The following is a 286,880-nucleotide window of genomic DNA, read 5'->3' as shown; positions in this document are numbered from 1 at the left end:
TGTGAATTTTTTTTCCATCGAATCAAAGTCAGTTTAGTGAAACTTCTTCACAGTTTGCAAAACTTGAGAAGGCAAGTTTCTCCTGAGAATGTCTGTTTTTACAGAGCAGTTGTCTTCTTCTGAAAATGTCACATTTTCAGACTCCAGTCCGACAGGCAACAACAGCTGTCAGTGTGTCAGTGTGCTGACTTGACTATGACTTGCCCCAAACTGCATGTGATTGTCATAAAGTGGGCATGTCTGTAAAGGGGAGACTCGTGGGTACCCGTAGAACCCATTTTCATTCACATATCTGGAGGTCAGAGGTCAAGGGACCCCTTTGAAAATGGCCACGACAGTTTTTCCTCACCAAAATTAAGCGTAAATTTGGAGCGTTATTTAACCTCTTTCGCAATGTGCTAGTATGACATGGTTGGTACCAATTGATTCATTAGGTTTTCTAGTTTCATGTGACACCAGTATATTCACTCTAGCTTTAAATGAGACAAAAACAACCTAAAAATCACAACAAAATGTCACATTGTTGTGACTCTTTACAGCTTGCCCGCAATTTTTTTCTGTCAAAGTAATCGCCACTTATTCAGAAAGAAGTGAGGGAAGTGTGTTAGTGCTTAAAGAATTGGCAAAGTACTGAAAATATTACGATAACTCCAGTAGAAGGACAGCACAGGCCTTTTTCCCCTCAGGTTGTTTTCTTTGCCTCCAGTTCTTTCTCTGCACCAAAAAAACTAGGCCCTGCTTTTCTTCCACTTACATTCTTCCTTTTGAGTTCTGCAGCATTTCTACATTTTTAACGCTTGATGCGCACACTGCGACAGCTGCGAGCGACCCCCCAGTGACCAGAGGCGTTGAAGCCATGGTCTCCCCTGGCCTGGCCTAAATTTACTTGGGTTCAGAACTTAGGTTGAGCCCTCGGGAGCCAAACAGAAACTGGTGTAAATGAGGTTAGCGCTTCAGTCACTGTGTTTGTGTGGCCAGCAGCGGCAGTTCCACAGTTCCAGCCTCTACACCCATCTGCCACTGACCCTTGTTTTGCCAAAAGACCAATTGCGGTTTGTGGCTGCCAGATTAGTCTGCGGTGACATAATGATTTTGTCCCACATAAGGGTGATTTGACATGCTCTGCTTGCCTGTCTGTCTGTTGCTCGCAGGCTCTGCTCCTCAAATCCGGCACTCTGCCTCTGCCTCATTACTGTCAAACACATCAGGAGATGGTTCCTCCGTTTGGTGCACATTAACGCGCGTGCACGTACGGCGTGCCGCGGCATCCGCAAACATCTTATGTGTGCCATATTGTCTGTTTTCATGCAGCTCTTAGTGGGAGTCTGCTATTTGTTCTCATCTGCATGATTTCTACTTGCTATCCATTATTCATGTTTTCTCCACACACAACTTGCTTCTTCTCGCTTTAAGGCTTTTTCTCATGTTAAGCTTTTATTTTCCTGCAGCTTCCCTTCTGTGTTTGCTCTGAGCGGCGCTTTGATGTCACGCTGCTGGCCCAGCCCAGCTGTCTGGACCAGGTGAGTTGGGATTTATTCTTAATAACAGTTTAAAGTACTTAAATTCAGTCAAACTTAAATACTTTTGGTGGCCCAAACTCTGCATACATATAGGGGTGTGAATCTTTTGCTATCTCATGATTTGATCCGATTTCAATTCTCTGAGTCACGATTCCTGATTCAGAATCGTTTCTCAATTCAGTACATGGGGGTACTCATTTCAGGATCTACTCCAGTCTGCTGTATGCTACTTTTTGGAGCTCCCCGACAAAAGCCTCAGGTCAGAGGCAAATCGGCGTTGGCTTGGCGCTTGCACATAGGTGCTCGAGCGTCATATCTGAACAGCTCATAGACAACTTGCCGAGAGGCTCCCCGATGCCTCGCAGACACATCCAAGATATCTAGCACGATAAACATCTGGACCTGTCGGGGACTCCGGCCACGAGCTACAGCCAATGAGAGCGCGTGACACGGGTTTGAGGGGAAACCTTGGGGAGGAGGGGTTGCCTGTGACATTAGGAACTTACTGAATGTGTTGCATTTGTAACTTGGAGCAAAGTTCTTGTTGCATCTGGAGGAATAAATAGCAAAAAAGAGTGTGGAAACCGGTGGAAACAGGCTATTTTGTAAACACTTGCCAATAACAACATCAGCAATTTGTCCTGCGTACGGAATCACGTCATTAACCGTGTATTTCTTGCGTGTTTTCGTGACAAAATGTAGTTCATAGACCTCAACGGGGATTCCTCCTGGGGAAAGATCTTGTAGTGTGTGATCGCCTGTCGCCGGTCAGTCATGTAGTGTGAAAACGACTTGAAGACTCCTGATTACAAGACAGCAAGTTGCGTAGAGTGAACAGCACAGAGATCTGACGAAGTCGTGTAGTGTGAACTTGGCTTTAGAAGAAGAGGATCTCGATGAACCATTTTTTTTCCCCACCACTACATACATGCACAATGTAAATTCTTTAAGTTGCACATGGGAACTTTTAAATCAGATCAGAAAAGCGTAAAATAATTATTTAATAAAAAAAAAAATGCCCGAAAGCAATGAAAAGAAACCTTGAAATCCCCCTTCAAGTGTCCTGATACTTTACTTTTTGTCTCATTAAAATCAATATAAACCAAACATCACTATGGAGTGATACTTCTACGGCGCTCCTCCTGTAATTGAGGATACCTAATAAGGTACAGTAAGAGGAAACTTTAATGATCCCCATGGGGAAATTGGGCAGTGCAGTGTAACAAGATGTAGCAATGCGGTGTAAGTAAAGGGAAGGAGGCTATACAGCGCTCTGCTTCTTGCTTCTCACAGATACATAAGTATACACACTCTCATGCATAATGATGATGGAGGGATAAAATGTGGAGAATATAGATTTGTGCTGAATATTACAGATTGCTGTTTGGGTGTCCTTGCATTTTGTACGTCTCATTTTCACCTCAGCGTGAACCTGTTTCATATTTCTTATCCTTTTATCGAAGGAGTGATATAGAAAGAGAGATAAGCAGAAGAAGAAGAAGGAGGCAAACAGATCCTTCCAGGTAACAGTAGCAGTAGTGGAGGTGAAGAAGCCCGCTCCCCTCTTATCCCCCCTTTCCCCTTCTATATACACCTCCTCCTGCCGCCCCCTCGGCCTTGTGCATCTCCTCCCGGCTCACTTTCATCTGCACTGCACTATAAACAGAGCTTCTTACCATTTCAAAGCTCATACCTGTTATGTCTCCTCTCTCTCGCCTCCCATCTGCGGCGGCGTTGGGCCAGGCAGCGCTGCTACGGTGGGGACTGCACATGAGCTCACAGGTGGTGGGATTTGGCCGGGGGGGGAAAGAGTGTATGAGGGATGATAAAGAGCCAGGGTGAAAGCACAGGGGACATCCAAAAAGTAAAAGAGTATAAAGGATTATACTCCATACAGCACTAAAAGGTAAACAATGAGGTGGATTTGAGCGAGCGCGCAGCCCGACACGTGTATCCTTGGCTTGTTCTCAACGTACGTGTAAATGTGGGAGGATTCCAGGGAAAGACGCGCGGAAAGTGGCAGCATGTCATTATGTGTGTGTTAATGCATTTGTGTTTGCATTTATTAGGCAGGCATTTGGCATTTGGAAGCCAGCTTGGGGGGCTTTGAAGCATATTGTGTGTGTTTGTGCACACACTGTTATGTGTGTGTGTGTAGGTGGTGGAGTGCATTAAAAGCCTGCCTGGCACTCTCTGCGGAGAGAGTTCCAAGATAAAACTAGACTTAGATCAGCATGTTGAGTTTTTGGCAGAATTAGCTTCCTGAAATATAATTTGCATATTGATTGTGTATCTGATAGAGCTTAATGTAAGAAGTAGCATTGTTTATTCCTGCCAAGGGACTAATATCCAGCTCTCGTGGAACATATGGCTTCATGAATATGAATCCTTTGTTGCAAAAACTTGCTTTGGCTGCGAGTGAATGTGACGGCTTACCAATATTAATCCTTATTCATATTTATGGCCTGTTGTTTTATGTTTTTTCCATTTATTTTTGTATATACATGCTCTGGCTAGATAAGCATTTCTTGTCTTGTGCTAATAAAGCAAATGAAATTGAATTGCAGGGATGCAATTGAATGGATGAGAGTGAGGAAAAAGGATGGAGGGAGTGAGATTAGAGCGAGTGAATGTAGAGGGCGGAGAGAGGGATTAGTGGAGGGCAGAGTGAAAGAGAAAGAGTATTGCTCTGCCAGGTGAGCCGTGAGGTGAGCCAAGGCTTTCAGAGATTATAACAGGCTGGTCACAGGTCAATCAGTGGGACACGTTGTTAGAAACCGTGAGGCTTTTTTCCCGCCTCCACAGCTTGATCACCATAGTGACCCTTTGTCAGTTTGTGCCTCATTACCTGTCCTTGGATCAGCATGTTCTGAAACAAGTTGCTGAGGAGAGAGCGGAGCAGCTGATTGCGGCGATGCTGATGGATGTTGATGGATTGGTGTGGAACAGGATTGGGGAGGTGTGGTTGATGAAATGAGAGGGGCTGGGCTCTAATCTTGTGTAGTACTAGCACAAAAGATGGAGGGTTGGAGGAGTTCTGGTGAGGAAATGTGAGGTTACAAAGGAGCAACTCTGTGTTTAAAAACAGATTTGTCACAAAACCTCTTATCTGTTTTCTGTCTGCATAGAGCAAATCTCACACAGTATGTAATTAACTAATTTAAGCTATTGTATTATAGTGTTAGTGGACAAAAAAGGGATTTAATGGATAATGCTGGGGATATGATATATGTATCCTAAGACAAACAATGTGTTAGTCCGTCTCTCAATACTTCTCTGACTACTCTGTCCTGTCTGTGGCACGAAGCCCAAACAACCATTCATTCCTGCTGAACAAGTGAATCTCTAAAGATCCCCTCCAGACTTGTTTTGAGACATATCGGCTCCAACTACTCTCTTGGAATAATCATTTGGATCTGGTATGGCTTTTCCCTGAAAAAGTTGGCGTAAGATAGACAGATATTTTATTTACCCCAGCGGGGAATTTCACTGTCAGAAGTGCTTAGCAAAAAACATACATAAATAAATAAATAAATAAATAAATAAATAAATAAATAAATAAATAAATAAATAAATATATAAATAAATAAATAAATAAATAAATAAATAAATAAATAAATAAATAAATAAATAAATAAAAATAAAAATAAATAAATAAATACATATATATATATAATAGTCTGCAAAACGCTGTACAATACTTATCAATACAATAACCAATTTACAATAATTGTCAACAATAGTTTGAATAAAAGATAATTTTTACTGTACATATATGTGTAATGTTGTGAGGTGGACATAGAGCAAGGTCTTGTATATAGACATTTTATTTAGATTTTTATTTTTGTATTGTTATTTAATCGTTGGTCATTATTGTTCCTCACTGTTCTTGGAAAAATAAACCTGATTCTGAAGTAGTGCAAAAATCAATGTTGAATTTTATTAGTGCAGTTATGGGTCATTTAATTTATAATTAGTTTTTTTCAATTAAATTAATCTAATTTAATTCAAAGGGGGTGAAAATGTGCATGAGTCCAGGAGCTATTTTCTCTCTACCGAACCACCCATGCCAACTGAAAGGAAGTAGTTCCTAAGTGAAGCTGCTCCAACAAGGTCTGTGGATAATCTTGAGTAACCGGCTCTGATTTCTGGAAAGAGACATCGCGGTTCAGCTTTTTAAACATATTTTTAATTTGCACAAGCCAAGAGAAGGCAGACATCATACGGCCGATATCCCCAACACTCGGCAACTCACACCAAAACAATCCAGATTGATAAATCAGGATCAGAATGATCTTTATTGTCATTAGACTCAGGTACAATGGTATTTCGCGGGCTTCCCTTGTTGTAGTTAAGATTCAAAAACAAATAAATAAATAAAAGCAGTGATAAAAACAGTAATAGCACTGCAGGTCCAGTTCTGAGGTCTCTACACTGGCTCCCTGTCTCTCAGAGAATTGATTTCAAAATACTCCTGCTGGTTTACAAAGCACTGAACATACATACATTACTGATCTTCTGCTATGTTATGAACCATCCAGACCTCTCAGGTCGTCTGGATCAGGTCTGCTTAGTGTCCCCAGAGTCAGAACTAAACATGCAGAAGCAGTGTTCAGTTTTTTATGCACCAAATATCTGGAACAAGCTCCCAGAAAACAGCAAGACTGCTCCAACTCTTAGTTCTTCTAAATCAAAGCTTAAAACTTTCATGTCTGCTGCCTTTTATCAAACCAAATAATTATCTTATACTGCACTATAATTGTTCTCTTGTGTGTTATATTCTATTCTAGCTTCTATCCTAGCTTTTATTTTTAGCTTGTGTTTATTTTCTAATCTTTAAGTCTTTAAATCTTTACTTTTTATGACTGTTTTAATTATGTCTTAATGTTCTTTTGCACTTTGTCGCAATGTTCTTGATTGTTTGTATGAAGCACTTTGAATTGCCCTGTTGTGGAAATGTGCTCTACAAATAAAGCTGCCTTACCTTGCAGGTAAGAGGAAAAATATGTATTTTTGATTTGGGGGGTGAACTGTCCCTTTAACATCTGTCCCTTTAACATCTGTTCTTTCTCCCACACTGAAAAATCCAGAATCTTTGCAAATACTGCTCATTTCAGAAGTTTAACTGGGAAGAAGATGTGTCCTACTTCACTTGAAAAGTCCACAGCTGTCTCACTCATGCAAACTGCATATTGGACCGGCGACCACGATTGGTTTCCAAACTGGTTATAATGTCCCAAAATCCCTGCGTCCTAAACTCAGATTTAAAGTGACTGTATGTACGTTTTTACACGTAAAAACATTTTGTAATAATTTTTTATTGCCAGTGTGTGAACAGGTTGTAACCTAATCTAAAAAATGAGACCTTCCATGACTTTCTGGGTTTCCTTTTTCAGCCTGTAGATTGCTTTTAATCTGAAGAATGCGGGCTGTTTTTGTTCGGGAAAATCCAACGAGTGTGACGTCATGCACACTTGCGAGTGCCTTTATTTTCAGCTCCGCTACAGGGCTGTGCAACCACAGCTAACGTTTGGTTAGAAGGGAGTCCGCTAACGCCAACAAACGACCAGCCCCCACCACAACTCAGACTCCAACACAAACTCCACGGAAGCACAAAAAAAACTAAGTTATATCTAGTGAAGCCCGTCATGCAAAACAGGAATGTGACCGACGTGGGATCAACATCGGCCGGGCCTTTGGGTTCTTCCGGTTCGGGCCTTTGGTTTTGAGTATCAAAATGAACCCTGAGCTGGCAGAAGTCCTACTGGACAGTTAAGTGAACATTACTGCCAAGCACGTGAAACATATAGTGATATTGTGGTTTTAGCTGTCAATCACGTTCAGTCTCGTGTGTGTCGCCTCACCGTTTTGACCTCTTGTATCTACATAGTCGAGGCACAAGCGCGAGCAACAGGACGCTGACTGTTGTTGACTTAACGGCCACAGGTGTCACTGTTAACAAGCAGTTTCTGATTCTTACATAGAGTCCCTTTAAGGTGAGCACAGAAAAACCTTCAGCAGATAGATGAATATGAAAACAACCTTCAAGTGTGAAACTCTTCACGTACCTCGTTCTGCACAGTGAAGCTCAAACATCCAAGTGAAGGAAGCAAAATACATTTTTGAGTGGAGGGGGGATTTAGAGATGGGTTGTGAATATATATTTTTGTTTTTAAAAACGGGGCACCGCAATTTTTAGCAACCATTACTCAAGCAGGAGTAAATACGGTTTTATTTGGGACTATTTTCAGCCTCAGATTTAAATGCTTTGGCACCAGGACGGTGTATGTGGGTTTGACTTAAAATAAACTGCATGTTCATGGTGATGATGGAACGTGTCGCCCAGTGCAACGTTGTGGCTTGTTTTTGGACAACAAATGGAGCTCTATGGCACAGAGGAATAAATGATATCAGGGTTTGGCTGTAAAGATAGTTCTTGTTAGTAGAAACTATCGTTGGGTTTTCAAATTTGTTGACGGTAACAAGAATGTAGAAATGTCGCCACATTTATCCTTTAAGCTCTGGAGGAACTTAATCACTATTGCAAACACAGCTACGGAGGTGGGTGATGATATGCTGCGTGCCAATTAGCAGTGTGAACCCCATACTGTTTATTTTCTATCCTATCCCTGGAGGTTAGTTTGATCCTGTGACCACTGTGCCTGTTTGGACAGTAAGTGCAGTTAATCTGTCTTTGGCGTTTGTTGTCATGGTAGCTGAGATATATTATTTATATCTTTCATATTATTGTAGCTTTTTGGCAATTTGAAGACTGCGGAAAGTTTTTGAAATTGCTAAACTTTAGACCTTTTTAGATAGACAGAAGCTGCTGGGATTCAAGCTGATTTTACATTTTGTTCACTGTATGTTTTTATATCTATAAGCCCAAACTGATGGATGAAATGTCAGTTTTCACAGCGAAGTCTCTTCACTAGATCCATATACGACTCGGCCTTGACTGCTATGAGTGCTGCCTTCGCTCTCTATGTGGCTTCAAATACAAGCAAGGACACCTGCTAAGAAAGCCTTAAACACACCTATTATACATTATTCATACCAATGAACAACAATGTGCTTTCATGTTCTCTTTGTTTAGAGTTATGTTGGAGCAGAAACAACACATTAATGCCAGCCACATACTGAGAGCTATCTCTCTCTCTCTTTAATAGGGTTCCTTTACTTCTTATAGTCTCTGGAGCTTCGCGCACAGTCCCAGACCACCTGTTTGATGGCGTGAAGGTGCAGTCAGCTAAAACCAGACCCTGAGCAGAAGGCAAGCAGAGGCCTGATATGATTGTCCCCTTTCAGAACAGACCACGATCTCTGTGCAGTGATGAAATCTCATGTAAGACATCTCAAACCACACAGTTCCCTCATCATTACTAAGACTAATTAGCTTTTCCAACGGGCTTTCATCTCACTCGGATTGATGCTGTTTCTTTAGATTGACACTGCCGGATTGCAGGTTCGCCTGGAGGTAGAAAGGCTGATTAATATAACTTGGGCCTGGATGTAATTAGTGTGGTCTCTGTTATGACTGCTGAGGGGCTGTCGAGCACAGCACTCAACTCCAAGTCGTTTAACGTGTACAAGAGGTGATTCTCCAGGCTCAAGAAAATTGGGCTTGGATAGCAATGTGTATGTAGCTGGGTATAATTTGTGAAAAGACATATTTCAGCTGCCTATTTCAATGCATATATAGCAATGATATTTGTAACAAGACTTTGGGCTCTGTTTAAATTATCTAAAGTGCATGGCGTAAAGGCATTTAGGTCCAACTCCACTTTTTCCAGTTAAACGATGCATCATCTGGGTAAGGTAAGGGGCAAAGGGGTTGTATTTAGTCTCTTAATTAATCATATCAGATTGTCATCTCCCATTCCCTTTAAAAGGCAGGTGCGCCTGCATCTAGCGCACCTGCCTTTTAAATGGCGGATTCTGCAAATTGGTGAAGCGAGCGGCTTTCTGCTGAGGACACGGATCTGCTCTTACGCAAAGTGAAAGCAAGCAAGTTGACCATCTACGGGAGCATCTCTGCCTCCGCCGTCTCCCTCCTAATCCTCTGTCCTATCAACAACATAATTTGACTGCATATGAGCAAATACATGATAACCTGTTTAACTGAAGAGGAGGAGCGCTGCTGGGCATCCCTGTGTGTGTGAATACCATTGAAAAATACTGCTTCATTGACATTAGACCTGGGGCAGCTGTTGCTCAGAGGTAGAACGGGTTCACCACCAATCGGAAGTTTGGTGGTTCGATCGCCGGCTTCTCCAGTCACATGTTGAAGTGTCCTTGGGCAAGATACTAAACCCCACATTGCTCCTTAAGGCTGTACCATTGGTGTGTGAATGAGTATTTAGATTAGATCCTGATGGGCCGGTTGGTAACTTGTATAGCAGCCTCGGCCATCAGTGTATGAATGTGTGTGTGAATGCTGACATGTAGTGTATCGTGTAGTGGTCGGAAGACAAGAAAGGCAATATATAGATGCCATGCCAAGTCCATTTACCAATTACCATTGATGGGTGTTAGTTGGTCAATACCGCAATGGCTTTCTCCTGCCTCAAGATAGCAATGCACCAACAATGCGCCTGACCACACTTCATTTTAAGACCAAAATGCCCAACAGCGCACAGATGAGTGCAAATACATTTGCTACTTACAAAACCTGGGAAAATGGCAACAGCGTCAATCTGAAACTAGCAATGACCGTGGCGCTGCGCTCGCAATAACAATGGTGTAATGTTTGCTTTTGTTCACCATCATTGTTTAGTGTGTTAGCATGCTGACATTTGCTAATTAGCATAAAACACAGTACAGCTGAGGCTGATGGTAACATCAGTAGTTTTGCAGGTATTTGGTCATAAACCAAAGTGATGGACAAATTAAAATTTTGACGTGATGATGGCGCTATATGAAAAGTTAAAGAATCACCAAATACAATTATTACAAATTATCCTCTGGAGACCATGAATGTCCGTAGCAGATGTCATGGCAACCAATTCAACAGTAAATTAGATATTTCTATCAGGACCAGAGTGACGGACTAACCGACTGACGTGGCTAAAAACCACACAAACACACACAGCGCCGTAGTTCTATCTCAGCCCTCTCCTCAACAGTTAAAATGAATGTAAGCATCATTTTCAAGTAGAATAAAAGAGCCATCAAATACCCCCAAACAGCTTGAGCAGCAAAAGTGGAGCATTTTGAAGAAAAAGCTGTGCTGCTGCTGCTGTAGTGCGAGACTGACTATTATCAGAGAATTAAGTATAGAAGAGAGCGAGGTTAATAGTGGACTTTTGAGTCCACAGTGCAGTCCTTTTCCTGCAAAACACTCAAATTATACTCTGGGAGGTATCAGCACTGACACTGGAGGTGAGCACATAATGACAGAAAATTGTTTTGGGGTGAATTAAAACCATAGATCCTCAGGTGACAGGTCGGCTCTCATTTGTGTCACCGCCGTCGCTTCCCCGAGCTCTTCTGAAGTGAAGTGAATTTATAATTTATTAATATTCTTGTCTTAAATTTAAAAATGTATTACAACGGCTATATGCTTTAATAATAAATACTTTCTGTGGGGAGTTACATTCAAAATGACATCCAGTTACGATGCTGGGGGTATTAAAAGTTAATTTTACAGACCCATAAATTAGGAAAGTAAATCAACAGAAACTAATTGTATATTCTAGTGGGGTTACAGCCTAATAACTATATATATTTCATTGGATTCCTCCCTTCATTTGTGACTTTTATAAACTAAGGGCCTCTTAAGTTTGACAGCCGCTTTTGACTTTAGACACAAAGTCGATTCATGTCCAGAAGTCTCGCGTTAATGAATTTTATTGACTATGCAGCTCACATTTGCTTGGCTCATCATAAATCATACAGTTTGATGGCAGCAAAATAACCTCAGATGCCTCTATAAACCCATAAACCTTAAAGTAACGTTAACACCCAGTATAATAAAAAGCTTCTTCTTGCAGCAGAGCCTCAGACATCTCAGTGAAATGGGCTATTTGGAATAATTAAATGTTTAGGAAATCATAGCTTCTCGGCCCCAATTAAAGTATGAAACTTACACGCTTTAGGAATTGTTTGTGCTCAATCTAATTTGTGGTGTAAAATTCATTTAATTGCGTTTGTAAACCACAACAGCTAATCAGAGCAATATGTTTTCTGCTGCTCGACATTTTTTTACTCATTATGCAAATTCAATAACCGAACAGAAGCTCAGACAAGTTCTGCGTAATTAATTCTACCTCTAAAAGCATCGCTAGAGTGTGAAAGGTCCGAGGGACGGATGAGCAGATGATGGAAAGTGTTGCAGGAGGACGTGCAGGTGAAATAATTAGACAGTAAGAATGGGAGCAGAGATGTGACGGGGAGATAAAGGACAGAAGATAAGATACAGAAATGAGCAAATGAGAGATGCAGAACATTGATGTGGAAGTAAAAGAGTTTCTTGTCATATTTGCTTCATCATTGGTTTGAATCAAGGTTTTGACCTTTTATGTCATGTCTCTCTTTTCGCAGTGAGTCGCTCTGGGTAACAGAGCAATTATACCTAAAATTCAAAAGTTAAAAGCTTTGTGTTCCAACATTATATATCCACCATTTGTGACGTGTTAAAGTGGTGATGCGGATAATGTCTTTATCAGCTGCAGTGGTATTTTTCCACTGCTCCTCTCAGAAACCACTTGTCAGTGTGTCCACTGCACTGATGTCTTTTCTTTCTTCCTCTTTTTCTATTGATGAAGTTAGAATTTCTGTAGGCAGTGCTGTTTTGTTGGTCTGTTTATCCAAGGTGGCTATTACTGTTACATGGTGTGCCTGCTCTGCTGGAAACACAAAATGCATCACTCTTTTATGTGGCAGTGAAAGACCAACCAGACACTCAACAAATAACATGCTTTCAGAAAAAAGGCTAAAGGTTTAACCCCGTTTGTTATAACTGGCAACTATTTTAATTAGCAATTAGTTGTTAAAGTTCAACAATGTCAGCTTGTCAACTGTGAGAATGAGCTGCTTTCCTTGGTTTTATGCATAGACGGTAATAAGAAGTGGACGTAGTCACCGTGACGTCACCCATTGGTCTGTGGACAATGGTTTTGAAGCCTTGATTTTGCAACCAGAAGTGACTCGAGAAGGTGGAACAAAAGTACAATCAAACACTGAATTAGACATTGTTAGGCGACCAAAATGTTGAACTGTAAACACACTCTGAAAGGGATAAAGATCTAAGAGGAAAATGTGGACAACTCCCAGACCAGACAACGGCGTGGTAGCGACCTGTCAATCACAAAGTAGCCCCGCCCTAAAGCATCCCCTGCTTTATGGTCTATTTGACTCTAAATGGGACCATAATTTACTAAATGAACATCATGCTGTATTGAAGAAGACTTGAAACTAGCGATTGAGACCATAAACTCATGTTTACAATGTTTACTGAGGTGATAAATCAAGTGAGAAGTAGGCTCATTTTCTCATAGACTTCTATACAATCAGACTTCTTTTTGCAACCAGAGGAGTCGCCCCCTGCTGGCTGTTAGAGAGAATGCAGGTTTAAGGCACTTCAGCGTTGACTTCACTTCTCTGCTTCTCCCTCTGGTGTTATGTGATATTAAACTGAATATTTTTGGGTTTTTCAAACTAAACAAGCATATCGATAACATGACATTGGATTTTAGGAAATGAACAATGGGCATTTTTTCCACATTTTAATTGGACGTTTTATACACCAACCAATCAATAACGAAAATGCATCATTAGTTGCAGCCCTGTATTGAATGATAAACTCAGAATTCAATGATACATATCAGTTTTTCTTCAATTTGGATAAAATGGAGCTAATGTTTGTCATGTTAAGAAATACGAGCACTTAAAAAATTTAATTCCACCACCTAACCTTTCATTGTTCTACAAGCGGGAAAATGGACCCCTGGCTAAAGTTTCTTACTAATAAATACTCCGGGCCGATATATTAGACAACATTAACTCATTGCAGATACAATATATTGGTATCATTGTCAGCGGAGAAGTTACAAGTTATTGCAGTACAGAGATGCCAAAATGTGTCTAAGGTAATTAAGTATCTCCGTAACAGTGTGTCCATAAGAGAGACCTGTTTATGACTCAGCTGTAAAATGTTCCACGTAAGGGATTCCTTCCAAAATGTCTGTTTGTGAAAATATGACTGATATATTGGATTTTTTTCAACTCCTGACCTCAGAAATCCAGTCTCTCTCTCTGGCTGTATTTCTTACATTCTATATATATTCCACTAAACATCAATCATTGGGTTTAATAATTTGTATTCTGGGTCATACTGGACTGTAGCCTCACATTCAACCCAACGCATTCACGCCTGTCGGCAATTTAGAGATTCAAATTCATCCGACCCTTGTACTTTCCGACCTTGAGACCTTAGAAATAGGGAGGATTTCAAAACCGAAGTGGGAGGTCTGGGGGTCGTCCCCCAGGAAAATTTGAGTTTCAGAGACTTTGTTTCCTGCAAAGAGTGAAAATAACAAAATAATAAATCCACTGCAAAAGCATTTTTATGTGAAACTTTAAATTTTACCTTTAACTCCCAGGAAAGAAAACTGAATAATTCGCCCCTCTGGTGTGAACTTGGCGTGTGAATCTCTGGCATAAACTCATCTGTTTTTATTTATTTTTGCTCCTGCTTGAGTATTTCTTTCTCTTAGTTCTCTCCATTTCTCTTTCCTTCTCTCACTCACTGAAGTTCCTTTCAGACACAACGCGACAACGGCACTACTGTGATCTGAAACCCGGTGTTTCCAACGACTTGCGCCGTATTGCGCCGCATAGACTGATCTCTTCCGCCTGGAAACGGCAGTTGGTGTATCTCTATTGTCGTCCAGGTGGAAACAGTAGGGGTTATACTCAATGTTCAGTTCCAGAAGCAGGCTAAGATAACGAAAAGGAAAAAAACTTGAACATTTGCCATAAATCGTGAGAAAAACGGGAGTCTCCCGGGAAAATCCTGAGGGTTGCCGACCCTTAGACTTTGAGAAGCAGCTGATGCAGCTGAAGATAAATTACGCAAATCTAGACAAAAGATGCAAATTCAACATAAGGGGATATTTATGTCTGCGATATATCTTCATAAACTTAAAAAAAGAGACAGTTGACCTGGTCGGGCTGGAGTAGGAGACAAGACGAGGAGCAGCAGGGTGGCAGCCAGCGCTGCGTGTATTAGCCTTCCGGCGTTGTAGTGATAGATTTACACAATACTCAATCTCTGACCTTTCAGTCTTGCTAAAGCAGCAGGGGACGCCCACATTTCTCTCTCTGTCTCCCTCCATCTCTACCTCAGTCTTCTCAGCCTCTTGGGCCTCCTCTTAGAACCTTGAAGAATTTCCTTCTTTCTTCCCCCGACCGCTCCTCTGCATCTCTTTGTTTGGATTAAAGGAGAGTTTGATCTGATTTAACCACTGAGCTCTACTGGAAGAAGAACAGACGATGAGTAAGAGTTTGCTCGGCCACTTTTTTTTTTGCAAATATAGGCAGCAGTGCAGGCTGAGATCCATTCACACTCACACAGGATAAAAAAAGAAAAATCATGGCTGCCTGTAATCACGGCAGCTTTTCTAGGGAGGTATCAAAAAAACAAAATAGCAGCTTATTTCTCGCCAACTGTGCTTCTGCTGCCTGTTTTTTATTGCTCCCATTTTTTCTGCTCCTGCTTTCCTCTGCCTCGTCTCTTTCACACAGACCACATTCTCATTATTTATCACTCTCCCTACCTCGCTGCTTATCCTCCCTCTCTTCTCCTTTCTCCTCACCTTCTGTGCCACTCTCTCACTTAAAAGCATGGCTGGGTGGAAACTCTCATCCCAGTACCAGTGACCCAATTACTCTAAGTTGTCCCTCCCTGGTAGGATGTAGCTGTGTCCCTCCCCGGAGACTCAGCCTGCAGCACACAGACGATCCATCACTCTCCTCTGCCACCTCCCTCCCGCCACATTTATTACTGTCACACACACACACAGTCCCCCACATGCATCGATGCCCTCAAATGCTCCCCAAAGCAGACACACGCATCAATAAAACACAAATGCATGCATAGGTAGTCATATGCATGAATTTCATTTACATGCATTTATATGTGCACATACACTATTGTTGCGTAATTACCGGTGGGCGTCTGACACATGCTGACAATTATTTCTCTTTGCTCAGACACCTCATCACACCTCCACTCTTTGTTTGTGTAATCCCGTCTGGGCTTTTCACAGTCCTGTCATCAGAATTTGATGAAGGGGGCAGGCGTCATGGCGGCAGCGTGCAACCATTAATTTGCTGGAATCAGCCTCTGCTGCTGCTGCTGCTGGGAGGAAAAAATCCTGTTCAAAATAGGTGTTGGCAGGTAGGGCTGCACGCTAAAGGTTTTCATTAATCTGCTCACAAGCAAGCTGCTAACTACGATCCATTACAGTTAGTGTAAAAACAGATTTCAGCCCTCTACTTTAACAACATTTCTCTGCAGTATATTAAAGGAAAATTTGAGCTGCAGCGAGTAATCGTTTAGTTGTCAACTAAATTCTCTGATTCGAGCTTCATAAAATGTGATTATTACACTGCTTTGTTGAATACTCAATTCTGATTGGTCAGTTGGTCTGTTATTTCTGTATAACAGACCGTTGCTATGGGCGCAGTTCTGATGTCAGAGTGGCTGTGTAATAAACAGGATTATGTACAGCTAGCGGGTCATTGTTGTGAAATAAACCCCTTAAGGGCGATGTTGTAGCGGGCTCACATCATGTGAAACTAGAAAACCTAAAGAATCCATTGGTACCAACCATGTCATACTAGCTTGTTGCGAAGGAGGTTAAATAACGCTCCAAACTTATGCAAAATTTTGGTGAGGAAAAACTGGCATGGCCATTTTCAAAGGGGTCCCTTGACCTCTGACCTCAAGATATGTGAATAAAAATGGGTTCTATGGGTACCCACGAGTCTCCCCTTTACAGACATGCCCACTTTATGATAATCACATGCAGTTTGGGGCAAGTCATAGTCAAGTCAGCACACTGACACACTGACAGCTGTTGTTGCCTGTTGGGCTTGAGTTTGCCATGTTATGATTGGAGCATATTGTTTTATGCTAAATGCAGTACCTGTGAGGGTTTCTGGACAATATTTGTCATTGTTTTGTGTTGTTAATTGATTCATATTAATAAATATATACATACATTTCCATAAAGCAGCATATTTCCCCACTCCCATGTTGATAAGAGTATTAAATCTCCCTTTAAGGTTCATTTTTAACAGATAAAAAATGCGTGATTAATTTGCGATTAATCGCGATTAAATATTTTAATCGATTGACAGCCCTAGTATAAATGAAATTGATCAAATTATCCAATTGACATTATTAATTAGGCCTACCGTTTAAAGCACATTAATTTAACATTAAATCAACATTGAGCATTTAACGAAGTCAAAGTAAGTCACTGATAAGAAAGGCATGTTTTTTTTTTTAGAAGAAATACATCTTTTCTGCTTTGTTTAATTGTATCCTGATAACCTATTGATCTGTTTTCAGTATAAACCATTGTATGGGTTGAATCTGTTTTGCTAAGCAGCTTAGACAGGCCTCAGTACACACTCTCATCAACAGTATTAGAGGACACAGACCTGGGCCCAGCAGAGTATAAACACACAGTGACAGTTTGGGGATGTTAGTCTTTCTCAGCAACCAGCAACTCTGTCAAATCAGCAAAGGAAGGAAGAGTAAATAGGGTGTGTTGGTGAAACATGATTATCTCCGAGCAAGGAACTAGGCCAGTCAATAAACACTAATAGATTAATGGAGACACCCGGGGATGGAGTCCCATCTCTAACTCTGGGCATTAGTTTAATGATCAGAAATGCTGAAACAGGCTTCGCTTGAGTTCAGCCAATACACCGCCTGCTGGACCTCTAATGGGTCCAAAGTAGGTTTCAACTTCTGCCTCTCAGTGTGTGTGTTGTTGTCTCTAATTCTTTCTGTGTGTGTCACTCTTCCCTCCTGGCTGTGTAGCTCCTTATGCTCCTCGTGGCTCCCAGGCTCCGCGGTGATTGACAGATGCTGGGAAGGGAGGCAGAAGGGTTATCAGCCCATCTGACAATCAAAGCCTGCTTAGAGGAGCAGCGCGCCGCCCGGCGCAGGAAATAGGCCCAGGAGTCGGGAGGAAAGAGGTACTGAGGTTTAATAGTTTTTAACCCTTTTTATCCAAGAAGGCTGATAACAAACATCACACGTCTCCCCGCCTGCACACACGGCGAATAACATGCGTTAGATCCAGTGTTGGATGTGTCATGGCCAAGTGGCTCAGAGATGACTGGGGGGGGAACAACCCACGGAGGGCTCAGTATGGGACCTCGACTGATGTTGCGACCCCTGGGAGAGACAAACTCGCTGCTTCATGTACTCCCAGCGTGGCAGCTGTCCAAGCAGGTGGGTTGGCTGAAGCTTGGAGAGTTGCCCCGCTGAGCATAAACAGGGCCAAGCAGGGGGGGCGGTGGCCAAGAAATCTGGTTATCTCCCTGGAAATCACCTCGATAAAATCCTTGCAAAATTGGTGCTTTGATGCTGGAACCTGCTGCAACTCCTTCTCTTTTGTCTTCCATCATTGTCCACCTTACCTGTCACGGCTGCCCACGGCTGAACAATGGGTTTGGCAAATTCCTCCTGTTGTGTGTGGATGCTTTTGCTGGACAAAGTGTGCTCTGTTGCAAACTTAGCCAAGCATCCAGGTACAGGACCAGTGGTTGAAACTGCATGTGACGTGGTTGGGCCCTGAAGACATTCTCATATGTGATAGTGGCTATATAGTGTGCCATATACGTATATCCAGTAGTATAGGCTTGTTAGCTCACACTCTGTCAGGAGGTAAATGTCGCTGGTAGCTGTATAACTTTGACTTATTGAAATGCTACTACTGTAACGAGTGGATGTAATGCATTTTGCAGTGCTAAATTGGTAATGTAATATGAAATAGAAGATCTTGTTGTTGACCTTTTAGTGTGTTTGATTTGAAGCGACTGTGGCGAGTCAATATATGAGGGTATGAGGGACCAGTACAGATATTCTTTCCCTGTTCTGATAATAACTGGTAGCACAAAAATAAATGCAGCCCTCCAATCCATTATTCCTCCATATAACACAATGCAATGTTAACTACACAATTCATACAACACACAATACATAAACTCCCCAAATGTGGAGCTAACGCTAGCTGTTGTGGCTAGCCCCGTTCTGTGACCAACGTATAATGTTAGAAAGTGCATATCAGCTACATAACCATCTTCATCGTATCCCAGCTGCTGGGCGATCTCAAGCCATATGTTGTCTTTTGTTTGGTTGTTGAGGTAGTTGTGTTTGTCGTACATTATTGTGTGTTGAAAACGGAGCGGCTCGTTGTTATTCCAAAACACCAATAGTCTGAAAAACGTAACGTTGGACCGAAAAAAGCCCATTTGTCGGACAGTCCTTTACCCCGAAAACAAATGACCATTGTTTCAAGGCCCTAAAATACAAACTCTCCCTGCAACAAACAGAAGCACATGGCTAATTTTTATGCAGAATAAGTGATCAGTTGGAACAAAGGATTTCATTGGTCAAACATATATTTCCACAGGTGGAAATCCGTCCAAATAATATAAAATAAAATATTATTTCCCCCGCATGAATGTTCCACACATGTGTGCAAGCGTTCATAAGAACCCATAAAATCATTTTTTATAAATTTCCGTGCGAATTTTCAAATGAAAATCCGTGCTTGGTGTGAACGGCTTTAAAAAAAATATGTAATATAATATATATTTTTTTTTTTTATTTTACGTTTTAGTACGTTTTTATGGAAATAATATTGCACTGTTGTCCCTAGTTGGGAGCAGAATTAATGTATTTGTTCTCACATTGTTAGAACAAATACACGGAAAAACTAAGGGTTCATTTGCAGGTATAAATCATGAATAATAATAATCACACAACAGTCATATTTTGTATAAATAGTAATTTATTCCTAAAGAAAAAAACACTATAAATTGTATTTCCGAATTTCGTCTCTCATGTTCATTTGCAGTGATAGTCTCAAAGACAGCTCTTTTCCTCTGAGAAGCAAAGACGAGCATTACACTTGCTGCATAGTGTGTTGGTGTATGATTTATTGCAGTGTCTGCAGCGTCCTCTGTTCGTCTTCACTGGGAACTGTGCGATTAGTTTCCTTGTGTACATCCAGTGGGGGGTGTACAGATGACCTCATGTCTTGGACCCCGTTTGGTGGACTCCCATCGCCTCAGGATAGTCTCTTCTGAGTATTCAAAGAGCTGCTTGCTTCACTGTCTGTGTCACTGGGCTCCTATTGCCTGAAGATGGCTCGCCCTCTCTTTGGTGGGAGACTTGTGTTCACCTGAATTGGATTCGAACAGAAACAATTAAGTTATATGTCAAAAATACATTAAAATACAAGTAAAAATATTGTGAACAGTGAAATATTAAAGATATTACAGATTAAAAAGGCCTTTACTCTTCTCAAAATGTTTCCATTAGATGCAAGAAACTAAAACTAAAAGCCCCGTTAGAATAATATTCTCTGCATTGGTGTTTCAGCCAGAGAAGGATGCTAATGTGCATTTACTATGGGCCCAAAAACACAGAAGTCTTAAGACTCTCTTGGCGCTCAGTATGCAGCCAGTAAACAACTTTCATTGGAAGGAATGGGACAAGATTTGGAACACAGCACACAGATTAGCATCTCCAAATGCTCTCGTCCCGCAAACAAACAAAACAAATTCTGATTGAGCCTGTTGGCCATAAGTTCCACTTCCTCTCAGCCACAGACTTTAGCGCCCAGCTTACCATTCCGTTAGTTAGTCTAAGTGGTAGAAAGCTTTTCAGACAGTTGAGGAGAAGCTACAGAGGGGAGCTTTTCTGTTTGATTAAAAAATTGTTGCGGGAATTTTTTATAAATAAAATGAATTAATCATCACCGCCGTCACTAAAACAGTCACCCTTGAACCGTTACATCAAGGTGTAAAGGAATGTACTAATGGAAAATAATCACACAAATGGGTTCAACATGTTGCCCTTTTTCATGTATTTGTAGACCAAACAGGTTAAACTTTGATGAGTTCATTCAACACCAGGCTGTTTATCCTTGCATCAGCAGCTCTGTCTATCAGTCTGAAGGTGAGAAAATGTTCTTAGCCCAAGAATATAAAAACATTTGAAAGCAGTGGCGTGAAAAAAAACATGATATATCAGTAATCCAGTTGGGATAAAGGACTCTCACTGGGGCCACCAATGCTAAAAATACTGAAGGGTGTTTTTCAAACAAAGTCACCCACCATGAGGTCACAGTCTGACGGTAGATCTGACGTTAATCCTCTGGGCAGCTTTTCAAAAGCCTGAAATATCATATTACATTTCCAAACATTTTGTGTAGTGGGTCCCTCGGGGCGCAAATTATGTCTCCTAAGCACAGAGGACTGTTTTGGGTGCACACTGTGCTGTCTGTAGACTCTAACAACATGGGAGTGATGGCGACTGCTGGGTGGCTGCACCACAAATTCTCTCTCTAAAAGACTCTCTGTGGCAGTCCTCTTTACCTTCCTGTTCTTCCACGCCGTCCTCCGTAAAGCCACAGCCTCATTTGTAAAAGACGAAAGACTTCCTCTCTTAGCACGCTGCGCCCGTCTGTACGAAGGGAAAGAGAGATTATGTGAGCTGGGTTAATTTGATGTTGGGAGGAAGCTGTGCATAATATGGTTCATATACTCAAAGTATTGTGCGGTATATTTACGTGGGTGTGCTCCCTAAAAGTCTTTTTGTGTGTGAGTCACTGTGTGTGTATGTGTGTGTGTGTGTGTGTGTGTGTGTGTGCACGCCGGCACTGATTTCCAGAGTGGAAATGAAAGCTTTGCATGTTCCCATGTGTGTGTCTATCTGTCTAAACGTCAGCGTTTCAATGTGTGTGTGTGTGTGTGTGTGTGTGTGTGTCGTCGTGCTCCTGTATGGGAGCTCAGCAAGACAAAGAACCCATTGAGTCATTGCGTGAGACTCCCATTACGAGCAATAGCTCCTATTTTCAGAGCTCCCTCGCTCTCATTACGAACTCACACTGCAGACAGAATCTGGCTGACATTTAAGCCATTATGCTCTGCTGCCGTGCTAGCCTGTCCTAGCTCTTCTGTGCTAATCGACTGCGTTAACGAGCGGGTTAAAGACCACAGTTAGACGACGTTAATGACAGGCCTGTGAATACAGTGAAGGAAAGGAAGGCGTTTGCATAAATGGAGCGGGGCTAAGGGCCAGCTCAGAATCAGTGAGTGGGTTTTAGCCAGGAAACTAAACTCTCTGAGGAGATAGAGCTGTGCTGGTCGTGGTCTCAGGAGATTTCAAAAGGGGGTATGCTGCACCATCTGAGAGGCACAAAGTCCACGGCGAAGCAATTAACCCTCTGAGACCCAGTATAGACCCTTTTCTGTCTTTTTTAGGGGGTCTAAAGGGGGTCTTTAGGGGGAGATAGCAGGTCAACAGTAGATGTCACATAGAAGTGGTGTACATCATCTGAAAGCTGGGAACCTGGAGATTAATTTGAGATGCAGCAGTACTGTGTGTATAATTGTTCTAGTCATAAATATGAATGAATGAATTATTTAAAATTCATTATGAAAGTGTGTAAGGGTTTAGAACATGTTGATAGAAGTATATGATGTCCATTCTCATGCTTTATTATGTCTCATAAGTTGTTGCTGCAGTTTTTGGGTTTGTGTTGCACAGATTTGGTGCTAAATTTAACCATTTCTTACAACTCGAGAATTGATAAAAATGATCAATAATCCCTTTAAATTACCACATTAAGACACCAAGACCTTGAGGAACACCATAGAAAAAAGCAATGCTGTGATTTGGTATCAAAAACGTTTGACATTTGCAGATTTCTGCAAGAATTGCATTTTTCGGCGATTGGATGTCGAGCACTTCTGTTCTGGAAACTGCTCAGAAACCCCCTTATTGTCAATCTAGCTAGGAAAGCCATCCATCCTCTGAATGCCCCATACAGTAGGTCTTTAGTTTGTGGTTGTAAAGTTTCATGAGGCTGTGATTATCCTAGAGGTCACCAAAGGTCATTTTATACAGTGAGGTCAAGTTTAGAAATACAATGAAATGGCTACTGTTGGGATTAACATCACACATGAATACAGTTGGGTTTGTTGGATCCACCAGCGTCTCAGCTTTACAGTGGTACCCAATTCATGTAATTCCAAGACTGTGTAGGGACCCCAGTATGCAGAAATATCTCAGAGGGTTAACACAGAGGCACTTGACGACCTCAGCACGCGAGGCGGGCGTGCAGAAAGCAGAGTGACATTTGTGTCTGAGACACGCAACTGTGCTGCTCTGCTACTGAACATGATAATTTCTCTTGTCAGGATGTGATTATCAGCTCTGGGCTCGCTCTGGTCTCCCCCCACCCATCCATCCCCCCGCCACCGTCCCCAATTATGTTGCTCTGAGTGAAAAAAGCCACAAGACATGAAGGCATGTAGCCAGAGTCGTGTCCTCTCGCTGTAGGAATGGGACAAAGAGGTTGTGTTGCTATACGTCAATGACGAGCGTCGTGATGTCCTGCGTCCACAAGGTAACATAAAGTCGTCCACTGGAATGAGACGGAGTAACTAGGAGCACAAAAAGTGAGTGGAAGAGATAAAGTGAGAGAGAGAGAGAGAGAGAGGCTGAGAGGGAGGGTGGGGATGGCTGAGCCGACTGTGCCCAGTCACCATGGCAACCCCTTTGACATGCAGCTGCCATACCTGCTGCCAATATTGGAGCTTTGCTCAACCATTTACTTTGTGTCTTTGTATAAAAGACACACGCCGTCGCATGTAAAGACAGAATATGAGGTTTATTGAATACATATACGCAGTGTGAATCTTTTTTTTCCAGCCTGCGGGTATTAATGCACCTTGAGTGCTTGCAGTAATTATGTCTGAGAGCTGCTGGTGTTTGGCGGAAAAAGCTGCTTTAAAGGGAGTTTTTTAGACACCTCTCACTGGTAATTACTTTGAATTATTACCATAGTTTAACGGTGGGCCCTGGTGCGCGTATATGTGTGCTTAGTGTGTCGAGGTTGAGAAAGTATAAGGCTTCGGGGCAGATTTGTGAACTAAATACACCTCTCATCTCACCAGAAATCCCTCCTGTGTGGCGGTGCTCTGTGCTGAGGAGGTGCTATTTGATATCAAAGCAGGGGCTGTCAGTTCTGAGTTGTGCTGAATGACCAGTCGGTAGCGCCTGAGGGTGGGTGACATCTATACAGCCTGACAAACTGTGACAAAACACCTGCGGCTTCACAACCGCAGCACGCACACACATACTGCATGCAAAAAAAAAAAAGATTCTTGCTAACTTTACTGTGATATTGATGTATTATGCATACACTGGACAGCTACCTGCACACAAACGCACATACATGCATGCCGACACACATGCAGACAGACAGACGTGCTCTCACCGGACCCTCAACACCTTGAAAAACACCTGCGGCGCTGTAATTCTCCTCTGGGTTGTGCAGAGCTGTTGTGTTTGTATTTTAGTAGAAGTGTTGTTTTGGCCCCAAGAGATACCGACAAGCCAACACACACACACACACACACACACGCACACACACACACACGGACATCCATAAATATATCCAACACGTGCACACACACATGTCACTCAAGAAGAATACTTTTGAGCTTTCGCAATAAAATAAAAAACTGCAATAAGATTCATAAACACAGCAATGAATTAATAATGCTGCTGTCAAAAGCAACTCTCCTCTCACGCCGCTGTATCCGGCCAGAACAATCCTCACATGACACCTCCTTGTCAATCAGTCTCTTCACAAGGGGGATCGAGACGCAGATAGCATGCAACACAACGGTGCACTTTCTTTCAATCTCTCAATACCCTCTTAGGCAAACCAGGCGACTTCAACTGAAACGTCAATAATTCCTTTCAATGTCATTCTTTCAGTCAATAAGTAAGTTTGTTGCCATAGTGAATAATCGAGTCCCGTGAAGCGACTGACGGCACAACTTGAATTAGAATTGGGTTTTGAGGTGAAATGAAAAAGTTTGGGTTGATTTTTTTTTCTTTTTGGGGCTGTACAAAATGTACAAAACGCTCGATTCTCCTTGGAGGCTAGCCGTCAAACAGGAACAGGAGTGAAATGTAAAGCAGTAACCGGAGAGCAGCTATGTGTTTACTACGATTTGATCCTTCGCCATGTTAACTTATATATGTGCTGCTAATTGGTGCTTCTGAACTCCCTGGTTGACATCTTCTCGTTTAAATCATCTTTGATGGAACATGCAAGTGAGGAAAGTCATGAAAGGATGAAATAGTCGTTTTGTGATTTCTAAGAAATGATTTCAAACGTCAGTGATTTTAGAAGTGAAAACTTGTGTCTGACAGACGACTATTTATCGCTGAATACCAGCTTTCACATACTAATTGAAACGAGACGGTCCAAGGATAGCAAAAGTTGTTACTCCAACACTAAATTATAGTCAGAAAGGTTGCTACAGTAGAGGGTTGAGGTTGAAAATTCAGCAGTCACAATTTATATGTTAAAAAAAATAGTTTGAGGGTCATGTTTTCAGCTTTGAAATACTAACATTTAATGAATAGTATTACACAGCTTTGTTAAATACTGGATTCTGGTTGGTCAAACACAGCGTTCTACAGTCTGTTATTTCTCTATAGCAGACCGTTGCTATGTATAACAGACCGTTGCTATGTATAACAGACCGTTGCTATGGGCGCAGCTCTGATGGAGGACCGTTTTTGTGTCAAATTATTGATTTCTTAAGTGAGTAGCCGTGTAATAAGCGTGATAATGTACAGCTAGCGGGTCATTGTTGGGAAATAAACCCCTTCAGGGCGATGCAAGACCCTCATCATTATCCCTTGTCTCTGTGTTCCTACTGCAAACTTTCTTACCAAAATATTTTTAAATTAAATGACTTGGGGAGCAACTATTTATTTTTATCACCAGCGCCGTTATCTTGCTGCCTTTGCAGGTTATCTCAGGTGATCATCGGAGAGATTCAGAAAGTAATTTGTTCCTGCTGCGGTGAAGTTTTTTAATGAACATTATCGCTGACTGTTGATGATGATGATGATGATGATCTGATGTTGATGACTAGGTCAGTGGTTGTACTGTGGTTTGGGGTAATGTTGGAATATGTGGATGTTGATTTCATATACTAGTAGAGTCACATTGAGGTTTATACCATTTATTACGGTAATGTGCTCTCCCTTTAATTTATATTGCCTTGAGATGTGTATGTCTTCTCCTATTGTCTCACCTGTACCAAATACATTTTAAATACACATTCTTTTACAGATGTAGTCAATCAGAAACAAGTTCAGAGCTTGTAGCACCTCTTATCGTATGGCAACAGTCAACATATTTTGCAGCTAATATTGCACATTGATTTTTTCCTCCCCACATAAATATGGTATTTTCTGAGGATCAGGGAGATGGATGACCTCAGGATATAGATGTTATTTATTTTCCCAAAGAAAACATCTCTCACATCCTTATATTCCTCACAGCACAGTAATAAGTGAGTTTCTGTTTCTACCTCTCTTGTATGACAACGTGAACACAGTCTGGCCTCTCCTCTCAGTTTCCCCCCAAAGGGGATTAAAAAAGTATTTTGCATCGTATGTTGTAATTGGTTAGTAAATTAACTATTGAACTGTATGAACAAAGAACGACACTGAAGGCTTTTTCTTGATGGAAGTGCCTGCTCTTTTCCAAACAGTTCCCAATGACGTCTTCTCAGATGCTTCTGTGGAACAAACACTCTGTCAGTGTTACCGTGTCAAAATTAGTAATGGCAATTTTTTATGGGATTGTATTACACTGTAAGTTGTTAACATTTGCTCATAAAGCACAAAGTACAGCTGAGGCTGCTGGGAAAATGTCGTAAAGGTTGAAAGTATTTCATCCAGTGATGGACTGGACTGAACGCTCTTTGGGTTTTGGCTTGAAAACAACAATAAATGATGAAACAGGAAAACAACAGGGATTTGCAGTAAGTAGGTTTGTAAAGTCTGATACTTCCATCTAGTTTTCTCAGATTCTGACAGATTAGTCCCTAACACACAGGGCCTGCATGTCAGGAGTGCTGGTACCACTCTGCAGCTGGTCTGACAGAAGGTATACTGTGTGAGAAAAATACAGGCTTATGAGCTAATGTTAGCTCCTGTCAACTAACCGCCGACTCAGCACTTTATCGCCTGAATCTGCTCCTCTGCGGCTCTCGCTGGATTTGATTCAGAGCTTCCTTGTGTTATTGTGATAAAAGAAAAAACTATTTGAGAGCAGGATGGATACGTATGACCACAACAACAACAGCAATATTAACCATACATTCCCACAGCGCCCTGTGTCAGCAATAATCAGAGTTTGAAGGAAGCTTTTGTCTAGCAGTAGTTAAGATACACTCAAACTGTCTGTCATTTAATACAGACAATGTATACGATTAATTTGAACAGGAACAAATGTCTTGATTTCTGACTAGAGTTCTATTAGATTAGGTACAGTACATGATTTTGCTCTGATAATACAACCTCGAGGGAGTCTGTCTGAACAGGATGTATTCCCTGAATGAGTCTGAGTAAATTTAGCAGTAATTTTCCATCCTATACAGCGGTGAAATAAGACAACAGGGGAAAAGCTCTCAAATGTTGTTTTCATAAGCGCACTAAAAGCTTCAAGTGCCTCATCAAATCACCTTGATGCGTCTGCTGTGTCCTCAGTTTGTTTTCAACATCAATAGAGGATCCAAAAGGAAAATACTTGGCAACTTGTACCTTGAAAAGCTGACCATTCACTGAGCTGCTGCTGATGCTTCAAATGTTCCACCTGCAAAGCAGAAGGACTGGATTAAAAGCATAAATAACATGCATCAATTACTGCTGTTGGTGAGTTAATTCTCATTATACCCAAAGCCTTGAGAATAAATGTTAACGTCGGCTACACACAGACACACATACGGGCACTGAATGTGAGCTCGGTCCCAAAGCAAGAAATCTGCAGATGCTTGCATCTATATAATATACTTTCTGTGTGTGTGAATCCTGGAAATGCTCGTGGGATCCGCCGGGCCTCGCCGCTGCAGAACGGCAGACTGAGCGTTTGTTATTGTTAATCATTTTTACGTCTTGTTGTGTCTTTGTCTTGTGGCAATTCAGTATCGCTCATTAACTTCATATCGTTATTTTTGTTGCTCGAATGCGAGTATTTTACTTCAGTACAGCTCATTTAATTTGGATATGATAAAGGAACAAAGAGAGGAGCCAGGAATAAAAAAGGAGACGGAGACAATATTTCTGCCTATCTCTGACAGACTCGAGTCTTTCACATCTCCGCCGACTTTGAAAAGTCATGATTGGAATACTGAATATGAATATTCGTATTCCCTTTCCATTATGTGCTTGCGATTTGCGCCTCAAACCCCACAGGCTCTCAGCAGCAGCCTATATTTTTTGCTGTTGAGGCGTTACGGTAACAGAGATAGAGGGTTTTGTTGCAGCTCATTGCATAATGTCAATAGACAATTAGGCATTTACTGGTTTCTACCCGCAAGCTAATTAGAGCTACGTAATTAGCGGTGGGGGAGTCTTAAGTGTTCCCAAATGGAGCACCAGATAGCCACTTACGCAGCGCTGTGCTTCGGCCTCACACTCCAATCACGGCCCCAGAGACACTCCAACGGGGACGAGAGGTGCTTGACAAGGCTCAACATGGCGTTAAGTCAGGATAAGTGGTGTTCAGGAGCGACAACACCGCGTGCTGCTTGGGATTTTTTTAAAGAATGGTCGGTGCTATTTCTGAACGGCCTGAACTCACATTTAGAGAAAAGTCCTCAAAAACTGAAGGACTGAAACCGTAAAGCTTTACGCTTCTTATTTACTTTGGTAAAAGCTGACTACACAAGTTTTGGAGATGCCAACTTTTTCTCAGTTACGCATCCCAGTCATGCTCATCCCCTTGACCTCGCACCATCTTACAACTCATCTTGCTCCTTTGACTGCTTCCCCTTGGGTTCATTTCAAAAAACGCCTCATCTCTTTTGCTCTGATGGACTTCCAGCTGTGATGCAAGAGTTTCCAAGACTGGCATGTCTCTTCGCATCGACTCTCTCTCTCTCTCTCGCCCGCCTTTACGTCTCTCTATCCGTCCACATTCGTCCTTGTGATGTGCTCAAATCAACAATTCAGTCACATCTGTCCTTTGCTCTCTGTTTCCCGACCATCGGTTTATTCGCTTGTTTCTCCTCAGTCGGTGGCACCGAATGGCAAATTCAGGTCAGACAGACATCAAATATATCTTTCCTGGCAACTGTGAATGAAAGGAGCATGTATGTGGAATGACATTTCTATGATAGATCTGTACTGTACTGCTATAACTCAACTCTTGCTGGTCATTGGACATTTTCAGGAGTCAAGACATAAATGCTTTCGCAATACTAAGGCAATCTCTATATAAGTAATATATAAAAGGGCTGTCAATCGGTTAAAATATTAATCGCGATTAATCACATGATTGTCCATGATTAATCATGATTAATCGCAATGTAATCAGTTAATTAGTCAGTTAAAAAAGTAGAATTTTCCTTAAACTACAGCATCCTTGAAGTGAAAATGGAACAAATAAACAAAAACAAAAATAAAATAAAAGTTCTGTGTGCACATAATATACTGTAGCTCAGTGGTCACCAGCGTCTTCCAAGCAAAGATCATCTTTTCATGTCCAGATAACAGCCAATATATACTGTTCCCGAAATAAGCCTCGAAGACACACCTTCAAATGTGAAAGACTGACATGAAAAATGTATTGGATCCAAGGCAACAGGTCAATAAAAGAAGTAGGACATTCGTCACCACTGTCGTGCTGTGAGCCACCGCAATTAGATCAATTTTGTGTCCTCCCAAGAAGAAGGACAACATCAGTCGTTTCAACAAACAAAATACATTTGTCGTGTTTGCTTCACATTAAAAGCCCCCAAGTGATTTGCCTAAAGCTTTAAAATGCCAAAGAAGAGCAGCTGCTGCAGACTGCAGTACTGGAAAGGAAAACACTATTGTATGTCACATAGAGGTGTTATTGATAACATTGATAACATTCAGCCCCCAGATATCACATTCTCTCTCCCCCGTTCAATTGCATTTACTTCACAACAAGTCATTGCCAGCCACTTACCGTCAATCTCAGCCATTTATATGTTTTTTTCCCACACTATCTGACGAGCCAGAGACACCACTTGATACCAACGTCATTTTACTATTGGCTCACAAGCCTCACTAGCCTCAGGGGAAGTGAGAACCAAACGTCAGATATCTTCCACTCAGGTAAACAAAACATTCATTTTGGACCCGACAAGATTTTTAAAATGATTAATTCACAATCATAATACATATTTTTTCAGGAAAAGCCATACTTTTATTCGGCACCTTTTTGAAGGTTCTGTGGATGTGACGATTAAAATAAAGTTTTGTCAAATGTTACATTTCGTTAAAGGTGCGAAATGCAAGATTGTGACCATTTCTGTTGCCTTGGCGACGGCTGAGCTGGTGCTAACAGCGCTAACAGTGAAAACTACGGCAACAGTGCTGACAGAGCTAACGGTATTTACCTGAAGGGGGCACCGATGGATGGGTGCTACGCTTCTGCAAGGGCGCCGTCGGTCGGGCCGGCGTTATCAGCTGTAACCGCCGCACAGAGCAGTGGCCGTGAGCTAGCCAGTGGGGCACGCTCACATTCTCTGCTCAGGTAGACATTACTCCTCTATATCTTTACATAGCTAGTAGTTGTTTGCTGCTATTTTAATGCTCTGAATATCAAATAGAGAACCTTTAAAGAACTATTAAACTGAGAACTTCTAAAGTTTATCTGAACAAACATGGTTGGGACTTGTTGCTCTCTTGAGGAGAAACCAAAGAAAATATTCTTTGCTGTGGGAGTTTCATGCAGATCGAAGAAACAAATGAAACTATAATCAGCATGGTTTCAAATCCGGCTCTGGTGTGTACATGATTGCCGTAAAGAACATTTATTTATGGACTAAAACACCTCACAGTGTGTTATTTCATATAACCTAATTATCCTCTATTTGTACCAGAATGTGCCACGGCCCCGAACAGACTTTCTCCTTCCTCAGGTCTCTTTCTCTTTGAGTCAATCCTTTGTATTCTCTGTCCTCTTCTGATCGATTGTCCTTTGTTTCTCCCTTTCTGTTTAATGCCGTCCACGAGTGTATTGAAAACCCTCAAGCCAACGATCTACTGCCAGTGGCTTGGATTCAGTGTCCCCTCTGAGCCGAACAGGGTTTGCATTTGGACTCCGGCTTCAAGCGTGAATCTGTCTGCTCCTGATAGAAGCCTCAGCCTCACCTGTTATCACCAGACACTTCATAAGTGATTCCCAATTGGGCGCTTTCCTGAACCGGGAAACCAGAAATCAGATTGCGAATGACTGTGACACTGCGGTGTCCCTCCAGCAGTGTGTTTAAACTGCTCTCCTTCCTGCTGAACAACAGCAACCTGCCAATAAACCCATTTAGTGTTTGAAGAGGGGACGTTTTCTACGTCTCCTGCCTGGACCCCAAGTCCTTATTAGTCTCTTACTGAAGTGTCAGTGAACTTCTGTTCTCCCTTGACAGACAATCAAAGATGCTCCATGCTGATACTGCTGCCGGTTTACTTCTGATTAAGCTGGTTTTCCATCCAAGAAGTTCTGCAGAAAGATAGTCCACTGAGTTATAAAGCACTTTCAAATTCCAGTAAAGGCTAATCTTATGAATACTCACTGAAAGCATTTGCAAATACACAATTATAGCGTTATGTATATGTAAATGTAAACCATTTCATTTGAATTGCTTGACTCAGACACAGCGTCTGCATCAGGGAATCAATGTGAACCCATTAAATATAAACATCTGCAGCTATTGTGCTTGTTTTTCTACTTTTCTAAAGAGGATGAAAAAAAAAAACACTTTTGGACATACACAGCAGAAACATTGGCGAAGAGTATACGGCCTGTCAGTGGGTATTTACCATGTCAGTGCTGACATCTGAGGGCCGGTGTTGCTAGGAGACACGCTGTCAACTTACGTGGTGCGCTGCTGACTGGAGCATGTCATACTGTATAAGCTATCAACAAGTCTTTTTTTCCTATTTAGCAAGCCAACATATTAAATTTAAAACTTCCTCAATCTCAATGAAAACAAGACTGAGATCATTCTGTTTGGACGACCTGACCTATCGGATGACTCTGTTGGTGTTCTTGGCCCTTTAGCTTCTCACAATCGACCTTTTGTTCAAGATCTTTGCGTGATTTTTTGACAACTCCTTCGAATTTGATAAACAAATTAGCTCAGTTGTGCTTTTTCAAGTTAACACGAACCAAGGTAAAGATCTGTCTGTCTCCCAGGGATCTCGAGAGAGTTACTCATGCTTTTATTACCTCTCCGTTAGACTAATGTAATTCTTTGTACGTGGGTGTAGAACAGTTTTCTCTTTGCCATTTGCAGTTAGTACAAAATGCAGCTGCTCGTCTTCTCACAGGAAAAAAGAAAACATGATCACATATCAAAAGTTTTTGCCTCCCTCCACTGACTTCCTGTCCATTTCCAGATTCATTTTTAAGATTTTATTGCTAGTTTTTAAGGTTTTAAATGGGCTGACACCACCCTTTCTAGCAGAACTATTGCACCTTCATACTCCAGTTAGAGCACAGACGTCAACCAACCAGATGCTCCTGGATGTCCCCAGTACTAGACACAAAAACAGTGGCCTCCGAGCCCTTGAGGTTGCTGCCCCCAAATCTCTAAAACACCATACCTTTTCATATGAAAACAGCTACAGAGTCATTTAAATCGCTGCTGAAGAACTCACCTCTTCTCACTGGCGTTTTACTAAGCTGATCTTGACACCTTGATTCTATCTTCTTTTGTGCTCGACTTCTTTTATGTGCACATTATGTTTGTAGCGACTTCAGGAAATAAACTAAAAGCCGCTGAGAGGCTGAGGTCGGGCCCAGTTTGCTTTCCCGACGTCACGGTGATCCGAAAATACGTTCAACAAAATCTTATTTAATGAAAATGATCAACTTATTATAACGTGCACAAAATCAGGACAATCAATAGCGATCAAAAGAAAAATAGTGGTTAACAAAAAATACGGCGACCCGCTCACCCTCTCTTCCTCCTGGCACTGAACAGCTGATTATATTAAATATGAGCGCCGCCCATATCCATGTGACCCAAATCTACCAAATCATCGTGATCACATCATATAAATGATACAATAATAATCCTAAACACTAACGAATACCAATACCTGTGCCTGTTCAGCACTTAGGTCAACTGCGGATGTTTTAAATGTGCCATACAAGTAAAGTTTGACTTGATTTAACATGATTAAAGTCCGTCCCCTTAAAACATTCAACATTTGGAAGGACCCATCGTGCTAGGGTAACTAACTTCCCATCAGAAAGTAGGAGTCTAGTTAGCTTTACTTGGTAACATTACAGTAGCTCCCACTTGACTATTACTACTTTGCCTGCCAGTGTCACTGAGTCATAAACATCAAAATTACAAACTCAACTTTACAGGCAAGTCATTAAGCTGAATGTCAGTCTATCAGCTTTAAAAGAGGTCTACAACAGTTACTACTTCTATATTGTGTTTAAAAGTACCATTAAGCAGTTTAAACAGTTTCAAGATCAGATAGCGAATAACTGTAAAAGCTGTCTTTTCAAGTGAGTGCATTAGTCTTAAAACTCATGACAATAAAAGCAGAGAGATTGAATTGGCAAAGAGTAGCAGAGGTCACAAGTAAAAGCTCACTGAAAAGGATGCATAGACATTTAACACAACACCTGTTAGACAGTGTAAAACGTGTATGTCTCCCTGTAATTACCTCAACACGGTCTCAATACATAACGCTGCTATGCTGTGTGCGTCAGACGGCTGGTATTTGTGGTCAGAAACTATTTCTGTCCTAGGCCCAAACAACAAAACAAATTCCGCCGTAAGCAACACAAATCAACGTGTGCTGATCAGTGGAGACAAACCTGTTCTATTGTGTTAGATACCTTTATCCCACTGTCTTTGAGGTGCTGACAATATATGCAATATAATCACACAACTAGAATAGAAGGAAGAAGCGATAGAAAAACATATTACATCCAAGTACTAAAAGCAAGGTTATAGTTATGAATAATTTCCAACATTTTCTGTATCCCAGTAGAAAAAAATGGATCACAGATATTTGTGCTCTTTGATATCAAGATGAACAAACTATTATGAATACGCACAACACTTCAAAACAGTTATAAATAACACTTTATTAAGTCAAAGCTGCAGAGGGAAACTAGATACCCTACCTGCTTAAAAAAGGCTTAAACAAAAGAAAGAAAAGCCTGATAAGGTCTACCCGACCAAAATATTACATTTATAATTAACAGTCTGCGGATATTTTTAAAAGGTTACACTGGAAATACTTTTTATTTAATTCATCTCATTGAGTCTAAAACAGTCACTGTCAGGAATCCTACTATTAATATGCAGCTAACAAATCAAAAAGCCATTAGTACAGTCAGCTGTAGTCTCTTTGGGTTTTAAAATCAGAGCCCCTTATTAAACAGATCGGACATGTGGCTGCGCTACACACTTCTATCTCTGGTGTGAATATCCTGGAAAGCAAGGAGTTTCTATCCATCCGTCCATTTTCTGCCGCTTATCCTTGGCCGGGGTCGCGGTGACAGCAGGCTATAAGCATGTAGTCCAGATGTCCCTCTCCCAGCTATGTTTTTCCTGTGGGATCCTGAGGCGTTCCCAAGCCAGATGAGATACATAATCCCTCCAGCGTGTTCTGGGTTTACCCTGGGGTCTCCTACCAGTTGGACGTGCCGGGAAAACCTCCAAAGGAAGGCGCTCAGGAGGCCCGAACTACCTCAGGTGGCTCCTCAAAACGCAAAGAATCAGCGGCACTACTCCGAGCTCCCTCCGGATGTTCTGAGCTCCTCACCCTCTCTCTGAGGGAGTTTCTACTGATGTATAGATCTGTCACTCTGTGAGATGTAGCACTTTGAAGGTGGGATCCTGTAGGAACGACTTTTATCTGATCATCTGAACTACTCCATAGGGGGGGCAGTCACTATATTTGCAAAATGAAAATTTCCTCTCATTTTGACACGTTGTACTAAACAAGACAAGCATCATACTTGTTACCCGTGCACGAGGATGTAAGAACCCTGTAGGACCTGCAAATGTATCTGCAATTTGCAAGAGCAACAATCAAGCTTGATGCTATTTGTGCATGTGAGCAGCGCTCGGCTATTGTTTTTGTAAAACAGGCCCCAAGTTACCACTGTGGTCTATCTACTTGTTAAAAGTAAGCCATAAGTAAGATAAAGCTGAGTTACTGTAAACGCTATGGTAGCCGGTTAACCCCAGCGCTGGACAGGTAATCTGGCATACTGGTCATTTCACCAAAGACCCTAGAGGTTTACTTTTTGTCATATTTCACAGGTGCTTTATTCTATCATTCTAATTTTTCATTTGTTCATAATGACTTCATATCATTGTTTTCTGTTTCTTTTTAAATTAGTGCTTTTTGAAAGACCAATGTATTGGGGTCATTGGGGGACCCCAGTCAAAAGCACCCAATTGCAGCTTATGGAGTTAATATAGATAAAATAGAATAGATAGAGAAAAATGTTTGCTATGGGTCCGAATTTTAAGTATGACACAATTTTGAAGGAGACAGACACAGATTTCCTCATGTGCTCTGTCTAATTAACTAACTTTCCTGAAATAATAATAATAATCTTTTTTTTTTTTCTTCAGATAACATTAATTACATAACTAATAATGTTTTGAGAATAAATAAGTTAACATTTTGCTATGATGGTTGTTTCTTACGGTAGTTTATTCTTGGGTCCTTGTATGTTAAATAGGTTGGTAGGATAAGGGGATAAAACAGGGACTGCAACCCATTGGTTCATTTTCTATACTGACACTGGGCTGACCCAATCACCTCTTTGAGCCTACTCCCCCCCCCCCCTGTCCTCTCTGTTCCTCATGTCAAGTGTAGTTGAAGCAGTAAGCATGGAGAAGCTTCATGATTAACAGAGACTCACAGGGAGGTAGTGTGTGTGTTTAATTAATGTCCATGGTAATTGTATAATTTATACATAATTGTATACTCAAATAATTTGGAATGATACTTTGACTTCGAGCGGAGCTTTTTCTTTGGCAATTATCCTACTCGTACTTCTACTTGAGTATGGAGATTGTGTGCTCTACGTCAAGAGCGAGTGAGGACACTGGTCCACTTACAGTGGTGCACTTGTCCACAGTCTACTCAGCATTGTAGTGGTTTGGGGGAATAGTACAGTATAGTATGTATATTTAATTAAAGGATGGTGTTGTGGTGGGCCTTTCTGGGACAAAAATGCCAGGGATGATTTTGTCCCAGTCTCGCCCTGGCTAACCTACAAATCTCTCTCTGTGATACAAGCCCCAGGTATGATGTTTGTGGCCAAGAAATCGATGCACCCTAAGGTGCGAACTCTGCTGCCTCATGATGTTCCATGATGCTATTTTCTAGCACAGGTATAATGTCAACAGCCTCCAACGCTGTCAAACGTAATTACCGCTGAACCTTTGATTAGATTTCTACATTCCTTATCCCTCTTAGAGCCGGAGGCTTGAACAAATGTCCAATATCAACTACACACAGTTAAGGAGGCATGTGAGGGGAATCCAAAGAGACAAATGGTGACCCTACTTTACATTCTCTTATGTTTTTTTCCACTCCTTTCACACTATGTCTGTTTATTCCCTCCCATGTCCACTCACTGTCTCTCAGAGAAAGGAGTGGCTGCGGTAGTGTCGTAACAGAGACGTGGGATTGTAGCTGCTGTGCATTTTTGTAGCTGCTCCAGAGCTGTCAGTCGGCCGCCTGGGGAGGTAGGCGCATAAAAACAACGAGACAGGAGTGTGTCACACAGGATTGAGCTGTCACATATATTGAGGAAAGACTTCCGTCAAAAGGTCACACACAGTGGGACTCACATTTACATTGAAATCCAAAAGGGCTCAGAATGCTAAGTATTACATGTTATGCATTTATACGGGAAATAAGTCATTTTTTATCATATTACCATAAGAGAGTTTGACATGGTTTGTGTGGGAGGCTGCACGGCTAAGCCTGCCGTATATTTCTTGTTTTAATGTTGTGCTCTAAAGATACGGTTATCTAAATCCCTGACCATGTATATACCGTATGAATATTGGTGTAAAAATCAAGTTTTAAAAATACCACTCGGTAGTTAAACTTTATTTTTAACCCCATGCGACTGCATAATCAGCAGCACATTTGCCTGTTCTACCCCATTTTTCTCCTCACACTCTAATACCAGAAGTTTCTCTGAGACTTAGTTTTTTACTTTGATAGTGAAAGTTTTTATAGCAGCAGGAGATTTGAAACATCCGAGGTGCATGGGGAAATAAAATCCGGGTGAAAATCAGTTCAAACCAGTCTGATCTTCGTCTATTTCTCGGAGAAAATTGCTTAAAGCCAGAATGGACTTCTCTTACATGGACAGTGTGTCCTTGCCTGTTCCTGCGGTCACTGTGTGTGTACGTGTAGGCGTCACTGTGTGTTTGCTGTGTGTTTGGCTAACATGGATTGTCTGCTGTGACACTGATAAATGGCGTTGCACTTTGAGTAGCCGCTCACAGAGACTCAATCCCTCCTGGCTGTCTTTGCTCATTTCTTCCTCCTGTTATTTATCTGTGAAGAAGAGAGGTGGAGGGCCGGCCTCTGTCTGTCAGAAGACAATCCGTCTGCACGGAGCTCCAGTACTGTCACCTCGCTACAACTTCCACTCCCTCTCTCATTTCCTCACTCTTTTGACACTATGGCTTTCTACGCTCATACAAAACTGTGCCACACCCGATAGTTTTACATACAAAGGGCTTGTAGTTGATGGATGTTGCACTGTTGCTTGGGTGTCCTAGTACGGCAGGAGTTATATAAACAATAATGATCATTCGGAAACGTCAAACCAAAATGATGTAATTTGTTTGAATACAATAAGTTCACTAGGGGTTTGTAATTTCTGCTTCAAACTGTATTTATTTAATATTATGTGAATATTTCTACTTTAAACTGCTATAAACTGTATAAATGGTATGAACAGTATGAACAGTATGAACATGTCCATAATAAAGTACTTCCAAGCTCTTAAACACCAGAAGAAAGTCTGCTCAGCAGGTCATCTCTTTGAGCTCAGCCAGCGGTCCACAGCAGGACTGGATGTTTAGAGGAACCTTTGTGCTGACAAGAGGAATAACATGATTTTTTTCGAACAGATAACACTGGTTCAGTGCAGTGACTGCTGCTGTCGTCATTGTTGTTGTGTTGTCAATCTTTTTGTTGGAAAAAAAATGGAGGCTGCTACAGGTTTTGTACTTTTTAAGTGACATGTTCCATAAAAAAAAAGTGTCAACACACCCTAACGTTATTCGCAAACACACTCCTAAATAAATCGTACAGTTCGCACACACGGAAACAGCGTCTAAGCTTATAGCCTCTGCGTGGATGTTTTCCATGGCAGCGGATGAAGGACATTTGAGGGCGGTGTTGCCAGTAGGAGTTTTGGGAGGGGGATGCCGTGCTCCGGCTGTGACACGGCCGACCTAGCTGGTCACGCATCGCAGCACGTTTCAGAAACGTCCCAGAAGCGTCTCTGATTGTGCTGTGTATTGATAAATCTATGGCGCTGTCCGTGGTGCTGACGTAGCAAACACATTTCTAATTGTGACTTTTTCTCTAAGTATGTGAAATCTTGCAGATGCCGTTAGGAGCACAGTAGTACATGTTTCATGTACTACTGTCAGGATATAGCGACCGTTTTATAAAAATAACTTTTTTTAATCATATTTGCTCCAATCTCGCCTACTTCAGCTTTAAGTGGAAGTACCTAATTAGCCTAATTGTAAGTAAATGTCAGCACTGATTCCTACTACAGTAGATGTTACTTTTCCTTCATTACATTTTCTTCTGTGTCATCAAAAGGTGTGTGTATAATATGGATCAGTGCTGTGTTTCACCCACATTATACAAATGGGGTCTAGCTAGTGTTAGCATTATTTTCATGGTGAATGGACTTGTATTTGTAAAGCCCCTTTCTAGTCTTCAACCCACTCGTCAACATTCACCCATTCACACTTACTTTTATACACTGATGACAGAGGCCGACTTGCTCATCAGGATCTAATATAAATGCTCATTCACACACCGATGGTGCAGCCTTGGAGAGCAATTTGGAGTTCAGTATATTGTGTCCAGTTGTGTGTTTGCAAAAAAACAGACAGTCAAAACTCACAGCAACAGCTACTCTTGTTACATAATGTAAGGGGGTGCTATCACAGCAGAAAAAATAACAAAACTTAAATGTCTTTCTTTCTTTTCTCCTTTTATTTTCGGTAATAGCCTTTTTCACAGCAGACATTTGGCTTGTTGAAGCAGGACGGCTCTGTTCGTGTCCCAGTAAGCTTTGGCAGTGTGAGAATGAGTCAGCATGCGCAATCATGCTATCAATACTTTTATAATTTACACCTGTCCTTTTCTTACTGACATGTCAAAATGTCCTCTGTGAAAAAGAAAAAAGCCTATTGCAATTACGACCATTTGAATACAAAACAACAATGACACATGTAGTGATTTCTCAGCAAAATGTAATTTGAGTTTAATTGCAGCTATTCTGTTTACTTACTGATCTGTTTAATGCAGTGTAATTCTATAGTCCTTGGTAAACCAAATCAAGCTGGTGAGAAAGGAATGCTAATCTGGGAAGATGAATAGGACTGTTGTGTTAACTTCAAAGACATTATTGTGTTACATCTCCACCAGTATTTTAATTAACTGGGTCAAGGACCACATCTCCACTCCATTGTGCCCGTTTGAAAGAGACTGTTACGCATAAACAATCAGTTCTGCCCGCTAGTCCTCGTCGTGTTATCTGATGGCAGTCACCTGGTTCAGAGCACAGAATCCTCTGTTTTTTTTTAATATTTCCAGACAATTTTTTGCGGCCAACCAGCTGGGGGCGGTGAATGAGGAGACAAATGATGTGGCTGCCATCTTTATATGAGGGGGAAATGCTTCAGTCATTATTCAGGATGTCTCTGTCGGCTTTTAGATGCATAACTGGCTCCTTTTAAAAAGCCAGATGTTGTTTTCCGACTGTGGATTTTGTAACCAGAGGGTCAGAGGAAGAGGCTGTGCAGAGAGAGAGAGACCAGATAGATAGGCCGATACAAACTGTGCACAGACAGGCAGCTGCATCTAATCCCCGAAGAGAAAGTGAAAGAGCCGGGAAAAAAGGGAGCACGACAAGCAGGGAAAAACAGAGCGACTGCCCACTTCACTGGCAAACTCTTCTCCTCTGATCTGCCATCCACTGGCTCGTGTTCGGGGCATCCATTCCCAGAATGTGAGTCCAGCTCGCCATCCCTCTTTTTGTTCTGCATTTGCCCCTTTCACACTCAGTCATGCCTGCAGCTAATGGATTCAAGAGTACAAGAGTTCAGCTGTGAGATTTATAATTCAGCCTTTAAAAGCAGTCAGAGGGTATATTTATGGGTTAGTGTTAACACAGGTAAACATGCATTTTCAATCCTCTTTGTGGTCGATCGAAAGTACTTTAGCCAGGTAGAATGTATATCATTTCATTAGGTCACTGCTTTAATATGCATATGATTATATCATATAAGTGACCCAGAATTTGGAAATGGGCTGTTTAAACCATAGACTGTAAGAAGTGGACGTAGTCACCGTGACGTCACCCATTGGTTTGTGGACTTCCGTTTTGAAGCCTAGAGCCTAGAGTCGACATCTTGGTTTTCGGCAACCAGAATTGACCCAAGAGGGTGGAGCTAAGTACAACCAAACGCTGAATAATATGTTTTCAGGCGACCAAAAAGGTTATGATTAACATTTATGAAGTGAAAACACACTGTGAAAGGGTTAAAGTTGTAAGACGAAAACATGGACAACTCTGTGGTAGCGACCTGTCAATCACAAGGTAGCCCCGCCCTAAAGCATCCCCTGCATTATGGTCTATTTGACTCTAAATGGGACCATAATTTACCAAATGAACATCTTGCTATTTGAAGAAGATTTGAAACTAGCGACTGAGACCATAAACTCATGTTTACAATGTTTACTGAGGTAATAAATCAAGTGAGAAGTAGGCTCATTTCCTCATAGACTTCTATACAATCAGACTTATTTTTGCTACCAGAGGAGTCGCCCCCTGCTGGCTAATAGAAAGAATGACAGTTTAAGGCACTTCAGACCCAGAGGTTGCCCTTTGGTAACTAAAATCAAGTCACAAAAGTACTAGGGCTGTCCCGAATGCCATTTTTTAGGCTCCGGGGCTTCGGTAGTAATCAACAGTGAATATTCAAAGCGGCCGAATACCTACCCAACGAATAGTCGAATAGCCAAATATTCGGGTCCAGCCCTAAAAAGTACTTAAACAAATGGATCAGCAGCAACATTTTAATATTCTAAAAGATTTTTCAAAAAATGATGCTTGGTGGCGCGGATGGTGCATGACAGTTCTTAATTATTTTACACACGTTAGCACCATTGTTCTTTGCTTTAGTAAATCCCCAAAGCCTTTCTCTCTACTTTCCATCTGTCCCTGCCAGTGGGTAAAACACGTATTTTTCATTTTTAGAGTTTTGCTTTTTCTATAACAAAATTAAAAGTGTACGCAGTCATTGGTGTGTCATTGCCTGTGGGGTTTGGGAGCCCATTTCCTCATTTCTTAAATATTTGAGTATAAATGAGAAATTAACTCCCCCCCCCTCCACTCCTGCATAACATACTTTCTGCAGATATGACTTTGTCCAACATTATTACTGTGCAATGTGAGGGCCAGCTGGTTATTGATATGAGCTGAGGAGCAGGTACAGTGGCTGGGTTAATGAGGGTCAGAGCCACTGCTGGCTGTCAGAGAGCTGAAAGCAGGGAGGATCCCGTACATATTAGCACAGTTAATTGTGGCTCTAATGCAACATAGCCTTGGGCTGCCCTCTCCTTGTAAAAGACCTGAACCATACCAATGGCCCTGTCTCTTGGACCATCTCATGAGGTCTGGACCGGCATCACTATTAACGCTTTACTCCTGACTGTAGTATTAGGCATTGAAAATACAATTACCAATAATAGAACATTATAGGACGTATGTTAACGTATTGAAATAAAAAAAAAATATTGCAGAGAAAGGTGTTTTGAAGCTGGTAGAAACTGTGGCAAAACATCTATAGCTAACAGCTATAGACGAATCCGATGAACGTTTTGTGTGTTCCGCGATCTGGCGGCGCCGCCTTTACTGTGGTGGCAAGTCGTAATGCAAGGCGTTGGCCACGACCAAAGGTTTATTATTTAAAATATATATATATATATATATATATATATATATATATATATATATATAATTACATAGGGTGCATATTAGGATAGCTGTTTGTCTGTATTTATTTTAGATAAAACAAATATTTAAAACAATATTTGCTTGTCCATAGTTTTTTGTTGTTGTAGGTCTATACGTCAGAGACTTTTCTTATACACGTCAAGTGAGGGAGAGCTTGTGATCTGCGCCCTGCAGCCCCCGACAGCTCCAGCATCTCTCCCGCACTTTAGGCGCCAAAAGATCCTTCTCAAAACTGAAACTAATAAAACATATCTGAGAAGCACCATGGCGCTGGAGAGACTGTCGGGGCTGGCCATCCAGAGTACTGAAAATAAACAAGCTCGTAGTCTGCACTTAAAGTGAGTGGTATGAGATTTTGCTCGTCAAAAGATATGAGTATGTCCTGTATGCTCGCCTGCAAGCCATCACAAAGTGTGAGTCTGCTTGCGAGTTCTTTGGGTGATTAAATGTTCCTGATTGTACCGGCTCCATTGACAGTAATTGGCTGTTGTTTTTGCAAACTAGTGCCTCCGAGTCAGTGTTGGTGCCTCTGGCAAGAAGACTAATGCTGGTACACTCTGTGAATCAGCCTTTAGACGGAGACGAGGACAGCTCCCTGGTTATATTACTGGAGCTGTGGACCTGCGACAAGGCCCTTCCTCTTGAGATTAACCTGATGAGTTATACCAGCTTCAAAGACCCAATCACATTTGATTGCAGACTGTACGGAGCACAATAGGTGGTTGAGTACACCTTTTGAATTTTGGCATCTCAGTGGAGGATTCATCAAACACGAAAGAGCCACAGCTACTAGTGGAGGACTGTCCTGAAACAACCTAGCATGAGTTGTTCTCACTTCCAACTCGTCAAATACCGAGGCTTGATCTGGACAAGGGCTGTCAATCGATTAAAATGTTTAATTGCGATTGCGCACGTTATTTATCTGTTCAAAATGTACCTTAAAGGGAGATTTGTCAAGTATTTAATACTCTTATCAACATGGGAGTGGACGAATATGCTGCTTTATGCAAATGTATGTATATATTTATTATTTGAAAACAATTAACAACACAAAACAATGACAAATATTGTCCAGAAACCCTCACAGGTACTGCATTTAGCATAAAGAATATGCATGTCTGTAAAGGGGAGACTCGTGCGTACCCATAGAACCCATTTTCATTCACATATCTTGAGGTCAGAGGTCAAGGGACCCCTTTTGAAAAATTGTCATGTCAGTTTCTCCTTACAAACATTTAACTTAAGTTTGGAGCAATAGTTATTTTTTGGAGCGACAAGCTAGTATGACATGGTTAGATTTATTACGTTTTTCTAGTTTCTAAACTGAGCCCACTACGACCTTAAAATTTAAAGTTTCGTTAATGCTTTAAAGAAATTAGTGGCGTTAATAATTAATTTGCGTTAACATGTTATTATTGTGTTAACTTTGACAGCCCTATTTTAGACGTGTCAGGGCTGGCGTATCAATACACGCTCGTTACATGCATGGTATCCTTTAAAAATAAACTTCCATTTTCACAGGAAGTTAGGTTTAGGCAACACAACCACTTAGTCGGGGCTAGGAAACAGTCGTGGTTGACGTTAACGTGACTGATTAACGACTCACATGACTAGTAACTCACGGGATTTACGGGATTTATGGGACTAACGATACCAGGGCTGACCCGAATGCTTTGCAGCTTTAACTGTTGCCATGGTAATCAACCACCAAATCAGTATTCGAATGCTAGAATTAGATACCTTTGAATTTTTATATATATATAAGTATGTAATAATAATCCCAAAATAGCCCATGAAATAAGGAATAATCCCACAGTGTTATTCATATCCAGCATTAATTATCATTAGTTATTCTCAGATGGATATTGCTGTATGCAGAGTAGTGCGGCTGCGGCGCTGTCTCGAGCACTGAAACGGAGGAGATGGAGACAGACAGACAGATGTCAGCCTGCTGCTCCACTAAGCTTTGAATACCTTTGAATATTTCTCACCAAAGCTTCGAAGCCCAAAAAATGGTATTTGGGACGGCCCTAAACGATACTAATGACTCACGTGACAAAATAAGTCAACGTTACTTTTAATTTCACGCCGGCCACGAACAGCCAGTCTCCTGGTTGAAAGTCCTGTGTTTGTTTGACCCATCCATCAGCCGTCCTGCCAACCCTTAGCGCACTCATACACTTACAATACTACGTCACTTCGCTCTGACTGTCAAATAACGCCACATATGGGTCTACATTGGAGTTAATTGAAAGCCTGGTGCGTCGCATACAGTCACTAAAAGGTGTCTCCGTGCGTCGGTATCCAATGCCGAGGGGGCACTTACCAAGCTGCGGTATTTGATGAGTTGGGAGTGAGAACAGGTTGCCATGGCAGGCGGTAACCAGAGCACACACTCGAGGCAAGAGAGAAGTAAAACCCATTTGTCCCTGTGCTGCACAAAGTGGAGTGACACATCCACCACTGTTCAAATATCAGCTACCACTGTAAAACAGCAATTACCAGGTGACACATTATCATATATTTGCTGGCACCCAGGCTCGTAAAAAACATGTATTAAGTCTACATTAACCTCTTATCTTTCTCGCTGAGCCCCTCGATACTCTGAGCTTACTACTCTCCAGGTTCGAAAGTATGAGTGTTCACAAAGCCAAGAACCAATGAAGATGTTATTAGATAACAAGCCATAACCGTTTTCCACCCATTATATCTCAAAGGTAACACACACTCATTCTTATCTGCAGGATCACCCTCCATCATATGTCCACAACGTACACAGTTTATCAAATCCCAGCACACGGAGATTAACCTGTTCCTGCATTAGAGTGGCCTGGCTGTCAATAGACTGTATAATCTGCTAATAAACAGTCATTACTTTGCTGCATTATTTTCATTAATTAAAAAAAAGAATGTCTTCATGTCTATAATGGCTTCATTCAAAAAGAAATTATATATATGTTTGCCTCCATACAGTATGTGCCTGTGAAAAGGCATCAAATCATGAAGAAACTAACTATTAAAATAGATATTTAACTGGTATATATATAAAAAAAAAAGTGGACAACAGACACTAATGAATTCCAACAAAACCTCCGTCTCTCTCTTCTGTGCTAGAATGAAACATTCATCCAAATCTTTGTATTCACGCTCACAGGCCTGCTGACAGATGAATACAGCATCAAGAGAGAAAAACAAAAGGTAAAGCACAGCCAAAGATGATGCGTTTCATGCACAGTTCTCTGATTTACATTTTCCTGCTAAACTCTCTTATTCCTTTGCGGTAGCGTGGTTTCAAAAGATAATGGATGAATCTTGTTTCAGCGGTAAAAAAAAAAATGATATGTGTATAAAATTTAGAACTTCTGCTGAAGTTACTTCAACAAGAACTGCAGAACTAAATGCCTTTCAAATATAAAACCACAGACTGTGTGGCCACCGTTGACACAAACTACTTTAATATTCCCGAGTATGATAATAAAATGACTGAATTGACAATTCTTGCCATTAAAGGAGAGCTTTGTCAAGAGCAGCATGAAGAAAAAACTGTTATTAAAACCACAGAGACACAAAACTACATCTGTTGGTAGCCGATCAATGTTGGCTTTTTCATATTTTAACACTAGTAAATAAATAAATAAATCTTGTTATTTTGCAACCAGAAATGACACAAGAGGGTGGAGCTACAACCGAACACTGAATTAGACATTTTTAGCGACCAAAAAGGTTTTAACTAACTTTCATGAAGTGAAAACACAGTGTGAAAGGGTTAAAGTTGTTAGACAAAAACTCAGACAACTCCCAGACCAAACAACTCCGTGGTAGCGACCTGTCAATCACAAGGTAGCCCCGCCCTAAAGCATCCCCTGCTTTATGGTCTATTTGACTCTAAATGGGACCATAATTTACTAAATGAACATCATGCTGTATTGAAGAAGACTTGAAACTAGTGATTGAGACCATAAACTCATGTTTACAATGTTTACTGAGGTAATAAATCAAGTGAGAAGTAGGCTCATTTCCTCATAGACTTCTATACAATCAGACTTCTTTTTGCAACCAGAGGAGTCGCCCCCTGCTGGCTGTTAGAGAGAATGCAGGTTTAAGGCACTTCAGCATTGGCTTCACTTTTCAGACCCGGAGGTTGCCCGCTGATTCCAACCCACTGAATCTTCTCCCGTGTGCTAAGCGTGTAGGAATACTACGGTGGCCGACGCAAAAACACAAATGTTCCTTTCTAGAGCCAGTGTTTGGTTTGTCTGTTCTGGGCTACTGTTGAAATATGGCGGCAGGCTCTGTGAAGAGGACCCGCTCCGTATGTAGATATAAACGGCTCATTCTAACTAACGAAAAAACTATTGCTATTTTCAGGTGGTTATACACTAAAGAAAACATAGTTATGAATATTATATTCAATTTCTGCCAATAGATCCTCCTAAATGTTGCACACTGGTCCTTTAAACTTACAACCATAAAGAAGCTGGTAAATTTTAAGCTTCAGTCTCCATCTTTTGTAGCGGGAACCATTTAAGAATTGGCATGAGGCTGCTGGCGTCTTCATAATTTGCTTCATCTCGTTCCCGTTTGGCACCTCTCTCCAGAGGAATTAAGAGGCCGGTTGGCTCCACGGTGCCTGACACCTGGTTTCACCTGGCTCAAAGAACATCTGCAGCTGAACTAGAGTGGACTGGTGGTGAGGGGGGGGGGGGGGGGGGGGGGGGGGGGGGGGGGGGGGGGGGGGGTCATAAGGGCAGTGCAGAGAGGAATGGATGGTGTCACAGAGGCCACTACGTGAGAGACAGGCCCCATGCCAGTAGTGATGGAGGAGGAATACAATGGGCAACAATGCTAGAAAGCATGATTGGTCCCCGGGCAGTGTCGACAGGCAAAGGGGATGTGGCGCCGGATCAGTAAGAACTGGCACGGAGCTAAAAATGTTCACAGCAGGCACGAAGTCTTTGATGGTGGCAGCAGGAGACAAGGCCACGATGGTGTTGGCAGGCAGGGAGGCCTCAGCAGCTACAGGTAAATTACAGCTGGTGTCTCTCAGGTTGAAAAAAACGGGTCCAAGAAAGACAGAATCTGCAGGACCTTCCAGAGCTGTCGTCTTGTCGCAGCTGGCTCCAACTCCTGAAGAAAAGAAGTAATTTTCTTCTTCTCTCTCCTTTTAATACCTAATAGTCCCTCCGCCCACGCCAGTTTGATAGCAGTCAGTACATTTTTCCCACTTACGTTTGTGACTTATGAGGAGGGATTGTCGTCAGGAGGGTGCTTCACATCCTCGACGCCGTGTCCCTGATCTCTCTCACTCTACCTGATGATGCTCTTGAAGAGATTTTGAGAACACCTGGTGCTGTTTAGTCCGTTTTAGTTGAACTCTGGTGCAGTTCAACCTCTGGTGTGGTTCGTTTGGGCAGTTGTGAACGCAGTAATCGTACTCTGGTGCGGACCAAAACAACTGGTTCGAGCCCACTTGTGAAGGTGGACAGTTTCAAAGCGAACCCTAGTGCGGTTCGAGTACAGTGAGAACATAATCTGACCCAGTTGCAGGAAGTGAACCAAAACGCAGACTGCCTTGAGATGGACACAGTTAAGGGGTGGCAGTAGCTCAGTCCATGGGGTCTTGGCTTGGGAACCGGAAGGTTGTTGGTTCAAGTCCCCTTACGGACCAATTATGGAGTGTGCACTGGTAGCTGGAGAGGAGCCAGTCCGCCTCCTGGGCACTGCCGAGGTGCCCTTGAGAAGGGCACCGACCCCCTAAAATTGCTCCTCTGGCAGCTGTATAATAGCTGCCTACTGCTCTAATATACTAGGATGGGTTAAATGCAGTAGCTAAATTTCACTGTGTGCTGTGTACAATGTGTGACAATAAAATTGGATTTATATTCACATAACATTTTTAAACGACAGGTTAACACGAGTGGTAAACAACTTACCTGGACTTCTGCAGAAGTCCAATGTTTGCTTGACATCTGGGCCAAAGAGAACATACAGAATATGCTAAATAAAGTTCACAAAAATAGAGAAGGGGTTCGTGTGAACAGTAGATCAGTGCCGAGTCAAAGTTCCCGACATAGAAGTGGCAGCTCTCAAAACGAAAAAAGATAAATTCGCTCCTTCGTACTTGCCTCTCAGGAAACTATTGTTTTTATTTGGTCCGCTTTAATCTGTGCCCTGTGAAACCGAACCAGACTAAATAGAAAACAAACCACTCTAATTCAGATTAGCCAAACGGACTTTGGCTTGTGAAAGCGCCCTAAGTCTTAAGAATATGGATGAGCTGCCTTTAGAATGTAATGTCCCCCGATCGAACTCCACCATCCCCTTTGTAATAATGCCTACAAATTAACCACTGTCACTACATGGCCTGCAGCAGATGTCAATAGCAAGCCACTTTTTATCTTATTAGATGTTACCCAATTGGATTGTTAACTCTTTTCAGTCAGTTGCAGTGTTATTAGAGAGGACAGGAAGTCTGCAGGTCCTGAAAAAGTCTTCCTTAAATTTAGTCTGCACATTTGTTCATGCACATCATCTTAATCAATCAAACGTGACAAAACAGCCTTTTCTAAGCATCAGAGCACAAATACTCATCTTTGGGGAAAGAACCCTGAAGATTATTATTATTATTATTTGCATGTTTTTACATATCAAGAGTTTTGCTGGTTTCATATCTTTTCTATTCTTTGTTTGTTTTGGATTTAATATTTTGTTAAGGCTGTTTTCATTTTTCTTTGTCATGTTTATCGTTTTGATCAGACCCCCCTTTTTAGTGTTTTGCCTGAAACCACACTTCTTTTATCGTCGGCCTAATTTGCGATTGGTTTTGTTTGTCACTCTTATGTGAAGGCATTCGCATTGTGCATGTGGATATTTGTTGCTTCTGTTCGGTGCTTCCCTATGGAGTCATAAGTGGGACTTAATAAAGAATAAATCTGTAAAAGAATCAGAAAATAAATGTGGAAATATGAAGGGGAATAAATAAAAGAATATGTTAGTAAATAAAAAAAATGTGGAAATTTAAAGGGAAATAAATAAAAGAATAAATAGGTAAATAAAAAATTTGGAAATATAATGATAAATAAATAAAAATAAATAATATATCTTAAACAATCTGGAAATATAAAGAGAAATAAATAAAGAATAAATGTGCAAATTACAAATGTGGAAATATATTGAGGAATAAATAAAATAATATGTAAGTAAATCACAAAATGTGGAAATATAATGAGAAATAAATAAGGAATAAATAAGTAAATAAAAATGTAGAAATATAATGAGAAGTAAATAAAGAATAAATAAGTAAATAAAACAATGTGGAAATATAATGAGAAATAAACAAAAGAATAACTAAGTAAATTAAAAAATGTAGAAATAGAAATAGAAATAAATACAAGAATAAATAAGTACATTAAAAAATGTGCAAATATTGAGAGAAATAAATATAAGATTAAATACTTTCCATTCCCTACTATATTCAATGCTGATACACTTAGACTGGTGACCTGTCCAGAACGTATCCTGCTTCTTGTTCCCAGTTGATAGCCAACACATAAGTGTGTTACATTAATTCTTCATATTAAGCTGTGATATTTTAATGCCAGTACTTATATTTCCTTTTAACCTTTTTTAGTAGCAGTGCAAATTGTGCCAATCCAAGTTTCTTAAAGCCAAAGCTTCTTTTTTCCCTCCAAGTTTTGATTCCAGTGCCAGTGTCCTGTCGTTTAATGCCAAATTTTCAGCTCCAAAATAGTACCGTCATCGTTTTAGGTTTACAACTTGCATAATTTAAAACACCAGCAAGATAAAAATGTCTTCAATAAAGTTTCTTAAGACTGTTCTTTGTTGCTTGTATGCACTCGTGATCTTGTATGCTTGTATGCACTCGTGATCCATTACCGTTACATAAGGCTGACACCGAGAGAGAGCAGTTAAGTGATTGAACTCTTGTTCAGACACATTGTTATGACAGTACAAGACAATTACACCTGACATCCTCAAAGGTGCACCTTCCACTGATCTGAATTACTGCCACTTTGCATGCGCCATCCCCCTTCGGTAGGCTATATACGTGATCTCTAATTAGTCGAGGCAATTTCCTTGTCTGGATAACATTTACATCCCTGCATCAATATTAAATGACTTGACAATCCATCCAGCTCCTTCTTGAATGCCATTTCCATAAACGTATTATTTAGCAAAAGTAATTTCCTGCCTTGAGAAAGTGTCGAGATACTCATCAAGTCACTGGCTGGAACAGCTTGTGTTTAAGGTGTTTTGAGTCTATGATTCGCCGATAGTCCCCACGGGAGCCCTATAAACCACATACCTCTACATCTATGTGAGGATGAGAGCAGCTCAGAACCGGAGGGGCGTCGCTAAATGGGAAATCAAATGCAGCACGTCTCACTTCTCACATCAAATCACTTTGTTTGTATTCCTTCGCAAAACTCGGGGTAAATAGAGACAAACAGCCGTTCGTCTACAGAGCAAATTAATGCACTGAAGTTCTTTCTCTCAATGTCATCATTTGTCACTTCAAAACGTTTTAAATTATTTGAACCCCCCATGTGATAGCTGAAACGATGCATAGACATTGTCCCCAGTCTACTTTAACCACACATGTAGTCACAGATGCACACACTCACCCTTGACTCCACTCCAAAGTCATTTACAACTGGGATGGCCGCCATCTCTGAAATAGCCTCGCGGTTTGTTTGGAAGACAAACGGCACACATAGCTGCAGCCAGAGGATACTTGTCTGTCAACAGTGAGCGAAACAAAAATCAAATAATCTCTATTAATCATTTACAACTCATTCTCATCAATTATTTTGACGGCCTGTCAAATAGCACTCAACAGACGTGAAGGTGTTGTGTCAACAACGGACTCTTCACATTCCTGGGAGCTTTGACAGGCCGTCCTCCTGGCTGTGAGTATCGCTGTTTGCTAATCCACCCTGAGGGCGCATTTATGTCCCTTTTCTGAAACACATTTTCTCTGGCTACAACCGTTTCTTACATGCTCTCCATCCTGCCAACCCTCCATCGTGCTTTCTTCTAAAGGAATCACAAACGCTTGTTCTATCCACAGGGGGGATTACAGAGGGTTTCGTGCAGAGGAGGAATGTCTAATGCACTAATGTACCTTGCTCTGGCATGGTGTGTGAAAGTGTGTGTGTGACATTTCAGAAATCTCCTCGTTGCTCCAAATAGCCCAGAAGAGCCGTACTGTACATTAACTGACAATTTGTCAGTTAATGTACCTTGTCTTTGCTGAAGGGACGCCTTCAGATGCTTTCCGTGGCCCTCTCGGCTGTTTTACATCCTCTCATCTAACCACTGGGGCTCACCGATGCCCTTGTAGTCCCCATCACAGTGACTGTACGCCACCTTTAGAGCTTCTTTGGTGACAGAATCAGGACAGCTCTGCCGTCAGCAGCATCAAAGCCGCAGCGAGACGGAGATGGATTAATAAGTAAAGAAAAGTGTGACAGAAAAAAAAAAAGAAAAAAGCTCCCAGATCACACAAAGGCAGTAAAGTCACCTGGGGCCTCTGAAGGAGAAGAAGAAGTTTTCAAACCTGTTTGTTTTGTCGCATTCGCTCAAAGAGTTCCTATATGCATGAGCGTCTACCACTCCAGGAAACAGCAGGAGCAGAGGAGGGGGGAGGATGGACTGCCACCGCTGTGGCTGGCATACAGAAGTTTGAAGAGCAAACGAAGGCATGTGCGAACGCTCGCATTCACCCAGCATGCCGCTGTTCATTATTCCACCAATCTGTCAACTCCCACTGCTGAATCATCGCGGCGACACAGAAGGAGGGCGCCCGAGCATCCCGATGCTGTAACAGTCATTTTTTTTTATGTTTGAGGACATGAATGGCTCATTGATTGTAAGAGGGAATTTAAACAACATGCATTGATATGCATGAGACTTCAAGTGAGTGAGGATGAAGCTTTGAGCTTTGGAATGATAGTCTACTCTTGACACTTTGCATTTAAATTTTGCTCTTTTGTCTTCTCCCACACTTGTTCTGTTTCCTAATTCTCTTTCTATAATTTCTTCTATGCATGTCTTCCTCAGAACAGCCTGTTCAGTTTAACGCCGTCTACAGCACCATATCTGTCATAACTGCAATAGAAATTCTTATCTCTGAATTTGAGGCAACATTTTGTGGCTGAGGCCGTACTCCTAGTATCAGGGTGGAATACAGCCGCAAGCTGCAACACCCTATTTCCACTGCAGTCAATCACGCTGAAGTTCAACTCTATTTTAAAAAAAGTACAGCCTGGTGATAAGGGATAAGGTTTTTTTTTTGGTATCGAATGGTGTCCTGCTTGCAGCAAGAGGTTTTTATCAGATGCTTAGAAGTTTATGAGGCATCACGGTTTATCAGCTGCTATCTGCTGTTTAAGTATAATCTTTATGACACCCGAAAAACAGCTGTGAAATTTACAGAGCGATGGTAAGGTCACCCCTCTGATGGGCTGTGGCTAACAGCTCCCGGAGTCGATCGCCTTGACAGTGCCTCGCCGGGCGCGACCAATCGCAGCCTTGACCCGCCCAGCCGCTCGTGTCATAACAACCCAACACCTATCTCACGGTTTATTACCAAAAGACACATAAACGTACAACCGTTGAAGTGCAGGCGTTCTTGTTCTGCTATGGGATGGGATCTTAGCGCTTCATGAAGTCTGTGCCCAAACCATAGAGTATATATAAAGATGGACGACATGACAGCTCCCCAAAAGTGAAGCCAAAACATCTGGATCGCCCCCTGCTGGCTGGCTGCAGTGTAGCTCATAAAGCCCGCCTCCTCCATGTTAGCAGATGGGACATGGGCCAAACTAAAAAGTCAAAGTACAAGTCAAAAATTTTTCCCTAAAGGTGTTTTTTGACATTTTAGGTAGTTCTTATCATGCTGATGTATGTTCAAGGGTTAATTTTTCTGACAAGTTTGATGCTATAAAAAGGAGGTGAGACAGCATGATTGACAGCTGCTCTGAGTGAAGTAGTCGCGGAGCCGGAGGCTCGGGGAATGTACGAGAGAGGAGATGTAACCTCAGCTTTCCATAACCGTCACGAGTTCGAATTTTTCCTCACGCATATTATAAAATTACAAAGAAAAACAATATACAGTATGACTACTATAACAACTATATATGAACTTATTATGCACCAAAAAATGAGCTTCCATGGCCTCCTCTATTTCTGACAACGTCAACAAACACATCACAACTCGTGCACTCGGGGCTTTCTTATTAGTTATAGATATATTATGGTTGTGTCTTTCTAGCCAAACAGCTACCGTGGTGCAAACGTAGCAGCTAGGTGGCTAACACTAGCAAGCTTGCTCAGCTCGTGATTTGCTCAGGCGGGTGTGTGGGTGGGACCTCGATAGCGCAGCTCCAGCCCCCCAATCACTACTGCGCAGACTCTGGCTCCAAATGACGTCAAAATCCCAAGATTGTAGCTCCCATATCCGGGATATTTTGGCTTCACTTTTGGGAGGAATTGGAGACACGATGTCCATCTATAAATACAGTCTATGGCTCAAACACACTAACGCCACTCCCAATTTTAGCTTTGCGTGATCTTGCTTGACCCCGGACTGAGGGAGAGGCGTAATGAAGCTAGCTCTGCTCCCCTCCCTAATCTGGTCTGACAGGTCCCGACTCCAAGAGTATGATTAATGTGAGCTGCAGCTGCAGCCGGACGCATTTAATGTCATCTGCAATATCACCCCGCTCCAACAAATGAGGGGCCCAAATGTCATAAATTCCTGTGGCACGTTGTCTATATATCCATTAGCAAACAATTTATTGCAGAGGTGTAGAATTTTGTTGTTATTTTCTCATGCGGTGCCACCGTATCCATCAGTCAGTCAGCCCCTGAGCCCCGCAGTGCCACAGAAAGTCAAAGAGTGATCGGCTCTTTCCAGCTGCCATGAATCATTCCTCTAGTATTTGCTCGTTAACCAGGTGGTGGTTTGAATTAGGCTTTTCATTGGACCCGTGTGGTTTTCCCATGAGGAAGCATCGGGGAAGCTACCTGATCGAGCATATGGTCTGTGTCAATAGTTTTGAGGGCTGGGAGGTCTGTTAACGTGTACGCCCATGAGTAAAGCAAGTATTTATCACTGTGATTGGTCAGGAGCAGGATGCACAGCTCAGAACAGCTGTACTTGTCCCAGTATTCATCAAAATCATCTGGAATCATTAAAGGAGCTATTCACAAAGTTGCATCCAAGCTGTGAGCAAGCAGATGAATTTAAATTCGAGAGCAAAACTTTCCCATCTCACTCTTAATCTTCAAGTGTCTTGTTTGCTTGCTCTTTTGTGAAATCCCACCCCGTGGTCCCGTCCCGGTAATGCTACACTCACCACCAAATAGCCCACCTTGATGTGTTTTGAAGAGCGTGAAACGCTGCTTTTCAATTCTAGTTCTTGACATTTTTACGGTTGATTCAACAGAGCTCTGAAAGTCAGAGTAAACAAAGGGGTTTCAGGGTTTCAAAATGGATAAAGTAGCACGAATTACAGCCGAATCACTGTTGATGTTTCACAGCGTTGCCCTCAATCCACCTCACGTACACACCACTTGGCCCCCCTCGGCCGACTCAGCCTTAAGATATTTTCTCATTCACCGCACGTTCCGCGGCAGCACGCATCTTAATCTGAAGAGACGGTTCCATTTCAGCTCGCTCCCGATAACCTTCCCATTCATCGCTCCCCGCGTACACCTTCAGTGAAAAGAGGGAAGCGCCCAGAAATAGAAATGAAAGAAGATGATTTCAGTGGCTGTATCGTAGATTTAGTGGGAACAACTTGAGAGAAGTAGAAAAAAGGGGGAGAGAGAGAGAAGAAAGAGAAGGGAGCAAGTCGAGATGAGAAGAAAAGGAAATGAGGAGACGTGCAGAGAGAAAAATAGCTTCCATGTTTGGCTCTGTGGTGTATTAACTTCCTGGGGTTGGGAGTATTAGAGCTGAATCCTATTGCCGTCACTGTCTGGCTGGTTAAAAAACACAAGGAAGCAGTCTTTCAATATTTGAGGTGGAGAGAATGTTGCGTCATGACAAATGGACTGGTTAAATACCCCACTCTCTCTATATCATCTTGTTTAAAAAGCAATCAGTCCGCTTTCCTGTTTTAAGAGACAAACCCCAAGGGAGCATCCGGAATTTAAGAGACAAATGAGGTTCAAATCGGAAATGAAATAGTCGAGAGGAAAGTAATGAGTGGATCTCCTGATGAGCTTTATGCTGCTGATAAATTACCGCTAGACTTAAAGGAGACATATCATGAAAAACTCACTTCTTCAGTGCTTGTGTACATACATCTGGGTGTCTGGAGTGTCTACCAACCCACAAGCTGTGAAGTAAGACAACCCAGTCAGTTGTTTTGTGGGCTGCCTGGATCAGAAAACATGGGATTCAACAAGCCATTCAGATTTGGCTCCCCTTCCTCTGTCACATATAGGCTCATTAGAATAGTTTATGTCATATATACAGTATATATATATCCACGATGGATTTAAAATGTGAGGGTGCAGGTCGTATCCACGTGGACCGTCCGCCGTTTTGTACTTCCTCGTTGCGGCCAGCTGTGGTTTGTTTTGGTTGACGGATACGGAACAGATAAAAGCGGTAACTTCCTTCTACCTCCGCATAGACTCAAATGAAGCAAATATATCGATTATGGCATTAAAAAAGATCGATGTTCTCTGTGTCTCTGGGGCGCAGCTGCAAAATCTGCTGTTCTTCCTTCTTCCGGTGACGTGACAGTGACGTACTTGGTATACGAAGGAACTTGTCGCTCAAAAACTTCTCTTCGCTTGTGTTACGTTTCCCACAGTGAAAATGACATCCCAAAATAAGAGTGCAGAGGATGTTATGGACGAGGATTTCTTGCAGTGTACATTGTACAGTGTTTTGGCTGACTCTGATATTCAACCAGAGAGAGGCCGGAGAGAGGCTGCTCAAGGCTGCTGCTGCTGCTGCTGGGAGGGATATGTGCCGGCGGGGACCCTCCAGAACCTGAGCTGCCGAGAGCAAACACCGGCTGATGGAACCTTTGCTCAAATTGCCCTCCAATGCCACAGAAACAGAATCATTCTACTGTAATGAATGTCAGTGTGGGCAGTTTTTGCTGGATGCTGTCGGCGACGACAACCCAGAGAGAGCGAGCTGGGTATGCGTTACTATGCATGAAAGTTTTGTGTGCTGGAGACCTTCTTGAGGATCCCGAAGGTATACTGAGGAAAAGAGAACCAAAACCAAGGCAATTCCGGGCCGATTTTTGTCATTGTATCTTGCTAATTTAATGGTCTACCTCCAAAGGAGTGAGAGCCGCCAACGAGCTCTACGGACTGCCAGACTGAAGAGAAATACAGCGGGGTGAAAAATGGCGTGTAGAGCCGCCATTAAATAGGCTTTATCAGTCACTATAAGCACCATAAATGTGTGTCATTAGGGGCCTACTACGTTGTAAAAGTGAAAGTGAAACTTAAAAGCAACACGTTCTAACATGTTGTAAAACTGAATGAAACGTGATGTTTTGAACACAAACAAAAAGGCTTCTTTAAGTTTAGGCAACAAAACTACAACTTAACTTCTTTAGGTTTAGGCAACAAAACCCAATTAGTTAAGTTTAAGGAAAAACAAAAGTGTTTTGGGTTAAAATAACTACGAACACAAAGACAACTACACATTGTCGGTTTCACACAGGATGCTTACTCCGGTCTCCTGGGTGCTCCAGTCATAATAACTACAGTACAGTCACTAGAGGCCACTGTTGTGTTCTTTCATACCTTCTTTCGGTGATCTACCATGTGAATAGATGATAAAACCTACTAGTGGGTGTAGTAGGCCCCTACTGACCCACATCTATGGGGCTTATAGCGACTGATAATGCCTATTTGATAGCCTGACAACAGTCTAATCAGCTGGAATGGACGTCCACATAAAAAGGTGGCGAATTTTCCCATTAAAGCATTTAAACATGTTCTAGTAGAAACCCAAAATACAAGTATGAACCTGAAAATGAGCACAATGTGTCTCCTTTATTACAAAGTGCTGTCAGATCCGCTGCAGTGGTGAGAAACCCTGTGGAGACTGAAGGCCTGCAGACTCTTTTCAATTCATCTATTGTCTCCTGGAATTAAAACATAAAGGGAGGCTAATAAAGAGTGGCCTTGATTTAAATATCATCGCACCATGTTTTCATTGCCATGGAAACATTCCCGTCAGATTTTGTTGATATCATGGCTGGCTGATTGTCTCAAGCATACCTAAATTGGCCGCAGAGGCAATTTTTGAGTGTTACTGTTGTCCCCTCCCAATAGGACGCCTCAGCAGGGTTTTTTGGTTAAACGAGGAGACATTGTGTTTGTGCAAGAGTGAAAAAGGGAAGAAAAAAAAATAATAATAACAGCAGCTACTCACCTTTTTCCCTAGCGGTGGGGTGACAGAGCAGGGAGATGTGTGGTTTTTGTCCTCGGGCTGCCAGAAAATGTCAGCAACACACACCGGTGGTCACCAGCGGAGGTGGCAGGAGGGAGGAGGACTGAATGCTGATGAGGAAGCTGGTAGCAGCAAAAGGCAGAGACTTAGTGCACATATACATGCCCCCAGAGGCACATGTTTAAACATTCACAGACGGCTGAACGCACACACATGCCCGGACACAAGCAGGCAGGAGATAAAATACACACATACATGTATGCCCATGCACAAATGCAGGCAGCAGCCTCAGTCTGACCTGTGAGGCTCCAGTAGCTGCGGACAGGCTGTCACTGATCTGTTGTAGAGAGCAGCTGAGCAGACAGAGCTTCTGAGGGAGCTGACCTTTGTTGCCGCACCTCTGACCTTTTTGCGGATCACCTGTACGGCTCAGCTACATCTCCGGGGAGTTTGCTCTCTCAAATCGCTCACAAGTCTTTCTGAGCTCACACAAAGAACAGGCTGTCTTGCTGATGCAGTATGTAGACCGTATGGCTTATGAAGAATACATGAATGTAATAAAGATGCTCCAAGATACAAAAACCACCAGCACCATCTTAGACTCCCGTTACACCTGCAGGGATATCTCAGACTGAATAAATGCTTCATAATATTCACATACTCAACCCCCACTGACACGTCAGTCATTACAAAGTCATGCTATGGGCCCAAACATTGTTGAAACTCACAGAACTTTTACTGTAAATTTCTAGTGGAGTTTCAAGTCTCCAATGATGCTATATATATAGGGGTGTAAAGAAGTACTGATACGAGTCGAAGCTTCGGCTACATCAATACACATCCACAGATTCGGTGTTCCAGACCGATGTCTTGTTTTGTAAGCTAGTGATGTTTGGGACGTGTTTTTTAGTGACGTTTGTGTTTTCCATCTTTATGTTACGCTGTTTCCGAACGTATTTTCTTAGTTTACGTAATTATTTTAAGCCCAACCATGACGTTTTTCTTAAACCTAACTAAGTGTTTTTTTTGCCCCCTGCTGAAACTGCACTTTCATAAAGCATATAATATTCAAAATGTGACACTGACATGCTATCATCTGCTGGACGGGCAAGTCTATTACACGCTTTGGTGTGATATTGGGTTGATGTTGATGACTAGTAACTTTTCAGACCCTCTCAGTGGCTTTATTGCTAAAAAGCGCCTAGCGACAAATTTAGCAACTTATTCAGACCATAAGGGAAAAAGCAAAAAATATATTATATTGTAATTCATTCCCACTGCTGCTCAGAGTAATCACAGTGCACGGCTCTTCTGCCAACAGCATGGGGTCTCTCCCTCTCCTCTTGCGACCTGGGCAGCCAGTCAGCCAACACAACGAGAAGGATCTATCTGCAGTCTCACAGGCGACACGACACGCCCCCTGAGGTAACTTCTTTGATTAACGTATTTTTTTTTTAACTAGCGATTGAGACCATAAACTCATGTTTACAATGTTTACTGAGGTAATAAATCAAGTGAGAAGTAGGCTCATTTTCTCATAGACTTCTATACAATCAGACTTCTTTTTGCAACCAGAGTGACACTAGGAGCTCAGGGTAACAATAAGTCTGCAGCATTTTAGTGAACAATTCATCCTCCGTGGGGACTAACTAAAAAGTTAACTAGTACATATCAATGTTTACTGTTGATAATGTTTTTTATGGGGTATTTCTTATTCAGTATATGAAATAAAAATTGAGGAAAGTCGTGTATTTGGATATTTCACTCAGTGTAAGCTTCAATAAGGAGTTGGAACAAGCCGATACAGAATATGCTGCTCTCACAGCAGAATAATATGTTTTTTTTCCAACTTTTACTCCAGGGGACAATAAAAATAGAGGGTCAGGGGGTTAAAAAGTTTCATGATTTTATGTCCCAGATGTGGCTATTTTGTATTAAGACAGGTGGTAAGTCAAGTACATTAATGTTGTGTAATTAGTGAGAAATTGTTGCAGCTCATTTTGGGCTAAAACTCACATTATCTCTACTTTTACAACCCTCATTAGTGGTAGATAGACAAGAGCCAGTTTTCCGGTGGAAAAAAACCCATAACAATTATAGTTTAGTGTTTTCTTCACCTTTCTTTAAGCCCCATTTTCAGCCTGGCTACCTCTCCAGGGAAATCACAAACAGTCCATAAATTCACACTAACCAAATCTGTTAATTGCAGCGTCTGCTTCAAGTGGCAAAAATCCTCACATTCACACTCTCGCTACTTGAAAATGATTCTAATCACAATCTCAGCTCTGAGTTGTTACTACTGTACTTTGTGAAGATGTAAGAGAGCCTGTAAGAAATCAATAATATTCCCTGATGAGCTTCACCCCTGCTCAAGGTCTCACAACTAGAACTAACTTCTATTTCTGAACTTATAACCCAATACTCGTCTGCACCAAGATTACTCACATCTTCTGACCAATTGATATCCCACGGTCCAGGCTCAAAACAAAGGGGGGCCGTGTTTTTATCGTTTTTGCTCCAACGCTGTATGGAATTGCCTCCCCCTCGCTGTCAGGTCAGCTGAGTCCATACCACATTTTACAAAACTTTTGAAAACCCATTTATATAGGACGGCATTTTAATTCCTCCACACCAGCGATAGCCGTGGCCAGAGGCATTGTGTTTTCGGGTTGCCTGTAAGACCCTTTCTCGAGATATGTCAGGAACGCCTTGAGGGACTTTCTTCGAATTTGGCACAAACGTCCACTTGGACTCGATTGGTGGTCAAACGTCACTGTGATCTGACGTCTGTCCCATTCTCATGAAAGCAAAGTCACAGGAACGCCTCGAGGGGAATTTCTTCAAATTTGGCACAAACATCAAGGACGCAAGGATAAATTGATTAGGTTTTGATGGTCAAAGGTCAAGGTCACTGTGACCTCACGTTTGTCCAATTCTTGTGATATCTCAGGAACACCTTGGGAGAATTTCTTCAAATTTAAGTAATTTCAGTAATTCTAGTTATAAGTTTGTTGGTTGCGATTCCTTTTGGTTTTTATTTGTCTTTTAATACTGTTTTGTTTGTTATATTTCTTTTATTGTTAAGTGTCTGTTTCCTTTTTATAAATTGTATATGTGGTTTCATGCTGTGTATTATTATGCATTTTTAGTTTTATCTGTGAAGCATGTTTATAATAATTGTACTAATAATAACTTTATTGATATAGCAATTTCAAAAACAAGTTTGGAGAGGTTGTGTTGGGTGAGACAAGAATATAGTGAGTTACAGTAGTCTAAACGGGATATAATGAAAGCATGGATGACAGTTTATAGATTCTTAAGAGTTTAAAAAGATTACATTTTTGAGATATTAGGAAGTTGCAGAACGATTGAATGACTTCACCTGTTGGTCAAAGTTAAATCAGAAAAGCTGTTGAAAAGTGCTATATAATTAAAGTTTACTGACTTACTTACTAAAACTATACTTGGAACTGTCGAGGTAAATAGCTCATTATCCGGTGGCTCCATCCTTGCACATCACACAGTACATGTGTTCATTATGTGGCCCACCTCCCTGCTTCCTTCCTGCGTTCTTGTCAGCCTCATTGCCCGAGCTATCGCTGCCTTGTTTAGCTGTCTGTGTCCCTCTCACCTGTCTTTTCTCTCGCCTCCATCCATCTCCTTTTCTGTAATAGATGCTGAGACCTATTGATTTTCATCCTGGCTACTTCTCACCGAGCATCTGGCTGTCTCTTTCACTTATGCTGTGAGCAGCGCAGAAGTTTTTTTTCAGGTCAGTGAAGGAGGATCAATTACGCTGCCTATTGGATTTTAATTTCCAAAATTTTAATTCACGAGGTGACATTGAAGCTCTCCCGCAGCATCCAGCGGAGGGTCTTTGTTGTGGGGTCTCATATTAGCTCCCCTGCTGAGGTACTTCAAGGATTAGCTCCCCACTAAATGATAGGACATTGTGGAAATAACAGACCATTTGTCCCTTAAGCACCTCATAAAAAGTCTCTAATGTTGTTTTCTCCCCATTAATCCAAAAGTAGTTTTAAATCACCACAAATTGACACCCTTGAGCAGAAAGGTCCTAGCTGCTCTTTAGAAGACGCCTCCTTTTCCTCACCGCATGTGGTAATGAGGGGAAATTGGGCAAAATGTATTTTTAATTGAAAACAATAAAGCAGCCATATTTCATGCCTGAAATGCACTCCGAGATTAACCAACGATGCGATCGAGAATGAGGCAAGTCAACAAAGTCACAGATACATAGCAGAACAAAAAGGGAGTGGTGTGCCCAGGCATTAATCAGGCTGTCAAAGGGTGTCCAGATCATAATCATAGTCGACGCGCATCATGCCAGTGTGTAGTATCTAATTACTTGGCGATCTCTCACGTCTTGGACCCTGAGAGGCAAAGAGGATGAGAGCAGCACGAGCGCAGCCACCCCGCTGCACGACGCCTCTGGCTTCTACGTTTGAACACTGTGATTTCTCTGGTGCGCTGCAGCTCAGTGATCATTACTCAGATAGTGTAGCCCGGCTGGGGACTATTGACATGGGTTATTTTTACAGTGCAGTTTGGCTTGAGGGAAAGGATAATGATTATAACACATGTATAATTCTAAAAAGGCTTTTCTTGTTGCCCTCTGCCCTGCACACACAGCGGGTCAGAGGCTGTCCAATTTACCCAAATTACAAAGACACATTTGCACTGCAATAGCCAATTAGTTTAACCGTAGACCTAAATGTAAGTACAACTAGAATATTGGATTTTAATGTATTCTGAAGATAAAGAGTACAACATTTAATTAAATAAAAAAAAATTCAAATGTTACAATCAGTGGGCAACCTCCGGGTCAGACAAGTGGAGCCAATGCTGAAGTATATTAAACTTGCATTCTCTCTAACAGCCAGCAGGGGGCGACTCCTCTGGTTGCAAAAAGAAGTCTGATTGTATAGAATTCTATGAGAAAATGAGCCTACTTCTCACTTGATTTATTACCTCAGTAAACATTGTAAACATGAGTTTATGGTCTCAATCACTAGTTTCAAGTCTTCTTCAATACAGCATGATGTTCATTTAGTAAATTATGGTCCCATTTAGAGCAGGGGATGCTTTAGGGCATGGCTACCTTGTGATTGACAGGTCGCTACCATGGCGTTGTCCGGTCTGGGAGTTGTCCTTGTTTTCATCTTACAACTTTAACTCTTTCACAGTGTGTTTTCAGTTCATGAAAGTTAATTATAACCTTTTTGGTAGACTACAAATGTCTTATTCAGCGTTCGGTTGTACTTAGCTCCACCCTCTCGTGTCACATCTGGTGGTAGTGTCTAGAAGGAAACCTCCAAGTTGAGGAAACTCTTAGGAGATGGTTAAGGTTAGGTATTGATCTCGAAGAGTTAAGGTTAGGAGTTTTTGCAAGTTTTTGCAGATCTCAGATCAAATTTCGCAATTTGCAGGTTACCTTCTAGACACGACGAAGGCTGGTTGCAAAGAACCAAGATGGCGGCGGACAAAATGCCGAACTTGAGGCTTCAAAACAGCAGTCTACAAACCAATGGGTGACGTCACGGTGAGTACGTCCACTTCTTATATACAGTCTTTGGTGACAATTGTCTCTGCGCAAAACACCTTTACTAAGTAAAACACAATTATATAAAACCTACACGTAAGAGAGCAGAGGTCTCAGTATGTAATGCCACGTGCATCTTCTAAGCATGAAGAAGTGGCATTCTTATAGCAAAGCATAGCCATACGTTGGGGGTATAAATGTTTTCTCCTGGTCGTTGTTTTCTCTCGAATCATGGAGGGAATCCCCATAAACTGGATGAGAGTGGGTTGCCAAACAAAGAGAAATTCAATTTCAGGTTATATGAAGCAAGAGCAGTAATATACTCCCTCGTTCCCTCATTCCCCCCTCCCTTCCAGCAACAATATAAAATGTTTGATTACAGCATAGAATGTATCCCCCCGATGCACTGCAATCCAAGGTTGCACAAATTGGGAGCAGTAGATGTCCTCTGGCAAAATAAATACACAAACCCACAAATAATGATCTTCAAATTTATAATTCAAAATATATAAATAAATAGGAGGACCAACTATAAAACTTTTAATTTCTGTGGCATTTAAACCTGGAAATGTATCTGATAGAAGAGTTAAAGCTACCCTGTGGAGTTTTATGTTTATCTACAGTGTTGCACTGTGTTAATCTTTCATCTAACAGATGTGTTTAAATGTGCTCTATATGATATCCAGAGCATTTGCGTTGCGGAAGGTAGCACCCACCCTCTGGTTCCCCCCCAGGTTAACACTGTTGGCTCTGTCAGCATTGTTGCTGTTGTTTACACTGTTAGCGCTGTTAGCACCGTTAACTACGAGCCGCTGGCTCTGCCATCGCGATGTTGAGAGCTGTGGGGAGGCAATAGAAATGCTCTCAATCTCGTATTTAGCACCTTTAATGGATACTCTTTCAAACATTTACAGCCAATGTGTTTGTATTTTTCACTTTTCACTACTTTCTCACCTTTTGCTGGTACATTGCTGCATTTCTTGGCATCGAAACGCCACCAACTGTCTTCAAACCGCCATCAGTAGAGTGTTTATAGCCGTTTCAAACAGCCACACTTTTGGCAGGGTGAAAAGCCGGCCGTCACAGAGAGAGGCGAGAAGCAATAATCATGTAAATATGGACATAACAGCACACATTTTCAGATCGTGTCTCCTGGAAGATATTCATAATGTTGCTCTCATTTGTTCACACAAAAAGTGACATAAATAGGGGCGTAAAGAAAAAAACAATAGAGCTTGAAAGAGAAATAAAAACCTTGGCTTTTCTCTCCCCACCACAAACCTGGTCAATCTCTCTATTCTGAAATCGGAAAGATATAGTTGGAGGGGGTTTCCACCTGTATACTGCCACCGTAAATCTTTAAAAAGGGTCATACTCTTTCATTTAAAAAAAAAAAAAGGCTAAAAAAAAACAGCTGGGCGCTGTTGGGACTAGAAACCGTAACACTCAACCCTAGTAAATACTACGCCTGATGGGTTCACAGTTATTACAGCAGTGGAAAGTTCAATAGCCCCCTATACTTAACTACCAATGTCATCAATAAATCTGGTTGTACATTTGACACCAGTGAACGCGCACAAGACCAAAGTCATAAAACATATCTCTTCTGCTCTGTTTATATTTGGTGAGGACATACAAGGACAGAAGCACACACCCACGCTCACGTCCCCTTCTTGTTATCATGATATACTACAGCTGCTGCTGGGAGAGTGAGTGATCGGTGTGTGTTTGTGTGTATGTGTGCTTTTTTAACGCGGTGTCTCTTGCTCCGGCAGTTGGCCAGAGCAATTTTGCAGGAGTGAACAGTGACCTTTGACTCCATTACAGCTGATTGGATTGGTTCCCCCCCCCCCCACACACAAACGGCTGGCCGACTGCCCGGCTCTACACCCTGCAGTGACGCAGCCAGGGCCACACACACCGACCGCCTTCAGTCCCCTCTACTTACTCCATCCCTCTCCATCTCTGTATCCATCTCCCTCACCTGTCCTATTGTACCTCCTTCCTGCTCCCATTCATCCATCTCTGCCTCTCCTTTTCCTCCCCAGCTACTCATTCTTCCCTTCTTACAAATCATCCTCAATGCCTTTTACATTTCCTCTTTGATACATCTGTCCTCCTCATCCATCCATCTCTATCTTTATCCCGCCTTCTACTCTTCTACCTCTTTTCAAACACACTGGCCAAAGGTATGCAGACACCCATATGTGATTGTTTAACATCTCATTCCAGAACAGCCTTGTGTGAAGGTTTTCCACAATAGTTTGGCACCTGGATGCACAGATCTGCTCCCATTCAGCCACAAGAGTGTTGAACACTGATGTCGGGTGATAAGACCTGGCTCACAGACAGTCCCAATTGATCCCAGAGGTGTCTGATGGGGTTGAGATCAGGGCTTTGTGTTGGCCAGTGAAAGGGAGGCGGTAGAGCAGGTGGCCCTTTAATTAAAGGGCTGGTGGTTTGATCTCTGGCTCCACATGTCGGATGTACTTGAAGCGGTAAACTTTAGATTGCTCCCAATGTAAATATCAAAGTTAGCTTTAAACGAAAGCAAGTAAATGCAATATAAGAGCTTTGTGCCTTTGTAATATTGACATGTCGAAACACAGAAGCCTTCCCCCGACTGTTGCCACAAAGTTGGAAGCACGCTATCGTCTGAACTATTATTGAATGGGAAAGCATTAAAGTGGCAGTGAAACAGAAATTACAGCGTCTTTATCTCCGTAAATTTGACCTTAACCACATGCTTTGGAAATGTAAACAACATTTTTGCTTACTGAAATCCAAACACACACCTCCTAGGCAACCCGAAGTGTGTAATAGACCTGCTTGTCCACCAGAGTATAGTGTGTCAGCGTCACGTTTTGCCCCGCCAAGGCGTGAATATTACACGCCTGTGTGAAGGAGCAGTACCAGCCAGGGGCGACAAAACCATTCACTTAGGTTTAGGAAAACATCATGGTTGGGCTTTAAAAGTATTTAAACTAAGTAAAAAACTTACGGAGACAACGTAACATAAGTACGGAAAACACGTCACAAACGCCACTAACGTAACTTATAAAACATCATCGGTTTCCTGGTTGAAAGTCCTGTGTTTGTTCTATGTCACTAGCTCTGAACGTAGCCTATTTACGCGGATGCATTTGCATTGCAGTCAGTACAGACTATGTGGCGTACAAATGAGACACCAAAAGCAAGAAGGGTGTTCCTATTGCATGCTATTGCCTTTGCTTTCATACGCCTTCTCGTGTGCGGGCTGTCCTGTGGTACTTGTGTTCCCTTGTTAATCGTTCAGTTATCTCTTGGCCAAATTGTCGATTTTTTATATCAAAATCCTTCTCTATTCTCTTCCTGCAAAACGTAATCTTTTTTGATGACTCATCTAGAACTGTGATTTGGGGCAACCAGCTAACCTCGCCCATGATATGAAATTGTTCTTGACCTTTAGCACATAGGTAGTAGCAAGTGGGCAACCTCCGGGTCTGAAAAGTGAAGCCAATGCAGAAGTGCCTTAAACCTGCACTCTCTCTAACAGCCAGCAGGGGGCGACTCCTCTGATTCTCTATGAGAAAATGAGCCTACTTCTCACTTGATTTATTACCTCAGTAAACATTGTAAACATGAGTTTATGGTCTCAGTTGCTAGTTTCAAGTCTAATTCAATACAGCATGATGTTCATTTAGTAAATTATGGTCCCATTTAGAGTCAAATAGACCATAAAGCAGGGGATGCTTTAGGGCGTGGCTACCTTGTGATTGACAGGTCGCTACCACGGCGTTGTGCTGTCTGGGAGTTGTCTGTGTTTTTATCTAACAACTTTAACCTTTTCATAGTGTGTTTTCAGTTCATGAAAGTTAATTTTAACATTTTTGGTCGCCTAAACATGTTTCATTCAGCGTGTCACTTCTGGTTCCAAAAAGCCAAGATGGCGACGGCCAAAATGCCAAACTCAAGGCTTCAAAACGGCAGTCCGCAAACCAATGGGTGACATCATGGTGACTACGTCCACTTCTTATATACAGTCTATAGTAGGAGCAAACAGAGCAGTACAAATGTGTACTTTGGCCAGTCTATTACCCTCTTGCCCTTATTACTTCCTTCTGCTTCATCCATCCCTTCCTTTTCCTTTCTCTGTATCTCTCCCCCCTTCCTGTCCTATTCCCTCTCTCTCTCTCTCTTTGTTTCCATTATCACCTGCTGTCTCTCTCCCTTTCCCTCTGTTCCAGTTCATAGCCCAGAGCTTTGCTTCCTGGTTAAGGTCACCGTCAGCTTACATTAACCGTGGTTCAGTAAATCCATCACCCGAGCTGCGTCCATATATCCCAGCACACAAAACCAAAACAGACATGTTGCTCTCATCAGGTGTGTCCAAAATGCCAACCTTTCAGGTTAGCAGTCACATATAAATCCTCCTGGATGCCGCTCACATTTCCTCTTTTCCTCTCTCTTTGATGCACTTCTCCTCTTCATCCATCCATCTCTATCTAGCGCTAATCTTGTCAAGCAGAAATAGGCCAACTTTAACAGCTTGTCAGGATGAATGAATGAGGTGAGACAAAATGGTAATTTAGTCTGATTGCAGGCTACAAATCCAGACAGTAAAACTGTGCACAGAAGGCTACCACAAGTGATTACGGCAAGGACTAACCACAACACAACTTATCCTCAGACAACGGTTCATATGAAACAAAGTTATTCCTCGTTTTTCGTGCGCTTTCCTACGAATGTCCAGCAACACGTGTCAATTTACGCTCGTTACATGCATACAGTCTTTTCAAAATAAACTTCCGTCTTCACAGGAAACAACTTGGTGGTTAGGTTTAGGCAACAAAACTACTTAGATAGGTTTAGGAAAAGATCGTGGAAGTGACGTTACTTAAGCACAGAAGTTATGTGACTCACACGGGATACTAACATCGGTCTCCTGGGTGAGAGCCTGGTGTTTTTTTGACTCACCTATCCACCCCGACTTCCTCCCTATGCGGCGTTTGGCGCTCTTTATACTTCCTGGTTAACGATTAAAGGACCAGTGTGTAACATTTAGGGGGATCTATTGGCAGAAATTGAATATGATATTAATAAGTATGTTTTCTTTAGTGCATAATCACCTGATAAGGAGAATAGTTGTGTTTTTACGTTACTTTAGAATGAGTCGTTTATATCTACATAGGGAGCGGGTCCTCTCCACGGGGTCCGCCATGTTGCACCGCCATGTTTCTATAGTTGCCCAGAACAAACAAACCAAACTCTGATAACGTTACTCGCAGCCATCGCCGCTGGTCTCTCTCTCTTGCTTCACCACTCACTTCCCACGTACACACACACACTCTACGCACTGATTCTGCTCCAACTGGCTCTAGAGAGGCCCAGTCACATTTTTGCGTCGGCCACCGAAGCTCTCCAATACCTCCTCACCTCACCACTAGATACCATAATTGATTTTGTGGAATATATAGGGATTACAGTGCATTACATTTCATAGGTATAGCTAAGAATGGTGTATGAGAGCAGCCTGCAAAACAACATGATATAGCTGTTATGTACTGTAGTACTGTAAGTGCTGCAATAAGAAAGACACCCTTCAAAGGAAGGAAAGTAAAAAGGTTCTTGGTTTTGTTAGATGCTTCTCAGGAAATGTGGAGTTCACCTGTTTGTCAAAGTACTCTTCTACTTCTAGAAATACCTCACCACCCACTGCCTTCATTTAATTACTGAAGAGCTATTCATCCCTTTAGCTTGTGTAGACACATGTGCATCAATGTAAGGGCTGAGGTCACTTCACTTTCAAAAATGTCTGTATGCAGATTTCCTCCAGAGTAAGCATGAAAAGAAAAAACACCTTTTAGAAATGGTGTTTGTATACAGCCTCTCAACAAATTACAGAGGAATCTCTGTCATTATGGTGTGGAATGCATCTTTTGATTGACCTTGACGCCACTGCATATAAAAACAAATACATAGAAAACACACTCTTGCGTGAAAACTGTCAGATAAATTCATCTCTGCATCAACCAGTTGGTGACTTTCAGTGGCGTGAATGTGACGGTTTAGAGCCTGTATGAGAATGTGATTGAACTTTATTGTAAACTGTGTGTTTATACCAGTGTCCTGTGCTCTGGGGTTTGTTTTGTGTTCAGTGTGTGGAGGGAGTGTACACAACAATAAGGCTGTAGGCTAAAGAACTTAATTTATGTATATATTAGCAAGTAACCAGGCATTGAGGTTGTGAAATTGCTCTGTGCTCCTTTATGTCCGTAAACCACGTTTTTGATGTATTATTCAACGGTAATCCGTGTGGGTGCATGAAAAACGCTTCTGCGTGTGCGTGTCGGGATCTATTATTCACCTGTGAATTCAAACAAAGCTTTTCAAAATATGTCTGCACACGCATGCACACGTGTGTCCCTGCATGAATGTGTTTGTGTGAGCGTTGTGTTATTATTCACTGCCCAAGAGCCAGCCCAGACTTTATCAATCATGGACCGCGGCCACAAGGTCACCGTTAATGAACCAGCAGCTCTGTGCTGCTATTACTGAAATTAAAAACGTGGCGTGATTTACATGGTAATGAAGGTGTTAGCTGGTCTTTGACATGGCTACAAATGGACACAAAACAAATATCAATTAGCCCCTTAAATCCTTTGAAGTGTTTCATATTCTGAAGCAGTTGGGATGGAAGGGAAGGGGTTTTCTTCCACTTTGGCCCGACAAACCTTTTGTTGGGAGTAGATAGCAATAATAATGAAGCACGAATGGACAGATGAATGGATTTGCTGATAGATGTCTAGTGATTTTGTCTTTTTTTGATGATACATGGTGCCCCCATGTCAGAACAAACCGCAGCAAATGTGCCCTCTTGGATGCCCCTATGGTAGATAAAACATGATACATTTCCCTAGGGTGCCCTTCCAGTGGAGAAAACATGATGAAGTGCCCTCTAGGGTGCCCTTTCAGTAGAGAAAACATGATAAAGTGCCCTCTAGGGTGCCCTTCAACTAGAGAAAACATGATAAAGTGCCTTCTAGGGTGCCCTTCAAGTAGAGAAAACATGATAAAGTGCCTTCTAGGGTGCCCTTCCAGTAGCGAAAACATGATAAAGTGCCCTCTACGATGCCCTTCCAGTGGAGAAAACATGATGAAGTGCCCTCTAGGGTGCCCTTCCAGTAGAGAAAACATGATATAGTACCTTTTAGGATGCCCTTCCAGTAGAGAAAACATGATATAGTACCCTCTAGGGTACCCTTCCAGAAGAGAAAACATGATATAGTACCCTCTAGGGTGCCCTTCCAGTAGAGAAAACATGATATAGTACCCTCTAGGGTGCCCTTCCAGTAGAGAAAACATGATAAAGTACCCTCTAGGGTGCCCTTCCAGTAGAGAAAACATGATAAAGTACCCTCTAGGGTGCCCTTCCAGTGGAGAAAACATGATAAAGTACCCTCTAGGGTGCCCTTCCAGTGGAGAAAACATGATATAATACCCTTTAGGATGCCCTTCCAGTGGAGAAAACATGATAAAGTGCCCTCTAGGGTGGCCTTCCAGTAGAGATAACATGATGAAGTGCCCTCCAGGGTGCCCTTCCAGTTTCGCCCTTGCCCCTCAGAGTTTGCCACTGACTCAGTTTTTGTCAGACTCAATGAGCTTCTTTTTTTTTTTTAAGGATCAAAATCAATGCACCAGAAACGTGAGATATCACCTTTTTTTATTCTGTGCATTCTTCTCCTTCTTCTTTATCAAAACCACTACTTCTTTCCAACTCCACGCCCCCGGATTTTGTTCATTTTAAAACTTCAGTCCCAACAGACGCTGGCTTATCAGACTTTACGCAGCTTCCCCTGGAGCCACAAAAGGCTTTATACAATCTTTTTCACTTATTCAGTAGTACTCGCCGTGACCTGCAAACAGACTTTGATTTGTAAAATCGGTGGAGTTCCCTTATAATTAACCAAGTTACCGGAGAATGGGTTGACATGCACTGTATAACCTGGTTACCTTTGCAGGTCAGTAATGCATTTTTTCACAAACCCCCAGTCTTGTTTTAACTTTAACTTAAACTTAAGTTTAACTCAATTATATCCGTCATATACCTACAGGTACACACATGAAATTTGACTGCATTAAATTTGCATTTAACCCATCCTTTGGCGCAGTGGGCTGCTGTGAAGCGGCCGGGGAGCAACTTGGGGTTCAGTGTATCGCTCAAGGACACATGCAGACAGTAGGAACCGGGGATCGAACCGCCAACCTTGTGGTTAAAGGTTGACGTCAACCACAACCGTTTCCTAACCCTACCTAAGTGGTTGTGTTGTCTAAACCTAACTTCCTGTGAAAACTGAAGTTTATTTTGAAGGGATACTATGCATGTAACGAGGGCGTGCGTCGGTCTCTGATGCCGAGTCGCACTGACCAAGCGTCGGGCAGTATTCGACGAGTTGGGAGTAAGAATGTGTTGTCGTTATGTACATACATGGCTAAAAAGATCTGCATTCTTCTGGAGAAATCTATCTGGGGAAATCAGGTTTCTCTAACCCCCCTTCCTCTGTTTACAGAAACCAGGATTCGTGATTCATTCATTGACATGCTGTTCAAGAAATCAGCTTACTGGAGAAAGCCGACCCGGTTACTTGAATGCATGTAAACAAACTCACTGAGAGAGATGTGTGTTTTTCTTTCTTTAACAAGATTCGAATCAGACCATCACAGTAAAAGGACGTGGTCTTCAGAGTGAATATTAAAGCCTTGGAAATGCCTTTGCGATGTGTGGGGGTGTCCGAATGTTTGTAGTTTGCTTAAGTGCCCCCTGTGTGTATGCCCACACTTTTCTATAAGAGCCTTTGTTTGTGTGCTCTCTGTCGAGTGTTATCTCCAGCTTCCTTTGAGTTTGCCCTACAGTCTTTGACAATAGCCTGACTCAGCTTTGATCACTTTCCTCTCCTCGCCCTGCTCTCTGCCATCCTCTCTTCCCTTTATTTCTTTGCTGTCTTTCTCCTCTCTCTGTCCCCCTCTCCATCCTGCCTCCTTTCTCTTCCTCCCTCCCTCCCTCACTTTTTGCTTCATCTCTATCAGCCCCTCCCGAACCTTTTTTTGCTTCCTTGCTTTTCTTTGACTCCCCTTTTTGAACTCATTCTCCCCCGGTGGATGAGAGAGAGCGAGAGAGAGAGAGAGAGAGAGTTGGAGAGAGACATCCGTCTAGAAATCAAAAGTGCAGGGCGCTGCGTCTCCACATGAATTCCTACACACCTTGTAATTGCAGTCAGCGAGCCCTCCGACAACTCACTTAATTGCCTGCCATCCAATTTATGGAGAGATTGTGTAGGGGGGCGGGAGATGTGGGGGGGGCGTTGGGAGTCTGAGCAAAAGAAAAAAAAAGAGATGATAAAAGGAGTAAGGAGGGCAAGGGGAGGTGGAGAAGTCCAAAAAGATATGGTTGCTAAGCGCTGAGAAGATGAGCGGTGGGTTCGTTGTGTTCTGTTGCAGATTGACAGAATCACACTTTATAAAAGTGAGGATTTTTATGGCGTGATGCACAGTTATTAGATTTTCCCAACACTCAGAAAGGAGCACGTCAAAATGGACCTGCAATTAGACCCATTAGTGACTTGAGGTAATGATTCTAGGTGGGAGGATCGCAGAGAAGGTGCCATTGTTCGCACAGACGTTCTGCTACAGAGTAATTGATATAAGTGCTGCATTTAAAGCTCCATTTAGCTATATACAGTATGCTGTTACTTCATATAAAAGTGTGTGTTTTTTGCTGATGCAACACTTAGAGATAATGTACCAGAGTGTATCACATCTGCAGGTAATTCTACCTACAAGAGTTTAAAATAGCAGAGGCCAGAGAGGGGGATGCAGAGAGAAAGACCTTTTACTGGTGTTGTTGTAGCAGCTGCTAGAAAGGAAGAAAAAGATAAAAAAATAAATAAATAAACAGCAACAGTGATCACAAGCCAGTGCTGAACTCATAGATCAATCCACCCAGAGGATGTAGCCCCACAGACACGCAGGGCAAAGGTGGGAGAAACCCGTTATTTTACTGTACGCTCCCACTGAACCCAATGTTATTTCCAGATAGCTGGCGAAGCAAATCAAAACGCATCCTGCATTGTTAACTTTGACAGATTTTGCATTCCTCTGATGTCAACAGTCTGGAGAAGTGATAACTTTGCAATGCTAACAAGCATAAAGACAGCAGAGACAACAGCAACAAAAGCCTGAGTGATCCAGATGCTCCGGTGGGGATTATTAGATCTCTGAAGGAACCTGAAGTTGGTAATTATTCTTTTTCGGAAGCTCCTATTTGCCTCATCACTTACATATTGTGCCGACACACACACACACACACACACACACACACATACTGCAAGTTGAATATTTTCCACACACACAAACAGAACAAATACATACAGTAATTTAAAACCTATTTATATTAGAGAAACACCATTATTCCTATTATTATTATTATTATTATTAAGCCTTTAATATTATAATATGAAGTGTCTCTGTTTTTTCCCGTTTTATTTTGATGTTAATCAGTGTTATGTAATGTAATGTAAATACATAAATAAATAAAAGTGGAAATTAAACAGAACAGTAAACAAATAATGGAATTAATACAAAGGTAAATAAAAACAAAAAAACTAATTTAGACAGAAATATAAATTTTTTCCCATATTGTCAATGAAGTAATGACTGCATTTATTTTTAATATTATTCTTGCTACTTTTAATAGTATATTTATATATTTATTTATTTATTGAGTTATTTATTTATTAATTTTTATTTATTTATTTATCTATCGATTTATCGATTTATCGATTTATTTATTTATTTCATTTACAGTATTTATTTTTCATTATTTTATTTTTTATTTTGGTAGGTTCCATCCTCCATACATTACTGCGTTACTTGAACACAATTATTTTTTTTGTGCCAGGTAGGCTTAGGTTACGGTGACATGAACGCGCGGCAGGTCAGTATGCATCTTCACATCGCGTCAAGTTGAATTTTAGTGAAGGTAATACAGTGATATAACGAGTAACATAACTTATTACTTTTGATACCAAGTAATGAGTAAAGTAATACTATTACTTTTTAAAGGAGTAATAAGTAAAAAAGTAACTTATTACACTTTCTGTGTAACTTGCCCAACACTGCTGTTGAAGCTGTTTACCATCAATGTAACAGTTTAAGGTGAACGAGAACAGTTTAATGAGACAAAATAGAAGCTAAGAGCAGAAGACAGGTGCGTAAGACATATATCATTACCAACCGTAGATTTATTTAGTGTGTGGTGGGGTAAAAAGAAGAAATCCTAATCCTAAAAACCCTAATGATAATCCACTAGCAATTTCCTTAATGTTGTTTTACATTTTAGCCTGTTATATAAACCCGCCTACGCTCTGCTCCCTCCAGTGTATTCCTTGTATGTCGGTACCCTTGAACATCTCACAGAGGGTCCAATTTCAGGAGGATGACAGCTAACCAGACTGAAAAATAATGTTAATCAGTGCAACAAACTGCTCCTTCATTTCATTTCATTAATCAATGGAGACATGTGCGCTGCATGTGATCCAACATAGCTTTGTGTTTTTTTGTCTCGTGGTGAGGAAAGCTAACACGGTGGAAATGCACTTATAAAATATTAAACATCTATTGTACAGCATAACAAAGAGATTTTAATTAGGTTGTTTGGTTATCAGCAGGACTCTCCAGAGCTGCAATGGATGCTTGTTACACCACAGGTTTCTCTTACTTTGAGAGGGTGATGTCAGATTTTTTAAATCAAATTAGTCTGCATCAGACTGTCTGAGTCTGTCTCCGTTGCTTTTACCGCATCTTGTCCTTTTATTTATTTGTACAGTAATGCTAAGCACTGCACAGCTGCATCTCTCGGTTTTGTGGTAATGCACTTAGACCATGGATACGAATTATGGCTGTCAAAACGCCACTAATTTCTTTAACGCATTAACGCGATATATGATATATTTTTAGGTTGTAGTGGGCTCAGTTTTAAAGCTAGATTGAAGACACTGGTATCGTATGAAACTAGAAAAACTAACCATACTAGCTTGTCGGAAAGGAGGTTAAATAACGCTCCAAACTTCCACTAAATTTTGGCAAGGAAATCCTGTCATGGTGATTTTCAAAGGGGTCCCTTGACCTCTGACCTCCACATATGTGAATGTAAATGGGTTCTATGGGTACCCACGAGTCTCCCCTTTACAGACATGCCCACTTTATAATAATCACAGGCAGTTTGGGGCAAGTCATAGTCAAGTCAGCACACTGACACTCTGACAGCTGTTGTTGCCTGTTGGGCTGCAGTTTACCATGTTATGATTTGAGCATATTGTTTTATGCTAAATGCAGTACCTGTGAGGGTTTCTGGACAATATCTGTCATTGTTTTGTGTTGTTAATTGATTTACAATAATAAATATATACATACATTTGCATAAAGCAGCAGATTTGACCACTTCCATGTTGATAAGAGGATTAAATACTTGACAAATCTCCCTTTAAGGTACATTATGATTGACACCCCGAGTAAGAATACTAGCTTTTATTCAAGACTTCACAGTAAACATATGCTATGTAACCACAGCCATGTGTGCAAAAGGCACACATGAGAACAGAAACTAAACTGCATGTATTCACACATGTACATGTACAGTTTAGTCCTATGCTCACATTAGAGGCGTAGAAACAAATACACCCTAAACTGACAACAAACATGCTCACCCACACACTGCAGTGAACCTTCCTTATGATGTAAGTTCATCACCAGAGGGAGAAAAAACAACAACCTCCTAAACCAACCCGAATGTTGTTCCTGAAGATGAAGTGGCCAGTCCCTGCAGTCCACAAAATGAGTCTCCCCTCTGGGCGCTTTGATTAATATTCATGAGAACATCGCCGGTGTGTGTTTACTCCGGCGAGCAGTCGGTGGGAGGGTGCTACGGTATCAGATGGCAGCAGGATGTGGAGGTGGTCACAACGGACGGTTTGTGGAAGTTGTTGTTTGTGTTTCTTCCTCTGGGTAGTGTGAGACGAGGGACCAGAGACAGATGCAGAGGCGGTTGCCGTGGGGACAGGTGACATATGGTTTAGCTAGAGATTCAGAGCCCAGAGGTCAGAGGTCACAGATATAAGATGTAAACATGTGGGTGAGTGTGTGTTCCCGGGAATTGGGCATGTTGTGGCTTATAATACTCCCCATGCTATCATCAATTCCTGTCCGGGGGAATAAAAGCAAGTGAGGAAAGAGGTATCAACATCACGCTGGTGTATATTAGAAGTAACAGATGTTTAAAGCTGCACAAGGCGAGATAATCTTTATGGCATTCTGGTGTTGTTTGACATTTAACAGTCGTGAGGAACAAGGTTCCTTGATGGACTTGAATAGAGGACTTTTAAGTTAAAGGTATCAAATAATTGCTTTGCACGGCAGCTAGATTCTCGCAATGTCACAAGATCATGTGATAATTGCGGGATCAAATGTCACACGAAAATCCATCTCGTCAGGCTTGAAGTAATGCGTTTGTGTCCGGCAAGCCAGATCACGGACCAATCAGCGTCCTGTGAGGAGCTACTGGCAGCTATGGGCGCGGCTTAGGAGGTGTGAGACGACACGGAGAGGCGACTGTTCGTTCTAAACAACAATGGCGGCTCCTGAAGAGGTTAGCGTAGACGCTGCAGTAGCATCAGTTATATCAGAACTGGAGAGTATTTCTTCATTGAAAGAAGAGCAAAGAACGGCACTGAAGACGATGTTTTTACCTTCAGTTAGTTTTGCTGACATTAGTTTGATTGACAGATGGTTCATCCAATCAACTGTCAAGTATTTTTTCAAAGTGCCTGCCCTTTTCCAAACAGTTTCCAATGACGGCTTCTCAGATGGTTCTGAGTAACAAACCATCTGGTGGGTCAGGTTAATCACACAGTGGCAGTGCTATGGTGTGTGTGTTTGTGTCACAACATCCCCACCTGTTGTTTTCTATGTCAGTCCACACACCAGCAGTGTCGAGACGCTGCATCAAGAAACACCATTTTTCCTACTTGCCACTTTATTATACCTCCACGCCGGCGACAGCCGTGGCCGGAGGCATTATGTTTTCGGGTTGTCCGTTCCTTTGTACGTCCGATCCATTCTTGCGAAAACAACATCTCAGGAACGCCTGGAGGGAATTTCTTCAAATTTGGCACAAACGTCCACTTGGACTCGAGGACAAACTAGGTTTTGGTGGTCAAAGTTTAAAGGTCAAGGTCACTCTAACCTCACAAAACATGTTTTTGGCCGTAACTCAAGAATTCCTCTGCTAATTATGACAAATTCACACAAATGTCTAACAGGATAAAATGATGCAGTGATGACATTTTGGACCGACATGGATGTAAACTACAACTTGACTTGGCGGAGGCATACAACTGCAAGGCGGTAATTGTAGTTACTTGCATTCTCTCCCTGGATTTGGCCTTGACAACCTTGTCTACTTCTTGTCCGTATGGCATCATAAGACACAACACTACAGGATGTATAACAGCAGGGACACCAGAACAACAACAGAAGGGAAGCCTCTGAAAGACAACAACTCATGCAATTACACCACTACAACTCACGCATCCAAAGATTCCCACAGTGTTTTGTATTACTCATTAGGATTTGGTTGCAACAGCTATTCATAGTTTGTGAGTAAAGTCCGTTCTAAGTTCTTAACCAGCTAGTTTCAAAATAGTGATTTACTAAATTGGGTTACACTAATAAAACATAAGGAATATCTTAACTACTAAAGGCTTTTTAAAAGACAACATTTAAAGTGTCTTTAAGAAGTGAGTGCTACATTACTACCTCACTGCCCTAAATGTGTGGTTTACAGTTGTGTTTCATAATTTCTAAGAATCACTATCATTAAACTTGAGATGTACCAAACGTTACACTGCAGAGATTTAATTATATGCTGTTTTAAAGATTTATGATTTGACTGTACAAGTACATTTTTTTTTGTGGTTGCCTCCGAAGCACGCTCACCAAGTTTAGTTCACCCAACTTTGCTTTTAACTGCTACAACGTTGGGAGGAAGGGAGCAGGAGAGAGCAAGCGGAGCATGAATGGAGGCAGCTGGAGGGACGGATAGAAAGGAAGGTGGATGGGGAAGAGGGAAAGGTGGGGGAGGGATCAGTGGAGGAGGTAGAGTTTGAACAGTAAAGATTATGGTGGATCAAAGAATACTGTTCTAAGCTACACAAAGAATCACACCAGTGGGACAAAGACGGAGACTTAGAAATACCTTCAAAATCTCTACGCTGGGGAAACAAGTTCCAATGATTTATTCAGCAGAACATATATTAAATCACAGCAGAGGGAGGGCATTGTAGAAAATAAACTTCCTTGCTAAGAGTTAAAGTGTGTGTGTGTGTGTACTCTGGCAGGGGAACAGGTGGGATGTTACTACAGAGGTTTCTATGCAGATGCTACCAGCTGCAGCACGGGGATAGAAGCCGTTATCCCCAGAAACCACTGGAGAGAGAAAAAGCTTTAACGGATGGAGGGTAAAAATAGTAATGGCACTGCAACAGAGACCGATCCAAGCTGCCAATATCAGCTTGTATTGGAGGGAAACCTAAAACCAAACTGACGTGGCTGCCAACACTGCCTTGCGTCCCACGAGTCAACAGCACCTTAGCTCCACAATCAAGTTGGAAAGGTTTTTCGATTAGTTTAGTCAATGCTTTAATTAAGTGTGTTGTTCAGAAATGTGACGCTGTACAGTTTCTTCATCCATCGATCCACCACTTTAGTCCAAACTGAAATATCTCTACCAACGTTGGACTCAGTGTTGTGTGTTTCTGCCCATTCTCTGTCCTAACTTGACCCGCCAGATGGTTTGTTACTCAGAACCATCTGAGAAGCCGTCATTGGAAACTGTTTGAAAAAGGGCAGGCCCTTTCAAAAGATACTTGGCAGGTGATTGGATGAACCATCTGTCAATCAAACTCTCTCGGGAGAAGAGCGAAAACGTCTTTTCCATCGAGAAAAGCCTTCAGTGTCATTCTTTGCTCTTCTTTCAATGAAGAAATACTCTCCAGTTCTCAGATAACTGACGCTATTACAGCATATGCTAACCTCTTCAGAAGCTGCCATTGATGTTTAAAGGCCCTGACACACCAAGGCCACAGTTGGCCGTCGGACAGTTTGGGGCCGTTGGTGAGCTTACGTCGGCCTAGTTTTATGGCTCTAGTCTGCCCGTGTTGGAGGTTTTTTGGCTGATTCAGCATGTTGAATCGGCCTTGGTGCCCGTCAGTGAGAGAAATCACTCTGATTGGCTGTTTAGTTTAGGAGAAGAGAAACGGACGTGAGGAAAGCAAGCCAACGAGTAAAGTCAAGAGGAAAAACACAGAAGGCTTTTCTCATTTTTTATCTTCATCTCATCTGATCATTCCAATAAACGGATATTTTCACAGCGACATGGCCGTCTGGAATGAAGCTGAGTGGTGAGTGAGAGTGGTGTGAAAATGGTTGACAAACACTTCTTTGTTTCATGTAGGTATCATAACAACGGCTTGTATATCTGCCGTCCTCGGTCTTCCGGTTTCCCTTTTTGAATGATGAATACAGACTACCGCCGCCTGCTGGTGAGAGTAATGTCCTCTCATGCAGGCGCAGAACGTATCTGCTATTGGCCGCCGGCTGTAGTCTTGGTGGTATGTTCAAATGCAACTTGTCGACCAAAACAAAGGTGACGTGAGGCGACGCAACAGGTGGCCTTCGTCGCTGCTATTTCTCTGATGTCGGGTCGGTGTGTCCCCAGCTTTATGTCGCCTCTCCATGTCGCCTCACAAACACTTAAGTCACGCCCATAGCTGCCAGTAGCTGCTCACAGAATGCTGACTCACCAAGCGGTAACCTCCAGTGCTGAGAAATGAAGCAGAAAATTGCAGTTCTTTGAATGGCCTCTTGAGGCTGAGAAAAAGGGAAACAGAACACAGATGGACCCGCCCTTTAAAGAAATACAAACAAGCCATAGTGTTTTTTTCCCAATATACCAGAAAGAGAAAGTGGAGCCAGACCTTTCTTTAGCACCGATAGAGCGCTGTGCAGACAGGTCCGGCTGTGCGAGACTGAGGCCAAGCTAAGATTGTGGTCTTGGTTAGATATTGAAAAAGTCTACGCTGACCTGAAGCACAATATATATAATGCATGATGCAGGATGTGAGCCCATGTTTCTGGTGTCAAAACCCACACATTTCTCCTTATCACTTACAAAATATCACACTTTCTGGAGTGGTAAAAAGACCAGTGAACTTCAGGCAGCAATTACATCCGTCCATAGAGAAGTGAACCGCCCACACACACATCCTGTATCGTTCTTACACACACACACACACAAACATTTAGTCTCACAGAAATATATTCACATAAAGTGTAGACCATTCACTGAACAATCTCAATCTGTCTTTGGCCTTTCTCACAGCATCAGGAATGCATGAGTGAAGGGCGGTCATAAATATCTAAGATAGCCCATTCACATTCTCAGTCGATAGACTCTCCAGTCATTCAGGCCGATGGTAATCAAACTAAGAAGTCAGCGCTTTGACAATATCGCCGTGACCTCAGACCCGTCTCTCACAGCCACGGGCATCAAATCATACTTCTTTCGTTAGCTGCACCGCCGCGTACAGCCTTGACAACTTGGCTCTCTCTCCACGAAAAAGAAAAGAAAAATGTATGAGACAGGCTCTTTTATGTTTTACATCACTGACATCAGGCTACAAGAACAAAGAGGGGTTTCCAGTGGGAGTCTTTAATCTTGTTAGTTTTGATTCAACCACTGTAACTTTTATTTATTCAGGCTGGTCCTTCGGAGGTCAAGCATTTCAGTTCCGGCTAAGGTCTGGCTGGAGACTTGTGTTACCTATAGCATGTTAAATCAGAGATAGAGAATTCATTAAAAAGCATTTTCTTATTAACTGTAGCAAGCTAATATTTGTTATAATACGGTATAACCTATTCAAATTTAAAATCATGTGAAATATTGGACTTTATATCTCTACATCCGGTGAGTCAGACTAGCCTTAACCAGGTACTTGAGTTGCCTAAATATAACCATAAAACCATTAATCATGCTTGTTACCAGGAGCAGAAATTGCAGTGAACAGCTGAAACTATTTATCTATTAGTCGATCAACAGAATTTGCAACCATTTTGATAAATTATTAATTATTTAGGTAAGAATTACTACAACTTTTGGGACATTTCCAACTCGATCTCATGGGAACGCATATAAATAGCACAACATTTTAGGCTTTTCACGCGTCATTAATACGCCACAGGGTTAACGTTGTGAAACAGCTTTTCGCGTGTCATTTAACGCATCATTAGCGTGAAAAGGTTGCGGTTATGTTTAAGCAACAAAACTACTGTAATGGCCGTAGTTAGGTTTAAGCACCAAAACCACCGCGTTAGGTTCAGGAAAAACATCATGGTTGGGTTTAAAAGAAGTACATAAACGAAGTAAAATATGTGCGTAAACAACGTGACAAAAGTACGGAAAACACATCACAAACATTACTAACGTAACTCCCAAATAACTCAACAACACTTTGGGACACATCCTGGTTGACAGTCCTGTGTTTGTTGGACCCATCCACCATAAGCAGTCTGTCACTTTTTATTTTACGTCACCAGCTCTGAGTGTATCAGCGTACAGACTACATGGCGTACACATGACACACAAAAAGCAACAAAAGCGTTGTTATTGCACGCAAAATGACTTACAGATTACTGTCTTTCATGCATTATTTGGTGAGACCGGGCTGGAAGAAAAGAAAAAGATAGAAGAAAATTGATAATTTCATGAAACCACACTTGATAATAATGCTGGAGGAGGAGGTGAAAGGAGTTAACTTGGTATTGCAGGAACATGAAGGAGCAGAACAAATGGGTGCGTGAACAGTTTGCAGATGCATTTACTCTAAGCATATCCTCATTATAGACACAATGTGTAAACAGCATGATTAAGGTCTATCGTGAATCCTATAACACATATTTGCTATTGCAAATTGTCTGTATATCAGTGTCATTTTGGTTTACGTGTGTACATACATTAGTCATGTGTATCTATAGGGGGTAGACAGTTTGTCCTGGGGCGTCGTTCTTGTGTGTGCGTGTGTGTGTTGGGCTGATGTGTGCAAATTGGATAATATGTGTGTGTTTGAACGAGGGACCCCAGTTTGTGCTACATTCAATTTTACCAGCTGCTGCCAACCATAACTCATTGTCACGTCGCATGCCTTTGAAAATAGCTTGAGAAAACAGAGGAGGGAAACACGCACCCCTGTTATTTTGTCACTGTCAGTTGTTGGGTGCTGTGACAAGGATAGGTTGGGTGCGTTGAGGAGGAGGGAGGAGGAGGGTGGGTGGTTGGACCTTGAATCCGAGCGAGTGGGAGCCGCGGACCCAGCCGAGCATCGGGGCTGGCAAGGCAGGCGAAAATAAACAGCGGGTCTGAAGAATCAATTCAGCGTGCCTGTCAGAGGACTGTCAAACTCCCCTCCATGATGGACAGTCTGGATGTTCACAGTCTATTTGCCGCCAGGCTGTGGAGCGGTGAGTAAGTGAACCGTGCCGGGCCGAGCACAGACAATATGAAGAGGGAGTGCAGAGCAATATCTGCTGTTGCCGTGCTAGATCAGCATAAACGTCAAGGCCACTGTGGCGTGGCCTGAGGGGTCTTCTGGGGCCAATACAAGTGTGTGTGTGTGTGTTTTGGGTGTCAATATGTGTGCTTGTTTGCAGCGTGATACATATTTATCAATGCGTGTAAACTGTTAATATAAATCAAGCTTGAAATCTTAATTAACTCAATACAGTTACCTAAGGTTTGATTTGTTTTCAGGGTACATAATTCAGTGAACATTCAAGATAGTGACATTAAAGTAAGTAATTAACAGCCGGTTTCTGTTCCCAGAACTATGCAGAACAGCCCCCCCAAAAGAACAAACAGTATCGCCTGTAATTATTCGTACTTATCACCCATGTGGTCGCCATGCTGTGCCACCCACAATAACACGTCTTTTAAAAACTGTGTCTGCAGTTTCACAATGGAAATCATCCAAGAGCTGCTGGTGCCAGACGAAAACATTCCTCAAGTTCTGTATTTATCCCTCCAGCTTGTCATCATTGCTCAGTAGTGAGTGGAATTCAATTTAGACAGAATAGTTACCTGGTGTTTCTTCTTGGTTTTGTTCACTTTGCTTCCAAAATAAAAAAGGCTTTGAAACTGTCAGTGCATGCCAGCATCCTGACATCTACAGCCATTATCAATAATTACTGCAGGATCTGTAAGGTGATAGCACCTGTTTGTATCTATAATCATGCAGATTGCATAATCGATTAACGACAATTATTGTTTTTTGTTAAAAGCATCTGCATGCATGCAGTACATTTTTGATTACAATTTCCTTGCTACCATACTTCCCAACCTTGAGACCTTAAAAAATATCAAAACCAAAAGTCTCCCAGAAGAATTTGAGTTTCAGAGACTTTGTTTCCTGCATTCTGTGACTTTTAAATAATTAAAATAGAAAAATAATATGTACACAGCAACAGCATTTTTATGTTAAGTAGACCTACTTGTATATTTACTTTTAATTCGATTGATTACCAAAAGTTATTCCTAATTTTTTGTGCGTTTTCCTACGAATGTCCAGCAACAAGTGACACATGTGTCAATTTCCGCTCCAGTCTTTTCAAAATAAACTTCCGGCTTCGCAGGAAATTATCTTGGTCATGTTTAGGCAACAAATCGACCTGGTTAGGTTTAGGAGAAGATCGTGGTTTGGGTTAAAATAACTCAGAAACTCAGGCGTAACTTAATAATAAAATAAATCAACGTTGACATCTGGTTCCACACGGGGTGCGAACATCTGTCACCTGGGCCTGGGGGACAGTCTGGTGTTTTTTGATCCGTCCATCCGCCCAAAACTCTTCCACAGGTGGCGTTTGTTGCTCTTTATACCTCCTGGTTCACAATTACGTAGATTAAGCACACATTGATTATGTGGGATTTATACAAATGTATATTACTGATATTACTTTATGAAGGTATAGCTACGAACGGTGTATGAGAACAGCGTGAGTGGTGAGGTTGTTGGTAGGTTGGCTCGGCGACAAGATGGTTTGTTTTCAGAAGGCTTCATATTCAAAAAATTTAACGACAGTGATTGCAACCCATAAACTTGCAGCTGCGTGCAACACGTCACAACTTCTGATGTCTGGGGGCAGAAAGAAAATGAGGTCGATTGTCCTCTCCGTCCCCCGTTGACCCTCCTCCCTGTTTGTATCACAGCGGCCTCTCTGTGCCGGAGCGTTCATGCTCCATTGCTCTGGTCTGAGTGCTCGGCTTGCCTTGGGGTGTCTGGGTCCTGCAGCACGAGGCAGTAAATCCTCCCGAGCCCTGATGGCTATTGATTAGGTATTCACATCCTGCCTCCTGCACAGAAGAAAACAGCTCCGGCCTCCTCTCTCTCTCTCTCTCTCTCTCTCTCTCTCACTCTCTCTTCCTCCCTCATCATCCTCTTCTCCTTATTCTCAGCTGCACTTCTACCAGCAGGCTCTCACACAGATATGACAGCATACAGTATATTATGCAGGATACAGGCACAGCTCCTTACTTTTTTCTCAGCATCCCCCTTCAGCTCAACAAATATCTCGCCAGCGCCTTTGTTTATCTGGCACTCTCCTCCCTTCTCTCTCTCTCTCTGACGCCGCGTCTCTTTCGCTTCCTGTCATTCTCTCTTTGCCTCTCTGCCTCATTTCATCCCTCCTTCTCCAACCCGTCACTCTCGTCCGGTCTCTCCGGGACGTAACAAGCGCTGTGGCTGTAATTACCACCCGCTGAGGGAGCGTGAGAGGCATGCTCTGGTTGCGTGTCATCCCTGATCATGATAATGTATTCAGATGAAATACAAATCCAGTGTTTCCCCCTCAGTGGAAGGCCTAAACTTAGCTGACCAGGCGTTCACCTCAACCGCTCGGTGACACCAGTTGCAAAGTGCTGAGTGAGCAGAACAGGCAAACCTCAGTGGAGCCAGAGAGCAGAGGCCTGGACCGGGAAGCAGGATTTGTCATAATATTATAACGTAATAATTTTACGTGTTATTGTAGAGGGGAAATAGAGCAGTGTGCCGCCTGTGTGAAAATGAGAAACGTGGAGCAGCTGGAGTTATACTTCAGTATAAGTTTCACAAGTACTTCATCTTTTGGCACATCAGCACCAGATTATCATCAGTATCAGGACCTTGAAAAGGTTGTGCAAGAAACTGTGTTTATTCCGAAGAAACAACCACACGGACGTGGGGGAAACTGACTCTTTTGTGGAGGAGGAAATTACTTTTTGTCTCGTAAAGTTTTGACTTTATTCTCGTAATATTACGACTTTTTTTTTTGTAAAGTTATGAATTTATTCTTGTAATATTACAACTTTTTTTCTTGTAAAAAAATGACTTTATTCTCGTAATATTACGACTTTTTTTCACGTAAAGGTATGACTTTAATCTCGTAATATTACGACTTTTTCTCTCGTAAAGTTATGACTTTATTCCCATAATATTACGACTTTTTTTTCTTGAAATAGTATGACTTTAATCTCATTAAATTACAACTTTTTTCTCGTAATATTATGACTTTATTTTCGAAATCTCAGATTTTTTTTCCCCTCAATGTGGCCCTAATACTCCGTCATATATGTTTAACATATTTGTCTAATATGATAGTTTGCTCTTGGTTTGTAAAATGTGCCGCTCTGCTGACAGCCGACATGCCCGTATTTTTTGATTGGTCATATGCTGCAAACCCCGCCCCTTTCATAGCCAGATTGAGAAACCCTCGGTTGACTTACCGAGTTGATAACCACTGTCGTCGGACCGCTTAGCGGGATCTCGTTTGTTCGGGTTAGTTAAGCCAGATAACGAGAAGACACCCTGGGTATGTTGAACTCGCTTCGTAGTACAGGCCTCTGATGTTGTAACACATACAAACTTCAAACACAGACAACAAAGGATGAACTCGACATGATTAGTGCATTTCTCCCTAATGAAAAAGAACGCATTGACTTTGTGCTCATTCCGCCCAGAATCTGGCTCCCCTTAAAGCGGCGTCACAGCGTGGCAGTAAAGGTAATTTAGGGGGGAAAGATTGCAGCTTAGCTATTTATAGCTGTGCTGTGAGTAAACAGTACACGAGCGCAAGTTACAATCAAAACTTGAATACATCATTTTTATTTGCTCACTATATCTCCATGCTGCAGTTAACTGTGCAACCTCCCCCCCCCACGATGTCATATTTCAACACACAGCTTTTGCCTAAAAATATGAGCGTAATATAGTTTCCTGGCAAAACTAGATTTTCTTTTTTTTTTACTGCATTGACTCAATCTCAGCAGGGTTTTGTGTTTGTGTGCAAGTTGGAGGGTGAGGTGTTTATGATTGTGTGTGAGAGGAGGAAAGTTGTGCATTCATGATTTTGTGTGGGTGAGCGTGAGTGTGTGCGTGGAAGTCAGCAGAGGGGAAGATAGAGGGAGGTTGTTTATTTATGATTTTCTGTGTGAAAGTGGGGTTGAGTGTGTGTGGGTGTCAAAGCGTGTGTATTTGCATTTGTGTGTGTGTGTGTGTGTGAGATGTGCTTTCAATATTTTGTTTAGGGATTGTCACTGTGGATGTCGGAGTATGAGCGAGGGGGATTACTGTATGTGTGTGTGGGTGTGTGTGATTGTTAGAAAGAGGAAAAAGATATGCATTCTAGTTTTTCACGTGGGCGTGTGTTTACTTGAGAGACACGTGAAGATGTTTTCAGGTGTGTGTGTGTGTGTGCGTGCTCATGTGTGTGTGACGGAGGATCCATAAAGTGCCAGGCCCTGAGCTGGAGGGCTGCCCAGGAGCCTCTGCTCACCCTCTCTTAGGTGATTTAGGAAGCTATCGATTTCATAGTCCCGCTTTGTTTTTTCCTGCTTTCTCATAAATAGCAGATCAAACTCGCTATCGCCCCTGTTTGTTTTGTTCTCTTTCTCCTGCGGGCTATTTACGCTGACATTTCCACCGCTATCCTTGTTACATGGTGCAGGAAATCATTTCCTTTTTCTGCGCCTCTGCAGACTATAAGAGGCAATACTACGGATGATGGTGGTGATGATGATGGAGGGCCCGAGGACACAATGAAACAGGATGAGGATGAAACACAGCACACAGTGATGATCATAATGAAGTTAATAGAAAGAGGATCAATGGTGCTGACAGTGTTAATGGAGGGGGATTTAATACCTCGTTCTTTTTACTTGTTAAAGGGTCAGTTCACCCAAATGAGAAACTAAGATATTTTGTGGTATCTGGCTGTGCAGATAGATATGGTTTTATTTGCTCCGATTTTGACATCCACTGCCTCCACATCGATATAATGGATGTGAATAGAATTTTGTTGTTATACTCTCTGCTTGGAAAAATTCTGTAGCCGCATGTTCAAGTAAAAAGTGTCACTGTGTCACTCAACAGAAACCTAAGAGCCAGAAATCTTAAAACCTGGACAGATAAAACCAAAACTATCTGCAATGCCACATAGACTGTATATGAGAAGTGGATGTAGTCACCGTGACGTCACCCGTTGGTTTGTGGACTGCCGTTTTGAAGCTTTGTGTTTTATGCAACCAGAAGTGACCCAAGAGGGTGGAGCTAAGTACAACCGAACGCTGAATAAGACATTATAGGATGACCGAAATGTTAATATTAACTTTTATGAACTGAAAACACACTGTGAAAGGGTTAAAGTTGTAAGACGAAAACACGGAAAACTCTCAGACCGGACAACGCCGTGGTAACGACCTGTCAATCACAAGGTAGCCACGCCCTAAAGCATCCCCTGCTTTATGGTCTATCTGACTTTAAATGGGACCATAATTTACTAAATGAACATCATGCTGTATTGAAGAAGACTTGAAACTAGCTATTGAGACCATAAACTCATGTTTACAATGTTTACTGAGGTAATAAATCAAGTGAGAAGTAGGCTCATTTTCTCATAGACTTCTATACAATCAGACTTCTTTGTGCAACCAGAGGAGTCGCCCCCTGCTGGCTGTTAGAGAGAATGCAGGTTTAAGGCACTTCAGCATTGGCTTCACTTTTCAGACCCAGAGGTTGCCCACTGGCATGGCCACATAGATACCACAAAATGTTAAGTGTGAAAATATGTTTTTTGATATTAGGGGGAACTAACCATTTAACAGGTTTATTTCAAAGGTTAATTTTGTTTTCCTCGGCTTATGTTGTCAGCATTTTGATTACAATGAAGTACTCAGATGATGATTATGATGATGATGTAAAGGCTGATTGTGATGTTAACAATAATTGCAGCATGCTGTTAGTTCAAGCATAACAACTATAAATATTCACATGTAGAGTCTGAAGGCAACGAGACAAGATTTTATTGACAATCACCTTTCAGCAGGCTTTGGTTGAATGCAGGCAAACAGTCCGTGTGGAAAGCAAAAAGAGGTGGAACGCATCGGCCGAAATGCAATCTCAGAACCCACCGGCTATCGTCTGACGATGATTTAGCTTTTTATTATCCTAAAATTAGTTTAGAAACTTGGGAAACAACCCGGTTGTACACGCCGTCTCTCAACTCCAACTCCAGTTTTGCATCTTAAGTTGCTAATGGGACTGTAAACAATGAGCAGTGCCAAGAAAAGGAACTCGTAACCCAGATATCCGCTGGCTACACCGGAACCCCAGAAATATCACCCCTCGCCCCAAGAGGCTTATCCGTCGTCACCGATATCCGATTGGTTCAGTTGATTGGTTCAATCAGAGCGCTGAAGTTGCATTAGCTGATTGTTTCATTCATGCTTCACAATCACTCTCTCATTCATCAGCTGGTTGGCTCCCAGCTGACCAGGTTACATCCAATCACCTTCCAGCGCAGCCAATTCTAACCCGACACATCTCACAGTGACTCTGCAGACACGCTTACGCCAGCATGTACTGTACCTCCATCTCCGCCCACCCCTCCCATTTACGATGATGATGATGATAATGATAATGGTGATGATCATTATGAGATCGATGAAGATGATGATGCGCTGTCTGTAATAATGATGACAAGTTGAAGGAGACGGATGAAGAAGGTAATAGGGTTTTTAATAATAACAGGTTCCCTATAAGAGGTATTTCGAGGAGTCAAATGTTTGTCTGGCAGGTTTATTTCTCACCTGCACAGGTTCGGTATTTCGGGGGATTCTACACGAGCGTGACAGCAGCGAAGTGAGAGAGGAGTGGTGTGTTTTTCTTCTCTGCTGTTTCTAATGTATTTTAGTCAGAGCTCAGATTGCTATATCAGACTAGGTAATGTCTGGGACTATTTTAATATCCTGACACTGCTCAAATGTTGGTCTTTTTCCAGCTGCGTGACACAAAACTCAACACGATACAGTTCTTTAACCCGATTAGACTCTTCCATCTGAGTGAATGAAACAGTCATTATCTATTACTGTTTGCCTAAAGACTAATCTCCTGCCAGTTTTTTGGGATGAGTGCTCTTGACACACTAACTTTACAGCAAACTGAACATAATTTAACTTTGTGAATGCACTGATGCTTGGATTGATCACGGTTGGTGATCGCCTCCTCTGTCAGATCCATGTGATTGTGGATGTTCAGACATAAAAAAAGAAACAAGAGTCTGAGGTTGTTTTGGCTTTAGGAGAAACACTAAAATGTACCACTTTTATCTAACTGTTACAGGAGGTTTGTTAAATAGCTGTGCAGTAATTGAGAGTTAGCCAGCATTACTTAGAACTTGGTTATAAATCAACAAACTTGCAATCAATGGCTTCTTGCAATGTAATCAGATTAAACACTTTAAAGTGGCAATAGACAAGTTTTCTACTTTAACTTATCATTATGAAGTAAATGTTGATTGCACAATGTAATCGTTATAGAATAATGACACCATCAGCGTTTTGATTAGTTCCCTATAAGCCTCGCTTTAACTATGCAATTCTGTCTGCCACCGGGTCGGGATCTCCCGGGAAAATGAAGGCTCCATTTGCGGCACAGAAGAAAGAGGATAGCGTTTGAGTTGTGTCTGTACTTATGAAGGTAATAACATAATACCACCGAGGTTCCATAGTCAGCAAGACAACAAACTATTTATTGCCTCTTTAACTTGTCAACGACAGCACATTAAAGCTACACTCTTTCCGTTCTGACCTTTCACAATAAAAGCCCCAAACATTTACACTGCGTCACTGCTTGCCGGAGAGAATTTCGCTAAGAGGCAACTCAGCAAAATGGCTTACAGTAGCTATCCCCAGGAGTAATGTTAACGTTAGCTGTGGTTGGGGTGGCTGTGGCTCAGAGGGTGGAGCGGGTCGTCCTTTAACTACAAGGTCAACTACCATGTTTGATCCCTGGCTCCTCCTGACCGCATGTCGAAGTGTCCTCGAGCAATACGCTGAACCCTGAGTTGCTACCCAGGCACTTTACGATGGGTTTTTAGGATGGGTTAAATGCAGAGGTCAGATTTCATGTATGTGACGATAGAAATAAAGATTATGGAAACTCTACCCGGTAAAAGAGCCCCTTTGACGGAGGAGGCAAAGGTCTCCGTTGTGCAATGTGTTTAGAAACAGATGTCCTGTGTTGTTTTATAGCTCTGAGGAAAACGGAAAGCGATCCGGTTGTCTTTGTGTCAGCGACACCAACAATAATAGCACTTGGAAACGCTAGCTTCTTAACTGAAAATTCATTTATTGGTTGTAAAATCCATAATGTTGCTCACAGAGACATGCCAGTTCAAAAAGCCAAAGGAAGTGTATGATATTGATGACATCACTGCAGCTATTTTCTGATTGGACAAACTGACAGTGTTACAGCACTCCCCGGTCTCCCCTATATCATTTAATAAAAATCAACATATGATATTTCTCCACAAGGAAACATGATATGAGAAAGATTTGTAGGTGTCTATTTAAACTAGTTGTTTGGAGTTTAGATTACATATAGCCTTCATTTCAACAGCATTTCGACGTCTACATTTCAACATATACTGGGTTATAAAGGATCTCTTGTTGACGCACTTAAAAAGTGAAATAATTTGAATGCAGTTGAGTTACTGTGCAGGTTTACAAGTGACATGGTGGTTTGTCTGGGCCTATAACCCGGATTAGTCTGTAAAACCACATTACTTGGGATTTTCTCTCAACATTTTCTTGTATAAATATCTTGTGAAACAACATTACATAATTAATTGGAACATTTGGCCCAAAATATTGCGATACTTGATTTTGTCATCATTACCCACCCACACGTTTCCTCTATGATAATGATAACAAATCGGTTGCTGCTGATGAACGGGAGGATGTTTGTAAGTGGATGATGTAATGGGGGAATATGATGAAAATAACCAACACTAATGTCTAAATCAGAGGGAACAGAAAACAACCAGTGGCAGGCGAAAACTAATAGAAGCCATCTTGTGTCTAAATAATCCTCGCAAGACAGCGGTAGCTCATTTCCATGTCAGAGCAACAGCAGTAAAAGATTGCTCCCTCACGGAGAAACAAACAATATGGAAAGCTGAAAAGCAACCATAGCAACCATTTATCTCAGTATAATATTACTGATGGCATAAGGGTCCAAATTAGTTACAAAGCTTCAATTCATGCTTGCATTTAGCTAATTTCCCACTGAATTATGATCCCAATTTATCCTACAAATGGCGTTCCAATTTGTCTCCCTTTTTAGGGGATTCATTTGGGGTTTTTGAAGCGGGCCCTATTCGTTGCGGATATGCATCTCCAAGAACACAGATGCTGCGTTGTTTGCCTCGCCGAGAGCCTCCAACCCCCCACAGATGTGCTCATTTCCCTCGGCAAAGGGGAAGTGGCATGCCTCTGTGCAGAACTTGGACATATTCCCCACTAATGATATAGAAAAACAGCACTAAGCAATTCTGCTGGGGACAGATCTGGTCTCATTTGGCAAGAATATTTTGTTCATATGTATATATATACTCTATGACTCAAACTGTGTCCGTATGTCACTTTCAAGTTCAAAGTGGTAATTAGGCTGGAGTCACACCCCGATGTTGTGTGATCCATAGAATAAAAGTCTCAAAGGCGTTAATGAATGGGCAAAGTGTGAGCACACATGCTCATAAAGGCATTGAAGTGAGGCAAATTGAAAGAATAACCGTGTCTAATGCACCTCATCTGCCTTTGATTGTGCTTCCTCCGTTTGTCCGTTGTAATTATTTTGTTGGAGCGCCGCAGAGAGCCGCTGACCACAACCTTGCTCCGGGACACGCTGCCAGCAGAATAATAATAAAGCACGGGAAGAAAATTGAGGCCAGCCTCTCCAGTCTCGGGTCTTTTCATTCGACATGAGTCAGACAGCAGAATGTGTATCATTTTCGCGAAAACCTAAATTAAATGTGAGTAGATGAGCCCACGGTACTCTGAGGACTTTGTTTCAGTGCGAACGAACGAAGGAAGGAGAATTTAATATGGCTGCATTTGTGTTGGCTGTCTTGATTGTCTGTATGAGCGAGGCTTAGAAGAAGCTAGGCCAAACTGAACCACTGGAGTGAGCTCTGGGGATAAGATGAAGGATTAAGGGAGAAAAGGGAGGACGAGGGGTCTACACCGCGCCGAGGAGGAGGTGAGCGAGAAATGAAGATGAAGCGAGGCAGAGAGAAAAAGGGAAACTGTCGAGCACGTGTTGAGACAGAGGATGAATGTTTGAGGCTATAGCTTTTAAAAACTCCAATAAAGCCAGCTGGCTCTCGGCCACACTGGAAAATGGAAAAAGGAGGCTTTGAGTGGCGAGTCCAGGGGCCAGTGGAGCGAGGCGGGGCCCGGCGAGGCCGAGCAGTGGGGCAGCCTTCCTTTGTGAGCGAGAACTCATTTACAATGGTTAAGGCAGGGTGAGCTGCTCTTAGCCGGGCCAAAACAGAACTGCAGCTTTCATCCGCAGTCTTCAACGGGACTCCGATCCATCATGTGCTTGTAATGAAACACTGGGTATTCACAATACGCAATTATTCATCATATTGCTACAATATGAATATAGGCACACTCTCTGGTGTGCCTCTCCCTTCCACCAGCTCCATGCGTGGTTCATATACAGCACAAAGCTTTGCCTTAAAGCAGCATGGGGTTGAAGTTGTAGAGGAAATGAGCCTGCTGGGCACTGATATGAGTAAGAAAATGCTCCGCTCACGGTAAACACCAATCCTATGTGCAATAATGACTGAAGAATCCTGCTGTGGCCTCCCTACCCACTCCCCCGCACCTTCAATATTAACAGTCAGGCAGAGGCAGGAAATGCATCTGGTAGTGAGTTTTTGTTGTTCAACCTCTAAGATGAAGCCTCTAAGCCCAACCCAGTCAGCAGGAAAAAATGTTGGCATTGTACATTTCTGCAAACCACGAGATACGCTGAATGTCGACATTGCTGAACCAAAAATTGTAAATTAATAAGATTTCATATATGCTTCATATTGGCCTCGTATCACGCTTGCAGAAACGCACAATGCCACAATGTTAACGTGAAACGATTGGTAGGTTTAGGAAACTGAACTGCTTGGTTGAGGTTAGAAAAAAGATCATGTTTTGTGTTAAAATTATGACAAAACAGCGTAACGTAACAACGTAATGTAACAACATAATGTAACAACATAACATAACAACATAACTTAACAACATAACTTAACAACATAACTTAACAACGTAACGAAACAACATAAGCAACAATATAGCGCAACAACGTAGCGCAACAACGTAGCGCAACAACGTAGCGCAACAACATAAGAAAACAACTTAACATCACAATGTAACAAAACAACGTAACAAAAAAAGTAACAAAACAACGTAGCAAAACAACGTAGCAAAACAACGTAGCAAAACAAACATAACAGTCGTAAATAGCGTAAATAAATCACAACTGCCCTTAGCTGACTTTCTTACATAATGGTATGTAACAAGCGTAAAGTCAACATTTACTGTTGGTTTCACACGGAACACGAACAGCGGTCTCCTGGGTGAAAGTCCCTCCCATCACCCCTCTCACCCACTCGTAGTGGACTTTCTCATTTGTTCTACTCGTTATTATACCACGTAACTTTCAACAACGGTCACTCAATACATCACTTGCTCTGACTTGCGGTTAGGTTTAGACGACAAAACCACTTAGAGTTACAAAAAACATCATGTTTGGCTTAAAATAAGTACGCATGTAACGCAACGTAACGTAACGTAACGTAAGCTGTGGACGTTACAATATGTGACTCAGTGCCATGGCAGAACGTCACATGGGGGAAAACTGCAAGCAAGCTTGGGTCTGTCTTAAATTATAGAAAAAAGCACCTCCAAACACGTCTAAAGCTCATTAAATATGGGTAACCTGTACACAAGCCGAAGTGTAAAAACAACAATTTGTGGTTTCAGCAGAGTTGCATGCTGGAAATACTTTTTGTCAAACAACATCAGGGTGGAACGACTGTGCCCAGCATCCCAAAGTCTTTTCATCACAGCGACATTCCCCGGTTTGGTGCCACCGTGCCTGTACACAGCCCAAAATCAAATCACATCTGGCAACTCGCAATATAGCCTGATATGCTGCACAGAAATACTGGGCAAATCAATAAACTGTTGCTTGTCAAGAAACAGCTGACATTTAAACCAGGATTTATGGTGAATGGAAATGTACCCACAACAAAAAGTTTTGATTTATACCTCAGTGTCGGATCAGGCCGTATCATCAAGCTTCGATGATATTCCCCACAGTAAACACGTCCACTTCTTTCATTTACTTTGTAATACAGAGCGATGGTGCTATTACGGCGTCTAGAACTGGAGTTAAACTCAGATAAATATTGAGACGCCTCTCAATACTGAGCTGAAGAGACTAATGTGCAATCGTACAGCAGTTCTTTCACTCAATATGATCGCTGTGAGCAGAAGGTGTGCAGTGGAAATGACATTGCTTGATATTTTACTAAAAAGCATCAGACTTCTGAGCCTTAACTCACCTTCCTTAATGTTGTCTTCACTCTGAACAACATCTACCGCCATCAGGCACATGTAAGAAAAAACACAAGCAGCCAATCACAGCTCTTGTGGTCTCCCACTTAATCGTGAACCAGGAAATATAAAGAACAATAAATGCCGCATAGGGAGGAGGTCGGGGTGGATGGGTGGGTCAAAAAACACCAGACTTTAGCCAAGGAGACCGGCGTTCGTACCACGAGTGAAACAAGAAGTCAACGTTGATTTATTTGTCAAGTAAATTCTGAAGTTACGCCACTTTCAGAGTTATTTTAACCCAAACCACGATCTTTTCCTAAACCTAAGTAAGTAGTTTCCTGTGAAGGAGTTTATTTTGAAAAGACTGTATGCATGTAATGAGCGGAAATTGACACGTGTTGCTGGACATTCGTAGGAAAACGCACAAAAACTGAGGAATAACTTTTCGTAAGATATAAGAGGATACATTGCCCAACATGATCTCATGGTAAGGCGTATAAATAGCACGACATTACAGGGACATTCAACGTGTCATGAGAATGCATTTTGGCATTTTCACGGTTCATTTGTACGCCTCTTTTGTGTGTCATTTGTACGCCACACAACAAAACTGCAGTATCGGCCGGTTTAAGCAACAAAACCTTTTAGTTAAAACCATTAATCATGGTTGTTATCAGGAGCAGAAATTGCAGTGAACAGCTGAAACAATCTATCAACAGAAGTGGCAACCATTTTCATAAATAATTAATCATTTAAGTAATAATTACAAAAAGTTTTGGGACATTTCTAACCCAATCTCATGGGAATGCATATAAATAGTACAATATTTCCGCGTGTCATGATAACGCATTTAGGCTTTTCGCGTGTCATTTAAACGCCACATCATTAGCATAAAGCGGTTATGGTTAGGTATAGGCAGCAAAATTACGGTAGCGGTTTAGGCACCAAAACATCTTAGCTAGGTTTAGGTAAAACATCATGGTTGGGCTTAAAATAAGTGTGTAAACTAAGTAAAATATGTACAGAAACAACGTTACAGAAGTGCAGAAAACACCTCACTAACTTTTTATTCTACGTCAATAGCTCTGAGCGTAGCACCTTTACGTGGCTGCGTTTACATTGACGTCAATACAGACTACTTGGCGTACAAATGACGCGCCAAAAGCAAGAAAGGCATTCTTATTCCATGCGTAATGACTTGCGATTACCATGTCATTCATACGCCATTTAGTGTGACGTGGTCAGAGTCTCCACATGGCATCTCTGAAGCTGCCATAGCCCAGACGTATGATGACATTTGTGAGGAGGTACGCTGTAAAGGCTGTAACCACTTAACGAGAAACCATCACTCTAGGAACTCTAGGAACTCTAGAAAGCAATGTCTACCTGTTATAACCAGGTCAACCAACGAGATTTTCCTTTTTTGTTCTATTCTTTAGAGTCTTGAAAGGGTAAATTTAACCAGCACTAGCAAAAAAATAAACATTTAATTAATTTTGTGTAGCATAAACATTTTCCTGCTTTCCTATCCTATTAATCATCTCTCTGAGTTTTATCCTGCGATTCCTTGGGGGGTCCCGACCACCTGGCTGTGTAACTCTGCTTTACGCCACAAAAATGTGTCAGGTGTCTTCTCCTAAATTGTTTTGCCATGATGACAATCCACTCCCTCAGGGGGAAAAAGTGTTTATTTTTGGGGCAGCGTTATCCAGGACGAAAGCATCAAAATCAGTGTTTGATTATATTTAGCGAATGTGTATTCTACCTCTCCCACTTTTCTGATACCTGAGAAGTGTTGAAAAAGTTAGCAAGTGACAACAGGAGCGAGTTCTCTGCCAGCACACTTCCAAATATTTCTTTCACGGTCTTCTTGTCTTCTTGGCAACGGGGCCCTCTCACTGTGATCTGCAAATATAGAGCAGGTCAGGCATTACTGCTGCTGAGCACTGCAGACAGAGTGGAAAGAAAAGCGGCTGTATGTATGAACATCCACAGAGAAAGGGCGTGAGTCGGTGGCTTTGGCCGATATTGAGAGCCCCGTGCCCGTTGAGAGATGGGGCTCACCTCGCCGTTACCCATAAATCCCCGAATGCCCTCATTATTAAGTGAATTCATCTTGTCAGGGGCCGGGACGTGGCTCAATTTCCGCCCCAGATTGCCATCCAGCTTTATTGAGTGGTCTCTCTCTCCTCATTCGGAGGGAGGAGACGCCCTTGCCAAAACGAGGCTGGCGCGACGACGGCCGCCATCGACATCTTTACAGCTTCATCCTCCACTGACTTTGCATACCACATGCTCTCACATCGTGCTGAGTCACGGCGATTAGGCACTGGGGGATTTGTTTTGTTGTGTTTGTTCGGCCGTTTGTCATGTGAAGTTATGGTTCCTTTGTTTTTGATCATTTTAATATCACGCTGTTTTTTTTTTTTTGCTTTCCACGCACAAAAATCAAAGTCCTGCCACGCCATCACGCACCTCTCTCTCTGTGTGTTTCTGATTGTCATTATTCTGCTTTGCGTCCTCTTTAACATAGCTATCAGTGGGAGAGGAGCCGTGTCTTCAGTCCTGCTGATTAGCAGACTCAAGCCAGCATGGCCACCGTTGCATCCATGCTTGTCACTCTGGGTGTGTTATCATTAACGGAAGGCAGATAGCGGGGAGGAACCGAACGCAAAGCCACTCGGCCGACGATTTGGCAGCTGTCTCTCTCTCACTCTCTCTCTCTCTGAAACTGCTAGGCGTGTTTGTCTTTGGTGTTGTGGAGTTCACTGTGTGTTTAAGGTTGCTGAATGCTCTTTGTGATAAGCCGGGGGAGGATTTATTCGTGAGTGAGTTTATCCTTGGGTCTGTGTACTCTGCTTCAGGAAAATCAAATGCAGTTTAGTTAATTTCCTGCTCGCTCTGTCTCAGCTGGCCATGGGCTAACTAATGCTGATGCTGTGGCAGGTCTAAAGGAATGGTTTCTGCTATAGTCTGGAGTATATAATGGATGTGAGTTTTAGCAGTTGTTCATACTGGAGGAGCAGATGGTACCTTTAAATGCACCCTGTGAAGTTTTCTTGTAAACAAACACAGTTGTGTGTATTCAGTGTTTCTCATCAGAAAGCGTTGTGTTGATCCGTGTAGCTTAGCTAGGATCACAGTGAATGCATTTCTTTTTCATCATAACACATTCACAAAGCAGATTTTTTTTATATTATGAAACCTGTGCTGTATATATCCATTTTTCCCTGCTGACTATTAGAAAGAATGCAAGTTCAAGGCACTTCCACATTGGCTTCACTTTTCAGACCCGGAGGTTGACCACTGGGCTGCACTGTGGTCGCCTCACAGCAGCAGCAGGGTCACAGGTTCAAACCCGGCTTCCTCCCACAGTCCAAAGACATGCAGGCATGAATGCAACTGTTGACTCTAAATTGCCCGTAAGTGTGAATGTGATTGTGAGTGTGAATGGTTGTCTGTTTAACTGATTTAGACTGTCTGATTGATCGGGGATAATATACGTTACCGTGGTAACCAAAGGATTTACACAAATATACTGCATAGATCACTTATACAGAATGATTATTAGATCATTTCCTCAACAGTTCATGACCAACAGATGGATTTATTAGTAGTTTAGCTTTTGGAATCATGCTTAAAATCACATATCTACTATCAAAAAATCCTGTGTTTGATCTATTTGCTTTCAAACTACAAATGAACCACACCACCAGAGTCTTGGAAGCAAACCGAGTCCTTCCTTTTCAAGTGGTATCAGTCCAATTGTTTGGTCCGCACCAGGGTTTGATCGACAGCTTTCACCCCAGCCCAAACTAACCGTGCTAACAGGACAAACGCACCAGGGTTTGTTTAATTGAACCAAACAGGTTAGATGTGAAAGCTGGTTCCATGTTTAGTTTCTTATTTTAGTTCCTGGAACTAAAACTATGAAGGCAAGGCAAGGCAAGGCAAGGCAGCTTTATTTGTATAGCACATTTCAACAACAGGGCAATTCAAAGTGCTTTACAGAAACATTCAAGAACATTGCGACAAAATGCAAAAGAACATTAAGAAATAATTAAAACAGTTATAAAAACATAAAAACATTAAAACATTAAAACATTAAAGATTAGAAAATAAAAACAAGCTAAAAATAAAAGCTAGGATAGAAGCTAAAATTGCATAAAACTCAAAAGAGTAAAAGTTATAGTGCAGTTTCAGAATAAAAGGCACCCGCAAACAGGGAAGTTTTAAGCTTTGTTTTAAAAGAAGTGAGAGTTGGAGCGGTCCTGCAGGTTTCTGGGAGCTTGTTCCAGATATTTGGTGCATAAAAACTGAATTGAAGATATTTTGTTCACGTGCTAGTGTTTGGTCTATTTTTGTGTGTTTTTGTGTATGGTACAGTTTGTTGAACTGTCTCTGCCACCAAACTGGGGGGTGGAACAATTATTTTTATTTGGATGTTTGCTTCTCTCCATGTTACTGGAGAATGTTTCAAATACTGTAAGAAGTCAAAATCACTCTCCCTAATTCTTCCACGCCTTCTTTACTAAACACAGAGCATTTTGAAGTTCTTGAAAATAATCACATACTCACTACTCTCGGTTTGCTTTGGAGTTTGCTCATACAGTCTACATCCTGCACAGGCATGCAGTAAAAGCTGATACCTGCCACACACACACTGTGCACACAATATAAACGATATCTCTCCATTCACTGCCGCTGCACCTCCCATTTACAGCAAGAGATCTCCCAGATAACCCACTATCTCACAAATTAGAATAGTCACTCAGCCAGCTCCTCTTCAGCACATTCTTTAACGGCTGCACATTTGTGACAGTCGCAACCACCAGGATTCAATTTAAATCTCCACTTGACATGCTGAGTGTGAGATGGTGCTTTAGCACAATCTTTCTTACCGAGGTGACAAGGATTTTCCACCAAGGAAAGTATCTGTGCTGACTACAGTACCTGATTTAGCAACTCGTTCTCTCTCTCAACCATAGACTGTATATAAAGACGGACGACATGACAGCTCCCCAAAAGGGAAGCCAAAACATCTGGATCGCCCCCTGGTGGCTGGCTGCAGTGTAGGTCATAAATCCCGCCTCCTCCATGTTAGCGGTTCAAAAAACTCAAGATGGCTGGTCTCATACACCGTTCGTATCTATACCATGGAAAAGTAATGCACTTTAATTCAAATATATTCCACAAAATTAATTTGTGTGTAATTAGCATAATCATGAAACAGGAAATATAAAGAGCGGCGAACGTGAGGTAGGGAGGAGGTCAGGGTGGATCGACGGGTCAAAAAATGCCACGCTTTCCCCCAGGAGTCCGGCGTTCGTGTCCAGTTTGAAACCAGAAGTCAACGTTGATTTATTTGTCACATAAGTTACGTACTTAAGATATGCCACTTCCGGTGTTATTTTAAGCAAACCCACAATCTTTTCCTCAACCATACTAAGTAGTTTTGTTGCGTAAACCTAACCAAGTCAATCTTTTCCTAAGCCTAACTAAGTCGTTTTCTTGCTTAATCCTAAGTAAGTTGTTTCCTGTGAAGACGTAAGTTTATAAAGAAAATACTATATGCATGTAACAAGCGGAAATTGACATGTATTGATGGACATTCGTAGAAAAACGAATGAAAAAGAAGGAATAACTTTTTCGTAAGATATCATATGAACCGTTGTATGAGAATATGTTAATGACGTACTATAAAGAGCAACAAAGTCCACATAGGGAGGGTAGGATGGGTCAAACAAACACAAGACTTTCACCCAAGAGACCGCTGTTCATGTCCCGTGTGGAACCAAGTCGACGTTGACTTATTTTACCTCAGTTTTACGTAGTACTTAACTTACGTACTTAACTAACTCCAATTACGTACGTAACAAACATACTTATTTTGCATAACAAAGATAGATATTTAAACCCAAACCACATCTTTCCCGAGGCCTACCCAAGCAGTTTTGTTGAGTAAGTAGGGTGGCCATTTCCATAACACCAAAAAGGAAAAAACACATTGCAGTATTCAGTGAAGCCAGGCTAAAATCTGACAAATACACACATACAAAAACACTTAAAGGCTCTAGTGTACTCACCACATGTCTATTTGTGATACGTATGCCCTTTCCTGGCTGCTTCCAAGGGCTGGTTTTGATTGCAAGGAATCTCCGCTACATGTCTGTGCACTCAAATGTGAAGTTGACACAAATTTGCAGCTCTGCCTCGACACGGTCCACATCCAGACGATTTCTCTCATTTCTCCCTGCTGAGGTCATCATTGAGAAGACATGTGCATTGCTACATGGGATGGAGAAGACGTAGACGCTGACCTTCCACAGATTCACAAGTGGGACATCTGCTGAAAGCGGTTTCAGATACCGCTCCTCGCTGTGGCAACCTTCCATTTCTGAAGAGCTGAGAATAGCTTCCACCCTGCCATATTCCTCCTAGAGTCCATCCATATCAATGTCTCTCAGACTGCAGGCCTGGACCGTCTTATTCTTCATAAGACACAGCAGTTGTGAGGCCACGCTTTGACACTTCGCTATGAAAGAAGTCGTACCTTTCACTCACGAAATTTCTTTCATTGAATAGAATTCATAGAAAACCAAAAAACACGCCTCACATTTCGCAGCCGGATCAGAGGTCAGCTGCTTGTTGTTCACAGCAAAAGCAGAAATGTGTCCTTCATCCGTCTCTCAAGTTTCCCTTTCAGTTGAGTGATTACCTTAAACGCAGATGTTAGGCTGCATAATTTGGCCTCAAGTGCTTCTGAGAACACTTTTAGAATGTGACCGAGGAACAGACACTACATCTCAGATACTTCACTGCCATTTCCACAAAATGTTGAAGTATTCCTCCTCACCTGGACTCTGAAAGTAGCTGCTGGCTGAGATGCTATGCAATGTCAATATCCAAGCTGCCTGCTGCATATCTTGATGCATTGTGCAGAATAATTGGGCTAAACAGTTTGCAGCAAGCACGTCCTTTTGAGCCATTTTCAGCTTCTGATAAACACTGTTGTGTTTTTCATAGTTAAGGTAGGATTTTGGGGGATCTATTAGCAGAAATTAAATATAATATTCATCAGTATGTTATCATTAGTGTATAATCACCTGAAACTAAGAATTGTTGTGTTTTCGTTAACTTAGAATGAGGCCTTCATATCTACATAGGGAGCGGGTCCTCTTCACGGACTCCGCCATGTTGGTTGCAATATGCAACCTTACCGCTAGATGAAGCTTCACGGAAAAACACTAAAAGTGACGAGGCACCTGCGCATTGATTTGTTGCTTTTGTGCTTGTCTATGCTAGCATGTCTTTCCTGTCCTTTCTGCTTTTTGTGATGTATCTGATGCCATGCCGTTGGTCCGACATCCCATTATTCCCGACCCCGATAGTCCGAACAATATCCCGAAAGCCTGTTATACCAAACAAAAAGAGACCGTATGCATGTAACGAGTGGAAACTGTACATTTCCTGTGAACACGGAAGTTTATTTTGAAAAGATACTATGCATGTAAAGTGCGGAAAATGACATGCCATCCCTGACACGTCTAAAACTGATACTAGAGATTACTTACATAGAGCGTCATAGTTTGAATCGTGTTGAGAATGTGTTGGATTTGGAAGTGCCCTTTCTGTATGTACAGAGCTTTATCTTGCATGCTTGTTTTACAATGCAGTCAAATGCTGGCATTTTCATACCCAGTGTAGCTACTGATGAGTTTCACAGTTGCACAGCTTTACTTCCTCATTAAGTCTAAATGTGTGTAGGCACCGCCACAGATGGGAGAGCTGGAGTCATTTAACCTCGCTTGTGACAGTAAACACAGGTACAGCCATCAACCATGAAGTGGTACAGGTAGAGCGATTTGGGAGCAGATGCCAGCTTCAATGCCAACGGAGAGCTCTTGAAATCACATATCATAAACCTTGAAATCTCTCAACTTAGCTCGAAAATACTGAAAGTTGTTGGCCCCGAGGTATTGTGGAGCACAGTCATTTACTGTATTTACTCTGCAGAGAAAAGCAGCCATGTGACTCAGCAGCTTTTATGAGAAATAAAGGTGTGAATGACACGACAGAGATGAAATTGGAAATGCTGAGGGGGTGTGGATTGAAAATGAATAAATGCTGGGAACTCGGCACAAGTCGGTAAAATTAATGAACCCTCGTGAGTGAGTGGTGAAATGTCTGACAGGCTACACAGCAAGTGTGTACAGCTTTTCACTTACTGACTGTAATACACAGAGAATTTCTGTTGTTTCCAATTAAGGCTGCAGCTAACGTTATCAACCGATACATTATACTGATTATTTTAGATCATTTAGTCAGCAAATCTTTAAGACATGTCCATCACAAGCTCCCTGAGCCCAACCTGTGTCTTCTAATTGCTTGTTTTCTTCGACCAGCAGTCCAATTATAAAATGGTAGAAAACGGAGAAAAGCATCAAATTCCACCTTCTCAAATGTGAGAATTTGCTGCTTTTCTGTATCTTTTATGAGGGTAAACTAAACGTATTTTGGTTTTAGACTGTTAGGCAGACAAACCAAGCAATTTGAGGAGATCATTTTGACCTCCGGAAGAAAAGAAGATTGGCATTTTTCTATATTTTTCAGGCATTTTATGGACACAAATCGGCACATTAATTGATTATGAAAATAACAGTTAGCTGAAGTGTATTCATCGTGACATTTTCCACTTATTACCACTCTATCTGTCTCTTTTCATCTCAGTAATCCTGCAATATTCATACTATATGTACAGCATATGTTGTAAGTATGCCATGATGACACATTCCTACGTGATTTGAAGGATGATGGGGGTGATGATGATGATGATGATGATGATAGTGGACAAAGATAAAGGCATAGTCACAGAGGTGCTGTATGGTGGGGACTGCAGTGAGAGCTATGTTGAGGCTTTAGTGACACCTGCTGGAGAGAGAGAGAGAGAGAGAGCCTCCTGTTTACGTAATGTTGACCAACAATAAGGTGTCACTTTCTTTCCCCTGTTAATTTAACCACTAGACACATTTCTTTTTTCCCCAGCAGCAGCAGCAGCAGCAGCTCTGGTGAGGTAGTGTACACTACATGACATGAAACAGCAAGGTAAACAGGGATTACAGAGTGCACATAATGAAACAAATGGTTTCACAGAGTGTAATCCATACACACAGACCAGCATGACGCTTGCTTTGACTATAAAGAATGACATATGTAGATGCTGCTGTGGCCTGCTGGATTTACAGTGTGATGCAGGACTGTGAGTAGACGTGATGTAACACTGCCATCTGCTGTTGAAAAAGCAGTAATAAACGTCACTGATTATTTACTTTGGTAGACGGTTGCTTCCACATCCGAAGGCAGTTTGTTGAACATAAATTTGCATTTGGTGCCAATCTTGATATTTTATGAGATTTTACAGCTGTAATAAGAATAAATGGGGACTCAGAGGACACAGGACTGAACAAGGGCCCGGCAACATTACAGGGACTGTAGATATTTATTATGCCAGAAGTTCCAAGTGTTTGTTTTATTACACCAGACCACTATGAGAAGATCTTAAAGGAACAGTGTGTAACATTTTGGGGGATTTATTAGCAGAAATTGAATATAATATTCATGATTTCTTTTGTGTATAATCACCTGAAACTAAGAATTGTTGTGTTTTCATTAACTTAGAATGAGTCCTTCATATCGACAAAGAGAGCGGCTCCTCTTCACGGAGCCCGCCATGTTGCTCCACCATGTTTTTACAGTAGCCCACAACGGACAAACCAAACACTGGCTCTAGAGAGAACATTTCGCATATTTACATTACCTGAAGGCCACCGTAGTTCTCCGACACGCTTGTGAAACTGCAGCAACGTTAGCCGCAGAGTGCAACAGCGTGGTACCAGCAGCCGCCGTCTGACTTCAGTCACTCCTAAAGTAGTGTTATTATGGAAAATGTAAATGTAAATCAACTTTTATTGCCACACATTGTATTGTACACCGCACAGCACACAGTGAAATTTAGTCTCTGCATTTAACCCATCCTAGTATATATATTAGGAGCAGTTGGCAGCTACTACTGTATAGAATGCCCGGGGAGCAGTTTTGGGTCCGGTGCCTTGCTCAAGGACGCCTCAGGAGTGCCCAGGAGGCGAACTGACACCTCTCCAGCTACCAGTCCACAGCCCATACTTGCTGCATGCAGGGACTTGAACAACCCTCCGGTTCCCAAGCCAAGTCCCCACGAGCTGAGCTACTGCCCTCCCACGAAGCCAGTTCTCATACCGTGATTATTATGGTAAGGATGGCCTCTGAGCGAGGTGAACGGCGTTACTGCGGTATATAAGGTCTTTATAGATTCAGGTCCTGCCTTCACATGTTGCATCAACACGGTAACAAAATCGACTTTCTTTCATCTTAAAAAACCTTCTCCAAAGTTACACCATTCATGTTTTACTCATTGCAACAAGGAATGCTCAGACTCAGACTTCAAGAAGACAAAACAACTGTTGGATAAGCTCGAGACCTCCTCAGGTTAAGATCGTCTAGATGGACTCTCCTTTGTGATCAGCAATATTACATTTCAGAAAGAGAACGGTTTGAGAAAAGAAGAGAAGGAGGCTATCTGTGTCCATCTAGAACAACCCTCCCTGAACAGAAGGACAAACTGTGACACCGATTGTTAGCTACTTACAGAGCCATCCTGATATAATCTTCACAAGAAATTCACACCTTAATTTCATTTGACTCCAAATGACTCAGAGCCAAGTAACGACTCTCATGTGACACTAACATGTAGACCAAACCTAGAGGATGAAACGCCTGGGACACCCATTGTGAAGAAAAAGCTTCTAAAACTAAAACATCTTTTTAAATTCATCCATACTCTCTGTTTTATCCTGTATGTATCCCTTTATCACTTAATAGATTGTTGGATAATATTCTTACTGCGCCCTTTTTATTTATTAATGTTTACTTCTTTTTAAACTTGTGTTAACCTTAATTTTAAGCCCTTTAAAAAATATGTCTCTGTACAAAAACTGACAGTGTTACATTGGGTCCCTCACAGTTCTTTGCTAATTAAACATAGAATTTACTCGTATTGGCGCAGTAAAGCTGAAAATTAGACAAGATTTGCTCCCGGTGAGATCATTAAAAACAGTTGGCCTGACATCATTTAAGCAAACTGGCATATGAAACAAATTAAAAAGTTCTGGATAATTATTAAATATTTTCTTTCTATCGTGTTTTATCAGTTCAAATTTAAGGCAATATTTAGAAGATAATCATCTTTGTTATTTATTTATTTACTGTACTTTCAGGCAATGCTTTAACTAGTGTTAACGCTTTAGCAAACAAGTGTGAAACTGTAGGCCCCCCATGGATCACATGCTGCATTTTAATGCATTTATACCATGAAATGTGGAACGAAATTGTTTACATGCACAAAATGTAGGCCTACCTCAGGGTCCAAAATGCCATGCAATAATAATACCACATAATTGGTGTATCAACACCAGAGTCATTGCCTGGGGAAATGCTCTTTTGAGACACTGGGGAATTTACCACGTATAAAAAGCATTTTTGGCACAAAATCCTTCATCAACAGTGTATGTCATTTTATATCGTGATATCGCTATACTGTATATATCCAGATGTAAACCCAAACCTCACACACATTTAGTTACCTTAAATGCTCAAGTGATCAATATCAAACATAAAAACACTCACATAATGTCATGATTTATCTGCCTGTAGTCTAGGGTTTCCTTTTGTTTCCTCTGTTTCCCTGTCCTTTTGTCTCTTGTGTGTTTTCCCCTGGTTTGTCTAGTTTGTCAGTGTGTTGGGAGGTGTGGCCTTCCTCCTCCTCCTCCTCTGGGCGGGCTCTGCTGGAGCAGCTGAGAATAATCACCAATCATCACACACACCTGCTGTATATCTACCCCGGTCTTCCTGCCACTCATCGCCAGATCGTTCCGTCACCCTCAGTGGTAGTAGACAGATTCAGGCTCTCTTAGATTGTACTTTTTTGACTTTGCTCATGCTCTTGTTTTTTGGACTTACTTTGTTTTTTCGTGCTTTGCTCAGGTCTGCCTCACCTATCAGCTGCAGCTGTTTTCCTGGTTCCAACCTGCCTGCCCGCTCATACCCTCTGCTCCTCCTCAACCTGGATCCCTGCCTTTGTGATTACCAGCCTGTTCACTGCCTACGCCATTCCACCGCTTGGAGAATAAAATTAGATTTTTTTACACCTTTAAAAGACTTGTGTGTGTCTGCATTTGAGTCCACGCTATTTGTTAAACCAGAACATAACACATAATCTAAAAAAATATGCAATTAAAACTCATCAGCATCACAATTCTCAGGATGCACAAATAGACCCCTGCCAGAGTCACCACATATCTGTAGTTTAAGTTATAGTGTTCTCTGCCTTATCCTATCTACAGTCCATAACATTTTATATTACCGCCTGACATATGGCTACATCTAATATATGACTAGCACTATAAAATCATGCCCCAGACAGAAAGATCCCTGTGGCATTACTGGAAGCCACAGAGGTGTATGCATACTAATCTTAGCTATACTGGTGCACGCATGATATGGTAAATGTATGCAATATAACATAATGCAGTGTAATCTTTACATCAGACAAATCTCTTCACACATATAAGACAAAAAACATATTCTTAAAGAAGACCTATCATGCTTAATTTCAGGTGTATACTTGTATTTTGGGTTTCTACTACAGTAGAACATGTTTAGATGCTTTAAAGTAAAAAAAAAAAAAAAAAATACTTACTTTTCTCATACCGGCAGCATCTCTTTTCACTGTCTGTCTGAAGCACCCTGTTTGAGCCCCGCCCTCCCAAAAAGCCCAGTCTGCTCTGATTGTTCAACCGAACCAAACTCTTTGGACTCCGCTCCAGCTCTGCTCTAACTAGCTTTGTTTGAGGGCGTGCCAAACTAGCCGCTAGGCAAGTATTATGTATTATGTGTTACTTAGTGACATCACCACGTTACGGAAGAAAAGGAAGGCGAAGCAAGGCGTTTCAGGCAGTTCAGGAGCAGAATTTCTGTGGGGGAGAGTAACTCCCTTTGGCGTGGACTTTGTAACTCTGCAGACCTTTTACATGCACAAAAAAAACTATATAATACATTAAAAGAAAGAGAAAAAACACAAAAGCACAATAGGTCCCCTTTAAATCACAATTTACTTGTAATCATTAAACAGACAACAGGATTTTTTCTAAAACAATATCATCATATCATCATAATACAAAGTTAATATACAGTAACACTGAGTTATTTCGCTGCCCTTAGACGGCTGATTTATACGGCTTCACTCATAAGTGCCTGAATGTCAATACAGGATTTAATCAGCTGCAGGGCAACAGTCTCGCTCAATAATGTACACACCAGAGAATCAATCAACATACCATCAGTTCCTGATACATCATAACAGACGATCTATTTTCCATCAGCTTCACACATATATATACAATCTAAATTATACTACCTGGCAGCTGATATTCACACAACTGAAAAATAAATAGATGCCGCTGCTTTCAAGCTGATTAGCAAAACATTAATGAATCACAAACTGTTGCACTGCTCATTAAACCAGCGATAACCATTAGAGGTGTGATAACAGACAGAGCGAGCTGTCTTACTTTGAAGCAGGTGTTTGTTCTGTGTACAGAAGCAGACACATCAAATTCAGAAGCATTGAGCAGATTTATTTTAAGGCCAAATGTTTCCAACTTTCTCCCTGGGCCTCCATGCTTTCACCTTCCTGTTCAAAATCTGCATTTTCACCGTCTTCCTCAGGGTTTTTGTTCATTTTTGCCTCTTGTTTTTACCATAAATCTGTCAGTTCAGTTCAGATTCCATCCACGTCACTTTCGATTCATTCTGTATTTGCTTCGTTAGCCTGTCATCTGACATTTGCCTTACAAATAGAACAAGTTGCTCATTATTCTGTGTGCATGTAAGCAGCAGTGACACCCTGTGGCGGTGAGAGGTAATGCATGGAGGAGTGGAAAAAGCATTCACCCTCTACACCAGTGGTCTCAAACTCAATTTACCTGGGGGCCGCTGGAGGCAGAGTCTGGGTGAGGCTGGGCCGCATCAGGTATTCCACAAAAAAAGCTTTGTTAAAAAAAAAAAAATCTTCTCAAACGTCATTATTAACAGTTCTTTAACTTGAATGGGTTCTTCTGAACATGAACGGTTCTTCTGAACATGAATGGAACATTGAAGAACATGAACAGTTCTTCTGAACATGGCCTCTATTGCGTCTCCCACTTTTCCTGAAATTGTCTGTGCTCGTCACCAACCTTTCTCTTCACTGCAGGCTTTGAAAAAGACATGATATATATTCATTCCACTTGGTGTCACTCCGCAATAAAGTTGTGCCTGCTGTGTTTGTGTTGCTCTGCAATTACACCACCAAACCGCTAGTTGGCGGCGGCGTCTCTATGAGTTTCCTTCTTCTTCTTGTACTACAAACAGAAACTGAGCGGCGTTGGAGCTAATAACTGTTGGACCACAGAACTTTTACTGACATTACTGCAACGCCGAAAAGAGAACATATATCTGAGTGGATTTGTGTGAACAAACATTGAAAAGATGGAGGCAGAGAGAAGTAGAACTTGGTCCTGGCCGCTCAGCATCGCTGAGAGACTGGACCAATCACAGCTGTTGCGGTCTGCGTCGCCGCGACGTGTAGTTACATTTCTGGAGAGGTGCACGTCAGGCTACGGCGTCGATTCAACGCAGAAGTATAAATCAAGCTTTAATCAAGCTTATGCGATGTTACACTGGCACTTTCATATCAAGGTGGGGGCCACAAAATATCGTCTTGCGGGCCGCAATTGGCCTGCGGGCCGCGAGTTTGAGACCCCTGCTCTACACTGAATGCCAGCTACTTTAGAGTGGACAGTTTAGCCACCCTTGACGTGTTTCAGATTAGGGCTGCAACTAACACTTATCTTCATTGTTGATTAATCTGTCAATTGTGTTCTTGATTAATGATTCGTTGTTGTTAGAAAATGGTGAAAAATGTCGATCAGTGTTTCCTAAAGCCCAAGATGACATCCTCAAATGTCTTGTTTTGGCCACAACTCAAAGATATTCAGTTTACTGTCATAGAGGAGTAAAGAAACCAGAAAATATTCACATTTAAGAAGCTGGAATCAGAGGATTTACTTTTTTTTTTCTTAAAAGAATTACTAAAACCGATTAATCGATTATCAAAATAGTTGGTGATTAATTTAAAACGAATTTGATTAATCGTTGCAGCTCTAATATTTGTCCTTGGGTGTCTAGAAAGGCGCCGCCAAATAAAATAAAATGTATTAATATAACCTGGGTGAAGTCATTAACAGCAGGCTTGACTTTTTGCTACACAATTAAACAACTCATAATAAGGCTTCTGCCATACATTAAGAATATCGTCTGCACCATGAATGTCATTTATAAAATTCATTATAACTTTTAATTAGCAACTTCCTTGTAAACAAGTCCTCGTTATATTCTCATTTTCTTTCATTCTCGCACACAATACTTTTGAAATGTGTTATGTATGTTTATTTTTTACATTTTTCACAGCTCATTTACCAGCATGCTATTCAAGAGGAGCTCAGGTTGCCAGGCATACTTAAAGTGTAACTTCGGTATTTTTTAACCTGGACCCTATTTTTCCATATTTTGTGACTAAGTGAATAATGGGGACAACACTTTTTGAAACTGGTCCAGTATTGAGGCTGTAACCGACAGCACCTAAACGAGCTGCGAGGGCAAGTGAGGAGCGTCAATGTAACTCAACTCAAACTCTGCCCGGCTGCCACTCACGTTTCCACCACGGATGTATTCCACTGATCCATGGTGTCTTCCGGCAAAACGTCACCTCGCCTGATTTCAGAACGAGACTTCTCCTTGAGCGAAGACTCTTTCCGTAATGTCAGACACTTATAAAAGCAATCAGAGCCTGTCATGGCAAAAACAGCTTGCCCCAATAACACCATAATGCCGCCTGTGAGCAGCTGTCGTCTACAGCCCTCTCCCTCAATACTGAACCAGTTTCAGATATTGTTGTCCGAAGACATAAACACATGTTGTGTCATATCCTTAATGAAATCATTTATAGCAACCAGTAAGTTTTCCTCATTTTGATATTATTAAAAATACTACATTCTCTAATGTTAAAGTTCATCTCGATGCCCCACTCATCAATCAATCCTACAATATCAAGAGTTGGATCAGACTTAATATTCCGATCTATTGCCACTCCTCTGGATATTCAACCTTGGACTAATTCCCCAACTCTGGGAGCTGTTTTGAGAGATCCTGCTTTGCTAACCACATCTCTTGAATGCAGAGGATGTTAATATCCCCAAAATGCTCTTCCGACGCAGAGCTCCCCGGCCAGAATTTAAGCAGGGATGTTGCAGCTACATGTCATGAATTTAAATCTTAGACTGCATTTAATATATTTCTACATTAAAATATTTTATACATTTGGTGAAATGTTTTGTCACATCGAATCCAGTTGAACAAGTGCCGCGATGATGCATTCCTTCCCAAGTGTTACAAATGAATATGCTAATGATATTCTAATGATACTCTAATGAGATTTTAATTATTCTGTTCCATTTGGTTTCTGATTCATAGCATGAGTTGAGAGTGCGTGAGGCATGGAGAGTGACATTTGCTCCGATATGCATTTATGCGAGCCTGCTCACAGAACCGCTGCCCACATCGCTGAGCTTTTTCTGAAACTAAATAAAAATTCAGTCTGATTATCAGGCCACATTTGCATATGCAATGCAGCATCAGACAGTTGGTGCTCCATGTCCTCCATACTGGTTCTGTGCCATTCCACTCCAGCTTTTTCCTTCAGATGAATAGACTTCACATGTTCTCCTTTAGAAACTCTTCCTCCGTGTCTCAATCTGAAAAGGTCAGCGAAGACAAAAAGGTCAGCAGCGATCGACCTGCCTCCGCCCACGCTGGGAACAACACTGATGATGATATCGCAGCTGACTGACCAGATTCTGTTAGGTGTTTGGTTGTGGGTGGGGGGGTTCCGGGTTGTGTTTATCTCTGCAGCGGTGCATGTACGGTTGGCGTTCTGCATGCATGTGTGCCATGCGACAATTATAGGCGAGCCTCTGAACCATGAGTCATTCTGCTGGCTTTGAGATTAAGCCTGTTTCATGAGACAACACTGAAAGGCCTTCTGAGTCATATTTCTTCTTTTAACTAACACCTACACCACCACAGACATGTGCTTTATCCTCAGTGCACTGTGGACTCTGCGCCACATGAAGGCGCTACTGCACCAGCTTTACGAGTCGGAAACTATGTGTGTGTACCAAATGTAGGTAGGTAGTGGTTGTTATTGTGATTCAGCTCCTCGCCACCGGAGTGAGACCTCTCAGAGGCACACTGGATATTTTTCAAAGATGGATGGGGGACGCAACAACAAATGAAAAGCCTTTGGGTATTATGAATTTGATTTAGTGGCTTAATTCTCAAGTGCGACTGAAAATGGGGGATAGAAAAACATCCATATGCAGCAGTTCACAGAGAGTGGTACAGTAAATTACATGTTCAAGGGCAACAAATTACCACCTGAAAGACGGCTGTTTTATAGCACCCGTCTACACACACACACACACACTGTCCTTGGCTTCTCTTTCCTTTACTTATGCTTGGAAACATACTTGACCCCAACGAGGATCAATTTATGAGGATTAAGTGGATGTTTATTCGTACTAAATGGAAGCTACTGACATGAAAAAGCAAATGAGAAATGTCTTTGAGTCAGTTTCAACTTAAAGGTGGTCCTTTTGTGTAGGATTTCGGGTGATCTATAAGCAAAAATGGAATATGATATTCATAAGTATGTTTTCATTAGTGTATAAGTCAGTGTATTTATATAGCACAGTTTACAACCTGTGGTTGACAGTGTTTTACAGTTTAAAAAGGAAAAAGGCAGAAATGGACAAATGACACAATGTCAAAAACACATATTGACAATATAATATAATATAACACATTGAACACCAGAGATAATAAGTCTTTTTTTTAGCCTGGATTTCAAGCATTTGATTGTGGGGGCTGATCGAACATGTAGAGGGAGGCAATTCCACAACTTGGGCCCGGCCCACTAAAAAATGCACGTTCACCTTTACGCCTCAAACGACTGTCAGGGATGGAAAGTAGCAGCTTACCCGATGAGGTCATAATCACCTGAAACTAAGAATCGTTGTGTTTTCGTTAGCTTAGAATGAGTCCTTCATATCTACATAGGGAGCAGGTCCTCTTCAAGGAGTCCGCCACGTTGCTCCACCATGTTTCTACAGTAACCCAGAACGGACAAACCAAACACTGGCTCTAGAGAGAGACTTTTGTGTTTTTACGTCACCTGAAGGCCACCGTAGTTCTCCGATACACTTGTGAAAGTTTGGTAATGTGAGCCGCAGAGTGCAAAACTGTGGTACCGCCAGCCGTCGTCTGACTTCAGTTGCTCCTAAAGTAGTGTTATTATGGTACAGACGGCCTCTGAGTGAGGAGAACGGCGTTACCACGTTTTTACCCTCGGCAGCTCACGTTACCGCAATCTTGGAAAGAGAGGAGTGAGCGGAGGGGTGCTCAGTTGGTTGCAATCTGCAACCATGCTGCTAGATGCTGCTAAATCCTACACACTGTACCTTTAATAAATATTTCTGTTGTATAAAGTTGACCAAATTAAACTGAATGTCCTGCAATCTGAACCATGACTGTGTTCTCCACAGGAGGACTGCTGAGCTCCATTATGTCCGTCCTACACTGATGACTTGTCCAGAAGCCCCGTCCACCCAGGTATGCTATTTACTAACATAGATGGATGAGCTTTGCACCAGAATATAAATAATCAACCTCTCAAAAAGCTGACACATGCAGAGCTGTAAATTACATTATGTAAAAAGACAAGAGTGACATTCACTCCTCCTATAAATTATACTTTACTCTGGAAACTACAAATTACTGCTCTTAGATTGTTTTTTTTTATTTCCTCCTGCAATTTGTCAGTGAAAGCATCAAGTTGATATCCAATACTTTTTCTGCTATTTGTTTTCTACATTTTAATGTTGTAATTGTGTAATTACAACAAGTATTTAAAGGTACAATGTGTAAGATTTGGCGACATCTAGTGGTGTGGTTTCAACCAACTTAGAAACCCTCAGGTCACTCCTCCTTTTCCTAGATAGATATAGATAATAGATATGAAAGGCTCATTCTAAGCTAATTAAAACACAACAGTTCTTAGTTTCCGGTACACTAATTAGTCATGAATATTATATTCCATTTCTGCTAATAGATCCCCAGAAATGTTACACGCTGTTCCTTTAACCTTTGAAAGAGTTTTGGTTTTACTTGCCAATCTGGATCAGAGGTTTCAGCCAGCGCCTCAACACAATGCAGACGGAAGATTGTGCCCACTGTACCAGAAGTGACATTTAAAGAACTGCTTTCCTGGAAACTAGATATAGTCATTATGAAAACATTTTCACTTTCGGTCTTTGTTCTACCTCTCACACGTTTTTTTCCACTTGTGTGTCTTAGTCTCAAGTCTTAACCCGGGAGGCTTACCGTGTGAGCAACAGTTTTTTGTTCCCACAAAGTGATAAATAAACACTGTAAGTCTGCTAAGTTCTGCTGTGCAGAAGGGTGTAATGCTCTACAAGGCAGAGCCAGTCCTTTTCAGTGTGCCATCCAGCCTAGATTGAAACCACTCCTTTCTGGCTGACAGATAAATGCAAAATGTTGACAAAATAATTTGTAAAATCTGTCTCTGCTGAGCGTCTGAGCAATGACTCTGCCTATTGTGAATCCCCACCGGGTGTGGAAAACACTGTAGAAAAGTTTGCTCCATCGGTCTAGACATATTCCCAACTGCCCCGAGTTTATCAACAAAGATAAAACCATGGGATATCAAAGCTATTTGGTTTCTTTTATCACTGAAATAAGAAATAATCAGATTATATAGAGGAAAGAGAATGTGCAACCAGTAATCTGAGAGGTTGTAACAGATGAGTGATGGAGCAGACTGGTGCTGCTCTGGAGGGAATGAAAGGCAACGTGATCACTTTCGATATGAGTGAGGACTGAAGGCACTGAAGTGTATAAAATGTAGTCTGAGAGACTCTGGCCCTGCACCAATGCTGCTGTGTCAGTCTGAAGGTCTGAAGGTCAAGCTGAGTGTCACCCACGTGGAGGGAGGGGGGGGTTGAGTCGTACCCTCCACCCCCCTGGTGCCACCAGCTCTGTCTGACTATAAGCCCGACTGCAGTACAGCAACCTGACACTGGTGTGCGCACTGCAGCTTCCACTCCATCCCACTCCCATCAGGAGTCAAGACAACCAGAGAGAGACAGACACAAACAGGAAATCACACCATCGTGCCTTCAAAATAAATGACTCAATGATTAATGTGGGGAATACAGTCACCGTGTTCAAAATCTGAATGCAAATTTAGATATTTATAAGGAAAAATAAAAACAATTTAGGTAAAAAAGAAATAGACAAAAATGATTGACAAAAGAGATACAACTTCAGTGCAGAAGAAAAAGCCACTAATTTCCTTCAATATTTAAACAAATAAAATAATGACTCATCAAAAGCAAAACAAAACAACAAACAAAGAATATCTATATACACAAAACTCACAAGCATAAACAGTGTTAAAAAAAAGAAAAGAAAGAAGAGAAAAAACAAACAAACAAAAAAGTAAAGAGTAAAATAACTTAGACTGGTCACCAAACACAAAGCACAAGTTTATTTCCATTAGGCTGAAGTATTTAAATATAGGCTACCTCACAACACCTAAATCAAGCTCAACAAAAAAATATACAAATTTAGCATGAGGTTCAGACTCAGAGCAAGGCCATTTGTCGTTATTTAATATAATATTAATATAATTATATGCACTATTGCTCTATTATGCATAATATATATATAATGCGTTTTGATTTTATTTCTGTCTGTTTTTTTATGTTGTTTTTTGTCTCTTACTTTGCAGATTGAAATTATTAATACAAATTTTAAATCAATTAACAAATAATGATATACTGTAATATTAAAGATTACGCTACCCAGAAGTAATTACAATTTCAATGAGCTCCACCTTTACCAACTGCAACATTAAAATGATGAACATATTATAATCCAGTAAAAACATATATAATAGTTATAAAATAAAATAATAATAAAAAATAAAAATATTTCATGCACAAATGCAATTGCAATCTGTTTTTCAATAAAACAATTTTTTTTACAAAAAATGATATAATTAGAGTAAAATAAAAAATAATAATGATTCCCCCACTAAACTAGCTGAAACCAGAATTGTATTATTATTATAATTATAATAATTATAATAATAATAATAATAATTATTATTATTATTATTATTATTATTATTATTATTATTATTATTATTATTATTATTTATTGCGAATTACTCAGTTACTCGGTGACCACACAGCCTATTACTCTGAAAGTCTGTGACCGGATGTGTAGTTCCCTCCCTCTCTGGTGTGCGTTGACACCGGCCATCCAGCAGATCCCCACAGAGCAGAGCAGCCTCGTACTGCCGTATTCACAGATCCCAGCCAGCTCTCTCTTCTCTCCCAGTTCCTGTTTCCGCCGCAGCCTTTTCTTACTCAATCTTTCTGGAGCACCAACACAAACCCACCGGGCTGCTGCTGCTGCTGCTGCTGCTGCGTCAGACCTCCAGTCTCCTGCAGCCCCGGTCGGATGCCGCTGCTGGAAGCCGGTGGATCATGTCAAGGTAAGATGATAACAACACTGCTGCTGCTGCTGCATGGCGGAAACAACCGGAGAGGCTCGGCTCATACATTCCTCCCGCTACATCCTCCCGGCCTGTTGACTGCGTCTCAGATCAACAGTGACCACATAGCGGTCACCGGGTAGGTAGGAAATGTCTGGTCCCGTTATATCCACCGTTACTCGGTGCTATTCATGCTCTGCTTCAGTGTTGGTGCGTTACATCCACATAACCCCCCCATCTGCGCTTTGTTGCAAATTGTTGCAAATTCACGTTCCAAGTGAAAGAATGTATCCGCGGTAACGGTTAACGGATACATTGTTGCAACGTTCTATTTCAGAACGCAGCAGCACCTGGACCGTTCACTGTGAGGCTGTTCTATTCAAGGAGAACAGCATCAACAGCGTGTAGCATTACAAGCTAGCTGTCTGTCTGTTAGTCGTGAGTTCTCACCGTTAGATGAAAATGCGTTTGACCTCCACTCTCTCTCGCTCTCGCTCTCTCTCTCTCTCTCTCTCTCACACACACACATAACGGGGAAATATAAAGGCACATGACAATGGGGAGGTGTCTTGACAAAGTGTGTGTGTGTATCCTTCAGTGTTGTTTTGAATGTGGTTATATGTGTGGTGGTGAGCAGCAGACAAAGCAGCAGCTGCTGCTAGTATCACAGAATGAGGCTTTGTAATAATCACCACAGCCAGGCGTGCGTTTGTTTTCAGTATCTGGTGGTGTGGTTAATGTGTAATAATAATAAGGCCTTCTGATGTGTGATTATGATGTAAATCTTCATTCTTCATCACATGAGGAGGAAGAGGAGGACAGGTTGATTTCTGCTTCCCATCACCCTCCACACAGCAGACGGTGTGTTCAGTGTAGCTTAGGGATGTCACGGTACCAGAAGTCTAGTAGTCGATACCAATACCAGTGAATTTACATGATTCTCGATACCAATTCCATACCACGGTAAAAAAACAAAAACAAATCCCATGTAATTCAACACGCACTCCTTCATTAACATATTTGAACATTACAAAAAACAGAGGCATGTAGCCTTTAAGTAATAAATAATGAACACTTGTAAGCGTATACTGCCCCCATTAGATCCGGAAGAATCGCATCTCCAGTACCTCTGCTCCGGTACCAAATGACCATTACAGGCATCGTTCGAAGAAAACGAGTACCGTCACATTATTAGAATTTTGGTGCCGAGTTGGTACCGAAGTATCGGTTCTCGTGACATCCCTAGTGGTGAGCAGACAAAGCAGCTGCTGCTAGTATCAGAGAATGAGGCTTTGTAATAATCACCAGAGCCAGGCGTGCGTTTGTTTTCAGTATCTGGAGGTGTAGTTAATGTGTAATAATAATAAGGCCTTCTGATGTGTGATTATGATGTAAAACATCTTCATTCTTCGTCACATGAGGAGGAAGAGGAGGACAGGTTGATTTCTGCTTCCCATCCCCTCCACACTTTCACAAAGCTGATGGCAGCAGACGGTGTGTTCAGTGTAGCTCAACTGATGGAGTCTGGTGCTGGTAAAAAAGGCTACGGGTTCAATTCCCAGCTGGGGCACCCATTAGAAGATGTATGTCTGTCTTCAAAGCAGGGATGTGTATTGGCAAGAATCTGGCGATACCATAACGTATCATGATCACACTTGACAACCCTCCTGATTTTCCCGCGAGACTCCCATTTTTCATTGCCCTCTCTCGGTTAACTCCCTGGGTCACAATTCTCTTGTATTTCTCCCAATTTATGGCAAATTTTCACACTTTTTATCTTTTTGATTATCTTAGCCTGCTTCTGGAACTGAACAGCATGTACTGTTTCCACCCGGACGACAATAGAGCTACACCAACTGTTGTTTCCCGGCGGAAGAGAGCCGTCTATGCTCGCGACACAGCGTAGTTTGAGCTGCGCTATGTATATGTATTATGATCTTTAAGTATTGCGATTCAATATTATTGCGATTTTTGTTAACTTGTTTAACACTAGATCATTGGAAAAAAGTTGAATAATACACTTCTAGGGACTTTTATTTTGGAAAATATCTAAATGAATGCATTAAAATGTTTGATTTTCAGCATGTATGTAGTCAGAGATGTCCTGAAGTCAATATATCAGTCATTGTCAGGAATTATTTATTAAATTATTTCCCTCACAAATTAGTGGTATTTTCTGTTTAATTTTTAATATAACCCCATTAATCCTTTTTCCATATATGTATTTTGTATATACAGTTCCCTTTGTTAACACCTTATTCTGAAAACCAGACGTAGTCACACGTTTATACTTCCACTAACTTCGCCAAGTCCGTTGCTAGCTCTCCCCGTCAGCTCCGTTCTCTTTCTCTTTTACCGCAATACGATAACCTTTCCTGTCCATGACAGAGTTAGCATGTAGCTTTAGCCGTGATGTCTAGCTCTGCTTTTCCTGGCAATGTGTGAAACCCAAAGTGTTTCCATACTTTACTGGATGTGTAGTGTTTACCACGCTGGATTTAACATGTGAAGGTTCACAGGGTTGTATCCACGCCAACCCTCCGCGGTTTTCTACTTTCTGCGTTTTGTTTTGGTGACGGATATGGAACAGATATGACGTCACGTTACTCAGACTACAACAATAAAAGCAGTAACTTCCTTCTACCTTCGCGTAGACTCAAATGAAGCAAATATATAGATTCTGGCATTAAAAAATGTATTTAATAATCGTAAAGATAAAAGTTGCGATACATAGGTGAACCCCTACTTCATAGTGATGTAAAAGTGCCACCTTGTGATGAATGTACAACTCACATTGCAAACTCTCAGTATATGGATGGCTGTAATATTGTCATAATCTCCATGAAGAAGCTGGAAGCATGCCAAAGGAGCAGTATGCTTTAAGGCTCGTTTAAATCTTATTTAATATGACAGATCCAATGGAAAATAAGTGCAATATCTTATTGCTTTCAAATCGATTTGTGATGACGCATGGCTTTTTTGTCCCCTTAACTGTCATATCACTTACAGGTGATATTACAGGACATATATCAACTCTGAAGCACAGTGTGTGTGTTTCTTTGACAGCATATTGTCCGACGATGAGTTATGAGCTTGTGGTGTTGTATAGTGCCACAATTATCCCAAAGTTTCGATCCATTTTGCATCCAATATCCATTGTGTTCTCATTTGAATTGTAGTTGCTGACAGGGGAGAAACTCGACGCCTATTGGACGACTAATGCATCATTAATGTTATCTAATAAAGTCAGCCTGGGTAACTGGAAGCAGATTGATTGAGTTAGTCGTCCTAACCCATTCATGAATAAGTAAACAGCCATATATATTGCGGTGACAGCAGGGGGACTCTGTCTCGGCTTCCAGATGGATGTGCTGCTTCAGATAGACTCCTATGGAGAAGCCGTTTTAACATTTAATAGCTAGACAGGAGGACATTCATTAAAGATATCTGCAACGCCATTTTGCCTAGTCAAAATCTCTAATTCAAGATATACCTATCCGTTATTCACATTGATGATATCCGCAACTGGAATTCTGACTAGTCAGAATTCCAGTTGCGGATATCTTTTATTCCCCTCAATTGTAGTTATCTACATTGTCCTTTTAAGATATCTAAAATAACATTTTCACTAGTCAGAATGACGTTCTAGATAGCTCTAACTGGAGTTACGGATAGTCAAAATGTAATTACAGATATCTTGAATTAGAGTTTGGACTAGGCAAAATGGCATTGCAGATATCTGTAATTAAGTCAGCAGCTACGGCAAGTGGGAGGCGGAAACTATTCAAACATACTATGGCACTGCACTGCAGCCGTACGGGTTTATAAAGTGTGTCTGGAGATAATAAATCTACAATACGCCGTACATTTCTGCCACAACTCTCTAGCGAACAAAGCTCTCTGTTTTGATTCAAGTTACTGATCCGGGAAGTTTGAATCTGTGAATATCTTTCCAACTTCACCGAACTATCCTAGCTAGCAAAAGCTTCTGCTCACACTGTTAAAATGCTTTATATCAAACGGGAAGCCTCGCATGAGCAACGTCACGCACAACAATTCTGACTTGGCATAATGGCGTTTGAGATATCTGTAACTGTCATCTAGGATAGTCAAAACTGAATTACAGATGTCTCTAACTGTCGTTTTGACCAGTCAGAATGACGTTATAGATATTTTGAATAAGAAAATGTAGTTGTGGATATCTGTAATGTTAATTCCGGATCGTCAATCTCAGCTGTTAAATGTTTAAAACGGCCTGCCACAGACTCCTGTTTTAAACTGTCAATTCTTCTACATAAAGCAAAGTGACTCATGCTTTGGCAACATTCAGCTCTGATCTGGGCTTTGCCGTTTTGTAGGAATGAACAGGCACAGCCATGGGTGGACCCGTTTATATCAGCCAAGTGCAAATAATTACATTAGAGCAGTTCATTCCGGGCTATGTAATTTTGATGAAGCACTTAAATTAAATAGTAGTGATAACACTCAAACTAACCCTTGAAATTTACTTGGCAGGTTTGAATTATTTCTTTTTTTTTTTTTTTTAGCAGAATACCTCCCAGATTGTGTTGTTTCTGCTTGTTGCTGCCACCATGTAACTGGTGTAACACATGATACTGCATCTATAATACAGGAGAATGTGCTTACTGCTTTCTAGAGAGGTAGCTTCCCCTTCCTTCGCCTCCCTCCTTCCCTCCCTCCCTCTCTCCCTCTCTCTTTGCCCTTTGTGCTTCCACCTTCCATGCCTCATGCCACTGTCTGTCTTCATTTTTGACTAATGAGTTCATTAAACATATTAGTGTTGCTCTGCCAAAGAGGTTAGATGCGGTGCGCTGAGCGAAAATGGGCGGCGACTCATTTCATAGTTTTATCTGTATTTAACGCCGTGCACATTTTGTCACATGGCAAGCTCCATTTCTCTGTTTGATTTTAGCGCAGCAAGCCACTACTGCCAAGTGGACTTTTATTTAAAATAGCAGTTGGATTTTGTTTTTCATTTCAATTCCGTCTGCAATACCAGCCTGTCACCTGCACAGCAAGCGCCTCTGTTTGCATGAAAAGCCATTCTAATTTCAAGCATCACAGTGTTTTGGCTCACTGTACAGTGTGTGTATAATGCTTGATATTGGCTTCAGTGTGTGTTGTTCATACATCCCCTTTTTGCACCCTGTTGTCCCAGATATATCCTCTCTTTCTTTTTTTCCTTCTTCTGAAAACATCAGATGGATGAGAAGAGAAGGCTGAATAGAGCTACGGAGGAAACAAACAACACATTTTGAGGACATGTTCCCAGTTTGGTGGGCCCCATGCTTAGAAACACAAAGAACGTTGAAGTTGAAGAGGCTATGCAAGACACGGCAATGCTTGTAGCAGAGCTGCAGTAACAGCAACAATGCTACCAAAATCATCTGAAAGCATTGTTTTGTTGGTATTGTTAATCTCTGTGCAGGGTATTTCTGCTCCCCAGTTCCAGACAATGTACTGTAAATAGAGCAGAAGCCACTGAAAATAAGCTTTTTGCCTTTGTTGTATCTGCTTTGAGGAAGGGAAAGACTGAAATGATTATATATGGATACTAGACTAGGGCTACACCTATCTCCTGATTCAATACTATCACAATACTTGGGTGCCGATTCGATATGTAGTGGGATTTTTAAGTATTGCGATTCAATATTACGATTTATTGCGATTGTTGTTAACTTTTTTAACACCGAACCATTGGGAAAAGTTGAATCATACACTTTTAGGGACTTTTACTTTGGAAAATATCTAAATTATAACCTAAAAAATCAAGGAATAAAGACATTTCCTTCACAAATTAGTGGTATTTTCTCTTAAATTTATAGGGGACATGTAATGTTTTATACTTCTGGTGAATATAATCCAATCAATCTTATTTCCATATATGTATTTTGTATATACAGTTCCCTTTGTTAACACCTTATTTTGAAAACCAGACATAGTCACACGTGTATTGTTCAGCTAACTTCGCCAAGTTGCTCTAGCTCTCCCGTCAGCTCCGTTCTCTTTATATATCCATGGTTTGAATGCATTTAACATAAATGTCAGTATATGGGTGCTCTACAGTCGTAGCGTCGGCTTATTTGACCACAGAGATGAGAGTGATGGCCGTCTTCACCGCACGTTACCGCAATACCATAACGTTTCCTGCAGCTTTAGCCGTGATGTCTAGCTCTTATTTTCCTGTCAATGCGTGAAACCCAAAGTGTTTCCACGTGGACCCTTCGCTGTTTTGTACTTTGTCGTTTCGGCTCATTGCGGTTTGTTTTGGTTGACGGATACGGAACAGATATGACGTCACGTTACTCAGACTACAACAATAAAAGCGGTAAATTCCTTCTACCCTAGTATAGACTCAAATGAAGCAAAAATATATTGATTCTTGCATTAAAAAATCGCGATACATAGGTGAATTGATTTTTTCCCCCACCTCTAATGGATACACACACCCATTTCTGAGGCTTATTATTAAACTCTCAGTCTGCCAAGACATGAACGATAGCTGGTGCATGCATATGGTTCAGTGAACAATGTCCAGTGTTGGTATTTTTCATGTGAGAGTGGTGCTTAACGTCCGTTTTCTGTCTCCTCCATCCTGAAGACCCGCGTAAAGAGATGAGAAAATAGTCATTAACCTCTTAAGATGTTAATGACTTTGTGGGGAATATTAGTGACGTCTGCGTGCATCAGAGCGGGAAACTGTAGAGCTAACCAGCTGCACGCTGTGTGCAGGAATATACCTGTAGACTGTAGTTCCTTATAAGCCTGCAGAATGCAGCTTCTTTAAAGGGCAAAATCTGTAGGAAGACGGCCTTTCTGCCATCACTCTTCTCCTGCTCTCATCCTACCGGAGGGCCATTATTATCTGTATTGTAAGACAGAGTGTCTGTCTAGTGATCGTACGAGCCAATCAGAGGCCGAGTGCGGGGCAGGTTTCCATGGAGAAAAGCGAGCCGGGCCGCGAGGCTGCCGGAGCTCGGCTTGAGCAGCCTAGCCTGATCCAGGCTGATAGCATTCTCCGGCGGCAGGAGAAGAAAAAGGGCCCCAGCAGGCCTGCCCTGCTGCCTGCCCGTCTAAATGTCTCGCTGCTTGTCTACCTGTCTTACTCAGCTGGATGTCTAAAGACAGGCTGGACGAAGGGGAGTCCTGAATGGGAATGCAGTCAGACAGGCACAATAGGAGCTTGGCCCGATAGCAATGTGGCATCAGATTCTATCTGTGTATAGGGACTGGATCTAGATCACGCCTCAGCCACAGCTGTCCTGGCTGGGTCTGGGGGATGTGTTGTTGGGTTTGTGTCGAGGGCTAGACCAGTCAGAGATCCTGACCTGGACTCCCCCCTCAAAGAGTGTGCTGCCCCAGCTCTGTTTGGCCCTGCAGGGAGGCTGCCCAGCCTGCAGTGCACTCACATCAGTGAGGGTGTGTATTTGTGTGTGTGAACGCACTTATGTGTGCTTGCTTTTGCTGTATCTCGGGGAGTTATTGCTGCTGCAGCCTGAGCTGGAAGTGGGTCTTACGACATTTCTTCTCAGCTCATTGGAGCCGTCCAGAAATAGGCATGTAGCCATCCACATGCAGCGCTTAAATTCTCTCCTTCCCCTTTTTCTCTCATTTTCAGTTGAAAGCAACTAACTGCTGCTTGTTGCACAACCTCTTATGTATCTTTGCAGTAATTTGTGTCTATGTATGATGCATATACTGTATATGTATCTATATGTATATATCTATATATTAAGGGTGAGAATCGCGATATCACGATACTCAAGTCACGATACGATCTTATTGCGATTTTAAACATTTTGAGTATTGGGATTTATTACCTTTTTTCAACTGCAAATTATGCAGTTTGTCATCTGTTTTATATGATAAGATACAGTTTTCATTCTGTTCATATCAGAGTTTTCATTCACATATCTTGAGGTCAGAGGTCAAGGGACCTCTTTGAAAATGCCAGTTTTTCCTCGCCAAAATTAAGCGTAACTTAGGAGCGTTATTTAGCGTTCTTCCTGACAAGCTAACATGACATGGTTGGTACCAATCGATTCCTTAGTCTTTTTAGTTTCATATGATATCAGAATCCTCACAGGTACTGCATTTAGCATAACAAATATACTCAAATCATAACAACGCAAACTGCAGCCCAACAGGCAACAACAGCTGTCAGTGTGTCAGTGTGCTGACTTGACTATGACTTGCCCCAAACTGCATGTGATTATCATAAAGTGGGCATGTCTGTAAAGGGGAGACTCGTGGGTACCCATAGAACCCATTTTCAGTCACATATCTGGAGGTCAGAGGTCAAGGGACCCCTTTGAAAATGGTCATGCCAGTTTTTCCTCGCCAAAATTTAGCGCAAATTCAGAGCGTTATTTAACCTCCTTTGCGACAAGCTAGTATGACATGGTTGGTACCAATGGATTCCTTAGGTTTTATAGTTTCATATGATCTACACTCTAGAAACCGCAAGTTGTGTCAATGCGTTAAAGAAATTAGTGGCGTTAAAATGAATTTGCGTTAACTTTGACAGCCCTAATAATAAAAGATCGATACTTGACGTCTGTGTATTGCCACGCAAAATATTGTAATACCATTCTTTTTGGATTTTTTCCCCCCACCTCTACTGTATATAAGTGTCTGTGTATTTATTCAATTTTTTTTACCGTCTCTCCCTGAGAGCTCAGCACCAGAACAAGAAGAATGCAGTGAAGTTTGTGGCGCCTCCTCTGCATGATGAACTATATTCACATGGGTATATGACACACACTGAGAATTTTTAGCTCATCAGAAGTTGCTGAGGGACTCACTGTGGGACACACAAACAGACCCCCCCCACCCCACCCCTCTTCTCCCTGCCAACCACCCACCCACCTACGCATAAAATCCCCTGATGCTCAGTGCCTATGGCCCATCAAACAGCCTTGTCAGCCCCTCTGAGTCCCCGGCTCAGGCCAGGATCAGAGCAGGCATGGAGGGCTGGAGGGATTCAGGGATGCTGCTAAAAATGCTCAGCCGCATGACAAGATACTGCACTGTCTGGGTCTTATGCACCCCGCAGCGTCAAACTTAAAACAGGAGCTACTTCTCTCTAGCATTGGGAGCCTCCTGGAGGTACAAACCCACACTCTCGCGGCATCGACGGACGGAAGGGACAGAGATTTGGAGTGTGGAAGAGGCAGATGGGTACGGAGGGGAAAATTAGGGGAGAAGAGAGAGGTAGTAATTGGGACAGCTGTGCAGCTCGAGGCGTAAGCAGTCAGATCACCCACCTCACTCCCAACCACCCCCCCAACCTCCCCACACCCTCACTCTCCCCCACCCTAAAAAAATAAATAAAAAGAGCGCACCAGAGAGCCAGATGCTGGCCATTAGGATCACAATGACAATAGCCCAAATTCATTCTGCAGCCAGAATGCACAGGCCCACAAAGACACACACATGGGGATAGATGAGAACAAGACCATGAGCTCATCTGACAGAATGGGTGCATTTCCCACACTTGGGTAGAAAGGTTGTGTGACAGGCTTGCTTCTGCATTGGGGGGGTTTGTGGATATTATTCTGTTTTCAACAGGAAGCCCAAATTCCCAGCAGCCACTCCACCTCTACCGACACACATGAGGACTATTGAATGGCCTCCATTTAGCCAGCGGTATCTGATCCAGTTTGGGTGGACTGTGTGTGACCTCCTCATGGGTCCAGAGAGGGTTCAAACCCCAGGCCCCTGGAAAGTGGGACCTGGACCACGATGAAAGGCCTGCATTATCTTCCTCCCAGGCGGGGGGCTATTTATGTCGCTGGTGCAAGGCCTGCTTCCTGGAGGGTTTGTTTGCCCTGTTGGGTGGGGGGGGACTGGTTGTGTTTTTTTGCTGTTCCACTATTGATCCCCAAGGGTTAAATCCATGTCTGTGACCTCCATTGCGAGGACAGAATGTAAGGTCAGTTACACTCGTAGCTGGAAGGGATTCAGTGTTACGCCTTAGCGCTAAGCTTCCCCCGACGCCTGTGCCATGTTTGGAGGAGGTGAGGTGGTTAATGTGCATGCGTCCATCTCGGGACCGTAGCTATCAAAGAGTTCATTGTGAGCGTGTGTGTGTGTGGCATGTGCGGTGTGTGTTACCGATGGTTGGCGGTGTACGGCGGCGGCTGAGAGGATTGTGGGGGATCGTAGAGGATTGGCCTGATTGGATTTCCGTTGCAGGAGTCCTGTCACCTGGCTCAGCGTGGCGCTCTGGTAGACAGCAGGGAAGCAATCAGACAGCAGTCACATTGTGAATGTACGGCGAAATCTGCATTCAGGCACTGCAGATACAAACATCCACTTTACTGAATATGAAGATGAACTTACTGATAAGTCAAGTTAATTTTTTATTCATATAGCCCAATATCACAAATCAGATATCTGCCTCCAGGGGCTTTACAACCTATACAGTATACGACACCCTCTATCCTTAGCCCTCCATTTGGATAAGGAAAAACATCCCCAAAAAAGTTTTTTTCTAATAGATCAACATTGTAAAATTACAGTATGGGCAACCTGTATGGCAAAATTATTAGGGATTAAAATAGTTAATCGCGCCATGCCAGTTTTTCCCCCAAAAATGTAGCGCAAGTTTGGAGCGTCATTTAACCTCCTTTGTGACAAGCTACTATGACATGGTTGGTACCAATGGATTCCTTAGGTTTTATAGTTTCATATGATGCCAGTATCTTTTAAAGAAACCTCTATCTTTAAAGCTGAGCCCGCTACAACCTAAAAATGGCAAGTTGCGTTAATGCGTTAAAGAAATTAGTGGCGTTCTTACAAACTTGAGTTAATGCGTTATCATCGCGTTCATTTTGACAGCCATTATAGATAAATTCAAAACATATATGAAAATCATGGATCTGGGAAGACGTTGAGCAAATTCCAGGTGCCTCCAACAGATAGGACCTGAGCCACACCACCTCCTCCACCTCCTCCTCCTCCTCTCTCCATATGGAGACCTGGAAAGAGGACAGACTACACAAACACAAAAGAGGCAAAGCTCAAGCACACCATTCACAGGAGAAAGGAAACAAACACACAGAGGGAGGTAGAGACAAAGGCAACACGCATACAAGGGAGGGAGAGTCAGTATTCTCGTGGGGTAGGACGAACATGGACTATAAGTACTAGGTTAATAGATTCATTGAGACTGAGACCGACCCGCCGGAAGGATAATGGTAAAAAGAACAAGGCCTGAAGTAATCAAACAATAAACAACTAAATGAAAGCTAATGTGAAAACATGTGTTTTTAGTTTGGATTTAAAAGCCTGAACAGAGTTAGACTGTCTGATGTCTGCAGTCTGCTGACTTCTTTTTAACTCTGGGGACTAGAGCTGCAACGATTAATCGATTAGTTGTCAACTATTAGTTGTTAAAATTCTCTGTTTCCAGCTTCTTAAATGTGAATATTTTCTGGTTTCTTTCCTCCTCTATGACAGTAAACTGAATATCTTTGAGTTGTGGACAAAACAAGACATTTGAGGATGTCGTCTTGGGCTTTAGGAAACACTGATCGACATTTCTCACCATTTTCTAACATTTTATAGACCAAACAAGTCATCGATTATTCAAGAAAACAATCGACAATGAAAATAATGGTTAGTTGCAGCCCTACTGGGGGACATACCGGACAGAGTCCTGTATTCTGGGAGTGGAGAGAGCAGGATGGAGTAAAGGTTTTAGGAGATCAGACAGGTACGTAGGGGCATGCTCATTCACTTTAAATGATCAATGATCCCACCGGCAGGAATCCATTGTTAACCAGCCTGTGATGCTAATTTCTCCAATAAGTAGCCTCAAAAGACCAAAATGCAAAACAGCAACAAGACACTTTGTGTTCTGACGAAAGTAAACTATGCTATTGACTTTAAAAAAAAAAAAGCTCTGATATGCATACAAACTTTTTTATCCCAACATATGGATCTATAACCCACAGCTGAATAAAACAGCTTGTTCCATTGAGCTTGTCAGGCCTTTTCTCTGGGGCCTGTTGAAAAGCACTCTGGGAAATATAGGAAATCACTAACTGGAGTGGAATTAGACGAGGAAGGCTGAAAAGAAAAGTGGGTACAACAATACAAAAAAAGGTAAACAATCACAGAATAACTCCTGGTATGTATTGTTCATCCCATATTGATGACTTTCAACAGTGGAACAGTATCCGAGGGTGGATTATTGTTTTGAGTTCTTTTCTCACAAACTCTCCTTTAGGTGGATTTAATTGAGGCAAAGGATCAGGGAGGTATTTTACAAGGGAGGACTAGAATTTTAACCAGATAACTGTGAATGGTGTGTTCAGGGTCTGAAAAATAGCACTCACAAAATGTGGGTAAATTGTTGGCAGTGGCGGATAAAATCATCAGGACATCCGCCACTTTGGCAGACAAGGAAACGCTAATGATGGGAAAAGAGAATCGGTTCTCGTTGGTTCCTAGTTGTCTGATTCCTTGGCATGTCAAGCCTCCGCGACTATTGATTCCTCTTATTGATGCTTTCCAACAGTTACGCTGCACAATGACACATACGCATGCCGTATCATGTTTCAGATACGAAAGTTCGTATGGAGGTGCCATTGAGTTACAATTAAGAGGCGTTCGAGCTCTGCTCAGTAAAAATGACTTTTGGGCGAAGGTAAATTACAACGTTATCATGATGTGTTCAAATGTAATCTCGTAAAAAATTAAGTTTTGGCGAGAAACTTGTTTGAAGCAGATGTTTTCACAGTAATATAAAATGGATATTAGAGAGAGAATTATGACTTGTGAAGCTACCGTGTAATTCGAACACTGTAATTTACCATGCATGTAATGTTTTTTTATGTAAAATATATCGAACATTGAATGACATCAGATCTAAAATGTAATTTTTTAATTTAGCGCACAGATTTCAAATGTGTCAGATAAAATTTCTGAGTGGCAGACTAAAAAAAATACTTGTCTGGCACAGTGGCAGGAAGCAAAGAAAGTTAATTTCAGACCCATTTTTATTCATCAACATATGTGACTGAATTCAATCCCCTAAACCCAACATTTTAGGCTTTCTGTTGCAGACTCAAATCAGTTTCATCAGTAGCAAATGTTGTTTTGGACACACCTGGTCATTACATGTATTACCTGCAGTACTTTTGTGAACAGTTCTGGTATTTTTGTTCCCTCACATAATGAAGAATAAGTGAAATCTCTTCATGTTCGAACAAACGGAGGGATCACAGAAGTGTTAAGGAGCGGATTACACCGTGATCCTCGCACAATGCTTCGACACTAATTCATACCTCTGCAATTTGCTCACCCAGAGACAGAAGAGAGAAAGAGCACCACTGAGAGCTAGCTCTGCAAAATGTGGACACAACATCACATCAGCTTTATTTTGACGTATATTGCAGCTGCAGTTGCGTTGGAAGGATATATTAACTTAATAGATGTGACTTGAAACAATTTCAGGAGCCTCCCCCCCTTCGGATGATTGTGGGAGCATCTCCCATCGGACCACTCAGTGATGTCCAATCTCTTGTTGCTTAATGATATTTCTGGGTATTAAGGAGTCCTGCGTGCCAGAAAAAGTCTCATTCCCAATGTTTCGGTTATTGATGGAGTTATAAAATGAATTAATAATTCCCATGTTGCAGGCTTTGCATTATAGATATTGCATTCTGTTATACTGCAATATCAATACGTGTTTTCAGCCCTGGTACAGTGCAGACGGTGGGTGTTTGTGGGTTGCAGGGGGCAGTTCATATAAGTAATACCATGTATTGCTCTCAAGATCTCACTGGCTGCCAGGCCATCAAAAAGGGGCTAATTGATTTTCCAGTTCCACATCACTTCTTAAATAAATAATTGCAGAAGAGAAAAGGGCTGTCTTGTGTAAACAGTAGTAACCATAATGTTGAGGATAAATTGAGCTGTACATTTGCTAGGAATGGGACGATACAACCTATCTCCCAATTCAATACTATCACGATACTGGGGTGCCAATTCGATATGTGTTGCGATTCAATATTGCGATTTATTGCAAACATTTTTAACACTAGACCATGGGGAAAAATTCAATCATACACTTCTAGGGACCTTTCCTTTGGAAAATATCTAAATTATTCCATTAAAAATGTTTGATTTATGTAGTCAGAGATGTCCTGAAGTCAAATATATCAGTCATTGTCAGGAATTATTTATTACAATTTTCTCCAGCAAACCAAAAATCAAAGAATAAAGACCTTTCCCTCACAAACTAGTGGTATTTTCTATTCAATTTATAAGGGACGTGTAATGTTTTATACTTCTGGTGGATATAATCCAATCAATCTTATTTCCATATATATATTTTGTATAAACAGTTCCCTTTGTCCCGTTAGCTTACGTTTCCCGTCAGTTCTGTTCTCTTTATGCATCCATGATCAGCTCCATCGGGGCCGTTTGAATGCATTTAACATAAATATATGGGTGCTCTACAGTTGTAGCGGCGGCTGATTTGACCTCGAAAATGAGAGTGACGCACGTTACCGGCTGCTGTTTGTTTTGAGTGACGGATACGAAGCGGATATGACGTCATGTTACTCAGGCCACAACGGTAAAAACGCTAACTTCTTTCTACCGCTGCATAGAAATGAAGCAAATATATCGATGATATATGATATATGAATAGATCGAAATGTATTTCAAAATACATAGGTGAATTGATTTTTCTCCTACCCTAACATTTGCTAGAAAGCTGTGTATAAATTTGACTCATTGTCTCATGCAACCACCTGGCCTCTGCCATCTTTCCTGTAATGTCACACCTTGCAGAAGAAAAGCTTCACAAACAACGTATATGAAACACACGTTTTCCTGTGTTACATCCGCTGTGGAGTGCAGTGTGGTTGTCTGCAATACAACTTAAACCATCTGTCTATAAGATACAATCTCTCCCAGCATAGAGCCGGTGACTGATACAGGGGAGGGTTAAGTGTTCTCCAGTGTCTCTGAAGCATCAGTCAGACATACTGTGTCTATAGTTTAGCTGGTTGCATGTGGGGAGGAGTGTGATTTTAGCAGCATGAGCCTGAGCCTCAAGATTTTGAAGGATCTGTCTCAGGGGCAGGAGGATAGTGTGGTCTTTTATCAGTTTGGGATTTGGGAGGTACACTTGCTGCTTCTCTTTGATGCTTGTTGAGGCTCCGTGGGCCACAGAAAGGAGGAAAAGAACAAAACACTCTCTAATACGACCCCTCCTTTCCTCTTTGTTTTTGTTCCTATCTGGTCCATCCTTTGCTGTTTCCTCATTTATTTTCAGGTTGTGTTGCTGAGGAGATCATCGGGTTAAAAAACATTGCAACTCATCTTGCTCTGCTAGTTTTGCCAGGCAAGACTGTGAACCCTGCAGGACCTCTTGTCCAAACCCAAAACCTGCACTTAGCTCCCAGTAACGCCCGGGCCACACCGGATATTTGACAGTATATTGACATCATACCAGCAACATTACTACAGTTTCAATGTCTGTATCTGTAGAATATGTCACACACATGAATAAAAGTGAATATTAATTTACAGAATCCCTTCATTTGTTAACACAAGGCTTTTATTCTGAAATATTTGCAGGACCGTGTTGTAGAAAATGCAGGGACTTGCACGGCTCCATAAATTAATAGAGTACCGACTTTTAATCATAGATTATTATTATTATTATTATTATTTACTAGGGCTGTCAATTGATTAAAATATTTAATCGTGATTAATCACACATTTTTTTATCTGTTCAAAATGTACCTTGAAGGGAGATTTGTCAAGTATTTGACACTCTTATCAACATGGAAGTGGGTTAACATGCTGCTTTGTGCAAATGTATGTATATATTTATTATTGTAAATCAATTAACAACACAAAACAATGACAGATATTGTTCAGAAACCCTCACAGGTACTGCATTTAGCATAAAACAATATGCTCAAATCATAACATGGCAGACTGCAGCCCAACAGGCAACAACAGCTGTCAGTGTGTCAGTGTGCTGTTTGTGTGGATAGTTTTTTCTCGCCAAAATTTAGCGCAAGTTTGGAGCATTATTTTAGGGTTTTCTAGTTTCATATGATATAGTCATGGTATCTTCACTCCATCCAGTGTGGCCTGGGTGTTAGATTCATAGGCAAGCGTTGCTTCACCACATCAGCACAAGTGTTGGGGCTCAGTAGCATTTTATTGAATCTGAGTCCTTCCAAATCTCTCATCATTTGCAAGTAGTTAAAGCTCATAAGAGATAACGAGGAGAGAACAATAAGAGATTCGTCAGCATCCGAGCTTAACGATTGCAGGTGTTTTTCCGACTGGGAACCGGATCCAAAATGGAACCGGCTATTGGACCCAATCCTCAATCACCACTTTCCTACTATCCACCCTGCTGCGTCTGCAAGCTAATTGACGCCCCTCGGTCCTCCTTCAGCATTTGTGAGAGTGGCAGCGCTGGCATTCACCTATGGCAAAGCCCCTGGCAAACCAGCATGAGACCATTTGCATCTGACATGCCTGTCATGTAGCCCCAGGGGTGTTGCATCACACGGTGTCACCGCCCCCTCCTTCCTCTCGCTCCATGTTGTCGTGGTACCACCCCTCCTCCGCCGCCACTACCCCACTGCTCCTCATTGCCAGTGCCATCCATGCAGATGGGACTTTAAAGCTTGGCAGACCCATTCCTCAGCTTTAGCTGTGGTCTGGGAGAGCAATAACAACATGCCAATCAGATATAAGAGCCCCTAATAGGACTCAATGAGATGACACAGCAGTCCAAGGCTTATTATGCTGCTGGAGTCGTGGGACAGACGGGGCCGATGGAGAAGAGGGAGAGAGGAAGTGACTGACCACATGCCAAGAAATCCTGAAACATTCCTCAAGACTGGATAGACAGCATGTAGGCAGCCTGAACCAATGGGATGTATACCGTCTGTGACCCAGAGCTAGTTGGAGGAGACACTCGCGTGATGCCAGCCACACTACCAGGTTCTCAAATATGCATCCGTGAAATAGCAGTGTGTGACGAGCCGCTCCGGAATCAGAAAACAGCCTCCCCTAGCCCGCTTTTTTTTACTTTTCTTTGATCTCGTGACAACAGCAAAGAATTGAAGTTGGCACATCAACTCAGCGCGGAGCTTTAAACACCCGGCGAGGGCTGTGCCTCCTCACTTTGATTTGTGGAGTAAATGAAGGATTATTATAGATGAATCCGGTGTTATGGTTGTCCTCCAACTCTTGATGTTTAAACAAAGAGCGCAACCACCTGAACTGTTGTGCTGTCACATTAGAGGATGAATGAGGCGAACCGCAACCCTGCATGGTATACTTAATCATCATTACTCCACATTCACAGCATAGAGAACGTGTCATCGAGAGTCATAATGGTAGTCGTTGCAGAAGAATGTTTGAGAGCTAATTACATGTGCTTGTCCCGGTGAGTGGGGAAGTATTTCCAGCATGAAGTGGGTCAAGCCGGGCCACGGTCAAGCTTTGAGGGTCAAGCTTCATCTGTAAGATCACCCTTCTATTTGAAAACTGACCCGTCCACTCGGTCGGAATTACAAAAACGCCTTTCGCACTCTTTTTTCCGCTCGTAGCAGCATCATCGTCCTCTTTGCTCTCCTCTGGCAATTGGCGCCCTAATTGAGGCACTCTTGAGCCATGTTTATCACCGTGGCAACGTTGCCCTGCAGATAATCATTGTCTTGTGGATTAGCATAACAACAGAGGAGAGGCTTTGCTTTAATTCCACTAACACTGGACCAAGCTCCTTTGTGTCGGCTCGCCTGCCGGGCTTGTCTTAACTGGGATTAGAAGCATTGGCTGCGAGCGCCCGACGGGCCCCCGCATCGCCAGCGCCCCGTGCCTTCGTACTTGAGTGAGCGAACCCTCTCCGCGGTGCCCTTGGGTGTCTCTTCCAACCAGAAAATAACGATTTTCACCTCACCATTGTATCATGAAACCCCTACCTGAATGTTAAACTTTAGCAGTCTGTTCCAAAACTTGACTTGAAAGGAGTAGTTCACCATTAACATGTCAGTCAACACAATGCGAGTTCCCCCCTAGGTGCCATCCTGGCCGTCTCTCACAGAACTGAAGTTAACAAGACTTTCAAAGCTTAAGAAAAAACATCTGCCAATTTTTATCCAAGCAGCTTGTACAGCATGTTCTTTACCAAATAGTTTTACTTTCTAAAAGTTAATTTTCTACCTGATTGTTGCGTTTACCAGAAACTTTGTCCTTGAATGTGTGCCGATAAAACACCATGTCCCTTCTGAAAGTAAATTGTAAGTAAGTAAGCAACATTTTATTTAAAACCTAGTTTTACAAAGTGCCTTATAAAAGGATAAATGGTTAAAAGAACGAAAGATGCACTTGTGTGTCTAAGCATCAGTATGCTTCAAACAAACTAATTCATACAAAGTGTCATCGTGCAATGAGTCGTTCAGAAGGAGGTAATGGGGCACACATTCAGACGGTTTCTCCTCAAGGCATTCATGGCATTGCATTCAGTTGTAGACACAAAACATTGACAGGAATAGTAGTGGGAAGAATGATATGAGGCCTTGAGAGAGAAGTGTAAATGCTGGATTCTTTATCAGCTCCGCACACCTGACTAATTGCTGCTTGAAGTGGGCATGTTAATTGGATTGTCAGCTTCGGAAAGTTACAGAAATTCTCGCATGCAGTCTCCTAAATTCAGACTTTGGAAAGGTATAGAGTAGTGCAGGAATGAATCCTAAAACCCAGAAATGAGTTAGCATTTTAGCACTTCTGGTTCCCTCGTCTCGAAGTCAATGGGTTTTAGTTAGATGCCTGAAATAAGGTCTGTGGTTAACACAACCTTAAAGGGGCTCTATGTAAGAATCCGAAATGGCTGATTTGGGATTGTTCTTTTATGTGTAAGGAAACATCGGGCTTGACTTAAACATCGTTTTCCTAACTTTGTAAAACAAAATGTGACCAATAAATAGATAGATATAAATTTACTGAATTGTTCTTTATTATTATTACTAGATAGAACTTTGTGTTTTGTGCTTCCGTGGAGTTTGTGTTGGAGTTTGAGTTGTGGTGGAGGCTGGTCGTTTGTTGGCGTTAGCAGACTCTATTTCTAACCCAAACAAAGTTTATAACTGAGGTGAAGAGAGTAAAGGCACTCGTGAGCGCGCATGACGTCACATTCGTTGGATTTTCCCAGAAAAAATGTCCGGCATTCTTCACATTAAAAGCAGTTTACAGGCTGATAAGTTGCGGAAAGTCTTATTTTTTAGGTTAAGTTACAACCTGTCCACACATTGGCAAAAAAACTTCATACAGCCCCTTTAAGAGATTTTAAGCTTTTGTTCTACGGTATAAAATGCGTCAGTAAATATCCTACTCGTGAATTTTAAAGCTTTTATGTGTCTTAAAAAAGGTGGTCGCTAACAAGCGGCTAAATGAGACTACTAAACGTCATCCCGCCGACGTGTCCTCCTATACAGCCATGTTGTGTATACTCACGCTGATGCGCCCGGGGTGTAGTTCGTTATAGCCTAACGTTAGCTTTTTGCTACTGGTGATTGCATTCACACTTCAAAAATCATAAAAGGGGTGTTCATTTTTGGAGATTATTTTATGGAACAAAACGTGTAAGTATCATAAACGTTTGTTTGTTAAAGAGTTTATTTTCTGCAATAAACCAACATAAAAATCGATCGCCGATGCTAACTTCCTGGTTGGCCTACAGAAATACATCATCCCTGCAGCACTTTATGGACTTTGTTTGAAGCATCTTCATGTTTTATTGGAAATCATAAGCTATTAGACACCACAAAAAAAAAACACTTGAAAAACACATTATTAATTGAAATCACGACCATGTGGCATTTGCACAACATTAAACTGGCACGCAGAACTGCCTGGCTGGTTTTCTGAGAAGCGTGTCACACTTGGTAGCAAGTGGGTTTGGTTGGCGGCGAGTTGCAGGGAGAGGAGGCAGGCGAGTAGCAGGAGCGTGCCATGCTGTCCTATCCCGATCTGTCGGTGCAGTGCAGCAGGGGCTCCGCGGGAGACTGGGTGTAACCACTTGTCTGTTTCAGTTGGCAGAGGGAAGAGAGGAGAGGGGGGGAGCTGGAGGGAGGCAGCGGCGGCGTGGAGGCGAGAGAGAGGGGAGAGAGAGGGATAAGAGAGGGGAGAGAGAAGGGAGAGAGAGGGGAGGCTCTGACCCCGTAAACACACGAGATTAGGAGGAATAATAAAAAGGGGTCTTGGCAGTGCTTCCCTAATATGCGTGGTAATTTAAAGACGCTCCGAAAAGAAATGTCAGTGATGTGTGGGTGGGCACATTTAATATGTGTGTGAGAGAGAGAGAGGAAGAGAAAGATGCTACACATCAGCAATCTCCATGGAGGATTCCTGTGGTAAAAGCACTCACGGCTTCTCAAGCAAACAAGTGGTGAGGCGTGCAAAAGGAATTTCAGGCCCTCTCAGAAAGATGACCACACAAATGCAACGGAGTTCCTTTGAAAGATTAACACAGCCTATATCCTCTACACACACACGTACACACACTCCTTTGTTTCACAGCTGATTTATTTTGTGGGATGGCGGTTTCACACTTTTCCTCGTGGCTGACATTATCTAAGTATGTTTTCCTTCGCCGGGCTTCTTTCCAGGCTAATTTGCTGTGTTTAAGGCCACCAACCCACCAGCCAGCTAGTGTTTAATTCAGTTTAACTTTGCAGCGTCAGTACTTGGCGAGGCCGTGGCAGCGTTACATAGCCAGTAGCTCTGGATAGCATTTCTCTTATTTAATATGAGCGACCGTGATCATTCCGCGACACGTGTTTGAATCCGGGAAAACAATACGATAGAATCCAAATAACTGACAACACTGTCGTCTGCTTGTACTCGCCTCCAGTGTGGTGCTGTTTACAAGTGGGCAAGTGGCTGGGCGGGGGTGTGGAGGGCGAGTGGTGTGAGGCAGGCTGCTGGAGCAGGTGACATCTGTGACCCAGCACAACAGCAGTGGATGCCGGACACATGCTCCTTCCTCAAAGGCTACTGGCACCCTTTCTGCCTCATTGGGCTCATGCCCACACGCATGCCCTCCAACGCACACACATTTTAAAACACTTCATCTGAATGAATCCACTGTACATAAGGTTATCTTGAAACGACTGTGATTTAACATACCTTCAGGATATAAAGGCTATAAAAAAAATGATTTCCCTTCGCATAGTCTTTCCGTCTAGTGACCGGAGAGGTTTTTCCCTTTCATTTTAGACAGTTGACCTCCACTCCACAAGCTGCTAACAGCTACTCTGTGAGCATGTCAGACTGCCAAACATCAGGATCCTCGGCTTACAGAAAATGACCTCCCGATATGTACAGCTAAGAGCTGATACTAGGTCAGTTTATTCTATTTCACACGGAAATCTAATGGGAAGAACCCCGTCTCAGGCATGGCTGCCACTCTGTGCTCTTTATACATACTGTACATGCCTAAATTGGTCCTTTCTCCAGCGTCACAAAATGACAATCAGATGATTGATCTTGCTTGCTGAGTTATTAACCCATTATATTTACCGAGCCATTAGCTGCCTGATAATTGAACTGTTAATTAAAACAAAGGCCTTAATTTCCCCCATTGAGTCCCTCACTGAGCGGAAGACCATTATATACAGTAAAGAGCAGAATATTAACACGCCACCCATTTTCCCTCCGTTTCCATTCCTTTAGGATCGTCCTATATTCTGTATTTTCAAAGAATCCACACACAGGATTTTGTCATTACAAGTGCAGTAGAGACCGCTTGTAGTGATCACGTCTGTCCGGGTCAAATTGATCACTACAAGCGGATGATTATTTTAACCGCATTTTTGTTGTGCTTCATTTCTAATGCAGATTACCATCTAATTGACATTTGTATATTTATTACATCAATACAAAGTAATGAAACGGGCCGCTTCGCTATTTACTGGCACGCTGGCAGTTCTCCTCCCTTTTTCCTCACCGAGGGTGATGACATTGACGTTTATGGCTTGGCTCTGCAGCGCGACATGCATGCAGAACGCCTTTGCCGGTGCTCCTCGATCTCTCACTCGGTAGCGGCGTGGAGGGAGACGGGCGCCGGCGTCTGCATGTGTGCCGCAGAGCCGGTTGAGGATCGGCAAAGTTTCAATGTGGGGGGCATTACATGACAAGGCATTATCAATCCACTTGACGAGGGCGCTTTCCCCCGTGCGCATTTGTTTTTCATTCAGAGATGACTGGCAAAGTATCGAGGGAGTAAAGTAAAAAACAATAAACAAAAATTCAATTAATGCTAATGTAGTTCACAAGTGTTTTTCCATATGTTCCATGTAAGAAAAGACCCAAAAATGAACACTATAAGCGTACTACTTGACCACTATATGCAAATTATTTAAACTGCATTTGTATAGGAATTATTCTGTCCACAGCTTTCTGATCCATATAAGCGGTTTCAACTGTATTACGATCTTGGGAGGGCTTGGGAAAAAAAGCATTTTGACTCTAAAACATACGTCCAGAATTTAAATGTTCGGATTTGAATACATAAGGAACACCACTGGAAAGCTACAGAATGGTATAAAAACCTAAAAAAAATAAATAATGGACCCGCCCTTTAAAGAGACAGGCGCTAAAACGGAGCGTTTCAGACAGAGGGTGAATACAGGCATATTCAGACAGACAGTATGAGAAAAATAAAGTGTTTTTTGTACATGAAAGCATGTAAACATGTTTTAGTAGAAACCCAAAATACAAGTATGAACCTAAAAAATAAGCATATGTCCCCTTTAATTTTCTTTTAAAGGACATTATTTAACAGAGTTTTACATCAGCTCTCTCCCCCCTCCATATAGCCCATCCTGTCTCCTCCCCTCTCCCTGGAGGGAGTGCGTTTCTCCTCCTGGTTTCTCGTTGCGTCCTGATAAAGCAGACTCTCCCTCTGATGTCTCTTATCTCTTCTCATCTCCTGCAGTAAAGACGGCCTCTGTTTGTTTTATGCTTCCTGCCAGTTTTTCCTCTTTCCATTCGTTTTTCTCTCCCCTCCTCGTAGGTGACGCCCAGTGCCTCGTCCCAGTACTGTGTGCAATGGATCAAAATTGTCAGAATGACTTAATGGTGCGCTGACCTGCCTCCTGACCCCCGTTGTTTATCAAATTCTATCATATATTGTAGCTAGATACCCCCCCTGCACCGTGCACACTCTCCCATTCTGTGAGAGGTATAGATTTGTTGCTCCATATCTCTGGCAGTGCAGTACTCTTGCTTGCTTACTGCCGTTGACAGAGTGTGTGTCCAGTGCAGGCTACGCTTGGCTGCATCAGGGTAATGCTGCTGGCCAGCTCAGCTCCAGCAAACAAACAACATATATTATATTGGAGGCAAGGAGAGTGGTTCTATAGCCAAGGGGCCTCGCTGTGTATTTGTTTGTATGCATACTTGTGTGTGTTTTTTGTACGATTGTGTTAGCGCGCGCATTGACCTACAACGTAGGCAACACCGCAAGAGGCAATAGACGCAGACTGTGTCAGACCTGCTCTAACCAGGCTCAAGGCAGCGGTGTAATAACAGCAATGTCCAACTTGCCAGGAGTAGAAAACAGTCAAACACAGCACTGCGTACACATTTGTGTGCACCTACTGAAGCTTTGCATTGTGTGTTTATGTGTACTCCAAGGTAGTGGTGGTGCAGGAAGGAAGAGGTAACCACAACATCCCACGGAAACTAGGAAATAAAGCTGAAATAGTTCATCCGTTAGTCGATAGACAGAAAATTATTACCTCAGTAAACATTGTAAACATGAGTTTATGGTCTCAATAGCTAGTTTCAAGTCTTCTTCAATACAGCATGATGTTCATTTAGTAAATTATGGTCCCATTTAGAGTCAGATAAACCATAAAGCAGGGGATGCTTTAGGGCGTGGCTACCTTGTGATTGACAGGTCGCTACCACGGCGTTGTCTGGTCTGGGAGTTGTTTTTGTCTTATAACTTTAACCCTTTCACAGTGTGTTTTTAGTTCATAAAAGTTAAAATAACCTTTTTGGTCGCCTAGAAATGTCTTATTCCGCGTTGTACTTCGCTCCACCCTCTCGTGTCACTTCTGGTTGCAAAAAAACAAGATGGGCGCCAAAATGCCAAAATCGAGGCTTCAAAACCGCAGTCCACAAACCAATGGGTGACGTCACGGTGACTACGTCCACTTCTATTATACAGTCTATGTTTGTGACAGTAAATTGAGTAGTTGGTAGGCTAAGTCTGATGGGCATTGTTCACTATTTTCTGACATTTTTTATATTTTTAAATGAGTCATGGTGACTAATGAGCTGAAATCAGTAATGAAAATGATTGTTAGTTGCGGCCCTGAATTTAATATCTTTGGGTTATAAAATAGGGTGACAAAACAAGCCATCACCTTGAGGCTCTGAGATATGGGCATTTATCAATATTTTGTGACATTTCATACACCAAACGATCAGTTGATTGATGGAGGAAATATCCGATAATAATGATAAGAAGTTGCAGCTTGAGTTTCAGTCTCTTTTCCAGCCACACAGAGTTACTCTGGCGGTGAAACAGCAACATGGGCAGTTGAGGGAATACCGGCCATACAGATGAAGATATCCTTTTAATAAGCTGAGCAAATAATGCCTCCAATGGATTAATCTTGAAAAGGCTGACTCCGGGATGTTGGCAAAGAGAATGAAAGCACTGAACCTGTAAAAGGAAATGGAAAGTGTCTCTGCAAAGCAAAGCAACATTTTATATTTAATAGAGTTGCATATAAACTGAGTGTTTCATTCAATGGATCAACCAGTTGAGTGTGCAACAAAGAAATGAATTCACAGAAGGTGAGGAACTCTAAACATACTGTAAGCCTCAGGTCAGGTATTTATAATCATTCTCTATATTGACTATTATGATTTTTCACAACATAATAGTAATATAATGGAAAATCGGAGACATATCAAATGATATATCATAAAAAGTATCAGTTCTGGTATCTGAAACAGAATGATTAGTTTTCTGAGCATGAAGGAGCCTTATCAGCACCAGTACTGACAGATACTGTCGATGCACCTCTGATGTTTTGTCCAGTTGCACTCTGGGAAGCGGTGGTGAGCTGCTTGCAAAGGATTGGACTGCCTGTCCACACTGTGGAGTCCAACGCCAACACAGGGCTTTGTTTTCCTTCACTAACCCTAACCCAAATGCTGCCTTCTGTCCACTGAAATTAATTTTACAGTGAGCTTACCACTGGCTCTGGTCGGAGTGAACTCTGCTCCAAAGTAAAGGTGGTCAAGGATTATTGCTAGTTGTCTGTCCACCTAGCTATTTCCTTTTTGGGACTTTTTCTAAGTTTTAGGGCTGCTTCCTCTCAGTCGATCGGTCGAGTAATCGGCCGTTTTGGTCTTAATCAGCTAAGATGTCTTTAGTCGATTGAGTCATTTTTATGCTTTTCATGCTGAATGACATTTCTGAGAAATGTATGAGCAAATCTCTGGTAAACCAGATTTAAGGTGGTACTTTGTGTGATTCTTTGTGTAGAAACTCTGTTGATTAAATCAACCAACCGATTAGTAGGGATGTGACGGTGAGGACTTTTTTCCCACCGGTTAATAAACTTGTGACAACACCGGTGTTAGCGATTACACCGGACATTTTACAAGAAAAGATGACTGTCAATATGTGTAGCGCGCTTCCTTTGATCTTTTACGTCAGTTGGCTGTGCGTTTGGCCTCTCCGGTCCAGCCGTCGCTGCGGGGGTTTGCAGGTTTCCACCCGGCGGTTATTGGGTTTAAATCTGAAATATTGCCAAATAGGCGCTTTTCGTTTGACATCAAATCCTTCGCCATCGTCTTGTCTTGTGTCTCTCGTCCTGTGTTGTGAACTCTGACTCCTGCTACTCTGAGCTGAGACTCCGTATGGAGCAGATGCATTCACTTGCAGTTTGTAGTGTCCGTCGTCCGACTATCTCGTGATGACACGGTGCTGATACACGAAAATGAACTAAATGGGTTTTATTTTTTTGTAAAAAGAAAGCAAAACAATGGTGGGTACGTAATGAAATCGGCTGTGTGCCCGACCACCGTGTAACACCGGTAAAACCGACCACCGCGGCAAGCCTACCGGTAAGTCGACAAAGTTGTTTGAGTGTTAGTCGACTAAGATTTTCTTTGGTCGAGGACAGCCCTACTTATTGTCTCATCCTGGAATCATCCCCTTCCTGCTACTCTATTGTCACTAATCATATCTATCATTGTCGTTGGTTTCTGTAGCGTGTGAACACGAATGACTCAGGTCATGTGATTAATATGAAAGGAACAGTAGTTGTGTTTAGGGACACCCCTGTCAATATGATCTGACGCACTTATGATATCTAATTTTCTCTCCATCTGTCACCGTTCCTCAGGCTCTCTTTAATTCTCAGCCCATTTTCCAGGCGGCTGACTGATCTATGTAGAGTTGGTATCAAATGGCCGTATAAACAGACCCCTCTTGATAATATTCCTTGTACTGAATCCCTCTCTCTGTCTCTCTCTCTCTCTCTCTCTCTCTCTCTCCACACGCACACACAGAGAGACACTGGCCTGAGATCAGGTGTGTGTATGAGGTGGCAGCCTGCTCTCACTGTTAGGTCCTCGGCTCCCACCGGCCTTCCAGATGGCTGCGGTGTCAGCGCCACACCTTTAGACCACATGACACTCTCTACATCCTCCCAACCCCCCCACTCACCCCCGATGCAAAGACCTCTTTTTCCTCATCAGCATTAATCTGGCAATGATTACAGTTCAGGGATTACTGGAGCAACTCCACCTACTGTACATCCAAGGTGCATGGAGACGAGAAATAGTCTGAAGAGGTCAAAACTCCAACAACACTACAAATGATTGGTTTACTACAGCATAGAGCGGCCCCTTCTAAAAGCAAGATTTAAAGTGGTGCTTTTGTGTGATTCTTTGTGGAGAAACTCAGATCTTTCGAGTAAATCAACTAATCGATTAGTCGACAAAATGGTATGAGTGTTAGTCGACTAAGAATTTCTTTGGTCGAGTACAGCCCTACTACAGCAGAAAGGAAATAATAGGCTAGTCTCTCAAAAACATGATGCCCTCCTTTAACTTCTTGACATTTTAATGGGTATTCCTGTTTTTGTTTTTTTAACAGCAAATTAGAAGAAACTATACAAAAAAAAAAAAAAAACGAAAAATAGATTATACACATGGCTGAGATGTTTGGCTGACCAATTTATCGTTTTAAACAGCATGTTATTTGATTTAGATTTTTTTTTAAAGAACTTAAAAGCATGTCAAGCAAGCCTGGTGTTTTAAACAAATCTTATTTTTATTCCATAGTCACGTTTACAGACCAAAGTGGACCAAAAACAGGAAGTATCACCAGCAGTCTCTATGTGCAGGTGTCTCCTGTGAAGGACACCTGTTTGTCTTGCTAGAGAAAATGAAAAAGCTTTCACAAACTGCTTATAGATTGAAATGCAATATATATATAGCGTCGGATCAGTCAGCGACAGAAAATAGAAAAACAGGCTTTTATTCTTAAAACCCGGATCATTAAATTATTCAGTGAAAGTTTGCAGAGGATGTGCGCTCTCGTTCTGCGATGCCCTGCTTCACATTCACGCGGCGGCTCCCGTTCGCTCGGGGGACTTCTGCAGGAGAACCACACGTTTGTTTTCTTCTTGTGCTGCGGAGCGGCTACACCAGAGCGGACCGGACAGTGTGTGCTCGGCTTCTGGGTACATGTGGGGTGTTGGAGGGAGGGGTTATTTATCCATTCCTGGTCACACTATCATCTCTTTGACTTCCAACTTTGATTCAGTCCACTTGTTCGTCTTTTTAATTCCGCTCCCGTCATGGCGCCTTTCAGGTTCAGCTATTCAAAAGCTGTATTCCCATTCGCTCAGCAGCACCCCTTTTCATTAACATGCTTCATTCACTCCACGCTGTTAATAGATCCCTCCTTTTTCACCCCCCCTGGTGAATTCCTCTTCTCCGTATATATGAACTCCCCATTTGTTGTCCCTATCATGATCATCCCTCCCGCTGCCCTCTCCTCCCTTTCTTCCCGTCGCCATGTGCTCTCTGCATCCTTCCTCCCTTCCTCCCCCTCTCCTCATCATATTCCTGTCCCTCCCTGCCAGCCTCCGTCCTCACTGCAGGGTTGAATCATCCCCGTTTCTGCTTGCCTTGTCACGTTTGCCTCCCCACCCCCCCACCCCTGCGCGTCTGTCCAGGCCTCATCACACGGCGATGGCGCGAGCCGGGCTGACATCTCGCCACAGCGCTAAGGGCCTCTGATGTCCGTGACGCTATAGCGCTGACCTGTCCCTCACTCCTCAAAGCACTGACATCATCAAAGTGGGACACATTTCTGTCCCGGGGGCTATTAATCGCCAAGTATGGTATGCGCCACATTTCCATCCACGCCGTTTCCAGATTAGAAGGGGAAGGAGACGAGGGAGTTTTACATCTTTGTCTTCTTCTTGTCTCTTATCAAAGCTATATTCTCGCTGGCTGCAGGTTTTCGGGGCCTTTTCATGTACTTGGTATCCTGCTGTCTCCTCACTCGCTGCTATCTGGTGGTTGTCGGAGAGAGAGGGACCACATCAGCACTATTCTCTTCACAGCTTTCCCTCACAGGGGAGACACTTCTTCTTCTTCTTCTTCTTCTCCCCCACGCACTCCCGCTTCAAACGACACACCTCAGATCACACGCGCGCATATGCTCACATGCGCGCATACACTTCCAAAACAGCCGAGCCTCCATCCTCGATGCCACACAAACGAAAGCCCCAGCATCCTCCTTGGTGGAAAATTGAGTCATGGTCCTTCTGCTCGCGTACACTGACAGACAAGCCAAGCGAAAAATGGAATCAAAATGTCCCTATATCGGGGAGTGTGTGGGCATGAGCAGTGGCACCGTGTGATTCTATAACAAGCACATGCAAATCAAGTCAAACCAACCCCAGGCTCATTAAATAAAACATGGGCGTAAGGACAAAAGCCTGCTTCTGCCGCAACCCTGCATATTCATAATGAGAACCCTTTCCTAATGTGGAGTGGAAGGATGTTACGCAGGTTGACATCATGTGGCTGGGTGCTTCTTGGGTGTGTGCCGTGCAGACTGCGAGCCCGGCTGTAGTGCGAGGTTTTCAGATGTCTAAGACGAGGGTGGAGGGCTGTTGTCACACTCATTTTGACCCCGTGTGGTCCTGAGCTGAGGTTTTACTGAGTGTTGATCTTTTGATCTAGAAAACAAGAATCATGACAATTCAGAATTGTGTATTATTAGCCGTGTTTCCATGCACATATTCTTATTTGCAGTCCGAAGTATCGCATTAGAAAAGCTGTGTGTGAGTAGCAAAATTGGATAAAACTTTCTCATCGCTTGCTTGAGGTGTTTTTTTTCCTTGCCGGATAAATTCTGACATAGCAGACATTTAACTCACATGACTGATCAGCTGTTTCCGCAGTTTGCGTCTTTTCTGATATTCTCATAATGTGTGAATGTTTGTCTTCGTCTCCTTCTTATAAGATGAAACATGGCAAATACTAGGGGACATAAAAGAAGAATTAAAACTTGCCCAATTGAAACAAATTCCTGACGACTTCTCTCCAGCTTCCTCTAGTAGATGGTTAGTTTTGTTTCCGGTTCACAACCTCTACTTCTACTTTACCGGATTACAGCCATGCATAGCCCACAGCGCCAACTTCTGACCAAACTACGCTGTAGTTTATTCGCTCCAAACCAGTTGAAGGAAACACGCCTAATTTGCATTTCTTTTTTGCGAAAGTTTAAAATTCGCTTGACAATTGCATAGAAATGCGGCTTCAGACTTTTTCTGTTCAGGCTCCAGCATAAACTCTGGAAGCAGCCAAACTCTTGCTGTGCTGTGTTGGGACACAGAAATGTATTTACAGTAACTGCTCTTCAGTCAGAACAGATGTACATAAATGCAATGAAGCATTTCAATTACCCTTTTTAAATGCACTTATTGTAGAGGTCAGTATATATTAGGGCACTCAAGATTGCACTCAGTGTTTTTAGTTTTATTTAAGAAACAAAAACTGACAACTTAATTGCAGTTGCAGTCGGCTGGGATTTCCCCCTAGTACTTCTGGACAGGAATAATTTCATTCTCTTCAGGAAATTGTTTGAAAAAATTGTTTTTATGCCTCCGCGCCGGCGACAGTCGTGGCCAGAGGCATAATTTATTGTTCTCGGGTTGTCCGTCCGTACGCCCCGTTCTTGTGGACGCGACATCTCAGGAACGCCTGGAGGGAATTTCTTCTAATTTTGTACAAACGTCCATTTGGACACAAGGATGAACAGATTAGATCTGATTTAGTGCTCAAAGGTCACTGTGACCTCACAAAATAACTCAACAATTCATCTTCTAATCTAATCTATAATCTAAAATATTTCATCGCAAATTAATCACACGTTTTTTTATCTGTTTAAAATGTGCCTTAAAGTGAGATTTATCAAGTATTTAATACTCTTATCAACATGGGAGTGGGCAAACATGCTGCTTTATGCAAATGTATGTATATATGTATTATTGGAAATCAATTAACAACACAAAACAATGACAATTATTGTCCAGAAACCCTCACAGGTACTGCACTTAGCATAAATAAATCTGCTCAAATCATAACATGGCAAACTGCAATCTAAAAGGCAACAACAGCTGCCAGTGTGTCAGTGTGCTGACTTTACTATGACTTGCCCCCAAAACTTAAAGTTGCGTTAAAGAAATTAGTGGCGTTAAAACAAATTAGCGTTAGCTTTGACAGCCCTAATGGATACCTCATACTACCCCACTTCAAAACACCCAAACTGTCCTTTTAATGCGAAGCATTGTGTGATGTTTTTATCTCATCAGACAACAAATGTTGATGAAGAAATGATGATGATCATTTATTCTAAATTCTGGCCAGAAAAAGATGAAAAAACTTATTTAATTGAGGCGCATCAATCCCAAAAGTTTTGTCAGAATCTCACAAAATGATCCAAGTATGAGACTCAAACTTCACTTTGTTCCTGATTTTGACTCGAACACTGCCAAGGTAGTTGGAACAAACACTTGAGGGAGGTTGGGAAGAGAGGCCAGTGAGAGGCCAGGAGGATTAGATGCCTTCACTGATCCCGGTGATCCCCAGCCAGCAGAGCAGGCAGCGGGGAGAGCAAAGTAAAAGAGAGCCCATTTAGATCAGGCTACGCTGATCCATCGCCCAGAGTGATGGGTGAGAGATCAGCAGAGAGGACTGTGACTGTGACAGGCAGTGTTCATTAATGTTCCAGCCTCTGCTGTAGAGTCCAATCAGGGGGCTCCACACACAAGCACCCTCAAACACTAAAGCTCTCACACACACACACATAGCTATCCAAGCAATGAGACAGGCGGGCTAAGCGTGGGCACTGATGGCTTCACTGCCTCAATTGATGGGTGCTTAGAGGGGAGTGAAAAAGGAGAGCTGGAGATACGGGGCCAGCTAGACTGAGCGTGAGAGAGATGGAGCGGCGGGCCCGCTCCGTCGATGGCTCTCTGATAGCCCGAGCTTAGCACCACTTCTGCTCAACATGCAAAGCCATTCCATTAACCCACATGCCGCCCAGCTGTTTCCATTAAACGCCGCGGTCCTGAAAATCTCTTTAGCTGTCACCAGATACACTACAACTCTAATAAAGCTTCCTCACTTCCAGGTGCTGGATTCTACTGGTTATATTTTACAGATATCAGGCGTTCAGCCAACGGTTGTTGTATCCAGAGTGAGTCACAGAGAGGGCAACGATGGAATTAGTTAATAGTCGTAAATTGCCAACATCAGAGAGAACTAATATTGCATAAATATCCGTCTCTACACAAGGAATTGGCATCGCCGCGTCTACAGTTGCTGCCGTGTGACAGACTTGGCAAGGCGCATAGCGGTGTCTGTCACAGTACTGTGTGTGTTTGTACTGCCATTCAAATGTTTACCTCCCAAATACCCATCTGAAATGTAATCAGCAGTGTGTGCATTGATTGTAAGCCTGTTTGGTGGTGTGATTGACTCAAACGCAGGACAAACAGGCAGAGTGCCTGCCAGCGTTTTCCTTAGATAAAAGGGACAAATGCTGACTGGAGGCGTGTCTCCCCTGATCTGTCCTTGACCCAGCCGGTAGGGAAGACAGCGGGGAAATGATTGCACGCCGGTGCTTTGAGAGCAGTTTTGCTTCATTCAGGTTCTAAGAGCCTGGATAGATTCTTTAAGAACAATTCCAGCTCAATAGTTTTTATTTAAAGAGGACCTATTATGCTTATTTTCAGATGCATACTTGTATTTTGGGTTTCTGCTAGAAGATGTTTACATGCTTTAATGTTAAAAAAAATGCTTTACTTTTCTCATACCGGCTGTGCTGCAGCACCTCTTTCCACCCTCGCTCTGTTTGAGCTCTTGCCCCGCCCTCCTGAAAAGTCCAGTCTGCTCTGATTGGTCAGCTGGCCCACTGTTGTGATTGGTCAACCGACCCAAACTCTTCGGACTCTGCTCCAGCTCTGCTCTAACTAGCTTTGTTCGAGGACGTGCCAAACTAGCAGTTATGCAGATATGTTACTTGGTGACATCACCACATTACAGAAGAAAAGGCAGGACTTCTATCAAGGCGTTTCAGGCAGTTCAGGAGCAGTGTTTCTGTGGGGGGAGAGTAACTCCTTTTGGTGTGGACTTTGTAACTTTGCAGACCTTTTACATGCACATAAAAACTTTATAACACAATAAAGGAAAGAGAAAAAGCACAATAGGTTCCCTTTAATCTCTGCATTCCTGTACTGTTGTGAATCACAACTCTTACATGTTTTATGTTTTAGTTGTTTTTCCACTGTCAATATGTAACATCAGATTCTGTATAAATATCACAGCGGAGTGCCGCTGCGGGTGGCTATTTTTAAGCCGTAATTATGTAAATTCAAGCGTTACTACTTTTGAAACCTATTCTGTGAAAGCGCTTTCTCTTTGGTTCGTCTGTTGGCCCTTAACAGGAGGTGGATCCGTCGATGAGCACAAAAAGTTTTGTTTTTAAAAAAAGAAGCAGAAAGAGGAAGAAAGGCACTTCCTCCCGTCTCAGTCGAGATCCTGTATTGTTCTGAAACTGAAGCTCAAAATGTGCGAGTTTGTAGCCTGATGCAATTTTACAAAGTGGATTACTGGAATTCAAAGTCTCCAGTTTCCTTTGACATTGGGAATGAGATTTGGTAAAAGTGATTTGAAAATATCTCTAATGAGGGTGCGTACATGGAAAAGATAAACTTAATTATACATTGACAGAAAATGTAAAATATGAGCAAACCCTTTAGGCAAGTGTGATATTCCCCAGAGAGCACTTCACTGCTTCAAAAATAGTTCCCATACCAGTCAGATTGCTGCCATTTTTCACTTGTCTATTTGGTGACATTGATATTAAAGGTATGGATTGGGTGTTTTGAAGTGGGGTTGAATGAGGTACTTATCCATAGTCAGTGTATTACCTACAGTAGATGACCCAGTTTGGAGAAGCAGACAGGAGTTATCGCAAGGAACCAAAGCAATGTACTGCTGTGGGTAAATATCAGTTTAAGTGTACCCTATACTTATAATATCTTCACCAGTTTACCTTGCCGTGAGACAACTAAACAGTTTCTGACGGGGAACTGAAGCTGTTATCTATGCTCTCTTCAAAGTAACCAGACTCTTCAAAGAAACCCAGTAATTTTAACTCGCAAAACATGGGGGTTGTGGTCTACCACTGCCTCAGTCGGTTAGTTTGTTTGTGCTATTGTGTGACTTTGGTGAAAGAAAAGTCACACAATAACACAAACAAACTAACCTATGTCCTTGAGCTAGATACTTAACCCCAATAGGTGGATACAACGGCTTCGGTTCCCTATCAGAAAAGGCTGTCTCACGACAAGGTAAAGCGGGGAAAATATTCTAAATATAGCGTACACTCAAACCGATATTGATTTGTTTAGGTGAGCCTTTCTTTTAGGTGGCTAAAATCTGTTTTGCTGCCGGCCCCGTCCATAGCAGTACGTTGCTTTGCCTCCGTGCCGGTAACTCTTGTCTGCTTCTCCAAACTGGGGGCGTGCCGACCGTCATCTTCTGTAGGTAATACACTGATTATGGATAAGTATCTTATACAACCCCACTTCAAAAACACCCAAACTGTCCCTTTAACAGCCTTCATCGCGTCCTGTTTGTTGGTTTGAAACTGTCATGCACTCACATTCTTTCAAAGGGCAAAGTGAAATGTACCAGTTAGGATTCTCGTGGTCCGCCTTCTTCTGATTTGCACAGATAATGTTTTTATTCTGTGAAGAGTCTGTGTGTGATCACATGAGACAGTAGGAAGCAGGGACAAGAACGATCAGTGTCATTAGATGAGCCGATATACGTGTGTCTTCTGTACGTAGTTTGGAGTCTCTGCTGGACATGTCACAACCAACATGGCTGTTTGATTCAGAGCTCCCCGCAGACCGCGTCCCCCCTTTGAGCAGTCGGGAATGAAAACAGATCAGGTTTTGCTCCATCAGGAGCGCGGCGCCGAGCGCTGAAATGAATTCCAGGAGGCTGAGCATGCTAACGAGTTCATTATTCCAGCGTGGTTTAGGAGTAATTACCATTTTGCATCCAAAGCCATTCAAGACTGGGTTGCTCTTGTCAAATTAAACCGACTGTGAATTCAGATAAATATTTGCATGAGCGCAAATGTGCAAGGTGGGCCTCTGTGACAGCCAGAGATTGGTGTGGCCATTTTCCTTTTTCCACACTCTTCTGCGGTGGTGGTTTGTTGATATCCACATATATCCAGGAGCTGAGGTCTCTGATGAGGCTGATAGCTTCCAGGTTCAGGATCTGATGGCTCACCGTGAACTTGTGACACCCTTCCTTTCACGCTAGTCTGCGTTTTAGCTCCAAATCTGCTCTCTCTTTTAGGTCATTTTCATATATTTTTCATTAGATTGATATGGCATGATCCTAATAAGCAGTCACGCATAGAGCTTACATCAGATAAGCAGACTCATTTAGGTCTCAGAAGAACATCATTAATTATAAAAAAAGAACAGGCCCCTGTGGTCGTCTGTGTTGGTACACTTTATTCCCTGACTTCCCTGAGTGCATAGTCACGATGCTGAATGTGCAAATGTGTCCAATGCAAGCGACAGAACTCTCCCATGCATCATTGAATCCTTTTACACAAGGTGTCCAATCAATTTTACTGAAAGGTTTAGATTCAAGTACATTCCCAGCTGGTGTTTAGAGAGAGACTGATGCTCTAAAATGTCACTGATTTACCACCTTGAGCTAAATTAGAAGCATTGACAGCAAGTTTGTAGCTAAATCTGGTGCGTTTTTGGCCTTTTGCCCTCATCAGGATCAAACAACGCTTACAAATTTCAATTCACCATCTTCATTTTACAGAGCCCAGCAAGTAGTGCTAAAAATATTGATAGTTTTTGCGCCCAAATTTGTAATTCATAATATAAATTTGTGTGTATTAACTAGTTATTAATTCCCTTGAATTGATTTATACTCTCAAATTAGTAATCTTTGTTGTTTCCTCCTCTTTTGTTACTTTAAAGGGCAGGTCCATCTGCGTTCATTTCCGTTTTTTTCAAATGAAAATACCCACTCAGCTGTTAGCAAAAAGCAGTGATGTATGTTACCAAAGTAAGCCAATCAATAAGGTTCTGAATGATGTGAATGCTAGCATTAGCTGAGTCAAAGTCAACTTTGCTAAGTTTGGAAATAACTGAAAGGGTTAGTTCAAATTGTTTGAAGTGGGGTTGTATGTAGACTCCTGCGTTCTGCGAGGTAAAATTACTGTTTTTGTGAATGGAGTCTGGTGGCTTTGAAGAGAGCGATATAACGGCTTCAGTTCCCCGTTGGAAAGGGCTGTCTGTCGGCAGTTTAAGTGTACGCTATATTGAGAATATTATCACGGATTTGCCTTGCCGTCAGACGCCCTTTCCGACGGGGAACTGAAGCCGTTATATCGCTGTCCTCAAAGCCACCAGACTACATTCACAAAAACAGTAATTTTACTTTTAGTTGCTGGTCTACCGCTGCATAGATCGGTTAGTTTTTTTGTGTTATTGTGTGACTTTCGGATCTGAACTAACGTGGCGTCTACACAGCAGTACATTGCTTAGCTTCCGTGCTCGTACTCCTGTCTGCTTCTCCAAACTGGGAGCATGCCAACCGCCATCTAAGCTACTGTATGTAATACACTGACCATAATGATGTATATATATTGTACATGTAGCAGCGTCATCATGCAGAAACCTAAATAGCATTTGAACGCCAGAACATTCATACTTTGACCAAACTTTGAATGTTGGGATTTGAATACATAAGGAAGACCACTGGGAAGCTACAGAATGATATAAAAGCCTCAAAAAAACTAAATAATGGACCCGCCCTCAAAACATGTGCATAACGTGAAAGAGAATCTTTCATTTCACATGCATTTGGGACTGTATGAAAAATAGAACTCTGCTTCATTATCTCTAACAGTATGCACCATAGCTTGTCTCCACCTGGTATGAAGCCGCACTACAGTTGTACCCACGATTAAAGTAAATAATGCCCCCGCAGCTGTTATTATCAGAAACACAATGTAACAGCAAAGAAACACGCTGTTCAGAAGAGTAAAAAAATGAGTCATCAAATCATCGCTGTTTTTTCCTTTAAAAAGCTCCGAGTTACCAATCAGCATAAAAACATACTTTCTCAAATAAATTGGTGGCGTTGCCGTCTGTGGCATCCTGCAACAGTCAGATACACATTCTGACTGGAAATGATACATTACCACAGTGTTGACTGTGTGCATTGTGAGTCTCCACCCAATGGTATTTATCACAGAGGGCCTTTGTTGTCCTGAATAAATAGACATATTACTGGGAGTCCAGAGTTTAGCCCACACCGCCTGCTTGCCATAGGCACACGCTCAGTCTTCAAGGGAAAAATATGTGTCACCGCTCGAGCATTTGGACGGGAGCGCCGCACAGCTACGCAGCTGAAATATGACAGCATCATAAACACAGGGGAAATTTCCTAACTGGGATATTATTTATTTCAATAAAGACACCTGATTTGCCAAAAGGATGGCAACAAGTTAAGTCAAGTGAGTGTACTTTTTAACTGCTGCCTGGAAATGAACATGTTTAGAACTCATTTAGAAATCCAAGCGTGTTTGGAAATGTTGAGGAAAGCATGCCAAGATACTGGGAGTGTCACGAAACATGCCAGTGTTAGACTACGGAGTCCTGATTTAAGATCAACAGATGGTTGGTTTTATGCTCTGACAACTGTCTTTTACACTTTCAAATTATTCTTTAAAAAGAGAACTGAACTCCCTTTTTATTTTTTAAAGTGTTTCAAATATTAGACAACAACAATCTACGATACAAAAAGCTGCATCTTTTCAATATCAGTATCAGTGTGACCCACCTCAGTACATAATCATTACAAAAACACAACATAAATCCTCCTGCAGTGCATTACAGGTGTGCCGTAATCTACTAAAATACAGTTTACTCTCTCTCTCTCTCCTTTGATCGCTGTTTGTCACTGAGGGCGGAGGACGAGCTTTGGACACAATCTGTGTGCACTGAGAGACGGCACTCGCCAGTCCCGCTCGCTTGTTGCTCTCGCTACCGATCTAAGCTGCTCTGTTTCAACAACGTTGAGTTGAAAAAAACCCGCACGTAGGCTGATATTCAACCGTGGTGTTGTTTTGTCGGGCGATGCCGTGACTTAACATTGATCCAAGTAAGAGTAGTAGAGCTATGAGTAAGAAAAAAGAACTAAAGCTAGGCTAATTCATGTAGTGTAAAATGCCACAGGCTAATGCAGGAAGTGCCCTGAGTATCATGGCGACCATGGTAGCGACAGGGATGGCCCACATTTCCCATCATGCCTGCCTTGTCCCGAGTGCTGGATTGAATAGTTTAACTTTGCTGTTTTATGTTCCGAAATGCAAATGTTACTTTAGTTAGTGTTTGTAGTGTCATGTGTCTGTTCAGAGCACGGTAGCTTATGTTGGGAATTGTGGTGTTTGTGCTGGTTTATAGTTTTAACCACGAGTGAGGTGGCTGCTACAGCTGTATTTATTCGTCTACAATTATTGTCAACCCTGCTTTTGATTTCGATGATCGAGATCGGAAGCCAATTTCAATCGATTTCCGATTTAGAATCTAAATCGTGACACTCCTATCTCACAGGTCAATATCAAAAGTTCAAATCCTCTGTCTAAGTTTCACTTAACATCACATGCACATCTGTAGTGTGGTGTTTACTACTAATAGATCTGGTTGGTTTCAGTGGTTATTAACACTGTTCTAATTGGCACACATGCCCTGAAATACCCGCGGCGTCTCTGCGACCGTCTCCGTCTGTAGATGTGACGGAGGGTTGTGCGTTTCATTTGAGGAGCACACACACCACTGCCTGTGTGCACCACTGGGGATTTGTAAACTTGAAATCACAAAGATATCTTCTTCTTTCGTTTTTTTCTCACTCAGAAATGTGAAACTTGGAAAGAAATAATAATCTAGCGGATTTCTGCAGGGTGAATATTTAGTTGCTAGGCAACAGTTGTTGGCATTCGACACGACAGGAACCCTCAAGTCAAGGAAATGGCGAAGGAGGGCGGGTGGGGGTTGGGGGTGCGTTTGTGGCGAAACGGAAAACATGAGTGGATCAAAATAGGCTGTATGGACAAAATGGCAATTTCCCCGGGCCTGAAGTAGCTATGTTGTTTTGACAAATTGGCCCACATGCAGGACAGTTGTTTACCAAACCAAGGCCATTTGAACAGCATGGCCCGCCATTATTGAAGCCGTTTTAGTGAGCACTTATTCCAAGCTTTAAACTTTCAAATCATTTTTTCGTAGATTTATAACAGTGGGTTTTAAAGTGATGTAAAGCTGCTGTGCATATTACTGTTTTCATTGCTAAAATGTAGGGGGGGTCCATGCAAAACACTACACTGAAAATTTCCTATTTTTCTCCCCGTGTGTCTTCAAAACGTCTTCATCACAAAACTCCCCCAGCAGCAACTGTAGCTGTCCGTGTAAAGCCTCTCTCACCGACGCCGTTTTTCTTTGTTCCTTCATCTTTGGCTTGTTGTAGCCATTACCCGCTTCTCTCTGCCCTCTGGCAACCAGTGAAGAAGTCCATGACATTGATGCAGGATTTTCTTAACACGGTTTCCCATCCGAGCCCATTTTCTTCGTCAGATTGGGAGTTCGGATATTTATAATCTTGGGGCACCAGCTAATGGTATTTGCAGAGCGAAATCAGTTCAGCGCGTGTTTTCCGTAATGGCTTTGACTGCGTGGCATTGCCAGCGGCCCTGTCTTGAATGGTGGAAGGATGGCTCTAATTTGGGCTAATGGGTGACTCAGCCGTCATCATCATGTGTCCCTCAGTGGGCTGCAGATGGCTGGTGAGCCATGGGTGCAGAGGAGCCTCCGTTATACACACAGCACAACACAATGCATCAAGTCGGTGACACATGCAGCCGACGCTGACATTTGTAGAGCCGCGTCTAGCGAGGGAGAGGGGTGCGGGGGGCGGAGGGATGAAATGAGACTCGCTCGGCTGTAGGTGCACAAAACACAGAGGAAGAGGTTAATCAGTGGCCGAGCTAATCGAATCATTTGTCATCAGATTAGATTAAAGCGTTTGAACCTTCCCTTGGGCAATCATCTAGGGAGATAGCTGCGGCGGTGGCGAGGCGCAGGTATCATCAAATAGCTGTGAAAATGATAATGCACGGTAAGTGACTGCTCGCTTTTGTTCAAACTATCTGCACATGCTTGGAGATATAGAGGGAAGGCGAGCGAATCACCGTGGCAACTGGATAGCAAGGTGGGTGCCAGGGAGGCGGTTTAAACGGGGATGGCGGCCCCCGTGTTTGCTGGATGCTTGTCTGTGTGAGGGGGGGGGGGGGCATCGAACAACACGGCAGATCCCCGGTGGGGCAGCGTCTGACTGAGGCCAGGCAGGAGTGCTGCAGTGGCTAGTTTACATTCCACAGAGTCGGCTAAGCTTCACCAACCTCTGCTCTGCTTATACATGCACACACACACACACACACACACACACACACACACACACACATATACATGCTGATATATTTGCAATTTCTCATTTCACATCCATATTTACTCTTCCCGTACGTCCCCATCCCTATACCTCCATCAACCCATCCCTTCCTATACCACCAGGACACAATCATATTTCGTCTCGCATCAACCATGTAGGCAGATAACAAACCATCTCATCTGTTACCCCCCCCGTTCCCTCCTGTCCCCCTGCCCACCTTCCCATCCCCACGTAACCTTGGCAACAGCGTCACTTTGCTTCATTGCGGTGGACGGCGGAGGAGGGAGGGAGGTAGGGCAGGTGATGGGAGGTTGCAGCATGTGGGAGTCGGTCCCAGGGGAGCGTCCCGGCAGCCGGTTTACAACTGTACAGAGCAGAATAGGATTGACTCCCCCCCCCCACCCGCACCACCACCACCACCCCAGAGACCCATTACCAGGGGTCAGAGCTCTGGTCTCACGGCGGCTCTGCGCAAGCCTCTGTATGCAACCTGCCAAAGATCAGCTGCGTGACCTGAGTATATATGGGTAAGGGGGGGGTAACTGGTGTCTGCTGGTGTATGAGCTACTGTGGGAACCAGGAGGGGCAAGAACAGCTGTTTGCAGATGCTGCATTTCTCCACATATTGATTTGAACTGTGCAGCTGGTCGAGGTAAATTAATGGCCCCTCAAGTAGATTTTGTTTTTTTATATTTCATTTGGCTGCTGTGATGCAGTAAGCTGGTATTTATCCTTGGTACAAAGATCTCAAGCTTTATTTGGCAACGTTGCACACTGACGTCTCCGCGGTTGAATTTTGCGTAGTTATAATGAACACAAGTAAAGTGCTTTCCAAGCAGCTGCCTTTTGTCTACGTGTTTAGTGCAGGTTGAAGTGTTGAAGTGGTTCACTCATTTTTTTTTATTGTGTCTCAAAAGAGTGTTTTTTGCAAGTTTTCAATCATCACTTCTTTTTCAGCACCAATAACCAAATCCCAACATCAAAATTTGATTTTGAACAAACAGGCAAAATGTAATGCATCCAAAGTGTGGGGAATTGGATCTGTCTTTTATGCTGGTTTTGTGATTTTTTTCTACTTGAAAATCGTTGCAGATTCAAAGCTGAGAAGCAGTGAGAGTACCTTATTGAACTACAGTGATCATAATACTTGATGCAGCGGGTGGACACAATCACATTACCACTTGTAAACTGAATGCAAAACACAACCTGCGATTTTGAGGTTGTAGTGGCTCAGTTTTAAAGCTAGAGTGAAGATACTGGTATCTTATGAAACTAGACTCCATTGGTGCCAACCATGTCATACCAGCTCGTCGTGAAGGAGGTTAAATAAGCTGTCATGGCCATTTTCAAAGGGTCCCTTGACCTTTATGCTAAATGCAGTACCTGTGAGGGTTTCTGCACAATATTTGTCATTGTTTTGTGTTGTTAATTGATTTCCAATAATAAATACAAACATACATTTGCATAAAGCAGCATATTTGCCCACTCCCATCTTGATAAGAGTATTGAATACTTGACAAATCTCCCTTTATGGTACATTTTGAACAGATAAAAAATGTGCCATTAATCACGATTAACTATTTTAATCGATTGACAACCCTAAAAATAACGCTAAACCGAATATGGCAAGTACAATACTAAGATGTTTTATTGATAAATAATAAAAAAAAAAAACGCTTACAACATAATGTAATCCATTACAGCACCACCTCTCTGATAGTGTCAGCAAAAAAAATGTATTCTGACCTTCACAATAGTAGTATATATTGCAAGGCTATTGCATTAAGTTGCATTAGAATTTACAGAACTTATGATATTTTTGGCCAGCTCCTGTATGGATACATCCTGTACAAGATGCTGTGGAGATAATTGACTGTATATCTGTTTCAGTAAACTGCCGAGGATCAGTCGGGAGTAAAACAGTCCAGTAAATTTGCATGAGCAAGTTGGGTAACGCTATTGTCATTAGCTCATAATAGAGCGAGAGACTTTGGTGCCTGAGCGAGGATGAGATATTGAGCTGACTAAATGAAATGTCAACAAAAATGCTGCCAAAAATACAGCCCACTTCAGTATGGACACACAACGGAAAATTGATGAAAACAACTGTCAAACAAGTGGTGGGCCGAGGATTTAAGAGTATTTTAAGTACATTAATAAACATATCCCACGCCTCCCTCCCTTCCTCCCTCCTTCCCTCCGTCCCCCATCACTGAAATTGACTGCCAAGTGTTGGGAAGCGCTGCATATATATACACCTCATACCTTCAGAATGTGCCGCTGTCTGTGTGTCTGTTTGGGGTGATATAGGGATGTTAACAATTAACCGACATTAAGAATTTTAACCGATTTAATGCTAACGGTTAAAAGATATATTAAAGAATAGCTAAAAAGCTGAGCATAGAAGAGCGGCTTGTCACTTAAAGGAGAATAGCTGGTCCACCTTAACAGCCCACCTTAAATGAGTCTGAGCCGCTATTGCAAGACACAGGAGTTTGGCTCGGGTCTTGAGGAGTTGTAGCATTTATTCACCTACAAAATAAACTGTACACACACTGCGCTGTTACGTTCAAAGCTACAACGCAACCGACAACCCCACACTCACCGCCGTGTGTGACAACAGCGAGCACGAAGCCACCAGCAACTCTACAGCTGTGAACGTAGCACAAACATACACGCGGTTTGTCGGACACTCGCTAACTAAATGATGCGGTAGAGACTTACTGGGACATTACACGCAGCGTCATGGCTGCTACAGTCAACTCCCCCGGACGGGTGAACTGGGGACTCTGTTGCCTGTTTTCCTCATGCACTGCAGCTGGTGATAAATGATGGATTTATTTGTGCATCGGCTTATCGTTACAACTGGGCGCATTGTCAGGCACTAATAATATCAGCGCTGCATGCGACGCATTAATCTTGTCAGTTAATAATCGGTTAACGAGGGTCGGTTATCGGTGAGAAAAAAAAATTCAAAATTAGCATCCCTGGGGTTATATATATGTTTTTGTGAGCATGTGCACTTTGGTTTGCACGCTTGAGTACGCATGGGTCCTGTGAGTCCTGCCCCCCCCCTCCACCCTTCCCATGTGGCCCCCGGCTCTAACGGAGCCACTGGAATCAAATCAAATCAAGTCAAACTCATTTCATGTCACCCCCTCCTCCCTCTGAGGAATTCCTCTAACGTCCCCCAAGCACACCAACAAAAATATAAGATGACATTAAGGAAGTAAACATGCAGCACATGAGGACAACACGGAACACAAGCATCGCCTCGTGAAGATAATTCAAAGCGTGTGACAGGTCGCTCTCACACTGCTCCTTCCTCTCTACCCCTGTAGTCCCACACAATGCCTAGTTGAAAGGACCTGTAGCCCAGCGTGTACATCTTCTTTTTTTGTCTTCCCAAGAGACAGCATATAATGAGAAAGCACCATTATGGGTCCAGCAGGAGCCTGTGCCTCCGTGCTGCTGCTACCACAGTTACTCGTGCGGTCGTTCCCTTTGTTAGTTAAGGGGAAGAGCAGCCGCAGACGTCCCTCGCTCTCTGCTTGTTAGCCAGCGGTAATGACTAGGCTGTGGGGAGCCGGGCTACCGGGCCAAGACGCTGGAAGCCCGTTACCCTCTGCTGGCCCTTCGGCTCACCGACAGGAAGGGGAACAGAAGCAGACACCGCGGAGGACACACTGGGAGGATGAGATCCGACAGACTGGGGAGGCAGGAAGGGGGAGAGAGGGGAAGAGGTGGATTCTACCTCCGGACAGACCAAACTAGACCATTACCGACTCACACACGAGCACACGGGATCCAGCTAGCACCCCGCCTGTTCACAGCCCTGGCATCAGATCAATGCTAGCTGAGCGGCGCTAAGATCAATGCGTACTTTGTACAAAGTGTGCCTCGTAGGTTCTCCAGGATCATGTACTCGCAGGGATGTGATTAGAATCTCTGAGCCAAGCGGCTGCTTGAATTGGAGAACTTTGTAATAGGCAGCGTCTTAGCCGAGAATCTTCAGACACAGTCAAATAAGACTCGCTTCTATCTCCAGATACTAAATCAAAATCAAAACAAACCCCTAGCCGTGGTGTTGTTTTTTTTCGCACATGAAAGAAATTTGCGAATGCATTTCACGGTTGAGTTGTTTTCTATGATCTCATGTGTTAAGTGGTTTCCAGATAGTCTATGTTTCTCTGTGATTAGCGATCTATACACACACTCATATCCTGTGTGCTGTGACATAGAGGTATTATGTCACTTTATTGTGTTTGCGTTACACATGAGCAGATCAATAATTCAATGGGAGCCATCTGCATTACAAGGCAATATATCAGCAATAACACAGAGTGGCCTCACGCCCATTGAACGGTCACCAGGAATAGCAATGGGTGTAACTGTTTTGTGGTAATAAATACACGGATAGGGATGTTGAGTGGATAGTAATATACATTTTACACACTCTAAGGGCCCATAAACAATGATCAGCATGATGAGCACAATCAAATGCAGTCGACTGCTTTATTGCCTGCTTTCTTTTTTGCATTTAGGAGGTGAAGATGTAACCATCGATGTTGCCCGAGGGGTGGATTAGCCGCCGAGGAAGCATTTGGTTGCACGGCTTGGCGAGTATCGATAGGTCGCAGCGGGGAAGTAGCTGCGAATCGGGGCAAGAAGGCCCAAGCAAGACTTATTTTATCAGCTTACATCAAATTGAATTTACCAAATGAAGTATTTATCGCACTAAGAGTGTACTAGAGAAGATTGTAGTGTGTTTTAGTATCTAGTGCAACCAGCCCAGGGCCATATAGTCTCCATCAATTTTTGGTGGATTGCGGCTGGAGTGCAACGTCGTGTGAAGATTCACAAACAACATCTGCAGCAGTGGCAACCAGGCACTCCCTCCGTGCCTCGTTCTCCTGCCAAGTCCGCCCACATTCCCTCTCATCTGCTCAGGCCATCATCTCTTCTCCCCCCCACCCTCCTTGCTGTTTCTGTTGAATTCAAGAAGACCCATCATTCATCTGGACTGTTGGCTTAGAACAGGCCGATCCGGCGCTGTGGACTCACTTGAATGGAAGTGAGCTGAGCTGACTGCAGCAGCGCCGAAACACAATAGGCAGTGCATTATTGATTAGTTTTGTGATCTAACCTTGGTGCTCAGGACTACCCTCCTCCTCCTCCTCCTCCTCCTCCTTTCCCCTCTTCCCTGTACCCATGTATAATTTCTGCAGCGAAAGAGTGGTTTTTTTTCACCCCTTAATAGAAATTTGGTGAACTGTAAGAGATTTCCAATCGGGGTGGGCGGTATATCGGTTTCATCACCGTCACCGGTGTCACGTTCGGCCACGACATGGATTTTGCAATACAGTCATTACCGTGATTAACACACACACACGCCCACATACACACATTTTGGTTTAGCACACACACACGACGGAGATACAACACCCGATAGACTACGTCACATCCACACAGACAGCATTGCTGCTGCGGAGCTGCCAGCCCTCAACAGATCGTTTTCATAGTCTATTTTGGCTGAGAACTGCACGCATCACTCGTAAAAAAAGTTAGGCGACACGTGGCGAATCTCTAGATGAGCCGCCCACAGTCGAGCCTCGCTGCTCACGGCCCACGTGTCTTCTGTACAGTACCGGTCCAACAGCGTGACTCTATACGCTGGATATTTTCAAACTCTTTCTTCATGTGGGTGGAGATGTAAAAGGTTATGTCAGCTTTGTGTTTCTTCAAAGATGTAAATTCAATTAAATATAGTGTGATTCCCAGTTTGGCTGTGGTGAAAAGAGGTGAAAAAACTTTGGAATAATAAAACAACATCAGGCTAAATATGTGAAAAAACAACACTTCTTTACAAATATTCTTTATTGCTGAGATCCAGGTTGCTCGACAGTCAGCTACAGTTCACTCACAACTGAAAACAACAGCATGGCTGTTATTATTAACTCTGAATGAATCACATTACAATCACATTACATACTTAAGATATGTCCCCTTACATTGCCAATAGAAAGAAAAGAGGTAGTGGTCATATCGCCCGGCGTTGGATTCCAGTTCTGGGCCTTTCAAAGGTCAGCATGTCAGACTGAGAGAAATAAAGAGGAAGTCTGAACATGTGCAAAAAGAGAGCGAGAGAGACAGAGAGAGAGCCCTATTATAAATAGATGCCATCAATCAGGGGGATGTCCTTCATTTGGCATGCGTCAGTCCTGGAGGGAGAAATGCATATTCAATCTTGAACAATGAATGTCAGTCACACCGCTCTCACCAGACACATGACAGCTGTGCGCGGTGGCTGGTTACACACTCAGAGAATAGGAGCCTGCGAGCGAGTGAGGGGGTGAAAGACCCAATCATAGCACGGAGGGAACTGAATAAGCAACAAACTGGTGGCCTGCCCTGCAGGGAGATTGATGGACTTCCCTGCGCTGTCTAGCCTGGTGTCAGGGCCGACGTTTAGGACAACTGACAGGGCGCACATGTACATGTATGTAACATTGATATCTGATGTGTAACATGGCTGAGTGTCCGAGAGAGAGAGAGAGCGAGAGCGCCTCGGGATGTCTCTCGACGGATCCTCGCAGCCGGAAGGGGGGACAGCGTGTTGTTGGTGTATTATCGAAACAAGGATGCAGCTGCTCCCAGTTGGATCACGATGTTCCGCCAGCAGTTGAAGTGTTTAGCCTCTCCCTTCACTTTCAGCTTTTACAAAGTCATGTTGTGTAAACTCCTGCTCCGGCTTTACAAAGTATTAACAAGGCCTCAGCTGTGCCTGCTGCACTGGATATAGAAGGAAGGACTAGAGAGAGAGAAATAGTCCCTTTCTGTCGCGGCGACGAGTCATTTTATTTCTCCATTTCGGAGTAGTAAAAAGGAGGGATCTCGTTCGTAGGTGTGATTGCATCAGCTCAGCGTTAGCGCAGCCTGGCACGCCGTTCTATTGAGTTTATCCATCTGCTGTTAGTTAATGTGATTTTGAGCAACAGGTCCTGCTTAGCGGCAGGGTGTGAGGAGAGGAGAGATGTGGCGGCTGCTTTCTTCGTTAATAGGGGTCAGGGAAGACAGTGTGCCAGTATTTTTCTTTAATCGCATTTAGGAGTCTTCATCCCCTGGAGGTGAGGAAGGTTTTTTTTTTTTTTTTTTCTCAGTGAATCTTTTTTTTTTATTGTCCTCTGGAGGAATGCAGAGTCGAACCATTTAGGGCTAAGCCCGAATGACTCCACTAAAAAAGCCTCTGGTTATGAAAAGCCACAGAGGGAATGTTTGCACTGTAGCCTGTAATTGTCAGTTTCATTACACTAACAACCAATGGTATATCCGAGCCAAGCGAACTCAAGGCTGAATGTAGTGAAACCCTTCAGCCTTGTTTTCCTGCAATACTAGAATAGACTCTTGTTGAACTGGTCAGATGAAATCACGCCAACCGTTGCTGACATCTCAGACTAAAATAATAGACATGCCTCCTTTCACATGGAACTGTTACACAATCTATACATTAACTGCAAAAAGGCTTACAAACGGGTCACCTCGAGTGGAAGGAGCATCCAAGCGGAAGCTGATGGGCTGAGCAGACACACACACACACACACACACACACACACACAGTGCCAGACGTCGAGTCGGAGTGGAGGAGACGGAGGAGAACGAACGAATGTGCGGACCCCAAGCAGAAAACACAACCTGACGGGGACGAGGAGTTCTGTCAATATGGCTCGTGTTGTGACGCATGCAGGCTGCTGTGGTGGAGGGACGGGGATGAAGCAAGGCTCTTTAAAGGAAGGGAGGGGAGCAGAGGTTAGGATCTGTGCTCAAGCTTTCCCAACCTCCCGGAATTTCTGTAATTTTCTAACCGATAACCGACCCTCGTTAACCAGTTATTAAGCGTTAACTGACAAGATTAATGCGTCGCATGCAGCGGTGCTGTTTATAGTGCCTAATAAGCCGCCCAGCTGCAACGAAAAGCCGACGCACAAACAGGTTAAATCCATCATTTATCACCAGCTGCAGTGTACGCACAAAACAGACAACTGAGTCCCCAGTTCACCCGTCCGGGAGAGTTACGGTAGCAGCCATGACGCTGCGTGTAATGTCCCAGTAAGTCTCCATCGCATCATTTAGTTTAGCTGCGAGGTTGTCAGCGGTGTGTCTGCCCGGCGTAACGTTAGCGATTGTCCGACAAACCGTGTGTGTGTTTGTGCTACGTTCAGAGATGTAGCGTTGCTGGTCAATTCGTGCTCGCCGTTGTGACACACATACGGTCTGTCTAGCGCGGCGTAACATTGGCTGACAGACCGCGTGTGAGTGGCGGCGGTGAGTGTGGGGTTGTCGGTGACATAGCTGTGAGCGTAGCAGCGCAGTGTGTGTACAGATTATTTAAATGCTACAACTCCTCCAAGCCAACGTCCTGTATCCTGCAACGGCGGCTCAGACTCTCTTAAGGTGGGCTGTTAAGGTGGACCAGTTATTCTCCTTTAAGTGACGAGCCGCTCCTCTGAGTTTTACTCAGCTTTTTTATAATGTTTCTTTTAACCGTTTAACTGATAGCATTAATCAGTTACAATTCTTAATGTCGGTTAAACGGTTAATTATTGACATCTACTTCTACAACCAAACGTGATAGTATCCAAGCGCCCCTGAATCCCAGTGTTGCTAAGTAATTTCCCATCATTAAGTAAGGGGTTAGAGTATTTTAACATTTTCAAACAATTCTGACCCAAAGCAAAGCAATTAAATTGAGAATTCAGTGCAAACCCAATCCGAGTCTGTTCTGGGCAGCTCCCAGTGGGTTCGGGTTTTAATGTCAAGCTCTAACAAAATATCTGCAAAGATGAAGAAGAGGAAATGGAGTTAAGAGATAGCCAGCGACCAGAATAAAGCAGTAGGGAGTGGAGCAGGGAGTTGAGAGGAGGACAGCAGTCGGGCAGGAGCGCGGCACAAAACACCCATCTCAACTTGTCAATTATTAATTTCGTAGTCCGCTTTAACATTTATTCATGCCGGTCGGCAGTCCATCACAGCGCCCAATACAGACGGACCAATGCATGCAGCTGTGGGCAATTTTGAGTTTTCATTTCATCTCGCGTGCACGTCTTTGGAGTGTGGGAGGAAACTGGAGCACCTGGAGGAAAACTCAAAGGGAAGAGCAAACATGGAGGGGGAGGGGGACGCATAAAAGACCAGAGCTGAGAGTCAGGGACTGCTTGCTTGGAGGTCATTTTCAATATCTGCAGAGATGTCCTGCAATAATGCAAGGACAAAGAGTAATTTTTAACATTTTAATGTGTCCTCAGTCAGAAATAATTATTTAAATCAGTGACATTTCAAAAATATTTGGAATACAGGAATTTCAAGAGAAAGGCATTTTTTTTTTAACACATTTTTAATTTTATAATCAACAGTCTCCTGCAATTTCCAGATAGTTTCTCTTTCTTGTCTTGAAAAAAACAGATTTTAAAAAGGACCTTTTTTGCTTTTGTGCATTTTCCCTTTCTTTTAGTGTGTTCTATCGTTTTTTGTGCATGTAAAAGATCTGCAAAGTTACCAAGCCCAAAGTCCAGATTACCCTCCCCAACAGAAACACTGCTCCTGAACTGCTTGAACCGCCTTGATGAAGACCCGCCTTTTCTTCAGTAACATTGTGATGTCACCAAGTAACTAGGCTTAGCGCGGTAGTCTGTGTTACCGTCGTTTTGCTTTTTTGTACAGAAATAAAACCCATTTAGTTGATTTCTGCGTATCAGCGCTGTGTCATCAATACATAGTCGGACGACGGACGCTACGGTGGAAGATTTGGTGTCGAGCGAAAAGCAAAAGCGCCTATTTGGCAATATCTCAGATTTAAACCCAACGCTATGAGGGAACCATAACGTTAATGCGGTAATCACCATGCGGAGGATGGAGACCTAAAGATGGTCCGGAGAGGCCAGACACACCGCCGCCCGACGTTAAAGATCAAAGTAAGCTCGCTACACATATTGATTGTGATCTTTTCTTGTAAAATGTCCGGTGTAATCGGTCACACCGCCTTTTATCACCGTGGGAAAAATGTCCTCACCGTCACATCTCTACAAATAACACATTTGCATAATACCTGCTTAGTGGCTATTTTGGCATGCCCTCAAACAAAAGCTAGTTAGAGCGGAGCTGGAGAGGAGACCGACGAGTTTGGTTCTGTTGACCAATCAGAGCAGACAGAGGGTGAAGCGAAATGTAAATCGTTTTTTGTATGTAAAACATGTTCTAGTAGAAACCCCAAAATACAAGTATGCACCTGAAAACAAGCCTAATAGTTCCTCTTTAAGGCGGAACTGAGTATAAACAGATAGATCACTTGTCACCGCTGACGTGTTTTGGCTGTGTGGGGGATTTGAGGTCACAGAGCAAAAGTGTTGAAGACGAGAGAATGGAGGTAATGTAGCAGAGAGCGCTGAATCGGTGGGGAGCTGTGTGTTACTGCTGTTTATAGAACTCCTTCTCTGTATTAGTCAGGACTCTGGACCCTCGGGGAGCACTCTTCATCTCCCCCTCTGTCTCTGTGTCTACAGCCGCCATCTTTCTTCTGATTACCACCTCCCTGGCTCACACTTTTCCTACCACACTCCTTTTTTTATTCCTCCCCTCTGTCTCTCTCTGTGACTCGGTGTTCTTGCTGTCTGGGTATTTCTTTTTGCTCTTCCTTGTTGTTAGTCTTCCTCCTCTGCTGCTGCTGTCTGGGTCTCTTCTGCCACAGCTCTCCTCTCCAGCTTTTCTTTTCCCCAGCCGTTGCTTCGTCATCCAAGCCTCGGCCTCATAGAGGGCACTGACTTGTGGCGGAGGGGGTTTTGCCCTGAGCCGGGGTATAATTGGAGTTAACCGCTGACCGTAAATTGTGTTGCAGAAGATGAGTGAGGTGGGGGGGGGGGTTCAGTGTTGGGGGGGGGGGGGGGGGGGGGGGGGGGGGGGGGGGGGCTGCTTATTGTGTTGGAAAACGTAACTTATTGCACGAGAGACCGCCGAGCCCCCTGCTCTAGTCAATCTCGGCTTTTATTGGGAGATTGCGATAGGAGATCAGGACTGTCTTCCTCTGTGGTTGTGTCCACTAACTGCTGGCTTCACCCTCAGACACATTCCTTCTCCGTCTCTTCTCACTGCCGTGCCATGTCTGATGTTCTCCCTTTACTTCCCTGCCCTGTCAGTCGCACTGTTGTTACACTTTAAGGCAAGCTCAGTGTGATTTTTGATACCAAGGAGTAGCGGTGTAAATCACCAGTTTCATCAGGATACGACATCATATCCATTCTTTGGACAACGATGCAATATTTGCCGTTATTACTGAGTCTGCCTCGATATGATTCAGATTCAACTCAGGGGCCTGCGATTGATATGAGACGATATCATATACCCATTTAACACAATCAGTTACATTTATATCAACTCACAAAAAGCAACTAAAATATGATTTGACTGAAAAATAATCAATTCTTTTTAATAAAAAGAATAAAGACCTGCTGTTGTTGGAGGTCTGGTTGCTGGTCAATGCTGGGGAGCGGCATCATAAAGTGGGCATGTCTGTAAAGGGGAGACTTGTGGGTACCCGGAGAACCCATTTACATTCACATATCTTGAGGTCAGAGGTCAAGGGACCCCTTTGAAAATGGCCATGACAGTTTTTCCGCGCCAAAATTTAGAGTAACTTTGGAGCGTTATTTAGCCTCCTTCTGGACAAGATAGTATGACATGGTTGGTACCAATGGATTCCTTAGGTTTTATAGTTTCATATGATGCCTGTATCTTCACTCTCTTTAAAACTGAATATTGAATAGCGGCCAATACGTTGTTTTGAAGAATCAATACAGTATTGCACATCATAATATCACAATACTCGTTCCACCCCTACCAAAGAGTGTTCACACAGCTACGCATCCACGCTTCACCTGGAAATGCCTGTTTATACCTCCTCTGGGTGGATTAACCTGAAATACCGCAATATTTAGAACACCTTTAATTCCATCTTTTTCTGTAGCTCATTGTGGATCGCAGCCAAATGATATAGAATTGTAATCACAATGCGAGCCTGTCCACTTCCAAGTCTTGCTTCAAAGGTCTGATTGTAATCTGAGCAGAATCCATATTCAGAGGATCCATGCGTATCGCATTATGCGTCAGCGCATATTCCGATGATAAAATCACACAATTTAGCAGCGCTGTGTAACAGTAGCTGTCCTCTCCTCCTCTCCCTCCTTCTATGGACACTGCTTTCCTTCTCTTATCCCTTCTTTTCTCTCTTCTCTCTTGTGTATTTAGTCACTCATTAGGCCACTTTAAAGTAACTGTATGAAGGTTGCCACCCTCTGTATGGGGTCATCACAGGCCCATCCACCCTCCCCTCGCCGCCCCCCACCTCTCTCGCTCATCCCCGGCACCCCCAGGCCGCGAAAGGTCAGCCGTCATTGGGACTCATTATGAGGAACAGAAAGTGAAACAGACAGGAAGTGTGTGTGTGTCTGTGTCTGTGTGTGTGTGTGTGTGTGTGTGTGTGTGTGTGTGTGTGTGGACCCACGCAGCAATATAGCTCAAGGTAGATGAATGGTTTCTCGCAAATAATGGCGGTCAAGGTTCTTTGTAGCGCGCTCAGAGGATTGTTTTTCTCAGCGCTGCTGTGCATAAAGTAAATGATCAATTATGTAATGATGCTTAGTTCCACAATTTCTTCACAACCCTCCCAAACAAACACCCGCACATGCACTTTTTTTTAATGTCCCCTCTGCTGCAGGCATGATAAATGCAGCTGCTTGAGTGGCATTGACTCTTGCTCTTTTCCCCTTCTCTTTCTCACACACACACACACACACACACACACACACACACACAGAAACACACCGTTGCAGAGCCAGTTCATCACCCTCAGTGACACGGTGAATTTACAATGCTGTCCTTGACCACGTCTGAGCCCCGCGATCCACCTTCACTCGTCAGGAGACAGATTGGGTTGGCAGGTGGGGCCCCCGCCCAGGTCGGCGTTTTTTATTTGGACATAAAAAGTAATAAAAACAGGACTGATTGGTGCTTTTTACTGTTAATCATACGTCCCTGCATCCCAATTAAAAACTTGTTTGCATAAACCGCCGGAACAAACATGCCCTCCCCCCCTCTCCGGGCCAATGAGGTGTTTGTGTGTGTGTGTGTGTGTGTGTACCTATCTGAGTGTCACTGTGCGAGTGCACGTGCGTGTGCATCCTGCTGTCAGCGAATTCTCCACAGAGATAACCTTGAAGGAGAGGCTGCGTGCTTAGCTCTGATACTGAATGCCAGGCTGCAGCGGGCTCAGCGGTCGCGTGGCTAGAACTTCCCTGAGACCTTTAGCCACTTCTGCGAGACTTAATCTCAAAGTTGCGATGAAGCGGGCGGGCTGCCATTGGCGTCTTTTTCGAGTGGAGGGGCCCCCGCTTTAGATAGTCGGTGCTCGAGGATGAAAAGCGTGTCGCTCTGTGAATACACAACCCTCTTTTGGAAAGAGCTGACAAATATTTGATTTTAATACTCTCTGGTAACCGCGTCCAAACGATGTCTCCATTAGAGGCCGACCGTTCCATTAGCAGGTTATCGGATGCTTTTGATACACTAGCGTGGCTGAATTAACCTGGAAAGGCTGTTTGCTGCTGAGCCCCTACGGACCCCCTACCCACCATACCATCTGTTGTGCAGACTGTGTGTACACTGTAGCCTCCAAGCTCCCATTGAGTGAAGAGCAACCAGTACATCCATGCTGGGAGGAATATGCATCATGTGAGCATAATATAAACTCAAATTATAATGCTCTTAACGATAGATTTCAACATAGGTTTCCTCTACAAGACATGGCATCAAATCAATGCACGCCCGCCTTAGCTGATATTGTATTTAAGTAGTGTTAAATTAATTAATTTAACAAAACCAACTGACATGCAATGAACTTGGGGCTTTTGGGACCCCTTGAGGACCGGGGGTAGTTATAATACAATATAATATATATATATATTAGGACTGCAGTTAACGATTATTTTCATTGTCGATTCATCTGGTGATTATTTTCTCGATTAATTGATTAGTTGTTTGGTCTATAAAATGTCAGAAAATGGTGGAAAAGTGTCGATCAGTGTTTCCAAAAGCCCAATACGACGTCCTCAAATGTCTTGTTTTGTCCACAACTCAAAGATATTCAGTTTACTGTCATAGAGGAGTAAAGAAACCAGAAAATATTCACATTTAAAAAGTTGGAATCAGAAAATTTTGACATTTAGTTTTATTAAAATAATAATCAAACCAAATTATTGATTATAAAAATTGCATTAAAAAAACATTTCAAAGATGTTTGATGTTCAAAATTTACTAATATTCACTCTTACAATTTACTTATTGTTCAACTGCAAAACATCTTGGACACAGATATATCTTTGTAGATGAATATTTGTTTATATGTTTATGTGTTAAACCAACACATTCCCGTAAACAATTCTGAGGACACGACCTCGGTGTACTCGGCGTTAGCTCCGGGCCTTTCCATGTGTATGTGTATTCAAACCCAGTGCAGTTACTTTGGCCATCTGTACTCTCCCAGCTCGCCATCTATCTGTGTTCGCCACTTCCTCCCGTGACGCCAGGCTTTCTCTCTGCCATTTGGTCTAAAGTTAATGGACTCCTCCACATTCAGCTTAGAAATGTTGTGAAGTAAACAGCAGCCCATGAAATATTCACCACTCTCCTCCTGTAGGCGATGTGTGTGTGAGAGCGTATGTGTGTGTGTGTGTGGGCAGTCAGGTATGCCCGACCGAGCCGGGTGACTCCCACACACCCACTCACGAGCACACACACATGCATATATAAAATGCCGGGGCGCCCCTAAAAAGCGAAAGGGTGTCTCCGCATCTCGGCTCTGAGCCAAGCGAGGAGAGAAACCGAGCGCTGGGAAGCGGCAGCACTCTGCTGCTGAGTGAGTCAGACGTTCGCTCATATTCATATTGATGGAAAGAAAAAAATAAATCACGGAGTCACACTCAAAATGTAATCGTAATGTTTTGGTTGCGAATGGCAGGAAACAAGGGAGCAAACATTCCAGGTTACAACCCTCCCTGAAACATTTGTGTTGTTTCTCCCCGTTGCTGCAGCTTTCTGGAATAAATACATTATGATCCGTTTTTAAGTGCCATCCCCCGCTTCTGTTGTTGGATCCACTTCCATGTAGCGTCTTTGGCTCCGGTACTTGTGTTTGAAACGTGTCAACCCCTGTGTTCCCGACACTACTGCGATCCATTACTTGGGAACTGGGGGAGAGGCTGAAAGGTCACCGGATTGAACCTCCAGACCAGCTGAGAAAATAGCCAGAAAAAGCTGCTCAGTGGCCGTTTGGAGGAAACTGTGGCTGCACCAGGAAAGCTATCAGGTGGAAATGAGTGTAGCTTTATGGCTATAAAGAAGTTCTGTTGCTCAAGAACAGCTTGCTCAGCAGAACATCCACGGGTAAATAATGGTTAAAGATTGCTGCCGGAGTCGGAGTTGATGTTTCTCCTGCTGCATTCCTGTAGTCCGAACACACCTGCAAGATGCCCGCTCTGTTGTGCTCGTAAACTGATATTGAGAAACAGACATCTCAGATCAAACTGGGCAAATGCTGGGATGGAAAATGTATTTTATCAGCACAAAAATACAGCTTCTGTCCAGTTGTCCAGGTATACTGTAGATGCTTAAACCTCTTTTTCACTTCATTTGTTCCCACTGGCAATGGCATCCTTCCAAAGCTTATGCATTTACTCAGTCTTAAAACTAAAGTGAAGATACTGGCATCATATGAAACTAGACAACCGAAGGAATCTATTGGTACCAACCATGTTATACTAGCTTGTTGGGAAGGAGGCTAAATAACTGTTCAAAGTTATGCTAAATTTTGGCGAGAAAAAACTGTCATGGCCATTTTCAAAGGGGTCCCTTGACCTCTGACCTCAAGATATGTGAATGAAAATGTGTTCTATGTGTACCCACGAGTCTCCCCTTTACAGACATGCCCACTTTATGATAATCACATGCAGTTTGGGGCAAGTCATAGTCAAGTCAGCACACTGACACACTGACAGCTGTTGTTGCCTGTTGGGCTGCAGTTTGCCATGTTATGATTTGAGCATATTGTTTTATGCTAAGTGCAGTACCTGTGAGGGTTTCTGGACAATATCTGTCATTGTTTTGTGTTGATAATTGATTTCCCATAATGAATATTTACATACATTTGCATAAATCAAGCATATTTGCCCACTCCCATGTTGATGAGAGGATTAAATACTTGACAAATCTCCCTTTAAGGTACATTTTGAACAGATAAAAAAACGGTGCGATTAATTTGGGATTCATTGCGATTAAATATTTTAATCGATTGACAGCCTTATTATTTTCACTAATTTTTTTCCCATTGGAAATGGCATCCTTCCCATGCATTTACATTTATTCATTTACTCAGTTTTAAAGCTAGAGTGAAGATACTGGTATCATATGAAACCAGAAAACCTAAGGAATCCATTACTGGTCTGTTGTTTCTTTATAACAGACCGTTGCTATGTATAACAGACCGTTGCTATGGACGCGGTTCTGATGTCGGACTCTGGTGAACCATTTTTGTGTCAAATTATTGATTTTTAAAGTAAGTAGCCGTGTCATAAGCGGGATAATGTACAGCTTCGCCTCGGGGTCCAGTGCATCACCCTGTCAGGGTTCATTTATTCACCGACTCGCTGTATATCATCCCTTACATATATCACAATATATCTTATTGTAACTCAAGTATCGTGGGGCCTCTAGTGATTGCCAACCCTAATTTACTCCTGATCTTCTCCTACCTGTCAGACACACTCATCATATCTCTGCCCCCACGCTACATACCATAACATGTTGCTGCATATTCCCCTTAGGGTTGCCCCTAGCAACACATACTAATACACTCTCCTAAACCAACATGGATGAGAAGCGACATATATATATATAAATGGTATAGATGACGCTCCTTTGCAGTAGTCCCCGAGCTGGAGTGGTCGTGTTGGTGTAATAGAAGCCGAGCTCCATGCATAATTCAACAGTGGACCTCATCGCGGTGCTTATTGCCTGGAGACCGGAGCGCGGGCTGATGGACGACCTCTGCTGCGGCCCGAGTCACGTTGAAGATTAACCAGCAGGACTGAAAACAGGTCATCTCCTCTGACCTCCTCAGGGCTCCTGCATGTTGCTGCAGAGCAGGGGCATTTTGTGACAGCGGTGACAGTCCGCCCCGCGGTGCCACATGTACCGCGCCAGCCTTTACCGGCACCCGAGCAGGCCCCCTCGGTTGCCGTGACAGCAAGGCGAAGGGCATTGTGGGAGAGTGCTGATGTTTGAAAAAAGGCAAGGTCGAGAGGGAAGATTTTGGGAGCGGGTGTGTAGGTGGAGCGGTAAAGGCCCACTTATTCCCTCCTTCTATTAAAGCACATTCAAAAGGAAGCGGTGACATATTTGATTTTGTCCGGAGTAGCTGAGACCTCGCAATCACGTTTCCATTTTACTTGGAAGATGAGGGAGGAGGGGCTTGATGGAAGAAACTGGAATAATAAAAGAGGCGCTATATGGCCAATTTCTCTTAAATCCCACTGTCAGCATATCTGCCACACAGAAATGATTGTGCCACAGTAGGGAACTTTCACTTATTTATTTAACTGACATTATTATAATTTCCATTATTTATGCCCCCTGTTCGTGGCGACTCGAGGGCAAATGTGAGAGGTTTGAGAAAAATGCTAAAATCCTCAATCGTAATATCTCTGGTGGACTATTAACACTGGCAGATCTTCATCAGTGGAATAAATTGTAGTAAAGTATCATTCTCTCTTTAATCAGGCCACATTCTGCTGACACAGGACTCAATGGATGTCTCCTCACACGTTTAGTTATAAAACACACCGATCTCCAGCGAAAGAGGCGCCGTGAATGTGTTTCTTTTTCTCTCCTTCGCCGCCTCGTCACAGCCAAGGCTGAGCTGAAAGGCGTGTTGAAAAGAAACCCGTAAAAAACCTTCTTCACTCGTTTTCTGAAGCCATTCACTGGGTTTGATAATTATCATAATGCGCCCGTTAGTAAAGATGGCTTAAATTTTTAAAGCAGAATTAGCCAATAATCCTGCAGGTTTTGTCCCCTCTGGAGTACATCTCCTTAATAATGATTATTGGGAGCTTGCAGTATTTAATTACAAGCGGTTGATCTCAGGTTCTGTTACCTAACCTCTGCTCGCTGAGCTAATCTCACATTACTCTGAGCACACACACCGTTCTACAACCTAGACTCTAACGTTAAGGTGAATTTGCTTTGGCTGTTAATGGTGCTAGACTGTAACAGTTTCACCAATAGCGTCAGCAGACTCTGCTGCCATGTCCAACAATGAAAAACCAACATTTACCTTGACATGACCTTTAGTGACGGATGTGTTTTTCACTGTGGTTGGTCTCATTATCCTGATTCTTTTTAGTTTGACCTTGTAAAATGATGTTTGCTTAAAAGACCAGTGTGTAGCAATTAGGGGGATCTACTGGCAGAAATGGAATATAATATTAATAAGCATGTTTTCATTAGTGTATAATCACTTGAAACTAAGAATCGTTGTGTTTTCGTTACCTTAGAATGAGCCGTTTATATCTACACAGGGATCAGGCCATGTTGCTCCACCATGTCTCAACAGTAGCCAAGAACGGACAAACCAAACTCTGTTAACTTATCCTGGGCTGGAGTCAATAGCGTTACTCGCTTCTGTCTCCGCCGCTCTCTCTCTTGCTTCACCATTCACTTTCCACATACAGGCTCTGAGTGAAGCTTCAGAAAACCTACAATTCCCAAAATGCAACTCCATAGAATTTGTCAGACCACTCTTGCCTGTCTGATTGTATAGAAGTCTATGAGAAAATGAGTCTACTTCTCACTTGATTTATTACCTCAGTAAACATTGTAAACATGAGTTTATGGTCTCAATCGCTAGTTTCAAGTCTTCTTCAATACAGCATGATGTTCATTTAGTAAATTATGGTCCCATTTAGAGTCAAATAGACCATAAAGCAGGGGATGCTTTAGGGCGTGGCTACCTTGTGATTGGCAGGTCGCTATTGTGGCGCTGTCCAGTCTGGGAGTTGTCTTCACAGTGTGGTTTCAGTTCATGAAAGTTAATTGTAACATTTTGGTGGTCGTGTCGAGAAGGGAACCCGCGAGTTGGGGAAACTCTCGCGAGATGGTTACGGTTAGGCATTGACCTTGAATGGTTAAGGTTGAGGCAGTTTTTGCAAGTTTTTGCAGATCTCAAATCAGATTTCGCAATTTGCGGAATACCTTCTAGACACGCTCCATTTTGGTCGCCTAAAAATGTCTTACTCAAGGTTTGGTCATACTTAGCTCCACCCTCTCATGTCACTTCTGGTTGCAAAAAAACAATATGGTGAAGGCCAAAAACCAAGATGACGACGACCAAAATGCCAAACTCGAGGCTTCAAAACAGCAGTCCATAAACGAATGGGTGACGTCACAGTGACTACGTCCACTTCTACTATACAGTCTGTGTTTGTAACACAGGTTTTCTGTCACATATTTGAACTCACAAGCTGAATTGGAGACAACACTGATGTCAGTGACTGTAAATATAACGGATGTGTTTCGCCGCATTAGTTGTAGTCAGGTGTGTACAGCACATTTGAGCTTTCACGTCTCTGTTATCTGAACTGGTATCAGTGACAACCAGTGTCCCAGGTCAGCCGTTAAATATTACATTTCATGTTAATTTCCCCAACGTTCTGTTAATATGCTAGAAATATATTACTAGCTTCGCTTGACTTTTAAGTATAAGCCGAGCAACTAGCTAGAAGCGTTATCTCCAAAAAAAATTCCCATATCCTATTTGGAAAGCAGTCGCCTGCCTCATCCAACGGTTTTATATTTATCAGTTTTAGTCTACTGAGCACAAACCTCATTATGGCTCCTCAAACACAGTGACAAGGGTTTTTGCAGGCTGCCTTTTAGTAAAGTCCCAGTCGTGCATTAGCCGGTGGAGTGCTACCCTCTCGCAGCTCTTATTTTCCATAATAAAACACAGCTCAGCACATCCTTGTGCTGCATGCATAAAGAGGAGCCACCCTGGTGTCAGCCTGGGTTAGTCACAACAGGGGCGCCGGCGAGGAAGGAGAGTCTGCACAGATTTCAATAATCCTGCATCATTCAGTAAGAAATGAAGGAGAAGAGTTTGCATTGTTCCAGCGATCTCAGCTCTGCTACGTTCTGGGCAGTTTGCGCCACCGACGCATGAACAGACTCTACGGTATCACAGCGTTCATGTCCCACATGTCAATTATGCTGCCATGGTAAACGAGATGAGCTAACTGTTAACCTACTTCTGTGCTGCCAGGCGAAACCCCAGCAGGAACACTTTCCTCCGTCTTGAACGCTCACAGGCGGAGGCACCGGAGATATTGCGACATGTCAATCAAGCGCACCAATCACATGGAGTCTAAGACGCTTGGCATTATTCCAGCACGCCGTGGTACACACTCGGAGATGATAGCGCCCGCGCACACACTTAGATGTTGTGTGCACAGACACACCTGCCAGTCTTCATCCCATCACACGACTAGTCTCTAGTTGCGTGGCAGGGCTTTGTTGGGGAGTTGACAGCGAAGGTTGCTTCATAAACCCGGCACGCGTCCATCTCATCTCCCCCGCTGCTTTGGGATGAAGGGAAGTGATGATCCAGGGATTTTTCCCCGTTCCCTCTGCTCCGTTGAGCTCACCGTATCACCTTGACAATGTTGCATTCTGTCACGGAGGCTACGGGGATGGCGGCGGGCATGTGGGGAAGGAGGAAAAACGCTTGGGGAGAACTTTGTGGGATTTAGCCGTCTCAAAACAAATCCGTTAACTTTCGGGCTTAGTCGTGCTTTAACTTACAGCGAGGGGAGGAAGCGTTGGAAGTGGGTTGTGGTAGGCTTCGGTTGAGGATGCGGTGGAAATAAAAGATGTATTCTTGGTTGTGTGACGGCTTCTGTATGTGAGGACAAGTGTGTTGGTAATGTGCAGGCAGGCAGGACGTGGAAAAGTGGAACATCCCTCTGCCTCGACAGCAATGCAGCATAGCTCAGGGACTGCACATCACTATGTAAATGCAAATTGCAGTGTCATGCTGATCAATCCTGTAGGCTGCTGAGACAGGGTTATGTCGGGACCAGTCTGCAGCATCTTGGCTTTAGCTGACGGTCTGTCTGCTCTGCTCTGTGCTCTCTGTTTCTGTATGAGGCATGCTTTGCTCCTCTTCAGGAGTATTTGTCTGTCAAGCTGGCTTACTGGCCTAGCTCCTCTATGATTTTAATTTGCTTCTCTTTGACCAACAAGCACATAAACTACGTGCAAGACAAAACATTGTGCAGTAAGCTCAACTAACTCCCGTGTCTTTCTTTGCTTCTACAGGACACAGCTCGAATAAAAGACTCCTGTGGGATTGGAAGAAAACAGCAAAGCGGTGCGGGACAAGCTGGTCAACAGGGAGCTGGGCGGAGGGGAGGAGACACCGATTGGGCCTCAGACATCGGAGCGTGCCAGCCATGCTTTAGCACACGCAGGAAAGGCTTGAATCACTGGAGAAACACCCGCTGCCTTTTCTTCTACACACCCCTGAGCCACAAACACACGCGTCTCCCTCCCATCTGTCATTTACTGCACACCATCCCTGCAAAGATGCCGATGCCAAGGCTGGCGCTGCGGCACTTGTGGTGACAGGCCACAGAGTGTGTGCGCGCATCCGGCAGGCAGGCCGGGCGGGTCGGTGGGTGTACGGGGCACACCGAGAGGCGTTTTTTGGGGTGGGCGAGGTTGCACCATGCGGCCCTGGGCGGGTTCATGGCGTTGGATTACCCTGGTGCTGCTGGCCTGGGGCACGCTCCTCTTCTACATCGGCGGTCACTTGGTGAGGGACAGCGAACACCCGGAGCGGTCCAGCCGGGAGCTCTCCAAGATCCTGGCCAAGCTAGAGCGGCTCAAGCAGCAGAATGAAGACCTGCGGCGCATGGCCGAATCGCTCAGGTAACAACAAGCTGGATAATGACAACACTAAACATTTTTTTTTCATAAAATAAGTTTACATCCGCACTAACATTCTGTTTATGTGGTTGCACAAATCATATCCCAGTTTCAGATGCCTGTAAAGAAGCCCAGTCTGCTCTGATTGGTCAGCCAACTCACTATGTTGTGATTGGTCAACCGAACCAAACCATTCGGACTCCGCTGTAACTAGCTCTGTTTGAGGACGTGCCAAAATAGCTGCTAGGCAGGTATTATGCAAATGTGTTACTTGGTGACATCACAACGTTACGGATGAAAAGGCGGGACTTCAAGCGAGGTGTTTCATGCAGTTCAGGAGCAGTGTTTCTGTGGAGGAGAGTAACTCACTTTGGTGTGGCCTTGGGGCTTTGTAACTTTGCAGACTTTTACTTGCACAAAAAATGTTTTAATTAAATAAAAATTGGCCAAAAATGACGTTCAAATATTCGTTTTACAAAAACACACAGGTTTGAACTATTCAAATATCAATTTTTTTTGGATTATGTCCATGACACAATGTCTGGCCACTGGCTGCAAGCGATGTTGTCAGACGCCCCGTTTCTATTTATTCCCATCACTCGCTTTGAAAGCACCGCAGTGGATGAAGAACGGCTGATAGGAGAAGTTGAAATGAGGCATCTACAAGATACCTCCTCATAAGGTGACAGCCGGCTGGAGGGAGATTGTCAGGAGATCACCTGAAAGTTTCCTTACTTGCTGTTGGATATATTCTATCCATTTTCCAGTAAATATCACAATATAAAACATGCATCTTCTGTTTAAAAAGTACAAACGTTGGAAGATCGTAAGTACTACTCACCCATCTTTTAAGGGATTAAGTCTCCAGTCTGACCTCGAGCGCAATGCTGATAGGTACGTGGTTTGTTTACATGACGTAACGTAACGCTCGCTGTTAGGACACTACGTTTCACTCTCTGCACTCTCATTACGCTTGTTGTTGAATTATTCCTCGTTCAGCTTGACCTAACGTTACATTTCATTTTTAATTAATGAAAGTGACGTTGTGTGACTCCTGTCATGTGGTGCGTTCAGTGTGCGCGAGGCAGACAGCTTTTTTTTCCACAATCAAATATTAATTTTCATATTTGAATATCTATTTACTATTCAATATTCAAATTTAGAATAGACAGCCCTAAAAAAGCACAAAAGAATACTAGGTCCTCTTTAAACAGAAAGGCCAAATTCAGCAAAGTGGTGAGGGCAGCAGTCCAGGCTGCCAGAAACCAAAGTGGGTTCATTATCAACCATCGACTCAGTCGGTACAGAAATAATAGTGTGGCCTAGATGTCGGGTTGTGAAGAGACATACAGTACCTGCGTGCATGGATCTGAGGCTCTATGCAAAAGCACAGTCTAGAAAACAAATGTAATGCACCCCATTTAGCTTGCTTGGTTAGTATACTTTTGTTTTTTGAAGTTTTAAAAAAAACTATGCTGCAATGCATCATCCCCTTAAGTTCTGCAAAGTCCAGCAATTAAGTAGAGCCTCCCGCTCCGTGGTAGTCCAATCAGAGCAATTTTACAAATCCCAGAATGTGTGGCAATATGATGATTGTTTCTTTAGTTTTTGTGTAAATCTAATCAGCATATGATTAAATCAACATCTTGTGCCGCATACAGTTAAAACAAATGTTGCTGCGAAGTTTCATCAAAAGCTGATCAGCGGTGGCGGAGCTGCTGTTGAGTGTGACAGACAGACAGACAGACAGACAGACAGACAGACAGACAGACAGACAGACAGATGGATGGACCGTCACACATCTCACCACATTTCATTGTGTTACTCTGGCACACAATAGCATTAAACACACAGCAGCATTCACACATTCAAGCTAAGTGTAATAAAGAGACAGATGGTTCTGCTCTTGTCTCCGCATGCTGACAGTGTTTCTCTTCTCTCGCACATGAGCACCGGGTCTGAACATGGGATGTGTGTGTGCATGCATGTGCAGGGAACGCACTATATAGCGTGTCTCGGTGTGCTCCACATTAACAGGGAACCGGAGCTTCAGATGTTGCCATCGCTGCTCTTCTGTGATATTCCGATTCACTTTGATGCCGGGCCCTCGTCGGCGCACACAAACACGGAAAAACACACGCGCGCGTTGCTTCAGACAGCTGCTCCCTGATTGAATCCCTTGCTTTTGTAATTATTTAAAATTGGCTCAAAAACAAAGGTGGAATTCATGGCACAAAAAACAAGCACAGTTTTCAGTGGACCAGTGTCCAGATGGGGCCCCGACACACTGCGCGCTTGTTGCTTGTTATTAAGGTTGGTTGTTGATCAGGGACCGAGGCCTCCACAGTTGTTTACTGGAGCAGCGCTACAGTGCCTCCTCAAGTCCCTCTAAGCTTCGTCTTCGGCTAAGTATACGCCGGCGCAGCAAGCCAAGAGCAGGCGACTGGCTTGCTGGGGTTAACCCCTTTTCAGTCCGACCTCTTTTATTTTTTTTAGAGTGGTCGGGGTGGGGGGGACAGGGGATGTTCAGGGTTGATAACTAGTCAACAGTACATGTCACATAGAAGTGGTGTACATCAACAGAAAGCTGGGAACCTGGAGATTAATTTGAGATGCAGTTCAGCGCTGTGTGTCAAGTTGTTCTAGTCATTAATAAGAAATAAATATGAATTGATTGATTACAATAAATTGTGAAAGTGCATAAGAGCGGCTAATAATGGCTACTATCAGGATTAACATCATCACACATTAATACAGTTGGGCTCATTGGATCCACAAGAGTCTCAGCTTTACAGTGATACCCCATTTACGTAATTCAAGCCTGATTAGGGACCCCAGTGTGCAGAAATATTCAGATACACCATTTTAGAATCGGCGGAAATAACACATTTATTCAAAAAATAAAAAGAAAACTGCATGTGATTATCATAAAATGGGCATGTCTGTAAAGGGGAGACTCGTGGGTACCCATAGAACCTGTTTTCATTCACATATCTTGAGGTCAGAGGTCAAGGGACCCCTTTGAAAATCGCCATGCCAGTTTTTCCTCTACAAAATTTAGCGTAACTTCATAGCATTATTTAGCCTCCTTTACAACAAGCTAGCAGGACATGGTTGGTACCAGTTGATTCTTTAGGTTTTCTAGTTTCATATGATACCAGTATCTTCTCTCTAGCTGGAAGCCTGCAATAAACTCCGAAAGACAGAATAGCGCCCAGCCCTTTATGAGCTATGGACAGAGATGGGTTGTGTCTTTCTGCTCGTGTGCGGTGGTCAGATCCAGACCCAGCAGAGAGCTGCACCCCCCTGTAGTGTCTCTTATCCTTATATTAGAGCCCTAATAGACGCAAAGAGGCTGTTAGCGAGCTGCCCATCATTCCCGCCACAGCCCCCTCCCTCTTCACTTCATTGCCTCCTCCTGTTCCTCGTTTCACTCCTTCTTCACCTCCCTCCTCCTCCTCCTCTTCCTCCTCACTCCACTACCAAACTGCTGACAGAGGCATGGCAGCGAGCCAGAGCCCAGCCTGCAGGTTGTCACACACTGACTGACTATGTAACAACTCACTAGCTCTGTGATCGACTAGCTCCACGCACGCCTGACCCAACTCACCAACTCCTGCAGATTCAGAACTCAGAAACATGAATCTCCAAATGTTGCACTAGAAGCAGAACCGGTTCTTATGCGGGGCGTCCCACTGACATTAGGCGGTAAAGAAGGTTTCCTCCAAAGCACCCACCTAACCTTCACATTACTGCATTCATTTTTTATGAGTGGCCTCAGAGAGATTCAGACCCATAAAGCTGACATTATTACACCTTTTGTGTTGAGTTGTTGCGCAGCAGAAACCCACTGCATCGACTTTGATTTATAGTTCGGAGTGGGATTTAACTTGGTTAGCGTCATCACGCCACAGCAGTACTAGATGGATGTGTAATGCATTATTGGGCAGTGTTGTGCATTCATCATGTACCTGAAGGGATCTTGTTTACATTGTCTCATTCGCTTTATGATGGAGAGTGATAGTCATGCCGAAGCAGTTTGCATGGGATATTGATTTTCGTGACCACACATTGCAAATGTGTGTAGCATCACTGAGAGGAGGGAGATACTTAGTTATATATTAGGGGGGAGGGAATCACCAGAGGCCCCACAATACGGTACTATCACGATACTTAAGTCACGATACAATCTTATTGCGATTTTAAACTTTTTCTAACTGAAAATGATGCAGTTTGTCAACATCTGTTTTATCTAATAAGAATACAGTTTTCAGTCGTTTCAGAGTTTTTATTCACATATCTGGAGGTCAGAGGTTAAGGGACCCCTTTGATAATGGCCATGCCAGTTTGTCCTCTCCAAACTTTAGCGTAACTTTGAAGCATTATAAAGCATTCTTCCCTACAAACTAGTATGACATGGTTAGTACCAATAGATTCCTCAGGTTTTCTTGTTTTTTATGATACCAGTATATTCACTGTAGCTACCACCGCTGAAAGACAATAGCGTCCGTCGGATTGTTAAGAGGTTCATAGTTTATATAATAAATATGGCTGTCAAAGTTAACGCCATACATTTGTTTTAACACCAATAATATCTTGAACGCATTAACACAACTTGTGATCTGTTGTTGCCTGTTGGGCTGCAGTTTGCCATGTTATGATTTGAGCATATTGTTTTATGCTAAATGCAGTACCTGTGAGGGTTTCTGGACAATATCTGTCATTGTTTTGTGTTGTTAATTGATTTCCAATAATAAATTTATACATTAACTTGCATAAAGCAGCATATTTGCCCACTCCCATGTTGATAAATTATTAAATACTTGACTAATCTCCCTTTAAGGTACATTTTGAACAGATAAAAAATGTGCGATTAATTTGCGATTAATCGCGATTACATATTTGAATCGATTGACAGCCCTATTAATAAAAGATCAATACTTAAAGTCAGTGTATCGATAAAATATTGCCACGCTAAATATTGCGATACCATGACTTATCGATTTTTTCCCACCACCCCTATTATATATATATATATATTTATATATATATATATGTATATACTGCTAAATGGATTCTTCACACACTGTTGATCACGGTTTACCTGCTGAACTCACCATCATTTTTAGAATGGCCGCGTCATGTGAAATTAATCAATCTATCAATCACCGCTCCGATTCAAATGAGTATCACCTGGCTGGCCTCCAGATTCAGCCCAGTGACTCGGTTATTCAGGCCATTCCTGAGCGATTTGAGCGACAGGCAGCGTGCCAACCCACCAATCACCCAGCAGCATTAATGAGAGGTGAGCACGAGGTCGCGTTGCTCAGTCTGTCTGGCTCCGCCCTCTCCGCAGCTGTCAGTCACCTCGGGCACCGAGCCACGGCTCCCGCGGAGACGATGACACGCGCCGGCCTGATGTGTGTGACATCGGAGGGAGCGAGGGGTGAGAGTGACAGCTGGGCTGAGCGATGAGGACCTGATCGATCCCCCCGGCATGCCAACAGAGGGAGGGAGAGGAGGGAGAGGGGGGCGATGCAGAGGAGGCGAAGAGGAGGGAAGCATGATGGATGGCGTGAGGACTGCACTAAGTAAAGAGCAGCAAGGAGGAAATGGAAAATGAGGATGGAGGGGGTGAGGAGAGTTGTGGAGACTGCAGTCTGAAATCTTGTCAACACACGGTACTTTCTGCATATGTCTGCCTCATTTGGATCCCTATCTTTCAAGTAAAATAAAACGACGGTGTAGCTTGGTGAGGTGAGACCGTATAATGGTTGTATCCCAGTCCGGCCACACCAAACAGATGCTGCTGCCGCTTCCATCCAGACCTCCACTCCCATCGACCGGGCCGTCGCTCAGGCCCGGCGAGGGAAGGTCTACTACCGCACACACTAGCCCCATTGTGGGAGCTGTCTGCGGTCAGGACATCTCTGTCAAGTAGCGAGCCAGCTCCGCTCCGGGTGTACTGAGGCGGCGAAGCATGCGAGGCAAGAATGCACCGTTCAGAATCAGTTTACTTGGAATTACAGTGTTGGAGTCAGCGGCCATAACGCGGAGATCAGCAAAGGGAAGGTGACGTCGAGGCGAGATTAACCAATTCCACGCAAAGATAGAAATATTTTGCACAAAACACAACAGATACACTGTAGTACATACAATGCAGTATTATACAGTCATACAATACACCGTCTCTGTGATTATCTCTTCAAACAGGGCTTTCAAACTGATTCGGAGCAGTGGGTTGCGGCTTTTCATGGTAATGACCAGACTTTTTCCACCCATTTATAGTGTTTACTCGCCTTTGCCCACTGAAACATTCCCGTGGTTTATTAGCTTGACTTATTGGAGTCAAGTGGTTTGGTTTCACACATGGCGAGTTTCCAGGAAAAGGCTGGAACATGTCAGTCCGAGTCTTTGATGCATCACACGCGTATATAGAAGAGCAGCGTACGGGGACATTAAATCAAATGTTCCTCTTTTTGGCGCGGAAAAATTGGCATGGCCATTTTCAAAGGGGTCCCTTGACCTCTGACCTCAAGATATGTAAATGAAAATGGGTTCTATGGGTACCCACGAGTCTCCCCTTTACAGACATGCCCACTTTATGATAATCACATGCAGTATAAATGTGTTATTTTCTCCTATTCTAAAATGATGTATCTGAATATTTCTGCATACTGGGGTCCCTAAACAGTCTTGGAATTACATAAATTGGATATCACTGTAAAGCTGAGACTCTTGTGGATCCAATGAGCCCAACTGTATTCATGTGAGATGATGTTAATTCCCTATAGTAGCCATTTCATTGTATTGAATGGAGACAATTTTTTGAAACGTGACCACACTGTATAAAATGACCTGTGCTGACCTCTAGGATAATCACAGCCTCATGAAACTTTACAGCCACAAGCTAGAGACCTAGAGCATTCAGAGGATGGATGGCTTTACTAGCTAGATTGACAATAAGGGGGTTTCTGAGCAGTTTACACAACAGAAGTGTTCGCCATGCAATCGCCAAAAAAATGCAATTCTTGCAGAAATCTCCAAATGTCAAAAGTTTTTGATCCCAATTCACAGCATGGCTTTTTCTATGGTGTTCCTCAAGGTCTTGGTGTCTTAATGTGGTACTTTGGAGGGATTATTGGTCATTTTTATTAATTCTCAATAGATACAAAATGGTTAAATTTAGCACTGAATCTGTGTAACAAATGGTGTCAACCCAGAAATTGCTGCAACAACTTATGAGACATAAAAGAGCATGGGGATGGAAATCATATACTTCTATCATCATGTTCTACGCCCTTATACACTTTCACAATGAATTTTAAATAATTCATGTTTATTACAGATTTATGACTAGAACAACTTGAAACACAGAGCTGAGCTGCATCTCAAATTCATCTCCAGGCTCCACAGCGTTCAGATGATGTGTATCTCTGTGACATCTACTGTTGACCTGCTGTCTCCCCCTAAAGACCCTGTACCCCCCCTAAAACAGAATAAAAAGGGTCTATTGTGGGTCTCAAGGCAAATTGCGTCCATGTAGCCTGCTTTCATCTACACCATCCCAGAATACGTTACATCCATATGTATGTCTTCCCAGGTCAGCACATAAAGTTTCCTTTTGAAGTCGAGCAGATTATATTAAATCTAACTCACGGTAATATGTATGCGCCGCGGCGTCACCTGGGCCTGCGCCGTTCAAACCGCTCCGCCCCGGCTCTGAACGCCCCGTGAACTCCACGGTTACCGGGTGCGGGTGCGGAGCGACAGCTGGGGCAGCGTTTCAGAGGAAACTGGGTTGCGCTGCTGAACCTCACCTGCTTTCCGGCTCAGTGCGTTGGCGCCGGTAGGGGCTCATCACCCCCATGCTTTCATAGCTTGTCTTTCACTCCACGGTATTTCCCCCCCCTCAACTCAGAGCTTTTTCCTCATCTGCTACCTCTCCTGTATCGTTTGATTAAGACGCCGTTGAATCCAGCTGCCTTGTCTCCGCTTCAGGTCCTCTAGAGATGCCGTCAGGGATCATTTGTGTATTATTTGTGTACGCTATTTGCCTTCTTTCCTCTGCGTGTGTGTGTGTGTTTTGATACCACTGGGTGTTTGGATGTATTTTCTACATATCTTGGTCGGGGATGCTTGTGGTTTTCCTGCACCAGCATTGTGTCTCAGCAGCTTATGTCTCTTCGGAGCATGTTAGCTAACCTCTGTATCACGTCTCTGCTCATTAGCCTGCTGCTGCCTGGTGTGGCCTATTTTTTTTTCCTTCCTTGTTCAAGGAGATATCGTGTTGCTTCAGTTTTTAAGCAGCACTTATAACCCCGGGGAAATGATGTCACTGAGGAAACGGTGTAACGAGCAGGTTAGGGTGTGGCCTCTGGGACATCCTGTTGAATATTGTTTGAACAGACTTAGCCGTGAGAATAGACGGCAGAGGTGATACTCTGAGAGGAAATGCACCTGGGTCTTGTTTCAAGAGATGTGTGTCAGGCAGCTGGGATTGTCATTCACAGATTTGTGACGGAGAAAGGAAGCGTGAATTTAAGACACGCATATATGTACCCCGGATGAAAGGTTTATCCTCGTCCATCACGCGGTTACATAATGTAACATATCCTCCCTTTTTCTCCTCGGTTATTTCCATGGCTTTGAAGCACAATGCTCAGTTAGTGCTCAGTGAAGTGGGAGGCCGGGGCTTCTCAGGGACCGAAGCTTCAACAGCGAGGGGGTGGGGGGTGCAGCGAGAAGGGCTGTTGCAACTTTAAAAGTCTCATCTTTATGCCTGCCAGCGACTGATGTTCCTCACTCATGGAGCAAATTGAGTTTGCATGCCTTGATGACTCATTAACATGGCCTTTGCAGCATTTCGCCAATGCCCCTGTGCATTCCAACATATTCCATTTTTAATAGTTCTATGTAGAGGAATTGATTCGGTATAATGTCGGTGGGAGCTCTCCTTTTTTTTTTCTCTCTCTCCTCGGCTGATCTGAGCTCCTCGTTCTCTTCTGAGCATGTCCGAGAGTGCTCATTTGTCTTTTTTTTCATTACACGCATGCAGCGGTTATTCATTGTTCATCGACACAGAGCTGTGAAAATGTTTATTTATTAATGTGGAATATGTTAAATGGACTGAAAAGCGGACCCAAACATCATTTCAGCTATAATGAGCAATTTGCAAGATTATCAGCTGTTAATTTGCGAAGCCCTTTTAAATGTGGTGCTTTTGAGCACCACAGTTCTAGTCATGCATTTCTCACAGTGGATCAAAAGAAAAAAGCCACAAAGAGCCGCAGAGACCATATACTGTAGCTGAGTTGTGTAAGTGAATGATTGAGTTGAGTGGTTCACAACCTGGAGTCACAGGTTGATCACAGGGGGTGCGGGGTCTGCTCTGAGGTTGTCAAAATTAGATTTGTATTCATAATAACACATTTACTGGATCATTTATACAAAAGTCTGTATATAAGACGATTTAAAAAACATTAATTAATATAATAAATATTTTTGGCTACTTAATAGGCCACATTCTGTTTAAACAAGGGCTGTCAATTAATTAAAATTCTTAATCTCTATTAATCGCAAATACATTTTGTACACATTTTTTGTCTGTTCAAAATGTACCATAAAGGGAGATTTGTCAAGTATTTAATACTCTTATCAACATGGGAGTGGGCAAATATGCTGCTTTATGCAAATGTATGTATATATGTATTATTGGAAATCAATAAACAACACAAAACAATGACAAGTATTGTCCAGAAACCCTCACAGGTACTGCATTTAACATAATAAATATGCTCAAATCATAACATGGCAAACTGCTGGTAACAGCTGTCAGTGTGTCAGTGTGCTGACTTGACTATGACTTGCCCCAAACTGCATGTGATTATCATAAAGTGGGCATGTCTGTAAAGGGGAGACTCGTGGGTACCCATAGAACCCATTTACATTCACATATCTTGAGGTCAGAGGTCAAGGGACCCCTTTGAAAATGGCAGTGACAGTTTTTCTTCGCCAAAATTTAGCGTACGTTTGGAGCGTTATTTAACCTCCTTCGCGATAATCTAGTATGACATGGTTGGTACATTATCTTCACTCTAGCTTTAAAACTGAGCCTGCTACAACCTCTGAAAGAATCAATTGCGTTAATGCAAATTAGTGGCGTTAAAACAAATTTGCGTTGATGCGTTTTTATCGCGTTAACTTTGACAGCCCTAGTTTAAACTTGGCATTTCTGCACAGTTGCAGATAAAGATCATACTACACTAATATTATTAGTATTATACTGTTTGTAGCACTAGTGTTCAGTGGTGGCTGCGTAGGATAGATTCTGACTCATGTGATCCAAACATTTCCAACATAACTACGTTAGCGTTGTAAAATCCAAAAGTTAACATTTATTGGAAAAAAGATAGATGTAATCATTTTTGCGAAATTCACAACATGTTTTTATCTGGCAAAATATTCTGCTTCAATCCATATTTGTTGGCGTTTAGCCTTTCAAAAACAACATTTTCACCGCGGTCAAAAACCCATTTGCTCTCCCGCTTGCAACTGCATTAACGGGGCGCTCTAGAAGCATCTAACATTACCATAAATTACATTTATCAAAACACAATATCAAGGAAAACAGGTTGTGGGAACCACTGGATTAGCTGTTTGAGACCTATATACATATACATAACATGATCTTTTTAGTCATACTTCACACATATAAGAAACACCAGATCTCTGCGGCACCAATCAGCATACAGACTGTACAATAACGAAAAGGGATTTCCAGTTGGGCTGCTGATAAATGGTCAAAGTGCAGCAGCAAATTATGTTTAATCTATTTACTCCACTTGAATAGCTTTGATGTTTTTTTGAATTCATTAAATGTTAATTTCGTCTGAGTCTGTTTTGACTCGTTTATTTCCTCCACCAAATTGAATTTGTATCCATTACAGAGTTAAAATGTTAGCCCATTACATTACATCAGGCAGCCATCAAACAAAGTCAATCAGAATAGTTGTAATTCTTCTTTGTTTGTATAGTTTTTAAACCAAAGTCACAAAGGAACGGCGTACTAGTTGGCTCCTTGTCTCCATAATTTGACATTCATTTAATAGATGAGTCATTGGATACGGAGACGGGATACAATGCTTCGGTGTATTGTTCAGCAGTAGATCGGCTGGCCCGAACAAACATGGAAAATGATTCAGTACTTTGTAGATAATGTTAAGCTTCAAGTAAATAAACCGGGACGGGTCTCCAGGAGGCTCCACTCTGGTGTCTTAGCAAATTAGGTAGAATTTTCTCTGGTGCACATTAAAAGATGTCTCAGCTCGGTTTCCACTGCAACTTTTAAGTCCAGAAACGTCCAAATGAGAATATACAGTAGATATCAGACTAAGCAGGCTGGGCTGGGATGATAAACATTCTCCAAACTCCTGCTCCTTGTTAGCGACGGTTAAAACTACAGTACGTGTTGTAGATAGAAAATGAAGCAGAATCATGCAAATGTGCGGCCTGCACGATTTCTTGACAGGTTTTATTCAGAGAGTGATTTCGGTTGATGGTGGAAGAAGAATATCACAATATTTGCACAACATCTAACATCTTCCAGATTAAAAATCATGAGTAAAGACCCTTTGCTAAGTCCCGCCCCTCAAATGCGGATTGGCCAATCATGGCGTCTGACAAGGGTTCGACAGCTATACGGCTCTGCTTCAAAGACTCTGATGCAATGGTTTCAGATTGTCTTCATTTCGAGTTAGTCATGGTTAAACGTTGTGCCTGGGGCACGTGTAGAGGAAGAGATATACGTTTCTATAACGTTACATTTCTACAAGGGCTGTCAATCAATTAAAATATTTAATCCCAATTAATCACACATTTTTTATCCATTCAAAATGTACCTTAAAGGGAGATTAGTCAAGTATTTAATACTCTTATCAACATGGGAGTGGACAAATATGCTGCTTTATGCAAATGTATGTATATTTATTATTGGAGGTCAATTAACAACACAAAACAATGACAGATATTGTCCAGAAACCCTCACAGGTACTGCATTTAGCATAACAAATATGCTCATATCACAACATGGCAAACTGCAGCCCAACAGGCAACAACAGCTGTCAGTGTGTCAGTGTGCTGACTTGACTATGACTTGCCCCAAACTGCATGTGATTACGTTTGGAGCATTATTTAACCTCCTTTATGACAAGCTAGTATGACATGGTTGGTACCATGGTTGGTTTTCAAGTTTCATATGATGCCAGTATATTCTAGTATAGTAGCTCTGACAGTTTGATGGCGTAGCTGCAGGGGGCGGGGCTCAGCGAAGGGTCAATCACAGCCAAGCGAGTGGTGTGTACTTCCAGTCAGGTGTAGGAATGGCTGATGTCCTGAAGTCTTAAGTGAATGAGAAAACTGTTGTACAGCCTGCTTAGAAATGGTGTCTGTCTCAAGCTAATGCATGTTGTCAGACTAAAATAAGTGAAGCTGAAATAGTGGGATTGCTCCAGTCTGAACTCTGCCCTCTTGTCTAGATTGCATCGCATCATAAAGATCATGTGTAATAAGATGTTTAACAAGTGATCCAGTACATGAGTTTAATCCTGAACCAGTAGCTCAGTCAGTGATTGACAGCAATTTTAATGATTGTTTTATCGTCTTAAAGGGATAGTTCAGGTGTTCTGAAGTGGGGTTGTATGAGGTACTTATTGATAGTAGGTGTATTACTTACAGTAGATGACGGTTGGCGTACCTCCAGCTTGGAGAAGCAGACAGGAGCAGGTGGCTAGAATACGTTTTTCTGTCGTTCCCGTCCACAGCAGTATATTGCTTTGCTCCTGTGTAGATACTCTGGCACATAGACCATCATCTACTGTAGGTAATACACTGACTATGGAGAAGTACCTCATACAACCCCAAACACATGAACTATCACTTTAAGGAATTTAGCAAAGTAAAAGTAAGTAAAGTGAAAGTAAATAAAAATGCTAAACAGCTGCTCAAATTTTAGGATTTGCTGTTTTACTAAATAAGCAGCTTGGAGGGCATGATTTATCATTATTTACTTTTTTTACTTAATTGAGTAATCAAAAAAGATTGACAACTTCTTTTATGATGAAAGTAATCATTACTTGCACCTAGAGCTGCCCCCTCGTAGTCGATTAGTCGTCTAATCGGTCGTTTTGGTCTTATTCGCCTAAGATTTCTGTAGTCGATTAGTCATTATTTATGCTTTTTTCATGCTGAATGACTTATTTCTGAGAATGGTGCTTTTGTGTGATTCTTGTGTGGAAAAATCTGTCGATTAAATTGATTAGTTGACAAAATCAAGTGTTAGTCGACTAATCATTTCTTTGGTTGAGGACAGCCGTCCTTGCACCACTACACTGAGCACAATTTTATTGAATCATTTTGTCCATTAGATGTTTTTGTTTACTGCGATACAGTTGTACTATTTCAGCAGAGTATTTCTGCAGACTAAGACATTTGTACGCTCTCTCTCTCCGTCCTACCGGCGTACACATGCTCCAGTGCTCACCCATCCCATCCTCTCCTCATGTCTTTCTCCCCCAGGATACCAGAGGGTCAGGCAGAAGCCGGGTCCCTCGCTGCAGGGCGACTGCGCTCCCTGGAGGACCAGCTAACCAGAGCCAAACAGAAGATCCACAGCTTCCAGAAACTCACTGGAGATGGTAAGCAGAGCAGCGGCGGGGGGGCATGTAAAAGGTTGCAGGGAAGGATTTGGCACAGAGCTCGGAAATATGAAAGGATTGATTTGGAAGGTGCGGGGGTCGGCTGTATATGGTGTAAAACCAGTCAGCGGCTCTTGTGAGCTTTTGCCTGCAGCGAGACTCTCGGTCTAGTCCGCCGTTAAACCGGCTGCAGCTCAGCGGCGATGGTGGCAGAGCCGTGCCATGCCGTGCCGTGCTGTCGGATTGGCAGGGTTACGTGTGTGTTTGCCACTCTAAGCAGTGGTCAGAGGGGCAGGGGAGCTGTCAGGTGAGCGGGGAAATGTGTGAATGAAGTGGAAGCGGTGCGAATGCCCCGATGGCAGAACGGAGGAGAGGAAAGAGACGGAGAGAAAATAGAGAAGGACACGTGAGCGTGGAGGGCAGCACGGGGTCAGCCTTTCCATCTTGCCGCAGGGGAAGAAAAGGCTAAAAATACCCTCCAGCTTTTTTCCACCCGGGGAGGGAGTGAGGAGAGAAGAGAGAGCGCAAGATAGGAACGTAAAAAAAAGAGCTTTTCCCTCTCCACCACCACCACAACCTCCTCTTTCTCCTGCTCCAGGCTGTCCTTCCCTTTCCTCGATTTTTTTGTTGTTTCTCTCTCCGCAGAAACCAGAGCAGTCAGCTGTGTTCTGCGTGTGGGTTACTCCACATTGTTTGGCTCGGGTTGGGTGTAGAGTTCCTTCCTGTTGTTAGAACTATATGAGATAGGACGTGAGAGAGCGCCACGAGGCTCGAAAACAGTGATCAAGTGCTCCTTATTGAGGTCAAAGCAACACCCAGAGACACTGAATAAAAGAGCAGAATTTTTATGGTTATATTCCAAAAACCTTGCTTTGTGCCATTAGCCTATTTAGACTCATATAATCCGACGCTCGAACATTCCTAAAGACCTCTTGGCATCCTTTTCTACCTCGTTCCTCCCAGCTGTATTCTCACAGAGCTGCTTTGAAGTCATTCGATTCATTGTTTTACATCATACCTGTGCTTCAAATGTCAAGCCAGCTGAGGATCTTTGTTATGTTTTGTTGTGAGCCGCTCTTTCTTACGCTTCCCCCCCGCTGCAGGCCCCGGGCCCACTCAGGAGGAGCTGCGGAGGAGGGTGGAGAACGGCGTTAAGGAGTTCTGGTACTTCGTTCGCAGCGAGGTGAAGAAATTGGCCAACGCCGAGATCAGCGAGAGGCAGAAGTACGCCGACACGCTCCTGCAGGACCTGGGACACCAGGAGAGGTGAGCGTGTGGTCGCTTGAAAGTGGAAATGTCAAACTGTTCCACAGGGATTTGAAGAGTTACATCACTGGAAAAGCTGACACTGAAATCATTAAAAAAACAGACTGACCGTTCACTGTGTCAGTAAATAACATCGTCACCTCCATAATGAAGCAGACCTGGCTGGCGAGGCTTTTTCTATGTGGAGTTTGAATGTTCTTCTTATGTCTGCCAAGGTTTCCTCCCCAGCCCAAAGTCATGCACATTTGGTGAATTTAAAACTCAAAATGATAGATACATGTGATGTGAGTGTGATCAGGCTGTTCTCACACAACGTTCATAACTATATGAAAAGTAAAGCACTGTAATTAGTATGTATCCCAACAAATCAATTCGTATGTAATCCACGTCATCATGAACCAGGAAGTATAAAGAGCAGCAAACGCCACGTAGCGAAGAGGTCGGGGTGGGTAAGTGGGTCAAAAAACACCAGACTGTTACCCAGGAGACCGCTGTTTGTACCCAGTGTGAAACCAGAATTCAACGTTGAACCGAAAGAGGATACGTTTGTGTGATTGTGTGTTTGTCTTCACTGTGTGTTGTTTCTTCACAACCCCAGTAAGTATTGGGACAGTCATTCCTTAAGGATGTACATCCTATTAGTAAATATAAACCCTTCTGGTGTAGCGGTCTAAAAGCTTCTTAACAACTCCTTTAATCTCGATAATACTGTGAGTGTTCTAATCACTAATATCTAGTTCTGTGACTCCATTAGCCCGGAGTGAACTACTTGTGAAGTACTACATTGAAGTGTTTATATTCCTCAAAGTAAGTTATTAGTATTGAAACTAAGGTAATGCATCAGCAATGGTATTGATACGTTTAAAAGAGTACCCGCTACCTTTTATTTGTTAGGTGTTTCTACCTCCTTCTGATGAAGATTTTAAAGTAAAACTGAAAGCTGGACACCTCCTGTTATGAGTGTGTCAGAACCTTAATTGAATATGCAGATAGAAATGACAAAGAATGAATCAGAAGTTTTGCTAATTGATTGATTAATTAAAGAGGACCTATTATGCTAATTATCAGGTGCAACCTTGTATTTGTTGTTGAACATGTTTAGTTGCTTTAATGTTCAAAAAACACTTTATTTTTCTCATACCGGCTGAGCTGTAGCACCTCTTCTCACCGTCTGTCTGAAACGCTCTGTTTGAGCTCCTCCCCAACCTACCAAAAAAGCCCGGGCTCCGCTCGAACTAGCTTTGTTTGAGGGCGTGCCAAACTAGCCGCTGGGCAGGTATTATGCAAATGTGTTACTTGGTGACATCACCACGTTACGGAAGAAAAGGCGGGACTTCAAGCGAGGTGTTTCAGGCAGTTCAGGAGCAGAGTTTCTGAGGGGGAGTGTAACTCCCTTTGGCGTTGACTTTGGGCTTTGTAACTGCAGACCTTTAACATGCACAAAAAACTATACAGTATAACACACTAAAGGAAAGGGGAAAAACAAAAAAGCATAATAGGACCTCTTTAAGTAACTTTAAAACAAAAAATTCTAAGCATACTACCTTCTCAAGATCTTATTTGTTTGTCATTTTGAAGACTTAACAATTAATCCGTTATTTAAACAAAATAATCAACAGATTAATTGATGGTGAATATAATAATTAGATGGATAGATTATAGCGCTAATGGTCGCTAATCATGAGTCCTGATCAGTGGTTTTAATCTCTCCCCAGTTTCTTCTGTGTGGATCCATTCAGTGTTGATTACAGACTCTCAGGCTGCTGTTTACCAGCTCTGCCTACTGATGATGTCAAAAGTTGACACTTTTGACAGCAGAACTTGAAAGCAGCACTGGGCGGCTGGTTGCTGAGAAACAAAAGGGCAAAGGTCACAGATACACTCTCTCTGTCATCTGGACGGCTTCCACGCTGCTGAATGAAGAAAGGCCTGGTGTCACTCAGCCAAGTGGTTCATTGTAATCCTGCTGGAGTGGCTTACAGGGCCCATTGTCTTAGTCTTTGCTGCCTAAGCAGCTTTCCAAAGACTGATTCCTCACCCCGCCGTACACACACACACACACACATACAGTCAGAGACTTTCACATGCATTCACTCTCCATCTAAGCCCCCCAGCTTCCTTTGTATGTGCTGCAGGCCGGTAGAGAGTCTGGACAGATAGGGGCATCGGTGGAAAGAGCGAAGAAACGTTTGACTCGAGTTAACGCTCCGCTCCCTCATTTTAATTCTGCTCAGGACGGGGGGGTAAGGAAGGTCCTCGTCTCCAAACATCTCCCAAGTAAAATAAAAATATAAAAAAAGTATTCTATTACTTACCCGCTCTCCCAATGAGAGCGATCACTGCGTTATGAAGAGCTTTCAGCTTCACACAGTTTCATAGACGGCTGAAATGAAACGCTGTGAAAGTTCACAGAGATCTGCCAGAAAGCACAACGGCTCAAAGTTCAAATGTCTGCAACAGGAAATGAACGCCCGCAACTACAAAAGAGTGTATCACAATACTGCTGCCAGTGTAGCAGTAACTGTGTAGCTTGATACCAAGCCTCAGTGAAAGCTCTTCAAGGTACTTAAAGCGCTCAGGAAATATGTACGATTTGAACATCTATGTTTCCATGACAACTGGGCAAACTCCATATTATGTGATATGATTGAAAACCCTTGAAGAGCTACTAAATGGACCTTGAGGAGAGATTATCATTATTGTTTTTAACTAGAATAATCTAATGATCTTGATCTACTGATCTATTTTAGATCTGCAACTATCGATTGTTTTCATTATTGATTAGTGTGCCAAGATTAATCATTTAGTCAATAAAATGTCAGTAAATTGTGAGACATGCTCATCACAAGGCCCCCACCTAGTTTACTATTATAGAAGAGTAAGAACACAAGAAAATATTCACATTTGAGGAGCTGAAAGCAGTGAATCTTTTTGCCATTTTTACTTTAAAGATTACTTAAATGACTAATCAATAATCCAAATTGTTACATTAATTTTCTGTTTATCAATTATTCCACAACCATTGTAGCTCTAATCTACTTATAAACCAAAGAAAAAGCAAATCAAGAATGAAATATTTAATCTATTGTGTAGATAATGACTATATGTTTTAGATATTTATTTATAAGTTGTATTACACAGTACATGCTGCAAACATATACAGTGTGGCCTGCATTTATGTCACTATGTCTTTAGAAAATAAAAGTCTCACTGAAAACCCACAATTGTAATTGAAATAAATAAACTAACAAGAGAAACTAAAATATATTTGTAGTAATCCTGATACTTAAAGGTGCTAAATGTGAGATTGGGAGCATTTCTATTGCCTCCACACGGCTCTCAACATGACAACGGCTGAGCTGGCGGCTAGCATTTAAAGGTGCTAACAGTGTTTACCTGAGGGGAACCGGAGGGTGGGCGCTACGATTCTGCAACAAAGCCGTCAGTCAGTACAGCGTTATCGGCTGTAACCGCCGTATGAGAGCCGTGCAGAGTGGCGGCGGTGAGCTAGCCAGTGGAGCACACTCACATGCACAAAAAGAGGGAGAGTGACTTCATTCTCTGCTCAGGTAGACATTACTCCTCTATATCTTTACACAGTCCAGTGAAAGAGTACCTTTTCTCTTTGCTCCCGTTAGCCCATCCTCTGCCTTACCTGGCCTGGCGATGTTTACGCTGTAATGTTACCCTGAAAGCTTGTAAATGCTCTCCCGTCGGTGCAGCATCAGTACTCAGTAAAGCTGCCAAACCCAGCGGCTGCAGCCTCAACATATGCAGTCTGAGCCAATCAGAAGCACCGGGGGAAGCCCACAAGCTTCACATATGCCCGAGAAGAACACACACATTTAAATATACACACACACAAGAGCACACACACACACACACACACGTTATTATACACATGGACGTCGGGGACTGTGTTGGTGTTCCTCCGTCTTGCTGCCAAATTCCTCAGGGCTCGTCTGTTGATTCCTTCTTGTTAAGTTGTGCGGCCGGTTCGGTTAGCTTCTCCTCCCCACAGAGGGCCGCTGATCGCTCCCCAGTGAGCCTCTGGAGGGGAGTTTGACATCTGTGCACACATTGTGGTTCCATCTTCGAAATGGGACAATGAGTAATGATACTGTCTCATTTGTAGAGAGAGGCACTATTCACCCTGTTGAAATGGGACGTGTTACGTTTATCGGCTTTGTGTGTGTCTGTGCGTGTGCGTGTGTGTGTGTGTGTGCACTACTGAATATATGCATAAGAACTCTCAGTCACACAGGATGTGACTGATTTGGGTCAAAGAAGTGAGTAATAAATTAAGCTTGCATAAGTGTGTGTGTGTGAGAGAGAGAGTGTGCGATGTGTTTGCATCTGCCCTTAGCTGCAAGTATCAGAGCTCTTGGGCATGTTTATAAGTGGATGGTCACGATATTTGTCAGTGTGTGACATGACACAAATGCGCTCTCAGAGGCGTACAGATGGCAGACTTAATCCGAAACAGAGCTAAACATCCAAAAAGACGCCGCTGTTGTCGTCAGTCGGCTCGACAAAAACGACACTTTTGCTATAAACCCACTGATGAGCCTCGGTAATGCTAAACACAAAGTATACTGTTAACATATGCGGATGGATGTTGTTATCTAAAGCCCTACGTCATGTTGGAGGAACTTTTTGTAGGCGAGGGCGTTGCCGGAGTTCACAAATCACATGATTCAGAAGTTTGCTATAATGTGGATGCACGTTTTGTTGCAGGATATCACAGAGTTAAAGTTAGTGAAAGTTCATTTATTCTAAGTGAGGACAAGTAACGTCTGCACGTCTACCCTGATTTGAAATAAATCAACCAAATAAAGCATCCTATCTGGACAAAAAAATAACATCACAGACAAGTTCACTTAGACTTTGTCCACACCTACACAGGTATTTTTGTAAAAGTAGCTTTTTCTGTGCGTTTTGGCCTTTCGTCCACACCCAAAGGGCGTTTTAGAAAAATGGAGCTTTTGTAAAACTTCGGTCAGGGTGAAGATTTAAACTTTCAGTGTTGACAGGGAAACCGAGTTTTTGGCTCGTAACATCAGAGTGTTTGCTGCTATCTCCTTTGTGAGGCGCCACTAATGAGGCGACAAATCGCGCAACAGCAGCATAAATACATCCCTGAACAAACGGCAGATGTGGCCGAATAACCTGCTAACAGGACTTTTTATATGTTTACACGTAAATGTACTGTTACCCTTCCCCTATATTGGGGAACAGAAGCGTCACAATCTATGGGCAGAATGTGCTATGGACACTGCTACTTATAAGATTTGTTTGAGGGCTTTTATTGCTTTTACTAGTGCAGCTGAAGAATGACAAGAAAGAGGGGAGAGAGAGAGGATGACACGCAGCAAAGGGTCGCAGGTTGGATTCAAACCTGGCCCATTAGGATTTCTTTTTGAGAACGAAGGAGGAAAATTTATAAAGAATACCTGTGTATGTGTGGACTAGGCCTTAGTCAAGATCATGATGACATAACTTATCTGCATATTCAAGTAGGGGTGGGCAATAATGATACGGACAGTATATGTCCTTTTGTTTTTTGATATAGATGTACCATAATATTGTACATTTATTACTAGGTGGGAAAGCCTGTTTTTGGCTGATCCAGTGAATTAGATCACTGAAAAATGAAGATCCCGTACGTCATCATGTTCATGCAAAAATCCTGTCAATTCAGTATTATTATAAAACAGTCCTGCTGATTGATTTGCAGTGTGTCACTGGTTTAATGCAACCAGAGACTAGAGTTTTTTTTACAGGATTTTGTAGCCAGTGTTAAATAGACTCCCGGAAAACCAACCTGATCCCAACAGGTATAGATCAGTTTACCAAAAACACTAGAGCCGATCCAAAAGGGGAGCAATGTGATCCAGACTCGATCCAAACTGCAGTTGACCCAAATAGAGGAAGAACACAAACGCTGGCAGCAGTGAGAAGCTTCTCATATTAACCAGCAGCCGCGGTCAGAAAGTCTGGTGACGCATGTCTTTCACATTCAACACATTTTTCCACTGTTATGACACATCACATGATCCGAGCCGACGGCGAGTCCACTCTGATCCACTCCACATAATGACACACAGAACCGCAGCGATACAACGATGGTAGAGTCCTGGTTACCAGGAACTGACTGGATCTGTAAAGACCTACTAACACCGTATTAAAAAGATCTCAGACGGTTGACACATTTCTGTCATATCACGGTGTATATATTCTTATCTCCCAAACCCCTATGTTCAGAGAAACATGTTTATCTTCCACACTATATGAGTTTTTATTGACTCTGAGTCCAAACGCAACATTCGAAATGTGTATGTGAACACCTCTGTGTGTGTGTGTGTGTGTGGCTGAAAACCTGTCGATCGATTTCATTTCTCTGATCTCGTATACACACAGACACTGTACCTGCCAGGGTCTTTGCAGTGAATACAAACAGGGTAAATAAGATTCTCTCTCTGGTTTCCCAACAAGTTCCCCTTTTAACTGCATCATGACCATGAACTGAATCCTCGCCACACATTTTAGATGGTTGCTATGGCAATGAAGTAAAGGCTGGTAGAGTTGTTGATGTGTTAGTTAAGGTCACACGTTTCAACATCTTTGAGAAAGTACACATATTAAGTCGTCCCAAATATGTTTGTGTTGTAGAGTTTTGATGTGATGTGGCCCAGCCCAGTCGCACAGCAGTTTGTGTAATAGTCATGAAGTTTAATGTATTGATTTGTGTACATAGACACCAATTTCACTTTTTTCGTGATAATCAGCACAGGAGACCGGCGTTTGTGTCCCGTGTAAAACCAGATGTCTAAGCTGATTTATTTGTCACGTAACTTCTGTACTTAAATTACAGCACTTCCAGAGTTATTTTAAACCAATCCACGGTCTTTTCCGAAAGCTAAGTAGTTTTATTTTATCAAGTGTTGCTGGACATTCGTAGGATAACACACAAAAAAATACGTTGTTGAAAGTCGTGCTGAGCGTCACGGAAAAAAAGGGAAATCGTGTCTATGTACACCAATCAAATTGATTCAATCCATGACTATTTCACAAACTGCCGTGAGACTGTGTTGTGTGGCCAGATATCATCATTGTTAATGAGAGAAAAAGAGAAGTGTACGTCCTGAAAGTGGGTTGTCACGTTCACACTACAGTGTGTAAGAAAGGTTCTTTGCAAAGGTTATTAAGTGGCAACCTCTCAGAGATGTAGTTCTGCAGTTTGTATCAACCAGTGGGCCTCATGCAGCAACATTCTCTTAAAATTATCTTATAGTTTTTCTTAATTTTCTGTTAAGAGACAAAAATAAAAGAAGTCAACTCCACATTCACCAAACGTTCTTAAAAATCCAGATCTGCTCTTACCCAGGTGTGCTGAATGATGAATCCCACTTGATCCCTCCCATTGGAGGCGTGTGGCCGATCGTTTATTATTAGCATAGGTAACGCCCCCTGATCACTATATAAGGGTGGGTATTACCATAGGTAACGGCCCTGAAACACTATGTAAGGGCAGGTGTTGTGCCGTGTGCAAATACCCGAGTATTAGAGAGATGCCACCAAATAAATGGCTGTAAGAAGAAGAAGAACTTGTGCAGTAGGGAAATTGAGGTACTGTTCAATAAACTTCAACAAAGTAAACATGTGATTTGCAGAGCATCAGTACTGGAATTATAGGAATTTAATAATCAGTATAATTACTCTAAAACACTATATAACAATCTAAATTTGATGTTCCTCAAATTTAAAAATGTGTTTGTGGACAGTGAAATAAGATGTTTTTTTCTTATCTTGGTAAGAGTGCTCTCGTAAAATGTTCTCTTACTTAAGAGAAGAGCAAAGAAAGAATGGTGAATCATAGAAAGATATGAGTACTAACGAAATAAGAACAAATCGTGATTACAAATAAAAATTGAGGAGATGAAATTTGTTCTTATATCTCTTATCGACACTGAGCCTGCATGAGGCCCAGTGTCTCTGTTCAGCTCTTTCTAACATGTAAATAATGAATGTTTTGAAATGTGTCTGCAGGTCCATCATGACAGACTTGTACTACCTCAGCCAGGCGGACGGAGTGGGCGAGTGGAGAGTGAAGGAGGCTAAAGACCTGTCGGATCTGGTCCAGAACAGAATCACCTACCTACAGGTATCTACAGACACACCCGCTGCTCCGCCAACTGGCCTCACACACTCCCTCCCTCTCTCTCTCTCTCTCTCTCTCTCTCTCTCTCTCTCTCTCTGTCACCCACACGTAGACACAAATACAGGGTAAGCATTTATGCGGATGTTTCCCTCACAGGTACAACGGCGCATATGCGTTTTTTGAGGACAGCTTTCACACTTGCTTGTCTCATTTGCACCATCCATAACTGTCAGCATCAGTTTCCACGAGGAGCAGGTGAGGGCGGTGATAGCAGACTGTCTCAGCAGTCGCATCTGACAAGCAGGATTCTTGTTGCTTGTCAGCGGTTTAGTAACACACACACACACACACCGGCGCCAAAACACATGGACACGCATGCAGACTTGCAAAAATGACAGATCGGCAGACGCGCTTATGCAGGCATGCAAAAACGCTGTACACAGACACACACATATTTACTCAGAGATAGATGCACATATGCTTACAGCGCCACACACAACGCGAGACCGGCCACACATCCATTCACCCCCAGCCACCCCGCTCCCCTCCCCCCAACGCCGGTGCTGCCGGGTTCCCGGGTGGGGCGGTTCGCCGCGGCACCGGGCCCTGCAGCATTAATGAGCCGGTGTGTTTGATGAAGAGGACCCAGTCAGTCTGGCTGGGCGGAGACAGCACCACTAACAGCTGCTGTCACCACCGCTGAGGGATCACACCGCTCCACCAGCTGCCGTCACTAATTCATCACACGCACACCGAGTCGTGCACAGATGGATTCACCCGCACCTACGCAAGCAAATTGGCGCGCACGTACGCACGGCCGCAAGATTGATGCACATGCTCGAATGCAAAGAGATGCCCCTGTGTGTGTGTGTGTGTCTCACACATCTATATGTACACACACTGACAGACTCCACCCTCCTATCCTGCTGTCTCTGCCACCCTCACCAGCCTCTCCCTTCATTCCTGGTTTAACTAACTCCATCTCTGCGTCTGCTCCATCTGTCCACTCACAACATTCAGTGAACATGGCTGCTTCTTCAGATGGCTTTACGTTGGACACGCTTTTCATCTATTTTTGCACCGTGAGCCTTTTATACGCTGGTATTAATGGATAGTGAGCGAGATATGGTGTTTTTGATCTTTCACTTGTCACTCAACAAACGTGTCCCGTACCTTAAAGTTATAATCCTTAAAGCAGATATAATCTGTATTTTTATATTAGACTACAAGGCACTTTTAACTTGTTATGAAACCGTCTTTATTTAAAACTGATTCCTCTGTATGACCTACATAAGTTAACAAGACCATCAGCTGGGTCCGAATCCCCGTGAAAATCGGACGAAACGATTTACGGCATGCAGTTTCACCAGAAACTCAGACTCCAGCGGGGCCTCCGGCAGCGACCAGCCCACCGCGGACAGACCCAGAACCGCTGCCACCTTTGACCTGCAGTTGAAGCTCTGGCGGGAGGTGGAGAGCTCTGCACCCAGAAGCAGCAGCTTCTCCTACGGCCGGAAGCTTAGAAGCTTTCTAAAGGGACCCTGGTGCTCGGAAATACTACTGCTTTTGTCCACTCGACTGCCAAAATCAACACAAAATAAAAGTTCCTCGTTGTAGCTTTAACAACAGAGCACATGACTTGTGATATGTGAACGAGGATGCTCTTAGTCATGAACTCATAGAAGAACATCACCTGACTCTGCAGTTCCCCTCGGCTCTGCAGAGCTTTACAGCATCTTTCAGCAGGCAGCTGTTTTCAATGACACGCTTAAAAAACATCTGTACACTACCTGCATGTCACCAAACAGCAGACTGACAAAGTTTAGCAGCTTTAGTGGAGCATTTAGCTAGCGGTTAATGGGCCAGATATTTCACTCAGAAGTTGGTGGAGACCAAAACAGAGCTAAACATTTTAGTCCTGGTTGATTTGACGACACCCGTGGTTACTGATGATGATGATGGTAAACTAGTGTTAATAATATGTGCCAGACAGTGGACAACCTCCGGGTCTGAAAAGTGAAGCCAATGCTGAAGTGCCTTAAACTTGCATTCTTTCTAACAGCCAGCAGGGGGCGACTCCTCTGGTTGCAAAAAGAAGTCTGATTGTATAGAAGTCTATGAGAAAATGAGCCTACTTCTCACTTGATTTATTCCCTCAGTAAACATTGTAAACATGAGTTTATGGTCTCAATCGCTAGTTTCAAGTCTTCTTCAATACAGCATGATGTTCATTTAGTACATTATGGTCCCATTTAGAGTCAAATAGACCATAAAGCAGGGGATGCTTTAGGGCGTGGCTACCTTGTGATTGACAGGTTGCTACCACGGCGTTGTCGTCTTCCAGCTTTAACCCACAGTCTGTTTTCAGTTCATGAAAGTTAACTACAACATTTTTGGTCACCTAAAAATGTCTCATTTAGTGTTCGGTTCGAGGCTTTAAAACAGCAGTCCAAAAAACAATGGGTGAAGTCACAGGGACTACGTCCACTTCTTATATACAGTTTATGGACCCAGAGTACCATTCGAAGCTGATAGTCCGTCAAAAGTGCAACAGAAGGAGAGAAACTGGTGGATCTGTTCACAGCAGAGCCAGTAAAATATTTTGACACAGCAATAGTGAACCCGTGATCAAATGTTGTCCTCTGCATTATGTTAAACGCTCCCATTGCACTTACTTTTGTTTTCCACATCTTGTCCAGTGCGTGCATCATGCATTCCCCTTCTCTGTAAACCCCTTGTGTGTAGGTAACACAATTTGAATCCGGTAGTGGGAAAGGCAAACGCAGCAAAAATGAAATCTACTAAACAAAGAGGCAGTTAAAGAATGCAAAACGTTAGACGGCTATTGCGGAGAGATATTGCCAGTAAAAAGTACAAAAAAGTGGGGTTTGATATCATAAAAAAAAAACATAAAGTCTCCTTGCTTTGATTTTCTGATGATAATATTTGAGTTTTCTCTCGGCGGAGCTCTTTGACAGTTCAGTCATTGTGGATGTTAGTGCTCTAAATGACGCAGCGTTGCTTCTTAATGCAAAAAAGATGACTCTCATCCTGTGCTCTACAGGTGCTTCTCCTCTAAAGGCGTCCATTAAGGAAAATGCAAAGACTTTTAATGAGCTGGATATAGAGTAAATCTGCTGACAACAGAGAGAGAAAAAACAGACTTTTACCAAAAACGTAGCCGAGCTTTACTTCATCTTCAGCTTCCTTTCATCTTCCTCTCTGTTTTTGAATGTGGGCATCACAGTGGATAATTACCTGAGCTTGACATACCATTTCTCTTATCCATATTCCCTACAGAAACATTATCACCTCTGAACTGAATCACTCTGCAACTGCGTCTATGTTTGACACTCAAAAAAGCGCACCGTTTAAACAGGCACTTAACCTACAGTACAGAGCGGTACTCAGAGGCTGCCTTTGTGCACGCATCTGCCGTCATTATCCTTGAACCGAGTCTCTCGGCGCGTCGGAGTCATTCCAGCCTCATCATTATCAACCGGGGATCCGATGGTGGCCTCACGGCTCACGCCGCACATTGATCTCATGCAGACGTGATGCCGAAGCTCTGTCGAAAGGAAAGCTTTAGTCCTTTTGTCAGGACGCCGCTGTAGATTATTAGCACAGTAACTTTTAGCCTACACCTATGGGGCTAGTAGAGAACCGGCAGCCTGTAACTCCGGGGAAATACCTGCGCGGCTTGTTCTGTCAGCTGTACTCTGTTCATGGTGTTATTGAACATCAGTGGTGGTAATCACTTTTCAACTCCTCTCCTCTCAGCTTTTTCTTATTTCGTCTCTATCGCCTCTGTCCTCTTTCTCATTTCATCTTTTTTTTTTAATCCCCTCATCTCTTCCCTCTTTTTCCCTCTCTTCCTCTTCCTCTCCTGCTAGCGCGTGATAGGCAGCGTTAGCCGGTGGGTGGCGCGCGGCCTGATTACCGTGAACCATCCACAGCTGCAGAGAGCCTAATGAGGAAAACACTCCCATCAGCCCGTAATTGCTGTTTTAGGAAGCCGGTTGGCATGAGCGTCGCCGAGTCGCTCAGACCGGCTGCCGAGAGAATCACAAACCGCCCGGCGACCCATCGACAACGCAGCGTGTGTCACTCTGTTAGTTTCCACTTTTTATTTGTTTCTTTCCACCGGCACCCGTCATCTGGTATTCTTTCCCCTCAGACTTTGTATGATATTGAAGCTAATTTATGAGCTGAGGAATGAGAGTGAGACGGGGAGTTGGAGAGAGAGGAGGAAAAAGAGAAGGAGGGAGAGTATCAGAGAGAAAGGGGGATGAGGAAAGAAAGAGTTGTAGGAGATAGGAGGGGAGAGAGAGGGGAGAGGTTGGTTCTGAGGCTAACAACCCATCTCAGACACACTGAGCAGTCTCACAACAAAGCTGCTCTCCAAACACCAATCAGAGTAAATTATAACGCAATGTAACGAGAAACCTATTTGGAACGTTGGAGAGAAGAAACTCAAAGCAGATGGAAGTAGATCGGAATGTTATCTGGCCCTAAAAGGAGATTATGAATTGACAGGATATCTCTCTCTACCGTCAGAGATAGAAAGCAGAGACAGATCCTAACCAAGTACAGACTCCGTGACCTCATATGGAAATAGAAACAGGAAGACACAAAAGAAATCCTAGCAACCAAGAGAAAACAGAACATGTGGTCTCTGTTGGACAGGTAAGACAGAGATGCACTTCCTCCTCCTACAATGTCAAACCTTCAATGAAATAAGGAACATTTACTTTAAGGTCAACTTTGTAATTTCACATTTCAAAGAGCTTAATGACCTCGCAAAATTAAAAAATGCTCCGAGGAGAAGGAGACGAGGCATAGCCTGCTGCCCAGTGTGTTTCAATATACCTCAACCTGGGGGACAGTGAATGACCTAGACACACACACACACACACACACACACAGAGTAATTGGACAGATGGTTACTGAGTGTATTATTCTGTTTTTACATACGATCCATAACGTTAATGTTAACTGGAGATTCATGTCAATATGGCTACTGTACCCCTTCATCTTTGGTCGTGTCGAGACGGTAACCCACAATTTGCAAAAACTTGCAAAACATCTTGCAAGACTCGCTGCCCGACGACCTATCATAACCCCAACCATTCAAGGTCAGTGCCTAATCTTAAAGGACGGGTCCAACTGCGTTCTGTACCGTGTTTTTCAAATGGAAACGCCCACTCAGCTGTTGCATAAAGCAGTGACGTAGGTTACCAAAGTAAGCTAATCAATAAGGTTATGAATAATGTGAACGCTAGCACGAGCTGAGTCATATAGCTGTGCTAAATTTGGATTATTTTAAATTGGGGTTGTATGTATACTCCCGCGTTCTGCGAGGTAAAAATGACTGTTTTTGTGAATGTAGTCCGGTGGCTTTGAAGAGAGCGATAAAACGGCCAGTGCCTGACCTTAAACATCTCACGAGAGTTTAGCAATTTGTGAGGTACCATCTAGACACGACCTTCATCCTCTCCTAAATATAAACCATCCATCAGCTCAAACACACACAAATACATGCATAGGATTATACTGTATGATATTAATATATATGAATCTTAATGTTGTGTTAAAGTTCATATTGCTGTTATTGTGTGCTGTCTAAAATATTTAGACGAATTGTATTTTGATGCTCTGGCAACACTGTTCATGAAACTTTCAAGCCCCTTGAATTTGAAAGAGGATTCAACCTTCCAAAGTGAAGCTAAAAAAAAACTATTTTTCATTGCCATTTTTTTTTTTTCTCGTAAATTTACAATTTAATAATCCTGACAATTTTTGATTGTTTTTCTCGTAAATTTGCTGCTTTAATCTCAGAAATCTCTGAGTTTTTTCTCTGATATCACCCCCCTCCCAAAGGGGCAGTGAGTGAGAGAATGCAGTAGCAACTGAAAAAAAAGAGATTAAGGATGAAGAGATATTAAAGGATGATTTTCTGTCAACATATTCCAGGAAAAGAGCAAACCCAACGAGTTAGTCCATCTCTCAATAATTTACAACTGTTATTGGCACTCAGCCCCGAGCCCATCGCTTCCTACGGAAGTTGTAAATCTTCAAAAGCTATTCACAAATATGTTTTTTTTTTGCTGTGGCTCAATCATTTCTAGCAGATGTTACTCAAACAGGAGTGAGTTGTGCATTTGCTTTATTCACATATTAATATGCAGCAAGGTGAACGTGGGTAAAACTCAAAATGAACTACAATGCCCATGTTCATAATATTGAAGAATACATGTCAGCCAGTGCAACGGTGTGGCTCATTGATGTGTTTTTAATCCAACAATGGATGAAAATATCTATACAGTAGCAGCCTTTGACTACACAGATAATACTTCATACCATAGAATATACAAATACAGAACATCACCAGTTTATCCTTTAACAATAAGAAGGAAAGAGATGGAAAATACATAGTAAAAGAGGAATTTTCAACACGGAGAGAGAAGAAGAGGAAAACAAGCTGGCAGGTAAAGAGAGAGAAAGAGAGAGAGATAGAGAAAGAGAGAGAGGCCAACCGAGAAAAAAGAGTGAACAGGAATGAAATTAGAGCGAAGTGGAGTATGAGACGGACAGGCGAAGGGAACAAAGAAAACAATATCAGCCATGTGTTATTACAAGTCAGAGAGCAGGGCTTTGAGAGATACAAGAAGAAGGTCAAGCAATAAAAAAACTGTTGAAACATTGCTTCCTCTCCTCCTCCCAGAACCCCCCAGACTGCAGTAAGGCGAGAAAGCTGGTGTGTAACATCAATAAGGGCTGTGGTTACGGCTGCCAGCTCCACCACGTCGTCTACTGCTTCATGATCGCTTATGGCACCCAGCGCACGCTCATCCTGGAGTCACACAACTGGCGCTACGCCCCCGGCGGCTGGGAGACCGTCTTCCTGCCCGTCAGTAACACCTGCACCGACCGCGCCGGGGCCACCACCGGACACTGGTCAGGTAGGTACACACACACACACACACACATAGCAGTATCACTGTGAGCTACACACAGCCAGTAACCTCAGTGCTGCCTGCAGACGACTGGTTGCTTAATAAACAAATAACCCCGGCTGTTTTTTGGTCTATCTCTGCTAAAAGACAGGGTCTGCCAGACCCCTGCTTTTGTGCAGCTACAGCGAAAACAAACTGTGAATTCCCTGGCTAAGCAGGACTGTGCAATTCCTGTTAAAGCACTTTGGCAGCAAACGTAGCAGCAGCAGGTTGCTGTTCAAAGGTTTCATTGCCAAGAAATGCTGTGTGACTTTATTTCAGCAGAGGAGGCTGGTATATAGAGGAAGAGGAGGATGCTGGGGCTTTGTCCTCCCTTAGGGCGGGACCGCTTATATCAATTTAATGTACTTTTTTTTCATGCCAAAACATATATTATAAAGCAAATATTGTCATTGCATTGGTCCAATGATAATTTCCACCGTATTGTACGTGAGTGTGACGAACTAGCAGTAAAGCGAGATGTAGAACTATAACTGGTATTACAACAAAAAATCCAGAACACGGTTGGCTTTATGAGAGTAGCTCTACTGCGCATAACCCTGGAAATAACCTGGAAGCTAGAAATCCAGTATCCAGTTCGTATAATATTTTGCTGATTAATACAGTAACATATTAGAAAAGAAATTATAACGTGCAAATTGCGAACTACTTGTAAACACATGACTAAACTAGAAAGGTGCACTCAGTAGAGTGCAGATCTCCGCCAGGTGTGTCTGCAACGACCACTGCTGTAATGTTTGATTGAAAGAACACAAGCCACAGTTGGCTAACCGCCTCTTTAGACTAGACTATGTGTATCAGATGTGTTTTTCACTCATGCACGTCTCACACAACAGATACGCTCTCATTTTAATCTATGCAGCCGTCTGCACCGGCTCTGTGCAGGCGCATGTCTCAGCTCCCACGGGGCGGTGGATCTCACGGGCGTAACCACGAATTGAAGCGTTAGGCTTCAAGGCTATTTTTTTGACAATACGCATGTAAACGTGAGGTTGATGCCCGGTCAAAAGGCACAGAATAACTGTGTCTCTGTGTAATTCCGTTAGCAGTTAGCTGATAGCCAAACACACCGTCCAAAACAATAAAACTGAGCAAACTGTTTTCCACCACCATGTCTCACTTGTGGCTCCTACCGGCCGGGGGCTGGTTGAGAGTAGTGAGCGAGGAGTCAGCAGTCATCTGTCATCTGAACATCTATCTATCTAACAGACAATACAAGGTGTTTTGAGAAAGTGTTAGTCACTGCAACCACAAGAGGTCGTCATTATCTCGTGGGGGAGATGAAAAAATTACATTTTATTAAGGCCTTTTCAACAGTCCAAATTTACTTTTTTCAGATTTACATTTCCCTTTTTTTACCGAGCAGTAGCTAGTTACATGCGTTAGCCGACGCAACGGTTAGTGGCCACCCCAAAGGACTATTAAGCTAATGGCGAAAATGGATTTGGACTGGGGGAGGGACAGGGTCCATTATTTGTTAACTCCTTACATGTTTAATTTCCTGTACACTGATAATATCTTTCATAATGGACTATCCATTACAACAGAAATGAATTTCAGCGATTATAGCAAATGTATGGAGTCTTAACTGAGGAAGACTGCATGTGTTTCTCTGTTGTCGCTCCAGGTTGTTGCATAGACTGACTTAAGGGTCTTATATTTACACGTTAAAAGCTTAAAAAATCCACTTTGACAACAACAAACCAGTGTTGAATGTGAAAACTGGGCTTGTTTTAACACATTAAAGTGAAAGTCTACTTGAATTGACAACACAAGTCCACTCCTCTACTCTTGAAGCAAGTGTCGTGTATAAATCAATCAAATATATCTAGTATTCAGCCATAAATATTACATTTTTGTATTTATTATTTCATAAGAAAGATTACATATCTGCCCCCAAAAGGAGTGTAAACATCTATTCAAGGTCTTGAAATGTAATTAGCCTTCAAACTGAACTTCTTGGTTCATGTTCTCAACGATACCTGTAGAAACACCTCGACACCAACTAAGCCTCGTGGTGTGTGCCGGAGGGCTGTTGTTGGTCTAAACGCAGCTTTAATGATTCGTTGAGGTGAACCTTGAGAGGCTTTGGAGGCGATGATGTTCCTGATTTCACCAAGTTTTCACCAATCCTATGAAATATCTCAACATCTACTGGTGCAGAATTTGGATGCAGACATTCATAGTTCCCAGACGATGTCTCCCCGTGACCTGAAAACATCAGCATTTTCATTTTGGCCATGTTAGCATGCTGACGTTAGCATTTAGCTCAAAGCCCCGCCGTGCCTCAGTCCAGCCTCACTGAGCTGCTTTTTTTTTTTCTTGTTATTTATGTGTGTTATTAAAATGTATGAGCCAGTCATGGACCGTCCATAATGAGTTCATAAGGTAGTTCATATGTATACGTGGTAGCAGAATAGCTGAGACAGAAGATCGATGTGCTTGTTTGGGAGAAATGCGTCTCCTTACTAACGCACAGGCAGCAGAATCACTTAAGAATAAGATTGCATATATAGGTGTGATTTTGATATTATTAATGGATAATCTTATAGTATAGGTGTTTAGCTGACAAAACCAAAGCATCAGAGACGATCTGAAGGGTTTTACTATGAGTCTCTGCCTCCCTCTCTATCACGTTCCCTCTCATTGCTTTTCTTGTTCTCATCACTGCATCCTTTCAGCTCTATATTTCCCCTCCTATCGCTTCATTTGACTCGTGCTCTCCTGGGCTCTCCCTTCTTATCTCCTGGCTCTCCCAGCGCCTTCCCCCCTTTCTTATTCGCCTGCCTTTCATGTGTCCTTTTCCCACTATCTAATGTCTTTCTCTGGTGTCTGTCTGACAAACAGCCTCCTATAGATCCATATATGCCATCTGGGCTGCTCGCAGCCAACAGCTAGCTCACTACAAACGCCACTCCCCAGGCCTTTGCAGCGTTCTCAAATCCTATCCTTATAAAGTCTTGTAATGTTGCAGAGGCTGTATTTTTCTGTTGACCAAGCCGGCTAACAGGCCAGGCATAGCTAATGTAAGCCTGTTGGGTACTCGGCTACGCCCGTGGTCATGGCTGTTTTGTTAACAGTGCAGGTAAGAGCGTTCCTCGGGGGCGCTGGGCCACAAAGGGACGCTCAAACCTTGGATTAATAGGTAGATATACATTGAATGTCTCTAATTAAGTGGGATGTTTGCCCATGCCAGCATCTGAATGTACTGAATACTGATCTCTTGAAAACTTGCAATGGCCTCTGAATTTGCAAGTGCTATGTTCCAGTATATTATTGGCCTTTTATTCTCTGGTTAACCAGTGTTTCCATGCAAATGACTCCAGATGATAAAAGGTTTTGCATAGTTTCTTTATGACCGGGAGCTTTGCATCTTCAGGACACCGTCATTCTCTAATTGTGTCAGACATCCGGTCTCAGCTGTATTTTGTGGTAAATGCCACCGATCCTTTGTAGTCACCTTCACTTAGAAATGTGATGAGCATCCTGCTTTGGGTTTTCTATACTTAGCCGTTCTTTGTATTGTTCGCCGAACCTCGTGTCTACGTGGGGGAAATTGACATTGTTGGTATTTTATGCAGCAGCCCCACCAGATTCCTCATTTATCTTTACATGGTTTCCCCCTTTTTCTTTTAAGTGTTTCCCCGAGGATGCGAGTCATTTATAGACCGGGAGGAGATGCATGGTATGTGTATCTGTGACAAAAATCAAAGATAGTGATACAGTCATTATGGGACCTGCTGTTTTCCTTCTCCTCAAACGGGAAAAAACAAAACATTACAAGAAAATCCACATTTAAATACAAGTCATCATAACATAACAAAGTACGGTGATATGATTTACTTTGTGTCAGAAAAAGAGAAAATAGAATAATTGAGAGGATAAAACCAGTAGTATGTTGTTATAGGAAGGAAAAAATATAGATTTCATTGAATTATCAGCCTCTCACCCAGCGGCCTATCCATCTCTTACGGCTGGATATTGGTTGACATGTTTTTTTATATTATTTTGAATATACAATACCCAAATTTTGGTTCTCACTTTTCAATACCTCTACTTTTACAAATATGTTTTTCTACAAAACAATTTTAAAATTTAACCAAAGTAGCCAAAGTTTTCAAACCTTAAACATTACCACCAGTTACCACAGTTTCACAAGCGTGTTGGAGAACTACGGCGGCCTTCAAGTAACGTAAAAACACAAAAGGCTCTCTCTACAGCCAGTGTTTGGCTCAACATGGCGGAGCAACATGGTGGACTCCTGCTCCGAAATGTTACACACTGTTCATTTAAGTTGGCAAAATTGTGGTTTTAATTAGGAGTGATATATAATTTAAATGCCTGGAGGTAACCTTACATGTGAAGGCGGACGCATGTGTGTACATATGTAAATGATATTGCTATATCTCTGCACTTTTTTTTTGTTTTCGATTACCTTTTTTTTATTTAATTTATAATTATTATTATTACTTTTTTTTTCTTTGTATTTTTATTATCATTTTCTTTCATTTTATTTTATTCTATTATTTTTTTGTTTATTTATTTATTTTTTATTTTATTTCAATTTTGAATGCTGATGTTGTTTTCTCTCGTGAACTTATTGTTTTTGTCTCTAAGCACATCTACTTAAAAATTGGTTTATAAACTATTGTAACTACGAACTGTAAATTGCATATACGAAAACAACCTATGAGGTCACAAATCTCCATCTACCAACAAGAATGATAAGAATGCCCAAACAGGTGCAATGAAAGCTGACAGGAGACTCAGGAAGATGTCAATACATTACAGTGAGCAGAGATGTAATCAACCAGATCAACTGAAAACACCTATGTGGGTGTTCATAGCTTTTAACGCACGGTGCGGAACCCTCTGAACCTCCTCCACTGTCACCTCTCTGTTGTCAGTGTCATTCCTACACCCAGACTGAGGTGTAGGCATTTGTGGTGAAGAGACTACAGGTAAAAGAAATGCACTGCACTTTTTTTATAAGCTTCTGGTGCCTGTAATTTCAGAAATTGTACCGTCATCACCTATAATCATGACTAAAAGCATATCAGTATGTCATGTGGTACCCCGTTACATTCATGAAGTCAAAACTGCAGCTACTGGTGACAAAGTTAAGAGCGAAAAACAACAACGTTACTGGGTGAGCGATCTAATGGACGTGAGCGTCAGAGTTTGGGTGTGTCCCGTTGTCACTCGTGGGAAAAGAGGCTGTAAAGACAAACTTATTGTCTGTGTTATTTATTGCTTTTGATGTGAATTATTCACACTCTAGGGTGTTGACTTCATTAAGTCAGAAAGATTAGTGACGTGGTTTTGATTTGAGTAAAAGCTGATTCTGTTGAGCAGGTTCCTCAGGCACGGCTCAACAATAAGGATTGCTCACTTGCCCGGGGGCAAGTATAATGCCACATTGGGCTCGTAAATCTAACAACTTCCTGTTTCTTGTAGGTGGCACTATGACTAACGACGATAGCAATACTATTTAATTAGATTATAATTGTGTATTATGTATGAATCTTGATAAAGGTTGACCCGCCTTGTCTCTCTGGACTGGATACTGGATACCAAAAAATACACACATATTGGTTCTGACACCAAAACAATACTTTAACAGCCGTACAAAAACCTTTGCCTCAATAAAACACTCTCTAAAATTGGCAAAAAAAAATGTGTTTGTAGTTTGGAACTATGACTATAAATCTGAACAGACATTCAATACCAGTTTTTAGTACTTGACAAATTTAGATTCTAGGCGCTGTCGGTACCAAAAGAAAGCAATGAGCCCTTCTGTCTATTAAACCACTGGTGCATGTTGCTGTTTTACTACAGCTTTAACGTCCAGTGGACAGCATGAGAGAGCTTACTGTAGCACAGGCCTGGTATAACACACTAAATTCTGAACACACACAAAAAGGGGGAAACTAGTCTTCTTGTGGAACAATGGTTCGTTGATCAAAGAGCTAATTTGCCAAAGAGAGTGTATTCCTTTGAGCTTCTCTGTAGAGATATTACTGCCTTATGAGTGAGTCTGAGAGCAGCGGGGGAAACATAATGTTCCCTGCCATGTAAAGACTGGGAACAAGAGTTGTCTAAGTTCATAAACTCTGTCTCAAATGTATTATGAATGGAGCGGTTTTTGTGTCTGGATGGTGTCACTCATGGCTCTCCAGTTTCATGTTAATCTTATGCAATATTTATTAGGCTCAGTGTGCATCATAGGTTTAAAAGTACAGCGTCAGTGCAGAACCTATATGCTTTACCGTCATACAGGAAATACATGCAGATGCTTTGGAGTTGAGATGAAATTTAAAAAAGCTTTGTGATCTAATTAAGTAGCTGTGGGAGGCAGACGTACTGCATCTCTGTACATTCGTGCCAGGAAGTGCAGGCCTCAAAAATATGCCCATTCCCCCTTATGTGAATCATGCCAACGCTGTTATATAAGCAAAGACGGGCCTGGGAATATTTTTTCTGTTCAATATTTAATGCTCCTACCAATTTATATTCAGTTCACGCTCCGGCATACGCACACATGAATTGAAGCCTCTGTTTTCTGTACTTGTTTTTCACGTGTTTTTTTTTATTTTTTGTATGTACCCTTTCTGTGAAAGGCCATTTTTAATGACTCATTATGCCATTTATTTGGAAGTGTGTTGTGGATGTGTTTGCAGCTGTATTAGGGGCCCGTCTGTGGCAGTTAGGGAAGCCACTTCGCTCTGACAGAACACGGGCCTCAAACTTGTTTTTGTGTAAATCAGGGGGTTTACACACGCACGCACACACACACACACACACACACACACAGACACACACACAGACAAAAAAAAAACTCTCCTCGGGTTTTAAGACTGAAAGAGAGTGAAGGTTTTGTCTGCCAGGCATATCCCTTCTGGTGCGATGAGATTAGCCGGGGCTCTTTGTGAGTGTCTGTGTGCGTTTGTGTGTGTGTGTGAATGCGCGTTTCTTTTTATTGTTGCTTTATTTTGATCCCCGTTTGTTGTCAGAGGTGGATCACCTTGTTTTCCCTCTGATCGCGAGACCCTCGTACACGCATGTTCACGCGTGTTTTCATGTACATTTCCGTGCATGCTTGTAAGCGTGTATTTTCCACCTTTGTTCACACATGCAGGTGTGATGTATGTGTGTGTATGGAGGTCTGGTAGTGCCCAGAGAGGTGACCTTCGTAATCAGCCCGGCTCAACCCTCTGCTCAGGGCGTCTGCCAAGCAGGACTCAGCCTACAGAGGCCAATGCCAGACCACCAGCCCAACCCCTCCAATCCAGGTCCATGCATCAGCCCCTGGCCCTACACAGCCTTGATAGAAAGGAGCTTACCTTGGCCTTTAGGCAAGGACAGGCAAAGAGCAGCTGTCAATCACAAAAGCTGGACTCACCGGTGGTTGGGGGATTTGGATTAATGCTGGAAACTGAACAGGAATTAATATAATAAGGCTGAAGAATAATAATGCTGAAATTACTGCATCACAACAGAATATTTTCTTTTTGACAGAGTAACATGAAGTACAGTAGTTATTTCAGTAAAAATAAAAAGACAGTGAAAGGCTCAGTGAACCCTGACAGACAGAAAGCTATGCTGACAACTTGCTGATGCCTCCAAACTCCATATACTTAAAAAAAGAAGAGAATAAAAGGTGCAAATTAGTCTAACAGTTAAATCTGATTTCCATCACAACTGAAAATGAGTCTGTGTCTTGCAAGTCAGTTTTATTTACATACAGTAGCCGAAAAAAAGGGCTTTACAATCTGTACATCATGCCGCTCCCCTCACTCTATCCATAAAACCTCGGTTTTGATAAGGAACGCCACTAAACCGTTTTAACTTGAGCAGCGCTGAAACGTTTTAGTCAATCTGCAGAAAATAATACGCCAACAATTTGGATAATCCATTAATCACTTAAGCTATTTATCAACCAAACATGCCAAAACATTTGCTGGTTTCAGCTCTTCAAATATGAGCATTTGCTGCTTTTCTCTGTGTTGTATCGTTGCAAATGGAACATCTTTGCGTTTTGGATTGTTGGCCGGACAAAACAAAACAAAGCAATTTTGAAGAAATTACTCTGGGCTCTGGGAATGTGTGATGAGCATTTGTCTCTAGTTTCTGATATTTTATGGATTAAAGTCCCATATTGTGCTCATTTTCAGGTTCATACTTGTATTTTATGTTTCTACTAGAACATGTTTACATGCTTTACTGTTCAAAAAAAACTTTATTTTCCTCATACTGCCTGTCTGAATATACCTGTATTTACCCTCTGTCTGAAACGCTCCGTTTTAGCACATTTCAACAGAAATGTGTTGCTAGGCAACAGCTTGGATCCATGTTTACTTCCTGTCAACTGACGTCATTAACATACACCACAACAGGAAATAAACAGGAACACATTTTGAATGTTTACGTTTAAAACTGTGTAATAGTCTATAAATTGTATATTTGTGACATCACAAATGGACAGAAATCCTGACTCATTTAAAGGCACAGTTTCTGAATACGGGCTGTGTGTATTTCTCCGTGGATTGAGCATTTCGATACTTTCACAGTATATATGTAAGGGATAATGTACAGCGAGCCGGTCATTGTTGTGAAATAAACCCTGGCAGGGACACTTATTACACGGCTACTTACTTAAGAAATCAATAATTTGACACAAAAACGGTCCGCCAGAGTCCGATACCAGAACTACGTCCATAGCAACGGTCTGTTATACATAGCAACGGTCTGCTTTAAAGAAATAACAGACTGTAGAACGGCGTGATTGACCAATCAGAATCAAGTATTCAACAAAGCCGTGTAATAAATAGCACCTAAACCTTTTTTATAATAAAAAAGATATGAAAAAGTCAATTTGGAATAGACAAAAATAACATTTGTATTAATGATGATGAACATAATTAATAGTAACAGCTGTAAATTTGAGCTGTGCTGTCCAAAATGTTGATTAATTATTGAATATCGAGTGTCTGATACTCAACATGCTCCTCTTTGTACCTTCCAGGAGAGGCCCACGATAAGGACGTCCAGGTCGTGGAGCTGCCTATAGTGGACAGTCTCCACCCTCGGCCCCCCTACCTGCCCCTGGCGATCCCCGAGGACCTGGCCCCTCGCCTGCACCGCCTGCACGGCGACCCCTCCGTCTGGTGGGTGTCCCAGTTCGTCAAGTATCTGGTGCGACCGCAGACGTGGCTGGAGAAGGAGATCCAGCAGACTACCGCCAAGCTGGGCTTCAAACACCCCATCATCGGGTAAGGACACTCAGCCACCTCTTCTCCGTGTGTGTGGCTTTGTTTCCTCCTTCTTTCTCTGGTATATAAACACTTCAATAATAATGACTTTGTTACTGTAGCATATCTGTACAATAAAGTTTACAAAATGCTTCACAATCAGAGCGAACAGAAGGCATAGGAAGAAAAACAAAGACGTAGCCGTGAGGGCTGTGGTGGAATACAAACACTGCTTTGGGTGAGGTTAATATGAGGTTAATACAATACTATTAAAAGTAGCTCAGTTTGACGGTAGTGTTTTGTTTTCTTACTTTATTTATCCTTAGAAGGCTTTTGCTTTTTCATTACTTCCCTGTTTCACAGCTATATTATATACTATATTCATGCAAATCAACTTGTTCAAAGAGATTTCATCACTCTGTGCTCATCACTCTGTTCGTTCTTGGTCTGATTCTGCCTTGTTTCATGTATTAATGTCCTCATGAGGGTTTTTTAGCCTCCCAAGTCATTTAATGCTGAAGACCTCCTGATCTGATATTGTTGCTAAAGCGATTAAATAGCTGAAAAGTAAAAGCATCTCTGACAGATTTTAAAATCAGTAAAAACCTGAACAAGACAAGGAAAGAGAAGCATATAACACCGTTAATAGCCGCATTAAAAATTAATAGCCTGGCAGCTTTTCTTTTATCTTCAATAGTCTTTGTTGATTAAAGGATTCTATATTTTTCTTTTTGTCAACAAATCCCATGAAAAGACCAAAAACAACAAAGACTATCTTCCACTAACAAGTGTTGTCTGTGTGGCCAAAACCTGATATATCTTATTCCTCTGCGCCACAGAGCTCCACTGTTGTCCAAACACTTGCTCTGGGTAACAAGTTATTTTATTACAAGGAACATGAACTCTGTAGTTAATTTTGAGTTGATCCAACATACACCATGCTGGTGCCATAAATACTCACCAGTATTAATCTCGGCTGAAAAACTGCAGCGGCCAGCTGTTTAGGAAATGATTTAGTAATTTTTTTTTTTTTTTTTTAAATGAAACTATATTTGAGACCTGTTTTTAAAGACGTATGATTATAGTAGGGACAAACAGATTAACACGTTGTTGTTTGCTGCGTGTGTGTCTGCTGCTGCTGTCAGCCCTTTCTTTCTACATAGAATTTGCCTTTCATGATGGCCATTTCATTTCATTATAAATGTCATTTATATTTATTTTAGACAGAGAAAGGTAAAGAAACATGTGGTAATTTGTAAATAATAGTAATAATCGACAATTAAAACCCCGTACTTTATTCATTCATGGAGCCGTGCAAGTCACTGCATGTTCTACAATACTGTCCTGCAAATATTTCAGATTAAAAGCCTCGTGTTAACAAATGAAGGAATTCTGTCCACAGGGAAAAAAAACACTTGAGGGCTTTTATTTTGACATGAAAGCAGGAAGTGTTGATTTAAACCCCGTACTTTATTCATCCATGTAGCCGTGCAAGTCACTGCATGTTCTACAACACTGTCCTGCAAATATTTCCGAATAAAGCCTTGTGTTAACAAATGAAGGAATTCTGTCCACAGAAAAAAATCCTTGAGGGCTTTTATTTTGACATTAAAGCAGGAAGGAAAAATAAGTCTTTACTTTTTTTCATCTCCGTAACATTTTCTACAGATGTTTAGACATTGAAACTGTAGTAATGTTGCTGGTATGATGTCAATATACAGTCAATATATCACTTTCACTGTCTGTTGCTGCTGTGAACCGCACGGCTTGTGTCAAAAATAGGCGAGACCTCGAATCTCTAGAAGAGACGCAGCTGAGACACAGCCGAGACGCGGGCAGTGTGGCTGCTCTAACCTGTTAACATGGACACCGAAATAAAAAACAACAGGTAATGCAGCCACCACGCGCTCCTGGCGTTCCCTGTGTGGACGATGCTGATGAAATTATGCTAGCGGCGGCTCTCTCTGTGAGGCACCTAGATATTTTATACTTTTCATGAAACTTGGCATAAATGTAGAAGATGAGACGATACCAACTGTTTCCAAATATGCTATTATTATCAGGTCTGATTTCAGTCTTTTATTTCGTCTTGCCTTTGGTTGTGACTACTTAGTTTTGTGGCTCTCACTATATATACTGTATATATACTGTATGCCATTTTTGATAGCAGCTTCTAAGAAATGGGTCGGACGTGTTTAGCTGTTTATTTACTCGTTTATTTTTCTGTCAGACGAAGGAACATTCATGTGCGGTCTGCCAGCCTCTCCACCGGTATTTGAGCAGCACTTAAACAATAATGCTCTGCAGTTGTTTTAACCTACTTGGTCTAGCAGAATGATTAAATGAATTTACCATATTAGGACAATGTCAGTCGTGGTGAAGTATGTGAAATGACTTTGAGATACTTTGCTGAGATTGTCTAAAGTTTGTGCACCGTCCCACGAGGCTGACTCCACCTGCCTGCTAAAGGAAGCGGTTTAAAACAAACCCTAAGAGTTATATTCTAATAGTTTGTGAAGTCAGCCTGGTTTAGTTCTGTCACCCCCCAACATACCTCTCTCATCCATATGTTCATAGTCTCAGTGCCGGCTCCTCGCCCTTCATAACTCCTCTTTTTCTCACCTTCTTCTTTACGTTTCGCTGCGAGCGATCGTCGCCGCTCTTCCTCACTTTTTTCTGTCCTGCTCTGCTTAGTTCTCACCCCCTCTTGTTCCTCTTTTCTCTTCTCTTTGGTTTTTACCTCTCTACCTTTCATCACCCCGGCAGCCGTCGTCTCTTTCCCATTTTTTTTCCCTCTTTTTTTTTGTGACTCATCCCAACTTTTTCAGTCTCCCCGTCCTCTCACATCCTCTCATTTGTGTTCGTCGCTCCGTCTTCATTTGTTCATCCCGCTTCGAGATTTTTCAAATTTTCTGTATTTCACACTCACCTCTCCCTCACGTTCCCCGGGCGCACATCCCTACCCACAATTCCCTCGCTCTCCTAGTTTTACACACATCTCTATCAGGGTTCTTTGTGTTTCCCGCTGCATACGCTTGTATATCCCCTCGCTGGGGAGAGGCTTATTGAAATGATGTGCCGGGTAGAACAAAGTTTCCCCCGTCCCTTCTCAGCTCTTGATACATCCACTCCACTCTGCACTGATGTTGCAACAAAGTGCCTGTGTGCGTCTATCAGCACTGTAGGAGAAGGCGATATGTGTGTATGGAAAAGTGAGGGTGGTGGGGGGGGTGTGGGATACGAGATGTAAAAGTGGGGCTGAAAGAGAGCCATAATGTCAGTGCCAGTGAAAGGCGAGAGGGTGGGAGCGATGGGAGATGCATGGGCTGATGGAGAGAGTACCAGGAGAGATAGAAAGGCAGCTTGTCCCAAGAGCACCCAGCAACCGCCAGCCGACCCCCACCAGCACCGTCACCACCACCACCAGCACCACCACCCACTCTCTCCCCGAGGCTCCCTTAGGACGCGAGCTGCAGGAAGGCTGGAAGCCACCGACTAAAAGCAGCTATCAGCACAGCTCCTCCACCATCCGGCCACCATTTAATGCTTCCTAATGGTAGTAAGGCTGGTCAGACAGAGAGAGAGAGAGAGAGAGAGAGAGAGAGAGAGAGAGAGATGAGGGTCACTGCTTCTACTACTGCAGATACCAGAGGAGCCTTATCGCCATGGCAATGTGGTTACCTAGAGATGGATTTACTGTTTATATCTTTTATAATATCTTGTTTCAGGTCTGCTCTGTATGAATAAGGCTTACAATACATTGTGTGTGTGTGTGTGTGTGTGTGTGTGTGTGTGTGTGTATATGCAGTGTATATATATATGAGAGGAGAGAAAAGAGTGCAACATTAAATGACAACAAAACTGAATTTTAGTAGATTACAGCACTCCTGTAATGCACTGCAGAAGGATTTATGTTTTTTATTTTCGTAATGGTTATGTACTGAGGCGGGTCACACAGATACTGATATTGAAAAGATGCAGCTTTTATATTGTAGACTGTTGTAGTCTAATTTTGGAAACACTTTCTAAAAATTAAATGACAGTGGCATAATGGGGGTATAAAACCAACGATCTGTTGATCTTTACGAATCAAGACTCCTTAGTCCAACAATGGCATGTTTAAATGTTATAATCGAAAATCGAATCGTGACACCCCTAATATCACTCAAAGATAATAATAACTCTTAGAGAATCAATAATAATAATAATAATATTTGTTTACAAAAATAACAAAATATGTGATAAAAAGAATACAATATGCAGCAACTGTAGTTCAGGCATTTCTTTTTCTCTCTCTTTTTTCGCGCCTACATAATCAGAAACTAATTTGCATTTTCACTATGTTTACTAACTTTCTATTAATTTTATAATTTTATTTTCTGAGCTGTTGGACGTTTGCAAGAGAGCCTAATTTACAATAAACTACAGTAGTTGACATTTTCATAACAAATATGAGTGCACAGGGACAATAAAACAAAAATGTTTAAATCGATCAGCTACTTTACAAATAGTCCAGGTACTTTTTTGATCAAAATCAGTAAATGAATATCGTAGTATTAACATCTGCTGCAGTTCTATTGTTCTGAAAATTAATTAACTGCAGAGACAAGCTGTAAATACAACACTGACCTTTAGAGTTGATGAACATACTTTGCGATTTTAGAACAAAACAAAGCAGCTGTCTGCTGCGTGTGGAGAGAGTGAGAGTGAGAGTGAACCTCAACAGTGAAGTTTAGGGTCGTACAAGTAGTTATTTGATCCATTGTTAATATAAAATATTGATCAGTGCAGCTTTAACTTGACATTGGATTGTTTCACAAAATTAGCGCAGATCTCTACTTCCACTAAATTTGATTTACATGAAATGTATCACAAGTGGAGAACAAGTTTGTCATCTGTTATTGTGCATTGTTCTGGAGGCTCGTTGTGGACCAACACCTTAAAACACACTCAATGTTTCCCTTTACATCTGTAATTAGAAACAGTGAAGGTAAATCTAAAGAACAACTTTGACATTGTTTTTGACATGTTGTAAGCATTGATTCTACAGCAGAAGTATGGATGTAATATGGTAATATCTTCTCTAGAGGCAGCCGACAGGGATCCAGAGGTCATTGTCAAACAAATCATGTATTCAGTCTATATGTTATTGTCAGAATCAGCACTCGCTGTGTCTCGTGTGGGCGTGTTTGATGTCTCTAATGTATGCTTTTACGCCCACCCGTGAGGATTGCCCTGCTTTACCAGCCAGCACTGTATGAATAGAATACAGAGAAATGAATTGAATTATTGTGGCGGCGGCGGTGTGGGAGAGTTCTGGGGAGGCGAGGGAGGGAGGGAGGGAGGGAGGAGATGGCTAAGAGCTGAGCAATGCCTCAGTGTGGCCTCTGCTGCTCCGACGGCGAGATACAAAGAGAGTTCACAGGAACAAAAAACAGGAGACACGAAAGACGCGAGGGAGCAGGAGAGACGGAGCCGGATAAAGGAGGGAGTCAAGACCTCCGTCCGATCAGAGAGACACCGAATAAAAGGCTCCGACACTCCATTCTTTGGGTTTTATTTGTAAATAAAGGCGACCATCCCCGAGTCACTGATTGATCAGTGGCCAGGGGTAGAAATTAGCTACAGCCTGTTTGTTCTCTCTCTCTCTCCCTCTGACTCTTTCTTCTTTAAACCTCATTCTTATAAAAGAGCCAGAGGCAGCCTGGAGGTCAGAGAATTGGTTTAAATCCCTAAAGCAACTGGGTAAATCCTAAACGGGTGAAAGTAAAAGACTAATATTCTTCACCGGGGCGTCTTTAAAAAAAGGTTTCTTGACCCCAGATGTTCCAGCGGTGCTGCTCCTCGGCAGACAGCGGATCGTACCGGGCAGCTCCCAGGTGGAGCCGTGGGGGGAAAGTGTACATGTTCGCTCAATTTGTGAAGCGAAGGTTGAAAAACGTCTCTTAGATTTTGGAATTGAATTTTGCTCCTGAAGGCCAGGAGTCAGCATGCAGATGCGGCCGGCTAGTTTTGTAATTGAATAGGTTAAAATTGTGTTTCAGCTTTTGAGGGATGCTTTTGTGTCAGGAGAGGAAATGTTTCCGTTCTCGCTCGTCTTTTGTTCTGTTTACGAGCTGTGCTCTTTTCCTCTCTCATGCACAGCCGGTGACAGCAGTCTCTCTTTGTCCTTGCTTACTGCAAGCGCTGACAAGAACACTGAAAAATACAGTTGTGCTGGGTATTTCGCTGTCTGTCAATTTTCCTGTCTCACTCTATTCCTTAAACTTCCCCTCTCTCTCTCTCGTTCGCCTTTTCGTTTTCTTTTCTTTGGTCCCATCATTTTTTTGTTTGCGTTTATAGCAACAATGGAAAGATTTCTAAGGTATGCCATTCAAGTTGAAGTTGCCGTTTTTTTGTACAACACATGAACAACGTCAACAACAAAAACAGACTGTTGAGTTAAAACTAGGTCCTCTCAACAAGGACAAAGAAAACTAAATCAAATACTTATAGAACTATGATTTGCTGAATTCTTTAGATCAAGATGTTTTTAATTATCCTGTAGATGAAATGGTCGATGATGCCTTCAACAGTGAATTGGCTGACACACAATAAAGTAGCTTCGATGACAACTAAAAAAAGTGTCTCGTTAAAGCGAGGCCTTGGATGAACAAAGATATTTGTGCATTAAAGCGGCCTTGAGTGAAAGCTGAGAAGAACATGGAGGAAAACTAAGAGACAAGGGGCTGTCAATCAATTAAAATAGTTAATTGTGATTAATCGCAAATTAATCACACATTTTTAATCTGTTCAAAAATGTCCCTTAAAGGGAGATTTGTCAAGTATTTAATACTCTTATCAACATGGGAGTGGGCAAATATGCTGCTTTATGCAAATGTATGTATATATTTATTATTGTAAATCAGTTAACAACACAAAACAACGACAAATATTGTCCAGAAACCCTCACAGGTACTGCACTTAGCATAGAAAATATGCTCAAATCATAACAGGCAATAACAGCTGTCAGTGTGTCAGTGTGCTGACTTGACTATGACTTACACCAAACTGCATGTGATTATCATAAAGTGGGCATGTCTGTAAAGGGGAGACTCGTGGGTACCCATAGAACCCATTTACATTCACATATCTGGAGGTCAGAGGTCAAGGGACCCCTTTGAAAATGGCCATGACAGTTTTTCCTCGCCAAAATATGTCATAAGTTTGGAGCGTTATTTAACCTCCTTCTACTATGACATGGTTGGTACAAATGGATTCCTTTGATTTTTTAGTTTCATATGATGCCAGTATCTGTACTCTAGTTTCAATCTGGTTTTAGCTCCAACCACATGACAGAAACGGGCCTGAGTCTAAAATAGTAAATGATCTCAGACGTGCCTCTGACTTGAATCAAGTGTCAATCCTTTTAGATCTGAGCTCAGCATTTGACACCATCGACTACACTGCTTTAATCAATCATCTTGAAAGATGGGTCGGTCCCTCTGACAGCGCTTTAAACTGGTTTCGATCTTACACAACTGGTAGAAACATCTGGGTGATCATGTATCCGTGAAGCATGACTTGCACGAGAAAGCTGTCTTGGTCTCTTGCTGTTTTCCCTAAAGAACAGCTTCTCAGTTACAGCAGTTGTAATACTAGTCTGTAACCCTGTCTGTGTCCCTGTCTGTCTGTCTGCAGAGTCCATGTGAGGAGGACAGATAAAGTGGGGACGGAGGCGGCCTTCCACCCCATCGAGGAGTACATGCTGCATGTGGAGGAGCAGTTCCAACATCTGGCCAGACGCGTCCACATCGACAAGAAGCGAGTTTACCTGGCAACCGACGATCCGTCCCTGCTGCAGGAAGCCAAGACCAAGTCAGTGTCCGCCAGTGTGTGTGTGTGTGTGTGTGTGTGTGTGTGTGTGTGTGTGTGTGTGTGTGTGTTGATGTGAGTCTGTCCGACGGGTGAATGTGTTCCATATCAATTTAACTTTCTCTTGTCTTGTAACTTCATCTGACTCCTGAGTCTTTGTCCCCTCCAGGTATCCAGAATACGAGTTCATCAGTGATAACTCCATCTCGTGGTCGGCGGGCCTTCACAACCGCTACACCGAGAACTCGCTGAGAGGAGTCATCCTGGACATCCACTTCCTGTCTCAGACCGACTTCCTGGTCTGCACCTTCTCCTCACAGGTCAGTAGTCCACATGTCGGGACAGTGTGCATGAAGTTCTTCATTCTTGGTTTTTGTGTTTTTGATACTAAAGTTTGGGAGGGATTTCATGTTGGGATTAACGCAGTCCAAACTAATATGGAGAGCTGGTTGGACTTTTGATGTGCGCCTGCTAGTAGACAGGGAAGAACGGAAGTGGAATACGATTAAGAATTTTTGGATATAGATAGAAAAAAAAGCATTTTTTGTTGTTGTCCATATATTATCTATATTTCATCATATTCCATTTCTGCCAATAGAGCCCCTGAAATGTTACACACTGGTCCTTTAACAGTACTAATAAGTAAAAAAAGTAAATTATAGTTCATGAAAAAGGATAACCAAGTAACAAAGATAACCTTTAATTAATAGCACACTTAAAAACAAAAAGGCCTTGATAATATTATTAATTATGAGCAGCGCTTTAGAAAAACTGATGAAGGTTTTGTGTTAAAACGGGACTGTTAGAAAAAGACAATCACCACTTGATGTTTCCAGTTTTGTCACAAGGCAAACAGGAACCTTTGTGCTAATCACAATCATGTGATTGTCAACAACCTCATTGTCCTCATTTTCACTCACATGATTCACAGCCCATTTATTACGGCTTTGACATTACAATGGCATTTGTCATCCATTATTTCTGATCATCTCAGCCGCTAAAGTGCCGTTTTATAGAGAGTTTAAAACGCGGCGTCGACGGGCTTCCTGCCAGCCCTAAAAATAAAGTGTGAGCCTCATATTTCCTGTTCACACTCTGCGTTTTAATAGACCACACGAAAGGATCGGACCGGAATGAGACGCTTAGCACTTTCTATCCCTCTTTTACCGGGGCTCAAAAGTATATCTCTTACAGTGAGAAGTCCTTTTGTCCCTCTACCAGCGTCTTCTCTCGCCTCTCCAGCTTTATATAAATGTACATTTATATAGATGTGATGGTTGTGTTTCTCAGGTTTGCCGTGTGGCCTACGAGATTATGCAGACGCTGCATCCAGACGCTTCCTCCTTCTTCTACTCCCTGGACGACATCTACTACTTTGGAGGTCAAAACGCCCACAACCAGATCGCCGTCTACCCCCACCAGCCGCGCAACAGCGAGGACATCCCCCTGGAGCCCGGAGACGTGATCGGCGTGGCCGGCAACCACTGGGACGGATACTCCAAAGGCATCAACCGCAAACTGGGCCGCACCGGCCTCTACCCTTCCTACAAGGTCAAAGAGAAAATCGAGACCGTGAAGTACCCGACGTACCCGGAGGCGGACAAACTGCTCAACTCTCAGAAGAAGTAAAAAGAAGAAATGAATTTAAAAAAAAAATAATAAGAGGAGGAACACGCAGACTCCGATTCCAGGGAAGGAGAGGCTGCTTTTGTACAGAAGAGAGAGAGGCGTACTTAGTGCGCTAAGCTGGGAAGAAAAGAAGAAGCCTGTACCCAGGGGTGATGGGGATGAGAATGCACTCTTGTGTGTGTTTATGTGAGAAAGCGTGTGAGTGTGCGAATGTGTGTAAATGCCTGTGCATATGTCAGGATCATGGAAGACTTGCACCCTACCACCACTACTCCCCCTGCCCGGCGCTCTGATGTCGGCTCTGTAGAGATGTAGATTGATTTTAAATAAAGCAAGAAAAACAATTAAAATCTACACAACTGACCGAGCTCGCTCTCCTCCGAGACTGGGACTACTACTAAGACTCCCCCAGAGAGAGCTTCGAATCGATGACTGAAACACAAAACAAAAAAAAAGATGACAAACTGGAAAAAAAGTGATTTTTATTTAATTCTTTTCAGTGGGTTTTTTGATTCTAATCTTGCCTTTCTTTTTCCTTTTCTCCTGTTTTTTGTTTACTGAATGTACTGTATCCTCTTCTTGCCATGCTCACCCCCTGCTCCTCCTCCTCCTCCTCCTCCTCCTCATCCTCTTCCTCCTGCTCCACTCACTGTGCTTCCTCCATCTCGTCTCTCCACGTGCAATTAATTTTAAAATACCATATTGTGCTTTTATCGAGTGTTTTTAAACGGTCTTAATTTGGTGCGTATGGGGCTTGTGCATTGTATACTGTACAGTGTGTGTGTGTGTGTGTGTGTGGACGGATGCGTGATCAAGCGTGCCTGTGTGTGTGTGTGTCTAAGGGGCCATGTCACGACCTGGTGCCTGATTAACGGTGAGCAGTGTGTGTGTGTTTTTATCTCCGGCTTTTCCTCCTGACTGAATCGTGTTTGTGTGGCCGGCCGGCGGGAGGCTGGCGGCGACGACGGCGGTGGGCGGTGGGGGTCTGTCCTCAGCTCCCCCCCTCAGCACTTGGAACAACTCCAGCCACTCACGCTGGTGACCTCTCGTGAACAATGGTAAGATTATGTGGTGAACTCATGGTGAACGCACACAGACACAGGAGCCGTCCCCGAGGCTCACCAAAAAGAAGCACTCCACTGAGATAATGTCCTTTTTTTTTAAAGACATCTCTTCTGTCCATCTGTTTGTTTGTTTTTTTACTTTTGCTGTTTTAAAAATAAATGAGAAAAATATGTTTAAAAATGATAATATCAAACTCATCATGAAGGCTTTTTTTTCATAACTTATGTTCTTGGGCATTGTCTTTGATAACCACAGATCGAATAAACTTGAGAAACCATTTTTTTTCCCCCTGATTCTCTTCACCATCTGCTCCTCCTTCGTCTCTTAACCAGGCGACACCTGCTCGTTCAATCAGCCTCAACATGCTTCAACGTTACACACTTTCCAAACTGGGAATCAAGGCTTGCTGCTTTTTTTATATATATATATTTGAAGAGTTCATTTCCTGAAGGGTATCCATCTATTTCTGAAGAGTGAAAGTCATTACCTGAAGTTCATCTTTTGATATCTCCATAAAAAAAAAAAAAGGAGGACCCTGCCTCTGAAAATCAGTTTATCGCGTCCCAGGATTAGAGCTCCACTCCCACCTTCAAAAGTAGGTAGTTTGTTTTATAAATCATTCAGCGAGAGTGTGAATCCATTTTCGAGTCATTACGGAGCAAAAAAACTCTGTCTTTGATTTTCCATTTCAAGCTGAAGAGCGAGATCAGTTCCTTCAACAGAGACATCACCGTCCTTCATTTCAAATATTCCTTGTGACAGCGACATTACATTTCTGCCCCAAATAAGCAAACACTTGTCCCCGCGGAGCCGTAGACTTCCTGCTCTCGTCTGGTGTCCTACTTCCTGCTTCCTGAATCGTTTATGATCTCGTTGCGTGTGTCTTATTTATGGGCTGTCTTGTTACGTTCTTACTGAGGGGGCTCTGGGAGTTTCATTACAGATCCCTCTTTAATTTCGACGCTGATCTGCATGCTTCATTGGACGCCCATAAGGAAAGCCGCGGCGCCGGTAGCGGAGATGAGCTTTTGGGTGTGTGTGTGTGTGCGAGGGAGAATAATAGTTTTATTGGGTTCTTTTTTTCTTTTCTTTTTCCCCGCTGCCTGACAACAATCCGCAACCAATTTAGCCCCGCGTTGACAAAGCGTTCACGATGCACATGCAGCGTGCAGCAGTTCATTGAACGTCTCTCTTCACTGGGAAAGAGTCCCTCGTGGGCTTTATAAGCGCACACGCTAACTGGAGGGCACTTTAATTAAAATGCACTCGTCGCTGTCACAGTGGCCTGTAACAGTCGTTTAAGAGAGACGTTAGTTCAGTTAATTATTCTGTTAATTGGACTCGGCTCCTGATAGAGAGCATTCTGGGTTTGTTTTTTTTAGCAGGCGGGTTTCTTTCTCTGCATTCGTGGTCTAATTGTTGCGGCGCTCGTTGAGAGCAGAGAGAGAGAGAGGCCATTTGCAGGCCTCCCACATGAAGGTGTGTGTTGAAAGGGAACCTGTCTCATCTGAGTGCCTCATCCATTTACAAACGCAGGTGTTAACAGATGACTTTTTTTTCAAGTCTGCCTGAAAGCAATACTCACATGGCCATACTGTTTCCTGCAAGATTCAACAGCATTTCCTTGCTGAGCTGCAGTGGAGGGATAGTGTGAACCAACGAGGGGGTTTTGCACTAGCAGGACTGAGAGTCTACAGCCATGTAGGCAGCTCTATGTACTCTGGCACGGTGGTGCTTTGAGCTAAGTACTAACATCAACATGGTAACACAGAGACACCTCGAACATGCTGATGTTTACCAGGTAATAATCACTTAGTTCTCCATCTTAGCGTGTTTGAGTTAGGGCTAGGTATCGACCACAATAACTCAGTACCAAGTGGTATCAAAACTTCTCCATGTTCTTTGATTTAATGCAACGTGTGATTGGCACACTATCGCAGCAGCTACAACCCATGCAGGGTTGTGTCTAGAAGGTAACCCGCAAATTGAGAAAACTTGCAAACTCTTGCAAAAACTCTCGTGAGACTCGCTGCTAGATGACCTATCCTAACCTTAACTATTCAAGGTCGATGCCTAACCTTAACCATCTCGCAAGAGTTTTGCAATTTGCGTGTTACCTTCTAGACACATCCCGCATACAGGATATGAATGCAGTGCAGAGGGGCGGCGATTAGCTAGCCAGTGGGGCACAAACAAAGCTTCCCTTCACATGATGGGTATCGAATGAAGTACTCTACTGGTATCTGTGTCACTTTAAGGGCACTGGTATTGTAATTTTACCCAGCCCTAGTTAGAATTCTAGCATTTGCTAATTAGCACTAAACACAAAGTACAGCTGAGGCTGATGGGAATTTGATTTAATTATTTGGTAAATAGAAGTTATCCCTGAATATCGTTGCAAATTTCATAACAATCCATCCAATAGTTCATGAGATATTTCACTCTGAATCACAAATGTCAGCCTCGTGGTGGCGCTAGAGGATCACCAAAGTCAGTAGGATTCATCCTCTGGGCGCCATGAATGTCTGTACAAAATGTCATGGCAATCCACGCCACAGTTGTTGAGATATTTCAGTCTAGACCAAAGTGGCGGACAGACTGACAATGCCATCCATAAAGCTGCAAAGACGAACTTTGCAAAATACACATTTGATTTGAATAAAGCAAACTGAAGCCTGACACTCAAATTGGCTTCGGCTGACTTCGAAACTTTTGCATAGATTGAAGACTTCCACTGGAATCACCTCTCGGCCAGTATGAGCAACAGCCCTCTCAATACACATCTGGCCACGTGTGAGTGTTGCTTTAAGACAAAACAACTGTGAAGCTGTCCTTTAATGCTCCAAGAACATGGACCGAGATTTCAATGTGTCCGTGTAAGTCTGATGGAATTCATATTATATAGAGATAAGTGGGAACGCCGTCGCCTTGTGGAATTCTAATCTTGTAAAGGGCAGCTGAATTAATTCTGACTGACTCATGAAAAAGGGAGAGGAAATGGAAATGATTATTGTAGTCCCGGCCGGCTCCAATCAGCACTCTGTTGGCACAGCAGTAACAAGTGCGGTCTGCCCTACGGTACCTGGCCCACATCAAAGCTGAGGGGACGAACTCCAACAAGAAACTGTCGGCTTTTCACGAGGCAAAGAAGATAGTAGGCCGTGTAAATCTGTCTCCTCTTAACCTTAAATCAACTCGGCAATCGGCCGCCGTTTGGCTTGTTTTATTAGCCCAATATTTTTAATCCCACCTATTATCTCGACTCACTATAAAAGTGATTCTAAAACCTGGTTCTTGGCACGGAGCGGGGCCAACTTAAGCCGCCGAGAAGTACTTCATTACTCAGAGGAACTAAGGCGTTTTGTTTGGCACCACGTACTGTACTGTGATCCCTGCTGTTAATCCAGTAAATCAGTGTTTCTAATGGAGTGCCGACGCACCGGAGGACTTTATTGTTATTTGGAAAAAAGAACCATTTGCTACCACATCACCTCTTAATGAATGAAATAAAGAATATGCTTCATGCAGCAGGTTTAACGCTTCAACCACTCCGCTCTCCGTTTGGAGGTGGATGTCTGCCCGAATTAATTTGACTGTTAGACCCTTGCAGTGTATTTGGACATACAGTTTTCAAGAATATATTCCATTGTCGGACTGCCAGACTGCTGTGATTGTACCTTATATTTTTTATCTTTCAGTTGTATACTCAATACGCAATACATCAGACCGGCAAATACAGGTACTTGGCAAAAAGTCCCCCCTTTTAGGGGAAAGAAAACCGAAGATCCCATACACTCGAGTCCCCATCTCTGCTAAAAAGTGGGCTACAAATACAGAGTATACCTACAGTATAAAAACTATTAAACTAGTGGTTTACTGAGAATAAACATTAAAGAGTACTTTCATAAACTAAAAAGTGGACTACAAGCATCAGTATACTTATAGTATAGTTGCAGTACGAAATAAAACTTAGGTGTAAACTAGTTGTGTACTTAAAGTTTACTTTTCTTACACTTAAAGTACACTTAAAAGTAAACTTTTATAAACTAAAAAGTGGGCCAATTTATTCCCAAGAAGTATAAGTAGTACACTTACGTTTAGAAGTTAATTCATATATTTGAGTTAAGTTACTAAAAATATATTTACAATGTTTACACAGTTAATTATTTACATATTTATGTTTACAGGATTATTATTGACATATTTACATGTTCAAATATTTACGGCAGCATCTTTGAAATAGTTCTAATAATATCTGGAATCTGCCTGTAAGTATCTTCCTGAGATTGACCTTTAGTCCAGGTCCTTCTGGCCTCTGATTGGTTAGTACTACGACAGGTGAGTTAGGAACAAGGAAGTGTTGTTGTTGTTGTTGTTGTTGTTGTTGTTGTTGTTGTTGTTGTTGTTGTTGTTGTTGTTGTTGTGAAACAGATGAAGTGGGAAGAACAGTTAATGGCTGTTTAAAAAGTTATCCGTCTCCATCCTGCATGTTTATTCTCCTAAAGAGTGATCGACCACCACACAACCAACCCTCACGTTACATTAGTATACTTGTTACTGTACATACTTGGGAAATATATACTTGACCTTTACTTAAGTATACTTCATAATATAAACTTTCAAGGGTATTCATTAGATCTCGCTCCCTAGAGGGTGCTGCTAAAATATGTTGGGACTGGCATTTTCAGGTTTGGGGTCAGAGGTCACCTACAGGCTCACTCAGGAGTAAGACACTTGACAATGAAGTGAGAGGACGTTTAGTGTGTTTCATGTCAAAATGTAAATATCTCCTGTGTTTCTCTTCGAGGCTTCTACACAACGGGTTTATAATAAAACAAGCTATGTGGAGCTTAGCTGCTGGCAAAATATCCCAGTTGGGGGATTCTTGTCACATTGTCTTCGGCGTTGGTTTGACACATGTGACTGATAATGAGTGACTGACTTAAGGATGAGTTGAGTATTATTATATAAGGATTTAAAATGCACTTATAGAAATGATTTCTCCTGTTTACGTTCTCTTGAATCTGACGACGTGTCAGGTTGTTGCATTTCAAATGAAAGTGTGAAGACCAGCCCCGTTCTCCCCTACATGTTTCTATTCATGTAACACAGGTACTCTTGTACCAGCAGTCCATACAAGTTCTACATATTGCTCTCATCCGGCGAGCATAACAGCAGGTGATAGAATGTTTAATTTGTGTTGAGTTTATTGTGCAGGTTTTGGTCTGCGTGGAAGTTGTTGACAGTTTCATGAGGAACACAGCTGGCCTCGGCGCTCTGTGATGTCACACAGATAATGGAGCCGCCGCAGACACTCGACTCTCTGCAGCTTCCTTTGTTGTAAAGCAGACAAAGCGGTTTGTGTCACCAGCCTGATGAAGAGCAAGTGTGTTATTAGCACTGTGACTATGATGTCACAATAATGCATATTAATGCATGGTAATGATGGCGGTGAATGGAGTATTGTGATGTGATGTTTTAAAGGACAATTGTGGTTTATTATGAAGCGTAAGATCTTATTTTCATAGTTTTGTCAATCAGTAATTGTTGAGATGTCGGGGATGTGTCTCAGTTATTTAGGTTTAGTAGCAGCCTATTTCTCTTTAACATTAGATATTTATGACCAAACAGAAATCAAATGGCAGTCACCAAACAGCTCAGCAACTCATCAGGTTCTGATTTAATGTTGTTGAACTCTGATTGGTGCACGGAAGAATGTGAATGTGACACTTCAAACCACAGATTGTATATATAGATGGACGACGCGTCTCCACTTCCTCCCACTGTACAAAAGTGAAGCCAAAATATCCCGGATACGGGAGCTGACTGGGGTGACTTGATCCCAACGAACCAGATGTGTGACAAAGAGTATGTTTGTGTGGGACAATGTGGGACACGTTACAGCCTTCCCTGCTTTCTTCACAGCCGTTGGATTAAAGCCAGATTTCTAAAAAAGCGTCTGTCCTGCAGCGGTTTGACTCTGGAAAACTAAAAATGTGGGACATCGTCTCAATATGTGGGGAAGCAGTAACAACTGGGATAAAAATGCTGTGCAGTCCCTCGTAAAGTGGGACACCTGGTCACCTTAGAGCTGACATCTTTAGATTTGACGTCATTTGGAGCCAGAGCTGGTACAGTAGTGATCGGGGGGGCTGGAGCCGCTGTATCAAGGTTCCGCCAATAACGAGCCGAGCACAGCCGAGGCTTGTTTGCAGAGCCACCTAGCTGCTACGTTAGCACCAGGGTAGCTGTTTGGCTACTTACTAACCATAAAAACTCTAACTACATTTATGATCAAACTGACACATGTTCTATTACACAGACTCGTGACAGTTATGGAAAGTCAAAGTTACATCTCCTCTCTCGTATAATTCCCGAGTCTCCGGCTGCGACTACTTCACTCAGAGCAGCTGTCATTCATGACGTCTCACCCCCTTTTTATAGCATCAAATAACTAATTAAAACTCATCAGAAAAACACTTGAACATACATCAGCATGATAAGAACTACCTAAAATGACAGAAAGTGCCTTTGCAAAAAAATTATTTGACGTGTACTTTGACTTTTTAGTTTGTCTCATGTCCACCCCGCAACATGGAGGGGCGGGACTTATGAGCTATACTGCAGCCAGCCACCAGGGGGCGATCAAGATGTTTTGGCTTCACTTTTGGGGAGCTGTCATGTCGTCCATCTTTATATAAAGTCTATGCTTCAAACCATCACATAATATGGGAAAAAACAGTTTGCGTTAAAGACTGAATGTGTTCATGTAAGACCCCACTGCTAGTCAGAAGCTGCCTGTAATCAAACCCCCAGTTCAAACTTATTTTGGAGAGAAAATTAAAGCAAACAATGAAATCATTCCCCAAACCGTCCGTAACAAACATCCATCACGCTTTACAGTCCAACTGTACTTACCACTGTTGCGTGCGCACACAGTTTTTAGTGCCATGAGGGATAATTACCACTCACATTTGGTTTTTACCATTAAATATAATGGTTTAGATAAGAGGTTATCAATCCCCCGGCCGTGAACCAGTACCAGACCAGATATGATACTGGGCTGCCGCGGGGGAAACGATACGAAGCTGAATACTAATTATATAACTTCATCTCTATTAAGGGCAATTAATTTTTGTGTGGTGATTAACTCGGTGCAGTCTGTCTGTTGCTGCACTTTTCCTCATCACTCCCTGTTACGCCTCCAACAACAATACACACATTTTAACTGCAGAGGGGTCATCAGCATGCAAGGTGGCCGGTCTGTCACCAGCATTTATTATTTGGTCATCAAACACAGTGAAATGCAGACGTAATAATTCATTTTATGTTTTGTTTCGTTCTTTATGCACATCCACTCTCTCTCTCCAATTCATTTTCTAACAGGATTGTGTGATGGGAGGATAAACAAAAAGAGGTCACACCTGAACTAGAACTTACATGATTGGTGCACGTGTGTATAAACCCAAAAGCCAGCTAATGAGAGACCCCCCCGTCTAACTTTATCTTTTCGTGTGAGCAATTACTCGCTGTAATTAGCCACCAGTGCTGTTTCGCCTGGTTCAGATACCACGCCTGTGAGATGGTGCTGAGCTCTCTCATGCTGTCCACTGGACGTAAAAACAGCAACATGGACCAGTGGGTTAATAGACAGAAGGGCTCATTGCTTTCTTTTGGTCCAGACAGCGCCAAGAATCTAAAATTGTCAAGTACTAAAAACTGTTCAGATTTATAGTCATAGTTCCAAACTAAAAACACATTTTTGGCCAATTTTAGACAGTGTTTTATTGAAACAAAGTTTTGTACAGTTGTTAAAGTATTATTTTGGTGTGAGTGGACAACCTCCGGGTCTGAAAAGTGAAGCCAATGCTGAAGTGTCTTAAACTTGCATTCTTTCTAACAGCCAGCAGGGGGCGACTCCTCTGGTTGCAAAAAGAAGTCTGATTGTATAGAAGTCTATGAGAAAATGAGCCTACTTCTCACTTGATTTATTACCTCAGTAAACATTGTAAACATGAGTTTATGGTTTCAATTGCTAGTTTCAAGTCTTCTTCAATACAGCATGATGTTCATTTAGTAAATTATGGTCCCATTTAGAGTCAGATAGACCATAAGGCAGGGGATGCTTTAGGGCGGGGCTGCCTTGTGATTGACAGGTTGCTACTACGGCGTTGCCCAGTCTGGGAGTTGTCCATGTTTTCGTCTTACAACTTTAACCCTTTCACAGTGTGTTTTCAGTTAACAAAAGTTAATTATAAAAAAATGTTGTTGCTTAAAAACATCTTATTAGGCGTTCGGTTGTACTTAGCTCCACCATCTTGTATCTCATATCTTGAGGTCAGAGGTCAAGGGACCTATTTGAAAATGGCCATGACAGTTTTTCTTCGCCAAAATTTAGCGTAAGTTTGGAGCGTTATTTAACGTCTTTCACCACAAGCTAGTATGACATGGTTGGTACAAATGGATTCCTTAGGTTTTTCTAGTTTCATATGATACCAGTATCTTCACTCGAGCTTTACAACTGAGCTGTAACCTCCGAAAGATTGATTGCGTTTATGTGTTAAAGAAATTAGTGGAGTTAAAACTAATTTGCATTAATACTGCGTTAACTTTGACAGCCCGAAGAATATATACATACATTTGCATAAAGCAGCATATTTGCCCACTCCCATGTTGATTAGAGTATTAAATACTTGACAAATCTCCCTTTAAGGTACATTTTGAACAGATAAAAAATGTCCGATTAATTTGCTATTACTTACGATTAACCATGGGCAATCATGTGATTAATCGTGATTAAACATTTGAATCGATTGACAGCCCTAGTCTGATCATAACCAATCAAAATGATGGCCAAAACTTAGACAAAAGAAACCAGAACATCCCTTTTAAAGTGCCGTCTTTGAAACTATAAGTCTGCCTGGATAGTGATGTCACCCTGTACAGTAACCTAATGGGCTCTGTGTCGATGGGACGTCGGCTCCACTGTACAGCACAAAGACTAATGTTGCTGCTGCATTACCCACCATCCCTCTGTGTGAAGCTGCTGCTGCAGCCGCCGCTGCTGAGAGGAGAGTCCACAGCTCCAGATGCAGCCCCGCCCCGCCTCCCCACCCCCTCCCACCCGCTGCTGCTGCCTGCCGGGTTCAGCCCGCTGTGATGACCATTAGCGTCTGGCTGAGGCTGCAGGAGATAACAGGTGATTTAAGGCCCTGTACCCCAACACAGCCAGAGAGAAATGGCCGGCTGCCTCTTATCTCCCCCTCCGCCATACTCCACACACTTTTACATTAGGCTCCCCTATTCAAAGCCATCTGTCTTCCCAGTCAGGGTTTGATAAAAACCGCCTGCGTACATCACGAAGGGGGGGAAGGAGCGGGAGACTGAGGAGACACACGCCGCCACTCCGCCTGCATACTTATACACACAGCGATTCAGAGGATCACGCTGGAAGTCGACAACATCACACTTGCTGAATACTTTATCCGCGCTGACTTAGAGCCCGGGGCGACACAGTGGGACTCGACAACAATAGCTGAGCCGCGGCACACAAAAGATACTGTACCTGGTTGTAAGAAGAGAGACCTGAGTATGTAACACCACCCTTGGACTAATTGCAAATCAATGCTCTTGGTGTGATGAATGTGGTGGGGATAATAATCGCCCAGGGCTGCCGTACATCAACCATTCATGCACAGTGCCAAACACTAATCACAGTAGGTGCACCAATAAAAAGAGATGTTATCATTCCTCAACTGAGAAAAAAAACATTATATGTCGTTGAGGGCTTTCTACCTCTGAGCAGAGCAACAACAATGACAGAAATATCACTCCTACAGAAGTCTTTGGCCTGTCTGCAGACTCTGATTAAATCTTAATGCTCTAACATATTTGGCAGCCTCCAGCAGGAAAAAGGGACTCCTTCATCCTTCTTGGATGTGCATATGTGAGGAAATATTGGCTGTCTTTAGGGCATGAGGGAAAATAAATGTGCCCGTTATCTTAAAGAAAACACGCTGAAGATCCAGAGGATGTAACGACAGACGTGGAGCAGGAGTAATTGCTGATTTTCCCACTGTGGAGGCTAAGTGGGCAGTGGCTGTCTTCCTCTGGTCCCTGCTCTGTAATTATGGTGTCATTGTGTGACAGCGGAATCGCCTCAGCGGCAGCTAAAGGACAAAAAGTTCTCTCACGTCTGGACATACGCTCCCGTTCATCTGGCTTTCTTCTCTCTACGTCCACCTCTTTCCCGTCTTCCACCTCTCAGTCCTCCGTCTTCCTCTCGCTCCCTTTGTCCCCTCAGAACCTGATGACCAAGCACAAGTTAAAAGCGCCTATGCAATTAGCGGTATAGCGGAGGTTAATACGTTCATCCTGATGGCAGATGATGGCCCCCGAGTGTTGAGTGCATGACGTCATTGGCAGAGCTGGGGTGAAGGATGGGTTTTCATCTCTGTGAGGAGGAAATCAGGAGAGTTGAAAGGCCTCGTTCAAGTTGGTCTGACCCCCCACACTCCCAACTCGTCAAATACGGCATCTTGATCAGTGGCCCTATGCTGACCGCTGTTCGTGTCCCGTGCGTTAAGGTTCACTTTCAAGCTGTCCGTTCGTGTCCTGTGTTCACAACGTTCAGTTTCATTTTCACGGTACAAACGTAGTAGTTTTGAGACCAACGATATAGTTCTTTCCTAAACCTAACTAAGTGGTTTTGATGCCAAAACCTTAAGTGACATCCAAGGCTAGTAGCATCTACCTCAGGATGGGGTTACATTGTAGTTAATGGAGTGCCTGGGTGCGTCTCATACCAACGTTAAAGGATGCCTCGTGTGGCGGTATCAAACGCCGACGGCCGTGACAAAGCGCCGGTATTTGACGCCCTGGGAATGAGAACGGCTGTAGTTATATATTATATCACCAAAATATCTACTGTAGAGGTCAAGGTTCAAGGTTTTGGAAGACATTTTGCCCCTCATCTAAAAGGCTAAGAAGCATTTTGGATGCATTTCCAGATATGAAAACTTTGACCTGCTGGTGGCGCCTGATGAAAAGTCAGAGGACCACCAAAGTCACTAGGATTCATCCTATGGGGACATGGGGATATTTGCATCAAATTTCATGGCAATCCATCCAATAGTTGTCAAGATATTTCATTAAAAAACAAAACTATAAACCTCATGGGGGCACTAGAGGGATCCCCAGAGTCAGTAACATCCGCCGAATTGCATCAGTCCTTCCAGTAGTTGTTGTAATATTTCGGTATTGGGCCGACCGACCGACCGACCGCCCGCCATCTCTAAAGCCACTAGCATGGCTCCAGTCGCTGCAGCAGCAGCCGGGCTAGCTCGTCCAACTCTGCCTCTGCTTATTTTGGCCCACTCTCTTCACATCGACTGTACATTTGTCTCTGTCTCAAGCGGATAATGCAGAAAAGCAAAATTCAAATTGCGCAGCATGGAGTATGATAATTGAAGTGCTCTAAAAAAAAATGTCTTCCATTAACAGGAGGGGAAATGATGGACTGTGCTTGTGGCATTTCAATGGAAAAGTAGCCACTTTTGCCAGTTGGCACCCAACCAGCTGAATCCATAAATTTCTCCCGCTATGATGAATTCACTGCCAGCCTTTTTTTTAATAGACCCCCACGAAAAAATCTTAACTGGCCTGAATTCCAACAAAAAGGTTTCAATGTCAGTTTGATTATGCACAGTTTAATCATATGTTAATTCAGGCGCATGTATCTGACATCACCCTGCAATTATCCAGTTAATATTAGAGGAAGCGGGTGTTTAAAGGAGCCTTGGATGAAAGGTATTACCTATAAGCCTTATTATGAATAAGCCCTAATGTTCCCATCCATGTTAGTCATCAGAGTAATTCTACTGAGGATATTTTCTCCATCATTTAGTTTTGTTTCTCTTTTGGGGGGGGGATTAAAGGAGAGTGCTTTTAGCTCCTTGATTCTGGCAGATAACTAAACACCTGATATCCGAGCTCGTCTTTTTCGTCTCCATCGCTCTAAAGTCGTTTTTTCCGAGGAATGTTCTCCTCTAAGACACGAGCGTGTAGTTGTGGCTTTTGAAGCTCGGCCCGCTGAAGGTTTTATAATTCAGAGTGGAGTTTTTTTCTCTGCTCTCCATGCAGATGGGTGAAGTCATGGAGTCTGAAGCTGCGATTAGACACGCTGTTAGATTACTGCCTCCAGCTCCAGTCTCCCTCCCTGTGATGATAGCCTCGCCCTTGACCCGACACTTACCTGCTTCCCTGTGATCCTACAGCCGCTGTCATCTTCGGCTACAGCGGAGGCTGCTGGCTGCAGACTGTCGGTGTGTTTACATGTGTGAGGATGGACACGTCTGCCGGGCAGAATGAACATGTTAACACATGGATGAGCTCTCCAACAATTTTGTTTTTCTTTTTTGATGACCTGGAAAAATGTCATGTTATCGCTGTCTTTCATCCCACGTACCCGCCTGATCCCTCTCAAGTTGTCTATGATTAGCCCTGCGGATAGTAACCTGCAGCCTGTTCTCATCCCCAGGGCGTCAAATACCGTGGCTTTGTCAAGGCCATCAGCGCCACACAAGGCACCCCTTAGCGCCGGTATGAAACGCAGCGGGCGTTCTATAACTACAATCTAAACCCAGCTCAGGGAAAGTGCGCCGGGAGTGTGGTGACGTAGTTTAAAGAGCAAAAAGACAAACTGAGGATGGGCGGGAGGAGTGGTGGATGGGTCCAAAAAACACAAGGTGTGTCACGTTACAATCAGCTGTTCATTCGTGTCTCGTGTTCACAACTTTCAGTAGTTTTAAGCCCAACCATGTAGTTCTTTCCTAAACCCAACTAAGTGGTTCTGTTGCCTAATCCTAAAGTAATGCCAAGGGGCGTGACGCCAAGGGGCAAAGGGCCGTGACACCAAGGGGCGTGACACCAAGAGGCGTGACAAAGTGGTGGTATGCGACAAGTCTAGATGAGAACGTGTTGTAACCTGACGCGCCACAGAACCATCTGAGAAGCCATAATTAGAAACTGTTTGGTAAAAGGGCAGACACTTTCAAAAAATACTTGGCAGGTGATTGGATGAACCATCTGTCAATCACGCTCCTCACAAGACGCTGATTGGTCCGGTCAGTGGCTGGCGAGACCACAGACGGTACATAAGAAGTGCATGTAGTCACCGTGACATCACCCATTGGTTTGTGGACTACAGTTTTGAAGCCTTGAGTTCTGCATTTTGGCCGTCACCATCTTGGTTCTTTGCAACCAGAAGTGACACGAGAGGGTGGAGCTAAGTACAAGCAAACGCTGAATAAGACATTTTTTAGGCGACCAAAAAGGTTAGAATTAACTTCCATGAACTGAAAACACACTGTGAAAGAGTTAAAGTTGTACAACTAAAACACAGACAACTCCCAGACCGGACAACGCCGTGGTAGCGACCTGTCAGTCACAAGGTAGCCACGCCCTAAAGCATCCCCTGCTTTATGGTCTATTTGACTATAAATGGGACCATAATTTACTAAATGAACATCATGCTGTATTGAAGAAGACTTGAAACTAGTGATTGAGACCATAAACTCATGTTTACAATGTTTACTGAGGTAATAAATCAAGTGAGAAGTAGGCTCATTTTCTCATAGACTTCTATACAATCAGACTTCTTTTTGCAACCAGAGGAGTCGCCCCCTGCTGGCTGTTAGAAAGAATGACAGTTTAAGGCACTTCAGCATTGGCTTCACTTCTCAGACCCACTGGCCCGGACACACAAGCATTACTCGATGCCTGACGAGATTGATTTTCGTGTGATATCGTGTGAATCCAGCTGCAGTGCAAGGTAATGCAGACAGTGCTTTGCCTCATATTTCACAGTGGCCTTGGTGACAGTGTTCTCAAGATTGATGGACACTTTCTGCTCCCTCTGTGGACGCTGTTGAAAGGACATACAGCACATAACTCCCTGTTTTATCCCCACTGTGGTGTAATTTCACTCTTGACACACATTACCGTCGGGGTCAAATCACATTTTCCCCTCGTAAATCGAAATATATAAAAAAACAGTTCTATCAATTAATTAAACATTAAGCGACATTACTTTGTTAACTGCAGATTCAGTTTGCATTTTGAATTGAGAGCACAGGCAGTAAATTAACCCAACACTCACACATGGCGTTCGCGGCGTCTTTATTCTCACGGCCCCCATTCAAAGCGGCGAGACCTCGCCAGCCGCCCCTGTCGCCCTCTCTCAGCGTGAGAGCGGAGTCGAAATTATGAGCAAGTATTTATTAGGATGCCTGAGCACGCTGTTCATCAGCCGCACAGCAGGGGGTTATTTCATTTCCCAAGTTTAGTGGGAAATTCAGGTTATTCATATCATCCCAGATGTTTGCCAATTTACTTAACATCCAGAACATATGCAATGCCCCAAAGCAAACAAGCTCCCTGGCTAATCACAGGTTACTGAGAGGCTGATTCTGACGCTGTCAGCGACCATGCAATATGACATAATTCTACTGTCATCCAGCCAAAGGGGGCACGCAGCGGAGGATCGGTAATGAGTTTGAGTAACAAACTGCAAACACCTTTTTACTCATCAAAGGGTCGGTTCACACAGATTATGCCATAAGGACAGTTTGGGTTTTCTTTGTCCTGGTTTCACTGCGATGTCTGCATCCACCCTGACACAATGGGGGTAAATGTAATTTTGATTGTGATGCTCACAGCGGTGAAAAATTCAATACCAATGTGTGTTTCCAGAAACAATACACCTCACGCATTAACCACTCACATGAACAGATCCATTGTTAAGTTGCATGTTACGAGTGATGTAAGAGACTCTGTGGTATTCACCGATTTCTTTGTGTTTAGAATTTTTAATGAATTATAGGAGCAGTCACAGGAGCAGTTTGCTTGGTTCAGTCAATTAAACTGTATTTATATAGCACCTTGCAAACAAGTAAAATGCAATTCAAAGTGCTGGACAGACGATTGACAAAAATATAGAGTTAAAGAGTGTTAAAAATGGATTTAGAGACTAATGCACAAAATGCATAAAAGTTCATTGAATAAGAAAGCAATAAGAGATGGGTATTTAAGATAATAAAAGATAAATACAAGGAAATAAAAATAACAATAAAAATAAATAAATAAAAATTATGAAACTACACAAAAGAAGCAGATTGTATTAAAATAATAACATTTTAATAAAATAAAATAGAATAAAAGAGATAATAATGATCAGCAATAAAATGCCGATTACATAAAATAGAGTAAAATAAACACTATAATGATGATGATGATATTTGTTATTGGTTCAGGGGGCTCACTGAACCCTCTAGATATGCATCTATATTTTTTATAATAACGCAGAACTAATAATTTATTTTAATGATGAATAATATTGACCTTGTTGTGTCTTCTTATCGACAGAATAAGAAGAAATCTACATAAAGAGCGGTTCCTCCGGCCGCCATGTTTCTACAGTAGCCCAGAACAGACAAACTAAACACTGGCTCTAGATCCTGCCATTTGCGTTTTTCGCAATCTGCAACCTCACCGCTAGATGCCACCAAATCCTACACACTGCACCTTTAAAGTAATGTTAACATCCTGTTTGCCGTGTCAGTGTGATGTGCATTGGGGCTTGCCAGTTTGCTTGGAGTGTGACAGCAGAGTTTGTGCTTTAAGGTTGTATTGGCATGAGTATTTTGACAGCTACAACGATTCTTTACTAGCGAGGAGAAATCTCACACTCCAGTAGCTGCCTCGGGGTCTTCATGCAAGTCGCTGTCCAGAGTCCAGAGGAACTGAGCACTGTCACGTCCCCCTTGACCACCTCCCATCTAAGTTACGGAACACTTTGCTTTAGCAATAAGGCTTAATGTCAAACCATTCCTTCTTCATTTCTGTCACCGTACAGCTCTGCAATGGCACAGTGTTGACAGCTTTTGTAATGTTTTTCTTTCCTTTTGGTCCCCAAACATCACGCCTGACAGTGCTTCACTTCTACTTCAAGCACCACCGTATAAAGTTCCTTTTTTTTTTTTTTACTCCTGGGAGACATTTTTGTGAATGAAACTTGAAACCCACATGTGGAGCAGAGCAGTTTAGTCGCCTTATATAGCGATTAAGGGGTGTCGATTATGCTAATGACCCACAAATGGGCAGCTTCTCCTGAACAGGTGGCACTCATCAAGTTGAAACGAGCAATTAACAAGTTTGGAACATTTGCAGGAGAAAATCTCTCAGAAAAAAAGTAAAAGTAGTTTATAGGATTAGAATACAAAACTATCCTTATATGTTCCTGTTACTCTAGATAAAACATATTTACCTCATTGTTTTCATGGAAACTACTACTGAATATACCGTCTCTAAGGAAACAGGTGACAGCGAGCTCCATGGCTGGTTGGATGACGCTAGTGGTGAGTAAGGAAATGGTTTTGTTGTTATTCAAGTGAAGTGACACTTTCTCCCTTTAAGGTGAGTCACTACAGGCAAAAACATTGTGTTTCATGCACTGATGAGTTTTGAGATTTGGGGCTATTTTGCTTCCCTAACATGTCTTTTTTCAAACTAGTGGAAAGAAAAAATCCAAAATACACATTTAGATGTTTATTTTACTACATTTGGTCTGTTTGTGTCTAATGTAAGTAATCATTTTGGGAAATGTCATGCAGATATCTAGAACATTTTTACCCTATTCACCTGTACTGTCTCCTGTCTATATTCTGAAGGTTTTTACAGAGGGGGTTTGTGCATATATCATTCATAGCCTGATTTATAGAGCATGATAATCCTAAAAACGTGCCGACCGTCATCTACTGTAAGTAATACACCTACTATGGATAAGTACCTCATACAACCCCACTTCAAAACACCCGAACTATCCCTTTAAGGGGTTAGAATTACCATGAGTGTGCACAATTTTCTGCTTGTGACATGCTTCTTCAATAACAGGACAATAGATAGATAGATAGATAGATTTATTGATGCCAAATTAGGAAATTATTGTGTTACAGCAGCAGGTTATCCAGACAATGCACAGGAACAGTACATAAAATGTCAACACTAGAGAAATATGTCCATACAATACAAAATATAAAGAATATTAGAAGAAAGAATAAGAGTATATACACTATAAATATACCCGACTACTACAACTATCATAAAAAATCTAAATTATAAACATAGACTAACCCACTATATGCAGTAACATACTATATACATTAGCGTGCATGTGTGCAAGTTACAATGTTTTGTTCTTTAATAAAAAATAATTGTGGTAGTAAATGTGCATAGATGTGCAAAATTCAACATGTTCAAGGTTATTACAGGACTAAAACAGAATGTGAGGTTGAGACAGAAGCTATAACTATAAACTATAAAGCCCAGAGTTCTCAATGTGTATTGGCTTCACTTTGGCTTTTGCAGATGAAAATATAGTGTGGCCCCGCTGCAGACTGTGACGGCTACATACCGTATGTGTGTAGGTTCAACTATAGAATAATGAGATGCAAAGCAGTAATGTGCAGAATAGTGTCTTCAGATTGTCACGGGATGAACTTAGTTGAGCCTCTTTATATCCGGGGAGTGTTTTTGCTGAGCGTGCTTGTTCTTTTGCATACTTGTTCTTTTTTAGCTCTGCTCTACTTCACAGTCTATATACAGTATCCTATATATATAAATATATATATATATACACCTGGGAGCTGCCCAGTGCAGCCACAGTATTCCACTGTCGGATACTGAACAGCTTCACTTGGGCAATTCGGTGTCAAATTGGTTGCTCAAAAGCACCTCAGCAGCAGTTAGTGCAGTGAGGTAGAGCCGTGTTCGTTCTCTGACAGGTTTTTCCCAGCTGGTCTGAGCGAGCCAAGAATGGTTTGTCTCGCCTGTGGGGGTAGGACAAGACACAAAGTAAGCCTCAGCCTCCTCCTAGATTAATAATGCAGTGACACTATTCAGAGTCTCCACGACTAATCCAAGCCCCTGAGAGCCCCGCAGTATGTTGGTACCTCCATGTAAAGGCTTTTCCCGCCTTGCCTTGTGGGCCACCGAGCTCGCTCGTGAGCTCATAACATGGAGCTGAAATCCCGGTCTATCCGTCCCTAAAGAGCTCTATCTGCCGTGTGCCGCAGCTGCAGAGAAGGCCTGCCACACAAGGGTGTCATGATCAATATTCCTGAGAGTGCTTGCCAAGGCCCCTCTGAGATGAGGTAAAGACAGATCTTATCTACTGTGTGTGTGTGTTTGAAAGAAGGAGTGGGGTGGGGTGGGGGGTTGTGAGACGGAGCGAGTGAGCGAGAGAAAGACAGATGGAGTAAGAGTTAGATGGAGAGAGTTCGACACCGACTGAACAGCCAGGCTCCAACGGAGATAAATGTAGGGGGATGCACTGTGAATAATTTATACACGCCAAAAATAAAATCAAAAACCTTGTTCTCGCTTCTTACAGATAGATGAGTTCCCTGGGATCCCGGGAGACCTGCAGACAAAGTAGCGAGGGTGGAGACGGAGCCGGGACACGGCAGCATGATGCAGGTCTGCTTGTGTTTCATCCATTAGTGCACCATTCACACAACTGGTTAATTAAAATTCATATTTCATCATGATGTTCATTTTAGTTACTAACTGGTATGGATTTGGAATTGAATAATAAAGAGGCGATTATGCATGAACATAATTTACAATGTGCAAAAGCAAAAGCATTCTGCATATTGACAGAATGTAATGACACCAAGGTGTGTTTATAATCTGTCAGCACTGAAACTGGGATGTACTAGTGACATGCAACAAGGTAGATACCAGATTTAAGTGTCAAAAACAGCACTTTGTATAACTTAAGGTGATTACATAAAAATGCTACCTTAGAAATTCAGAGAATTAATATAGCAGCAAACAACTATTTGTTATGTAAAGATTAAGGAGTGATGTCTACCTGAGCAGAGAATGAAGTCACTCTCCCTCTGTGTGTTGTTTTAATCATAGCTTCTCTGTGCTTTGTTGACGTAGCCGGGCCGGCCGCGCGTGCATGAGAGTCCCAGTGTGTGTGCCCCACTGGCTATCAGCGGCAATTACAGCTGATAACGCCGTCCCGACCAACGGCGTCGTCATGGAAGCGCAGCACCCACTCTCCGGTTCCCCCTCAGGTAAACACTGTTAGCTCTGTCAGCACTATTAGAGCTGTTAGCACCTTTAACAGTCCTGTCTAGAAGGTAACCCGCAATCTGATTAAATCTGGCAAAAACTGACGTGAGACTCGCTGCCCGACGACCTATCCTAACTTTACTTATTAAAGGTCAATGCCTAACCTTAACCATCTCGCGAGAGTTTCTAAAACCTGTGGGGTTACCTTCTAGACACGACCCAGCTCAGCCGTCGCCATGTTGAGAGCCGTTAGGAGGCAATCCCTCTGCTCTGAATATCCAACGCGTTCTCATCCTAACTCGTCACATACTGACGCTTTGTCAGACCCCTCGGCGTCACTTTTTGGTCACAGTAAACACGTGCTTAATGTTGTGAATTCAACAAAAATACTTGATTAGGTTCAGGCAACAAAACCACTATAGTTAGGTTTAGGAAAAAACAACATGGTTGGGCTTAAAATGACGCGTTTGTACAGTGAAAATGACGCTGAACGTTGTGAACACAGTACACAAACGAACATCTGATCGTAACGTGAAACTTAACGCACAGGACACAAACAGCGGTCTCCTGGATGAAAGCCTCGTGTTTGTTGGACCCATCCACCTCTCCTTCCGTCCACCCGTGTGTCACTTTTGCTCATTAAACTACATCACCACAGCACTTTCTCTGAGTGTTAAATATTGATGCGGATGTGTTTACATTGTAGTTAATGGAAAGCCCAGTGCGTCACATAGAGACCCTAAAGGGTGCCTTGTGCGTCGGTATGGAACGCCGATGGCCGTGACAAAGAGTCGGTTTTAGACGCCCTGGGAATGAGAACGGGCTGGAATATCATATCTGTGACAACAAATACTAATTTCTGTGTTCATTGACAGCAGCCTTTAATGTACACTTGTACATTATTTATTGCAAATGTAGAATGAATGCAATACAAGATGGCAACGGGCGCTCTTATTTGAAAAGAGGCTTAATTCTGTTATCAAAGTTTTATTGCATTTTTAAACAGTACAAACCCCAGAGATGATATGAGAATATCTACATGATACATTAACCAGACAAAGTAAATTCCAAGAAAACAACATTATAGCATCATGTGGTATTGGGCAACAATAAATAACATTATAAAATGATTAATAATTCATGTTGCGTGTTTATTTGCAAAGCTTTTTACTCTTTGCATGAACTTTACACTAGCTGGGGTTCATTCCACAGACTTGCAGTCTTTGGACAGAAAATCCTTCATGTAATATAGATATCCAGAGCACTCAAGACACAAGGACGCCCTAAGGCAACTGCAGGTCGCTGACACATAGCGGCTAGGTGTAAATGGGATGTCTTGACCAACAACAAGCCTGATAGTCTCATGAATTTCTAACCACGGGTTCCGACCTTTCGGGCATGCCTAAAGGAAATGGATCAGAGTGCTGTGATTGTCCCCACACATCCAGTGAGATATTAGTCCCACCTTAAGGCACAAAATATGTCCAGCAGATCCTGCTGCAAACACAACCGGTCTGGGATATAAAACGTGTGACGATCTGGTGAGCATCCTCAAAATATCTCATGAGTGAATCAGAAGAAGGACAATGATGTTGATTTAATCATACATTTCATCAATTATTGACATAATATAGAGTTAGATTGGCATAAACCTCCTTTTACATGTTTGTTGGAGCATTCACTTCCATGCAAGAAATAGTTACAGAGTATAACTCTCCATAAAAGTCAAGATGGCCGTCACCATCTTGGTTTTTGGCCGTCATCATCTTGGTTTTTGTCCGTCGCCATCTTGGTTTTTGTCCGTCGCCATCTTGGTTTTTGGCCGTCACCATCTTGGTTTTTGGCCGTCACCATCTTGGTTTTTGTCCGTCGCCATCTTGGTTTTTGGCCGTCGCCATCTTGGTTTTTGGCCATCACCATCTTGGTTTTTGGCCGTCATCATCTTAGTTTTTGGCCGTCACCATCTTAGTTTTTGGCCATCACCATCTTGGTTCTTTGACACGAGAGGGTCGAGCTAAGTACAACCAAACGCTTGGTTTTTATGCAGCTCTCTCAATGTACTTACTTAGAATAGAAATAACAGAATAAAAGAATACAATAGTAGAAATACAATTTCTAGATTTAAGTCAAGTGTTTGGAAGTTGTGACAATACAAATAGTGCAAAGAAATAAATACTGGATCGATATACAAGGACTGGATGGTTATGTACATGTGGAGATGTCTATATACTGTATGTGCAGTGAGTCAGATTTATATTTACATTGACAGGTATGTACATATTACAATATTTACATAAAGTGACACGATATCTACATATTACAAAAATGTGCATTGAAGACTGTAAAATTATAATCAATAACGGCAGCATTGGATATTTGGTGTTATTGACAGTGTATGACTGATTAAGTGTTCATCAGAATGAGCATCACGCTGTATTGAAGAACACTTGAAACTAGCGATTGAGACCATAAACTCATGTTTACAATGTTTACTGAGGTAATACATCAAGAGAGAAGTAGGCTCATTTTCTCATAGACTTCTATACAATCAGACTTCTTTTTGCAACCAGAGGAGTCGCCCCCTGCTGGCTGTTAGAAAGAATGACAGTTTAAGTGCATTGGCTTCACTTTTCAGACTTACATATTTAGCGTAGAGACATGAGAATGGTATCAATCTTCTCATCGAACTCTCTGCAAGACAGCGAATACATTTATTTCCTAAAAATGTCAAACTATTCCTTTATTTATTGTATAGATAGCTGGCACTAAAGGCAGAAATAAGCCCAATGGGTGAAGCCAAAGAACCAAAGAAGTTAACATTGGACTGAAACCAGTGAAAAAGTAAAGACAAAGAATGAAGGAAGCCTTGTTGCTGGCTGTATAAATGCCAGATTTCCCCTTCCTTTTTAGAAACTTTAGATCTAAATCCAGCGATTGTCCCCTGACAACACAGAAGTCTTCACATTGTCTGGCATTTTCTGCTCATTGTGCCTTTTAGTCGCTCTGTCTTAACTCTCAGGTCACAAAAGGCCTGAACAGAACAACGGCTCAGTGACACGGCCGGCGCTGCAGTCAGCTTGTTAAGGAACAAGGAACACTTTCACTCACTCACTGAGGAATTTCCCTGACAATCTGATGGATTGTCTTTCATTGTAAGTTTTACCTGCAGAGTTGGACATCCAGCGGCGTCCATCCTCATTTCTTACATATAATCTAAAGTGAGTGGGCTTCCCCCTGCCTCTCTGTGCCTCTCTGACATTAGTAGGTAACAAAACCATATTTCTTCCCGGGTTTATGAGATTAATGTTGGTACAAATTCACATTTATTTCCTCAGCTGTATCCCCACATTCGCAAGAACCATCATCAAACATACTGATCAGACGTACATTTGAAACATTATAAATCAGGGGTCTCCAACCTTTTTTCCTCTGAGAGCTAATTTGACAAAATGAAAGTGTCCGAGAGCTGCTTATAGCACCGAGATGTACATGGCCAATAAAAGACGTCATTTCTGTCTTACATTTATGGTCCTTGGTTCTTTTAATAGCGTTTCAGCCAAGGCAGTCCTGGCCTCTATTACAGTCCTGCCATAGACGAAGGGCTTTTGTGTTTTGTTAGGATGTCTACCAGTTAAGGAAGCCTCTGTTGTTACGTTGGCCTTCTTTGTTAGTTTGGTAAATGGAGACTGTCGTCCTTTAAGCGTTGTTTTCAGCTCCTTCACCTTATCTGTTCGTAAACTGCTACCAGTCGGAAAGTCCCATGAAAAGTTGCCGTGGACTTTGGTGAAGTGACGCTCGACGTTACACCTCATGAAAATAGTAAATTTTTTGCCTTTTTAAACAGGTTTAAAAAGAGACTTTGTGTTTTCTCAATAGGGCTGTCAGTCGATTAAAATAGTTAACTGCAAATTAATCAAATTTTGTATCTGTTCAGAATGTACCTTAAAGGGAGATTTGTCAAGTATTTAATACTCTTATCAACATGGGAGTGGGAAAATATGCTTTCTTTATGCAAATGAATGTATATATTTATTAATGGAAATCAATTAACAACACAAAACAATGAAAAATATTGTCCAGAAACCCTCACAGGTACTGCATTTAGCATAAAACAATATGCTCAAATCATAACATGGCAAACTGCAGCCCAACAGGCAACAGCAGCTGTCAGTGTGTCAGTGTGTTGACTTGACTATGACTTGCCCCAAACTGCATGTGATTATCATAAAGTGGGCATGTCTGTAAAGGGGAGACTCGTGGGTACCCATAGAACCCATTTACATTCACATATCTTGAGGTCAGAGGTCAAGGGACCCCTTTGAAAATGGCCATGACAGTTTTTCCTCGCCATAATTTAGTGTAAGTTTGGAGCGTTATTTAACCTCCTTTGTAAAACGCTAGCATGACATGGTTGGTACTGATGGAGTCCTTAGGTCTTCTAGTTTCATATGATACCAGTATCTTAGTTATACTAGTTATAAAACTGAGCCCGCTACAACCTCTGAAATGACAAGTAGCGTTAATGTGTTAAAGAAATTAGTGGCGTTAAAACAAATTTGGCTTAACACGTTATTGTCACGTTAACTTTGACAGCCCTAGTTTTCAAATGTATGTACATATTCTTTGAACCTTTAGTGAGCCACTCCGAAACGGATAGCGTTTTACTGGTAGCTTGCAAGCTACTCGTTGGAGACTCCTATTATAAATGCATTTTTCATGAAAACATGCTAATGTTCTTATTATTACTTGTTCTTTAAATTATAATTGTTTCCATATGGTAGCAGCATGTTTGGAACTATTTCCTCTTAAATGCAGAGTTGGTGATACCATTTTCAAAGCTTTGGAGAAATTAAAGTTATTCTGTTGCTTGTAATTTCAGTGTGTTTACATATAATATGAATATTATAGTAATTTGAGTTCAAGTTTCCTCATAGTGTTATTTATTTCAAGTCAGATCAGAAAGAGAGTTCTATGGTAAGGCAGCGTATTATAGAGAATAACTCTTTTCTAATAAATGATAAATTCTTAAACTCATTCTATGCTCAGAAATATATCAAGTGCAATATTTATGAGCGAAAGCAATATTATATTAAAATTGAATTTGGTGACATAGTCAGTATTCATGCAGTGTTGCCATAAGGCAACAATTTAGTTACAAATAATCCCCATCATCATATTTCAATGTTTTTCATTTGTCCATGCACATGAAAAAAAGTATCATTCACATCCAATGCTAATCACACAGTGTAGTGTTTGAACTCTGAAGCAGCGACTCTACGCTACTAAATCTAAGTGTAGGAACATGCTTGGTTTGGTTTATTTGCACATCTAAAACCGACTCGAAAAAGACACTGAAAGATATGCGGGAGAAATGATGAGGAAAAGTTAACTACAGCTTCAAATAGCAGATCCCTAATTGTGCCAAAAGTTATCACTTCAATACCTTTACCCATGTTTGACACACACACACATGCAGATGTGGGAAAACAAAAGTAAGCAGGCCATGAAATGTAGCAATCAAAGCAAAAGTAGTGGAATAAAAACAACAAAACCAATAGTCTCTCGCCTTGTTAGTGATCCCACGAGGCTGCAATGCTCATTACGCACCATGGAAACTAAAGCGTTGGGAGGATGAAAAATTGGATTTTGATCTTTACCACTAGTGGGGCAAAAAAATATTTTGTCTACAGGGTGTCACTAGAGGAAAGACCATGTTCCACAAATTAAAGAGGCTGTCTGCTGTACAGTGATCTTCAATGCTCTACAATGTGAAGTTTGGCTCAACTTTCATCAGTCTCAGCTCCACTTTGGCTCAGCTGAATTTAATGTGCAGCGTTAAACGGTAACTGGTGTTTTTTCAACCTATTTTTTCATGTTTTTGTGTCTAACTGACTAATAGGGACAACAATTTCTGAAATTGGTCCAGTATTGAGGGAGAGCGCTGTAGACGGCAGCTGCTCACAGGCTGCAATATGTTGTTATTGGGGCAAGCTGGCACCGTTATTTACGTCCTCTAAAAGTGCTTGTTTTTGCCATGACAGGCTCTAATTGTTATCATAAGTGTTATGTACATTATGGAAAGAGTCTCGCTCAAGGAGAAGTCTGAAATCTGGCAAGGTGACATGTTGCTGGAAGACAACAGTGGAATAGTGGAATGCATCCATGGTGGAAACGTGAGTGCCAGCTGGGCAGAGTTTGTTGTGTTGGCGTACAGGAAGTGTAGCTTAGTGTTATCTAAAAGATTTTCAATGTCATGGCTGAATATTAAGATGATTTCCACAATGTGGATGAGGTCTTTGAATTCGACGGTTGCCTGTATTTATTTGAGCCAGAGTATACGGATATTCAGTTTTCACAACGAGACTTCTCGTTGAGCGGGACTTGGACACAATAACAACTTGTTTAGGTTTACAACTAAGTTTAGTAGACAAGAAAAATGTAAAGTTACAAGCTAAAAATTGATTTAAAAATGCAATGCAATGCAAAATTAAATAAAATGCATGCAATCCAAAAGAAATTCATACATATATATGAAGTGATCAAGTGGTCGCCTCTCTCTCTCACATGTGGTAGGTAAGGTCGCTTGTTTTGTGCTTTTTTTGTGTGGAGAGTTGCTTGTTTTGGGCTTGTTTCTATAGATCTGGTTGCTTGTTTCTTTCGCAAGATCTGGCAACACCGAACGTAACGTTATATTGACGCTGTTCACTTGCCCTCGCAGCTCATTTAGCGGCTGCTGGTTGCAGCGTTCTCCCTCAATACTGGACCAATTTCAGAAATAGTTGTCCCCATTTGTCACAAAACATGGTAAAATAGGGTCCAGTTTGAAAAATACCAAAATTACCCTTTAATATTTTATGGTATTTTATGGCACTCCATCCAATATAGTTTTTGTCCAGATATTTCACTTAGCAACTGATTAAAAATTAGTTCAACTAAATCAAAACTGTCCACATCTCAGGGCCTCCATGCTGAGCTCACCATGTGTTGAATGTTTGAAGAAGTCTGGACTGAAAAACCATATCTGATATAGTATTTTTTAATTTATTTTGATATTTATGAGCAATATTATCAGGGGTAAAAAGAAGGAATTTTTCATTGAGCCACGGACAAATTGAGCTACTTGCATGTGACTCACTCGGTAAACATTTAATAAACCATTTTTATGGAACAGAGTTAGTGTCCGTATCTGGGTTTTGCAGATTTATTATATTTTACTGCATGTTTCTGCTGGCTGAAGATAAGTCGCAGTATAGATGAGCGCTCGTCCAGACAGAATCCCCCAAAACTAATGAGAAGATACATAGTAGAATATAGAAAAAAGTGTTGTTAATGGGATGGTAACGTTTCCAAATGATTTAGTCTCAGTTGAATCCACTAACCTGACAGCACCTTTACAATATCTTCAACTAGATCCAGGTAAACTGTGTAGGAGTTAGACAAGCATAAAGCCCGTTTCTACTATATATTACACCTTTATTTCTTCATCTGTCTCCCACTCACATCGCTCCCTGTGAGGTCATTGGTGACTCTCAAATTGATTGAACTTTTGGCCCAGTGTTTTACCTGCTGAGTGCTGAACTGATGGAGAAATGCCTTAAAGCTGCTTCTTTTAATGGCCACCGTAGGCTGGCCTCAAGAGGGTCACCAGAGAGAGTGAAAGAGACAGAGAGCGATAGATGGCCAGTAGTAAGGTCTATCTCAGAGACCACATCCTTTAAAGGTTCACTATACAATATTCAGAGACTTCATATAGCATATTTGCAATATAATGTTATGTAAGGGATAATGTACAGCGAGCCGGTCATTGTTGTGAAAGAAACCCAGACAGGGAGATTCCGCGAAGTGGAGGGGTGTCTCATCGCTCTGAAGGGGATTATTTCACAACAATGACCCGCTAGCTGTACATTATCCCGCTTATTACACGACTACTTAGTTAAGAAATCAATAATTTGACACAAAAACGGTCCGCCAGAGTCCGACATCAGAACTGCACCCATAGCAACGGTCTGTTATACATAGCAACGGTCTGATATAAAGAAATAGCAGACCGTAGAACGCCGTGATTGACCAATCAGAATCAAGTATTCAACAAAGCCGTAATAAAGAGGAGTAATGTCCACCTGAGCAGAGGATGAAATCACTCTCCCTCTGTGTGTGTTGTAATCAGAGCTTTTCCGAGCTTTGTTGACATACCTGGGCCGTCGCGCAAGCGTAGCACCCACCATCCGTTTCACACTCAGGTTAACACTGTTAGCGCTGTTAACACCGTTAGCTCAAACTTGCCAACCCTCACGATTTTCCCGGGGGACTCCTGTTTTTCATTGCCATCTCCCGGTTTCCTCCGACATCACAATTCTCCAGTTTCAAACCTTTTTTCCATTACGTCATCACAACCTATTTCTGGCCCACTGTTTCCACCACAATCCACAATAGAGCTACACCAAATGTAATTTCCTGGCCGAAAAAAGCCGCTCACGACCTCCCGACACAACGCGATTTGAGCTGCTCCCGCGGCTGAGTTCAGCGCACATCACAGCACACAGCGCCAAAAGTTGGGCTTTGCCCGACGCAGTGAAAAGCCGTCGTGGAGCGGCACAAGCCATTGGAAATAATAGGTTTCAGAGCACAGTGGTGCTGTTGTCGCGTTTGGTGAGAGAGAAATGGAGAGATTTATGAAGGAAGGAATGAATGAAAACTGACAAATATTGGTTTATGCCAGAGATTCACAGAAGTTCACGCCAGAGGGGCGAATTATTTTGTAGCTGTTCTTTCATAAGAATTCAAAATAAAGATTAAAAGTATTTAAGATAAAAATGCTGTTGCAGAGTACTTATAGTTTTGCTATTTTTATTATTTAAAAGTCACCAGAATGCAGGAAACAAAGGGAGGAACCCCAGACACCCTGCTTTGGTTTTGAGATCCTCACTAGTTTTGAGGTCTCAAGGTTGGCAAGTATGCGTTAGCTGCGAGCCGCCAGCTCAGCCGTCGCCATGTTGAGAGCTGTGCAGAGACGATAGAAATGCTCCCATCGCACATGTAGCACCTTTAAGAAATTTGCTAATAATTCAGTTAGAACCAGCACACAAACAAGTAGCACAATTCATATTGCTAAGTAGTTATAAATCTTCCAATCCTACACATTAGATTTGTTTTTAATATGTTGATTTGGCACATTCACCAGAGAGGTCACAGAGCAAATTAGATGCAAGCCGCATCAACGTTTCATGACTAGTGGCGGTGGGAAATGAAAATAAATTCAACAACATGAAAGCCAATAAACACCATTGAAGTCTTTCTCTTATTTTGAGGTGTGGAAATGTTCCCTGTAGGCGATCAGACAATCCTCATTATCAGACAAAACATGTAAAGCTGTGTTATTAGGGATATTATAGGTTACAAGGAACAGTGTGACTGCTTTAATTGAGCTATTACTTTCAGTATTGGTTATATGCACAGTAATCAGGTGCTTGCTTTGTCCTCTTCGCAGTATCTATATCACATTAGATTACATTCTCCCCTTTAGCCTTAAGGGATCACTGAGTCATTTAAATTTTCAGATTTTCAATATTGGATTTTTGTCCCTGAGGGGAAAGCAAAATAATGATTTATTGCGTTGAGGTTTTTAACTGCTGCCTCTACCAGCGTCCACTGAAAGTAAACCCGTTCCAGTGTCTCAGTGAAAGTCTTTAAACGCGTCTTCAGATGTGGTGTTTCAGTACCGTTTCTGAGACTCTGCTAGGGAAGCGTGTTCTTTAGCAGTGAATGAAAAAATCTAGTGATTATCTCCCTGCTTGGCAAATCACATAATAGGTAAAAGAATTTGTGTAAATCCTCCTTCACATGAATCTTAATGACGCCCCCCCTCCCCGCTCTTCCTGGGATCTGCTGAGCGTGGGTACACGTGTATTCTGCTGACAAATGGGAATCCAATTATATGATCTGACTCTATAGTGCTGACTTCACAGAGACACAGAGAGGCTAGCCGTCTGCTGGATCCCCGGGCCGGGGGACGCACCCATAATAAGGGGGACTCAACACCAATGTGGGGATTAAACCCTTTAAGGTTAACTAATACATTTTAGAGGCTGTCCTCACCAGAAGGCAAAAGCATTTGTCTTTTGTTCAAATGCTTAAACCAACCTTTGTTTACGTTTTCCTTACAAGCATCCTTGTGTAACTGCTGTCCTCTTTCAGATGCAAAAGTGGAAGCAGCGTGTTGTTGTTAAACTGCCACAAAACCTCTTAGAGTTGAGCTCAAGGTGGATGTTTTAGATGTGCAGAGTGCCTGACTTTGACACCAACGACTAATGTCATCATCCTAACCATCTTTTCCTAACTGCATTAGTTTATTTATTTGATTTGGCCACTGGGGGGCAGCACACCAAAGCTTGATATATTACAGTGGGCAACATCCAGGGTCTGAAAAGTGAAGCCAATGTTGAAGTGCCTTAAACTTGCATTCTCTCTAACAGCCAGCAGGGGGCGACTCCTCTGGTTGCAAAAAGAAGTCTGATTGTATAGAAGTCTATGAGAAAATGATCCTACTTCTCACTTGATTTATTACCTCAGTAAACATTATAAACATGAGTTTATGGTCTCGATCTCTAGTTTCAAGTCTTCTTCAATACAGCATGATGTTCATTTAGTAAATTATGGTCCCATTTAGAGTCAAATAGACCATAAAGCAGGGGATGATTTAGGGCGTGGCTACCTTGTGATTGACAGGTCGCTACCACGGCGTTGTCCGGTCTGGGAGTTGTCCATGTTTTTGTTTTTAACTACTTTAACTCTTTCACAGTGTGTTTTCAGTTCATGAAAGTTAATTCTAACATTTTAGTACCCTAAAAACGTCTTATTCAGCGTTCAGTTGTACTTAGCTCCAACCTCTCGTGTCACTTCTGGTTCCCAAAAAAAAAGATGGCGATGATCAAAAAACAAGATGAAGATGGCCAAAATGACGAACTCGAGGCTTCAAAACGGCAGTCCATTTATATGGAGTCGTGTTTCTGGGGGGTCAAAAAACACCAGAATTTCACACAGAAGGCCGGTGTTCGTACCTCGAGTTATTTTGACCCAAACCACAATCTTTTCCTAAACCTAAGTGAGTAGTTTTTTTTACGTAACCTCCATACTTTAGTAGTTTTGTTGCCTAAACTTAACCAAGTTGTTTCCTGTGAAGAGGGAAGCTTATTTTGAAAAGACTGGAGCAGAAATTAACAAATGCGTCACGTGTTGCTGAACATTGTTAGGAAAACGCATGAAAAATGAGGAATAACTTTTCGTAAGATATCATACAAACCGTTGTATGACAATACGTTGCGAGGATGTAGTGGTTTATGGTTAAGTTTATTGTATTATCCTCCAGGAAATGAATGTAGGTCAACACATTGTTCTTGCAAAGGTGTGTGCAAGTATGCACATGACCTCTGTAAATATTTAAATCCTACAGTATATACTTCAATGTAGTTGGTGTTTTCAAATAAATCATTTAATGTGTGTGAGAGAGCAGAGTTGTAGACCTTCAGAACGAGGACATTTTTGCAAAATAAGGACCATTAAAACTTGTTGGCTAGACTGATTTAAAGTTGAAAGACTCAGAGAGCATCTTCACATATACTGTATGTGTTTCTATGTAAAGGTCTGCATGTGTTTAGGGGGTCACAGATCAGGATGTGGGACTGGTACGGTACATTAAATCCAACCTATAAAAGTCAAGATGGAAAATGGATTCAAATCATACCTCTCAGAGAAATTACAGCCCCTATATATGAACAGGTGTTAGCACGCTACAGCGTGGTGTGAATCATAGATCATCTTGGAGGTTATTGTACAGGTTATATTATCATCAGCTATCTGCCTGCTAATAGCTTCCCACACAAGTGGGACGTTAAGATGAAATAAAATGCGTGTGGTTATGAAAGATTTAATGAAAAGTTATTTTCCAGAATATGCATTATCAGAAGTAATCTGCAGAGGCAGATATTATATGAAACATCTCTTCATTGGGCTGCTTTCATCTCTCTCTCTTCCCAGTTCTTGTGTTTTTAACTCAACTTAAATCATCAGTGTTTCTCTGCTCAAGCTCTTAAATTCTCTTTTCTCTGATATCTGTCATTTTACTTTAGTGTAGTGAAAGTATTTGACTCTGTCGGACCATATCTCTTAGAAAGATAAGCCAGAGAGCAACTTTAAATCCACAGACAGGACGTTCCTGGTAATTCTGACATCTGTGTAAACTGATGATTAAGTCTTTTTTCACTCTAAACTTCTAAACCAGCCAAAGAAAGTAGGCTGCCGCCGTATAAAGTCATCCTTTACGGTACACCAACACAGGTGCTTTCCGTTACTAGACCCTCTTTCCTGACTGTGCAGGTGTGTCGGCGTGATTGGTCGTTTTTCTGTTAGCTTTGTTGCACCTGTTAAGGTGGGTCAACTTACACCTTCATCGTTCTCATGGAGAACTCGGATAGATTACGCTTCGAATTAATTTCTATGTGGCCGAGACCCAGACTGTATAAGAAATGGACGAAGTCACTTGGTTGGTTTTTGGACTGACGTTTTGAAGCCTCGAGTTCCGCATTTTGGCCGTTACCATCTTGGTTTTTTGCAACCAGAAGTGACACAAAAGGGTGGAGCTAAGTTCAACCGAATGCTGAATAAGACATTTTTAGGTGACCAAAATAATAAATTAACTTTCATGAACTGAAGACACACTGTGAAAGGGTTAAAGCTGTAAGACGAACACACGGACAACTCCCAGACCGGACTACGCCGTGGTAGTGACCTGTCAATCACAAGGTAGCCCCGCCCTAAAGCATCCCCTGCTTTATGGTCTATTTGACTCTAAATGGGACCATAATTTACTAAACGAACATCATGCTGTATTGAAGAAGACTTGAAACGAGCCATTGAGACCATAAACTTATGTTTACAATGTTTACTGAGGTAATAAACCAAGTGAGAAGTAGGATCATTAAGCAACCAAAGGAGTCGCCCCCTGCTGGCTATTAGAAAGAATGACAGTTTAAGGCACTTTAGCATTGGCTTCACTTCTCAGACCCGGAGGTTGCCCACTGGCCGAGGCACATCGCCTCACATATTGTTTGTTTATATTCTTGTTTTATATCTGCATGGTGAAGTAACAGAAGCAGCAGAGGAGATGGGATGATGCTGCTTGGATTCAGAGAGTGCAAAGACAGAGGTTAATGACAATAAAGTGATTGAAAAAACACTGTAATTAACTTTGATTGCTGTTGTTAGCGTGCTACGCTAGCCCCACAATTTGTGATGAAACCCTACCCATCCCATTTTCTATCCTCTCCTGCTTTTTTTTTACTACACATGAGCCCATTTCTCCAGGCAAAATTCGGTCTAACTGCAGCTTTATTGATATGACTTCACATAAGTCCCAGCATATATACCCAACTTCAACCCAAGCAGAGCGAGAAGAATAAGTGAAAACACCTGTGTGGGTGTTATTGTACAAACGTATTACACTAGAATATTGGATGTCACACTGCATTTGACTTTGTGTCCCACCAGCTGGACTTCAGTGGATTGCTGCTGTAGGGCACAAAACAAGAAGAGGACAACAAAGTGTTGTAGTGGCAGAGATGGAGGTCACTTAGTAATGGAAAAATCTACTTCAACACAGAGATAAAACACCATAAAAGGGGACAAGAGACAGAATCAACACCCTTTTTGCAGCTAGAAGGGGGTGTCATGCCACTCGAGACAGGCTTTACTACTCGCCTCTTGTTGAAGGCTTTTACCTTTGGGGTTTGTTTGGCACAGTAACACTTTACCAGAGCATTAAATAAAGATAAGTAAAACCATTTTTTAGAATTCTGTCTCTGGTTTGTCAATAAGAAACAAATGAATTCGAAGGTCTCACCATGAATCAATGCTGATCCTATTGTTGGCTTTTCTTGCTTCAGCGCAGACTGAGGCAGCGGGGCTCCGCAGCGAGTAACGTTGTCGTCTCCACCTGCAGCCGGAGAGAACAGGGAGACACCGGCACCCGGTCGGTAACGAGACGACAACGTTTCTCGCTGCAGAGCCCCGTCACTTTACAAGACACGGAAAACCTCTGTTGGTCTAGAGGAGCTGCAGCAGTTATTTCTGCACAAACGTCCACTGTACATTCACTAGATATTCTCAGAGCTAAACTAACTCTTCTGCAGTGTGGAGTGAGCGATTGAGATTATGGTTGTTGTTATTAGGATTTTTTATCCTCTATTTCGTCCCCGCTTTAGTCCTTTCTCTTGTGTTGGCCTGTTGAGAGTATTTTAGGGTCATTTTTGTGCCTTTATTTGATAGTGGACAGTTGAGAGTTGACAGGAATCAAACCAGTATATTGTATGTGTTTTCAGGATGTCCCAAGAGACTAACTACCATCTGCCTCCTTTAACACACAGTATTGGAACAGCATGTCATTGCTTGTCTCTGTCTTGACAGTGTGTATGGATGTTCGGCAGAACAATGGTAAAAGCCGAGGTCACCGCCCAGCGTGATACAAGCTTTTCTAGATCCTCCAGTGGCTCCTCTGTCTCTCTGTTAATGATGGCCGACGACAGTTGATGAGTGGGATCTGTCAGACGTGGTGGCGGAGCCTGATGAAAAGTTCACTTGTCTCAGAGCAATTAAGCTCTCGGGGAAGTTGATGTCACACCAAAAGGTGAAGTGAAGAAGTGGACTGCTGGTAGGAGAGCTTTGTCACGGAGGACTTGCCGAGACGGCAGTATTGTTAGAGTGTTTGAGGTAGACGGCGAGCAGAGAAACCAGCGAAGGGCGGTTTAGAGAAAGATGCACAGGGCACAGCTTTGCTTGTGGGGGTGGAGGTCCCTTGGAGCTCTAGTGATGATGATAAATGGAGGAGAGCCTGAACACCAGTGGGAGTGAACAGGGCAGAGGAGATTCTTGATCATTTCACTGTGTTGGACAATTTTTTAAAAGTGTCCTGAGAAAAAGGGGCTGTATTCAAGTTTAATAGCCAGGTGCCTTTAAGTTTGTCCTGCAGAGCTAACTGGAGCAGGATGCCCAACCGTTTGGCCTATATAAGTTTATATTTCTTATTTTTTTGTGAAATACTGTATCATATCTTTCCTGTTGCAATCCCCATATCATTCAAATAAAGCTATCTGAGAATGGGAAATCTTTATCTCACAGGTCTAACCCATTTTTTCCTATTTTTGGTCTGATGCACATTCATTATGTCGAGGAAAATAACTCTGGATTCGGCTATTTTACAACTTTTAAAGGTCCCATATTGTAAAAAGTGAGATTTTCAGGTATTTTACATTATAAAGCCGGTTTAAGTGATATATAAATGGTGTTGAACTATCAAAACGCTCAATATAATGAGAAACACACACAGCCTGTATTCAGAAATTCAAGTTTGAAACAAGCTTTTAGGATTTCTGTCCATTTGTGATGTCACAAATATACAATATTACATTAACATTACACGGTTTTAAACGTAAACATTCTAAATATGTCCCAGTTTATTTCCTGTTGCAGTGAATGTAAATAACATCAGCTGACAGGAAGTAAACATGGACCCAAACTGTTGCCTAGCAACGCAATTCCGTTGCAATACACTAAAACGGAGCGTTTCAGACAGAGGGTAAATACAGGTATATTGTTTTAGCGCATTTCAACGAAAGTTCAACAGTTTGGGTCCATGTTTACTTCCTGTCAGCTGATGTTTTTCACATGCACTGCAACAGGAAATAAACTGGGACACATTTAGAATGTTTACGTTTAAAACCGTGTAATGTTAATGTAATATTGTATATTTGTGACATCACAAATGGACAGAAATCCTAACGGCTTGTTTCAAACGCACAATTTCTGAATACGGGCTGTGTGTATTTCTCCGTATATTGAGCGTTTGGATAGTTTAACAGTATTTATATAGCACTTAAACCTGCTTTATAATATAAAAGACATGAAAATCTCACTTTTTACAATATGGGACCTTTAAAGGATATAGGATATATGGGGAGTTGTTGGTAACGCAATTTAGAGAAAAGCAAGATGGTCAAAACATCTGATATTCCCAAAATGGTTGTACAAAAGTGTTTCAATTCAATCTACTGTCATTAGGCTGCTGGTTTATTTTATTTGTACAACACAAAGTGCCAAAAATTAGTCAAATAAAAATGTAAAAAAGGACTAAAACAAAATTTAATTATCATTAAATACTGGTGCAATAGGTTTGAGAATTCTCAGCTAGACTGCAGGTGTCTTTTTTTCAGAGAAATTGTCTTAACATTACTATTAAAAATTTAATTTCAAATGAAATGTAATGTTTGCAGCCCCAGACCTTGACAACTCAAAAGTAAAAAAAAAATACTATGGTAAAAAAAAAAAGGTTGCAAGAGAAATGTGAGGGGTCACGAGATGATTAACAAAACAGGAAATAAGAAAAATACAAATCATGTTAATGTTTTTCTGACTTTCTCTAATCTTTTATATTGGGAACTTTTAGATTAGTTTTAACTGTTCAAGCCTCTATAAAGTATTAAAATATTCTGATAAGGGAACATCTGCTCACAACGGCAGGCATAGGCAACCTGCCATAAGGAATCACTTCACATCACATCATAACAGGAACCACTGCCTAAAGGAAAGCGGTTTATATTTAAAGATATTCTCTTAAATAAACACAATATGGATGTAAAAGACAAAGGCCAGGTTATAGTTCACATTAAAATCACAATATTGTCACGAACGCACCAAGTGCATGTATTTAAGTGCAGTAATCCATGGAGTTTCAAGGCATAGAAGTTGCTCTAAATCACATGATGCTCCTTCCAACCATATATAACTATGACCTCACTCCAACAGCTATAGGCGATCCATATAAATAGATGTTTGATTCTTCTCTTCTTTTCCCCTGCCTACTCCACACAGCTCAGCGCTGCATCCTGCCTGCTTCTCAGCAGTTTAAGTCCCTCCACCTTCTCCCTGTATTAGGATTTAGATTTATGTGAGTTCAGCATGTTTGTCGATTCAATGTGAGTTTATATCCACTTAACTGCTGTGGATCTCTGCCACGGCGGTTGAAAGATTAGAGGAATGTGTGTGCAGACTTATGCTGGAGTAACAAACAAATGTACGTTATTGTTGCAGAAAAAACTGATGATGGTGTCTCGACTAAAATTTGAGGAAGTTTTTTAACACCTGTTTCCAGCTGAGCATGATGGATATGTGTGTTCTCTTGGCCTTAATTCAGTCCTTCTCTGCCTTCAAATTATAATTAGTTTTTCATTATTTCATAGAGGGTCACTTTGATTAATTGTTCATGCTTTTATGACGCCCTTAGAGGATGCATCTATGATAAAGGGCTCCACAAATAAACTTAGCTGACATTATCTGCCCTTGTGTTTGCACGCAGTCAAGTGTAGTTGAATATAGCAGGTTTCCTCCTCAGAAGAAGAAGCAAGGTGCTTCTAGGGCTGCACAATTAAAGGGACTGTTTGTAACTTTTTAAGCATATAAATGTAGCGGGTCGCCACACATGCGCGTTCGCATATGCGCGCTCGCGTGTGGCCGGAGCCTCGTCTCCGCTGCCTGCTTACCTTCACTCAGACAGAGCGCGCGTTCTCACGTACTCGCTCCACCTCTACTAGACGTGAACGCGCGCTCACTCCACACTGCAGAAGAGTTAGTTTAGCTCTGAGAATATCTAGTGAATGTACAGGGGACGTTTGTGCAGAAATAACTGCTGCAGCTCCTCCAGACCAACAGAGGTTTTCCGTGTCTTGTGAAGTGACGGGGCTCCTCCACGTGTTATGTTATCGTCTCGTTACCTATCGGTTGCCGGTGTCTCCCTGCGGCTGCCGGCTGCGGTCGGGAGGCGATAACGTAACTCGTTGAGTAGCCCCGCTGCCTGAGCCTGCGCTGAGGCAGGAAAAGCTAACACTAGGATCAGCATTGATTCATGGAGAGACCTTCGTCTGGTCAGCTAACATTACTGCCAAGCAGCTGAAATATAGAGTGATATTGTGGTTTTAGCTGACGTGTGTCGCCTCACTGTTTTGAGCGATGCTCGTCCATGTCTATTTAGAGCGAGCAAGCGCAAGCTCGACGCTGACTTTCGTTGATTTAAAGGCCACAGGTGTCGCTGTTAACAAGCATTTCTGAAAGTTACAAATAGTCCCTTTAACTGAAATTTTATCGAAATCGCAATATAAAATACCATTTAAATTAAATATTGTAGTGTTGCAGAGATGTCCTGGCCTCCACGTCATATTCTACAGGCTTAAGAGAACATCCTTGTTTGGTACAGATCCCCGCAAAAATCACACCATAATCCTTTTAATGTTTTTCAATTCAACACCTTTTTCATTTCCTCTAATATCGCCAATCATATCGCAGTTGGAACATCAGTCAAAATGAGATATTTTTTCAAAGTCGTGCAGCCCTAGGTGCTTCCATACATCTTTTTTACAGTATGAAAAACCAAGTTTCACAGAGTGGAATAATTGAGGAAGCCTTCATTCGGCGTTGCCAGTGTTTCTGTGTCCATGCGGAGTGTGTTTATATCAGTATACACATCATCTCATGCTCCTTCTACTGTCACTCAACTGAGACTCACAGGAAGAGATGAAGTCTCCACCAGGAAACAATCCCTCAAAAACATGTTGCCTAAAACTTGTCACATTCATATTTTTATATTTAGGGCATATTTGTAGCGGAGACAGCAGTTAACTTCAAGCTATGTTTGACAGCGTAAGGTCTATTTTGAAAAGCACAAAAAATAAGAAATGCACTAAAAATGTAATGTGTTGGAAAATGGCTTGTTAATACATACTGTTTTAAATTAGAGTAACAGGTTGATGGGAGTTCTGTAATTGTAATTTGCTCTTCATCTTTAACCTTTTAAGAGTTGTTTTGAGTTTTTTTGCAGCAGCCAGAAATAGGAAATCATTTTTTTTTTTTCTGTATGGTTTTTAAAATTGTCAGCTGATGTGAAAAAGCTTAAGAAATGTCTGCCTTGTGTTCTGGCTTAGTCTCGCATAGCCAGACTTATCTCCACAGCACTGTGTCAGTGTTAAAGAAAGGTCTGGCTCCACACATTATTATTATGATTATTATTATTCTATATATCTGCCCTTTTGTTTTTTATCTGTTTTTTCATCTATCTACATGTAGGGGGGAAAAACATTCTGGCTTGTGTGTATTTCTTTAAACCAATCACAATCTTCTTGGGTGGCTTCAATTTTCTTTTAATCAAAACACAGACACGTATTGCTTCAGTTCAGTTATTGTTTATTATTTTCAAGGGGCTAAACATCAGTGATGTTACGTGCTGTGCCGAGGCTTCAGAGTGTGTGTCGAGTAATCCCGGAGATTTTCTGTGAAGCGCGTATCGAGGCTTGTATCGTTTTAGACCAACGACGTCATTGAAGATGCCCGATTGTTCCTATATAAAAAACAAATAAAGTTTCCCCTCTGTCATTTTCCTATAGTTACACAATCACATTCACTGCCCTCTGCCCAGTTAAACCACTGCCACATATCTGACTTGCTGGAGAGCTTCATGAAGCTTTATCTCACTATCACCACTAAACATTAGCTTCATTTGTTTTTACTTAACATATGCAACTTGTTTTCCAAGAGGCAAAAGGGGGAGGCAATCAAACACTTCCTGCTTTTATGCTCCTGATGACATCAACAATAATGTCATGGGTTAAACCAACTATGGAGGGGGGTTGTATTTAGTTAAATGTTGTATGTTGATAAGAATCTGTTAATTATTAAAAGAGATTTCTTTGCAAAATGATGAGAAAAGTCGACATGTTTGTACAGATAATGTCGACTAACACAAGTAACATCTTGTTATTTACCTGTTGTAGGTGTGACAGACTCAAACACCCCTGAGAGAAACATGGCTCTGACTGAACTGATTGTGTAGTCGATTGGAGGGCCTATTTAAGGGAGATGTTGTTTTGTTAGTCAGGAAAGAAGGATGTCTGTAGTTGTTTGCATGTGATGGCACGTTTGAGTTGAGTTTTTGCCAGTTAAGCCAAGTTTGTTTTTGACCTTTGTTACACCTGTAGTTTGGCTGCACGGTTGTAAATAAATCACCCTTTTTTAAGTCTTTAACAACATCTGAGTCGGCCTCCTATCACCTTACTAGACCCTCTGGTAACGGCTTCCTCACAAGCATAACAGCTGATTCTTCTTGACCTCAGAAACAGTTTGATGAACTCAAAGTCTGCTTACTTTTTACAGAGCTTTCAACTTCAACGGTCTTCCTCAAACTCCATCTGCTCAGGAAGGACTCCCAGTCTTTCAGGTATTTAACATCAACAACAACAAAAACTTAACTCATTGTCAACTCACTCACGTTTTCTGTCAATCTCATCTTTGGGAAATGAGCTGTTGAAGGCTCCGGGAAAAACAATTAAGGTGAGTTTAAGGTTGGCATTTCTTAGTCAAACACCTGAACATTGGTTTTACATTTAAAGTATTTCTCTAACAGATATTGGAGACTAAATAAGCAACAATCAAAGTAAAAGTTGCATTGCAATTAATCATAATTGTGTGGGTGTGGTCTCCTTGACAACACAACCCACAACTGTCATCAGTTTCTAATTCCTACATCTTTTTCTAACAAGCATAAACAAAAACACAGTTATCTATCATGGGAAGAACCAGTATGGGTTTAACTTCAGCTGATAATTGTGTGTTCAGGATCCCATTCCTTATTATATGGTATAAAGCTGATTAAGAAAATGGGTTTTCAGGGCCTTTAAGCTCACCTCCACCTGGACCAGCTGCAAAATTAAGCTGCTGTTTACACGTTAAGGCATCAATTATTTAACACTCTTGACGACAGCCATTCATCACGAGGAGGGATTTAAGTGCAATGCTTAAGTACATTTTGTTGCAAATACTGGTACTTACTAAACATATTTACTAAAAATAAAATGCAGGCACTTTCTACTTTTACTCCCGTTAAGGATCTGAATACTTTCTCACCGTGCAGGTCTGGAGGTGAACGCACCACACGCCGAGGAAAGAGGCTCCAGCTGCAACAGCAAAAAGCCCAGAGTGAGCTGTTAACTCCCACACTTAACCAGGAGCTGAAAGGACTGCAGTGTTCACTTCTCAGGTGTGCACGCAGGTATTTCCACTCGGCTGCCTTCCATCTATTGTGTGTGACAGGTGCTCAGGCGCTGGCTTATGATGACATCGTTGTGGGGGCCTGAGCAGGTGACGGAGCACGACACCCCAATCTATCGCTCATCTGCACCCACTGCATACACACAAACTGCATGCACACGCGTCCTATCTTCATTGTCTTCCTCACCCAATCATCTGAAGTACACCACGCTCTCACATTTTTATCCCCAAATGGCGCCTCCTCCCTGATCCTGTCACAACCAGCCGGGCTCCCAGGTGGCTGCTGGATTAGCCGTCATGATGCCGCTTTATGGCACATGAATCAGGAGGAATATTACAATGAAATGTGTAGATTATTGTAAGTAATTTCACATCGGAGTGATTTATAACACGGTGGTAGATTGAGACAGATACCTGGAGGTTTGCAGCAGAAGGTGTCCTGGTGTGTTTGTACATGTAGATAAATATAGAGTAGCAACGTGGGAGGAAGCACTTGTCCCAGAAGTTTCTCTTACTGTAAATTAGCATTTGAAAGATTCATTTAAATGATCATTTTCATGTTCCTCAACATAGCTGTATGTCTCCAGGATAATGTAACAATACATAGTTTCATAATATGGTCAGGTATTTCAACTTAATTTCTAAGAAGTCATGTATTTTTCTGTCTGTTTGGTAAGAAAGCTTGATTGTCCAGACTGTCAACTACCTGCCACCTAACGTGACCTTTACCTTTTTACCTCCCACGTTGTTCCTCCTGCATGCAACACACCTTCTTCACATTTGATGAAGACGTCATTCTACGAGGGAGAATCCGATATTCAAATGTATTTCTGACATCTGGTATTTGTGTGCATCCGTGCATGCTTGTGTGTGTGGTCTTGTCAGTCAACAAAAGCAGCTTCAGAGGAGCTCGCTGTGCTGATAATCCTTCATGGTCTGAGAACAAATCCTGGATGAAGCTGGCTCTAACCCCAGCCCTACACAGGGTTCAATGTTGATGTTTTTTTTGGCAAGTGGGTCAGAAATCAACATGCCGAAAGTTTATTTTTACTTGCCCCAATACAAATAGTTTTATTAATTAGCGATTATCAAATAACAACAACAATAACCAAAGTGAACTGTCATGTTTAATCTTTAATTATTAAAGTAAATGTATCTGGAGTTTTGTCCACATCCTCTAACGCCACCCAACTGATCTCCTGTTTCCAGGATAATTGAAATGCTCGGTTACGCTTCAGCTCATAAACTTTGTCTTTACCATTTTCTAGCAAGTGCACGTATTGCACATGTGCAACCCTCAACAGAGATGAGAAGGAAGCGAGATGGCTCACTCTAGGGCTGTCGCAGTGAAGGAATTTCCCCTGCGGTTATATTGTTACTTTTTAAATGACAAAGTTTGACATTTTCTATTCCAGACACAGACATCCCGGACGCCGGCATTAAGAACATTGTTTGCTGTCAAACCCTCGCTAAGTTATGGCTAAGGGGAGAATAAAAAACCCTCATAAAGCCCTAAATGAAAAGGTAGGGCGCCATCAGAGATGACCGATGCTTGTGGCGAATGGAGGTTTCCTGCGCTTTGGTGCGTTTCATCCCGAGTAATGAAAATTAGGTCCCTCAACACAGAAATGACCCCAAAGATGAGACAACCCTTTATCTCCCCCCTTTCATCCGACAAGGATTATTGATTCATGAATGTAAATGATCGTTCAGGGTTTGATGTGCCCTTGAAGGTAGTCCCTTTCTCTTTCTCTCTCTCTCTCTGCTTTGAATCTTTTATCAAGTCTGTGTTCACTGCGGTTGGTTAAAAGTAAGCGTGATGCAGGCGGTCGGGGGGTATTCTTCATATCCTGAAATATTCATACCCTACTGTATTATTATTTTAGCTTTCTTTTCCCACCTCAATGGGAATTCCACATCGTGAGCCGGCGCGTCCGTTTCAGCTCTGAAATACTGATAGACATCAATGAATTGGATCTTTTTTTTTGTGCAGCCGTGGACTAATCTCCTAATAATGAAGTCCATCTGCGGCAGTGACAATAACTACAGCACCTTCACTTTAATACTCGATCTTGGTTGACACAGACGGCATCATATTGTCAGACTAATCCACTGTCCGATGTCACGGCATCCTAAATCTAATTTACTATTCCATTTGGGAGCCAGATATTGCTGTTGCCAGTACACCTGTTGATTACTAACACTGCTCTGCTCATGCACCTGCCCTGGTGTTAAACACACACACACGCACACACACACACCCCTGCCGCCCGCTCTCCCTAAAATGGTTTCTCCCACATAGTTTCCATAGCAACAGTCCAGTTTTAGTGTTCTGTTGTTTTTCCACAGACGGAGAGTGGCTAATTTTTCAGAATGAGGGTCTTTGATGATAAAGAAAGCTAGGTTGTGAGATTTACATAATGAATGGATGCCACGCTAGATCAGTCACCACCTAGCCCTGATGATTGCTTTTTGATGAATTTCTTTCCTCCATGTCCTTAGGTTGCTCAGCTGCGGCAGCCCCCTTTTTTGTGTCCTAAAAGAGCAACACACACACACATCCATCTATTTAGGTCAGTCTTTGTCTCTTCGTGCCGCTGCAGCCTTAAAATTGTGGTCAAATTGCACCTACCCTGAGGGCAAATGTCAACGTGTCACTTGACGCCTCGCACCGGAGCCTTTACAAGAGAAAAATAGCCAATAAGTTTCTTTTTCGATGTGCTTTTTGAGGTCACTCACACAGACTTTGTACCTTGGGGTAAACATAACACTTCATGCTAACCTTTTCTCAGGCCTTGAACTCCCTCTCACATTTCTTTTTTTCTGTCATCAGCCCTCTGCCATGCGCAAAAGAGTGAGTGCATTTCGGTGTGTGTGAATATGTATACATTCACCTATATGTGTGTGTACGGGGTGGGTGATGTCAAGGGAACGGGAGAATTTAATCACACCCTGACAGATGTGTGCAGCGGTATTGATTTGCGGCTGTTTTGTGAGCACTGCTTCAGGCCCTTTGGGAAGGGACATAAACCCCTCTATCAAAGCGACCTCCCCTCGGGGGGGAGTTTGCACCGCACTAACACACCGCATCCTATTTGTGTGTGTAAGCGCGTGTTTTTTGGGGGGGGGAGTACAAAGGTGAACCCGTTAAACCACTCCAGCACTCACGAGGGAAATGTATAGTTCTCTACGGACAGAATTGGTCGATTCCTCCCTTTGGAGGAAGCTTCGTAAATGAACAAAATTGGGATTACGTTCACGTTTCAGGGCACAAAATATTACCGCGGCAGTTAGGGCGCACTGAAAGAATGTCAAATAGTTAGGGAGTTGGTTTCCTCACAGGCACGCAGCCTGAGTATTTGGCCCCGGTGAGTGCTGGCTTTGATAAGAGGTTTTTACTTTCCCCCAGTCAGATGACTGAAATTACATGACCTCTAACGTGAACCGGTGCCAGTGTGATCCGACCCCCTCTTGTCTCCTCTTGCCTTCCACCCCATCATCCACACCCAAACACACTTACTCTGTAGTGGTGCTCGTCCTCAGCAGCCAAGAGTGTGGGGGGGGGGGGCAGAAAAGAGAGCAAAAAAAGTGTGAGACCCGTCCTCCCTTCACCTCCTCGCTGCCAAATGGATCGGAGAAAGGCACTGTGTTTACTGCCATGGCTAATATCCTCGTTAACACTAATCTGTGGGGAGTGTGAAAGACGGAGAGAAGGAGGAGGGAGGCTGAAAGAGAAGGGAGGTATGGCTGGAGAGTGAAAAAGGAGTTTGGGGAAAGGGTAAAAGGAAGAACCAGACAGAGTGAATGACCAGTGGACTCGTCTGGGCACTTGATAGCTTCCCTGATGGACTGTGATTGGCTCATTAACCCCTCCTCTTCTAGCTGGCTTTACTGCACGCTGCCCTGCTATATATTCAGCACACGCCACCACGCAGATTTCCCACATACATGCAAACAAATATGCTCATTAGCAAGCCAATGAAGTGGGCAAGCATCCACATACAGTATAATCTATTTCTTCATTAGACACACACACACACACGGCCAATGGATCATTACGCTAAGTATGTTCTCTCTGTCAAGCCTGAACCTTGAACAACAACGATCCCTGAGTGCTGCAGTGCCATGCAAAGTTCAGATTTCCACTCCGGGGTTGTAGTGCAGTAATAATGTAACGTGACCTCACATAGAGTGCAACAAAAGCTGTTTTACTTGTATCGCACCCTCTAAAGGTATCCACTTTGACATATAAAAAATAGGGCTTTCAAAATTAACGCCATAATAATCTTTCGGAGGTTGTAGAGGGCTCAGTTTTAGACCTAGAGTGAAGATACTGGCATCATATGAAACTGCAAAACCTGAGGAATCCATTGGCACCAAGCATGTCATACTAGTTTGTCATGAAGGAGATTAAATAACGCTCCAAACGTGCACAAAATTTTGGCGAGGAAAAACTGGCATGGTCATTTTCAAAGGGGTCCTTTGACCTCTGACCTCAAGATATGTGAATGAAAATGGGTTCTATGGGTACCCACTAGTCTCCCCTTTACAGACATGCACACTACTGTAGTATTTCTGTTACTTGTATTTGAAATACAATTACTGTTGAGTATTCTGTAATTGGTATTTGACAGAGATGCCTCAACCAGTGCAGTGTACTGTCCGTCAAGGTAAACATTTTTTATCTGAACTACTGTACAATAAAAATCTGGTATAAGACCAACCATCTGGTCTTGTAGGATCAGATCTGGGTAGAAAGAGACCTGAGGCCTGTATTGCGAAGCAGGATTTGCAATTAGCAAGGTAATTTCAGGGCTAACTCTGGGTTTTCAGTCCTATGGCGCTGGTTCACTTCTTACTGGGGTAGATCGACGTGGTAACTTATGCTGAACACCTAACCTGCTCCAGATCAGGTTATGTTCCAGATAAGAGATCAACTCGTATGAAAGCACCGCTTACTGACCAATCAGAGCTCGGTGCACAGATCGTATGATAATATTACACAAATACGAAGAAGTTAAAGTCATAATCCAGGCTAACAACAACACAGTTTAAACTGACAAATGCAGGAAGGACAGCTGGCTGTATGCTGTGGGTGTTTACCGCTTTGAATTATGTGTTTATATTTATTTTGTTTTACTTGCTCTCAAGTCCGTTTCACACTGCCGGAGTCGAGGACGCAGCTGAAAGAAAGCTGAAATAGTGATAGGCTACACACCTCAATATATATTTCAAAGGGTTTAATGAAATGTGGTCTATTCATCCATTATATTCTGAAAGCTTTTTATTATATCACTGCCCCATCTAGACGACTATATCTGACTTTTGAGTATTCCATTCAATTAAAAGATCTGTTAATTTATGCATTCACACATTGGCATTTTTTTTTCTCCAGCTGTCCTTCCTTCGTTTGGCAGCTTTTAGTCTGGATAATGTGTTTAACTTCTTCGTTTATTTCTAATATTATAGTTTGCTCTCGGTTTGTAAAATGTGCCGCTCTCTGTCAGAACATATTGAGGACACAAATCCATTGAGTTTGTTTTTGTTGCAATCTGTGTGAGGCTGACCCGCATCTGTTCAGGAGACTATTAGGTCTGTGGCCAGAAATAAAAGTAGGAGCTGTAGTTTGTGGTGCAGACGGACGCTTTTTGACTTTTTAGAGCATAAATTTGCATCTGACAATTAGGATTTCCTAGCAGATAGTAAAAAGGCCTTTTAATTTGCCTGTGATTCTGTTTTGTTTTGGGAAATGGTTCATTCCTGCAAAATGCCTCAATTAATCGGATCGTTTAAGTCCTCGGTTTTTGATGATGATGTAAAATGGCTTATAAATACACACCTTTTGACGGCTACAACTGCTCATTTTGACAAATAATCACATATGCAGGAAATCACCACATTACGGCGCAAGTGTTTTGTAGCAACAGTGGTATTTAGTTGCTGCTCAGAGTTTTTTTTTTTACTTTATATGATCCCTAATTCCACATCAGCTGTTCTTACGCTGCAGAAACAGACTCGCATGGCTCATTGCTCCGTTAAAATGATAAATGGCATAAACCTAATCGCTTGATACTTAAAAACTACTCCAAACACAGATGGAACTGTATAGGCCCGAGCTTCTAATTTCCTGACACGCTGCAGTACTCAAACTTGTGCTAAAAGTCAAACTGAGCATCTGCACGGAGGCGAAAAGTCAGCGAGGACGAGAACACTGTCAACTTGACTGGTCCTCCGTTGTCAGCCATTTCTCAAACACGGCCAAACATTTTGTTTTCGTTGTCTCCCCTTCCTGATCACATCTCTCCTGTCAAAACAGAAAGCTATTTTTTCTTTCAGCTATGAATCATCCCTGCAGATCTGTGTCACAATTTCAAATAATAAATTGAAGTCTCGGAGAGAAAATGTCCCCATTGCAGCCGTGTACAATCATAACGTCAACACGACTGCGCCCATCTAGTGCATTATTTACTGTAAAATTCCCAAGCAGTTGCCAGACACGGTTTGCACCCTGTTATTTTACCACTGAACATGCAGTCAGAGTTCAAGTTTGAGCCGTTAGCAGCGTATCCATTAGTCACACATCACCGCTGCAGCCTGCTCGTTTGCTTTGTCATGTTGTTATTTCTGAGTGGCGCGAGGTGCAATGACCAGGAGGTTGTTAACACGCAAATCTGGTTGTGTTTTATGGTGGTCACATTCCTGTCAGATTTATATCGTCGTGCACTTCAGGTTGTGTGTGATAAATTCCAAGGACAAGGGTGGAAATGTGACTGCCAGGTTGTAAAACACTTAACGCGGTGCTGTTTGCTACGGCGTGCTTATCGGGTTGTTGATGAAGGGTCAGGTAGAAGGGTTAGGGCCACGCATAGCTTACTAATTAGATGGCTGCTTTGACATTTTGAATTTACTTATTGTATTTAAATATACAAGACATTTAATAGCTGTAATGCAAGGAGCCTCTGCTACTGTTGATTGCTCTTGAGTCACGGCCTTTATTAGCCTCTATTGCTTGTTAACAGCTATATGTAGCCTGTAAAACATTTGGTTTGGATGATAATTGAGACATCAGTAATGACTGTGGCTTGAGGAGTCCAATCGACTGTTTGCTAAATCCCTCTCCTAAATGGTGACCCAATCATAGCTTAGCAACCATAAATTGGGCTCTAATAAGTGCAAAACTTGACTGTCATTTCTCGGCCTTTACAAAACCACAATAACAAAAGTTCAAAGAATGAATTAAACTGTGTTTGTCTGCTTTAAATCCATCCATCCATCCATCTTCAACCGCTTATCCGGGTTCGGGTCGCAGGGGCAACGGCTCCAGCAGGGGACCCCACACTTCCCTTTGCAATCCATCGGTTTCCTGTCTGCTTTAAAGTAATCTGCTAATGTTAGCATGCCACCTGGCTACTAGCTACTACCAAAAGTATTAACCAGTGTTACTTGCAATGCCAAGAACATTAGCTAGCTACACACATACATCCAATATTTGGGAAGTCAGTGGTTAGTCCGCATCCTCAAAGATTTTTCTCTCGTAAAAGTTATAGCAAGCATCTCAACTTTCTTCAGAGATTTATGCAGTGTTGTTATACTTGATAGGTCCACTTTTTGAATGTCTGGTCTCGGAATCGACTGTATTTTTACTCGGTCTCAGACTCTGGAATTTATTTCAAGACCGGTCAAGACAACAGCTGTGTGAATATCACTAAATCGTCTGTGCATTATCTGATTTATTTGTTAACATCATTATTAAGAGTGCTCATAGAAAACACAGGAAAATTTCAACACATAAAATTCACCTCTGCAATGTCTGTTGATTATTTTATCAAGACATTTCTTTTTTTTTTAAGTTATTTTTTGGGGGCATTTTTAGCATTGGCTAGAGTCTTGGAAAGGGGGGAGAGAGAGAGTGGATGCGGAAAGGGCCACAGGCCGGATTCGAACCCAGGCCACCGCGGTCAGGACTGAGCCTTGTTACATGGGCGCCCGCTTTACCAACTGAGCTAACCAGGCACCCTTAATTCTAATGGTACACTTATAAAGTATATATGCCAATAAAATAAGTGAATGGAGTGGAGTCTTTGTGTTTTCTGAGGGTGTTTTTATGGGAATGTGTATCTTCCAGATCAATTTGTGGAGTGCCTCTTGTTGCATGTGCCACATTTTATTGAAAGTGTGTCATGCAGGGTGGGACTCCCACTGGTCCGGTCTTGGTCTTGACACGGTTTCGCCCTACCTTGTGCTTGACTTGGTCCCCTCAAAGTCTTGTATCAGTCTCGATACACTCTAGTCTTTCTTGTTCGTGACTTGGTCTCGGTTTAGGTGGTTTTGCTTACAACACTGGGTTTATGTAAGAATTACATAACAGTCTGATCTCCTGCCTTTTTTCCTTATAATCCTGTACTAAGGCCGCTGGCTCTACCCTGCAACACAATCCATTATTTCTTTGTCTTTGACATCAACTGTTGAAGAAGCTGACTTTTTACCTGGGACTTGTAACCTATATATTATAAATTAGTCTTTGTTTGCATCATTACAGCAGTAAGTTATCATTATATCATGTATGTAGCCATCAAAAGCATTCTAAAACCAAAAACACAAGAGCTTAAGTTCAACAAATGGACAAAACAGTGTGTTTGTCTGCTTTAATGTACGCTGCTAATGATAGCATACCCGGCTAGCTTACTACCTACAGTATTAGTCAAGTGTTACTTTCATGGCCATCGGGGATAGTCCATTGTGTTGTTCCCAACTAGTGGGTAACCTCCGGGTTTGAAAAGTGAAGCCAATGCTGAAGCGCCTTAAACCTGCATTCTTTCTTACAGCCAGCAGGGGGCGACTCCTCTGGTTGCAAAAAGAAGTCTGATTGTATAGAAGTCTATGAGAAAATGAGCCTACTTCTCACTTGATTTATTACCTCAGTAAACATTGTAAACATGAGTTTATGGTCTCAATCACTAGTTTCAAGTCTTCTTCAATACAGCATGATGTTCATTTTGTAAATTATGGTCCCACTTAGAGTCAAATAGACCATAAAGCAGGGGATGCTTTAGGGCGTGGCTACCTTGCGATTGACAGGTTGCTACCACAGTGTTGTCGGTGTTTTCGTTTTACAACTTTAACCCTTTCACAGTGTGTTTTCAGTTCATGAAAGTTAATAGTAACATTTTGGTTGCCTAAAAACGGTTGTACTTAGCTCCACCCTCTCGTGTCACTTCTGGTTGCAAAAAAACAAGATGACGACGGCCAAAATGCCGTACTCGAGGCTTCAAATGGCAGTTCACAAACCAACGGGTGATACCACAGTGACTACGTCCACTTCTTATATACAGTCTATGTTTGATAAGAGTTTCTGGTCTGTTGGTAAAAGGTCATTGACTACTTGTACGTCATGTTGGAGAATTGAAAGCCTTTGTCATAAGCCTGCCCTTTTCAGAAGATCCGCCAACAGCTAATCTTGACACACCGTTGTTTCTTTTTCTTATCAGCACATTTACATTAGCGAGCTAGTCAATAAATCTATGCCTATGGATTCAAATGTCACCCTGCCATGGTCTCCATTTACTCTTCATTTCTTTTATATTCGCTCGCTATTTTTATCACATGTTGGGGAACATTCGATTTAATGTCTCTCACTGATTTCTATTTAATGAACGTCATTGATTTGCCCTCATCAAATCTTCATTAATCACCATGAAACTGTCTCCGTGTGTGCTCATCATGGTTACTCCACTGGAACGGCTGCACACATTTTGGTCGAGAATATTTGAATAAACCTTTGTGACATATCCTTTATTAGTCATTCACGGTATTTTTTTTTGTCTGGCTTCGGTACCGCCTAAGGGTTTAATACATAAGTATGTCCAGCTGTGTGCACATGCATGCACATCAGCCTACATGTGACAGGCAGTATGTCTTATTTTAAGGCATGTGGCTGCGTGCATACGCTGTGGCTGAAAAGCTGGCAAACCACAATTACTTCCTCGCTCTTAACAGTGTTTCTCATGCAGCTCTTCTATGGTGAGAGGCACTAGCAGAATGTATATTAAGCTCCATCTCTCATACTCTGCATGCTCCAGCACCTGGAGGACGGGCCGAGCATCAGCTCCAGGGCTCTGAGTCAATATTAATCTGCCAATATGAAAGACTGGATTATCACTGGGGTCGATTGCCCGGGCCTCATGTAAGAGAAGCGTATAATGGGAGGGAGAGTCGGAGGGAGGGGGAACGAAACGGACGGGGCTGCAGGAAGGCATGGGGGGGGAGATGGGAAACTTCCAGTGCTTCTGCATGGTAAACCTTGTCGCGTGTCTCGCAAGTGAAGCGCCCTGAAATTGATTTGAATCAAGAGGAAAGAGTTACAGCAGAGGGCAGAATTACAGGAGGGGGGGATGGTGTAACACAAGGAGGGAGCCAAGGGCACTTGAAAGGTGGCTGTCATAGCAGGAGCCCATCTGTTGGGGATGTGTGTGTGTGTATACATTACGCATGTACTGTGTGTGTGTTGTGATGAAGCGTTGCATGGAGAAGGTTGAGGGGGACAAAACATAATGTTGGCCTGAAGGCTCGAGGAAAACATGCAGTCATTTAGCTGCAATCTCCAAAGAAAAAACTTGGAGGTTAAAACTAAGTTTCAGTATGCTTTTTAAAACTTTTAAAACAAATAAGAAACAAACTGGTGCTGTTCTTGAAACCTGTCAAATTTTGTATGCATCTCCCCACCGCCCATTTGTTCCTGTTCATATTTTGTATGGATGCCTGCTTTCCCAGTTTAAATTGGCCCATCAGGAAGAGCTTCTCGCAGGAGGACCTGAGCAGGCCAACAAAAACTACATACAGTATTACTGTATGCCTTAAACCGCTCATAACAACGATTGCGTTGGTCATTGTTCAGCATAAACATGTTGGAAAAATTCATATTTTTCAGTATTTTACTTGAAGGTCCCATATTGTGCTAATTTTCAGGTTCGTACTTGTATTTTATGTTTCTACTAGAACATGTTTACATGCTGTAATTTTCTCATATTGTCTGCCTGAATATACCTGTATTTGCCCTCCGTCTGAAACGCTCCGTTTTAGTGCATTTCAACAAAATTGCGACGGAATTGTGTTGCTAGGCAACAGCTTGGGTCCATGTTTACTTCCTGTCAGCTGATGTCATTCACATACACTCCAACCAAAAATAAACAGGGATACATTTAGAATGTTTATGCTTAAAACTGCGAAATGGTCTATAAATTGTATATTTGTGACATCACTAATGTACAGAAAATCCTGACAGCTTGTTTCAAATCCATGGTTTCTGAATACGGGCTGTGTGCATTTCTCTGTGGATTGAGCATTTCGAAACTTTCACAGTATTTATATAGCATTTAAACCTAATAACGTGAAAGGGGTCAACCGTAATGATGAACCCACAAAGAGTTATCACCAGAGTGCACTTCCTCTCAGCTCTAATGAGTGTTTTAACGTTGTTCAGCTCATTGTTTTGGTTTTCCAACGGGCAAATTTACTGTTTTGGGTCACTCTCACCGCTCTAGTAGTTAGCTCTTTCTAAACCCACTATACACTACCTTAGAGCTGCAATAATTAATCGATAAATGGATTAGTTGTCAACTATTAAACTAATCAGCAACTATTTTGATAATTGATTAATCAGTTCGAGTAATATTTTAAGAAAAAAAGTAAAAATTCTCTGATTCCAGCTTCTTAAATGTGAATATTTTCTGGTTTCTTTACTCCTCTAGGAGAGTAAACTGAATATCTTTGAGTTGTGGACAAAACAAGACATTTGAGGACGTCATCTCGGGCTTTGGGAAACACTGATTGACATTTTTCACCATTTTCTGACATTTTATAGACCAAACAACTAATCGATTAATAGAGAAAATAAACAATAGATTAATCAGCAATAAAAATAATCGTGAGTTGCAGCCCTACACAACCTGCACAGCACCAAACTGCAGACAGATACTGTACAGTTAGTGACCACCTTGTGAACATAGTGGAGCATTTAGAGCTAATACGAAGGGTGGATGTTGAACTTAAATTTATCAGGTTGCCAGAGACGAGACTCCAAATGAATGCCAATGCAGCTCCTTATCTGCTGGATGTGTAAATAGCCAACAGTTAAGCCTTGCCTACTTAAAAGGTGATTACGTGTTAATGGTTCTATCTTTTATAAACGTCTTCTTTTCATTCTTCACATCACCACTTCCAACACTTTACAATACCGATGTTCGACTGATTTAAAGCACCATAAATGCCTTTGATATACTGTCAAAGTGTGAGTCATATTTGAGCAGTTATCACATCTCGTCTCTCTACGATTGCTGTTTTTTGCTCCACCATTTGGAACACTTATAACTTTAGAGGTGGTCGGACAACATTTAGTACGAAGTAGTTTGTTTCACCCTGGAACTTTAGCATGTGGAGAGGAACAGGATGCACCCAATAATCCGGTATGTTTAGTTAGGGATTTGGTGCTTACTAACCGTGCGTGTTTGCACATCTGGGAGTGTTTGTATGTCATCCCAGTGTGCAGCGATGGCTCTGAAGAGCAGCGAAACATTCGGCAGCACAGCCCAAATTGCGGCCTCCTCCCAGGCCTTTATGCCTCCTCATCTCCTTCCCCACCGAGATCACTTCTGACTCTTTTGTCCTCTTCTGACCCGCTGTTGAACTACCGCTCCGTTATCCTCATCCTGCAGAAGCCTCCCCCTCGCATGCACACACTCCACCCCACAGGCTGTTGTTTCCCCTGTCCCAGCCCAGCCCCGCTCCACCTCCCCTCTCCTCGCACCTCTTCTGGGCCACAGATCCAGCTTCCTCGACAGCCCCTCTCTGCACTGCGACACTTCGTTCCCGTCCGTTGCCCGCTGCCCGCCTGCTAATCGGGATTGGTGGGGAGGAACGGATCGCTGTGAGACACGGCCGTCCTCTGGAGCCCACAGAACCAGGCCAAGGTCACTCACATCACTCTTGCGTTGCCGCTGCCCACAGCAAACGGGGGAGAAGAAGAGAGAGCGAGGGATGCAGGAGTTAAAGGAAACAGCGATAAGATTGCTGCCGAGCAGCGCCTCGCAGTTGAATGAGGTCTCGTGAATTGAAGCGAGCACAAGTCAATAGCGAGGCCGGGGTTCATTTTATCTTTCAAATTAGCGATTAGAAGGAAAGCACTGGAATATTATCATCATATCACATGCCTATTTACCCCTTTTGATTAAATATTCAGGCATGTCACTGTGTTTGAGTGTGAGCTTATAGGTAACCTATTTTCTGCTCTCCCCTTGATCAACACTCATCAATAATTCACTCTTGGCCCATTAGTTTTGAGACAAATGCCGGGGAGCAACTTAAACTCGTCAGGAATTCATTTCTTATTTATTGTGTGCAGAAACATATGGCACGAGAGCAGCTCTCATCGAGGATGTTTAGAGAAGCTTGGCTGGGCAGAACAGTTACACGGCACACTTAAGGCAAGCAGCTTGCAGTTAACCTTGAGATAATATTTACATCAATTCCAATTCAGTGCCACATCAGATTGTTGGGGGTGAGTAATATAGAGCCCCACCCCGCTCTTTTTTTACACATTTACAAGACACACTTACAAGACGTATCGGCTAAGATCTCGGTCATGAGTTGTTATGGCGTGCTGTCATTCAGCGGCCCATTTCCCCCTCGGAGCTGACGAAGTGTTTTATGGAATAAGTTGAGAGATGGATACTAAAGTGAGGGCCTCTGTCACAAAAGCACACAGTGTTGTCATCAACAAGGCTGTTCTTTTTTCCAGCCCATTGCCTTTGCTGTAATTTGCACTCTCTAGCGTGCTCCCCTCCCTCTGCCACCATTATTTCAGACAATGTTTTAGAAATCACAGCCGGTTTCCCAGCCAGTGTTCACACATTTGTCATTACGTGTCAGCAGGGCCTGGGGATTTTGCTGCTTCACTTGGCAAAAAGCAATTGTGTGCGTCAAGCTGCAGCTCCGTCGCGGAAGCTGACACACACCTGGAATGAAAAGGGCTTGTGGGTAAAGACGCTGCTGATGTTATTAGGCGGCGTCCTTGGTTTGCGGAGTCCAACCTTTTTTGCATGTCACACCTGCGAGCGTGTCTCTTTTTTTGCCTGGCTTTTATCCACCCGCTTGTCTCTAAGCCCTCTCAAGGCCTGAGCATCCCCTCTTCCTCCTCAGCTGAAGCTCAAACCTTAACACGCTCTGGCTCTCTGCCGAGTTTCCTCAGCGCTGTTTCAGAAGCCCCAGCTTCCAGGTCCTGTAATCTCCCTCTGGCTGTACATACTGGATTTTCACAATGATTTCTGATTAGCTGCTTAAAATTATTGTATTGAAAAGAGTATAGTGTTACATAATTAAGTACCACTGGATAGCGACCAAGGCAGCGAAATCCCATATGACAGAACTTCAGAGTTTAAAAGGAAAATTCCAGTTTTTTAAAACTTATTTTGCATAGTTTTGTCGTTTCTTCTGGTGATGGTCACATTGTGCTCACCAAAGTAACTGCTGAGATACGGGGACAACTGAAGCAAAAGTTGCACTGTCGTAATGTAAAAATAAAAGTCCTGCATTTAAAATTCTACTTGAGTAAAAGAACACAAAAAGTTTTAAAGTTTAAAAAGTAGAACTACATGTTATGCAGAATGGCCCATTTCAGAGTGTCCCATTATGAAGCCCTAGAGAGCTGAAAGATAATGGGTATATATTTGTTATGCCTCCACACCGGTGACAGCTGTGGCCTGAGAATTATGTTTTCTGGTTGTCTGTCCGTCCGTTGTCTCGCGATATCTCAGGAGGGAATTTCTTCAAATTTGGCCCAAACATCCACTTAGACTCGAGGATGAACCGATTAGATTTTGGTGGTCAAAGGTCAAGATCACTGTGACCTCATAAAACACATTTTTGGCCATAACTCAAAAATGTATATGATAATTATATCATGATTTAAATTAATGTATCTGACAATTTTTTTTCACGGACCCCTCTTTGAAAATCACTGATCTAAAGGACTCTTACTCCATTCAAATGAATCTGAGAAGAGGCCATCACTCCTCGGTTGAACTGCTCATTGCTCATACTGTATGCAACCTGTAACCAAAAAGGTTCGTAACCACTGCTTTAATATAAAAGATTGTAATTCAATGAGGTGTAAAACACATTTTTTAAATGTAGACGCATGCTTATGTACTGCATCTACATTTAACAAGTTTCAAATGTATGTATAATATCAATAGTATGTGGTCTTAGTTCTGGGTGATAATTCAATATGATAATTTATCGTCTCTAAATGGAATCGTATTGTGATTAAATCATATATTGAGATATCGTGATACACAATTACGTTGTTTAAAATGATAATAACAAACACATACTAACTCAAATTTCTCAGAAAATCTGTTCAAACTCCTCAATTAAATCCAACTATTGTCTTAATCTGATTACTCTGTATTTGTGTGCATGCATGTAAACATAGTGGATAGCTGAAAATATTTATTTTTTCTCTATAATTTTGCTCAAAACTGTTACCTTTGCACTAAAGTTCTTAATAAAATGAAAAAATACTCAGGACTTTTCACTTGTCAAGTATTTTATTCACCCGGGAGTATAAAAAATAGGCTTAACCTTGTGGTTATATAGACTATTTATTTATTTAACTACCATTAAAAAATGCTATATCATGATATATATCGTAATTGAGATATGAAATTAACTGTATCGTGATAGAAGATTTTGGCCATACCACCCAGCCCTTTGTAGTGTGAGGTACAGTTTATGTTACAAACAGTCCCATAGGGGAGACTTGATAATGGGGTGCCAAAACAACAACATGGCCATTAAATATTTCATTGATGTTTGGGAGGAGAGTGAGCGCCACAGTCCCATCACTGAGACTGGTGCAGCTGTGAAGGCGGTGAACAGTTTAAAGAGCCCCTACAGGGTGGGATTTCACAGAAGCCTCCCTTCTTGCCATTTTTCCAAAACAATACAGCTGTCAAATGGGCTGGATGAGGACTCTGTTCCACTTTGCTATCGTATGCAGGTCTAATCCATTACCGCCACCGGAAGAAATACCAGAGTAATCTGATCACATATGGAGCTGATTATTTGCGGGATTACTCGAAACATGTTTGGTGGAGAAAATGGTATTTTGATTGGGAGCGTACGGCCGCGAACACAATCGTACACATCTTGAAACAATTGCTGCAGATAAGACTAATGAAGTTGCAGCTCGAACACTGAAATAAATTGCTTTTCTGCTTTGCGTCTGAGGCAAAGAAACCCAAAAACATTGAGTGAAAATGACCATGAATTTTTTTTGCCAGCAAGTAATTACAATTTTCGGCTGGTGATATTCGTTGTGATTCTTGGTTGCATCCCGCGATGACATAAGCTTTCAAAGAGCTGGGCCGTGAAGCAGATCACAGACGTGTCAGAGCCTCAGAGTTAATTAGTGGCTCAGATCTTCCGTCGGTAGTGGACATCACTCCACCTACTTGTGGCTGAGGCAACACATTAATTGGGTCAGTAAAGGACTCGGTGGTGGCAGGGTGCCACAGCAAACGCTTTCATGTTCATCAAAGATCAAACTCTCAGAATAGAGTCTGTTCACACTACTGGTAGCACACATTCACCTCCACAGAGCCCAAACGGAGGCTGCTATCTACAGGTTGTAACCGAAGACCAGTGGCTCCCAAACGTTCCCGACCCCTTTTCTATCATTGAGTAAACTGACGACCCCTAACAATAACAGTACAGAACAACTGAAACTGTACAATTAACCAAAATAGTGAACACAATAACTGCAGGAAGTTTGTGTAAAACAAGCAATTAGGATGAATTTATATTATATATTTAATATTTTCTGTGAATATTACAATATTGTTATTTTTAGGAACTTTTCATTAAGGCTGTCAACCGATTAAAACATTTAATCGTAATTAATCGCATGATTGTCCATAGTTAATTGCTAATTAATCACATTTTTTATCTGTTCAAAATGTACCTTAAAGGGAGATTTGTCAAGTATTTAATACTCTTATCAACATGGGAGTGGATAAATATGCTGCTTTATTCAAATGTATGTATATATTTATTATTGGAAATCAATTAACAACACAAAACAATGACATATATTGTCCAGAAACCCTCACAGGTACTGCATTTAGCATAAAACCATATGCTCAAATCATAACATGGCAAACTGCAGCCCAACAGGCAACAACAGCTGTCAGTGTGTCAGTGTGCTGACTTGACTATGACTTGCCCTAAACTGCATGTGATTATCATAAAGTGAGCATGTCTGTAAAGGGGAGACTCGTGGGTACCCA

At 42.3% G+C, this 286,880-nt stretch overlaps 1 protein-coding gene and 2 long non-coding RNA genes across 4 annotated transcripts; 1 reads left to right on the top strand and 2 right to left on the bottom strand.

Moving 5' to 3' along the window:
• Positions 1 to 50,707: 50,707 nt before the first annotated feature.
• LOC119476670 lies at positions 50,708 to 101,549 on the bottom strand. The gene is made up of 3 exons (XR_005204064.1): positions 101,311 to 101,549; positions 57,570 to 57,709; positions 50,708 to 50,886 (listed from the first exon to the last, which is right to left on the bottom strand). It is a non-coding gene; the product is annotated as an uncharacterized LOC119476670 (long non-coding RNA).
• Positions 101,550 to 116,805: 15,256 nt separating this feature from the next.
• On the top strand, positions 116,806 to 229,538 carry fut8b (fucosyltransferase 8b (alpha (1,6) fucosyltransferase)). Of its 2 annotated transcripts, none has more exons than XM_037750556.1 (10): positions 116,806 to 117,056; positions 178,716 to 179,327; positions 192,900 to 193,018; positions 194,122 to 194,284; positions 202,334 to 202,448; positions 209,170 to 209,407; positions 218,487 to 218,733; positions 226,393 to 226,569; positions 226,736 to 226,886; positions 227,857 to 229,538. In XM_037750556.1, exons 2-10 carry the CDS (start codon positions 179,125 to 179,127, stop codon positions 228,193 to 228,195), a joined length of 1,752 nt encoding a protein of 583 aa, XP_037606484.1. In that variant the 5' UTR covers positions 116,806 to 117,056; positions 178,716 to 179,124; the 3' UTR covers positions 228,196 to 229,538. The 2 variants fall into 2 exon arrangements, with proteins under 2 accessions (XP_037606484.1, XP_037606485.1); XM_037750557.1 differs by lacking the exon at positions 116,806 to 117,056 and adding an exon at positions 117,175 to 117,195.
• Positions 229,539 to 235,957: 6,419 nt separating this feature from the next.
• On the bottom strand, positions 235,958 to 257,502 carry LOC119477138. The gene is made up of 3 exons (XR_005204180.1): positions 257,293 to 257,502; positions 243,690 to 243,696; positions 235,958 to 235,969 (listed from the first exon to the last, which is right to left on the bottom strand). It is a non-coding gene; the product is annotated as an uncharacterized LOC119477138 (long non-coding RNA).
• Positions 257,503 to 286,880: the final 29,378 nt, after the last annotated feature.

This window comes from Sebastes umbrosus, chromosome 18, assembly GCF_015220745.1.
Source record: "Sebastes umbrosus isolate fSebUmb1 chromosome 18, fSebUmb1.pri, whole genome shotgun sequence".
In the NCBI taxonomy this organism is placed as follows: Eukaryota; Metazoa; Chordata; class Actinopteri; order Perciformes; family Sebastidae; genus Sebastes; species Sebastes umbrosus.
The sequence above is the reverse complement of the archived record's forward strand: the minus strand, read 5'-3'. Positions and strand labels throughout refer to the sequence as shown.

Coding starts and splice junctions, on each gene's coding strand:
- fut8b (XM_037750556.1), top strand. CDS start 179,125: ATGCGGCCCTGGGCGGGTTCATGGCGTTGGATTACCCTGGTGCTGCTG. Junction 193,019..194,121: donor CCAGAAACTCACTGGAGATG/GTAAGCAGAGCA, acceptor CCCCCGCTGCAG/GCCCCGGGCCCACTCAGGAG. Junction 209,408..218,486: donor CACCACCGGACACTGGTCAG/GTAGGTACACAC, acceptor TGTACCTTCCAG/GAGAGGCCCACGATAAGGAC.